At 37.9% G+C, this 216,845-nt stretch overlaps 1 protein-coding gene across 1 annotated transcript; it reads right to left on the reverse strand.

Moving 5' to 3' along the window:
* Positions 1-9,178: 9,178 nt before the first annotated feature.
* Positions 9,179-199,689, reverse strand: LOC104038321 (regulating synaptic membrane exocytosis protein 1). The gene is made up of 28 exons (XM_075707731.1): positions 199,349-199,689; positions 196,234-197,105; positions 164,235-164,302; positions 163,387-163,497; positions 161,134-161,233; positions 156,577-156,700; positions 149,861-149,907; positions 148,596-148,708; positions 147,413-147,543; positions 146,920-147,091; positions 146,632-146,788; positions 145,332-145,403; positions 138,432-138,585; positions 136,271-136,396; positions 132,113-132,175; positions 128,614-128,691; positions 128,134-128,247; positions 127,581-127,670; positions 113,254-113,325; positions 105,716-105,828; positions 90,243-90,355; positions 79,421-79,587; positions 51,706-51,938; positions 17,439-17,580; positions 13,879-13,991; positions 10,991-11,092; positions 9,759-9,898; positions 9,179-9,397 (listed from the first exon to the last, which is right to left on the reverse strand). Exons 1-28 carry the CDS (start codon positions 199,687-199,689, stop codon positions 9,179-9,181), a joined length of 4,347 nt encoding a protein of 1,448 aa, XP_075563846.1.
* Positions 199,690-216,845: the final 17,156 nt, after the last annotated feature.

Genomic DNA, 216,845 nt, shown 5'->3' on the forward strand with positions numbered 1-216,845 from the left:
CTGCTTTGAGAGCTCTTACGTGAAACCAGTAGACGAGCACAGCCAGTGATCACACAGCCGGTTTCACTGCATCCGCAGGTATACCTCCAACGCTTGGAAAAAAACACTACAGCTTTTTTTTTTTTTTTTAATCTCATATAAAAGTGCCTAATAAAGCAGAAGGCTGTTTTGCCACATTACAGCGGAGATCTTCCCGCCACCCCCGCCTCCCAGGCGGGCAGCAGCAGCAGCAGCGCTGCCCGCGGCGAGCTCCGCTCCCGGGCCCCGCCGCCGGCCGCAGCTGACGGGCCGGGCACCCCGCGGGGCGGCCGGATAAGCTGTGCGAAGGGCCAGGCAGGCGGGCCTAAAACTTAGACCTATCCCGGGAGCCGGGACGAGCTCGGGAGCTGGGCGAAGCCGAACCCGGCCGGGCGGGAAAGCGGGCGGGAAACCGCTGAGGGGCGAGGGGCCGCCCCCGCCAACGGCCGCAGGGCTGCCGCCGCCCGCGGTGCTGAGGCGCCCTCCGGCGGCGGCAGGGGGAGCGGCGGGGCGGGGCGCCGGCCGGCCCGCAGGCACCGGCGGCCCCGGCTGGCACCGGCGGCCCCAGGTGGCACCGGCGGCCCCGTGAGGTATCGGCGGCCCCGGCGGCGGCGGCCCCGTGAGGCCCCGGCGGCCCCGTGAGGCCCCGGCGGCCCCGGCTGGCACCGGCGGCCCCGTGAGGCACCGGCAGCCCCGGCGGTGGCGGCCTCCCGCCCTTCCACGGGGTGCTGGCTCACCCGAGTAACGTGTTCGAAAGCTTTGTTTCCTTATCGGCTGTTTGGAAGCAGCGGGGCGCTTTCCATTAAATAAATGTCCCTAAATAGGTTTATTTCTCTAAATAAATAACATTATTTGCAAGAGCTGACTGACTAGTGATCGCCCGCAGCAGCAGGTCTTCCATCTCGCTGCCCCTCGGCCACCCCCGGCACCGTCACGCTGGGCCAGGTGCTGTCCAGTGCCACCTCCAGCTCCCACAGCCCACAGCCGTGCGGTGTGGCTGCTCTTCTGAAGCAGGCAGCTTTCCAGAAAATGCCAGCTTTTGGTCTTATTCAATAGGGCATCATTACAAAAATAAAAAAAAATGAGGCTCATCTACAGGCCAGGCAACGTCCTCTTGTCACGGATGCGGCGCCTCGGCTGGCTGTGCCGCTGCTGTCTGCCACCTCCGCCGTCGCTGCACGGATCGCTGCCTCCTTACAGAGAAAATGAAGGCTCTGTGCTTCGCAACTGGAGCTGCTGGCTGGCCTCCTGCTTGCTTTGGGGTTTGTTGTCACCGAAAGAGCCTCCTTGCACTGTATCAGTCACCATTTGTCACAAAAGCACTTTGGGTTCAGTCTCATTGAAATCAGTGGTGAAATTCCCACATTCTTCAGTGCGGATGAAGCAAATCCAGAGCCCCTCAAAATGCATGGTGTCCATGAGATATGCAAGTACAGGGGGAGGGGGGAGAATAGTGGTCTTAAACCAGCCATGCACAAATTGAAAAGCAGCCTCAGAGAGGTGAGGTAGTCAACAACCCTCCTCTGCTTTCCTCCATTCACTCACTGAAGAAATGTAAATGTTATCAAATCCAACAGGTATTCTCCGGAGACAACAGATACAGCTCTGAGCTGGTATCAGGCAAAAAAGTGATGAGAGCGCAAGGCTAAGATTAGTGCTGGGGGAGATCATACCCACCTAAAGAACAGAGGCAGAAGAAGGTTAAGGCCTGAAGGGTGGCTCACTGCCATGGCAATGTATCTCCTCTTCCTTCACATTTTGGATTTGTTTTAGGGAACATTTGAATAGCATAACAGAAATCTAACAAAGAAGCCTGCATGTATAGCAGAGCTGAAGGATTGTATAGATAGCACAGCAGCAACTTCTGGTGTGGCTGTAATTTAATTCTGTTTCAAGCTCTCCAACAAAAGAAAATGTGATGGGTTTCTTCCTTCTGTCTTTTACTGCACATGAGGAATGAAAAAGGCCTGAGTGTTGGGGTTTTTTTTGTATTTTAACATGAACAGTTTAGGAATAGCTGGTCTTTTCCATCAATGAGCTTGGGAATCAAGTGAGCTGCGGGCAGCACCAGAGCAGAGCTACTGAGAGCTGAGTCCAGGCAACCAAACTACACTAAACTTTACTTCACAGTTTGCAGAAGCAATGATCAGGGAAAGGGTGAGAGGAGGGAATCAGCATTTCCTACATTTTCTAGGAGAGCAGATACAGTACTTCAGCTGTCTCCCAAATCTTAGGGCCTTTTTCCTACCAGGTAAAAAGAAGCAAAAGAGGTCAATAAGCCACTCTTAAGCTGTCTCTAAGAAGCTTGTTGATATTCCCTATTACAGCCTTTATGTGCCTTTTGAGACTAGGCACAGAGCAACTCAAAGATTATTTGTGCCATCAACTTACTTTTCCTCTCCTGGTTAACTCCTAGAGAGTCACCCATCAGAAAGGAAAACAGTGCATCATACCTTTTTGACAAGCCCTGCTGCCACCAGACAGTCTGTTTCCAATACTGAAGTAATGAAGTTGGGCCAAATCCTTCAGCCCTTCAGGAAGAAATCCACTGCCATCTGTGAGGCTTTGTCCACTCTTCTTTTTGGAACTTTTGGTCAAAAAGACAGGAGCTAAGCAGTTATGCCTCATTTTTTTTTCCCTGGGTCTCCTTCTTTTGTCCCCCCAGGGGAACAGAGGTGCCATTTCCTTCCCTCCCTTCCTCCCGCTCTGTGCTCCCCAAGCCTGCCTTGCCCTCCCTTGGGACCTCTGTTTCCGACTCACTGGTTTACCCATTACAGAGCACCAGATTTCTTTACCATCCTAGCTAATGCTTTATGAGGGCTGATGCAAGAGCTGATGCTCTTCCACAACATAGTTTTTTGAGCTTAAAATTGAATATACGCTTTAATTCCCCTTGAAGTTGAGCTCACACTCAATGCACGTGTTGGACCATCTCTGAAGAGAAAAGCGTGGCCAAGCTGTACATACAAACTGCTCCGTTAGAAAAAGCTGACTGGTGCTAAGAAGCTCTGTAGCATTGGCTGGTAACAGGCATCCAGCCCTTCCAACCTGAGGGGAATGGGAGTGACATCTGGGGACTCATTCCAAATCCAGACTCTTGCTCTGTATCTGGACAAGGGACAGCTGCACTCTCAGTCCTTCACAATCATAAGACAGTCTTCCACATGGTTTTGAAGCGCTGCCTCGTTATTGTAGTTGTCATTATTTTCTTTTGGGTTGTCTGTTCACTCCTGAGCATACAAGAGTTGCTCACATAGCCTCAGACTCTGTCACTGAAAGAAATACAGCCCTTTCTAAAACTGGAGGGTGAAGTTCTTGGGCTCTCTCTTGGTTCCTTTTGCTGCAGCTTTAACAAACAGCAGCTCAAGGATAATGCTGCTCCTGGCTTCTGAACAGACTTTGCATAGTAGCTAAATGTTTAGAAAACATTTCCCTCCTGGCCATCCCTCACCTTCTGCATTACTGAAAATAATAATTGGTCTTTTTTATTCCTATGTGCTAGTGTGATACTGCCATGTTTGCATTGTGTGTGGACACCGTTTCTGCAGTATGCAAATACAGTTATCAAAACTGATTTCTGAGTACACACTGTAACATTTAATTGAAGTTCCGTTTTACAATATTTGCTGGATTTGCAAATCTTAGTTTTTTGGGTTAAACTGCATGACAAGATTTCTTAAACTAGCTGAGACATAAATACTATCTAGAACTATCTTAGCAAATCTTGTATAAGCTTGTTCTAAATAGGATAGTTCTGTCTTCTATAATTAGTGCCGTGGCATATACATGGGCAACTTTCTTCTGTGGAGACCTGCTGTCAGACCAGAAAACAGTGACTATAGACAAAGTGGTGGTACTGGAAATGCAGAGGTGATAGTGCTGCTGTACTTCCTGAAGAGCAGGAGACTGGGACAGGAGACATCTTTTGTATGAAAGACTCTGTACCGGAGTGGTATAAACTGAAGAAAACAGCAGTTTCTGTTTCTGCTTACGTGTGTGGCTCAGGGATTTTTATTTGGCTGTAGCTGAAATGTAGTGACAAGGTTTAGTACAGAAGATATTGCTTCCTGATACTTGTCAGTGTAAAAAAGACTTTGGGAGCCAGGACAAGAAGATGGGATGTTATGATGGCAGCTCAGTCTCTGAGGACCTCACAACTGCTTTTTCCACATTTATGCTCTGCTCTTTCCATATCTATGTGATGTCTCTGAAATAGGGCATTGCACCCACCCCCGTTTTATTCATCACAAAATCAAGGCACAGAGACTGATACCTAGGTTCTCAAAGTCACCCAGAAGCCTATGTCCTACAGATATAAATGAGAAGAAAATGTGAAAAAAGACCCTAAATCTTCACCTAAATGAATTGTTGCAGACATAATGAAAATCCACGCACATAGTGATATCACACAGCCTTTCACAACGGATCCAGTGCTTTACCAAGTGGGCCACTACTTGTTTGGAACTCCATTTTTTTGCAGGGCTCTGAAACTGTAGACACGTTAAAGAACGGCAATCCGAATGAATAATTCAGAGTTGTCCAAGGAGCATGATAATAACAAACTGCTGCTTATCACTTTCTGCAGGTGATTTTTTTCAGAGGCCACCTGTGGGATTCTGTGAAACCCTTAGGTCACTTGCTTCTAGCAGCCAGCAGCTGAACCCTCCAAAAGGCTCAGCTCTCGAGGATGCCTTTCTTGTACTAGCTGAGACATAAATACAGCTGTATAGTATTTGCCTTACCTGAATTGCTGCATTGATACGCTGTCATCTACAGACCGTCAACTTTTCACCCTTTCCCTCAGTTATTACCAGCATTGAGTGTTTGACACTGACTCGACAGGGCAGAATGTCTAAGATTTTATGTCCTGATGCACAACTATGGCTTCAAATCATACCAACAACTAGAAATTACCTAACCAAGGCGCATTTCATTAGACATCAGGCTGTGCATTCAAGAACTGAATCATCATCAGCAGCAGCAGCAGCTGGACTCTAGCAGGAGTGAAGGTAGCTTCCACTCCCATCTCAGGTAGGACGAATTTGGATCACAAAACTCAGAAGAACATTTGATCTATGTGACATGCCTGCCACACAACCTCTTTCATAACCATGGTATTTAACTACCAGCATACATGGTCATCCATACAGACACTAAGAAAATACATACATTTTCTTTTTCTCCTGGAGAGAAGGATGGGTTGGGAGTGAGGTATTAATCGAGACTTGTTACTCTTGATAGATGTTAGCAGAGTTCTTAATCATTCAAGATGGCCAGAATACTCATTACCTGAGTTGAGAAACCACATCCTTCAACAACAATCTGCTTTCTTGCAGATTGCTTTCTTCTACATTTGCAGAATTATAGTAGGGTAACATGGGGTGAGCATTTGGGGCTTGAAAGAGCGAGCCACATTGCTGTCTGCCATGACTTTCTTCAATTATGGCAAAAGAAGAGTATGATGCCCATAATCCTTTTTCCTAGAGTTAAATGGGCTGTGGACAGTAAAGTAGTGACTACGTGGGTGCAGCGAGCAGCCATGGATAGAACAGCTGACTTCATAGAGGACAAGTCACAGGCTATAAGTAAAATCTTGGAGTATGCAGAACAGCCACTGAAGATCCACTCTGAACTTTTCTTGTACATATAGCATATCATATCTGGGCTGAACTCAACTTTTGGGACTGTCATTTGTTACTGAAAACAGACAATGAAAGAGCATGTATCATTTCTCTGGGAATTACGAAGGAATGAGATCATGAAGCTCTGGTTTGTCCTACCCACTCACAGGAGTTCTGATGTCTCTCTAACACAAAGGCCAAGGCCAAAAGCTTTTCCTCCACCCACAAAGAGGAACAGTAAATTTGCATTTAAATGCAAAATTTTAGAACATTTACTCATCACGAGGAAAATAACTGTCTGATTATATGACAGGGATTACGAGTTTAGTATCTTTGCTCTTCTTCCCCTGTGTATGACATATGAGGCAGTACTGCATTCTCAAGGGAAAACCAGGAGGGAACTACAGCTGATTTATCCATGTATTTTAATCCCAACACTCAGCAATGAGTTTTTAAAGGGCAACAGTCTCTGGGAAAGGAGACCAACACACAACTCTCCTAGCAGTCTACTGCTTCGTTCCTGAAGTCTTTGCATATGTGATCCCTGTTCACCAGAAACACCATAAATGAAATAGTTCTGCATGTTCTTTTGCTGCCGTATTTTCTGTGCTCTAAAGGGGGGATCAGAAATGCTAAACTTTATTTTTTGCTCAGGATCAGAAAGGAAAAGATATCCTAGTATTGGACACAATATTCAAAGACATCAGGTTTATGAAATTGAGGGCTTTTTGCAACAGCATGACAAATTCTATATTTAAACAGATCACTCCCACCACACAGAAGCAGAAATGTAACATGCCTTTTGTTCAGAGATTTACCATGTTTAATTATTCATTTTTTTCAGTAGCTTAACCATGTATTCAGATAAATAAAGTAATAAACAAAAGTGTTCAAAGTGAGGCAATATTGTCTTTATGTTATTTTTAAATTGTGATCAGGTATCTGTGGGACATGGAAAACTAAAAATCAAACAAAGTACATAATCTTTGCTTCCCTAATAAAATTTAGTGCCAAATTCTGCTCTCAGGTAAATTTCTATAAAGCATTGTCCATAACGGCATTACAACACAAGGACATATTTCTGGGTGTAAAAAGCTCAAAAGATCAGGAGTTCTCATGTCTTAAAGGCTCAGCACACACCAAACGAAGAGCTGGTGTCTGGCTCTAACACATACCGCCCTGCTGACCTAGTGATGCTGCAGACACAGCATCACTCAACTCCAACAAGCTGATTTGACTTCACCAGATTGTAATTTGCCTAAATTTGGGGTTTTTTTTTACTTCAATTTGCCTGCTTCAACGAATGAGAGCACAATTTGGCTCCTTTCTCAGTGAAAAGGAAGCCAACCAAACACGACTTTCACCAGGCCTCAGCTTTTGGCCCCAGATTTCAACATACACTATTACAGCAATCAAAAGAACCATAGAAATTACTTATCATTTTACTGTTCCTTAACACATTTCACACAGTCCTGCAGCAAGCAGAATCACAGATGAACCTCAGAACATACAGAGAGCACAACTACTACACTGGACATGAAAAGGAAATTTTATTAAACATGTTTACATAACATGAGTTGGAAGTTCATTTAAAAGCACAGGGGAGTGTTAAGACAAGTGGTCAAAATAGAAAGATACTATCGAATTATAACTAGTTGGTTTTTGGCCACTAAGACAGAACAGGATCTAGTAGTAGTGCACCAATGCTTGAGTTCTTCCTGCTCAGCAGGTCGAGCAGTAACCAATCTGCGCCCTATGGAAAGATGGGCAGAATAATTCCCACGTGTTGAGTAATAATAAATAGTTCACTTGGTGCAGGCAGTATGTCTATGAATTAAAACCTAGTGTGTACACAGTTTCTACATGTGTTACAGCCCCACAGTAGGAATCTACACCAAAATAGTTATTAGAAGGAATTTGGTCCGTACTACATCACGTTTTCCATAGGGTAAAAAATAAAGTCCATCTATAGACATTTAGCACCAGACTCACAGATCTAGCCTGGCTAAAACCTGCAAAATGTCTATAAGAAAAATGGATGGCTTAGATTTCTTGGTTACTTCAGTATAGTAATTACGAGCAAACTGTACAAGTACATGCAACATACAAGCTGGCCTATGTGGAACTAACATACATTATTAAATAACCTTTTTCATCTCTTTTTACAAAACGTGCATGCAGCTTTGAACAGTTCCAAGTCATGCTGCTCTATTTGTGTGATCACAAAATTGAATGGCCTGTAAAAGGAGGGGAAACATATCAATGCACCTGCAGGAATCTGCAGTTGTTTGCACATTTACAGAATATCACAAGGGATTTCAAGGCCAAGAAGAACTCAAGTGAATAAAAAGCAAATTGAAATTTGACTTTTTTTTTTTCTCCAAAAAGTAAGATATCTTGCGTTAAAAAATCAAGCCTTGTGCTTGCATCAATCTCAAAGAAATGTAAACTAAAATTTGATAAAAACAGTAGTAAGTGCAGAATATTTCAACTGGAATTTCCAGTGAAACACTGAACAACTCATACCATGCTCTATCCAGGGCAGACAGGTGCGTCTGAAGCGACACACATCAGAGAAGCCTGGGTACAGCGGAAAGTGTCATATGCTCAATCCATTCCTGGTCAACATTTTGGGAAGTCAAATATACATTTATACACAGAAACGTAAATATTTCCTCTCCATTTCTAGGAGGAAAACTGCATTACCAGTAACATATTCAATGTCAAAATTAAGACTAAAGCTGCTTTGTACCAGTCCCCAGCAGTAGTTGCAGAATTCTTCAACTGCAAAATTCTTCCATGCAAAACATCATAAACATAAAAGTTATTATATATAATGCAAACATATCTGCTTTTTACAAAGGAAAAGTGGCACTGTGATGATTATTTATTTTTAAGGATATAACTTAGATTTGTCATTTGTTCTGGGTTCCCATGTGAGAGACTTGGAAGTACCAGAACCGAGAAACGATTTGAACTGGCTGGAATTGTAACTGTGGCTGTTGAACATTTCAACGATGCTTACAGAGATATGCTTCAGCCCTTTTTTCATTTGGTTTAGAAAAAGAAAGGAAGGGTCTCTGTTAGCGTTGTGAGGACTTCTACAAAACTAGCAGAATCACATGGCAAAAAACTAGTGGAAGTGACATGTACAGAAAAACTGCTGAAACACCAGGAAGGTAACACTGCTTGAGGGCTCTGTCAAAATGTGAAAAATACAACATTGTTAACAGAGTGAGAGCTTCCAGTTTGGCTCATCTTTGACTTAGTTTGAATCTAAAGGTGTGTGTCTCTCTCTCTCTCTCTTTTTTAAAAAAATCATTATAAGCATCGGTGATAGCCGCTAATAGATTGGCTCTATGTGATATACCTTTGTTCTGTCAGTTTAAGCCATCTCTTGACAAACAGACATATTTTTGGATAACTACTACAAGCAAAAACAGAAGTGATTGTCTCTCTCCAACAGTGTTTTTTGATCATGTGAATATCTGGTTCCAATTGTTATCCTGGGTGACGTTTTTATTAGACAGCACCTGCTACTACGATCTAATGCAGGGAGGCCCAGTCGAACTTTCCAGAGATGACTGGGAAGCCCTGCGTGTCAGGGGAGTCAAGGTTGGATCCACTAGTGATGAAGGTGGAAATAATTTATACCAGCCTATTACCACACTGGACAGATCCAGTTCCTCCAGAAGGATCTGGGCAACTCCCATGAAGCATTTGTGGTCCATTCGTCCGTAGTCTCCCCAAACTATTACCTGGAAGAACATAAAATACAGGTTCAGCATCGTTCCCAGACCCAGGCTTGTATGTTCAGTCCTGCTGTATTTCGTTATGTGTAGTGTAAGGAAAATGTTATTCTTAAGGGTGAATGATTGCTCCCTCTTGTGGGAAAACCTAACGGCAGGACAGGAATGAGAGTCAACAAAACAGCAATGTTTAATACAGTCAGACATTTCGCAGGTCTGAAACCACAAGCCACAAGGACGTCTTTGCTGGTATTTATAAAATTAAAGGCTTTGTGAGTTGGAATGGGTTTACGCATATTGCTTAAACTTCGGTAAACATGCAAGTGCTTCTGCAAATGATAGCCTAAAATGGGATTAAGAAGCAACTGACCTGAAGGACTTTACCCTGTGGACTTTCATCAAAAACCAGTGTCTGTTGGTACAAAGGATCCAGGGTCTTTCGTGCAATTCTTGTCTTCTTCTTAGCTATACATGCTCCATTTTCCAATAAATACACTTTGACATATGGAGCTGCAAACAGAACATCGTGAATTTTATGTTTGGACTTAAAAACTTCTACATTGCACATCTGAGCTGGAGGACAAATGCCTTAAAAGGAAGCTGAGTGGAAAGAAAATCACACACACTATCTTCACTGCATAATCTGAATACGATTGTATTTATAAAATAAATGACACAGCCCATAAGAAATCAATTTGATTTTTATAAACCTTGAATTTAATGATCTAAGATGTTACTAACAACAATTCCATTTCATGTCTCTCATTTTAAAAACACTTCCCTTTGCCAGAAATTAACTGTCACTGACAGCTACTCTGGAGTCTCTATGTATGTTTAGGGGTCAGAGATATTTCAAAACAAAAGACTTTGATGTTTCATTGAAAGGAATATTTAAAACTAAGTCACTCAGATAACGCAGACATTAATTGCTCTTTTGTCTTCAGCTCCTAAGGAGGTTGTAAAGTACCATTTTGGCAAAATGTTATCTAAAACAACTGTTCCAGTTGTTATGGTAAGCAGTGGTTGTGGTGGAGATTATACATCTCTTCTAATAAAGATTTCTATAAATAACCAGGACTTCCAAAAATGTCCTTATAAAATGATACAGTTTTAAATCTCATTCATTATACAAATTATTGACACTGGCACTAGCATAACCTGCTGTCCTGAAGCACTGTTGCATACAGAAGACCATGGCATGTGGGTCTGTTAAGCTGTTTGTTCAAAGCACTTTCATCTGTTCTCCAACTCATTTTGATGTGGAACAAACACAAAGGACTTCATCTACATCAACAAAGCCCCTCTGAGATATATGACTTGCCTAAGATACACAGAAATACTTCTGCAAATGTTCCTTCTAGAACGGATGTTGAGTTGCTGAAAATCATTCCTTGAAAGGTGGCATGCAACTGGCAGATGCAAGGTGGTAAGAAGTGGACATTGGTATCAAAGATATATACACACACACATTCCTTGTTGAAAAGTAAACCGGTCAAATGCAAATATAGTGACAGCTAACGAGGAGCTCAAAAAATCTCCAACTCCCAGTTCACCAGTGTATTTCATATTCTTGTTTTCTGTTCATTTTTTTTTTTTCCTTACCTGGGGTAGATTTGGAGCCAGGTTTTTGTGTGAGGCCACGGGCTCTAATGACTTCTACTTCTAACTGGCCCTTTTTATCCACCATTCCAATCTGGATGTCACCTGAGAGAGAGAGAAGAAAGAAGCCCACATTTTAGAGAAGCAGTACGGCCCAGGAGATATGGTATAAGAGTGAGAAACAGAAAGACTAGTTTGCCACTAGTCTGCTGCATTGGTGTGCTTGTCACCTCTCCTCCTGATCCCTTTAGATTCTCCATCCTTAAACCAGGACTAAAAGATACATACTTAGGGAGCACGGTGCCCTCTCTTGGTGTACAGTTTATACTAGAGCTCAGTATTTCTGATCCATGGAGGCAGGTAAATTTACAGCAACACTATGGTATAACCACCACACCTTTAATTTTCCACTGGTGAATTATCCAGAGAATTCCTACCTAGGACTGTTGCCCCAGTGTGACGGTCACTGACAGGCACTGCCCTGACAGTGGTCCCACACTCAGAGAGCCTAAAACCCAAACTCATGTTCAGAAATCCCCTCAGCTGGAAGTTTCTGCCTCCAAGCTGAGATGCAAGAGCTGGCAGTGCAAAGGCTCCTTGCCTGATGTAGCAGGAAGCAGAACTGCTGGTAGAGGCTAACATCGACACCTTCTTCTGTAACTACATCTGCCTGACTGGAGCCTCAGTGTAAGGCAGAGACACCAACCAGACGAGGCACACAGTCATAGCACAGCTTCAGAGAATGATGCCCTGCCTCCCAGGAGCTCAAAAGAGGTCTTTTTTTCAGCAAAAGTCTCCAACAAGTACAGGGGTGACAATTTTCCTGTTTTTATCAATATTCCACACCTATTTTAGTGTGAATAAAATGATGCAGCACATTAAAATAAGCAGCTGCTTTCGCTACTAAATAGTCAAACTTGTCTCTCTGCCTGAGTTCTGACAAATGAAATTTCCTGCAGAAAAAGGAAACTGCTTAGTCCAAGACCAAGCACTGTTCTCATCTAGATCAATAAAATGCAAGGGAAGTCAACTATGGGCTAATGCTGAAAGCATTACATCTCTTTGGGTTTATATATCATGGAATCAGCTGGGTAGAAATCTAACAAGCCACTTAGAATAAAAAATGCACAGTATGACATGGGCAGCTATATGACACCTGTGCAAATAAATGAACTATACATACTTCCATGAAAATTGCAAGTATGTGTATATTTGACATGTAAACTCTGATTGTCTAAAAAAACACACTCACAAATAGATAGTCCTGAACTATAGAATTTGGGGTCTGGATTTAGAAAGACAGCATTTTGAAATTAACTGGGCATGCCATTTTCACATGCTTGTCTAACAGTATATTAAAGCTGTGTTTATACCTTGGTACTTGAGGTATGATAGAGCAGCAGGGAAGATTTTTTTATCAATCAAACTTTGCTTGAATAAACAGAGCTCTGTGTTGCACTAAAAATAGTTCACAGGAAAATTCCAAAAAGCCTTTTTAAGAGCACATATCCAAAATAAAACATGCGACAGGGAACCACAGGGGGGAGCGGTAATACAAATATTTTCAAATCGTCAGTAGTGAAAGGATACCACATAGAATGTCTTCTGAAAATTGTGAAAAAGCATGACCAAGTGCTTTTTGGGGGGCCAAAACTTGAGCCTTTAATAAATAAAGCAGTTCTAAGAAGTGAAAAATAAACGTATTACTCAAGTAATCTGCAGAAAAATATTTAGCCAGAAAACAAGATTAAACTAAAGAGACGGAAGAAATCTAGACCCTTATATTCATACCGATAGAGCCACTTAGATTTTTACTGGGCAAATCATCTCACAAATATCTTCTCTTTCAAAATAATGAAATTCATAAATATGAATTTAACAAGTTTGGCCCTTATTAATGCATTAGTAGCAGTCATTTGGACTTAGACAGCAACCCTTGCCTTAGGGGGTACTCAAAGCATTCTCAGGAAAGTTTCTGTCTCCTTCTGCTCATGAGTTGGGAGGGGAACACTCTCTCATGCAATTTTTCTTTCTGTTTCTCTCTCCTTTTTCAGAAGCGGCTCAGTAGCCCTTTCTGAAGGCGATTCTCCCAAGACAACTGTACTGAAGCATTGGCCATTTATACTTTCCAGCAAGAGAAGTATGGTTAAAGTACTGGACCAAGGACTCCTCACTTAGCATCCTAAAGCATGTCTAAGAATTGCTTATATACAAGAAAAAATAAAAAAAAAAAAAATCAAACCTTTCCAAAGATACTTACACAGCACTGCACTGTTGCACACCTTATACACTCATACCCTATTCATAACCAAGATACAGCTAATGCTACTATAGGGAAATACAGACTGGTCTGGAACACAGAGATCACAGATAGCCCCAGGCAGCTGCTGTAGAGAAGGATTTTGTCTCTTTCATGACAAACACTGGCTTTATCAGCAACTGATTACTGAGCATTGCAAATGTGGGCAGAAGTTTCACATTCTGGGGTTAGATGAACTAAGCTTGGACAAGTGCAGTGTTTGGCCAGAAACTGTCTGTCACATCCAATATAATCTGTGGCAAATAAATATAAACTCTGAATGGCTGAGATTTTGCAGTGATCTACAATCGGAGAAGCCACAATAATTTTAACTGGGAATTAAAGTGCAACCCCTATCTTCAAATTGCAAATGAGATTAGCAGATACCTCACATACAGAGCAAATACTCTTTCTCATGCCATTTTGGATGCTAGCATGCTAGGAATACCAGTGACTGCATACAGGACCTTCATGTTTACAGTGAAGGAAGCCACTTTGTAAAAGTCTTTTTGGTGCTGTAGCCTGGCAGTGTGTGCATTAGTTAATTGGCTTAGTATTATTCATTTAACAGAGGAGAACAAATTATTCTTACCCATGGCAGGGGTTGCTAGCGTTTGTCGGCCTACTAATTGTGCAGGTCCAAGTCCATCGAGGAAATCACTAAACTGACTGTCAGCGCCCAGCCGTACTCCAGGAAATATTAAGCTGAAGCAAAATAAAAGCTGGTTAAGCATAAGAACAGGATTAATTTCTATTGTCCTACAGTATTTACCTCAAAAGTACTACTGATACAAGGCAAGCAGCTCAGAATGTGCAACCACAAATTGTTCTGCAGCATCAGGAACAAGCTGTCTCCCACAGACCCCAAAGAAGTGTAGTGAAATTCTGCACATGGACCCCAAGTAGTCCATAAACCAGTTCTTGCTAAGGAGTTCTCCAGGGGCAGTGAAGAGCCTGACAGGTGAATAAACTATGAGTGACCTTGTAGGAGAAAACATAAAAAGCCTCATGAAATTTCATAGCCTATCATTCTTGAATGCTTGATTTACCTTGTAATACTGTTTTATATCTATACATATACCCAAACCTCATCCGCGTCAGTTAGAACAAAGAGGGAAAACAGATGTATAGACTAAATTAACCTGATTGCTGCAGCTGTTTAATGAAGCAGTAAACTGGCAGGTAGTACTGGTGTTGATTAGAGCTAAACCTAATGCCACTCTCTAGCCAAAATATTCCAGTAGCCACATCTGGATCTATGTTGGTACCCACCCCTCTTTCAGGATACAAACTGAACTGTAATGCATCAGCATAGAATATACGGAAACATTCAAGGTGAGGTTGGACAGGGGTCTCAGCAGCCTGATCTAGTTGAAGATGTCCCTGCTCATTGCAGGGGGGTTGGACTAGATGACCTTTAAAGGTCCCTTCCAACCCAAACTATTCTATGATTCTATGATATGTGCTTTTCCAAGCTGCTTTCTTGTATTCCAGAATCACCACTTTCTTTTTAATAGATATACATGCTCCAAACAACAACAAAAGAAGCAAACAAAAAAAGAAGAAAGAGAAAGAATGATCCATGGTGGGGAGACTCAGCTTTGACTTCCTCATCACAATCATGAGGAATGGAAGAACCAACTCTAGATAGCATTTTACCCAGCAAGCCATCCAGCACTCTGTATCTGCTCCTCCCTCAAAGGAAATTCCCTATTAGACTGGAGGAAACAATAACAAAACTTCCTAATAAAAAATCTAGTGTGAAAAGCTTTGATTTCCACAGATCAGGCTTATGTGCTCCAGTCATTCAATTCACACTGAAAACTCTTTGCAAACCCCAGTTAGTTGTATAGAAAAAGCTCATTCCTCTCTTCAAGACTAACTGCTCTTATTATGACTGCATAAACGTATAGACAGCCTGTAAGTAAAGCTGGCCAGAAAATATCAGCACAGTGCTTTTCATTAAAAAACTCTGATTTACCAAAAGATAAGCTTTTCACAGAACTTTAGTTTTAAGAAATGTTTTTTTTAAAGGAGGTTTCTTTAGATGGAGGAGGAAAAGAACTTCAGGGTCTCCAGTTCAACCATCAGCCCACCAGTTACAGCATTCAACTAACCTCGAGATGAAGCTTGAAGCCCACCCTTCCTGACAAGGCACACGATCTGCTTATCCCCCCAGTGGCACTATCCATTCACTCTTGTCCCTGCTATGAAAAGTTTCTTGCTCGTTTCTTCGGCCTTTTTCCCGAAAACATGTTACATTTTGCTATGGAATGACTAACAACATTGAAAATGTTCAGAAGCAGAACTGGTGCTGGAGCAGCAAGAGGTGGGGAGCAGGCACGGGAGCTAAGGAGGCAGAAACGACATAAGATGCAAATAGTGTGACTACCAGCTTATGATAGCTCACTTTACCTTGAAGATGGACCTAGTTCTAAAGGATAATTTTCAAACTAAGTCCCACTATGCACAGTCAGCCTGCAGTATGTCCCAATAAGAAGCAAGCACTCAGTTTACCTCCCAGGCTTGCTCTCTTCACTTGCCTTACTCAGAGGCTGATTCTCAAGTCAACAATTTAAGGTTCTACCTTGCAGTTTCAGTCCTCCAGATGCCTGCTGTGACCTCCAGATCCGGACCCTGACTACCCCAGGCTTGCCAAATCTGTTTACACACTCTGAGGGTGGAGCAGAGGATTAGGCAGTTCCCCTGAAAATGTCCTCACTATCAGTACTGGGCTCTCACCTCTCCCATACTGCTAACAAGGGAAGCAAGCTCCCCCAGCTCCTTGTTAGCAGGGTCCAATTTATTGGGCCCTTTGTCACCATGGTGAGTGACTGGTGCCTTACAGACTGACACTCCAGCCTAGAGAGAGGAAGGAGGTTGGCAGGATGGAGTGTGGAAAGGGTAAAGGTAATGCTTTATCCTAGAATCATACCAGGAAAAATACTGGGATATTTTACTCTTGTCCCTCATTCTTCATCTGATGCTCAACTACTTTGTTTTTGAGTTATTCATGATGGAACCTGTTTTTATTACATGGCTTTTGCAATTCTTAGCATTATCACAGAATCATAGAACGGTTTGAGTTGGATGGGACCATCATTTAGTTCCAATGCCCCTGCCATGGGCAGGGACACCTTCCACTAGATCAGGTTGCTCACAGCCCTGTCCAACTTGACCCTGAACACTTCCAATGATGGGGCATCCACAACTTCTCTGGGCAACCTGTTCCAGTGTCTCACCACACCCACTGTAAAAAAAAATGAGGGTGGTGAGATCATCTGATGATGATCAGATTTACACAGCTCCTTGCCACCGCCATGGCTGCCCCTGGCTCTTCGTGCCTTACACAATGTGCAGTAGCAATTGTGGTAACATAGTAAGCACATAAAAAGATGAAGCCAAAGAAGTCCCAATCTCTCGTTTTTTCCAGGTCTATAGTGTGGATTTGCCTATCCCCTGTTTCCCCTTTTGTGGGGAAGCATCTTCTAAGAATTCCCTAGTGACCACTGTGCCTTGGCATATGCAGTGGAGTCCCACTGAGAGCTGTGAAGAGGCTGGAGTATTCACGCACACCTTTGTGTCAGATCTGCCTTTGTTCTCCTTTCCTACATACTGAGGCATTCAGCAGTGAATGAAAACAGCTGCCCCATTCCTCACAGTTGTCTCCCTGATTTCAGCTGATGGGGCAGCTAGACTCTGGGTTTACAACTCTCAATAAGAGACTTGGACCAACTCCAAACTAAACTTTCTTTGTATATAGTATTACTGAAAAGAGTTTCACATCACAGGGATTTATATATGACATCTGAAGTTTAACTCTGAGTTAATCCAAACATAACTGAAAGAAAAAGTACCCCTATGTTTGGTTTCGAATAATGCGGTCTGAATTTAGTTGTCTTTTGATGAACAAAATGCCTCACTGGATGACAGGGGAAATGTGAATCCCTAAGAAGTCCTCTCTCGATTTCAATTTTCAAGAATTTTTTGTTATGTGCTTAAAATAGTTCAGTTCTGCAAACATTTCAAAAGGAGAATCTGTACACAGAGCTATGCCCTTCAGCTAGAGCTGGGACCTCTGCTCACATCCCAGGTTTTCTTACAAACACAAGAAACTTCTCCTACATTAGTGATGTTTTTAATGCCACTTACTTGCCCTCGGAGCTATAACTATTTATGCTGCCATCAGTGGATTCCCGACTTGGCTGTCGAACCATACGACTTCTCATCTCTGCTGCCATTCCTGTCTCTGTGCTTCTCTGTATCGTGCTCTTTAGCTTCTTGTTGCCAGCCTCTGAAAGCAGAGAAAAAGAAGCAATAGTTAGAATAATGACTTCGAGGAAAGCCTTTCCTTGCAGTTTGCCCCCAAGTGATCTGACTTGACAATTACTATTTAATAATACAGAAGGACTATTCTGATCGAAGAAGGAATCTATTTTCTTCAGTTGCAAACTGGTGAAGTCTTCTCTTTAAAAGGGCTGAAGCCTAGGGAAAACTTTTAGAAACCAGGTGTCATATTAATAACCTTTATACAGTCAGAATGTAGACAGAATGACTGTGATAGTGTCTGCTAACCATACACTCGGTAAGGTGTCTCTAGCCACCTTGTTAGTTTGGGTGACTACAAAAGAAGTTACAACACTCACAGGAAAAAAAAGGGAAAAAAACCCTTCATGCATTCAACAGAAAAATGTTAAGTACTAAAATACTTAGTATCAAAAATATAGTAATGTGTTTTGACCCAGCAAAATCTTACTTTTCACCACAGAAATTCTTCAAAGTAGACAATGAGCTTTACATAACTTCTCATCTCAGCACTTCCTGAGCAGAATTAACTCTTTGGAGAATCCATGTGGAAGATGGACTTCACAGAGTCTAGGTTTGCAACTGAACACTAGAGAGTAATGTAAATCTTGTGAAATTGTTTAAAGACTTCATCCATTTGGAAAAGCTTCCATCACACATTCTTTAAATTGCAATTTAGTTCCACCTGGAAGGCTTTGTGTTACCGTTGAGCCAAGGAGAGGTTCCAGTCCTTTATGAGTAGTTATGGGCTCAAAGTGCAATGGCTGATCTACAATGAATTCTGCTGTCACATAGCAGAAATTATGCTTCTAAATTATGATACTCGTTCTCAAAGACCTTTAACCAAAATACTTCCACTGAAGTCTCTACATGATGCAATAGTGTGTGTTGTCTTCAGACTCAGTGTCCTGTTTGTTTTTAGTTCAGCCTGTCATTCAATGGGTAACATTACTTTCAGGAAGTAATACATTTGATAAAGTGTCACGTAAGTGCATGCAAAAGCATCCTCCTGCATCTTCCCGTTCATTTCCATGCTCCTTCATTTGCTCTCTGCAAAGTCTCTGCTTCCTTTCAACAGTCTACTCAGGGGAGCATCTGAAAAAAATGTTTCTTCCACCTCCACCTGCTGTGGAGACTGAACTGCTCTGAAAATTTTTTCACCTTCTTGTTTTATGTGGACATGGTTGATGTTTAAGCTAACAAATCTTGACCTCTCTTCACATAAAAGCTATGGATTTGGTATCCCCTGCACGGCCTGCCCATTGCTCAAGGTGATTAAACATGCTGGTGAGAATAGCTGGCCCTTGCTCTTTCAGTCTGCAGAGCTGATGGAGGGCAGGGAGAAATCACACAGGAGAGAGCAGCTCCCCCTCTCCCAGGATTATCACAGTAACCACTTTGGAGCTAGCAGACAGACAGAAAACATGGCCGAAGTGAAAAAGAAATAATTCATATATTGGGCTAAGAAGAGACAGCACCACAGCAAAAGGGGCAGTGGTTTTCCTTTTAAGCCTTCTCAACCAGGGGTTGTTTATCTATGGCCACACAGAAGCAGAGAAACAAATGCCTCCGCATGGAAGAAATCAGCTACTTCCACAGATCCTTTACTCTCTTCTGAGGCCAACAGCTCTGAGGTTTTACTGTGGGTCACTGCAACTCATCCAAATTCCTGGTCCTTGGTCAGCTGAAAACACATTATTCAGTGCTGCTAAATGTGAGGTAGACTAGGCTAGACAAGGTACGCCAGGCAGACCAGGATCCACTCTTAATGCAGGTGGCTGTGGAAGGTATTTGCTGGAACTTCAGTGGCTCTGTATGTAGAAAATCAAATGCTACATTTTGGACCTGAGCTTTATCTTTAAAAATACCAATGCTGAAAGGTAAGCTGAGCATCAAAAATGAATCAAAAGGCAGCTCAGGAAGTATAACCCACATGCAGAGCCCTATGCCAAAGCAGGATTCTCGCATTTTCAGTAGCTAAGTATTTTCCACCCATGTTGTTTTGTGCTTCTCTCTCTTACTGGGATCCGTCTGAAAGTGCCTCTGTTTCCATCTGCTCCTACAAAGCGGGTAAGATTATGTGGTTTACCCCCTGCCTTCTTTGCTGGAGCCAGCCAGATCATGCAGCATGCCCGGAAGGATACAATAATATGGTAGAGCCTAAAATGTGGGCAGCTGAATAGGGTTGCCTGTGAGGATTCATGGCTCAGGAAACGGGAGTGATGAGACACTAAAGGTAGCTGCAAGATCATCATGACCTTGGCACAAACTGGCAAAGAGGTGGTGCTCTGGACCACCTGGACAACATGGTGGGTGCTGAAACTTAGGGAATAGAACCGGGCTGTTGGGAAAGCATAATGAAGAACATATTCATAGAAATAATGACTGAAAAAAATATCCATTGACTAAATTACAGAAGTGAATATTTTAGCTTTGAGCCACCGTAGAGATTGAAAATAGCAAGTGTTTTTTTTCTGAAAGAGTGATTTTATATTATCATGGATAACATTCATGTTGCTGCTTGAACATACTTCTTTCCTCCACAGATTTTAAATGCACAGACCATGAAGTAAGAATCCTCCTGCATGGCTACAAGCAAGTCCACAACTTTGTCTCTCACTGTGCTGCAAATACCAGATTGTCTTCTTCCGAACACTTTTCAAGTCACTGCGCTCTGTCTTACTGTGCTGGATTCCACTTCTTTTTTTTCTCGTCAACATTTTTTTCAGGTTGAAGATTAAAAAAAATTCTTTTACTTTCTCTTGTAACTGCTACTAATATCCACAATGTTTCCTGGGAAAACCAGAGTCCTGCTGCATATTTCATTTTACCTCGGTCTTAATATTCTGCAGTACAATCAGAAATATAACATAAAAGTAACCCAAGGCAGAATGGTAAAATACATCAAGAGTTTTATGGCATAAAGGGAATTGCTTTTGCCCATGACTAAGAACCAAAAGACGTGTTGTACAGGTTTTGGAAGTTTTAACCTTGGTCAGTTATGCGTATCGCATTTTTTTCATCAACTTACAGCACAAAAAGTATTGAGAACATTTTATCTTGTTGGTGTACTCCTGTAAACTTCTCAGCAAAACCCCATTCTGCAAGGGAGGGATATGGTTAGCATAGAGCTGAGTTGGGAACTGCTGTTATTTCTAGAGGCGCCCCAGTAATGTGAAGTCACTCTGGGGTACAACTTCCAGTCCTGCCTTGAAGGCATAATGAAATACAGGATCCGAACAACTACCAGTGTTTCTCCTGCTCTTGATAATGGGGTTTTTTTAAGCTTTCTTTTTCATCTTGTATTACTTTTAATCTAGCAGTTCTGCATATATCTTTGGAACCCTGTCTTTATACAAACAGTACAAGTTCATAAAATATCTAAGTTAAATATCTATGCTATGATATATTGAGAAGATTTTCTACTCTTATCTGGATATCCATTGGAGAATGCTTGGTCCTGCTCTTGATTTTTATTAGTTTGATATGTACAATTAAATTTTATAATACATCACAGTTATTTGCCTGCACTGTGTAAATTACACTATATTAATCGTGCAGCCTTAAGATAAACTGGCTCTATACTGAATACCATTTAGGGGCAAAATTTACTCCAAAATGGTCTGTACGCTTCTGTCTGCTGTGTCAATTGTGTAAAGCTTTCTGCGTGCAGAAATGCAGATTGATGTGCATAAATTGCATCTAAACAGACAGTTTAACAGGTACAAGCTAGAGAAAAGCTATGCCAGAGCAATTGTGATGAACATTTTTGCAGATCTAATAACTGATGCAAAAGGATCATAAAGCAGCCATCTGCAGCTACAAAAGATACACAGCTTGTAAGCATTTTGCAATTCATCAACAACCTTGTTGTAGCACCCCTGCTACAACACACTGAAGAGTGTGTGCAATGTACTACTTCAGTCTACCTATTATAAATACAGCCTATAGTGATTCCTTTTTAGTCTGACAAGAAACTGGTCCCTGATTTTGGTTTTCTCAAACAAAAGTAAATTAATGGAGATCCTGATCTAAGCAATGATGAAGAGCAAAAGGAAGCTTGTTAATGTATGTACTGTCTTATATTTGCACAAAATATCAATGCAATTGATGTGTCCCCAATTTCTGTACTTCCTAATCACCTTCAAGTATAGCAGCCAGGAGCAAAACATTATTGACAAGACAATTACATTAGTGAGAAAGGGTCAGTGATAGTATCTATAGAATTAAGACGGCCTACCAGAGATACCTCAAGGCTAGCTTTACATTTCTAAAGGCATCCAATTCAGAGAGGAAAATGCCAGGACATACTGCCCAAAATGACTTGTATGCATCACTGCCCTTAGCATGGCACATGGCATCACCATTGGCCTGGCTTTTCCTCTCGGCTCCACGTGGTGCCTGGATGCAATTACTACATTTTATTCTTATTCAAACAACAGGAGAGGCTGCACCATGGCCTGCTGGTGTAAAGCTTTTACCCAGTGATGCCAAGGTGTGTACTACGTGCCACAGAACAAGGCTAGGGGACATACAAGAACATGCAAGGACACAAGCTTGGCGACTTAGTCAATAGGACACTGTTAAGAGATCTCTGTAGGGCAGAAGAAGACAACCCTGACATGGTCTTCTATGTACCGGCTATAGGGAGAGGTGCCTTGAGTGAGTATTGCCCAGAATCATACCTGAGGGCAACTAGTTGGTTAGCACCAAAAAAAGAAGCAAATTTACACACATACAGCATGTGGGTATGCGGCATGGAAAATTCGTGACTGATTCAAAAGAAGGCTCCAGAGCGTACACCACTGCTCAATCCACTAATGAAAGGGATAGTAAGACGGGTACTAAAATACTCAGTGTCACTGCATGACTCAAGGGCAAATTGTTCACGGTATCAAGCATGCTCATGCATTGATAGAAAGCCTAAAAGGACTACAGCTCCAAATCAGCTCTGACTGAAACCTGGCAGGACTGGGACCATATTGTTGGTTTGCACACTGACTGTGCGAGACACCAACAAGATTATGCCAGCTGGAATAGTAAGTGTCATCCTCAATTCAAAGGACTATAAAAAGAAAAGCCAAGGGGCACATTTCCTTCTGGTCCTTTCTGATGTGTTACTGATTTTACAACCTCAAATTTGGCTGCTTGGAGACCTGCTGAGTTACAAGTTCTGCAGCATCCCACTCACTCTGCAGGTAGCGCTTTTAAACAACAACAAAATATATTTACACATGAATTATCAAAGTGCCCCTTGGATTACAGTCCTAAAACAGAGAAAGAAAAGAAGAAATAATTCAAACAGTATTTGTTCTTTGACATGTGTACATCTCTCAGATGAACTCAGCAGTAGATTGATGTCTAAGATTGAAAGTGCACAGTGACTATGGACAGAGGATAAATAGTAAAAAATATGACATTTAAATACAATTTTTTCCTAAACTTTATATCCTGCAACGCTCCACTGTATTTTCCTTTTTGTGTATTCTGCTATATTCTCCTGAATATATAATGCTGTTTATAAAAAGACATCTGAAATATTGCAGTAATAGTCTTTTAAACATTTCCTCCAACTATCACACAATATATTCAAAGAAAGGAGAATGATGTTTATATTCTGTGGTGTTAGATCCCAAAGTTTAAAATCCAAATATAAAACTTCAAGTACTTTTTCCCATTTCTATTTATTAAAACAAATCCACAAACAACATTTGTACTATTATAAATAACAAAACCTTCTAGAAAGAATATTCACCTTTTCAGGTGGGATAACCTATCAAGATGAATTTTTTTTTCAGAAGTGCGGAAAAACTGGTATCTCATAACTATATTTATAAATTCACACATTTAGCTGGTAAAACAATTTCATTCCCAATAAATATTTTCAGATAATACAAAACAGATAGTGCAATCGGTCCATTAATACACATGGTACTTTTTATCTTACATATTCAGAGACAAAGGAACAAAAAGCACCAATCCTAACAAAACGAGACTTCACTGAAATGCTGTTAGCGGCTATATTAATGCTTTGATGGCATTTCAGCCAGTGTACTGCAGAACTTTGACTTGTTTTCATTGAAAAGCAAACTTGCAAACTCAGACTCCTAACAGTTTGTACTTAAGGAAAATAACTTTACTTATCCAACAGCTCCTATTGACTTCTGCGAAGCTGAAGTAGTACTTTGAGAACAAATGACAAGAACTGCTTAAGGTCCATGTTCAAAACAAAAGTAAACAAGAACCTGAAAATCAGGCCGTTATTTACTGCCTGACAATGGCCTCAAAACTGCTTTTACAAATCTTGCCTCCTTAAGAAAAGATGATCTTAGGTATATTTACTGAGAAACAGTAAAAACAAGCATGTGGTTTTGTACAATTATCCTGATACACATGATTTTCCCATGTCAGGGAAGAAAACCTGTGTCTAACCAGAACACATGTATCTTAAGGAAAAGCAAGGGTATCTGGTCAGAAGAAGTTCAGTTATGGCTTCTTAAATGACTAGGTCTTTTTGTCCAAAGATTTTTAAATTAATAGTTTTGTCCACATACTTGCAATGAAGTGTAATGAGCCACTGTCTGTCAGCCAAAATGAGGCAATCAGTGATGATATATGGTAACGAGTTTTTACTGCTGGGATTGCACTAAGCACTCTTTATAAACATATGAAGTAACAGCATCTTAATTACCTTGTTCACATATATGTGAAGAGCTATATAAAAACAGAATATGTAAATGAAGATGATAATAGGTATACATGCCTAGTTTTTCAACTCTAAAAGCCTATTTCAGTGAAATTCAGTTAGTAACACAACAAAGTCACATTTCCAACAAATTATTTACTATATAAACAGCTTATAAAATTTCAAGCACTCATTTTCTCGTATACTCTTGGCTTTGTTAGACTGGAGGACAGAGGGAGGTGGAATGAAATAAGAAGCTCAGAAGAGCTGTTTGCACTTCAACAGTAACATTTTTACAGCAAAACACAGTGTTATATTACAACATTGTTTATTACCAGCCAACCCTTAGAAGAGAACTGACATATGGTATAGAGATAACATTTGTCCACTGAAAGAGTGCTGGGACACAGCTGCCAGTTAATACAGGAGTGGAAAACAAAATTGTAGTGCAGAAGAAAGTAGAAGAGATTCTTCAGATAAACTAAACCAACATTTTATTTCTTTAAGAATTTAAACATATTGAAGTAACTGCATGAAGTCTTTTTTGGTTATAGGCAGCCATTACAATTTTAGTAAATTTGAGACTGTTTTTTAAATAAGAGTCTTCACAATTACAAATACTTCAGTATTTATTATTAAAACATAAAAAGACAGTATGATTGCTAAAAGACAATGTTTTACAAGATGATATCACCAATAACACAATTTATAAGACATCACTAAAAAACCCCTTATTATTGCTATGTGTCTTCAAAAAATTTCCTGAGAACTATGTAATGTACATAACGGCAACCCAGTCTAATTCTTTTAATAATTTCCATAAAAACTGTAAAATGAAACACTGTCAAAACCACCGGTGCCAAAGCATCTTCTAGGAAAAAGACGTTATGTGCCTTTTGTACAGCTGAAAAGTTTCTGAATGATAACTCAGCCCTAATTTAATGGCACAGCATACTAATCAGGAGACATTACAGCTTCAGAAAGACTCCTCTCCCTTTTCTCACAACAACTAACATCCTGTTAATTGATCTGAATATTCTGTACCTCTTCTGTAGTTTGATTTGTTTGGACTCCAACTTTCAAGCCCTTCAAGTTTCATTTTTGAATATTCAAATTGTTTATGGTATCAATACCAGCACCTCCAGGTGGGTATTACATTTCCCTTTAAAAATGTTACTAACCTGCCTTTAGAGATCATTTCTAGTGTATCAGATCAAGGGAGCATCACACTGACACAGGATTTTCCTTAGCGACTGTAGCATTGCAAAGTTATAACCCCAGACTAACACACACTGCTAAATCAGACTAATACTTAGGCTCATCACAGTAACACACAGAAAATACAGACTTACCTCTGGTTTAAGCAAAATTAAACATCGGCTATGATATAATCCTTAGCAAGCAGCCAGCACCTAAAGCAGCTTCACCTTTGTTTAAATCTCTCGTGCTGTTTCTGGGTAGAATAAATCTCTGGGGTCCTGGCGTTGCCTCTCCCTCGTTCTCCTATAACCTCCTGGCACTGCAGCACTGTGAGGAATGATCAAGTTGCTTCACTCACAAGTTCCTTCTGCAACTGTGATTACGTTATAGGGCCTTGCAGTGAAAAAGTACTGAACTACCTGCCAGCTAGCACTTCATAATATATTGCTGAAAGGTTAAAAAATTCAGTCAGCAGTGCATTTTCTAGTGATGTGCAAGTAGAGAAGAGCACAAAATATGCTTGGCAACCTTGTTTGATGCATTTTTTTAATGCTGCTGTTCAGAACTGGATGAGGAGAGTCAGATAAACCCAGAAACACATTTCTCTATCCTGGTGATTTTGACTCATTTGGCATGAATTTTGGTACAAAACCACCTGAAAGATTGCAAAGCTGAGAAAGCATCAAATTAGCATTAAATACTACATTACAGTTATGCTACAGAAAAGTCTTAATGATGTTACTGTCTTAGAGGGACTTGAGTACGCCAGCGTTCAAGTTTCACTGCCTCCTAAGTGCCCATGTGCATTCTGAGAACACAACCTTATTACTGAATTACTCCTTCCATCTTTAAACTTCATTTTGAGGAAACAGAATTTGCTGTATGGTTGTTTCCATGTCAAATTGTTCAGGTTTTCTGATACTCTATTCCAAAAATATAATACGCTTTTCTCTTGCAATTGGTTAAGAATCAATTAATTTAACACACCTTTATCAACTTGGCTTTCAAGCATTGTAGGGACTGATGTGCTTTCTCTCACTCTCTTTTACAAAGAAAGGAGGTATCCAACCTAATGCATATAGTGAATTTGGGTATCAGGTTGATTAAACATAGAAAGAAAATGACAGCATTTGCCAAGCAAAAAGAAGAAAACTATTTAAAAAAGAATTACAATGGGAAAAGAATGAAAAACATGAATGCAATAAATTTCTCTCCAGTGGATCTTCAAGTTATGGTGAAGTTTTGATTACTTAAAGTATCGTAAAATGATTAATGCGAAAAATGCCACAAATGATACTGTACATTTCAGCCAATAAACATAGAACCGGACTTATGATTGCAAATAATATATAGGTGACTAACAAATTCAAAACCTTCCACAGCAGGGATGCAGTATATCTCACGTCACACCTATGCAGAAATGTCCACCTATTTTCATTGCATCGGCACAGATTTCCTATACAACACAATGGTTAAAGTAATTTGCATCTTCTTGCTCTGCAGCACACATTTAGGAATGATGTTCAGAACACCACAGAGAGGATGCCTTACCACCTTTTTGAAAAATATGTAGCTGTATGGTATGCAATTCTCTCATGATGTATGTTAAAAAAATTAAAAAAGCAAAATACAATTAAATAGAAAGATTTATCTTCCAAAGATCAGTACCATGCCATGGCAGGAATGAAATGCTGATGTTGGTAGCTGCTAATGCGTGCACGTCACCCTCCCGAGGCGCATGTGCCTGGCAAAGGCTCCGACACCAGGCTGCCATGTTGAGCAGTTTTACACAAAGCGCTGCACTTATGTCAAGTGTACAGAACTTCCCTCCCACTCGGGCTCTTGCTCAGGGAAACCCCACAGGGGTTTAAAGTTTAAATAAAAAACCCATGGAAGGAAGGTTTTCATGCCATAGGCTCCCGGAAAGCCCCCACTTTGGTCACAGCCTTTCCTCCTTTATGCTCCTTTTCCCAGACTCAGGAAAAAATCATTCCTTATATTTCTTATTTGTATGACCAAAACACCTTTCCAAGGTTCTGACTGTTTGACCTGCCCTTCTGGATCTGTAACAGAAAGGCTGTCCAAAAGCTTGGCTTGTTCCTCCACCACTGCAGGAAGAGTGAATTCGAGCTCATCTGCATCCTGAAATACGAGCCTTGGACTCTCTATAGAATAAATTTTTCTGGGCAGCCTCCAAAGCACCACACCCTAAAACAAACTTTCATTTAAACTTTCTACATTCCTAAACACAAACTTGCATGTTGTTTTTGCAGCCTTGTTTGCACTGCTGTACCTTGTATCACCATCAGAGATCCCACTGAAGTTTCAGCTACAGTAAAATGCAGCTGTGCTCTCCTTGAGCCAAAGCACCTATGTTAAGGTTTACTCTGCTTTTAAATTTCTTTTGATTTACTTTTGAATGCAGTTTTAAATGTGACTATATAAAGTCCCAAGCCAGATGTGTTGCGATGACATAAGGACCCACCCCCCAGATACCAGCTGCCAGAAGAGAGGCTAACAACTCAGGAGAGGCTCCTTTTTTTGGTCAGTTCAAATCCGCTTAATGATGGTCCTGGTGCAAAATTTATCTTTTTAATCAGCTTTTTATCCATAGTAGTAGTTAAGACAGGTAAGTAGTGAGTGAGACAGTCACTGAATGTTTCTTTTTTAAAATAGCCATTTGTTACATTGCATTCAATCTGGTTTACATTAGTTACAGCAGTCAGTATGTAAAAATGCCTACGGACTTGGACAGTGGATCTGTGCTAGATAAACACTGCATAACTGTAAGATATAATTGTTCCCTTTCTGTTTATATTATTGAAAGTGGACAACTGTACACAAAGATTCAGTTTAGAGACAGATTGTTCAGCCAAACTGCCCCAATGTATGCTCTGGCATAACTCTGCTACGAAATCGTAAGATTTGCATCCAATATTGCTGGTTTATGTCCATTATCAAACATGCACTGAGGAAAACTCTACTGACAAGACGTAATGGTTCGACTGTGCTGCAGGCAGACACCAGCACAAACATTTGCCACAGCATCAGTATTGCTTTGGTTACTGTGCAAGGTAGGGAGAGATGTGAGAGACCAGGATTTTCTGTAACGCCTTGCCTTTTGCTATTAAAAATGAATCCAGGTTATGTTTACGGGTCTGTACGGCTGCTCATTTCTCTTTCTCCTCAGCTCTCCTGTCTGGGTTGCAAACCTTGCTTAGAAAGGCTTTGCCTTTCTGAAAGGCAAAGGAGATGAGACAACGGTCAACAGACACCAGGCAGAAGGCGTACCAATGCAGGAAGAGTTGTTCTGTGTTTTCCCTGGTAAATTATGCTAACTTTTCATTACAAAGCAAGATTTCTTTATTGCGACTGTTGACTTGAGTGATAATAGATTTTTCATATAATTAATCTGCTACAAACATGATAAAAAGTTACCAAAAATATAAGCACAAGGGAGAATTAGCCATATATTATAAATAAATATTTGAGACCACCTGAATTACAGCCAATATATTTAAGCAGATGGCAAGTGTTTACCAAATTTTAAAGCCCTTTCAAACACAAGGCATGATAAGATGGAAAAAGAAAATGAAATGGTGCTAATACTGCCTATCTCTATAGAAAAAAAACAACTCCCTCCAAACTTCTAGTTATTTCTGAAGTGAAAACGCTTCCAAACTGCTACACCAACTAAAACACAGCATTACTTGAACTACAATTTTTAATGCAACTGTGCAGGTATATTAGTAAGTTCAGTGATCGAATGCACTTTTCTTGAAATACAATATCTGCAAATGTTTCTCCAGGTATGCTAATAACAGACATTACAGTACAATATGAAGCTAATTCCAATATTTCCAAACTATTTAACAGGCCATTTTCCTGTTTCTATATTATTCGAAAGCAGAGGCTAAGATTTAGCATTAAATTTTCTTGCTGTGTTGATACAGAGGGCACTGACAAACCTGTCACGGATGAAGAGATGACGATCATTTTAAAATAAACTGAAAACCAAAAATTGCATATGAACCTCATCACCGAAGAAAGTGAGAAAGGGTAGCAGAAAATCAGCTCCGTATGAAGGGAAACTTTCAAATCTACATCATAAAAACAAACATGAAAACCTACAATAATCAATCAGCCAGTCTGAACCACAGATTTTAAAATCCAAATTTACTTTCAGATAGCATAAAGAAAGATGGCTCCCCAGAGTACATGGCACAAAATTAAAATGTAATAAGCAAACCTTATCTTCATGTTCCTAGGATTACTATTGGTTAAATAGAAACTTGCCTTTTACAGTAATTTTTGTCTGTATCTTAGCATAGAATAACTCAAGCCAAGCAGTACTACATTTTTCCAGGGTTTTCAATACATATTAGCTCATGGATGAAGATCATAAAATACAAAAGTAAAACAAACTTGCCTTTCATAGCAGGATTACACCATGGTGCTTGAATCTTGCAGAGCTAATGGTTTGAAGGTCAGGCTCTTTGGAACAGATGCACTAATCTCTTATTATCTGTATATTACACAAATTATTTCAGATAGTATTTTTTCTTGCAACTGACAGATAAAGCTCTATTTGCTGCTCAGGATTACTATGATCATTAACGAGAGTGCTGCTTTTAGGGTGTGTTCACACTGTGAGAGGTTAGCTGTTATTGAGTACCAGCTGCTATAGAAATAGCAATGGACAGTTAAATAGTAGTCAAAAATAAGACAGGTAAATTTCATGCAGGTAAGACATAATCAAAATAAGGATTAAACACAATATATGCACAGAAAAAAAGATTGCCTTATAGAATATCAATCAAAATCACGTAAGGTAAAACTTAAGATCGAAACACAATCTTGCTCTGTTATTATGAAATACTCTTTAAGGAAACATGCAATTTTGTTATTACAGCCTCTATAATAGATTTTAAAACTCCATCAGTACAACAGTATCTAACATGATGGAATATTGGAGATAAAACAAGAAACAATGGAAGATGCCTAAAACCTGGCTCATTTATATAAAAATTATATTACTACCATCCTGAATAAGTAAAGATTGGATGGACATAACAAAACTAGCTAATTGACAGGTAACTTCTAATAAAATCATAAGGAAAGATGACATCAGGAGCATGCAAATATCACAAAAGAAAAAGTCTGAGAAGCTCCTTGGTAAGTTAAATGATATAGCTACTGCCAGAATAAGAACCAATATAGAAGTGACTTGCAGTAAGCTTAAGTAACGTACACAGTTAGTATAACTATTTCACAGCCTTTAAATAATAATGATTATATGTTATTAAATATATCATCTTTAGACTATGAAAAATATCAAAACTAGCATGTCAGGTATTAGAAAGAGGAAATTTTTTAAAAGGAGAATGCAGTCACAGGATTTACCCTATCCATTAGCAATGCGGCACTGAAGATATGTAATGAACACAATCTCCAGTTTCTTTTGAAGTGAGTTTTGATGTGCATTTCAGTGGCAACAGGAGCCAATGTCACCGAAAGATGACTCAAAGCTAAAAATTATTTTACTTTATGATTCTTTCATACAATGTGCCTGATTGCATACAGTTTCCAAAAGAATATATATTCACAATATCTCATTTTTTCCTCAGCATTAAATACATGTATTTAATTTTGAACAAAAAGAATGTATTCTACAGGAAAATTGAAGGCATTTCTCTCAAGTCAAGAACTTCCAATATATAGGCAGGAAATTTCTTAGAATAATTTATGTTTTCTTCCACAGAAATTTCTAAGTAAAAGCAATATTTCTAACCCTTGATTGGACACCATTGTCCAGTGGTGGTCTTTCCGTGAAGACTGCATTATGTGTATGCCAAGTTGGGAAAGAGGAAGATGCACAATGAAGAACAATGCCTTTTCAAAGGCCTTAACTTTTCTATACATCTTTCTGTCATCTTCAGAGGAACTTTGGGCTACACAGGCTTATTGACTATATCAAACTAAACACAAAAGCATGGGTAATTTAAAACAAATCTGAAGTGCATGGTCCTATTGAAGATTTCCTTTTCCTCTATATCTGGAAGAAGTGGGTTTTTATGTCTTACATCCTTATTCACATTTATGTCTTACATACTTATTCACAAAAGCATGCAGGATTTTCACCATGGTCCAAGTTCATCATGTGTAGATCTCCATGGGACTATTCCCTGTGAAACATACATAGGACTGGACCTCACCGTTATCTGGATACTTAATACATCATATTTAAATAAAACTTCCAATATGTTCGTAATGTGACAATACGGTATTTCAACAGTGAGGAAAATAATGCACTTTTGAAACCAAAATCACCTTTCATATAAAATCCTGTTCCAGCACAATGGTGCCTGAAAATCTGAAATAATTAGAATTACCTAGCTACTCAGATATTATTTATATAAAATAATATGTTTTTAATACAACTCACAATTCATGAGTTTATAATATGTTCTGTTCCATTTATCCCAACACCACAATAATAAATAAAGTGCCAACCCAGAATCAGGGTGAAATTCTGGTCTGCTTTCCTTCAGAATTACAAAGGAAAAGGAGAATATCTGGTGCACACTTAAGTGATCTCTTATCGTGCCATCTTCCTAGTCAGCAAGGCAGGTAACCCCAGTATTTTCACGTATGTTGTAAAAATAAACTATGACAGTAACAAGCTATTATTTTGATAGAAAAAACTAGCAATCTGAATAAAAAGATCTTGTTACAGAGTTCAGCACTGTGCCATCAGGTAAGATAACAAATGTCACCATGCTATGTTCCGAAGTACAAAACATGAGCTGAAAGAATAGTCAACAGGATGTGAGTATAAACATACACATTTTCAAGGCTATCCAGTGATGGATGAATCTATTTGTAATTATTTTAATTCAGTTACTGAGCTGTTCACATATCTTATGCATTTCTTCACAGTTCAACCGAGTTCACCAGATTAAAAGATTTTAGGGATCTTCTTACAGTGAAGTCCTGACTCAGCTTGTGGTCAACGTACCTTTTATAATAGTATCACTAAAATAGGTCAAGTAATCAGGCACCACTACTTGCTTATTTAGCTAATTTTACACTGCAGAGAACAATCTATTGTATTAACCTTTAAAGCAAGTCCTTCCTGGTAGAGCATTTAATTGAAATCCTCCAAATAGAAACATTCTTACTAGGAGGACCCAAGAAATGAAGATGCTAAAAGAAGCCAAGGATGATTGTATGCATGACCCACATTATATCGCAGCAGCACAGAGGTGAGTCCTACTATAACATGTTGTAGGGGTCAATCATATTGCTTTCAGCCATAGATTCCCATTTCAAGAAAGCTAACACTGTCCTAGTTCGCATTGCAAACATTATTAAACATGTTCAATATGCAAGTGATATTTAGACACACTTTAATGTATGCACATTTAAGGTCCCATGGAATCCTTGCTTAAAACAGTACCCCTAACTAAAGATTACACACATGTACTCACACACATACATGCACACTCTGTGGGCATTCTGGGTTGTTTCTTTTCCAGCACCATTTCAATGAGATGACTATATCTCTTACAATGTGCTCCTAGGTACTTTAAACAGTCACAAACATTTTTTAATCTGGTAATTATAGTCATAAGTTTTTAGGAAGTCTTGGCTTTTCTGCCAACTGTGAGATTTTCAGTAGGTCACTTCCAGTCCTGGCATTCGCTCCTCAATAAAATGGGACAATGGCACTTACCGTTCCTTCGTAAAATGCTTTAAGGTCTATGACTGCCAACAACGCAAAGAACAAAGAACCATTTCTACTATTAAAGAGGTCTGACATGAACTATAAAAGTCAGAACATAAATTAAGAGCACATAAAATAAATTGCACTACAAAGAGAAGTTCAACAGTACATGTTTACATAGTAGCCATAGCAGTTCTTGTTCCAGTTGGGATTGCAAAATGGTTGCTATACTCCTACTGCAACTCTGAACAGGAGAGAAAACTTTGGACAACAAACAGAAAAAAACAATCTGCAAAAGGTCATCCATTTATTCTACAGAACAGTCTTATCAGGTTACCAAACTCTTAAGCCTTGAAATCAATGGGATTTTTCAGCACAAAGCTCTCAAGAGCGATTGATTTCTTAAAAATAAGCATATCCCACCAACAGAAAGAACTTTTTATGCATAAAGAGAAACTACGTGTGTATACTAGTGTGCTTGTGGGATGAAGGAAGGTCTTTAAGTGAAAAAGGAATGCTGTGATGTAAAGCATCAAGGTTTACTTCCCAGTTTTGCAACTTCATTTCATTCACAGTTCCTTTACAAAACACTGATGATCCTACTTCCCTATGGCACATGGCTTCTGTCGTAAGTACTGCCAATACTGTAGTGATGAGTACCATATGAACACAGATAAAAGGATGAGAAGAAAAGTCAGGAGATGTCACATCTGTCACCCTAAACTGACACCATTCAGCCCTCCTTTTGGGACCAATCAGTGGTCCAACTGGACATTTGATTTGCCTCGCTGTTTGTCTTCCTCACTTTTAAATCAACTAAAGTTCATGTTGTCCAAATATTTTTGTTCTTTCAGCAACAGACTATTTGCAATTACATGTGAAAAGTAATATTAATACAATAGTAAAAAAGCATAGTATGAATAAAAGCATTAACATGTAAAAGTTATCCCCCCACCACCCCCCAGTAAAACTAAGGTAGCATATTTACTGTTTATTATAGCAGCACCAAACACGTGGTAGCACTAGATGAATAACTGCACATTGCAGTTTGCTGTGCTCCCCAATTGCCCTTTGAAGACTAAAAGCTTTATCATATTCCCAGCTTGTAGAAACTGGCAGTGTCACATAACAGAAAGAAGTCATATTTTTGTTAATGGTACACTAAATAAAAAGAGTATTATTAGTGAAAGTACTTACATTTTCATCATAAACATCAAGGACAATGCTGTTATTACATATTCTGCTTGATTGATAACAATGTATGAAAGGCTTGGATTATGACAATTTTGCTGAGAGTGCAACTAATTAGAGTTACAATAAAACTACAATTCACTGTGTCATTTCCATCTACATGGTTATTCAATTTTTGGTTTGACTGGAAAGATTTATACCAATTACATAGTGTTAGTATTGATTATGACATTTGCTTATCAGAAAAGGTAAGATATTTAAGGAGATCATCAGACATAAAACTGCCTTCCCTTATTTCTTCTGTTTCGATCACATTTAAAACGATTGACCAGTGGACTTCTTAAAGGCTTTTCATGGCAGTACTTTTCTTCTGAGGCTCACAATCTCACTATCCTTTATATAAACATATTAATGGCTCCCTTCATGCAAACAATTAATACAAAAATATAAACCAGACACATACATATATGTAACTTTTCATTAGCATTTACACAGAGACTTAGAAAACTCTGACTTTACATCTGCAACTTGATCCTGCTGCTCTTATGGATGGTGAGCAATCAGCAGAGCAAATGAGAGAAACCACTTACGAGGTAGAGAATTGCTCCATCCCAGTAAGATCGTTATCTGATCTCCTACAAAAATAGCATCAGAAAACTTAAGACAGTCGTACCAATGAAAAAACACGCCCTATTTAAAAAGTGGTCATTTCACTGTAAGTGTGCCAAAGGCACTCTTGAATTTGTAATTTGAACTTTGCTGTCATGCACCAAGATGAGGATCAAACCTGGTTGCTGTGACAGTTTGCTTACTGCATGCCAAGGTGCAAGAACAAGAAAGTGTCTATTTTGTGTAGCTCAGCAGCTGGGTCATTTCTTAAGTAAGACCTCTTCTATCCAGGCAACTCTGCCGTGTGCCTCTCCTCTGTGCAAGAGGGGCAACAGGAAACTTTGCAGGATTCAGCTACAGGAGATTAAGGATTGGGGCAGCTGCAGCCTGCTACTGCCGGCCTTTGAGGGGGAACCAAGGAAAGGGCTGGGAGCAGAAAGAAAGGGGGATGTGCACAGGCTAAGTAGGACTCAGCTCACAACTTTACGTGTCTGTAGATGCTGTACTGGAGCTAGTCATGCCAGACTCCCTTTAGAGCATGTAAACAGACATTTTAGGGTGCAGTTCATTTTTACTATCTCAGATATTTATTTAAGGCTGGATAAGCCATGCACAGAAGTGTACATTTCTCTCTGCTGGCTAGAAAGCAAGCCTGAAGTGATGAACTGACAGCTACTTTGAGGACACCTACACTTGCTCAGACTAATCCCATTCTTTGTGATTACGGCTCCTGGTCTGCTGCTTTGAAGAACGGTGCCTCTCTAGTTGTCATTGGCAGGGTTCCTGCTCTCTACCACAATCCCTCTCCTGCTCCTGAAGTACAGCTCATACCATACAGCTGTATTGAAAAACCATGATGTGAGAGACATGGACACATGGGATACATGAGATAAGAAGGATGAGTGGGAATTAGGGGCTGGAAGATTTGTGCTCAAGTCTTTCTAGATGCAGCCTCAGATGTTTTTTTTTTTTTTTTTTGATCCAGAGCAAGTAAAGCAATGAAAGCAGCTGCCACATGCAACAGAATGGCGCCATGTAAATGAAACAATCCATGACGTCAAATATTCAGTCACCAGCATTTGCAGAGGAAGATTTGCTTCTGGACCACAATGACTAGGACTGAAGAGGACATTTTTGCCCTCTTCAGAGCATCCTCCTGCCCAAGTCAGTAAACTTTAAGTGGTATTGCAGTAGCCTGTTACAATCTGGAGGTGGCTACTGGGAAAAGTCACTCTTCTGAATATTTGGGGAACATGGGCAGATGTTTAAAAACACATGCTCCAAAATAAATGCAAGACAATTTAATGGACCTGGGATTTTGGCCATCGGCAAACTTTGGACCAGAAACTACTATGAGGCAGACTGGGAGAGCCTGAACCTTGGCTAAAAGGGGAACTTTGGGATCCCATCAAGTTTCTTGCCATTGTTCCCACGTTGGCCATAAACATGTCTATCCCCTTGAAACAGAGTATACGGTAAAGGGCTGTACCCAGGCATGGAGCATAAAAATGCTGCCTGAACAAAAATAAATAAAACTGTATTTGCAACTATGTAAGTGCTGTTAAAGTAAAACTGTGAACTACTACTCAAACGCATCACAGTTTCTATGTCACCTTCTCAGTCACTTTTTCTCCTGGATTCCCCAGTCAATGACAATGGGTCATCTGTTAAGAGCTGAGTCCTGACCTGGCTCTATAATCCCTGCATAAATATATCAAAGTTGCCTGTTCCAACAAATGCTAGAGAGGATAGCTCTCTTCTTGCTGTGATATGAGCCTGTTGCCAGAGCTGTAATTTTTTTTCACATCAGAGGAGAAATAAGTGCAATACAAATGCAACTCGGTTCTGCCACACCCAGGTCCTTGAGTGCTTATGCCTCAAAAGGACCATTACTGAGACTTCAGAGAAAGAGTTTGGTTACTAGATTAATCAGATCCTCTGTGTGACCTTTCTTAAGTGACCACTTCACAGTGCTGTGGAGTACCTCTACCTAGGCAGAACAATCTGGTTCTTAACATGGTATGCCGCTAAGGTAAAGACAAGTGACTCCCTCCAAATGTTTTCCTGGTAAATTATCCCTTTCCTACCCATAAATACTAAACTTCAACAGAGTACTTTTAGTATAGAAAAAACAAGCCAACCCTACTGTGTATATATACCCTGGAGTTTGTTTTCAATGCCCCTTGAACATCTTAGTCACTTTGGAGTCCAGACTGAAGAAAGTAGATGAGACTTGTCAAAGAAATCCCCCCACCCTGCCCTGCCCATGAACTCTAGACAAGAGCTGCCCAGGCGGGAGAAAAGATGGTTAGCAGGATAATTTGCAAAGGGAGAAGTGATGGGTAAAACTGATTTACTTTTATACATAAATCCTAGGTCACATCTATACCTGATTCAGAGTTTCAGTCTGGCCACACTCTGCGAGAGAACACTTTGCACCATCAAATCTAATCAAACGGCAGAGCTATAAATAAAGTCATCAACAGCCTTGTGAAAGCAAAACTAATCAAAACAGCAGCCCTGAGATTCCTCCCTGGAAGAGCTTTTCAGATATTTTAACCTGCTTTATAAACAGGAAATCTATTTGCATGGACCTGTGTTAAGATAACTTGTCAATCTGACAAGTTCTGTTCTGAGACCAGAGAAATCATTACAAATAAATGGATTCCCAAGACACTGATTTTTATCCCAAAGACACAAAAGCCACCACTAAAAAAAACAATTTTCAAAACTGTTTCACACTGATACTTTACAAGCACCATTTAAAATCAAAGTTCCCAGTTAACCCAAGCTTCAAAACTAGAAGCTGGCTGTCTCTTTTGGGCAGCCACCCTATCTTATCTAGCCATGAAACTTCTGTGCTTCACAGATCACAGAAGCAAAGTAAAGCAGAAAGACAACTGCTTCCTCTAGGCTTAGCATTAACCCCTTGGATGATTATTGTCTGACCGCACTCAGGAGCTGTAATTCATGAGGAAACTGGAGAGGAGGCAGCAAGAGTGCTCAAAGGAGAGTAAAGCAGGTTTCTCCTCTGTACCGACAGTGTGAAGAGGCAGTATCTCACATTGCCTTCTCATACAGAGTCCTCTGCCTTGCTTGCTTTCTTCTGTAATATCAAATCTTGCATTTTTCAGAATCTAGCAGGAATGGGTGGGCAATTCTGACTGGTCAAACTTCCATCACATAGGGAATTTCTGCTGGGATTGCCAGACATTTACAGCTTCCCAGAAGAAAAACATCCCATGTCTAAGATTTCTTGTAAAGCAATGCTTTTGAAGGTATCATGCACCAGAAACTGAATTTTAGCAATATGAAAAATTACTATATGGGTAAATGAAATAAACTGTATATGAGTGTCTGTCTTTGAGCATCAAGGACTTTTATAAATACTAAGTAATTTCAAAGCAATTCTCAGGTAACTTATGAGGATAAACACACAACAGATCATCAAAGAATACTGTAGTTTACTCTTTTGGTTCTTTGAATGTCTTAAGTCTATGACACTGCAGTTAAATATTTGTAGACCTCAGTCTGAAAATCTAAACAGATTGTCAAATTTTAGTAAATTCAAGCACGTTCAGGGATGAACCTTCCAACAGAGACCAGAGGATATATAGAGGCAGCACGTACTGTTTACTGAGGCATAAGTAAGTAACTATACTGAGGTCTGTACAACAGGAAAAGGTAATTCAACTGGAGTATTGCACAGTATTTTCATGCCTTACTTAGAGTAAGTTATACCAAATAACTGATATGCATAGCACCTAACACTGCAATAGAAATCAATACAGATTTAAACAAAGTTAACATTTTATACTATTGGTCCCTTTTGAAAGTTATATGACCATCATATTCTAAAAATTGCACACTTATCAAACTGAAGAAAAGCTGACACAACATTCAAAACACTGATGAAACTGTAAACATGTGCCAGAGTTGATAAAAATATTTGCACTTTGACAACAAGCCAATGACTTAGAGATACGAACATCTCTAACTTCCTGGGCTGTTTTCTTTCTTTGTCTTTTCTTGGCAATTTGAAGAAAATTTTGCAGATGAAACAAACCAGCTGGTCAACTAGAGTGGCTAAAAATCACTGAAGGTTTAATTTAAGCACTTGAAATAGCAGTACATGTACAAAGGAAAAGAAAAAGATAGTGTAAAAATAAAAAAAAAAAAGCATATTTAAATATAAACCTCTGCTAAATTTTCACTAGCCTTGAATGATTTCCTTAAAAAGAAATCACACCTGGTATGTTACAACGAAAGTCATTCATATGCATAAAGAGCAGTCATTTCCAGGGGATAAATCCCACTGCTCATAAGCAGCGTTTACACATCAAATGCAAGTGGATGCCACTGGAGAGCCGAGCTTTGTTCTGAAGAAGGACAAATTCATTGGGTGCCTCAATTCCTTTTTTCCCTTCTCTTTGTGTATCAGATTGGTTGGCAGGAAGCAAGTTTGGACTAGCAAGTAATATGATGTGCTCATTTTCATCTCTTTAACTTTGTTCTATTTTAAGACTTGCCAAAGAAGTTATTACTTATGTTCATTTAATTTACATGCCATCTAAAGTATGGAGAGGACTCTGGGCAATAAATGCTATACAATCAGAGATCAAATTCCTCTGTCACGCAGTTTATATTCTACTGCTGCTCCTTCTCTTCTTGGAAACAAAGTCAACATTGGACTGGCCAATAGCCCTGGCTAGTAGATATGCTGCCAGACTGATGCCTGTGGGAACAAGGCCAGTGACCGTCCCCATTTATCATCTGTCCTCTCCTGTCTTGCAATGCTGCTGTTATCTGGGTCTCCCCCAGCTGAACCCAACATTCCTTCATGATCTGTAAAAAGTATTGGAGGAGGGAGTTGCTTTTAGGACTGTACCCTAGGTGTGCTCAGAGAGAAGATATGCTGTGCAGGGTGGCTGTTGCCCAGACTCTTGTCTACTCATATGCAGAGCTCCTACATGGGTAAACAATGTACCAACATGGCTCTGCAAAGCTGGGTGAAATTTTTCAGCTGAATATTTTTTCCAGAAAAAAAAAAAAGGAAAAAAAAGAGGTTCAGTAACACTGAAATATTTTGTGAACCACTACCTGCTCTATTTGATGCTGTCAGCATTTTGTTTTAAAATGTCATTCATATTTATTCATATTTAAGGAAATACTCAAGCTGAATTGTGTCCTTTCAAGATGGACATTATAAGCTGTTAGATTTGAAATTGTTTTTCATACAACTTACTGACTTGCCAAAAAAATCTGAAAATTATTTTTTAAAAAATCCTATGAACATTTTTTTCATAATTCTACTGAGTTCTGCATATTTCATTGCTTATCATATGCAATTCAGAGTATCTAAGGGCCATTATCTATATTGCAGACTCTATTAGTTGCATTATAGATACGTATACAGACTTCTAATAAAAACACTAACCTCATCAGCTGCAATAAAAGCACCAAGCTTTATCATTATTGTTATTATTATCATCATCATCAACCTTGAAAATCCCTTACAAACATCCGTTAGGTTAGGTTTACTGCTTTTCATTTGGATTCTGTTGCTAACAGTTCTATTGCTAGCCAAAAAAAATTACTGAAAAATCCCTCAAAGCTCATCTTCACATTCACATGTAAAAGCGCTAAATAAGATTAAAATAGCATCTCTGAATCAAATGCTTCTTTGCATTCAGCTAAATGCACTTTTTTAAACTCAGCCCACCAATATCTTATCATCAAATGTATGACTACCACACATTTTTATTTAAATGTTTTTTTAAAAAAACTTTAAGATTTTTAAAAGTCAGTTTTATTTTCTAAAAGATCCAGAATTAAATAATTTCTTGCCCCTAATGGGAGTTAGAGATATGATACTCATATTTGAAATACTGTGCTGGAATCAAAGAAGAATCTCTGCCCATATTTAGATGCAAAGACCCACTTTGTCCTTGATTGTAGCTACATTGAAGCTACAAGCAAGCAAGCAAAATATTAAAGGTGACCTGTAAAAGAAAAGAGTGCAAAGAAGATTTCAGTTATGTGTTTGCAGGGAAGAATTAAGAATAGTTTTAAAACATTTTTTAAATTATTAAAAATTCTTCAGTTACATGAGAAAAATAATACAATAAATGGTTTGTAAGAAATACTATAATGCACTGGCCAGATTTTGAAATATTTTGATCTGCTTCTCTGGAACTCTGTGTTACGTTTCTGAAAAGTATCAGGGAAAAGGCCAGAGTGTGAGAATCTGCAAAAATTCAACAAAAAATGGTGACATTAACAGAGTCCGGAGCAGCCATTTGAGTAGGTGATTGCACATAACAAGTCATTTCTGCCCCAAACTTCATCTAGACGCTTGGAATAACCCTGTGAAGGAAATACTGGAGATCCAGCTATTTCTATTCTTCCCAGTTTTAAACGAGATAGCCTGTGTTCCTAAATCAATACTTAAAAATTGAATGACTTGTTTCATGCTGAACAGGCTATCTCACGAAAATCAAAGTCTATGTTAGTTAAGAAAATGACTGCTTTGGAAAGGAAAAAAAAATAATTTCAGGTCTATCAAAATTAAGCTGGGTCATCTGACTCTAAATAAAGGGGGCTTTATTCTTCTGTGAGACAGGAATTCATTCCTGTGCCACAGAATGAGAGTATTTTTCCGCTGGATGAGTGCAGGTGCTCTAAACCTTTCTACAAAATCTCACAAGTTCCAGAAAGCCACAAACTGTGGACCTGATCAGGCAAGAATTATATGAAGAGTAATAAAATTCAAGTTTACGGCTGATGTTCTCTTACAGATAGGCATTTATGTAGAAATATTTAATGTGAAGATAGCAGATTTTTTTTCCCTCTTGATAGCACTTTGGCATTGCTCTATTTCCTTCTTCTGTCATAATTTTCATATTATTTCAGCTCAGTATTTATACTTGCACAAAGTAAAACTTGTGAATGCAGTGCGAATCAGATGAAAAAGCAAATAAAAATCCTCTTTAAACAAAGCTCAGCTAAATACAGTCAGAATACAGTAGGTCTTTCTATAAAAGATTTCATAAAAAAATACAATAGAAACATAACAGTGAAGCTACACTTATTAAATACATTCGACATGTTTTGAAATTACAGTTCCATAAGACATGTATTTCACAACTTAGCTAAAATCAAGATTATACTTTTGGAAAGGAATAAATTCTCCTAAACTCCATGCTACTTATATATTTGAAATAGCCCAAAGTACAGATATTACTGCAGTAATATCTCTGTTAAAAAAAATCTAGGGAGAAAGTGCAAATAGACAGAAAAGCAAATGAATACTTTTGAGTACAAGTCAACCAACTACATAACAGGAGACAGTCAAAATTTATATTTCAGGAAAAAGGAAAAGAGCCACAGGTAGCACTAACTCAACACTAACTCAACAGAGCAACGGGACTTTGTTTGAAAATACTAGCCCTTATTAGGAAATCTTTTGGAAGATGAGTAACTGGAACTGAATTATGTTTCTATTAAGGGTAGTGAATTCCTCAGCTAGACAGCAACAGTAAATAAAAGAGAACACGCTTACATTCACTCAATAGTTTCAAAGAATTAAGTATCATTACTAGAACAAAGAGTTCATCTTACAAAAATAATCAGGTCTTTTTATTTTTTTAATATTCTTCTTAGTCCATTTCTTTGCTTCCCCCCCTCCTACTGCAGAAACATGTGGGTGCATGTGGGATTGGTATGAAGCTTTTGCTGGGTTCAGGGTGGTGCTCTTTGCTGCCAGGGTGTCCAGTTTAGAGCCCAGATCCTGTCACCATCCCTAAGGCACCATTCCCATCCCTGCTGCTGCACTACAGTCTTTTTTTAGATGGGCTGAAAAGAGAAATCCATCTTAATGTCAGTCTCCCTCCATTCTTCTTTTTGTGCAACAGAGCCCTTGTCCTCGTAGATCACCACAAGTATGCAAAGCAAGCTCTAATGGCCTGCTCTGGGAAAAATAACAACGTGGATAGGAAAGACTCTCATGGAAATAATACTGAACAGCCAAACAAGGCTAATGTGTGAGCTGCGGGGCGGACCACCAGACTTCTGCTAGGCTGCAGAAAGTTACTTTTCAAGTACACACAGTCTAACATAAAGGAGAAGATTTGCAAAGTGTGCAGACTTAAGGTAACAAAATGGAGGTATCTGTAGGTAAGGAAGCTCATGTGTAAATGCTAAGCATTCTTGCAGAGATAAATGCCTAACTGAAACAAATACTTGGAAACGCTCCTCTACAACACAGTGAACAACAGGTGAATTATAGCATACTAAACTAAACCTGTGAGTAACTGTATAGCTGTAAGACTCATGGCAATGCTGACTTCCAAGATACTTTTCTGAATCTACCATTAGAAAATTTGAGATCTCGCAGCATTTCATCTGGATGAACAGGAGATGGCAATACAAAAGAACAACATCAGAAAAGAAATCCTATGAAAACAGCAATGGGATATTATGGTAGATAAGCAACAAAAAAAGGGCTGTTTCATCCCTAGCATGCTAAATGCTGTAACATACCTCTTTCTCTCTGTTCTGACTGTTAGAAACTTTATTGTAATTTTGAGACAAATACAAAATTTGTTCATAACTAATTTATACCCATTTGGTTTTATACCACAGTTTCTGATGGTGTTGCCCTTTAGCTTCAAAAACTCTTCTGCCTTTTTGAGGTTTACTCTCATTGCATTCTTACAGAACAATCATATCCCTGTTCAGCCTTCATTTTTATAGGCTGAAGAAATCAGGCAATAAATCATCATTCAAGGTCTTGACTCCCACAAACACCCAGCATTCATTTTCTTGAACGCTGAGTGACCAGTATTCCAGATGAGCTGTCAGCTGTGCCTCATTCAATGATGTCAACATTTTCTTAGCTCTCCAAGGAAACACCTTGCCTGATGCACCCAGGATAGCATTTGCCTTTTCCCTGGCCAGATCTTATACATAGCTTACATTCGTCCTGTGATTTTTATTGTACTCATGTCTTCCTCCTCCTCCTCCTCTTTTTTCTAGATGACACCTCCCAGATTGCATCTGGAAGTCTTCATTAGCCATTCTGAAAAGAATGATCTTGCAAACTGCGGTATCACATTTTGTCCGAGTTCTATTACTCTGGTCCTCAAGTTCATCAGTCCCTCCTCTGTATCACCTGGAAGTGACATACTTTCCAAATCTGTATCATCAGCATATTCTAGCAGCATACATACTACATGTCATTAATATATTAATGAGGTCTGCCTGTGGTTTTTGTCTTAGAAACTCAAGCAGTAAGCACTCTCTGGTTCTTGTTTTAATAAAACCAGCTGACGCCTCCCTCATAACCAGTTTCTTCCTGATATCCAGTATGCCTTACTGATCTCCACGCTTTCCATCCAGTCTAATGATAATAAATGATTTATTGAAGTCTAGATAAAATAACTCTTTTGAACTTTTGTCTAGCACAGCTTTCTTATAAAATAAATGTAATTTTTTAAATAAGCACAATTTCTTTTACTACAGTAATAATAAAAAAAAAACCTCAGAGGTTATGAGGTAAAAGAAACATGCTCAGAAATGCATCCTTGTCATTGTTTATAACTAAGACTCAATCAATCAAAATGAAATGTGAAAAAAATCCCAAAGCCTGACCACTGCAAGAAAAGGTTGTCACGACCCTTGTAAAAAAGTAACAAAATTATGGAAAGAAGCAATGGCTTTCTCAAGAAAGACAACAAACAACTCCTTATCCCAAAGGTCTCCACCATCCACCATATTTTATTTCTGATTTATTATCTGTCTTATCTGTCTGTACTAGCTAGACCTGTACAAAATACCTTCTTGTATCATGAAATTACTACAAGGATGGACAGAAAATTATCCCTGCTGGCATTACCAAAGACTGTGAAAATGAAAAACTGAGATTTTTTTTTCTAGAAGTCTCTACTCTGACATGATGTAGCTCTGAGCCTGGAAGGTTGCTTTACTCTGCTTAATTCCCATGTTTCCCAGGCAGTGTTATTTTTACCGCAGCATAGTGGTGCTTGCTAACAGTCACTGAGTACCTCCAGCAAACAGTCATATTCTCCATCATTAGAGAACATTTTGTGTAATGGATGGGGTTGTCTTTTCTAAACATTTACCTAAACTTCGATCATCCAACAAAACCATGAGAGAAGGCCTTCTTAAGATCAGTCTTAGGAGGTGAAATGTGGGGCAGTCAACCAGATGAAGAACAAGTGTTCTTAAAGCTAGAGTGAGCACACACTAAAGGAGCACAGCTATGTGTGGAGTACAAGATTATCAGGACTTCACTGCTCAATGACAATTTCCTCACTTACATGATGGTATCTTTTCTGAAATCCAGAATTTGGAATTTAATTCAAAAGAACATACAGAAAGCCACTTATTTAATGGGAACATTACAGGAAATTACAGAATAAATACTACAGCAGGGAAATCCATGTGAGGACATGTGCAATTTTTACATAAGGAAGTATGTTATAAGATTCTCATGTGGTTTCACTCAGGTTCCCAGTTACTTCCTGAGTGAAGCACTTAAAGATTTCTTCCAAGTGTCCAGTTCACAGATGCACACAAGTGAACAGAGTCTTTTTTCACTCTGTTTTTACCTTGTGACAATACTTGATTTCAGCTCCACTTCATGGTACGTAACCTCTCTCTGAAATGTTAATGCCTATAGCTTCATTTCAGGTTGTTGACGTTAAACTTCACAATCAGGAGATGGACAGCAAATAACTTTGGTTCTTATGCAGAAATATCTCATTGTGGTTCATGCCATAAACACGGCAAGGTATTTCCATTTAGAAAGATGACCCGGTATCAATGTAATGTGAGACTGGACAAGCTCCCCATTCTTCCATGCTCCTTAGCTCTCCTTCTTTGCATCTCTTCCACTCTCATCTGTTTTTAACCAGTAATGGGAACAATACAATATCCCAGGCAAAGTCTCACCTTTATCTTATATGAGACCACTAATGCTTCTCAAGCAATGTCAATGGAAAACTAGTCAGAATACTGATGTTAATGGTGTTGAGCACCTTGGAAAATGGAAGTAGTCTCTAAAGAACTCATATTCAGAAAAACCAGACCTCATGTCTCAAAAGGCTCGTCAGTTGCATCTCTGGTAGTTTTGTTCACATTTATGTCAAAGCTGGTATTTTCAGCCTTTCTGTCTGTACTGGTTATCACGTTTTCGATATCTTAATTAGGTAAACACTTCCAAATTATTTTGTAATCCCTTTATAAACTCTTACTCTCAATGCTTTTGAGAGAAAAGTTGGCGTCCATTAGAAGTGGCTAAAGAGTGAAAATCCTGTACGTCCTTCAACAAAACAAGCAAAACCACAGCCAGCCGTCCTGCCCATTTGCCTTCAAGAGAAAAATCTGTCTTGCTGACCCAGCAGACAATTGCATCAGGCTGAATACATCACAGAGGTGTGACACTACCAAATCTCTGATAGCAAGATGGGGAAGATCGAGTGTCAGAATGGTTGCAAAGCACTGTTAGCACTTAAAAAGAACAGGAAAAGTGTGCTCCTACTAGCAGATGACCTTTCTGAACCCTTATCTGCTGACCAGGGGTTAGAAAGCAAAAGGGAAGAATCCTTTTGCCTTCTTAAGGCACAACTCTGCATGTACCAGGAGAACTGAGAGGGATCCAGGGATGGGAATACTTCTGTTTACCTGAGATTGAGCTTCTCCTTTTCTCCAGAAGTCATCTCACTGGTAATAACCCTATCATTGCCTCCATCCGCTTTGAAATGCGTTATTATGTGTCTGTCTACAGTATAAATTCTGTAACAAAACTCCTTCCTCCTATAGCAGCAGTTTTTCTCTCTTTCAAAACAAACCCAGAACCCCAAATCAAAATGCAGTATGATCTATACTGCCCTCAGTCACTCATTGGTCGGGAAACTATAATACAGGAATATCTGTAGGGGAACAGAGTGTTGTATCACAAAATCAAGACAATAGATGATGATTTCCTATCATAATCTATTTTCCTATCATTTTCCCGTGATGTGAAATTTAGTTGCTGTGATTATTTAGAAAATCTGCAGTTATATATTTATTTCATATATAAGTGTATGTATTTATTTACAAAAATTAGTCTGGCAAAGAAAGCTAGAGAAATTGGATTATAACTAAAATTATACAGAATATGCCTGGAGCTATTTTCATTCTTCTGTGGTCTTTCTGGGGGTTTGCTTCTTTTTTTTTTTTTCCTTTTCTTTTCTTCTTTTTAACTGTGATAGCATAAGCAAAGCTGAGTTTTCATTAGGAATACTGCCAGAAGATTACAAGCTTTTTTTGATGAACTATAAAATCTATCCAATTTGTGGGCACAATGAACAAACCATAGTAAGTAAGGATTTTGTTATTTCAATGACCAGTTACTAAAAGTATTATGAAATCTTAAACATAATCAAAAGGAAGGTGCAGCAGAAATATATACTTTTCCTTGCAGATTTACATAAAAATAGAGCACGATTCTTTCACTGTCAATCTTATAAGGCATATATTCAGAATAAATATTTTCCAACAGCACTGAACAAGGATGCACCAAATAATGTGATTACTGGTCCTTCTAAATCTAAAATGCAAGTGGATCTGCCCAATATATGCAAAGAGGTCCATGTGTGTATATATAGACATACATGCATGCACAGGCTCACACACACACTCTCCTTTTTCAATTGAAAAGAAAATCAAGTCTTAGAAATAATCATAGAATCATAGAATCGTTTAGGTTGGAAAAGACCTTTAAGATCATCCAGTCCAAACATTAACCTACACTACCAAGTCCACACTAAACCAATCAAGGGTAGACTAGACTAAACCATGTCCTGAAGTGCCACATCTACCCGTTTTTTGAACGCCTCCAGGGATGGTGACTCCACCACTTCTCTGGGCAGTCTCTTCCAATGCTTGACTACCCTTTTCGTGAAGAAATTTTTCCTAATATCCAACCTAAAACTCCCCTGGCGCAGCTTGAGCCCATTTCCTCTCATCCTATCGCTAACTACTTGGGAGAAGAGACCAACACCCACCTCACTACAACCTCCTTTCAGGTAGTTGTAAAGAGCAATAAGGTCTCCCTTCAGCCTCCACTTCTCCAGGCTAAACAACCCCAGTTCCCTCAGCCGCTCCTCATAAGACCTGTGCTCCAGACCCTTCACCAGCTTTGTTGCCCTTCTCTGGACACGCTCCAGCAACTCAATGTCTTTCTTGTAGTGAGGGGCCCAAAACTGGACACAGTATTCCAGGTGCAGCCTCACCAGCGCCGAGTACAGGGGAACAATCACCTCCCTGCTCCTGCTGGCCACACTATTCCTGAGACAAGCCAGGATGCTGTTGGCCTTCTTGGCCACCTGCGCACACTGCTGGCTCATGTTCAGCCGGCTGTCAGCCAACACCCCCAGGTCCTTTTCAGCCAGGCAGCTTTCCAGCCACTCTTCCCCAAGCCTGTAGCGTTGCATGGGGTTATTGTGACCCAAGTGCAGGACCCGACACTTGGCCTTGTTGAACCTCATACAGTTGGCCTCAGCCCATCGGTCCAGCCTGTCCAGGTGCCTCTGCAGGGCCATCCTACCCTCCAGCAGCTCGACACTCCCACCCAGTTTGGTGTTGTCTGCAAACTTACTGAGGGTGCACTCAATCCCCTCATCCAGATCATCAATAAAGATATTAAACAAGGCTGGCCCCAAAAGGGAGCCCTGGGGAACACCGCTCGTGACCGGCTGCCAACTGGACTTAACTCCATTTACCACAACTCTCTGGGCTTGGCTACCCAGCCAGTTTTTTACCCAGCAAAGACTACACCCATCCAAGCCATGAGCTGCCAGCTTCCCAAGGAGAATGTTATGGGAGACGGAGTCAAAAGCTTTGCTGAAGTCCATAGCTACTTAGTAGCTGTTTCATATGCACCACTGCTATTTTTGTATAAGATGAAACCTGTGCAGTATGCTAAAAGCAAGAATTATCTACAAAAAGTCAAATTCAGCCCTTATTGACCATTTCTTCAAATGAAAAAAAGCAAGATGGAAGTTAATTTTATTGGTTTTGAAGACATTACTAAACTAGAATTTCAGATCTACATATTCCACAAAAATATAGAAACTCTGATTTTCAAGAAATATCTGACCTTTTGTTTTATTTCTGATCTTCTATTTTGAGTTTTCAGAAACAAATAACTGTATATGGCACACATACCTGACCTACAATCATGCAAGTCATAGGAAAAAAAAATTTAACCTGACCAATTCAGGAAAAACTATGGAGTCTACACATACATTTCTGTTTTTTTTTTTTTTATACTTTCTTTAAAATACATGCTGTTTGTCAACAGCACACCTTCAGTTACTGAAGATCTGTAGCATAAGTTCATACCTGGCAGCACTTTTTGGAGGCCCATACACTTCCACACCAGTTTTAAAAGTTCAGAATTTGGGTATTAGAATGAATTTTCACATAATCAATTTTAGGACCTAGTTTATATCATATTGTCAAAACAGATTTTTTTTTTTTTTAAATTCTCAATAGTGGACACATTTTTAAGTTACTTAGGCACAATATATTAAAATCAATTACCTTTTTAGATTTCTCCTCCCCTCTTGTATACTACACTACAGAAAGAAAGGAAAGTGGGCCCCTGATTTAGGGCATGAGTATTTAGTCTCCAACAACGGATTTTCTTTGGAAAATCTATCAAGTCTCATGTATATATTGTTCTAAAAAATGCATTAACTCACCTCACTGATTTCTGACATAATTTAACTAAGAAAATAGTGACTGACAAAACATGTCACATTTTATTTGCTCTGCTTATACCACAGAGAGTAGTGTTTGCCTGAGCCATAGTAAGGCAAAGTAAATATCATTCTCAACTCTGTTTTACAATCATGAATAATACATAACTGTACTTTCATATTTGACTTGCTGTTTGAGTTTCATTATAACTTTAGGTGCTCCATTCCTTGCAAAATTCCTATTGTTTTGAAATTTACACCAAGCAAAATTTGGAGAGCTATAGTATCTTTCTATGAAGAATGGGAACAGCTGAGCTTTAAATAGATAATGCTGAGAAGTTTTTGGAGGTCACAGTTTAGATTTAAAGTTATTTACTAACGTCACTGAGAAGAGTGAGTTAGGGCTCATGCAAGGCGAATCATGCTGTGTTTGGTAGCCCCCTGTGCTTTCCTCTTAGGCATATAGCCCTGGTTCCTGGTCAGAGCTGGACTACTGAGTAAAGATGGAGCAAAGACTTGCTCTGTCACAGCAGTTCCTACTTCCATGAGATTCAGGAGCTAGAAAGGAATGCCAGATCAAACCACAAAACCATTCTGTAAAATACTTAAAATATTTTGTTCTTTATAGTAAGTGGAGTAAAACAACAGCCTAAAATCCTTTCTATAATACAATACCACTTTTTATTACTTTAAGAGCACATCATTGATTCTGATGCATCTGAAATAACATCTTACTGTATACAACTATCTATATTCTAGTCTAACATTCAGGCAGAGTGCATTTTTGAGCAACATAATATTAATTACAATTTTGGGCTTCAAATACACTTACTACATCTATCATTTGGTCCAACTGCATGATTATATGCTTCCTGGCTTAGAAGTCATAAATGAGTAGGGTAGGAAAGTATTACAATGTTTTTGTTAAATCTGACCAAGCTTTACATTTTGAAAGAATCACTTCTACTGCTCATCTGGCAATAAAAGAAAACCAAGGGAAAAGGGTGAGATATTTGATGATATAAATAAACAATATTTTACTTACCTTAGTTTAGTTCACCCTGATTATGTGAGAGGAGCACTGCAATACGCGTGCATTCTATGCTAGGCTGAAGCTTTTCCTCTTTCTTTTCATTCTTTTAGTAAGAAAGAACCCTTAGGGTCAGGTCCTGCTCCCACTGAAGACAAGAGCAAAAGTCTTCACTGGCGTTCAATAGGAGCAGGACATGGATTTAAAACATTTTTTTTTTTTCCTTTTGTATCTTTCTGTGTGAGCTTTTGTTCCTTCAGGCTATGCAGATATGAAGCTTTTAAGATTTCTGAAGTCGCAATAAAGAGTTCCTAATGAAGCATCATGCTGCCGTCTAATTTATCTGAAATCACTGACCCCAGTTTGCCAGTGTTGCTTTTAAAGAAAAAATATTGGATTTACTCTTGACTAAGAAATCAAAAGTAGTTTTTAAAAACTTTTTTTTTGCCACTACAGGTACAACCTTTTATCCGAGTTACCAAACTGCCATTCATTTGCTCAGATTTCAATTCCTCCATTCGTACTCAACTCTTCTGCTAAAAGAAATTTCCTATACATAAAAAGGTGCTCTTAGCCAAACATTATCCACTGTTGATACCCACATATGTCTCTGCATTTCCTTGCCTACCTGTAAACAAGGTTTCTAAGAGATAAAAACATTTTTCATTGATCAGGACAGAAAGTTGTTAGGGTACATATTCTAAAAGGCATTTGTATATTGTTTCTTGCAGATGCCTAACGATCAAAGAACATTAATATCTCAGAAATTTATTCACAGCTGGAAAATCTTCTCTCCTGAGTGGTCTATATCCATATACATGTAACACAGATGCCACGGATGAAATAATGGTAAACCACGTTTGGTGATAGTCCTCTTTCTGAAGAGCGTGCATCTCACTCACCTGTTTGGCTAAGTTGAGATGTGCTTCTGCTCCTTCGAGACACTATGGCAACCACTTTGGCACTAAGGCTGGAACGCCTTTTCTTCCCACCTGTTCCAACCGTGCCGACAGCCGTGTCCGACTGACTCCCGTCATTGTGCTCCAGCTTATACATCTCTCCACTCACACTTGTGCTCTTAGTGATTCTCCCTGAAGTCCCCATCCGTCTGCCTTGCATTTTAGGAGTAAATGTACTACAGTTACAAAGTAAAAACAAACATGTTAATTTGTCTGTGTAACAGCATTTCCAAAAGCCTTTTTTTTTTTTTTTTTTTAAATGAGTAAATTAATTTTAAGTCTGGATACATTTTCATTTATTTGGTTCACAATAAAAGGTTAATTTGATGCTCCTCAGAGTATGTATTTCCAGTATTATAATTGGTTCTTCACTTCTTCGAGGGAAATAAATAAAATGAACACTTTCCCATGTTTTTCAGAGTGACAGAGATATGCAGCATTTAAAAGTCATGTGGAGCCTTCCTGTCTATATCCTCAGAATACAGAAAGCAATACACCAGCAATTTTACGACAAAAGAAAATGAATATGGGCCAAGAGAATATACGTAGGTTAATACACGTATCTTACCGGCACTGTTCACCAAAGCCTTAAGATCTAATAGGTATGAAGATATCATCTTCTATATTTTCATACTTCACAGAAAGAGGTAATATAATATGTAGTATTTTTTAGGTTTTTGCTCTCTCACTTCTTTAAAGGTAAATGCCATAATCACAGTATGAAGGCAAAATAATTTTGAGGCAAAAAAACCTAATAACCCACTAGAACTTTCATTGATTGACAGAAAGGTGAATCGCTCTGTCAGTTCTGTTTGATTTTCTTTAGCTATCACATTGCATTTGAATGTTTCTATACAAATCTGTTTTCTGCTCCTGCACACAGAGGCTGGATAAAGTATTCAGAAACACGCTCTAGAAAACAATCTCAAATACACACAGGACATATTAATACACAGTCCTAACACTATGATGCCCTAGCTCTAATGACAATACGAAGTCAGCTATCACTCTGCAGAGACCCAGAAATTTAAGCTGCAGCCTGACTCACTTCAGATGTAGTTGTTAAATCAGCCTAGTACATGGGAAATTCCTTGATCTTGTAGTTGCTGATTAGTAGACCTACTGGCAACACGCTAATTTTAGCAATTTTATTTTCAGTAATTCTGTATTTTGAAGTCAAATTTGTAATTTATTTGTTGAGTGACAGTCCTGCTGTCCTTCCCAGCAGGTTCCCTTCCCAGCAGATGTGATGGCCTGCTCCTGCCTTCCCAAAAATAAGAAAGAGAGAGGTTAGAGGCGCAGGCTTTTTACGACATGGCAAGTTTCAGACAGATAGGAAATCTTGCCAGGGAGAAATGAAGGGGTCTATAGGAGAAGAACTGATATCCTGTGACTTCTACAGATCTGGGCCCTGCTAAAGCTTAAATCAGTCCTGGCCAAAGACAGAGCCAGGAAAGTATAAAATAATGTATACCTAGATTATGTTTCACTGACAGTTACCCAGATTTACGAATGTGTGATCACAGGTAAGAGCTGATAAAAATAGACACTATTTTTTGAAGAAGATGCTGGAAAAGTGAAGTCCTTGAATAGACAACACTTAATAGAAAGGCCATTATCAATCTCTGTATAGGCATTTAACTATGCACAGCACTTATGATCTGCTCCTGTTAAGTTCAGATAAAAAACCAGCTACCACTTTCACACAGAACAAGGTGCTATGATGCACTGAAGTACTCAAGAACACATTTTAGTGGACCACCTCAGGCACACTGAGCTTAAAATAGGTTGTCTCTTGTTCTCTCCTATCCCACTGCAACTTTAGTGACTGGCTTTTGGGTTTGTATGGCAAAAATAGAAGGACATACGTATTTTCATGTTTCCATGTAAAATTCCTTTGTAATTTATTGTAGATCTCCCCCAGCACACACTCCCTCACATGTATGTGAGCACACACACACACACACACATATATATTCAATCATTCTAGGAAGAATTTTAACTGCACTTTAAAAAAACTTCACAAAGACCATCTTCCATAAATATGCAAGTATCAAGGAAAAGGTTTTGTGTAAGACAACCTAGATCCGTTCACTTAAAAATAATATCAAACTGAGAAAAAAATGCTCTAAAATATTTCCCATTTTCAAAATAGAGACCGATTTTCTAGAGGGAGATAAATATTAATTTCTTGGCTTTAATGTAAATCATGTCCTTAATATAGTACAGGTGTTTACTTCATAGGCTACATATATTGCTGCTTTTCAAAGCTGCAATGATCCTTAAATAATGGTATTTTTATTGTTGTTCACAGAATGCAATAACCTCATCTTTACAAAATTTCTAACCTAGCAGCTACTTTTGTTTCAAGTAACACAGATTTCTTTCTTTACTTCTCCACAAACACTGTAGCATGAAAAAATATGAATTGGGATTGCCACATAGGAGTCATTATTCTTCAAATAGCAAATTAATTTTAAAAAGCAGTGATGAACATCACAAAATTCATGCTGAATATTTTTCTACAACTTGAGAAGATTTAGTGAAGTTTATTTTTCTTAGTTTTGGGGCTGGATATTGGTCCATAGCTCTAGCACAGAATTCTGGCTATGGCCAGAGAATCTTAGGAAATGTTTTCTCTTTAAGAAGAAGTGATATTACTAACTTGCACACTTATCAAAAAAACCTTAAAACTAGAGATCAAATGTACAGTGTGAGAATACTGTCTGAATATGCAATCAACCTCCATTGTCAGCTCAGAGTGCTGTCACACAATCCCCATATTCAAACAGAAACTTCGATCCCTAATTCAGTATGTCAGGGCTTGCCAACATCATTCCTACATCAGCCAGGTTCTGATGCTGAGTCCCTTTTCCTCCCCTGCAGAGGAAACAAGGCCCCACACGCATGCCCACAGGGTGCTAGAAGGCAACACCATTGACTGGTTTGCTTCTCTGGAGGAGGAGACACTTTGCCAATTCAAGGGGAGGGCAGACCGAAAGTACAGCCCGATACTTGGAGGGGGCAGAATCACATAGGCCTCATTTGCAGGGGTCCTGCTTTCTCCTTTGATTAGACATGGATAATTCCTTTCCACATGGATAATTCCTTTCAACCAGCACTTGGAGTTGGATTTCAGTGACTGTTTCTGTGGTGCTGATGATGCCCTCTACTCAAAGCTTTCTGTAGTCATTTTGTTCCCATTTTGAGCCACGGAGTTGTCATTCTGGAGCTCTTGAGTTTATGCATCAATACTTTAGTAAGAGAGAGGGAAGAAACTGAAAACACTTCTTTTGAGAGCATCTGCTGACATTCGGACTATATTGACACGTACTTTGCTGACATACTAATCTATAAACCTATCATTTACAGCAATAAAGTTTAATGAAGTATAAAAACTGTCATGCAATTAAAGAAATAATTGTTTATCATACTATTGACTTTGCTCTACCAAATTTCAAGTGTTTATGAATATAAGAAATATTAACCTTATGATATTTTTATGCCAGTCTTCACTTTTTTGTACAATTGAGCTGAAATGCTCTAACCTCACATTATTTGATAAGAGTTTAGGAGACAACGATGTCCATCAACTGAGAAATAAGAATTGACAGTATCATAACTTTAGGAAAATCCCATTTTTGATGTATTTATTCCCTAATTCAAGGACTAGGAATACTTTCTGAATAATAAACAAACTGCTTTTTCAAAGACCCACATAAATTTCAATTTTCATTCCTTGTGGCAGGTAGAGGGACCTAGAAGATTCACCTTAATAAAAAAAAAAGATTGAGATATTTGGAACTCAGATTAATCTTGTACTTCTTTCTACCAAGTATCAAGTCTTACTTTCCCAGGAGACATGTTCTAGTGTACTTCTAGTATAAAATAGCTATGAGTTTGCTAGAAACAGGTTTAATGGGGTAGGACCAAGGATCAAATCCTACAGCTGTCCAATACTTCCCCTTGTCATAAACAAACAAACAGATTAAGATTCCTTTGTGTTCATCTAATCCCTGAGCTAGTTTATTATTTGACATTAGTTGGAACAGTATCAAAAGAATGGACATTCAAAATTCAGTCTTCCTATACCATGTAATTGAGTACCCTTAGAACACAATATTTTTCCATTCCATTGCTAGCTATCACTTGGAGAAATAGCTCCTAGCTCACACTGTTACTTTCATCAATATGCTTAGAGTTTAATTTAAGAAGCACAAAGAAGCAAAAGACATGCATGAATATACATATATCCTTTTGCACTTAACCCTTCTGATAATAACATACGTAAAATTTTATTTTCCTTTACTGGACTTGCTGGGATTATTGACACATTCATTTAAATGCAGACCCAAGTTTTTGCAGGCCTGTGGCTAAAACTGGTAAATTATTAAGTTACATTGTTGATTCAAACCTAGTTTATAACACAATAAATAAATACAGTTTTCAGTAGCAGGATAACTATGAGTAACGCATTTATCAGTACACTTCATTTATTTCTAAATGAAATAATTCACTACATTTTTATTTGAAATTATTTTACCATCTTTAGCAATTTTTTCAATGACTAGTTCAGCAAAAATCTTATGCTATTTCTAATTATTGTCATAACAACATCATCAATGTGTATATTAAGAATAGTTACAGACAATCTATCTGTGCCTCTGTTTCACTTCACAGATATTTAGCATGGAAAAAGAGTCACTTGATTTTTAATTTTTTTTTTTTTTTTTAAAATTGAAGTAAACCACTAAAGCCAAAACCCCTTTGACCCCAGCAGGAGCAGAGCTCCCCCCCACCCCCTGCCCAGGCTCCCCAGACCTGTCCTTCAGCACCAGGGTCACCCACTACCCCCAGGCTCCCACATCAGCTGGGAAGCCACCGCTCACTTTACCAAGGGAAAACTCCTTGCATTTTCCTGCTGAAACTTATGCAGTTGAGATGGATCCTATCGAAAGAGAGATCTGTACTACACAAGGCAAAATCAAGATTGTATTTACATGTCAGCCATCAGAGTTGTGAAAGAAAGTGTTTTGCAAGCTGCCACTACCTGGAAGTTGTATCTGTGGGAATGAAGAATGAACTACTAAGATAAAAAAACTTATTCAAAGAGTAGTCTGAGTTACAAGCTGCCATAAAAATTAACCCTGAGGTAAATTCTATAAAGTGAACACACTAGAAAGGCATTGTGGATTATAGTTACTTATATTAAACTATAGCTTACACAACTATATAGAACAGAAACAAAGCCAATTACATGTATTAAATCATTATACATCTTTCTACATACAGATATCTAATACATATATTCAAGATGCATAAAATTATACTGGACAAATTGTGTGGATTGAGAAAATTAGTATGTATATATACATTCAGTATTTCTCAGTAACTACATAAAATACCTGCCAATAGTACATATCACCTGAAAAAGAAAGATAGTGAGACACAGGAAGCTAGAATAAACTTTGCCCATAAACTCACCTATAAAATATCTGGAAGTATATCCTTTTAGGGAAAAAATCTTAAGTGATTAGCCATTGCTAAAATTACAGAATTTCCTTCATTCTCTTAGACTTACTGACGATTTATAAAAACATACTTTAGGTGTTTATTTTCATGATCACTCATTTTTCCAATAATGCAAGCCATGAGTAAATAAATAACCCCCTGTATTCCTTGCTGTATAGATGATATCTTAATATAAGTTCTTTCCACACAGTTGCAGTAACTTGAATCTTTTGACAGAATACCTGGCCTTCATCAGCACGACTTAGTAAGCTTCCTCTCTCATCTGCTGAATGCAGAATCACGTACTAATTCATAGCCCCTACGGCACCCTTTTGCAATAAGGTAGCTCATGAATACTAATAACCTCCTAAACATGTAATAGTTGTGGACCAAAGGGAAGACGAGCACTCCTTTATAATGAGGAACATTACATTTCTAAAAATAAACTAAGTCTTGTTATTAGTATTATATGATATATAATTAATAAATCCAAACTCTAAATTGCCTAGCCACAAATTGCTGTGCCAGTCTTAGAATATATAGCTATATTTACATATGACATACAGCACTTGCTGCAAGATTAATTACTGTACAATTTATGGTATTTCATAAATTAATTGAAATAGGGTGCTTTACAGACCAAAGGACAAACACATATCCCATATTAAAATTCCCTCTAGCAAGTCAAGAGACTTTTTTAGACCATAAAGAAGTTAGTTGATTCAATGAAATAATAATTTTGTACAGTCTGTACCAACTGGAATTACATACTGATCTCATATGCACATCAATCATACATTAAATCCATGAACTGGCTATTAGAACCAGAAAAAAACTTGCTCCTCCTGTGAAGTCACCATATTAGAGTCCTATTGGTGTGTTAAGATAGTTGAAATTCAGTAACTCTTGTAAATTATAACTGTCCTTGACAATATTCTTATGTTGTAAAAAAGTGCTACTCAGTGATGCAAATACTGCCTCTGGCATGACAAAGTCCCAGCCCCATTTGTGTTCAATGCGTAAACCCTCACTGACGTAAGGGTTGGGGAAGATTTCATTACAGAAGTCTCCTCTGGGAGCTTAACTGGTTAACATCCCACTTTGGAAGATCAGGAAATTTCCATGTCGGAATATGGTATCAGAATCTGCTTTGTGAAAACGCCTTTCTCAGTAATACACTGACCAGTGAATGCTGCAAGTTTCACAGCTCTGACAGACCTCTCTTTTTTAAACTTGTAAAACTAGCATTTCTCCATGAAATGAAAGAATAGTAATTCAGAATCTGAGTCTGAATATTACAAAAGATGAGCAGATTTTAGCTATTTTCCAAGAACATTTCAGCAAGTTAATTTATATTCTCTGAAACAAGCAGAGCAATTGTCTCTGTATGCAGGAGCCTGGGCGTCTGCCTGTGCGTACCCGTGGCACTACCAGCCTGGAGCCAACTAATCACATGAATCATAAAATGAAACCAACACGAAAGCAGTTAAGTTACTGCAGGGATGCTGCTCAGGGTTAAGTATTGCTATTAATGCTGATGTGGACAGGCTAATGGGAATCAAACGGCAGACAGCTCAGCTGACCCAAACTTGACTGCAAATAGCCATGTATATATTAAGTTCTAGTGCACCAAACATAGCGAGCATGTAAATGTTAAATTTGTATCAAGAAAATAGGTACTGGGGGTGGGGTGTATGTATGACAAATACAAAAATGGGGAGTTTTTATGCTCACCACTGAATGGAGGAAACTTTCTTCAGGAGCAAGAAAGCTGAATTCATCAGTTTTTCTTTCTTTGTATAACATTCAGCAATAACATATTTTTCCCCCTGTTACAACATGCTGTATTGCTTTTTCCCCTCCAAAGCATGAGGTACCGAAGTACCTGTGATCTGACTGCTCTTTGTGTAAAAAGGCTACATAGCTGACATGAACTACATTGCTCGCTGCTCCTTTACAAAAGTAAATAATAGCAACAGGCAATAGCCACAAAATAGAGAGTGAAGGAGGAAAATCTGAAAGGCTAAATGGAAGAGTGGAAGGACAGAACTAAGAAAGAAAATACAGAAAACATTTTTAAAAAGATAAAATGAGATGAAGACAATGCAAGTGAGAGCTACTCTGAGGTCTGAGCCATGGCTAAAACTATTCTCCTATATTTCTTCATTCTAAAAATAACACGTACAGCCTGTTAAAAATGTTAGTGTAATGTTCTTATACTAAAAGCTTATGAATGATATTTCATCTTAATCAACTGCAATAATTAAGTGAAAAACCAATTAAAATTATTTTTCAGTCTTTTTCAAATCATTAAGAAAGGCTGCTGGTAACGTGACAGTTTCTTTGAAAAAAAGAAGCATAATTAGAGAATTAAAAATGCACAAGCAATGCTCCATAGTGTATTTTTCATGTACAGATGTTCTGAAGGGATTAAAGACTCCATCTCCCTCCCTCTCCGACAGACATATAAAGCAGTTTGTTATGACAGATTTGAAAAATCATTATCTTCAGATAATGAATAATTAGAACATTAATTACACTGCCTTCACATTGGTTTTGTACATAAATGACCTCAGCACCAGAAGTTTCCATCTGTAATATGCTGTTTGGGGGTAAAAAGGATACATTATATTTTTTAAGCAGCTTAACTGTTTTCATATATCTTGCCCCCGTGATAATAATTTGGAGGCTATTGCCCTCTACTTCCCCCCAAAAAAGCAAAAGTTGTGACTCAGGTTACATCACTGTGCTTGCCCTTGCCCCAAGAGAGATCACCTAAGAAGCAATAGTAATTAATCTGCCATACATGTTCAAAATGTTTCTCTCTCTAACGAAACGGCAAAGTACACTAGTTCATGAAAAAGTTTTGGTGTTCAGTTTTGAGCTGCAGTGTCTTGGATAATCAGAAACAAAGCAGGATTGCCAATTGACTTCCGAGTATTGAGGTGGATGTTTACACTGTGGCGATTTTAGATGGAAAATGCCAGTTGGTTATAATGTTACTGGCTTGCCTGTTAGTTAAACATTAAAAATTTACGTAGGAATTTTCCATGTCTGGTTTCTGCCCAAGGTTGAATTTCTTCTTTTATTTATTCTAACTTCCAGCTGAAATACCATGATAGATTGTCCGGTCCTTTTGGAGGAATTAAAAAGAAAAAACATCCATATTGTACGGTCACAAAATAAACAAATAAATAAATTCACTTTGCTTTGAGAAGTACTTATGGCTGGTGCCTGACTGAAAGATGCCAATGAGGTGATTCTTCTCTTCAGCACAAACTGTTTTCTGCTCCTTTGAGTACCTGTAAGTTTGGTAAAACAACGTCTTTAAGTCATAACCCTCATGTTAAGAGACTTGAAGAGATCAACAGTTAAAATACCAGGAGACTCTCTACTACAAAGCGGTGTTGTACTCACTCACAGCTCCTGCTTTGTACATTTCCTGAATATTACTATTTCACCTCAAGGCTAGAGGCAGAAAGTGAGTATTTCCCAGGAATTGCTTCTCTTGCTACTCTGGATCTGGGAAAGTTAGCTGGACTGTCCAGGATGCAAGGGAGGCTGCATCTCCTCTGTTGGCCATCAGGCATGACCCAAGACAAAGTCATCTGACTGGAGTGCAAAAGAGAAGTGAGATGGACAATAATCCTTGGACGGAAAGAGACTGGTTCATGGTGATACTGAATTAGGAAGAGAGTAAGAAAACTTAGGGAATAAATTCTTTTCATCACTCTTTCTTGAGCGATATATTCTGGATATATTCTTGAGCGACATATTCTTTCAAATATATTCAGAACTGAAGAGTGAACAGCCATAAACTTAACAAATCAGAACGGTTAAGTTTCTCCTTTCTGTTCTCAGTTGAAGTACTGTAGACTGAGGGTTTTTGGTGATTTTACATTTCTTCTGACAGCTCGGTTTTTGGTGATTTTACATTTCTTCTGACAGCTCTTCAAGCCAATTTGCTGGTCATCCTTCCATTTCTGGTCACTATCAATTTCAGTGAGTGAAATTCAATTAATTGCTTAGCCAGCCAAACTTTGTTAAAATTGTACTTTTCTGACTTTCTACATCTGAGTAAATTTTATTAACAAACTTAAGCATACCTTCACTATTCTGGCTGAACTATTATACTTCACTGTGCATCAATTTCTCTTCCAGCTGCTCGTAAGTTATGTTATTTGGAGGCACGGAGACTAACCATAAAATCATAGCCTAATGCAGAAGATCACTCTCAAACCAAATTACTATATACTCTCTTCCAGCACTTGTTCAAAAGAAAACAATCCATATGGTTACTATTCTGTTACTATTCGTATAGCCTCTTGATACGAAGAGATGAAGTAACACAGGGACCAAAAGTTTCCTGTAAACAAACTAGCTCTGGAGCACAAAGCCACAGAGCTGCACTCAGTGGTGCTGCACCCAACCTCACCAGCCCCGAAAGGCAGGACTCCTGCTCTGGGCATAGCAAGTTGCTGACGTGAGAAAATATGCTGGGATAAAGCTGTTGTATATGAATAGCTGTGTATGCACTAGGTGATTCTATCCGTTGAAAAAGGGAATTAAACTGCAAAATATAGACAAATGATTTCAGATATTATGTCAGGGATTACCCAGAAGCAGGGATATGTCCAGCATAGGCAGCATGATGGTGCTCCAGTACCAGAGTTGGTGGAAAAATCCCTTCCTTTTCTTCCCACTCTCTATTTCTATGTCAGTGTCTTATGCTGTGTTATGCTTTGGGTAACCTGTCCTCAGCTATATTCTTTTAGCTTTCTTAAATTCTGACCAGCTCCCAATGTGATAGTTTCTTGCCAACAGAAGGTCATTTAGATCAGGAAGAATTTTACAGAATTTTACCTAAATATAACCCTATCAAAAACATGTATCTTTTTAACTTAACAGCATTATACTAACAGCCAGAAACAAGAAGAGATGACATTATTGCATATGCATCTATCTGCGCATACGTACAAACACATACAGAGTATGTCAACCATGCCTCTATATAAAAACTGAGAAAGAAGTAGACATACTCCCTACTTCAGAGACGGCTGGGAATGCAGATAAGACAATGAAGTCTTAAAGCTGCCCAATGCTGAAAAGGTTCCTTTAGAGGTTTTATCCCTATGGCTTTGCCCGAAAGTCTTGATCTCGCTTTTTGCTGCATAAATACTCTTTCTTTGCAAGAATGAACGCTATTATCATCCTGAAGTTTTAAAAAGATGCTTCTTCATTTCTCAGATCTGATGTCAGCCAGAATGCAATTGCCCATATCTGTGAAGCTCTTAGTCTTTGCTAACCCTGCTAAGGAATTTGCGTTAGCGACGAGTTGCATTTCGCACTATATAAAAATTGTATTATTGTTCAAGATAATTTGGCTTGGACTGTTTGGTCTTAGATCCATATTTCCCAATTTTAAACTGTTGTATTTTAAGCAAAGTAGCAGTCATACCACTACTACTCAACACAGTTACACTGAAGACTGACAAGTTTTCCATCAACTTGAACTTCTGGTGCGTGTGAAAAATTGAAGAGCAGTGTAATTGTTTAAAAGATCTCTCTGTATGGACAAGTATCAGTTACCCATCTAGGGGGAAGATGAATAAAGGTACCAGTTTGTTAAGCACACAAAATAGTCAAACACCCAGCCTGCAGATAAAAAGATGAACTAGTGTGCTTTTTAAACACAGATGTTACCATTATGCTAATGTTCTCCAGATTATAATGTTCTAACTAATCATAAAAAATTTACTAATGCTTGTAAAAATGTATCACTATCTTGAGTACAGACTCATTAAAGAGCTTCAAGTGCTATTTATCACACTCTCTGCTGAAAGTCAAATTACTTTTTGGCTTATAAACTTCCAATTCAGATAAAAGACAAAAATTAGTGGACTGCATTTTTTAACTCAGATATGAAATCTCTGAGCTTTTATTATCTCTGAGCTCTGTATTCCTTATGCAATCCTTACAGCTTCTATCACTTGTTCCCCTACTGGCTCATGGTGGTGAATTTCAACCAGAACTGATCCATTGGGATACAGTTCAAGATACCAAGGTTTTACAAGTTTTATAAGTCTGGTAAGTAGGTAGATAAGAGCTACATTAAATAAGGTGTGCTGCTGAAGAAATGCTGCTATATGATCTCAGTACTTATCTATTCTCTTTGGCCTGCCAGATGGACACTCTGGGCAGGGGAAGATCATGGAGATAAAGTGGAAGAGGGAGGTGACTGCAGTGTGGGTTGCTACGTTGTGACCCTCCACTAACTGAGTTTTCTGAAATGTCTTGTATGCATGGTGTTTTCACTGCAATAAATATTAAAGTTGAATTGAGTTTGATTAATTTATCAACCCTCCATGTTTTACTTATTACTTATATATCTTTTGTGAGCATAGCACTAATGGAAACATGTACCAGGGACACACACACATACTTAGGGATGTATCACACAGTGCAAATGAACATACTAAATGTGGAAAGCCTACATCAAAAAAATGATTGAATCTAGTACCCACTGTTGATGGTTTTGATTTCACCTCATTTTATTCTTGCAGTAGGAGTTTGATTAGCAACTGTGGAGTGGGTAGGTTTCATTGATGATTTTAAAGTATCCTATGCTTTGAAAAACACTGCTTCTTATAATGCTACTCCATATGCCGTTGTCTGCATTATTAATAGTGAGAGGCTCTTTGGATTGAACAAATGCTAACACCAGTCACATAGTAAAACGTTAATTTAAACATCCTATTTTTAAATAAAGACTTTGCAATGGAAAATTCCAGGATGAAAAAGAATCTTCTGAAAACATAGCAGTCTTACGACTATGAATCCAATGAAGGCTTTTATTGTTTATTTTTAATAGTAAGACCCATGGAAAGTCTTCAGTCTGTCACCAGCACTGGCTACATTATGGATGCTCCCATTCTAGCTATGGGAGGGAAGATGTTCTCCATTGCAATATCAACTAATTAATCTCACTCAGTATTGAAACACAGAACTATAAACCACTGAAGCAACTGCACAATAAATGTTGCTTATTACATTATATAAGAAAATTAGTGCCTACTTAGTGACCTTAAGTGTCTTGTTTACAGCAGAAACCTTGACTACAAAGAAACAGTCATACACAGCCAAATTACCAGCAATATAATTAGTGTCATAAATATAGAAGTTGTTTTCTGGTATTTATAACAGTCTTTTTTTATACCAAACTGGAATTCCATTACTGCTTTAGTCATGCTGTACAAAAGCTAAAGCGGTATAATATCTTAGTTCTAATACTGACTTTAATAGCTTGTATTTATAAATTACAAATAAATAATTGTTTGGGAAATCAAAGCAGATTGTCACTATTGCCATGTGCTCAATTAGCTTGTTAAACACAAGTGCTGAAAGAGTCTAATTCCTGAAGCTAATGGGATGGAAAAGTGCTTGACAATTCCATGCAAGTGCTCAACACAACGCAGAAGTCCAGCCAGCCAGAATAAAACATACAAACAAGTGTTAACAACCTGATTCAGCACAAGTACTGCCACGGGCTCGAATCTCTCTTTCCAGCAAAGCATGTGTGGTGGAGCACAGGCTATGTACTTCACTGAACCTGTGTACAAATCGCTAATCACAGTCCTTCATTGGCTGTGGGGAGTGCTCATTCCTCATTGAAACCATTTGGTTCTTCTTGCACGCGTAGTCTGTATCTCACTATCCTTCCCTTTACTGTTGATGGTCACTCACTCATGCCTGTTACTACTGTGCAACAGAAAAAGCTATCAATCATCTCCCCATTTATTCTCCCCTCCCCACACACAGCTAAGCTTGCTGGTATGAAGATATGCTTCAAATGCTCAGTTCCCTGCAAATTCCCCCCAAATATCCATCTTAGTACAAACAAGAGTACAAATGAAGAGAGACATTCAAAGCCACTGTGCTCTGCTGGCTATCCCTTGATGATGTTCACCATCAATACACAGAGTGACTATTTAAACATTTTGAGACCCCAGTTCACTAGGGAATCCCAGCAATTTGTGCTCTGTAATAGTACCTCAAACCAAAAACCCCTTTCTTACCATGAAGAGGAAACTCGCCTCAACACTAGATCAAACTGGACTGTTAACTCATAGTGTTTATGTTTTGATGACTCTCTGAGCTGGATGTCTGATCTGCCTCTGCAAAACTCTCTCCTTCCTTACTCTAAATTCTATGGACCTGTGAAGTTAAACCAGAAAGAGTGTGCAAGAAAAAATTTCTGTGTTTTTCTGCTCTATTAGAATCTCTGGGTAACACACACAATATGACCCTGGATCTCTGTGGAAGTTAGCTGGGTAAAAGAGAAGAATCAAATTACAGTGAAGTCTCCCTTATATTACTTGCATTATTTTATTTTTTGGGCATGAAAAAAAATGGTGTACAGACTGGCCCAATGTTTCCAGGGAAGAATGAAAATTAGCAATAGAATTTTCTTTAAGGTGAAGCAGTTAAAGGTAATTCTCTTTTCCACTTATAAGCAAACAAAATCCCCTCACCAGTCTAAGCTGAAATAATGGGCCACAGGAGGTTCTAGAAAGAGAAAATCATTCAATAAATTTAATCCTGGGGAACACTGTGCATTGTCCCCACTAGCAGGAGACACGTTTGAAGAAGGGCCAGGAAAAGAAACACGTAAATTTTTATCAATATTTTATGAAGTGAGAAATTACATAGGTTAAAAATCTTTGGCCTTTGGAAGCCACCTAGTACTAGAGGACTATAATGTAACAGACAATAGTATAATAAAATCCAGTTAGAAAAGAGATATTTAGTTCCTAGGAAGTTGAGAGACTTCATATGCTTGCAAATGTTACACAGTGTTTCAGTTACAGCTTACTGAACTATAACTCAAAACCTAAAAGTTAATCTTGTAGGTTAACATGTGAGGCTTGCAATTTGATTCTGAACTATAATAGCTATTAAAATTAGTATGAATTAATTATTCAAATTAGAAGGAAGAACCACTTATTTCTGATAATCTTTCTGTTATTTGTACATTTAAGCACAAAAGTAATATTATTGCATTATAAATATATGAATTACTTTAATCAGTGTAGCTCAGTTCTAGTATCTCATATTTCTTTCTTAGAAAGGAGGGATTCCTGTTTATATTTAAGATAATGGATTTCATACTTATGTGAAGTACAGCCTAGTCACCCTAAAAAAATTTGTACCTGAAAATTACAGGATCTACAAGTTGTCACAAGGAAGAAATACTCACGTCAAGAAACACTGTTCAATCAAGCTTAATTTTCAGAGACATAATTTAAAAAATAAATTGGGAACTCTCCCATCCTTTTGAACCATAAAAATCATGAAAATGAAAAGAAAGCTTCAGAAAAGAGGACAACTTCAGTATTATCTCCCCAAAGCTGTTGCCAGTTCATATTATGAACAGAAATGAGTATTGTTTCAATGAGCGCCTTTGCACTGAGGCTTTGACAGTTGATTAAAAAAATCATATTGAAGTATGGATTCTGATGATCCACAGCCCAGCTGATAAATTACAACTGCAGCCATCTATAAATTTGCAAGTACTTAACTATACATGCTTTGAAGCAGATATAATATGGAAGATGAATAGCAAATGGGAACTTAGTCTGAGATTCTTTAGAAATGTGACAACCTATAATAATCTGGAGTTAAAATTTCAAAAAGGAAGGGCTGATCTGATTCGTATGTGAATATATAAGCATCAGAATTCATAATTTCTGGTTCTGCTACAGATATGTAATTGGCTGTGCAGTGCTTTAGGCCTGAGAAATGTGGAACAGACCTTCCACAGTCATGTTTTGAAATGCTGCACGTGGCAGAATTTAACCACAAAAACAAGAAACACCTTTTTGAAAATGACGATTTAGGACCAGATTTTCAAAGTGATGCAGACTGATATTGCCACACAGCTGTTTGTGGGGCTGTGGAGATTTGTAGTCGCTGGGATCTAGCCCTTCATATATTGCTAACATCTACTTCTACTGAGAAAGAGACCCAGACAAGCACACTGCTAGAACAGTGATCATTAACACCTGATGGCATACAGGTAGGCATGCGGGAGGTATACAAGAAAGAAGATTTTTTTTTAATCTGTTTGGCAGTGCTGCAGCATATATAGTATACAGGATGAATCTACTATGTCTTCTAGTGTGACACCCTGAAGGCCCTCAAAATCCTAGAATGAAGAACCACCATGCTTCCAAGTGCATGACAATATGTCCTTTGCCAAACAAGGATCTGGGTCGATATCATCTTGCACAATCAGAGTAATATTTCTTTTATGCAGAATACCAGTAGTGAGAGCTATAAAAATCAGGAACATCAAGTTTGGCCTAGTATACCCAGACAGATCCCTCTCATGCTAAGCTACAGTACTGCATACTTCACTGCAAATTTATATAGCTCAATCCTTTCTTTATATAACATGAACTTGCCCTTACACAGGTTTGTATAAGGAAAATGGGATCAAACATACACAAGGTACAAAAAAGTCTGTAATATTCAACACATTTTCAGGATCTTCTCCTAGGTTTAGATCGAGTGTGGCACAGTGAATATCCCACTCAAAGCCAGTTTGAAACTACCTGTGAATTTGTTCCCATTTTCCAGATGACTTGCTTTTATTGATGAATAAACTGCAGTGTTCTGCTGTTGCCTCCACTAGCTCTGTCCACAATATCTATAATAATAATTAAAAGATTTTACATTTTTTTCTATGTGAGGAATCTTAACTACATCCTGTACACTGTAGCACAAATTCAATACACAGATTTTAATTACTTTTGTAATTAACATGAAATGAGTGGGTTATTTCAACACAAACCTCAGCCTCATCAACTGAAATGCATAAAAAGCCTTGGTATATTATCTTTTCCTTGTCTGTCATGACATGAAGTTAAACTTCGCTCAGCTGGCTCTGTGGTACAGTACTGATGCATTTCAAGTGAATTAGTGAGCTGACAAGGACGGATGCAGCCTTAGTCTAAACAGAGCGGGGGGTTACGCTACGTAAACAGAGTCGTTACGACTGAACAACTCTATTGCATGGGTCACATCACATACACATGTATGATGGTAACAGGCAGCACTATTGGGAAGGCTGAGAAGAGGTTAGAAGACCCTTCAGACTCTCTGTACTCCATTCTCCCTCATCACCATAAATTGTGTTAAACTAGCTCCAATGTACTATGTGGGAAGAGGGAAAATCAATGGGAGAAAATCTATTTCCAATCCAGAGAGTTGCTCTCTGGCTGCATCTCCTTGAGAGATCTTCTGCAGATCAATGGTGTTGTTTGTCCTCAATGAGATGGCAAGCCTCCAGCTACTTCATCTGGCTCCGCACTAAAGACATTGAGCGTTTTATGTAAGAGAGCAGCATAATAAGCGGCATGAAATGAAACTCTGAAAAGAAAGAGGGATCTATGTGTACAAATATTACTGAAGAAGAGGGAGCTACAAGCACAGAAAAGCAGTCAGTCAGCATTCACCATTTCCCAATAAACTCCAAGCAGAATGTCTGTGGGCAAGTCTAGAAGCGGGGAAAGGAGAGGCCTTATTTGAGTCACTGGAAGCCTTTGCCTGGCTTAGAGTTTGCCAGCTCATCTCCTAAGAGCTTGAAGAAGCTGACTCCACAGTAACTAACAGATCCACTAACTGTGGATCCAAAAAGTACAACATAAGGTCAGTGACCCTATCCTGTGCCAGGGAGCCTCCTACATTTATGTAAAGCCAGCACAGTCCCCCTCCAGAAGTGTGAGTTTCCAGAACTGTTACAGTAACTAGAAAAGTCTCCAAATGCTTTGAAAAGAAAATACTTAAATGGCCTCATCTCTAGTTAGCTCCTTGCATGAAAGTACTGTCAGCAGAAGGAACATTAGGTTATTTTCTGTGAGACTGACATAGACATAGCAGTGGATACTTCTAATCCCTGCTGACAAACTGGAAGAATTGTTGGAGTTGAGCAAAACCCGTGGATCCAAAAAGTTAACGTTGCACAATATGCTAGCTGTGTCACCTTCAGTTTCACAGTGACATTCAGACTTTTAGTGCAAATCTTCAGTCATGGTCAAACCCAACTTTAATAAATTCATTCTTTTTAAAAGAAAGAAACGAACAGCAGATTCATTAAATAGCAGACAGTTCCTTTTCAGTAAAAAAAAATTAGGATATTTGGAAATTACAGTTGTATCTGAAAGCTAATTTGGATTCACCCCATCTTCCCTCTCAGCAAGTATTGCTAATCAAAACTGGGAGGGGACAGAAAAAAAAAAAACCCTAAGTTTCTCAGATTTTGTGCTGGTTGAAGTGACAAGGACAGCCTGCAAAGGAAAGGTCAGGAGCAGGGGGCTGAAAAGAACACTGTGCCATGGTCCACACTGGTATCAGCTAGCTCTTCATGCATGCTCAATATCCAAGGAGAAAGGACTCTGAAGGAGATGCAAGGAACTGAGGAAATGATCCAGCTGTAGCTATGCCTCCAAAGGCACAGCTTCTGACATGGTTGCAGTTTTTGACCATTTTGGCCAAGTGCTACACAACCAGCACAACCAAGTACTACGGTTATTAAAAAAAGCAAATGGACTCTCCTATGTCTTGGTTAGGGCAGAATTAATGACACTGTGCAAGAGACCTCATCTGCACTACTAGTCACAAGAATTCAAGGTTTCATTCAAACTGGAAACCGTCAGAGAAGGGCTGCTAGGATGACCAACAAAATAGAAAGGATGTAATATGTAACTGAGTAAAACAGCAGCTAGCTAAACCATTGAGCTACAACGGCTTCCTATGATACCCCAGGGAGCAAACAGAAGTGAGGGAAAACCTATCTAAATACGATGCCAATATTGGCACAGGGACAAATGTGAATAAAGTGTTTAAACTCCCTGTGAATAAATTTACCCTGTAACTCAAAGAAATTTTCAGAGCATTAAAAAAATTAGATTTAGAAAACCTTCTGAAATAAGTGGGTGAGAGCAAAAGCAAACAATTAAGTTGAAGATGGATCCTGAAAATACCTTAATGTGATTCAGTTCTTTGTGATAGCAGAGGCTACATTCAGTGACTAGAGAGGTCCCTTCCAGTCCCATGTTCTTATATACAGAACAGAACATATGTAGGGAAAATTGGCTTACAGACAGCACCTACTACAAAATAGGACTGAATTATGACCAAATGCTTCCATACATGTCACCTAATAAAGCTGAGGTTTAATGAAACAACATTCCGGAAGATCTGCTTATATCCAGTCTGTTTAGGTATCCGTTAAAGATAAGCCTGAGGATTGGTCACCACAAGCTCATTTATCAGCTCAAAGTGGTTGATTACTATCTTACCAGGTTGTCACAACGAGCCAGAAGTAAGTTGTATGTTTTAGTCCTACTCACATGATTCAAAGTAGCATGGTCAATTTTAGAGCTTGATATAAAAAGGATGATTTTAGCACAGGGAGAAGCCTCCTAGTAACATTTAGATGTTGCCTCAACATGTAGGAAAAACCAATATTCCTTCTCTAAGTGTGATAATGATTTGATAGCAGCAGAGTGGAGGGCAGGAGATAACCTAATCTGACAAAGGGTCATTTGCATTTCTGAAGTACATGCATATTAAAGTGTGTGCATGCACACTTAGAGAAGTAAAACAAAAATCATGGGGCTGAGGAGCAGCCTCCTAAATTGGTTAAGAATCAATACTGTTGTGCATGCGTGTGTGGAATAAGATCTGAACCTGAAAGAAACTGTAAGGAAACCCTGAGGAAAGGATGGATGATAAAATCTATGTGCTATCATTACAGAGGATTGCCTCTGATGACTGCAACTTTAGTTGTAAAGTATGCAGATGAGTGAGGTAAAGGGTCAGCATCTACAACAGGTGATGTGAAAATGGGAGAAAGAATTCAGGAGTTAAATACAGATGAAAAAATGTTTCATTCCTGTCACCTATGTTGTTTCACACTTCTTAACTGTCATCTGCTTTGCATTCTATAACTAAGTATTTTACTTTCATTTAGCTTCATCCCCAATCTGACTTGAATTACAAGTCATTTCCAGATACAGCATACTCACCTACCCAATACATTATTCACAAAATCACAGAATAGTTGAGGGTGGAGGACACCTTTGGAGAGTGTTTAGTCCAACCCTCCTGCTCACTGCAGGGTCGATGAGAGCAGGTTGCTCATGGCCATATCCAGTTGGGTTTTGGATATCCCCAAGTATTAAGACTGCACAACATCTCTGAGCCACCTGTCCCAGTGTTCAATAAATTGTGCAGGAAAAAGGTTTTTCTTATGGTTAAGCAGGATTTCCCTTATTTCAGTTTGTGCCCATTGCCTCTCATCCTTTCACTGAGAAGAGTCTGGCTCTGCCTTCTTTACTCTCTCATCACACACTTATGCACATTGATAAGATCCCCCTGAGCCTTCTCTTCTCCAGGCTGAACAGTCCCAGCTCTCTCGGCCTCTCCTTGTACGACAGATGGTCCAATCCCTTCATCAGTTTCAGGGGCCTTTGCTGGACTTGCTCCAGTAGCTCCAAGTCTCTTGTACTGGGGAGCTCAGAACTGGACTCAGCACTCCAGGTATTGACACTAGAGTTGAGTAGAGGGGAAGGATCACGTTCCTCAGCCTGCTGGCAACACTCTTCCTAATGCAGCCCACGACAGTGTTGGCCACCTTTGCTGCAAGGAGGCATTGCTGGCTCAGGTTCAACTTAGTGTCCACAAGGATCCTAGGCTCTTTCCTGCAAAGCTGCTTTCCAGCTGTAAAGCTGCTTTTCAGTTGGGAGCCCCCAGTGTAATGGTACATGGGGTTATTCCTCCCCAGATGCAGGATTTTGTATTTCCCTTGTGGAACTTCATGAGGTTCCTGTTGGCCCGTTTCTCCATCCTGTTGAGATCCCTCTGAATCGTGTCACTGCCACCTAGCCTGTCAGTTTTCTGTTGTCTGCAAACCTACTGAGGGTGCACTCTGTTCCATCATCCCAGTCACTAATGAAGATGTTAAACAGTACTACCACAATATTGACCTGAGGCATATAATACTAATGACTTGTCTCCAGCTGGACTTTGTGTCACAGATCGCAACCCTCTGAGCCTGGTGTTCAGTGAGTTTTCAATCTGCCTCACCGTTCACTTACCTAGGCTGTACTTCCTCAGTTTGTCTATGAGGATGTTTTGGAAGAGAGTGCTGAAAGCCTTACTAAAGACAAGATAGAGAACGTCTGCTGTTCTCATTCACCAAACCAGTCAACTAATGAAAGAAAGCTATGAGGCTGGTCAGGCATGATTTCCCCTTTGCAAATTAATGCTGACTATTCACAATCACCCTCTTGTTCTGTATGTTTGTAAATGGTTTCCAGGATTATTCGTTCCATCACCTTCCCAGGGGTTGAGCTGAGGCTAACAGGCCTATAGTTCCCCAGATCCCCCTTGCCCTTCTTGAAGATAGTAGTGACAATTTCTTTCTTCCAGTCTTCAAGAACATCTCCTGGTTGCCGTGACATTCCAAAGATTATTGAGTGATCTTGCAATGACATTGGTCAGCACCAGCTCACTTAGTACTCATGGCTGCATCTTGTCAGGTACCAATGACTTGTACGTGTCCAGTTTGTTTAAATGTTCCCTGATCTTATCATCCTCTGCTGAGTCCTTGCTCCAGACTTTTCCTCTGGTCATCAATGCACTCCAGAAACTTCCTGGATTGCTTGTGCCTGCTCATCCAGGAGATATCAGAAAGGTTCAAGCTCCCCATGCAAACGAGACCTTGTGATTCTTCTTCCAGTTGTTGGAAGGTTTCATATACTTCTTCTTCCTGATCAGGAAGTCCATAGCAGACACCCACAATAACATGACATTGGTTGGCCCTCTAATCCTGACCCATAGACTCTCAGCTGGTTCATCATGCATCTCTAGGGAGAGCTCCCTACTCTCTCACATAAAGGGCAACACCCCTTCCTTGCCGTGCTTCCATGGATCAGAGCGCTCCAGTCATGTGAGCTATCCCACCATCTCTCTGTGATTCTGATGAGACCATAGCCCTGCAGCTGCACAACATACCTCTAATTCCTCGTTTGTTCCCCACACATTAGTGCACAGGCCATTAGAGAGGCACCCAGCTGTGCTGATCTCCCAGAAAATGTATAAGAGCTTCCCCCAAATGCTCTCCTCTCAAGCACCTCCTTACTCGTGTGTATACATTCGGGGTGGGCTTCTTCCTGCCCTGTTTTGTTGATTATGAGGTCATGCCTGTCTACATCACCCTGCACCCTTTGCTTGCCAACTCATCAACCACTTCCTCACTTGATCATGTGTTATCATTTTGCTTCCCCATAGTTTCTGAGTCAAAGCTCAAGTGTACTAGCACTAAAGTTCTAACGTACTGAAAGAATAAAAGCTACATGCAAATTGTACCTGCTGTTCTGGAAATTGGGAATGAACAGGTTTGTCAGAGAGAACCAGAGAAGTTCTTTTCCTTCCATAATGTACTGAAAACATACCTGAATCCCAAGAAGCAAATATAAGTTTGGGACAAAAGCCATTCAGTGGCATGGTATAATATGTGAGAGAAACTGGGACTGGTTTAAGTCCACTGTTACAACGTATTTTATTATCCTCTTTCTTTGATAGGCCTATTTAATATATTCTAATTAAACTTAAGCATTCAATTAAGCAATGCATGTAAACCAGATGAAAATATGGCACATACATAATTATATTATTGTATAACACACATTTATTAAGATACTAAATAAAATTCTTACTAAAGATGTGATGATACTAAATATAGTTCTTACTAAAGATGTGATTTTCAAATTTAAAATGAGGAACAACTGTGATACTCCTAATGCAGGGACAATTTGTTTGAAATCCAGATACACAGAGAGAAATTCACCTTAAAAGTAGTTATCTAGTCTTTCATATACTTGGCAGATTCTGTTCAATCAGATTTAAGTGAAACTTCTTATGGCAGGCAACTTGCTAAATCCTCCAGAACAGATACCTCCAGCTCACCTCCACCATGCATGACAGTTCCCTCCTTGACTTCACGAAGAAGAACAGGTATCTTTGGTATATTTGCATAAACAGGCCTCTGATGAAAAATGATGCAGTGACAGCATGGGGCATAATTTTTAATGAAGTGAGCAAATGTCCTTTTTTTGTCTGATCAAGCCCATATGGTGCTGATTAATCACCATGTATTTAACATAGATTCTTATTTATCAATCATTTGCATTAAACCATGAAGAATTTCCTTCTGCTTCATTTAGGATGTGAGAAATATTCCTGAGTCATATGCAGTAACATCTGCAGCATACATGGGCACGACGTACTGCTTGACTGTATTATGAATGCATAAAGACCATGACTGATGAAAGCAAACCTCCATAAAGGACAACTGGTAATCTGACTTCAGTCATGAAATACACACAAACTCCAAAAGCTATGGCAAACCAGAATCACAAGTCTGATTCTGATTCAAGTCAAAAGTCCCAGAACACTTGGTTCCCAAAATTCAGGGAACATTTTGTTCCCAGAAAAAAAAATTCCTGATATTTGCCTGCATTTCCACTAGAGAGCATGGCAGTCAACCAGACCTCCCAGGATAGTAACATGAAAGATGTTTGGAATAATTTCCGATGCAGACTAGTTTATTCACGCACAGCCATTTGTTACAACATCCACCTGAAAATGCTAAACAAATTAGAAATGAAGAAGCTATTTCATATACTTATATTTAGAACTTGCATCAATCATAATTCCCTTTTGCAGCCTGTTGGAAGTGTTAATCAACAAAATCTCCAGACTGAAGATTAACTAATGGTATTTTCCATGCATGCTATGTCACAGCTTTCTGACAGGTTATTCAATTAGAAATATACTGTAGGAATGAAATTAGTCTTCTGCCTTAAAAGGTTTAGACACAGTCTTGTCATTGATTAAAGGAAAGGGAAGATTTGCTTTCATTCTCCCTATGTTACTAGCTTCTTCAGCATGCTCAAGTTTCCTATTCCTACAAAACTTTAAATCTGGAAGTTGTAACCCAAAGAACAGCTAGAGTGTTATCTAGCTATTCAAACAAGATGCATGGTATTTCTGTGTTCTGCATCAACTGATTTGATCCTTGCTATTCAGATAGTGTTTTATTCTATGAAAGCTGTACATTATGAAAAGCACAATGTAATTTGAATATAATGTAACTGAAGGAGTTACTCATTAAAATTAAAAATTGCTGAAAAAACCACAAATTGTTATACATTTATAGCTAATACCCATACACTTTAGAGCCACAAGATAAAGAGATGTGCTTCCAGGTTTGAAAATCTTTACTACTTGAATAAAGAAATAACTATTTATAAAAATTGGATAATATAGAATGCATTGTCCAAAATGATAGAGTCTCAAACCTTCAAAATTCAGAGAGAAGGGAGAGAGATTGATTTATTCTGCCTGGATTGATGGGGAAAAGGCATTAGCTAGCTTTTTAAGGATCTTTCCCCTCTTAGGATTTGGGAGGAAAGGTCAGGAAGCTGTTAGTGCTGGCAGAACTGGTGGTGAAGTTAGTGGACATAAACTACACTCACTATGACCCCAAACCTCTGTCCTTCGGACCTTTAAAAGTAATGATATTTTGTACAAAATCACAACAAAAGTTTGCTTTCTTAACGATAGCCCTAAAGAGGAGAGTATCTTGTATTTTCAGATGTGTAGGAGCTTAATTTATATCCCTTTTCACAGATGCATTAATATGAGGGATGATGGGGTTATATTGACTAACAACATCAACTAAAACTACTGCTGTCTTAAGCTGGCACACTTCACATTCAGGAATTTGACACCACAACTCTTAACATGAATAACTAACCTCTGTTTTTTAGCTCATGGAGGAGCACAGTTCACTTCAGGTTACAAATCTGAACACTGGAGTACTCTCCAGTCACATTTCTCCATTTAATTTAACTAACTCAGCTTGGTGGTCAATAGCCCTAGGATTCATTTTCCTCTACTCAATGGAGAAAGAGACAGAGACACCCTTTCCAAAGGTGATGCAGACCAGGAATCTTGCTTGTGTATTCTGAATCTGTGTATTTTTCTTCTGGATACAAAAGGCACCTAAGGATACTAGTTGAATGACTTAGTTTAGTGAGATGGCTAAAACTGGGCCACCTCCTCTGAGTTTCTATATGCCTACTAGATTCTTCATAGCTCTCATCTCCAGAAGGTATCTGAAGAACAAACGTAGATGCATAAAAAAGGCAGTTCAACAAACCTTCTCTCTTTAAACTTAACATTAAGCTTACACACCTGCCATGGCCACTGGGCAGACACACTTCCAAATTAAGATGATGGTGGATATGTGGTTTCAGTAAGACAGAAGACAGGAAGTTAAAAAATGGTCTTTTTCTTGCCCCTCCTGCTCAACCATCCCATCCCATCCCATCCCATCCCATCCCATCCCACCCCACCCCACCCTGCTTGATATATCTTAACATCAGGTTTCTTAGAGGCAAAAATAAAATTTGAACTTCAAATCACTAATCAAACTTGAACTTCAATTTTCTAATTCCTTAACTTCCTGAACTTAAAGAAACTGAATAATTAAGAGAAAGAATCCATTTCACTTAATTTTAGATATCTAAAATTAAAATAACCAATCTAAACAAGTCATCTAGGGTTCCTTCAAGAATTAATGCTAGAAAAGGACAATTCACCTGTCCTTGACATCTATATGAAGATGAGGTGAATGATCCAAGATAATAGGTGTTTTCTTCTTTTTAATGATGACTTAGGGAAGTTACACAAATAATTTAACAAAAAACTAATTTTTATGTAAATTCCACTGCAGATACATAGTTTTTAAGGCTAAAGTTAAACAGCACAAATCTCACTGAAAAAAATTGTTCATAATAACAATCAACACTTTCCCCAAATTAACTCTTCATTTCCATGTTATAAGTAAGCTGCCCACAGAATTGACTAAAGAGTATGTGACAGAGGCTACCAGTACAGACACAGGAGGGTAGCTACCTGACTTTGGCTCAGATCATCAGCAAAATGGCTTCTTTTCTTTTCTTCAACACCCGACTTCCTTTCATTCTGACTTGTCTTGATATCCAATTCACATGATACAACATTTTTTCAGGTCTAAAGACCTTGACCTTTTTATAGCGATGATAGGCAATCATCCAAAATAAGTGTGGACAACTCAAATGGAAAATTTTGAATAGTGGGTGTTAATCTGCTAGATACCATGTTTTCCAACATCAAAATTATTTTAAATTTCACTCCACTGCACTTAATGGTTGAAATAGGCTAATTGCAAAGACAGTATATTAGACATCTCCCACTTATCTTAACAGGTCTTTCAGGGAAGCAAAACCACTGCCAGCTTAGAAGCAAAACTATTTATCAATCTATTAATTTCTTCCTCATATTTCCACTGAATGAGCTGCACTGTATATTATTACTGTATACTTCGTTCACTATGGAAATACTACCCGAAGAAAGAGAAAATTAAAGCAAGCAAGTATAAAGTGTGTAAACTCTGAGGTATGGATTCTGTGGACAGTGTCAGACAGGGAAGGCATCTGAATTCTACTTACATCTCACTTTAGGGGTCTAGAGTAAAGCTGAACTGGAGCTCCCATTGCAGACAGTTGTTTTTGTACACTACGTCGGCTAATCCTGTACCCAAGGTGCTCCGCTACTCATTAGAATGGAAGAGGTTGAACTAGACAAAGGTTTCCCCCTTTCCAGCCTTACATGAGGTTAGTGGTTCTCCTGGTTCTGCTATTTGTGATCAGACATTCTGAACCCAAGGAACATTTCTGATAAAATCTGTTTCAACACAGAGATATTTATGGGAAAAAAAAAATCCTATTTTGTTCAACCTGCCAAAGATACTGTGACAGGGCCTAGTTGAGGACATTCAATGTCTAGAAAATACAGGCATTTTGGTATGACTGAAGCCCTCTGTAAGAGACAAGTACTGAAAAAGTAGGGCATAATGAAATGCATCATTTAAACACATGAATTAAAATAACTTTAAACACTTGAATAACTTTAAATAATTCACAGTTCCACCACAGTGTTCTGTTGGATTGTGGATTACTGGAGCTGTCAGGTTATAATTTCACCTATCTGAAACATGACTTTGAATACCCTTGTGAACTTTCCTTAACAAAAAAATGAGGTGGAGCTAGCTCATACATAGAGGCCAGTTCCTGAGTTTCCCTAACACCCCTTTCCATTGCATGAACAGATCAAAAAGCCTGCAGCTGAACTTCTTGGGTAGAGAGTCTGTCTAGAAATGTTCTGAAGTACTAAATGATGCCATCCAGACTTTTATCAGACTGATTTCCTCCCTAGGGATAATTTTTTTAATAATTCCTAATTCTTCTCGTGTCTTATAACACTTAAAGTCAAGTTTTTGAGAGATCAGACATTGGTAGATGTAATCGTAGACTACCATGCCAATCCTACAGCCATTATAGCTGGTGGGAGTTTTGTCATCAAGTTAAATGAAGACAGTAACCAATCTGTGTATCTAAAAAAGCACTAAACCAAGAATAGATTACTATCAAGGATGAAAGAGATATTTGATTATTGATAATGCAAATTAAATTACTTTTGAACCAGAGATATCAAAAATTACTACACAAATACTTGTTTCACAGCTAGTACTTTATCATATGCATGAAAACAGCAAAATAAAGGCAGGTAGGTAGGGAAATAAATACATAGATTGAAAGAAAAAAAACCAGAGCTTTTATGAAAGAAAAGTCTTTAGATGAAAAATCTAGTAATATTTCTGCTGTAATACCTTATTGACATATAGCTTACACTGATTCGTAGCCAGCAATGAGATCATAGTGTGTGCTCAAGATCCACTTGCTAAAAATACATTAATCTGTCACCTCCTCATGGGAATTTTGCTTTCTGTTTTAGGTGCACAACTGCAAAAATATGTCATCTTAGGCTAGCAATGGAAGACAGTTTATATGTGCATAGACATTTTTCATAATTTCTTATGTTGTGGTTATGTAATTTCAATAATTTCTGGTTGTACTTTGGCACTAAATGAAAGAGGGGGTGTGATACAGTCGAAGCTGCACTGAGAACTCACCTGATTCTGCCTCGAGGGCGTTCAGATTGCTCTGACATAAAACTTGTGCTGCTGAGGCGTGAGGCACTGCTGGTTCGGGAAATGGCTGACACATCACTGACATCACTATCTGATGATTTGGCAGAGACGTTATCACAACTTCTGTACTGATCTGTTTGTATATTATACTAGAGATCAAGAAAAGAAAGGGTGAGGAGTCTTATCAAAACATAACACATATATTGAGACAACAAGTGACCTAAGTATGACAATTCTCTCTAACTGCTTTTAGATCTAAAAAAATTGTATGAAATTTAGAGAAACACCTATATTAAATAATGTCTTTCTATCTAGTGAAGAAATCAAACATGGTATTTAGGGACTAAATAAAACACTAGAAATAAATTACAGCATTGGAATTGAAATAGGCTGCTGGTTCTTTACTACACTGGAACTATAATGAACTATTTATGCAGTTGACAGACATCTTCTTGAGCACATGCATACAGTCTATTTGGCTACAGACCTTTTTTCAATTTTTCAAATATTAAAAAATACGCTATGAAATATTTGGACAGAGTTATTTTGGAACAGAACTGCATATGAGTCTGAATGAAATGTAATGCTACATGAAGCTGACACCGAGGACTAATTTCAATACCTAAGTTCTATCAGAAAAGGAAAAAAGTACATTTTCTATTGCAAAATATCTCTTTGTACCATGATACTAGAGGACTAGTCAGGCAGAAGGCTAACTCAGCAAAAATAGTATTTGTTTTCAGGCAGATCAGTGCCCTAATCTAGCTGCTTTTACATGTGCACATGCGTGAGAACTAGCAGAAGACCCAGCAGGAGGAATATGTGGACAGGGTAGAAATTATCACCCTTTTGCTAACAGCAGAAGCTTTGATTAGTTAAAACCAACTGCAACACCACACCACCATTATACAATGCTCGTATTACATCATCAGTCAGACATATATAAAGGGAAATGGGGTTGTTTAGTCTTGGAGAAAAGGAGGCTCAGGGGAGACCTTATCACCCTCTACAACTACCTGAAAGCAGGTTGTAGCGAGGTGGGTGTTGGTCTCTTCTGCCAAGTAACAAGTCATAGGATGAGAAGAAACAGCCTCAAGTTGCACCAGGGGAGGTTTAGATTGGATATTAGGAAAACCCTCTTCACTGAAAGGGTTGTCAAGCATTGGAAGAGGCTGCCCAGGGAAGTGGTTGAGTCACCATCTCTGAAGGTATTTAAAAGATGGGTAGATGTGGCGCTTAGGGTTTAGCGGTGGACTTGGCAGTGCTAGGTTAATGGTTGGACGCTATCTTAAAGGTCTTCTACAACCTAAATGATTCTATGATTCTATGAAAAGGAAGCTTCAGTCCTAGCAATCTCATACTTACCTAAATCTTCAGTCACACAGATATGAGGATCACATCATTATGAGGTTCACAAAACTAAAACCCGCTATCATTAGAAAGCAAGGTACCCTTGGCTGGAAAGTGACTAAACCAGTGGTATACTTCCCAGGGCATATTATGGGAAAACTATTAACACATGGTAACACTAAGCGGTTTTTGACAAGACACTCTAGGGAGTTTATTTTCCACATCTGTGCTCTGTACAATTCAAGTCATAAAAGCTTATTTATGAATTATACACAAAGCTGTGACAGTCTGTGAATACCCCCAGCTCAACTAAGGCACTGGGTTGCAGGCTGAGTCAGTTGGCAGATGTCATGACTTAACAAAAAGCCTGGCAAACAGAAGCTCATATTTGTACAGATGAATGTATCAGGCCTCCTGTCCTCAGGTCAGGTTTATCTTCTGTTGCTCCAGTGCCTTTCAGTAACTATGTTTGAGGTCTACACAGCACACCTGGAAACCTCTTGGTGAAACATCTAAGATAAGATGAGTAAGTTAATGGGAGTAGAGAAAGGGAGGGAATAAAGAGGATACTAAGCACTGGTTGTAAATATAGAAATCTGTAGGAGAAATGGAGGTTATACAAACTTAGTGTCTCAGCATGTGTTTCAGGGTTACTCACAGCTCTTGGACGGCATATGCCAAGATAAAAAACACAAACCAATTTATGAACACAATCTTGGGGGTTTGACCTGAGGAGCGTGCATTGAGGAAACTCTTTGCAATACCCTGTGAGGTGCTTGCACTGGCTGACTGAATAACAACATCTGCGGGAGAGAAAGCTCTGGTTTACTGAAGGCAAATTTTCAGCTTCAAATACTAAATGAAACTCTGCAGATGATTTCAGAATGGCTTGGAGCATGATGACTTTGAGCTCAAATAACAAGTCTAACAGGCATTGACATGGAAACAGATGTGGCGGAACTCTGAATTCATGAAGTGGGTAACACAGAGGACTCAAGAACTCCAATATTTAAAAATATTTTCAACTACAGCAAGGATTTATTTGGAGATTCTCTTTCCAAGTGACTTTGTGTGACTGATCTGAATATAAATGACCAATGGAATTAGGGTGAGACTATGCTGATATGTTTATTCAGACCACCTTTTGGAAATGGCTTGTACAGTCTGTTAAATAATTTTGCTGCTTGCCCTCTTTGAGACTGCAAAATAAACCAGTCTGAAGAAGGCCAACAGCATCCTGGCTTGTATCAGGAATAGTGTGGCCAGCAGGAGCAGGGAAGTGATTGTCCCCCTGTACTCGGCACTGGTGAGGCCGCACCTGGAATACTGTGTCCAGTTTTGGGCCCCTTAGTACAAGAAGAACGTTGAGGTGCTGGAGCATGTTCAGAGAAGGGCAACAAAGCTGGCGAAGGGTCTAGAATACAAGTCTCATGAGAAGCAGCTGAGGGAACTGGGATTGTTTAGTCTGGAGAAGAGGAGACTGAGGGGAGACCTTATCACTCTCTACAACTACCTGAAAGGAGGTTGTAGTGAGGTGGGTGTTGGTCTCTTCTCCCAGGTAGTTAGCGATAGGACAAGAGGAAATGGGCTCAAGCTGCGCCAGGGGAGGTTTAGGTTGGATATTAGGAAAAATTCCTTCATGGAAAGAGTGGTCAAGCATTGGAAGAGGCTGCCCAGAGAGGTGGTGGAGTCACCATTCCTGGAAGTGTTCAAAAAATGGGTAGACGTGGCACTTTGGGACATGGTTTAGTAGGCATGGTGGTGTTGGGTTGATGGTTGGACTGATGATCTTAGAGATCCTTTCCAACCTTAATGATTCCTAGTTTTTACTTTCATTAAAAAATAATCCAGCCCCCAAGCCATGAAACATGAAATTGCTACTCTCCCCTTAATTGGTTTAGTGGTGGACTTGGTAGTGTTAGGTTAATGGTTGGACTGGATGGTCTTAAAGGTCTTTTCCAACCTAAACGATTCTATCATTCTATGACTTCAGTGAAATAGGGATTTCACCCTTCCTATATATTTAAACTACATCTAGAAATTATTTGTCTGCAGGTGAGATTTTACAAATACTTTGTTTAAAATATAACTATTCAGTCTCTCTCAAATACATGGGTTTTTATGCATGGTAACAGAGTGTTTCAGAAATATCTCCATGTTTTAATTGTATTTGCTGAAGACAATCTGAATTCCCCTCTCTGTCATGATGGTGTCTATTTACTTTTCTTCCTCACCAAAAAGTCCACGTTCACTTTGTGGCCCTTGGTTTGAGAGTGCATACAGTGAATCTGGAATGGTAGAAGAAGATCCATGTGGTCCCTGAGCAAGCATGATGTGCTGCTGGAGAAGGCTGACTCCATCTGAGCTCTACCATCAAGGAAACCATCAAGGCCAGATGCAGGGACTTCCTTCCACCTGCTGGAAGCCTTTTTCTTCTTAAGGATTGAGGGAGGTATAGGCTGCTGGCCTTTGTCCCAAGTCACACCTGAATCTGGCCATTTGTTTAGCACTCAATTAATTATTCAACCACAGAATAACAAAGTTGAACACAGTGGACTACATATGCCATGTGGGGCAGCGGAAGACCCTCTGTTTCACTTGCACTGAATTCGTTCTACCTTTCATGGGCTACCGACATGGGTTGGGAAAGATGGGTAGGAGAGAGAGAGAAAGCATCAAGAATGGTTGTCCAGCTTACTGGTTAGGATACTGGGAGATAAGTCAGAAGTCCCAGCCTGTATATCAGTGACTGTTTAGGGAGTCAGCTTCATGAAATGACTGTCTGGTAACAATATGAAACCATTTATTGCCACAGGGTCTTCAGCCCAGGTATCATCCCCCATGAGTGGAGGCTATGTAGATATCCTCACTCTGTCTTTCTCCCTGTAGTCCAGCAGTCTGTACAAAATGGAATTGCTTTGTAAATATCAGACTGGCTTAACAGCCAGTCTTTCATATGTTGGTAAACAGAGAATTTTATGGTGAGATGGGAGATAAAAAAAAACCTGAATCCATGTCTTCCATGTGCCTTGGTATTCTAATCACAGAGCTACGGCATAAAACATGGAGCTTCCCTTACTAAATGAGACTTTCATGCCATGGTTGAGCTTTTACTACCCCTTTATACTGTATGCCAGGGCTGTGATTCCCAAGAAACTGAAAACCCTTCCCTTCACAGAAATAGAGATTAGTACAAAAAGTGGTGATGCTGAAAGTTAATGCTGAGTGCTGCAGTATTTACATTTTACTACTTCTTCTAGATTTAGCTCTTCCTTCCTATTGCTGCTGCTTCTACCGAATTCATTGCCCTGTACAGGAGGCATAAAACTTTTCCTGCTTACTCCCTACCTACCCCTTTTGAGTAAAATCTGATAATCAGTCACTTGGCTAACAGATGAACAAAATGAAAGCAATTTTTAAGTTAACATTTTTTCCCTCAAATACAGACAGAAGTAAATAGTACTCTTCCACACATCAGTCATCATGAAAAGAAGAACATTTTACTGTAGCAATACACCTGGACATGCAGAAGAAAAATGTCCTGGGCTAAGATCCACTTATTTGGTATCTGCATTAAAGTAATGTCTGCAGATTTCCAGTTAGGCTCAAAAGTAATATGATACAGTCCTGCTCATCTAGAAAACTACTGTTCCTCATAACTCTGCATGTATTTGTAATAAATTTCCCTGTCATGTTAGATTTAAATATTATATAAAAATAGTTTTGAAGCTTCAAAATAAAGTGAATTTTCAGTGCAATCACTTCTCTTTCAACTCTATGTCTTACAGAGTCAAAGCTTATGTAACATTTCTATTCCAAGGTGCACTATTTATCACATTAGGAGAATTGGTGAAGTTTGCAGCAACTCTGATCCGCAATTACTAAAGAGCAGGCCTGGTTTTTCAAACATTAATAGCAGGTAGCTTCAAATGCCCAAACTATCTGCACTGTCTGCTTCTGCATTACAAAGACAGAAGTTTTTTCAATATAACTATCTGAAATATAAACAGCTGAAATGCAGTTCTTCCATTCACTTTACCACCTGTGGAGCTGATGCTTCTTCTATGCCAGCAAAAGGAGAAAATAGGGGTATGATGAACTGCAGATGTGTTAACGTCAATGGAAAGAGCATAGATGTAAACCAAAAGAGCGTACTTCATTAATACTTTTACAGTTCCTCAATGACTACGAATGTTAGCAATTTTACTGATTATAAGGCACATTTTAGAAGTAAATTAATAGTCCATTATAATTGTATTATCTTCCATATTAATAAGTATTTATATTTCTAGATTTATCTCCCAAAAGCATGGAGAATACAATAGTTCAGAGCTTTGAAAATTGAAGGCGTGTTCCCTCCTTTGACTACCAAAAAAGCCTCAGGTGACTAACTGATGAAAATATGTGCCTCACTAAGTGCTTAAAATGAGGAAATTAAATGAGAAAATTAAATGGGGATTAAAATGAGGGAATTAAAATGAGGAAAGAGAAATCCAGGCAGAAACATTAAGGCCTAGATTCATCCAGGGGATTATGCAAGTCTTGAGATCACAGCTATCTTTTGTGGCACCTTACTCTAACACAGAATTTTGTCAGGAAACGCTGAATCATGCACAAAGCACCTCAAGTTTTATGACTGCTCACACATTGCTCCTCCAAATACTTCTGGGGTTCATGGCCCGGCAGTCAGCACCTTTGCGCGTCCAGGCCCCACCACTGGCTCCTACCAACATCTGGGTCTGTGTCTTAGGAGCAGCTCATGTGATGGTCCAGAGTCCAGTAAGCAGCAGAAATTCTAAGTAACTCTTCTCATAACTGTACCCAGCTCAACTACTGTGAACGTCACTCAACTTCCTAACAGGGAACAGTAAAAATGACCAAGTCAAGCCATGCAAAAACTGCAGTGAAGCCCATGAGTTGAATGAATGGACCTCATTGAATTTTGTGAAACCCTACCAGTACTGGTAGTGACCCTACAGGTACTGAGTGACTGTTGTATCAATATGATATACAGTATTTTTTTTCTTGAAGGAGGATGAAAGGGGATCAAAAGATACTCATCGCATTAATGTCCAAGAGCATTTTCTACACATAGCCCTAAATGCCTTGCCCAGCATCACATAAAACTTAACATAATCAGTCCCCTATCATCCCGAGTGCCCTATCCAGCCCTTCCTGGTAGATATTAATTATCAAGTTAAAATCACAGAGTGCCACTGAACTAATGCCATGATTACACTTTTATGCTAAATGTTTTCCCATCACATACAGTGTTAACTGAGTCGGTAGTACATCTAAATATAGAGTGATGTCCTTTTAAGTACGTACTACAGTGCTCTGATCAGTAACTCTCTTGAATAAACAGGCCTTCCAAAAAAATGTGTTGCACATTCTCTGGAAAGCCGGAGCAGCTGCAGCATGGGTTTTGTGTTCTGTGTGTGGTATCTGGAAAAAAAAAACTTACTGTATTTTGAATTAAGAGCCTAATTAAGATATACTATCATTTATATCTATACAAATCCAGAATTATGCTACCAAACTGTTTTGATTCTCTCAAACTGAAACAGCACAAATATGCGCATACTAGCCACTACAGCCTTACCAATATACAAGAAAAAAGGCAGACAGGTGTTTAAGGCTCTTCTTTAAACCCTTTTGCCAAATCCACAGTGGGGTAGTTGGTTTTTTTTAAATTAGACATTGAAATGTTTAGATGTTTAGAATTTCAATGTTTAGAATTTCACTGTTTCACATAAATTATGAATTTCTGTTGGAACTGAAGGAAATAAGGACGTGAGCTCTGTGAGGGTCTCAAAACAACTAGAGTGGAACAGCCATCAGGACCTATAAAAATGTTGTAGAGCAGACAGTTACCTATTCAAAATCCATTAATGGATGTTTAAAACACAGATGTTCAAAAATGTTTACACAATAACTTGCATGCTGCATGCTTGAAAAACTAGTGCTTGCTTACTGAGACTAGAAGATTCAGAAACCGAGTGGGACGAATTACAAAAATGGAAGAAATGCACCAGAAATGGATTGGAAATTGCAAAGGCCATGTCATGATACCTCTGAAAAAAGGCTTGTTTCAACATAAAACATATTTAAATTTAAGGACTTAATTTTGCATACATATAATTAACTATTGCAAAGGAGATCCAGTCCATACTGAAGGAGAATTTTTGAAAGGTTTAGAGAATTTTATGTGTAATAAAAAAAGCATATTTGCAAATGTTAAAATAGTGGAAGAATCAAATCCATGTGAGCTGATTGCTCTGAAAAGCAGAACGGAGTATTTTCTCAATGTGTAGCACAGTATAATTGCTCTAATAAATATAAATACTTATTATAAATACTTATTTTCTAAAGCAGTTGGCAAACACTGCTATCTGGGAAAAAAAGAAGCATTTCTGTTAAAGAGGGACAAACTCTGCTTGCACCTGCCATTCCTTTAATAGCTCCTTAATATTTCTTTCTCACTATTCCAAAATGTCTATTAGACCACTGAACATTTTTTCTTTTTTATTTAAAGTAAGTCTTGCTCCTGCAGCTTTCAAAGACTTTTCACAGATTTTGGCAGCAGAAATTAGGTATAGTCTGAAGTCCTTATAAGTCTCAGTCATCAGCTCTACTGCACCACCTGACACGACTTACTACATTTTCATTAGACCTGTCTAAATCTTCATCTGTCTTGTTTACTTTCTTGACTGTTTCAGCATCTTCTGAGAGTAAAGAAAGACAGTAGCACAAACTTTGCTTTAGTAACATTTTTAAAGTGATGACTATAACCATAGTGATATGAAGCAGCTACATCACTGAATGTAGTACAGAGTGTTAGAATGTGCTAATATAATTTGCTCTCAGCACTTAAAAATTTATTACAGGTTGGATGATCCTATCTAGGACTACACCATTATCATGTAGAAAATACATGAGAAGTTAAAGATTTTTTGATTTAAAATCCAGTACAAGTCATTCATTCTCCTTACTACTTTTTTAGCATGGAACTACGGTTTTAGCATGGAAAGGAGCCAACATCTTTCAGAACACCAGGTACCCCAGAAATATTTTTCTTGTAACAATGGACAGAGAATTTGCTTCCTTAAAGTTGTGGTCATACCTTTTTTAAAAATTCTGAATAAATAATACTTCAACAGAGTTCTTTCCATCTAGTACTTATCATGCTGTGACTTCAATTTTTATTTCATTTCCACATATATTTAAAAACTAAAGATGATACTAGAAAACTCTAGGTACTGGAGGATAAGGGAAATTGGTAACATTATAGATTGATGTTTTCCAAAAACTATTTCACCATACATGGGATTTGCATTAGCACAATAAGAAAAATATATTGAGGAGCAAAAATAATGCTTATGATAAATATTAGAGAGAGTTGGGATAAAAAATATGTTTCATAAAGAATACAAACATTTGAAACAGTCTGTAAGCACAGCTAATCCAAATCAGAAAGCTGGCCTCTGACTATGAACAAAGGTATATGTTTGGTCATGCTGGCCAGATTGCACATTACCTTTCTCTCCTGCAAACTTCATCAAGTCCATTTTTGCTATTTTTTTTTAACACGTTAGCTGGTTGGGAAGTACCACAGAGACACAGTGCATCTCACCCTCTTGTCCTGCGTTGATGTCTTGTGAAGGTAACAGCAAATCCAATGCCAAATGAGCTGTTCTAATTACTATACAAATTCTGGCTTCTGACAGATGATCTCACTGGAAATTTCCATCCTAATTGTTGTTGGCTTTTTTTAATAGCACTGATATCCCACAATTTGGCAGCTGAGAACCTAAAGCCCTGTTTGTCTTATTCCTCTTCCCTTTGAGAACTATTTCATTTAAGTTCTACATTCACAGTGGGGTGGTCTCAAAAAAGAAACATCCTTATTAAAGTTGTCTCCATATTTAACTGTAACAAGATCTTAAATCTTTCAGATCTGTTAGATACAACAAGTTGGATGTCCAATTGCCTATTTACCTATTCCTAAGTAAATTTCTGAGTTTGTTTCTGCTGAGTACCTCACTTATCTGTTATGCTAACCTGTACCTCCAGGAGCATGCATCAATTCTGCGAAACACAGGGAAGTGACCCTGGAGGGGCAGGGGCAGAAAGTCCAGTGCCTGTGCTAAGGCCAGGAGCGTTTTGGTGTCTGCAGCTGTTCAGAGCTTGACAGTGTTTGTTGTTTCTGCATGGCACTGGTTCACAAATGGAAAGTTTGTCTCTTTTAAAATGTAGAAATAAAAATGCAAGCGTTTAGTTCTTACTGATGTGAAGAAAGTCTTTGAAATGTGGCTCTCGAAGCACGCAAGTCTAAATTAATAAAAGCTGTGATTTTCTTCCAACTACAGTTATTCTGAGACTTTATTTATAACTCACAAGAGTTGCTATGTGTGTCTTCGAGTTTCTTACAGCGGACTTTTACATTCGTACTGCCATCCTGTGGTCACTCGTTGAAAGCACATAACTCTCAATGCCACCGAAAGAAGAGAATTGCAGGAATGCTTCCCACACAACTGGGTTACCACTGTTTTTATCCCTACCCTTTAATTTGCCTACGCCAACACAGTGCTGTATCTCTAAAAGGAAACACAGAATCTAACTAAATTTTCCCCTCCTGACTTCTGCAAATTCCCCCCCACTCTGTTAGGTGCCACAAAGCGAAATGTCTTTAGCAGAAAGTTCAGCTCCAGTCCCTCACAGCTTGATTTGTAAGCGGTACTGGAGATGAGTGAGACATTTTCAGCAGTTTGATCAGAAGCCTATACAGTTTTAAACTTACAAGGTTGTAGGATATCATCTCAGCATTATCAAGGGAAAAAAAAAGGTCCTTCTATCTAACTTCATTAATGTAATTTCACGTACACTTAATTATCAGAGGATATCTTTAAACTTCTATTAGAAAAGGAGATCAAAGTAATCAGTATGTATTTCAAGAAAGGAAATACTTCATCTGTGACATTATCAGGATGCAAAAAAATGATACAAATATAAGAACAGCTGCATGGGATTGGATCTAATTCTGCCTAGCTCCCTACACGTCAGACAACAGCAAGGACCTAGAGAAGACCAAGAGTAGAGCCAACATATGATGATACTTCCATGGCCCACTTTTCCAGCCTCCAGGGATTTGCAGACCAGGGACTTCCTAAGCTAGAGGCTACATGGCTTTGTTTAACAGCTGTTGAAGGATCTTTCTTCCCTGAATTAGCTTTGAAGTGTTCTGCTTTTTGCACATTCATTTTAGGCAACATCAAAGACTAAGTCTAATGCACATCAGATGGGGGCAAAACTGATGTTAAAAAGCTATTACTTGAAGACATTTCTGTCAGGCTTTATTACACAGTGCTCTTGAGGGTTATATAATATTTTAAATAAACAGGTTTATGCCTTCAATTTTCAAGCCAAAATACCATTTCAATACTACTGACTTTACCTTGGTATATTGCTCACGCTCATGTTCTTGGCTAGAACCAGACCCTGATGTCTGATTATAACGGTGCACTTTCATTTTCATCTGTCTCGTTCGCTCCTCCACTACTAAGCTTGCTGCAAAAACACACAATGAAAATCAATTAAAAATAGTGAAAACCTTTTGGAAAAACAAATGGTTTAGCAACAATTTTAACTTTCATCTCAACGAAACAAAGAAATGTACAAACATGTAGAACAAGCAGGGTGTAAACACAGAACAAAGGAACACTAATGTCAAGAAATCAACCACTTCCATTGCAAGAGTCTTTACCTGAAAATGGGCAGACATCCCAATTTCCTATACATAATCAAGCTGGTGCAACAGATATGAAAAGAGTGAAAGAATTTAGGTGATAGTCTGAATTATAAACCTGTTAAGTATTCTGGATGCAGGGGACATAAATCCATGATCATCTAATCATGTATTTGCTTAAATGTAGAAAATATTACAGTCGCATTCTAAGAATTAATGCATTAAACAGGTATTAAAATTTATTTTTAAAGTAATTAACTCCTATTTCTATCTTAAAACATAACTGCTTACAATAGCTAAAGATTATTTGAGAGGAATAATTTCTGCATTCAACCAGTCATAGTAAAAAATACAGTAATTTTCTAGCAATCTTTTTTTTTACAAAAAGTCCTTTAAAATCACTACTTTGCTTTCTAATGTTCATTTCTATTTCAAAGAAATTATTTGTTCTTGTGTTTTCAATTTTCCCATGACAATGTTTCTTTAAAAAAAGAAATCTAATCTTAAACCTTCAAGAAGCTGTGGTGCTATAAAGAGCATCTTCTTCAATTTGAACAAATTATGGCAATTAATATTGGCTGTGCTTGCCACAGGAAGATGACCTTGCACTAATGGAAAGAGTGGTGTGAAAGCCCCTGGGCTAAGGCTTCCTTAAAATAATTTAACCTTTGTGGTAGTGGATAATATTCAGAGGGAACTATATATTCTGTCATTCTTAAACTTGGTAGCACTATAAATGCAAAGGAATACCAATAAAACCAATACCTTGAAAACTGAAAATTTTTAACAGTTCTAGAACTAGACCCAAATATTCATCATTCACTATTCTAAATCACAGGAGTACTCACTATGTTCATTGTCTTTTAATAGGTTATAACATCCCAGAACAACTTCTTTTAGTTGGAATTTTTTGTGTGGTCACAAATTCAAGACTGGCATTTTATTTGCGAAAACCTCCGTAAAATCTTCTGCTTTTGAGTCAACCATGGATTTATATGACTCTCTCCAAAATGATTTGGTTTAGAAGTCAAGATTTTTGTAAACAGGCCCTCCCCAGACCAGTGACAGGAGAGAGATACCTATTTAAAAGCTGCATGAAATCAATTACAAAACACAGAGAATTTTAAATTAGGGGAAAATAAGTACTCTATCATGTTGTTTACAGATCTGTACTGTGAATTAAGAGGCACCAATATTATCATATTTGGGTTTTATGCTGCTAGTTAACTGAGGGATTCTTTACACATCTACTTTTTGTCTGTGCTTTGCGAGCACAAAGATACAAAAAGAAAGCAGTACATTCAGGGTTGGATATTTTAAACTTGTGCTATTGCACAAATCACGACTGTGCATGCACGTACCATCCGTAACGTGTTCGTGGAAATCATGGAATGTCTGTGTGCTGGCTGAGCATGAAAAAATATACAAAGACTTCACTGTGAAAAATATGGTTTTTTCACGCCCTCCTTCCACATTTCTTATTTAAAATAGGAAAATTAAATACAGCAAATGACATTAAAGTTCTGCTATAGCTACAAATTTAAGGCAAGAAATAAAGTTATCATGTTAATCTTCAATCTCCCACACGCAGAGGGTCCAATCTAGGAAATTCTGCACATGCAGAATGTCACACTGGGCCCAGCGATTATTCCAGATGACTTATGATGTCGGTAAATGTGTACCTTAATTGCAATGAGTCCAGTTCCACCATCAGATATGCAGGCACAGCTCCAATTACTTCAATGGAAGTTGTATGGAGGTATCTGAAGGCAAAATTGAGCACTTTAGGTGAAATTTTTAAAGTTGGCCTCTTATTTTATGGACAGATATGAAAGGATTAAGATATATCAATTAGTGACTGAAGTCAAAAACTCAGATATCTTAATCCTATCATACATGCATGAAATAGACTGAGGATATAAAATTAGAGGGAAAATTGAGACCCCTTTAAAAATTTAGCCCTATATGTGTATGGTGCACAGATTACATTAGTCTAAAAAATAACCCTTTCATTGTGTGACTTTCAGGTGCTTCACCCTGTCAACTGTACGTTATACTAAATAATTTATATGAAAGAATGTTACTCTGTATTCCTTACGATACCTGAGAAAGAAGATTCTATTATGTAATGAGATGCTATTTCAGTGACTATACGCGTGAACTACTGCAGTCAAGGTTGAGTAAGTGTTCAACCCCAACTCAGCAATGTTGGATTTTTGTTACGTTTAAATCCTTAACCCTAACCCCATGCTTATGTTCTGGTTTGCATCATTAGATATCATTATATAAAATAACATGAGAGCAATTAATGAGGACTGTGAAGTAAATCTAAATTCTCTAATGGAGAAATTTAGTTTTGTGCATGGAGTAAAATGTATTTAGCTCACCAATTAGCTGCCAATGTATTTCTAAGGAAGCAACTGTGTGAAATATGTCTGCTCTAGAAAATACAACCGTGTTCCTTTCAGGTTTGTTTACCATGCACATCTCAACATGTGTTGTATCAAGCTCAATTCTGTGATGGAAAATTTGTCTGCCTGATAAGTAGCCTGGTATACTCTTTACATGTTAATCACAAGAAGCAGAAAAAATCTAACACAGGAGCAAAAGCACATTGGCAGAAGCTGTAACAACCATAGGTAACACCACCATACGACCACATTACTTTCTTGGAACACAGCTGGTTACCACAGGTAACAAAAACTTGACATAAACAATACTTCAAGAACCTAACCTGTCTCTCTGAAAAATATGGTTCTACTTTCTTTTAGGACATCAGTATTTCAGAGTGCTTTTCCTGGAGCTCTTGAGAGGTAGGACTACACAGTAATTTACACATTGAAGCACTGTAATCCCAAGACCTCTGAATTCTACAGAGGCCCTAGAATTCAAAATATGGAGATTTACCACAAGCGTCTGAAATTAGTGGTAGAACTACCATCAATATCAGTTGTGCAAACATGTTACTTTCTTTGGTGTCACAAATCACACTTGAAAGAGCGATCACTCTCATCTCTTCAAGAGCTGCTGTTTCAGATGTGAGACCAATCAGTACAAGAACTAATTGAAAGAAGAGAACACATTAAGCAGACTGCTCAGATAAGAAGTGCAATTTTAGAGCTAAAGCTTTTACTACAACGGGTTTTCTTATGTAAACTATGTGAAGGTTGTACAACAATGATGTACATAAACAATCAAGCCATGCAGGAGAGAAAAGACAGACATACAAATGGAATCAAAATGTTATACTTCAACTCCATTAATGTATTTATTATCTGGTCTGACTCCTGTAATCCCAAGTGTACTGGGTCTGGCTGGGATGGAGGTAATTTTCTTCACAGCAGCCTTGTGAACTAAACCAGTGGTGATAACACACCAACGTTTTAGCAATTGCTGAGCAGTGCCTGTGCAGCGTCAAGGCCTTCTCTGTTTCTCGTGCTGCCCGCCCACCAGCAAGAAGGCTGGAGACTGGGAGAGGAAACAGGCAGGGCAGCTGACGCAAAATGACCAAAGCGATGTTCTGTACCATATAGCGTCATCCTCAGCAATAAAATTGGGGGTAGTCTTTCCAAGTTAGCTGTTGCTCAGAGACTGGTTCAGCTTTGGTCTGCTGGTGGGAAGTGGTGAATGATTGGTTTTGTATCACTTGGTGGGGGGTTGTTGGTTGGTTGGGGTTTTTTCATTTTTTCTCTTCACTTATTAAACTGTTTTCATCTCGGCCCACGAGATTTACTCACTTTTGCTCTTCCAGTTCTCTCCCCCATCTCACTGTGGAGGGTGGAGTGAGTGAGTGGATGGGGGGTGCTTAATTGCTGGCTTGGGTCAACCCGCCATACCAAGCTACCATGAATTAACTGCCCAGTGTGGTCTTCTGTCAAACAAACAAAAGTTCCCTTAGCTATTACTCAGTTTATTACTCAACTAACGGCTAAGTCCCATCTGGCTTCCACTGTGAATAACATTCAAATGAAGAAGACAGTCTACAAAGACTAAGACCATCTCCTATCCCATAGGCTAGCATGTCCATCAGCTCCTCCTGGGTCTCTTCCTTACATGTCATTCAAGAGACATCCTTGTGAAGACTGTGCACCCTGTACTGTAATTCATAACAGATCTTACAGGATTCTAAATATGCTATACGCTGGAAGTACAACTAAACATCTGGATTTCCAATCTTTGCAGAGGTGATCATGTTATTAGTAAAACAATTTAACATATGCACATAATGGAATAGTTGGGTTTTTACTGATAAACTAATTAAAAAACTCGCTTGTATTTCTTGTGATAAAATAAGTTTTGATTCATTTAAAGGCAGTTCTTGGTAAATGTTTCCATCATAAGGAATGTGATTTTCTTACTTTATTGACAACCTATAAAATACATGCTCTCCTTTGATTGTCTAAAATATGCAAATCCATAATATATTACTTAAAGGGTGTAGGGAATAAACTAAAGAAAATAGCTACAGCTCTCATTTTCAGCCAGCAACCTACCCTTAGAGAAAATGATGAGAGGCCAGCAGTTGTTTTTTCTTAAAGGAGATGGCCATTTCTTAATTAACTGAGAGATTATCTCTTTACTAAGAATCTATATACTCCTTTTAATATGTCAGCACTATGGTAAGATTTATAGAGTTATATCTGATGGCATTAACTAGTTGACAGTCCTCATCTTTATTTCTATCCTCAGAGAACTAGTATGGGCACATTTCAACTATCTGCTTGTTTAACTGATAGACAGATTAGACCTGGCTAGAATCCGGAATGTGAATGTAGCAATGCACGAAATCTGACCTTAAAATAAATTCAGTCTGCATTGGTGTCAGCAGCAACAGACCAATCCTATGAAAATCAGTAAGAGCTACAAAAGCTGCACTAACAGTAGCAACCAGTGCAAAAGAAAATGAAGTAATTTTGAGGTTTTATGTCCCCTATTTAAGGATTGAAAGAGGGACTAAACTATGTATTATTTGCAAAATTTCTTAAATGGCATGATGCTATAAACACCTATCTATTAAGCCTGTAGCATAATGTATGAAACATGTGGGCTCATTTAAGTAAGGATTGTACCACATGCAGCAATACTGAACTAGCAAGGAACAGCGAAAACGCTGTAGCTGCTTTTCTAGCTCTAGTTTTCACTTCCTGAGAGTACCTGTAGATATCCACCCCTTTCACATTACAACAATCATCAAAAAGACTCTACATTCTGTAGACTTTAGAAAGCTTTGAATCTTGACAATAAATAACATCTAGAAAGAATACACTCATACATTTGGAAAAAAGGATTAAAATTGTTTTATCACTGAAACTACTTCCTGTATAGCAATGTGACCATCTTGGATTCTTGACCATCACCAAATTCCAAGAAAAACCACCTTCTACCCAAAATTGAACTGCTGTACATGCTACATATATATCTCCAGAAAAATGTCACTCCATCTGAAGTGGAGACTTGTTGCTATCTAGCAAATAATAAAGCAAGAAAGGAGAAGGGAAATTTTGGCAAGGTACATGAAAATAAGCCTTTATGCTTACAAAAAGAACAACAAATGCTTAAATGCAATAGAGAGATAGGGAGTTTTAGGACATTAAAAAACCCCATGGAAACTGGAAGATCCTCAGTTTATCTAAGGAGGACTATCATTCAAAGCATACTCTTGGTAAAAAGGATTTAGGGAGAAGTCATGAGAATTATCCATAGTCCAGGACATGATCTTGCAGAAACAGATTTAAGAAATGATTAAAAAGAAGACAAATATGCCTTGATTGTGGGAAGACTTCTAACAGTAGAAGGCTCTTCAAGTTAGCGGATACAGGTATAATAATGCCCAGTATCTATGAAGAAGTTAGAAAAAGTCAGATAAATATGTAGGTACTAAGATGTATGTTTAAAAGTCAGGTGGTTAAATACAGGAACAATTTGCCATCACTTGCAGTCATTAGGTGAAAATACCTTTCTAAAAGGATATTCTTGCTCAAACCCAAGTATGGGCTTAATGCCAAGAACAACTGGTGCCGTTACCTGGTCTGTGGTCAAAACTGATAACTATATTGGTCTTTTCTAGACTACAGAAAACCTAGGGATGCCTTAGCACTGGCTATACCATTTTCTGTGATGTCTGCAACAAACACAGAATTTGCTCTTTAGGCAGTTCATATTTCTGTTCAAGATGGTCAAGACAGAAACGCGGTGTAGGCAAACAGCAAAATTTGGAAATCCTCCAAGGCTTGCCTGCACTATTAATTGCCCCAGTAAGCTACAGAACAAGAAGAAATCAGCATAAACATTTCAGATGGCTGTAACCTTTACCAGCGGATATCACACACCCTTTATGATGCAAACTTTAAGGGAAACAGTCTAAAAGGCTAAAATGACAGAAAGATTTGCTTACACAAGGAAGCTACTGAGAAATAAGTTGACATGAAAATTTATCTCGTAAAAACTATTTTACAGTAACAGTGTTTCTGGGGCACAAACAGCAGATTCTGGCAGGGCAACAAGGGACTGCACTTATCCCAGAAGCCAACAGAGATCTAACCTATTCTTTACTCTCAGTCTTCATACTAAGAAGAAAAGTTGAACAATGACAAACAGCTGCAATGCAATGCAGTGTAGAGAGAGGTATGTACACTTAGCCCTTCTATGATGCAAAGGCCAGGAGCTTCATCTGTCTGTGCTGCTTAGATGCTCTCTGGATAGGAATCAGGGTTAAAAAAAACAGTATGTGGTTTGAGGAAGTGAGAGGTGGAAGCTGGAGAAGAAACTACGCAGAACCAATGTCCAGGACAAAGGCAGGGGAATAAAGCAGAGATGAGGTTTGGATGGGAGAATCCCCCAGTGCAGCGGGCAAGGGAAATGAGAGGGCAGGGGAGCATTCACTGGAGAGCTGGCTGCGCCACACAGGGGAGAGAACTCACACTGGTGTTGGACCAGGATGAAGCATTTCAGAAATAACACAGTCTCCAGGTTATTTCTGTTCAGCCTTCAGGATGAGTTTTGCACTATGCGCACCCAAAGTATCCCTGTGGTAGGTTTCCACAGCAAACTCTACTGTGAAATTTAAAACACACAAAAAATTTTGAAATCATGAGCAGATGAATGTTTTGAAATTCAAGGTCAGTAACACTGACAAATCAATTTGTTGCTAATATAAAGAACTTGTTACCACTTGTCTGCATATACAACTTCAAAAAGTACTTATCGGCTACATGCACCCAGTGAGGGAGATGGGCTCCGAAGCCTGCTCTGCAGCCCTGGTCCCTGTTCCTGACTGGAACATGCTGTGGCTCCTTTAAGTTTGTGTGCATGGGTTTCCTTTCCATAGGAGCAGATACCGCTCTGGGCCTCCTCCCAAATCAGAACTGAGGCACGACCAAAGCACACACTCAGACTGCCAAGCTGGGAAATGAGCTTGGATCCCCCACTACACACAGAAGCATGGTGGCCACCTTGAGTTTAATAACTCACTCCAGAAGGAAGATAAGCCACTATAAAAATCTGAACCAGCTGATGCAACACTCAGTTCTTCCCCAAACAGAAGCTTCTATTTAAAAGAAAACAACAAGAAAACAAACATACACTTCTTAAAATTTGAAAAAAATAAACCATTGGTTTTGGCAGCAATCTGAGTCAGCATTTTAATAACCTGCTGAAGACCTTATCACAACCCTTCCCATTGATTAAGTGGAACAGATGCTTGATTTCTTTGTTGTAGATTTATCTGGTCAGTGTTGTTAATATCTGTAGTATATGCTTTCCTTCATACCTATGTCTCGTTACAGAATATCCTGTAAACCCCCCCCTCATCCTCATCTCCCATTCACCTACTGTCTATTCTTTTTATCTCTTATTCTGCACTGGGGAAAGTCAGAACTGCCAGTGGCCTACTAGTGTAAGTCAGCTCAACTTAAGTTATTCATGGTCCCCCAGAACTGCCAGCACTCCACTTCCCCTTCCTCTTCTTTTGCCCAACTATTTTTTCTGCCTCTGGGCTTCATCTGGATTCAGCTCCCTTGAGCCAGAGGAATCTGTGTGTGTAGAGATCCCACCACCTTCTACACACTCCCAAATCTTGGGCCAGATCCATCCAAGTCTTGTGGAAACAAGATCTTTTACAAACCTGTTACAGACATGGTCTAGTTTGTCTGCATAAAGTCAATTGTTTTAAACACAGAAATATCCACTGCAGTCCAAATCACTGGGCAAGGTTTGTGAACTTGAAAGAGGCATAAAGAACAAACTGGCATGATTGATTTGTATTGTTCTGAGAGAAATATAAATACTGAAGAAAGCAAAAATGACAGAAATAATTTGTAAAACCAACCATTCTTAGCACTTTCTTAAGGCATTTCATAGTACATTTTTAACACTGCAAAATAACCTGTAATTGCTAATACCTAAGTTAAATACTATTTCTTTTTCACTTTTTTTTTTTTAACATTATCATGAAAACATACTCCTGAATATTGGCGTGGGTGTTGGTGTTCATAGCTAGTGGAACAGCTGCTGTATTTTTACCTAAGCAAGTATGAATGCATCAGTGGGATTCACCCTTTCAGAAAGTAAAGAAGTTGTAGGAGATATTCTGATTCAAGTTCAACTCACAATTTGGCTCTGACCCACCAAAGACTGTATTCAGATCAGAACTTCCCAACATCTGCAGGACTCAGGACTGAAGGTCAGAAAATGTTAATCTGTGCTATTAATGTTTATGCAGCATTGTATTTTGCTGACAACATTAAAAGGCATTATTTTTTTAATTTCTTCTCTCCAAGCTTCATTCTGATTTTGAGATAACTCCTACTTTCATCAAAAAGAAAAAAAAAAAAAGACTTCTCTGCAATGTTGCCTCAATAGGGACATGACAGACTACACCTTTCACTTTGTGGGACAGCCTTAGATGCCTGTTGTTTGAGCTCACTGATTCACTGGTATCAGGACAGACATGGAGAATTCATTAGAGGTCAAATTCATAGGAGGTGAGCGCTGTACGTCTGCCCCCAGAAACCTGCCCTACAACATGACCAACTTTCTGAGTGCCAAGGGCTTGTCATGCAAATAAACCACAGCTCATTCTTCAGAATCCGTCTGCATACGAAGGATAGTTTCTGGCCATCATCACCTTCAACTATTCCTAAGCCTAGACCTATGAAACATCCTTCACAGATGCCAAGAGCCATGGCTGTATCATTAGAAGCAGATGTTGGGCAGAACTCAAGAAGAGCTTAGGTAAAATGTTAGTCTTTGAGTGAACTTTAACTCAATCAAGCAGCTTCTGAGCCATGTAAAATACCGTGACTACTCCTGTTAAATCCACTATATTGAATTTCAATAGGAAAATTAGAAATCACAAGAGAAACCATTTTCAGATTCCAAAGAGGGGCATCAGATGGCATACAGATATTTGAGAAACAACCTCCTCGCCTGTTAAACACTGTTAACTAAATACTATATACTAACACGGAACATACTGAGGGAAAAGCCAGTATTAACAGTTGCCAGACATTTGTAAAAAATTACATAAATATTTACCTTTTGTGGAAGAGTTAAAAGTCTCTTGTTCTTCAATGAATTAAATGCACGGAATGATGGAAACAGAAAAAGAAATCAGCAAATTTAAAGTTAGATAAAGAAATGTGTTACATGTGACAATGGCATGTACAGTAGGCAGTACTCCAGCATATGTAAAAGTAATGTAGAAAATTAAAATGATAAACCATGAAAAATAATAAAGCCTATGATTTTTTCTTTAAAATTAACAGGAACAATGAAGTTACTGAGATCCAGATTGTGGACTCTTTAAGTATTCCGCTAGAGCAGTATTGTCATATCCAAATTTATAAATGACATAAAAATCTTAAAATTGCTTTAGGTATCACTCTCACTCCTGAACCACACAGCCCTGGTTTAGATTCTGAAGCTTTCCTCCAATAATGAGCGTTAAAAATTTATTTTCTATTAACTGAAATCTGTAATACTCAATAACCACTGGACTGTTGAAAATCAGTCTTTAAGGAAAACATAAAAGATTATGAGGCTTAACATCATTTGCAAGAGTTGGCAATGCTGAGAAACAATACTCTCCAGCGTGAGTAAAGATTCCACAAGCTGCCTCAAAATATGCAGTGCCACCTAATAATTTCAAAATAAAACCGGAAATATGAAGACAAACAATGCTAAAAGACTAAAATCTAAAATTGAAATGACTTATTCTTTTTCTTTTGCCACTCAATTTTTATACTGATGGATCTGAAAAAAGGCTTTAACTGAAAGGGTTTGATCTTTTACCGTTACTCAAGCCATACTCTCACTGCAATAACATTTCAATGACCAAGTACATATACACAGAACGCTTTTCACTAGCTATTTGGTTTGTTTAGGATCTTAAGCTGGTTAAATATAAAAAGATATTTGCAACTCAAATGTATTATTTGACAACATACTGATTTTCTGTACGAAATTCTGATTCTTATTTGTTAAAAGGAAACAGTGGACGTCAAAACACTTCATTCCTTTGTAATGTAACTACCATTAAACTCTTGTACATATATTATACACGGGAACTTTATACAAGTAATCCTCATTCAGTACCGGTAGAGTCTTCAATGTAGCTTTCCCTCATGAAACAGCAGCAAACATGCACTCATGCACTTCACCCTGCATACAAGCTGTATACAAAGCTTATGCACCTTTTTCTAACATGAGCTAAGATACAGCAATACTTAATGCTGGTCGCACTTTTGCTTTTCTAACAGTCACTGTATAAGGCCTATTGCCATAAACAGATGCCACAGGAAACACATACAACCACACTAGTTCAGTTATCTTTATAGATGCTCTTTACATATAAAAAGGCTGCTGATTATCATAAACCTGACTCTCATGATAAGACTTCTGAAACATGAAACCACATTGGCGAGGCTATGAAAAAGAAATCATGCTGTGAAGAGCCAAACAGAAGCAGATACAGGGAGAAAGACCTGTTTTGCGTGAATTAGCTCTTAAAGATTGTTTCTATACTACAATCATTGCACATTTATCTTGCTGGTTCATAAATTTCAATAGTACATAATATGTTTTTTCTTCTTCACTTGCTAGATTTCCTAATATTATCCCTAAAATTATTTACTGCAGCTAAAAAGGAGTGTAGAAAAATGCTACAGATTTTCAGGCTGTATTCATGTCCATGATCCCGTTACACATTTCCTTAACCGTTATACAAAAGCGTAGAGACCCACCCTCAAATCCTATTCAAGCAAGAATTCCTGTGACGTTTGATAGTTGCAATAACAGAGGACAGACTGAATAAAGATCGCAGAAATATGCTTTATACAAAAGTATCATTTAAAAACCATACAACTACATAACAAAGTTGTTATAGAAGCAGATGAGAAACAAAGTCAATGCAGAATCCCCACCCTTCTTAACAATTTGCACAGTTCCACTCAACATGATGCAAATAAAAACCCCACTGATTCAAGTCTCTTACAGCTCAGCACAGGATGACATATTGAGAATACTGTATTGTCCTTACCATGGCTTAGAATTTCACTGCTTTAGTCACTGAGCCAAAACGTCTTCATATTATTAGGTCCTTTTATAAAATTATCAGTTAAAGAAATAAAAAATGCTTCTGAAGTAGCATAAGTTAGGGTAATGACTACTAAATTGTGACTTTTTGAAAACACACACAGACACACCTATACCAGACTAACTTTCAATATTCAAGCATCTCAAGACCTTTAGTTGCAGTAACATCCCAGTGTGTCTTGCACTCTAGGAAGTACTGCTGACAGGGTTGCAAAGCAAAGAAATACAGCCATGTCTTCCTTCAGTATCACTGGGATTAAAATAAAAATCACATTGCCTAAAAATTACAGAAGCCTACAATCTTAACTGTAACCACTATAAAAAGTCTGCATGTACTGGAGTTGCTAAAAACATTAGAACTGTTCCAAGTGAAAATAACTACTTCTGTCCCCCACTCCAAAATTAGGCAAAGCTGCCATCCCCTTTAGAACATAATCACCAAGAAGCCTTTTTTCTTTTCGCTAGTGTGCATAATTATGCTGTTTTGAGGTTTTAGTCCTTAAATTGGACTTTTTCCTCTACATTTAAGATTTCTTTCTCTGTTCCTGGTCAGTAGTACCAACACCATTTCTGTCATGGAATAGGGACTACTAATTTGGTCTTTGCTGTAAAAATTACTTCCATGAGTTTTTTTTTTTTAAATAAAGTGTGTCTACTAATAAGGACCTCTTAAAACTACCTTAATTTCCCACAAGGTGACTTTTTATGATTCTCAAATTGCCGACGAGAACAGTAACTAAGACAACATCATCTGGTAGAGACAAGGAAACAACCACTTTTTTAGTTCTAAACTTGATGATGACAAAATGGAATATCCAAGATGCAATGTCCATCCTAGAAGAAGCCTTATTAACATGGATATGATCATTTACAATTGAGAGCTAAAGATTAAAGATTGAGAGTAAAAATCTCATCTAAGTTTAAGAGTTAAAATATCATTCTCTTTCTTGAGATGAAAACCACTACCAGTCTCTTGCTCCTTCATTAACTCTCATGTGTTCCATAATGACAGCTTTAAAGAGCAATAAAATTCCTTTACTGGATTCTTCTATGCCTCCTGAATATGTAAACAGCAAATAAAAAAATGACTCTTGATACACAGACATTCAATCTTTTTACAGCAATTACTGTGATTTGTAAACCAGACATAGATTCATAGATGTATATATTTAGATGTGTATTCAACCCTCCTGTCACAACAGAATTTGTATAAAGTGTAAAGTACTTTACCATCAAAATGATACCTTATGGCATATCATACAGGATTTCCTTGAAACACAGGATGTCAGTACTGACCACCAAGAAGTAGCTTTATTTATAAATGAAGAAAATGCAAAGAATTTTGAAATGCTCCCTGTTCCATTTATATATTCCACTAGATTTTGGCATCATCTATATCCATGGTGATTGTGAATTTAAATCATTAAGGACACAATTCAGTTCCAAATACAGTTAATGGAAATCTTTTACAGACCTCAATATGCTTTGGATTCAATCCTACATTAGGGTCAGATCACTTCTAGTCACTCCATTTGACCCTGATCATCATTTGAAAAGAATTAAAGAGGTGAAACTGATATTAGAAATTGATACTGTAAATCAGAGCAAATACTATGGTCTTATAGCCTCACTGATTTTAATTTCTTGCAGTAATATAAAGTTTATACATACTATCATATTTATTTCAGAAGACAGTGACAAAAGCATTTAAAAATATTTTATAAAATCTATTCAATTTAGTACTTCTCTACGAATATATTCTCAGCTTGAACAAAGTGTTAAACATGGGTAAAATCAAAAAACCTCCCCTTCAAAAGGACAAGCCAGTTACTTAGACAAAACCAAAGTACTATGTAGAGAAGGAAATCTCTTTAGCATCTGTTTCCATGTGCTCTAGTACAGCCATATTGACATAGGCGGTATGATATATAACAACAAAGTAAACGATATGTCGCATCCTACTTGCACATTTTATACATAAGACGCAAGCATATCAACCACAAGTGTAAATAAGAGTTCAGTGAAACAGCATTACTTCACAGATGTTCACGGTACCAACAACTTTCTAAACCTAGAGTAGCTTTAGCCTTTTGCTCAACTTACTTTTTTTTTTCCTCTTCTGTATAGATCCCACCTCTACTCATTTTCATGGTAAGTTCTACATTCATTTCCAATGTCTTAACAAAACATGAACTAGTATTTTATTCTCAACACACCAGTTATCAACAACAGCCGAAAGATGATAGACGAATATCCAAAGGAAAGCCAACTTAAAATTAAATTAAAAGCTGATTCATCATTATATATATTGCACCATTCTGAAATTGCAGAAGAAACATGAAAGAAATTTGAAACTCATTACATTTCCCTAAAAAGCTCCCAACTTACTAATATGCAGAAATAGAAGCTGTAAATGTACTTTGTAACTAGTTATAATCCAGACACTTCTAGATTCACTACAAAACAAAACGAGAGGACTTGAATGTAAAGTTTAAAATGAATAAAGCTCACTTGTATTAGTATATTAATCATTCAGAAAAAACACATGTATAAAACAGGAATACATCTTTGTATGTGTTAACTGAAGGTGTAATATGCCATCACAGCTCAAAGCCATAAAATTAATGTAAGCTGATTGCATGTTAATGTAAGCCATCATCATACAAAAAAACCCCTATGGTAATCTATCATGATAAGAAGGTCATGGCCAGCAACATTATCTATCAAAGAAAGTGGTCTGCCAATAGGTCTATAAAGCACTACCATATTTCATCATTGGAAGCACTTCTTTAATTTCCACGTAGAAGAAAACCTTGTGGCACATGGTAATCTCAGTTGTTGCTTGTAGTCAATGAGAAAACAGGATTTTAAACACAGAATAGAACCTGAATGTACAAATATTATCCATTGTGCCATTTCATTTTACCATAATAGCTCATACTCTGTGTGCGGTACGTTGCTAGAAAAGGAAACAGCAATAGTCATACTTATTTGATATTAGTATGTAAAAAACATCTTCCATAACCACTAGGTCCACATTGTCTTTTTCAGAAAAGAACAGCCCTCTTTGCCTGATCAGTTTATTCTTAAGAAAGAAAGAGCTGATGACCTGTGCATTCACATTTCCCATTGCGATTATTTTCATTCTTTAATCACTGAACTATGAACTCCAGAAGAAAAACAGATTTGTGATATTTATTACTAATCTATGTCAACAATGCACAACAATTAATATAAACCACAAAATAAGAAATGAGTAAGACTGTCAGAATGTTGTCAAAATCTTTGCCCCTGATTTCTTTAGCTGAATACAAACTACATATGTGTTGGAAACTACCATGACTCTAATAGAAATTTTAAAGTAGACAAACGTAAAAGGGTACTAGAAAATTAAGGCAATTAAACCACGTGTAGTAATCCACCGGTCAAACTCTACTGGATTTCCCAGACTACAAACATGTTTTCATTCTCTTCCATTGCTTTATTGGTAGAATTATAGCATTGAACATATTGTTATGAAAGTAGACTTTAAGTAAAAAAAAGGTAAGAAATCAAAGAGTTTGAGCTATCATAAGCTCATTATTTGATACCTTGCTCTATACTGCCACTTCTTACTGGAACTTGCGGTAGTTGTCTTCCCCTGCGACTGCTGAAGGATGTGTCTGCAGGAGGAGACTGTGTGGGACTTCCTTGTTGATGTATTCTGCAAATGAAATGAAGATGAAAGTAAAATAACCCAAATGAAGAGAATTTTTATATTCTGAACTTTAAACACATATTAATTTGCATATGCTGAAGATGGGTTTGGAGAAGTTTGCATTTGGTATGTGCCATATGCACATTCTCAGGTCTGGATACCTAGTAAACTTACAAGGCCTCACATTTAATTTCTCTAACAACTCAGATAAGGAGAAGTATTTTCCTTTGTTTTGTTGTTCCTTTTTTTGTTTTCAACAAAGTACTAGTCAAAAACCACTGAATGAAAAGCAGTTTTCTAAGAACCATTTATGATTAGCACTCACAATTTATGTATGTTCTCCTCCACTGTTACAAGGGCAATACAAAATGCCACCTCTATATTTTATTAACTTTTGTATTCCCTTTGTGCTGATGCAATAATTTCACAAGACCGCAGAGAACTGGACAGCAAGTATCTATTCCTATGGAATAACATGTTGTTTTCCCCTAAACTGAAAGAAGGAAAAAGACCTTTAACCTTGTTATTGAGGGGGCGCGTGTGTATGTGTGTGCGCGCAAAGAAGGTACAAGATTTTTAATATTCTTACCTAAGTAAATATCCAAAACCCCTTTGGCGGAATTCTAGTTAGCACTATTTCAGAGCACCTTGGCTACTTGATTTCTTATACATAGATACAGCTTCTGACCGTAACATATCAAACACCTTTGGAATGCTGGTAAGATTGCATTTAAAATAAGTAGGGCCACCGCTAATAACTAGAAAAAAAGTTTAAGAAAGTAAAACAAAGATGAGAAGAAGCAGACTTCTGAGAGGGAGAGCTTACTGTTAAATGCCCTTGCCAGTTACAGCAGCATCACCCTCACTATAGCGGATAAGCACTGTTTATCTACCACACTAAGGTTCCAAGTAGATAATTTGCAATTTTAAGTACCACGAGCAAGTTCAAAACACTGTTGGCTTTCACACTACGTAGATCAAATGACTTTCTCTTAGCCTGTAAGATCAGTTAACTGCGTGAACAGCACATGATTTCCTGCACACTGTTTAAGCAAAATATTTCGATAATTTTCATATGGATACAGAACAAACACAACAATGGAAGGACGAAACACAGCCAATTTTTTACTCTTACATTGCATAACTATTTAAGTTCAACAGCAAGAAGTTCCATCTGGATGATGAAGATAGGCAGCGTAAAGGATATGTGAGAAGTGTAAATACCATGAAGAGAGGATAATCTATAGTGCCAGAATGAGTGAACGCGCCATGTACGCTCAGGGAAGTACACCACCACACTGACACCTGGGAGGCAGAACACGAAAGCTGTGCTGTACACGTAATAGCAACCTTGTCAGAAGTGGAGAAGGTGGCGCCGACCCTCCGGGCGCTAGGTGATGTACAGAGCATATGGGTCTGATACTAGAGTGCTCACTCGACCTTGAGCGAGTGTGATGTTTTCCCCTAATGACTGGCTGTTCAGTCGTTCGTGGGGTTGGAAGTCCCCTTCTAGAAAGAGATGGTAGCAGACCCCTAAAACATTAGGGCCAAAAAGAAACTTTTCAGTTGTTAGTTCCAGGCACACCTTCCCATGCCCCCCTCCACCAAAGAACACTGCAAATCCTGGTTGCAGGACCAGGGTTGACATTTCAGATCGAAGTTATTAATTCTGAATGCAAATCCATTTTCAAAATGACGAACTGCAGAACACTCGCCACTGCAGATACACATGACTCTAATGGTGGAACTGTTGAACTGCACTGCCTACAGCAGACAGTTAGCCAAAAACTCTAGCTGCCTCTTAAACACAGCAAACGCAAGCTAACAACACGTATGGCATAAGTACTAGCACAGAGTAGGCTATGAATACCTAGTTTTACCACAAAGCATTTCTGTTTCTAAAACGTACCTTTTATCTTTATTAAAAATATTAACTCGCTTTCAATTAGTGTCCTAAAAAAGGACAATATGTAAGCACATATATGTAATTCCCTTGGTTTCCTTAGGAGTTTGAAATAAGCAATCTATTTAACTTTCTGCTGTAAGCCCTAAAACAGAAATACGGTTCTGAAGGAACTCTAATGAAAATAAGTAAAATATGCAGTAAAATGATTAATTGTGTTAGTATAATAAAGCATAACTATTTGTAGTTTAATAATTGCATACACTGCAGGTATAAGATAACCTGAAACATTTCAAGTTTGGAGAGTGACAAAATATTCTAACTGTGCCTTTTTACTCTTCCTTGGTTTCCTAACAGTGCAGCATTTTGCTAATGGTACTACTGTATCTGCTGTTATTTCAGAAATTTCAATTGCCTGTGACATCATTTCATTGTGGGTTTTTTGGTTTGGGTTTTTTTTTTTATTTTTTTAATTTCTGCACACTTATGAAGTCTCCCTTCACACACTCAGCGCAACTTTTCTACAAGATACAGTCAAAGTAACCAAGGGACTGTCTTGTTCATATGACTACCATACACTGAAAGGTCATCCTAAAAAAAAGGATATATGAGGTAACATGCAGATGCCTACCAAGGATAACAAACAAGTTTGGTTTCGAAGCCATTTCATCAGTAATGGTTTATGTGGAAGTCCAGTCACAATGCAACAAAACCAGGATTCTGTTGCCCTTGCTATATTCTCTCTCTTATCCCTAATGCTTCTTTAGCTTAACTCCTAGCTTGCCCTGGTGATAACCGTAACATCCTTGCAGAGACCGATTCCTCTGATTCTAACAGATGCTTATGATAACAAAGATGAGCTGAGTTCTGAAAATGCCTGTTTCTCCATGCTGACTGTAAAAGTAATCCATACCAACTACTGCATGCAATCAGCTTTTAAGTATCTGGGTTATCAGATGTTTAAACATCATAATGTCCGTAAGGTAAATATGGATCCCACTCTGTGCCAGAAACTGCTTCCTTGCTTTTACTATGAATGAATGAATGCTCCAGTCTAACAAAGTCATCATGCTCTCAGTTCTGATTTTTCTCATTTTAGAGGCTAAATATCCTGGAATTTATCTGAGAGCCCAGTGAAGCACTAGGAGAATCTGTCCTGCCATTACAGAACAAACACTCTACCTGAGACTCAGAAACTTACCTCCTGCTTTTTCAGTAATACTCTTTTTACAGACCTGTGCCCTTCCACTAGAGAAAGAGGATTTGCTTCGCTAAAATGAAGATAAATTTGGCTTAAGACTTGCATTAGCTGGGGTATTACATTGAGATGATTATGCTACTTGGGGTGCAAATGAAGAATAGAGCCAAGAGGGAACTGGAGAAAAACTAGAATGGAGTTAAGGACTTGTTGGCCTAGAGGAAAGATCGGTTGCTGAAAGGAAGCAGTCTGCAAATGGCTGATTAGAAGAATGAGACAAAGAGGAATGAGCACGGGAGACAAAAGCTAGTGTATGACTGAGGAAACAAGACAGAAGTGCGGTAAGCATGGAGAGGAGAGGAATCTGGGAGAGAAATGATACCTGGTAAGCAATGAGACTGCAACAAGCACGTACATGTGCATATCATCTCCTGGTTCCTCATAGAGGAAGGTAGCACTGCAAGCAGCAAATGTATTAATTCAATTGCTGATGGTTTACAGGGGAATCCTACAGGTTCTAGCTCTGCCTGCACACAAGAAAACTCAAATTCCTTTCTCTTCAGACTGATGCCTCAGTGGCACGTACTAAGTAAAACATACTGCCACTTATGGAACTATGAAGAGAAACTAAGAATAAGCGAGCATTGCCAATCCAGAGCACCTGTGGCACAGGGTCCTATGTGAAATATAGCAAGTACAGTTAAAGACTGTATGTTTCATAACATATATGACAGGTAACCTCAAATCTGGAATTTCTGGGGTGAGCAGTTAGGGCTGAAAGAAAACATTTTAGGATTGGGGTGAACCAATTTTTACCACAGTTTTGCTCATTCATATAAGCACTGAAAATGTTTGATTTTCATGTAATCAGTTTTACTCCTTCAGAAGAGTTTACCGAATCCCATTTTGAAGGCTTATCTGATCAAATTATTAAGAGAACTGTTAGGCTCTTTAAACTATCCTGAAAAGGTTTGCTTTTTCCCTTTTATGAACATTTCCTAAGCTATCACAGCACACAGAGAACTTAATCTTACATAGCACATTGAAAGGCTTTATAGAGAAGCTGATAGCATGCTGATATCTTATTTCAGTAATCTGCTTAGCTAATAGTAGACAAGATCTGCAAATTGTAAAATAAAGACCAAATGAATAAAGAAATGGATATTTGAGGAAGAAGTAGTCTTGAGTTATACTTGCCATTTGACAAGAAAGTTAATCACCTGTCCTATTATCAAACTTTCTGGCACTAGTGCATCATTATATCTATGATGAAATACTAAACTACAGCACTCAGACTTATTTAGACATTTGTGTCTCACATCTAATAGCAGTGAATCATTTTATGGGAACAGAAACCTACACCATGTGCCACGGAGACACAAAAAGCAGCAGCACAATTCATGTTTCTCTATGCTCTTGTTGCACTGTGTTCATTTTCTTTATAGTAGCTACTATGGGGCTATGTTTTGGATTTGTGCTGAAAACAGGGCTGATAATACAGAGATGTTTTTGTTATTGCTGAGCAGTGCTTACACACAGTCAAGGCTTTTTCTGCTTCTCACCCCACCCCACCAGCGAGCAGGCTGGGGGTGCACAAGAAGCTGGGAGAGGACACAGCCGGGACAGCTGACCTCAACTGACCAAAGGGATATTTCACACCAGATGATGTCATGCTCAGCATATAAAGCTGGGGGAAGAAGAAGGAAGAGGCGGAGGACATTCTGAGTGATGCCGTGTGTCTTCCCAAGTAAGTGTTACGCGTGATGGAGCCCTGCTTTCTTGGAGATGGCTGAACACCTGCCTGCCCATGGGAAGAAGGGAATGAATTCCTTGTTTTGCTTTGCTTGTGTACGTGGCTTTTGCTTTACCTATTAAACTGTCTTTATTTCAACCCATGAGTTTTCTCACTTTCACTCTTCTGATTCTCTCCCCCTTCCCACTGGGGGGGAGTAAGCGAGCAGCTGCGTGGTGCTTAGTTGCCGCCCAGGGTTAAACCATGACACAAATTTATCTCAGCACAGCAATGACTGAAGTATCAACTTCCAATCCATTAAATCCTGTATAAATTCTCTGTATATACACTATAGCAATATTTCACAGTGGTCTCCAGACTCACGCTTTCTTATATGAATGAATAAATCCCCAACTGTAAAACAAAAGAAGCTTTGAAATATCCAGGGGAAAAAAAAAAAAAATCTCAAAATTTCAGACCTGGGCTGGTCATTTCAAGCAGTGAAACACATTGCCCAAGCCTCAGAAAGGCCTCTTCTTCATAAATGTTCACATGATTATTCTTAGAGATGGAGCCCATGTGCTTGCTACTGGTGTATTCAGCATAACACCTCATGATCGCAGTCCCTGCCAATCAGTTTCTGTATCACCTGCAATATCTGAAATTCTAAGTATTTCAAGATTATGATTTACACCTTCCACATATTGAGATTAGTGTAAAACACTAATTAGTGTAAACAGATTTTGTTGAGGTATATGGTTTTGATCTATGCAGCGATCTTAACGTCTGTAGAAGAATGCCCCCAGTTCACACACTGAAATAGCAGGTTTGAGATGTGAACGCATATACAGACACACTGATTTGTCCAACTGCAAGTGTTGTGGGATTTGTACTCTGCCAGTGTCTCTCACTCTCTTTGCTCTGCCTTTTTGCCATCAGAATCTCTTATATTTTCCTTACCCTTTCTGTTGCCATACTTTCTAGTTATGTTTGTGTTCCCATTTTTTCCCCTCCTATTTACTTCCCATACTCTTTCCCACCTTATCTTCCTTCTTAGTTTTGTTGCAAGTTTTCTAACCATATAGGCTGAATAGTTACCAAGAACTGTCCCCTCAGTCCCAGTGGTTCCTCTTACTCCCATGTAGTTAGCGATAGGATGAGAGGAAATGGGCTCAAGCTGAGCCAGGGGAGGTTTAGGTTGGATATTAGGAAAAATTTCTTCACAGAAAGGGTGGTCAAGCATTGGAACAGGCTGCCCAGAGAGGTGGTGGAGTCACCATCCCTGGAAGTGTTCAAAAAACGAGTAGATGTGGCACTTTGGGACATGGTTTAGTCTAGTCTACCCTTGATTGGTTTAGTATGGACTTGGTAGTGTAGGTTAATGGTTGGATTGGATGATCTTAAAGGTCTTTTCCAACCTAAACGATTCTATGATTCTATGAAGTTAGAAAAAAACAGGGGAAAAAATGGCTTTAGCGATCTCAGTGGAAAAACTGTCCCTGGTTTAAACACAGCAAGGATTTCAACCATCATTTAGGTAACTTCTCTGGTCTAAATGAAAAAGCAAGTGGGCTGTTGTGACAACAGAATCATCAAAACCAAGAAAAATGTAACTATTCCTTTTGGATGAGGAACGATAATCTGGGACTTGAAGCAGTAAAATAAAATAAAAGCTCTGAAGTTTTGCTATGTAATGTGCATTTTCATTGAAAATAAAAATGTGTCTGTGCTGTTCATGGAAGTTTTTCAACCCTCATAATGTAAACAGATGTACATTGCTCCTTTGCTAATCAAGATAACATAAATCTGTTTCTGACAAAGGCAGGATCTCACCCCTCATCACTGCTCTTATTTCAGCTAATACACAGGGTTTAAAACTTAATTAGATGTACTTATGATTTAGTATATATCTTTTTTTTTCAGTTTTTCTTAAGAATTTGAATACATAACCCTATATGACTGTAGCATCAAAGCTAAAAGTTACAGTGATGATAAAAGTACAGCAAAATTCAATGAATACAAAGGTTAAAGTCCCAGTGCTTATATTAACTTTATGTAATGATAGATTATGAAATTTTCTATGCATATTTAAATGCGTAACAACATTTTTACATTATAAAGGGAAATTAATTTGATCAGAGACATCTTGAATTATTAATCTGTTAATATATTTTTCTCATCCTCAAAGTTATTGTAAAATAGATGAGATTTTTTTAAAAGAAGATCAGTGGTAAAGCACAGAAAAGGTTTAGTCCCATACTAATAAAATACGCTATGCATTTCCAAACTTCATCTTACAGAGATCAAGACAGTGGCAATGCGTCTCAGATTTTGGCTCATAAAATGCACGGACTGCTAGTCTTTACCACTGAGTTTATCTGCAATGATGGAGAATGCCAGAAAAATTCTGTATGTATGCAACACAGGAAGCAGTGCTAATAATATAGATACAAAGTAAATAATACCATAAATTACAACAACATAGCTGTTGGTACTGTCACAGATTTTCTACTTTAAACATCGTATTAAGAGGTATATTCCAAACACTGGAATCAGATGGATTATAAGAGATGTTTACTCATTGATCAGCAATCCTACCTTTCTGTTTCAGTTGCGGAGCCTTTCCTAGTTTGTTTTTGGCTGCTATATCTTTCCACTTTTCTGGACTGCCTGTGAAATGACATGTCAGAAAAGAAATAAACAAAGAAGAAAAAGAATACAAAAATATGAAGATTATATATTTATTAATGTATTGTAAAGCTAGTAACCGAAATGGTTGACAGATGAAAAAGTGACAACTATCTTCATGAACAGGGTGGTGATTCAAGATTAAAGACACATGGCCCTCATTAGGTTTGATTGAGGCTGATGGTGTGAGAGTTATGAGGTACCAAAACAGGGGAGATAACATTAATCCTGACTGAACGGTACAGCTAGATCCCACTTCACAGTCTCTATGTGATTAGAAACAATGCCTCCTCAGGGGCCTTTTAGTCCTCTCTTGACAGCATGAAAAACAAATGCAGAATAGACAGCAGGAAAAAAAAAATTGCAGAAAGGACCAGAAAATACTATTCAAATGTAACCTTTAAAAATTGCTTTTAAATCTAAATTTCAAAAGCAAAGCAAATACTGCATCATATCAGATTTAAATAATGCTGTATTAATAAAAACTTGGCTTCTCAAAAATCTCATTGTATTAAAACTTGTTAAAGGTTTTGAGAAACAGTTTGAAACAATTCTATTTTTTCTAGTCAATATAAGTTAGAAGTTTATTTCATTCCTTCAATCCTTTCCCACATAAATCTTTTCTAGAACTCATCTGACATTTGGATAGTGAGGCACTAGTTACCTCTGACAATCTAAGCATTTACTCTGATAGTAAATAAAAAAAATGAACAGTAATATGAGTCAAATGTAAGAAGGAAGGTAAAGCATGTTTCACCATTTTGACCCAGGACTATAAATATACTATGAAAATCTGCAAGTCTTGTGCGTTCCAAAATTTCCATTACTATTCATAATAATGTGAGCAGTTACAAATTAGGTTTACAAATTTAAATATCTGATAATTATCAATATATTTTAGATTTTTAGAATAAAATGTATACATAGTATTTCAGGAATGGTCAAAACCAGGGAGTGATGATTATTCATTGACAGACCAGAAATGTTGACAAACCCTAACTTGCATCTTACACCAGTGCAAGAAACATGTATAGAAACTTGCAATAATATAACCAATGTCATATATTAAGCCTTAAAAGAATTACTGTGGGCAAAACAAGTAGATAAAAATACTATTTAAAAAAATATATTTTCCCTTTAAACCTTTGTGGTTATAATGAGTAATGCAGTGCCTGAACTGGAAGATACCTAAACAGCTGTAACACAAAATTATACCTAAAGAATATAATCACAGTGGATTTTCATGATTTGTACCCAATATTTGATGAGCATTATATTGTGACACAGTATGCTCCACAACAAAGAAAATACGGCAGCAAAATACAAAATGCTTTTTGCATGAGCAGAGCTCATTATCTGATGCTTTCTGGGTTTTAAAAGAGTATCTTTTCTTACCACAGAATAATATCTCAGATTAAAAATCAAAATCCCCTTTGACCTCAAACGATTTTATCCAGATTTAATTTTTGTGTATTCTCATTACTGCTAATTTTTTTTTTTTTTTTTTTTTACCAGGACAAATACAAGGTGGATACACAGGGAAACACATATTAAATCCTGCAGCTTTACTTAAAACCTCAGGTTAGCAAAGTAAAGTTATAGTTAGATGCATTAAACACAGCAACATTATCACTCAAATGATGTCACTCTCTTCATTTTCTGTTTGGTTGGTTATGGGGCTTATTTTCCTCTTACTCCTTATGTCAGTTGCTTAGACCGTGGCATTACGTGCAATGGAGAAAAACAGCACATAGTGACTACGCTTTGTAGGACGGAAAAGCTGAGAGTAGGACATGCTTTCCTGTGAAAAGTGACAAAGTAATATAGAGCACTAGTGAGCTGAATACACTTATTTCTCTGCTCCCTGTGCCGTCCTTGCGAGCAGCACACATTAGAAGTATGTTTAAAATCACAATTTCCTTTCTGTTTCCTTCGTCTTGCTAAGATGATGCTATATGCAATTCCATATAGCTCAACAGCCTACTACAGCCCTCGCAGTCCTGGCTCAGCTTGAGCACACTGTGGGCATTGGCAGGTACACATTTACAGGTAGGCATCCTTTCATGCTCATATACAATATACGAAGAATGCACTGGGGATAAGAACACTCATGTCATACTCAAATTTACCTCTTAAATATACTTTATAGGGGATTAAATATTATCTATGACCAGCACATGCATATATATACTTATACATAAAAAGAGAAAAAAACTAAATATGTGAAAGTATTAATGCAGAGCATATGAAGAATATACTATAACCAATACCTCATTTACTTGGAACTATGATTTAGGTAAATAAGGATACCTCTGTGCTGCTCCAGGTTTAGCACTTAGGTGGTCTACACTGTCCTGTTTTGGAATGCAAGACTCCAGCGTCCTTGTTCTTCACAAAATTTGTAAACATGGATGTGAATTTGGACAGAATGAGCAGAAAGAGAGAGATGGTCACATGCAGTGAAGGTGGAAACATGCAGTCAAATATATGAACCAAAAGCATTAAGGCACTATCTGCTGAGAAAGGCTATATATCTTATTTCCCCATCTGTTGATTTAATCCATACACTTTAAGGAAACATTAAAATTTTTAGACATAATATCAACAATCTAAGATGCAATAAAGCAAAGAATGAAATCCACAACAATATTTTTAAAAACCTTTATACGCTACATGCTGAACAGCAGCACTGTGGCTTAATGGTTGCCATTATCCTTCTTGAGAATTAATCTATGGTATTGTTCATTAGATTAATGTATAAACCTATAGAGAACATCTTCCCTTAGGAATTTGAAAAATGCGTACTTTGTCATTATATTGTGAAATTCTCCTGAAAATGCAAGTAAATTTCATATATTTTGATGAAAACTTAATATTCTGTTGCCAGCCTGTCTGCTACAGTAATAATTAACAATTCAATAGCAAAGTAGAATAACTCGTTCAGCTTTTTTTTTTTTCTAAATTCAAATAAAGATCAGAATATTTCTTCATTTCTACATTATTTTAATTTCTGCTGAAGCTGTTTAAGAACCTCAGAATTTGTTCACAGCTTTCAATTTGGCATAAATATTATTAGCTTGTTGTTTTCTTTTTTTATGGAATATATGGAAATTTATTTTTTCTTGATAAGGTGTATCAATGTAAGACTTTTTTTCAAATATCAAATTTGGCTTTTAATGAGAAAACTCAGCAAAATTTGCAGACCACTAATAATCTAGGGTATGTAATAAATTTACATCTATACCTCCATTATGGTGAGGAAATGCTAAAATTCCTTTTCAAGCTCTTTAAGAGCTTCTGTCAGAACAAATCACTGATCAATAAGGTCTTGTTACATAGACAAGTACTATATATTATTTTATATACAGACAAGCTATTCTGTTCATGTTCCAATGACTCATGTGCCTCAAAATAATTATCACTGTTGAGTGTAAACAAAGTCTACACACAAATATAATAATATGCCTGTCAAAATCAAAAATTACTATTCTTAAAGTGACAAAATAACACTTTTATAAAATTCAGTGTCTAGCATTTAAAATGATTTATTACCGGCTTGTACAAGAGACCCCAGTGGTTTGCAGTGAGTTTTATTCATTTATGTAGCCTTAAAGCCATCAAGAATGTCATGTTCAATACTTCCTGATTTTTCCTGAAGATTTCTGAAAGGCTGGATCTGTGTGCTATGTGAGCTGGAAGGTCACAACTACTCTGAAGGCTTGGTGGCTCCTCACACTCATTCCTAGCACTTCAATTCATGTCTGGCAAAACTGCCTCCCTGATCAAGTCACGTATTATTGCTGGAAAGACAGGAAAGGATCATCCAGGCCAAATCGGTCTGCCACTGGCAGTGCACGGCACACATCAGGTTCTCTTTGTGAAAGTACAAGAAGGGTAACTGCTCTACAACTGGCTTCAGGATGACTCTTGGACAAGCGTTCTTACAGATGCATGCATGACCGCTAAAAGCTACTTCTCTTAACTGAAAGTATATGAGAATTAATTTTTTAAAAGGCTTATTTTATTCAGTCTTGGTTATATGCTGAAATTATATGCAGACTTCTCAAAAAGAACAGTCCGAATAAAATTCCCACCTACCATTAAATGCTCATCTTTCATTCTCCTTGGTTTTATCATCACTTACAACTTCAATTTCACAGTTGTCCAGTTACCAGAAAGTCTTTCACTTCAGACAGACTTTCTAATTCTCATTTCTAATATAAAACCCAAAAAACCTCCAAGCAATGATGCTATCAAATTCAAACAAAAATCTATTATTTAAAATGTCTTAAAGAAATACATACGAAACTAACACTGGTTGATACTAACCAAACACTTGTTAATTCTTAACACTGAAACAACATATAACCCATGTCTTCATCTTGCCAAGGTACATCAAGGAGTCACTTTTTCTGATATGGCAAGTGAAGAATTCCAGGATAACAAAAATCTTGCCAAGACCTTTACTAAAAATTATGTTAAGAATCATTATCAATAAATACAATGTTGCAAAAATGGAATTTAAATGATAAAAATTAGAAATAATGCATATGTCATATGTTTAAGAAATGTATTCAGAAATAGATCTTCTTGACTGCACCCTATTGCAATTTGGGCCAATTTGTGAGATAAATCTCGAATGTACTCAAATGGAGAGTTAGATGACATCTGTCAAACTCAATATGTGAAAATACAATCTGAAAGTGGTGATAGGCAGTTAGTTACCCCTGCTGATCCATCAGACACTCATTCCCCGACACCCACTACATCAGTTGTCAAATTGATACAGGCACATCTTAAAGTAACATAAATTGTAGAACTGAGTGGTGTTGGCCAACTGCAAAGCTATGGGAAATAATCAGAATGAATGTAAACTTAAAGAGTAGAAAACAAAGGTAAAGCACCTGTGATTACCTCACTGATAGTCTCTCTACAGACAAGGTGGACTATTATTTTATATTGGGCATGCAATGAAAAGAGCCCAACGTTCTCTGAACTTCTCTTAATCTGGGAGAAAGATCCTGGAACTGGGAGGCTGCAACCAGTCATCAGGATTGGGGTTAGCCTAAACGCCTTCTAGGTTCATCACTGACTGCATCACTGGGATTTGGTGACCAGATTCCCTACAAGACTTCAAAGCACTGATTTCATTAAGAAAATTAGACTGCTGTTTCTCCAACTCAAAATCTTCCCATATCAGATTCTATATCCTACAGATGCTTGACTGTAATGTTTGCTAACAGGTATCAGATGATTCAGTCTGTCTCCGCAAAACTTCGGCTGACATCAAAAGGCTTACAATCCTGCATCCTTAGATGGCAGTATTTAGATGAAAATCTCAATTCACTGATATGTGCTATGATTATAATTTAATTCTAAACACTTTGTTGACAACAAGATTTTATCAAGTCTGATCCACTAAAGTCAAAGACATTTTTTCCATCGACTTGAAAAATGGGAAGTGAAATTACTTAAAAATGCCTAAAACACACAAAGCAGATTTGTAAACTATTAATAGCTGTCCCATCAAAGGGATGCGTTGGTAAAATTTCTAGAAATGCAGTATCTGTAAGGAAGGACAATTTTGAAATAATTTAATTTAATTTATAATGCTGCTTTACTCAAATAAATAAAAGAAATGCTATCCAAACACAATTACACTCTTCCCACCTTGTATTAGTGGAATAAATCTAGTATCAAGCAAACATGACAAATTACAGTACAAATATAAGTACTGTGAATAGACTTCAGCAGAAGATAAGCACTAGCACTACAGTAACTGAGTTTTATCCATACAGCAGTCTTACAGTTTTAAGTAGAACTTATAAGAGTTTACACATGTATGGATTATTTACATGAACCATCTGTATCCTGTCATTTACTGTAACACAAAAAATCTGAAGGGAAAATTTAGAATTTGCATCTCAATAAAAATCATAATGTCTGCTTAACCCCCCTGCCCCAATCTATCTGGAAAAAAGTACCAAAAAATTACTACTGCCAAAGCAATAGAACACCAAACCTGATTTGAGTAGAAAGTTCATGACAAGAAAAAAACAAAGGTGATTCTTTTAATCATAGGTGGTATTCAGCATAAAACTTTATTTAAAGCACTGGTGTTTTTAACCAAAACCTACCTTGTTAGGAAAACCTGCTCCATGGAGACCATCCTGATTTAAGACAGAATTTATGAACAGTGCCAATTTTTACATACATCAACTAGCAAGCAAGCGTTACCAAGACCTCCAACATACCAGCTTGTGGATTTTTTTTTCCCCCTTAGTTTGTTAAAAAACGGGAAGAGACCCAACAAAAATAAAAATAAACACCTAGACAAGAACAGGCTCTACAACAAATATTTATCATGTTATAAAGCACCACAGTGAAAACACCACCAACATTTAAAGAAGCAGGTAAAAACAGACTAAAGAACATTAACACAGATGATGTTCTGTTGTATTAGACATCTTGTTTCATGGCTTGTGACCATTCAGGCAAACAGAAAACTTGAAAAGACATTAATTTCTAGGTGCTTTATAACAGTTCAACAAAATGCAGAGATGATATCTAAGCTGCTGTTTTATTTTGGGCTTCTAGAGGTTGTAAGCCTCTCTCTACACATATGCATACTTTTAAATTTCAGTATACTCCTCTGAGAGTGCAAGATGCAGTAAGCCACTTTTCAACTGGGAGGAGTTGACTGGTACCTGTCATCCTCCGGAGATGCATGCTGGATATGAATCCTGGGACTAGTAGGTCGTCTCCTCTCTAGGGAGGGGGACCATCTACCCCTGTTTGCCCATTCAATAAAACAGGAAAAAAATAGGATATTTAGTTTGTGATAGAATTAAATATATGGGGTTTGGGACTGGAAGAATACCCCAAAAAGTAATGAAATTGTGTCATTTAATTATTTTTTCTAGCAGTTTCTTAATTCCCAAGTATACTGTTCTTATGGCTGCTTACTGCAGAAACATTACAGCTGAAACAAACAGAATGTATGCCCAAAGATGCAGAATTTAGACTGATAAATCTTTTACATAGTGCACCATTAAGTTTTCAAATATTCTCAAATGCTAGACTATCTGAAAGCCTGTTATTTGCATAGAGAGTCATAATTCCAAACTAGAAGAGCTTTCCAAAAACCATATGACAGTCATTTTCTGTCGACTACTGGCTGGTATTTTGTTAAGCCCATCTCCCCTAGCTCTTTGCACTGACAAATGCATTCTCAGTAAAAATGTAGGACTATGAATTATAAGGCATAAAGTGACCCTTTTCTGGAACACAATGAGAGAGTAAAGGTAAATTAATTAGCTACAACTAAGCTACACACATTTGTGTACAAGTACTGGGGTAATTTTTTTCATTTAAAAATTGTGTGCAGCCAGCTTCCTCTTCTGTTCATCTCTCTGTATCCCTGCAGTACATGCCAGTAGATTATATTATATAATTAAATTTAACAAAAAGAACCTGAATTGCAAATGAAAACTGGTGTCTTACATGATTTTTTCCTTGAAAAAGCTCATTTAATTTAGAATAATATATACTATACTATAGACTGGTGTTGATTATTTTGTTGGGATGTTATGTGGTTATAATAGTACAAGTGTATGCATAACAATTTACAAAATCAAAATATACTGATTAATTTACAAACAGCAAAATGTTTACATAAACTCTGCATGACTACCTAATATTTCACTTTTTGAGGCATCCTTCCAGCCCATGTAATAAGGAAAAGGGTTTGATTTATGGAACATGCAAATAAAAAAGGTTTCAAGGAGATTAGCATCACTTGAACAGTTAGGTATATCTTTTAGAAGTTTAAAGAGGAAATAGGTTGTTAGTAGTTAGTTTCTTTTTCTCTCCAAAGCAAGAGTTAAAGAAAATGTTAATGCATCAGTGCACTCAGTCAAAGCCCTTAATATGCTGATATCCGCTATTAAACAGCATTTGATAGAATTAAGTAGGTCATGCAGTATGAACTTCGAGAACATGCTCTCTTTTGCTGAATTTTGAATGACCATGAGCCACAGTATAACACAGACAAACATGCAATAACCTATTCCTTTACATGGTTGAAAAGAACTGGAAACACAATACGTTGCATACCTAATGCAAACAGTTATTTTACTGTACATTATTTTAAATGTAAATGGTTATATTCAATGTAACTGTTAAAGGCATGCAATATAAACACCCAATACTTCAGACTTACTACAAAAACCTTAGAAAAATCAACATGAAATCAGGACAGGTCTTAACGGGATCAAGTGACAGCTCCAACTTCTCTGTTATCTATTTATGAGTAGGTAACAAGTAACTATTCAGGTTTGTATCTTGTTTAGGTGGTAGTGACCAGCTGACAGCAAACATCCTGAAGATCCTTGAAATGTTTTGATTGCTACTGCAGCAAAGCACCTCAGAAAAATCTAACACAACTGCTGGGCTACATTTTGCAGATATGCTGACCCTGTTGTACATGAACTAATCCTCGGGCTGTGCTCCTCAGTTTTAGTTGCTCAAGGTCTCCACTGACTAACATCTCAGGACCAAAGCAGTACCATACAAGCAGTACCAACCCGTACAACTGCTCTTGGGCTAACTGCTAATACACACAACAATTGCTCGCAGCACAAGAAACCTAGATGGTGAATAAAAGCCACACTAAGTATTATTAACGTGCTTTCCTGACGTGAGGCTGGGGGTTGCACACAGATTTCTCCATTGTAAAGAAACGGTACCCAACTTACAAGGAAAAAAAATAATCAGAAATTTTGAGTCACAGTGAAGGGGACAACCAAAAAAATCATACTAAAGGAACTAGTGACAGCAAAAAACATTTTCAATGGCATTAGAGGGTACTTATGACTATATTATAAACTAACATATGTCTTACAGATCATCACAGAAACTTCAACAAGATAACAATTTTGAACAGCTAGGAATAAATAGGAGGGGGGAAAAAAGCGGGAAAAGAAAAAGGCAGGCATTGTGCAACTGTATAGACATATTAGTAAGGGCTAGATCTTTTTGAGTATCCTAATGTATACTGTGCCAAAGAGAAATATATAGAATCATAGAATCATTTAGGTTGGAAAAGACCTTGAAGATCATCAAGTCCACCACTAAACCATGTCCCCAAATGCCACATCTACATGTCTTTTAAATACCTCCAGGGATGGGGACTCCACCACCTTTCTGGGCAGCCTCTTCCAACGCTTGACAACCCTTTCGGTGAACAAGTTTTTCCTAATATTCATTCTAAACCTCCCCTGGTGCAGCTTGAGGCCATCTCCTCTCGTCCTATTGCTTGTTACTTGGGAGAAGAGACCAACCCTCCTTTCAGGTAGCTGAAGAGAGCCATAAGGTCTCCCCTCAGCCTCCTCTTCTCCAGGCTAAACAACCCCAGTTCCCTCAGCCGCTCCTCATAAGACTTGCTCTCCAGACCCTTCACCAGCTTCATTGCCCTTCTCTGGACATGCTCCAGCACCTCAATGTCTTTCTTGTATTGAGGGGCCCAAAACTGGACACATGATTCCAGGTGCGGCCTCACCAGTGATGAGTACAGGGGGACAATCACCTCCCTGCCCCTGCTGGCCACACTATTCCTGATACAAGCCAGGATGCTGTTGGCCTTCTTGGCCACCTGGGCACACTGCTGGCTCATGTTCAGCCGGCTGTCAACCAACACCCCCAGGTCCTTTTCGGCCAGGCAGCTTTCCAGCCACTCTTCCCCAAGTCTGTAGCATTGCATGGGGTTGTTGTGACCCAAGTGCAGGACCTGGCACTTGGCCTTGTTGAACCTCATAGAATTGGCCTCGGCCCATCGGTCCAGCCTGTCCAGGTCCCTCTGTAGAACCTGTCTACCCTTGAGCAGATCAACGCTCCTGCCCAACTTGGTGTCATATGAAAACTTACTGAGGGTGTACTTGATCCCCTTGTCCAGATCATTGATAAAGATATTAAACAGAGCTGGACCCAGTACTGAGCCCTGGGGAACGCCACTTGTGACTGGCTGCCAAATGGATTTAACTCCATTCACCAGAACTCTTTTGGCCTGGCCATCCAGCCAATTTTTCACCCAGCAAAGAGTACACTTGTCCAAGCCATGAGCAGTCAGTTTCTCCAGCAGAATGCTGTGGGAAACGGTGTCAAAGGTTTTGCTAAAGTCCACATAGACAAAGTCCACAGCCTTTCCCTCATCCACTAACTGGGTCACCTTGTCATAGAAGGAGATCAGGTTGGTCAAGCAGGACCTGTCTTTCATAAACCCATGCTGACTGGACCTGATCACCTGGTTGTCCTGTACTTGCCATGTGGTGGCACTCAAGATGATCTGCTCGATAACCTTCCCTGGCACCAAGGCCTGTAGTTTCCCAGATCCTCCTGGCCCTTCTTGTAGATGGGCATCACATTTGCTAACCTCCAGTCAACTCGGACCTCCCTGATTAGGCAGGACTGCTGATGAATGATGGAAAGGGGCTTGGTGAGCACTTCAACCAGCTCCCCTCAGTACCCTTGGGTGGATCCCATCCAGCCCCATAGACTTGTGTGTGTCTAAGTGGTGTAGCAGATCGCTAGCCATTTCCCCTTGGATTATGGGGGCTTCATTCTGCTCCCCGTCTCTGTCTTCCAGCTCAGGGGGCTGGGTAGCTGGAGAACAACTGGTCTTATCATTAAAGACTGAGGCAAAGAACGCGTTAAATACGTCAGCCTTTTCCTCATCCTTTGTCACTACATTTCTACCCCCCAACATCCAATAAAGGATGGAGATTCTCCTTAGCTCTCCTTTTGTTGTTAATGTATTTATAGAAACATTTTTATTGTCTTTTACAGCAGTAGCCAGATTAAGTTCTAGTTGATCTTTGGCCCTTCTAATTTTCTCCCTGCATAACCTCACAACATCTCCTGAGTTGCCTGCCCCTTCTTCCAAAGGGTCATAAACTCTCCTTTTTTCCTGAGTTCCAGCCAAAGCTCTCTGTTCAGCCAGGCCAGTCTTCCTCCCCACCAGCAAGTCTTTCGGCATATGGGTACATCCTGCTCCTGCATCTTTAATATTTCCTTCTTGAAGAATGCCCAGCTTTCCTGGACTCCTTTGCCCTTCAGGACTGCCTCCTAAGGGACTCTGTCAACCAGGCTCCTAAACAGGCCAAAGTCTGCCCTCCAGAAGCACAAGGTAACAATTCTGCTGACCCCCCTCCTTACTTGAATGATTATGTTCTGTACCAAACCACTTCATTTACCAAAAAGTTTTGGCAGGGCTCTGTCAGGGCAAGGTCAGTTTGCCAGTCAAGTTATACAGACTTTCCTTGCTCAAATGATGTAGGTTACAGCAGGAGAAAAGGAATGGGGTTTTTTTTGGTTCTGTTTTTGTTTTACTGCAACTAACAAGACATATACGCCAAAATCATATACACTGCTGAAAGTATGTGGGTCAACACAATGACTTTTACTGGCAAAGCAGCATCTTAAAAACAGTAATTATTCCAAACATCCAAATGACAAGATGTTATACAGAGATTAAGGATCAAAACCATTTCCAATAAATCATTAACACAGAGAAACAGGGCTCTACTGTCTATCAGTTACACACGGCGAATACCATTTTGTTAAAAAAGGTCAAGTGGACCATTTTAACTCTTGATCCCAAATGCAATCTAATTTATACCCTCCGAGACAAAAGGTTGGAGAGAATGAGTAGAAAGAATTTTCCATAGGTAAGTATACTTATAGTTTTGTTGAGGAAAATATGTAATGCCACATTTAGAAGTCTAACTTTACACTTTGAGGACTAAAAGGCTAAATTTGTAAATAAAATATACAATTCCATTGGGGGGTGGGGGGAAGGAAACACCTTGAAAACAACTAACAATACCTTCAACATAGGTCCCTCAAATTTAACAATCATAAAGTGGTGCTGTACAGACTGGACAAAACCATACAGTGTTTCTCCACTACAAGCAGGACCAACTACGCCTGACAGATATATGTTTAATCTCTTCTTAGGCAGTCTCCAGTAATGAAGTCTAGACAACCTTTTCCATATCGTCTGTTACAGTGTTTCATCACACTAGCCTTCAAAAAAGCTTTCCTACTATTTAAGATGAACCTATCTTACTTCATTTTAAGTCACTTATTCTCATCTTGTCCACACATACACAAAATGCTTTCTACATACCTTTAACTTAATTCTGTGTTCTTCAAACTAAAGACTCCTCTGTCATTACACACAACTGATCATTAACCTCACACTGAAGTGTAAGCAGATACATTCAACAGTGGAGAATGAAATCGAAAACTAGCTTCCCCCAAAACAAAAGATTAATTTGGTGTTTCTTATACATTAAATATAACAACTTCCTCCAAAAATTGGGCTGTATTGGAAAAACATCTCTGAAGAAAAAAAATGCATGCTGGTAATCCTTTGACAGAGCCACACAGATCTTCTAATTTGCAACAAAACCATCATGGAAATTTTGAACAATAATTTAATGAAAAAGAGCTTTTCTACACCCCCATGAAGGACCCCAAATCAAAAGCACCTATTTAGTCACTATTTAGGACTTCTAAAAGTAAAGACATCCAAGTTTCATAGTGATGGACAATTTTTCTGGGTCAGGCCCATGGAAGAACTGGCAAAACCTCTGTTTATCAGAGGCCATTAACACAGACTAAACACTTCTCTTTATGAGGAGGCTCATGAAAAATGCTGCAGATTCTGTTCAGTGCCCATTGGACAGAGGTTGCTGAAGAAGGTTTATGAAGACATAATAGATCTAGTTAACATCAGTGACAGGTTTAGTTTTGAGTATAATATTCTAACCAGGTAGTTTACAGTTGCCAGCTTCCATTTCATTGAATATTTAACTTGTTGGGTGGCATCTTGAAATAGATGAATACAGATGTATATATCTACACACTTAGTTATTAATATGATGCTACAATAATTTTTTGAACATCTAGAATGGTATCCTGTATTTCATTCTGAGTGGCATTATTTCTGTCATACTTTTTTTGGATAACCATATACATTTTATCTATGGTATCTTGAGCTTGACCTGAAAAAGGTATGAACTATTGCAGATCTATCTGAGATATCTCAGCGGAACATTAGTCACTCCTCTGCAACAAGGGCACAACTTGAGAAGCAAGGTCCAGTCAAGGAACAATGGGAAGTGAGGAGAAGGGAAAGGGAAATTCCACAAAAAAAAAAAAACCCAAGAGAAACATTATCTCAAGAGAAAAGTACGTTGATATTGCCTTTCTTCACAGGTCCTCTCCCATGATAATGAAAGTGATGCAACTGTTTTAATAACCACATTGTGGGTTGACTGACAAAGTAACTTTGCATTAACTGCCACACTAGTATGTATTGCACAGATGAAATTATAATTCCACTATATTCCCACTCAATGGGAGCCTATTATTGCCTTTAGTGAAGCTAAAATCTAGTCTAAAACGGTATAATTCTTAGCCAAAAACACAGGTGGTGATGAAAAATTCCCTTGTGGAACAATCCCATCTGTCAAAAACACCAATAGTATTTGGTTCACCTAAGGTTTTTAACCAAGCTATTGTAATATTAAAAATTCAGAAAGCATCCATAAAATGCCTGCACAATGTATGTGACACAACAATATTTCATTTAAATTGCAAACATGTCTTCTTAAGACTTATGTGAGCCTTAATATAATGTCACAGAATGGAAAAAAGCTTAATGCAGTGATTTGCCTTGTAATTGCAAAAGCAGATGCAGCAGATTAGATTAAGGAAGCAATGAAGTTTGGCTGTTTTGTAGAAAATATGTCACGATACAAACTACAGTTCTGGTTTGAAATTTGAGTTTTGTCATATAATTTATAAATTATGTCACCGCCTTATTAGCAGTCCACAGAACAGGCAAGAAACAAACGTAATACTTTTTAGCAAATGATGATGAAGATTAACAACCAAGTTGCCAAAATACTTAACACTGCAATGCTATTATCAGCATACTGAGGACTTTTGTAAACAATGACATCAGCTTGAACTAAAACAAGGAAAGAAGCCAGAAGCGGTTATAAACTCCAACACACAATTTACGACATACATGAATATAGGAGCAAAAATGTCTACAAATACCAAAGCAGACATGAATGTACAAGAATGTAGAGTACTCGTATGAAGAAAAACAAAACTGATAAAGATCACCAGCACAGATGACAAGAAATTCATAAGTTTTTATTTTATACCTTTCTCGTTCTGGTGAATGCAAACTAGTATCTGGTCTCAAGCAGTTGGTACTAGCACTCCTAGCCCTGTCAAGGGAGGGCTGTAGTTCACTAGTGCCAGTGCATTGCATCCAATGGTAGAAGAGAAAGAAAAAGAAAACAAAGAAAGGAATACAATGTTAGATATTAACTCATAAAATAATGCTCTCTTTACAGAAAATGTAGAATCACAATGATTTAATTAAGGAAAACGTAAAAGAGCTGACTGGATGACAGTGCAAAGATTTGTTTAGAAAATAAAAGCAAACAAAAGACTGCTAGAAATTTTTAGCTAGGATTGTTGAAATGTTTAAAACTGAATGAGACAGAAAAACATCCGCTTGTAAGAAAGTGGAATGAGAAATACCAAACAATAAATTTAAATCCTTATTAACAGCAGTAAATCTTAGGCCAACATAAAAGGATGTGATACACTACATATTATGTGAAATCACTTTACAGTGAAGCTCTTTTATTTTGCAGATCCATATGAGATACCAAACAGGAGGGGGGAATTAAATCTTCAGTTTCTTACCTAACCAGTAGATCATCTCCAAATTTCGGTATTTGTGAATTAAGGCAATCACGAAGGAGTGAAATATCCTGTCTAATCACTGATTTGGTCTTAGCACATGCAGGAAGAGTTGAGCTTTGTAAATAAAATTTATTTAAACAAAATGAAAATAAAATGAAAATAAAATGAAAATAAATGTGATGTAATCAAAATCATATATATAAACAAAAGAATGTAACAAAGAAAAACATGCAACATGTAATTTTAACAGTGAAGAAAACTACCTAATACAAAGTGGGGTTTTGTTGTGGTTTTTTTTTTTTTTTTCCCAATGTAGGGGTTAATTTAGACAGTTATATGAAGTTATTTTAGGATTATATCCCTTAACTCTCAGTTATAAATACTGTATGAAACTTTTTGTTTTATTTATTTAACAAGGCAAGACTATTACTTTTTTAAAAAGGAACTAACTACTTAAAGTGGACTCTAAACACTTCTTACCTGTATAGGTTCCAATGAGTACCATTTTCTAGTAAATGCATCTTGGGTGGTAATGTTTTATAGTGCCTAACAGAATTTCTTGAATGTGGTAGAACAGAAAAGAAAACAGAACATAAAAACATGCCAGAAATAAAAAGACAGGTAAAGGTAAGGCACGACAGACTAGAACGTAAAATAAGTGCATAATATTCTACTACATTTAACAGCTGTTTTTCTCAACTCAACTACTGCAACAGGTATCTGGGGGACAAATTTTTGTATTTACGCTTTTGTTAATACAGTCCATGAGCACATGACAATACTAGTACAGCTCATTTTTTTCTCCATGTAATGAAAGTAACCTGAATTCCATTTTTAGATATTTTAAATTTAGATATTTAAAATATACAAGCTGTTGTAAAGGATGTTATTAAACTTGCTGTTTATTTCTCTCAGTAATGCCTTATTCAGACCTACAGAGACTTTAACCTCTTCAGAGGCTAAACATGAAAAGCTTGCTAAAACAGTGATATATAGCATCACAAATTAAATTATAGATGTATTAGTATCTGGTATTTTTGAATGTGGCAGTCTTTTTGAAGTGGTGTATCAGCTTCAAAATCTAACAGTAATGAAATGCTATTAATACTAAGCTAATTAAAAAAACTAGGAGACCTACTACATCAGCCAGCCCAGCAGCACAGCTGTTCTGAGATGCTGTATGACAACTGTCTCATATCATCAGTACGGGAGATTTTAGAACCGGAAATGTTTGCTTTATTATCCAGCTCTACCCAAGGAACAAGGGAGAAATTTCAAGGCAGACAGAGGCTGCTGAATGGGAATCATTGCCATTTAATGGTTAAGGGTTACTAATCAAGTTCTAACAATTTTCCACATGCCCTACCAGGACAGAGCTGTGGTGCTATTAGCAGAAGGACCAGCACCCTTGAGGATTTTACAGTTTCAAGAACAGTCTGTCCCAATAGGACATTTTGATTCCTGTTAAAGCTTGGACCTAGGCACAGCAGACCAACATTACAAGCCTGGCTCTGTCACAGACAGAAGAAACAACTCTCTGCCTGGAAACCCTAGTGTTTGTAAAACCCTGAAAAAAACAGAGGAGCTTTGACCCTTATACAGGTTTAGCGGTCATCACTGCTGACATCTCTACCAGAGGTCACTGTGACATTGCAAAGCTGGAATAAAGGTATGGTTGTCCATCAGGTCAACCCTGGCATACTAGCAGGTATTACCAATCAAAGTGTGTGTGACCTAAGACACGGACGGTGACCACCCAAGGTCTATGGCATAGGTACACATGTCCTTTCACCATTTCTGCTATTAGTTAATAACAGCATACAGACGGACAGGACGGACAGCTAGGACTAGTATTATTCTAAACTGGTGTATAAAACTAACCATATATCTTAACTTCATAGCTTGGACTATCTCACATTAATATTTCTTTCATTTAACATGAAACCCTTAACACTTCTCCATTTTAAGCTGAAGCTGTCTCAACAATTAATTAAAACATTATGCATCAAGGTGTCTAGAAAACAAGGATAATATTTCTAACATGAATAAATGTCAGGCCACTACAAATGAGAAAGGACAAAAGATGGCAACCAATGCGCAGTCCAAATTTTTGTTCAACTGGTTTTTGAGACTATTCAGTCAAGGACGGATTATTGGCAATTTTCTGGGTATTATTCAAACTTGGATTAGGCTGTATAAGCCTCAGAGTTAAATTTAAAAAAAATGAACTTATTCTCTTCTATTGCCCTTATATTCACCTTCAATACATTATTAAAAGTACCATTCTGCTTTATAGAATACCATTACTGTTACTTTAAAGGGGTGAATTTGTTACTTTTCTTGATCATAAAAAAATAATAGCAATAATTAGAATAAGGAAAAAGGCAAGAAAGGGCTGTATCTCTGAATTCAGTGTAGCTCTTACTTAACTCTATTGCTGCCCATGCACAATTTTTAGCCAGTTAACTGGCCAGACTGATTAGTAGATTTGTAAAACTACTGGAAATCTATAGTAGCTGGGCAAAGTGCATCAAAAGTGGATAATACAATCTTTACTTCGTGAACTAAGTGAGAATTTCAGCACTGTCATTGAAGAATTCTAATGAAAATTATAATCTTTAAGAGGAAAAGGAAAAAGCATAGAGCTGGGGACAAGGAGCAGGGTGAAGCTATATAAGATGCAGCAGAAAGAGAAAGGCCATGGGAAGGAGGCAGTAAAAATTGCTACTATATGACAATAAACTGACATAAAATAACAGGGAGTGAAATAAATTATTAACCTTTAAATCCTAAAATGTTTAGGAAAAAGCTTTTTTAGCCAAAGTGTGAGAATGAAACTCTTTCTAATGATTATGAAAAGTTAAATTTTAATTTAACAGCTTCACTGATGCACAGATTTTTTTTGAAAGTTTTTGTATTTATTTATTTACCTTTATACTATTGTGGCTTGTAACAGAACCCTATCACAGCATCTTTGATGTGGTTTCAAATTCGATGAAGAGAATTAAAGAAACCCAAAGCATATTAAAAAAACCTGCTCTGTAGGGGAAAATCCTACACCAAGCAAATAAATAAGTACATTAGACAACATGGTTTTAAAAGTTTGATGGTTTTAAACATACAGCACTGACATAAAACTTTTAGCAACACCCAGATTCTGAAAGAAAAAATGGTTAACTACTTCAACTTCAATCTACATTTTTACTGACTCTAACTGGAAGATTTTCTATACAATCTGACATGTATTTTTAACAAGGTTAACAGACGTGGTGAAAAAAAGGCGGGGGCAGAGTTGGATTTGTTAGATAAAGATATCTTGGTCCTGTTTAGTTTCACAACATTGGGAAGTGCTGAGACAGGGACCTCCAAGCTTTGGAACGAGAGATTAATGAAGACTGAAGATGAGCCCAAACTACAAAGTTTATGCCTCGATCTAATTTATAGCACAATTTGTAGATGAAAAAACAAGTCATACGAGACCCCTCCTATCTAGGGTTCCCAATGAGCCCTCATTAATCACTGTTCTTTCCTCTGCAAGTGACCAAAATCAGCATGCAGCATGAGATTAGGTGTCACAAGTAAAGACTGTTGGCTTGTGCATGGTTATAATATAAACATAAAAACGCAAATAAAAGAAAACATAAAAAGAACTAAAAAGGAATGTTTGAAATTATAACTACACTGTCATGCATTAGGAGATCAGGGCTTCTGCAACTAGACAGAAAATCCACCACAAAACACAACTGCAAAACCAGAATTTCTTCAACTGCTTTAATCCTTACTACTGAAGTTCACAAACATATATACACATTTCGATCTGAATTAAAATGAACAAAAAAGGACAACTGACACCTGGATCACAACATACTAGGAAGTTCTTTACTTACTGGGACCAAATACCGCTACGGAAAAAAGTCGGGCACACAAAGTATAGACAACTAACCAGATGTGTTCATGATTACCGAATTCCTGTATTTACCTGATGGTATGTAGGCACTCTGCACTTCTTCCTCGTTTTGCTCTGGGCAGCATAAGAAGCTCACTGCACAGACAGGATGGGTGGTGAGTGAAACAGATATAATTATGAAGCATTAGATGACATGGGTTATGCCAATGATAAGCAAATGAAAACATAAAAAGAAACAAGAAGCTTCTACTCAGATAGATAGTCTGATAATGTTCAAACCCAGACTGCACTTCTCAAAGAATATGAGCCAAAAAATGCCTGTGATAACCACATTTTCAAAAATTCCTTTTAGCGTGGCACCTAATTTTGTGGGATTTCTCCTTTTAAAATTCAGAAGTACTGTTTCAGAGCCCTTCATGACAAAAGGAATCCATAAACGAGCTACATTTCTCTAATCACCTCCTTTCTCATGAAGAAATACTTTAGAAAAAAAAGAATGATGTTTGTTTTGTTTTTTTTTTCCTTCCTAAGACACAAAAACATACGTGAAAAAGCAGGGAGGATTTGCTACTACTTTACTGCAAATTGGTTTATGGGAAGAGTAACCTGCAACCCTTTCAGGAAAAACAAAAATGTATGTTCACTGGAAATATTACGTTTGGACATATATAAATTCTGATTCATAGCTCTTGACAGTATTTTGTAATGCAATCCTAAAGAAACAAAAAAATTGCTAATCAGCCATTAGAATTTTGTTTCTTATTGTTTCCAATTGAGAAAATAGGCCATCTATTCTATTTTTCATTTAATGTAACCAAACACGTGCTACAGCCAGCAAGATGGTAAAATTAATACATATTTATGCCTATGGTAAATATGACTATGATATGAAATATCCCTTGAATTAATCTTGTAGTTTAATGCACTTCAACACAGCCAGAAAAGCCAAGCCCCAAACCTCCTAATTATCTTAAATATGAAATAAAAGCTAAACTTCATGGAAACATGCTACTTTAAAATAAGCAGGGAATCATATGAAGTACTATGGTGACAAAGAGAGAAAAGATTACAAAATAGATAAAGCAGCAGTTGTTCAATGTATTTTGTGCTTCATGCCGTTATAAAATGACCCATTTAATTGATGCAGTATAGGTAATATTTATCTAAAACTCTAAACTGGGCAGCTTGAAATAATGGCTTGTGAGTCACATGTGAGATTTAACTTTGCATCTGGAACCACTAGCCTGATTTTGATGCAACAAAATGTATTAAAGGTGAACTGAATTGTTTTTTTTTTTTTTAAGCAAAATTTCCATTCATAAGCTCAGAGGACTTACAGAATTTATATGCAGGTTTCCAAATTACAAATAAATATGCATTTTAGGAAAAAAGTTACCATTTTCTTAAGAGTTGTGAAGTAGATGCAAAGATCACATTAAAACATAGGGTACTTCATTAATATTTACTCTAATATTTATTATTTTGCTAAGCCAAAGAATATTTATTGTAATTGGTCCATGGCAAACAATAATATAAAATTCATCCAGAAAAGGGATATAAAATAGCAAATCCACCATGAAATCTTCAAGTTAAAAAAAACCAAAGCAAAATAATCCATCACAGTAGATTACCAATAATATAAGAAGATACTCACAGTTCTATTATAAATTAAGACTGGTTTGGAAACATTTAAAATAAAGATTATTATTCTAAACCAAGTGTTTTCTAATGTGAGTATTTTGGTACTCACATTAACAGATTTTATTTAGGAATTAAAGAAACACTAAAAAAAAGAAAAAGGTGTCATGTCCTTGTAAATTGGATGATGATCCTAAATTCAGAGCAAAGTATACTGCTTAGCTAGATTTCCGAATAAAAAGCATTTCCTAACAGATTTTTATATATATACACACACATACACATGTGTATGTTTGTATATAAATATTTATAAAAAAGGTAAGGTGGACAAATCAGTTCCACGGGAAATTTATCACACCAGATGCTTTAGTAAGAGACTATAATAACTCTTTTTACAAAGATCTACTCAGAATATTCAATATTAATTTGGGACCAATAACAGATCATTGAGAAAATGATCAAAAATAATCAGTAACTGCAATTTCTGCTATGTAACTTTCAAACCAAGTTTATGTTAGGTGTCTACATGAATGTACTTCTCTAGATGAAGGGTTCAGTAAACGAACAATGCGTAATACTTGTACTGCTTTTGATACTAATACATAACACTAAATAAAGATTTTCTTTAAACCCTTGGATGGTATAGAGAATCTTCCTCAACAAAAGCTGGTTTTGATCTTTCCTATGCTGCTGCTCTTATGTACTGAAAGACAGTGAAACCTGCAAGAGTTAAACAATCTCCACAACTGAATAAATCTGGGGGAAAGATGAAAAGCAAAGCAGGAAAAAGGAGAGCACTGCAGAGAAGATTATTATTCAAGGAGAATAAGTACATGGACTCATCTTTAAATCCTGCAAATAAGCCACATACATCCTTCATGTCTAATCTTTACACTTCTGAAAAGCATTTTCTGAACATTGAAAAAAAACGAAGAACGTGTCTTACTCCTCTGAACAAATCCAGCAGCCACTGCTGCTGTGGCTCTGGTCTGATGGCTCATCTCCAAGCAAGCCTCAATGCAAGCCCTGCTCTCCAAGCATAATCCATGCATATATCATCATTTATATCATGGCTTGAGGATTTACTGGAAGAAAATTTTCTAGACAGTTAACTGCCTACATTTATTTCTACTGACAAAAGCTACTTTTTAATGTCTCTTCCTCTTCAGATATGCTGAATAAGAAATCTATTCAATAAATAAATCTATTCAATAAATATTTTCAGGAATCTTTTGTATATAGCGCTACTTATAATAAATAATAACATGAAACATTTGCAACAAGTGGAAATTACTTGAATTAGCTTAACTATAAATCTGACCACTACATTTAAAAAGCATTTCAATTCACCTCTGAAACGAAATTCAGTACAACAATCCAACTTAGACAATTTTGTACATACTTCTTGCCTATCAGGTGGAATTTTAAAATGTCCCATAACGCATTAATTCCCATACGTATGTTATCACATTAAAAAAGCAAAACAGGCAAGATCATATACAAAACTGAACTAGTTTAACTGAAAAAGCCATGTTATTCAATTTCGGTGTTGCTTCAAAACTGGACAGAGTTCCAGAGATTCTTACGGTTTATTCCTTACACATTTTCACTTCACTATGAAACGTATGTTTTGTATTGGATTTACTGGATCATTTGGAAAAGTTTCGTCATCCTTACTCATAAAAAATAGTAACGTACTGAAAAAAAAAAATCCAAAGACATCACTAGGACAATTGATTGTGTATGAACAGTAAAAGTTTGCCATTATAGCTTAGCTATATGATTTTTTTTCGAAGTAAACAAACAACCCGCAAACATTGATAATCTATGTGACTGTCATCATTATGTTTCCCAAATACTGAACTGAAACACCTTTTTAAAGTCTTTTCAGCTATAAACTGAACAGATATTCCCATTTTCTTCCACTTTATTAGAAGATATTCCTAGACAGCTGAAAACAATGCCTACTAGGAAAGACCAAGCATTCTCTGAGGAGTATAGCCACTGCATGTACTCCAGGGAGAGATGTGTAGGTCATGCATCTAAGATTGGAGATTTTTGCTAATTACAAGCATCGCAACTATCCTTGCTGTGCTTGGGTACTGTACCAAGTTCACCAGAATGTTACAGAAGATGCTGTGAGACTGCATATATAGATGTCCAAAATCTATAAGCACAGGAATGAAAATCATAGCATATGCAACTCCCAACTAGTAGGAAGGCATGCCTGGTTTTTTGCTGGCTACCAAAGCAGAAAAATTTCGAGTTACAAGAATAGCTAGAGCATACATGTAGATTTATGGTTTTCTAGCAAAAATCTCTGGGCTTCATTCATGAAACAAACAGCAGAATATTCTAGGACAAACATCCAAGAACCATTAGTCTAGATACCTGCTATTACTGTCAACCCAAAGCACGCTTTTACTGAAAAAGAGGCATAGATAATTTAACCACGACACTAGATTTGTCAATTAGGATGATTTCTCTCCCTTCCACATTACTATCAGTCGTGTTTCTACTGCATACTTGAAAATTATGCAAAGCAACAAAGACATTTCTAAACTTGTTTCCAAGTTCAGGCTGACGATGTACCTTTCTTGATCAGACAAATACTGACTATCCATGTCTCTGGATCTGTAATCAACTGGAGTTCTGGAGGCATCATGGTGTCTAGTTGGAGAACGTGATCTTCTCATTTGATGAATTTCATCTAAACTCCTGAAAGGCAGAAATATGTATGATAATCTTGTTTTCTCAAAAATAACACAGCTTAATGGATTACAGTACAAGCTGGCTGAAGGAAGTCTTTAATCATTAAATTGTTAATATATAACTTGTAAAAAAATATCAGTTCCTAAGATGAAAAAAACCCACCTCTAAGTATAGAAAGCAGACATTTCTACCATATTTAGAAGTACACGCCTGGTTTTGTGTACAGTGATGGATTCAGTAATGGCATTTTCAAGGCCTGTACTTAAAGAATAACTGAGATAACACAAGAACTGATAATACCTCACATGAAATTAAGTTTTATGCATTTGTAGATTCATAGCCAGATTTCTAAAAGGCTGATTTTGAGCTGTCAACTTTTTGCAGGTATCTCCAAGTATTCTTTAAAAAATTCTGGGATAGGATATGGGAACTTGCAGCACATTTTATCCATCTCAGACTAAGTGTTATACAAAAGGGGTATGATTTTGTATAAATGCAGGTAGGCTCTGACCTCCATGACACTAATTTAAAGCTATCTTCACATGGAAAAGAACAAGAAAAGAAACTATTACTTGAAGGGCAGACTCTTTCTTTAGTTTAATAACTGCCATTGGAACAAGAAGCATTAGTTTGTCAAAGCATAAAATGAAAGGATGGGTGGAATTGCCTATGAAATATTTCATTTGTGCGTCGTGCTTGTAGATAGAAAGATACAACAAGAGCACATACTAATTGTTTGCAAAAGCAGAATAAGGAGCTCTCACTCTCTCTGCTATAAAAAAAATGAGTCAGTGCCGCAGTCTGTTTTATGTACAGCCATACTCTTCTATCTGTTAAGGATGCATTACTGAGAAATGCAACAGCAAGTGGTTTTGTGGGTAGTGAAATAGCTTCATCTGTAAGAACTGATGTAAAAGAGGGGGATATATGCAGAGACTTAAGAAGCACACAAAATTTCAACACACAAGAACAGTATATATGGCATGGAGGATGGAGAAGCAGAAGCAAGATGATCAGGATTCTCAACTGGGAGGAGAAGATGGTTTTCCAGAATATAGCATCACTTTGAAACATCACAGGTTTCTAGTATTAAATGACCAGTGATGGAACTCCAAAAAAACAGACACAGAAATGATGGATAAAGGACAGTACTGTAGCACAGAATTTTGTACACAAAATTCAGCTAAGAAGGGTAGATTTTCAGTAAACTACCACAGCTAGTGGGCAACGATATTGCTAGTGCAACACTTCAGGTTCTTGCACTAATTCAAGAACCAAGCTTCCTAGAAACTGGAGGAAAGGAAAACTGGTAAAAACTGGCTGATTTTTAGGGTTCCATAAGAGGCTGCAAGAAAAGCTTATTGCCCTGCACAATATAACAAGCAAACTCAAGTGAGTCAAGTTTTGTGCTTAAACAGTCTGTACGGCACTATTCAAAAAAAGCATAAAGCATGAAACTGAAAAGCTCAAAAAGGATTCTCCTGTTAATAGACTCTCTACTAAAAGCAGTAAATGCAGAAAATAGAGGTTTATAAATCATTGTTTGATTCTGTACAGTATTTTTTACTTCTTCCATTAAAAATGTCACATTATAAATACAATTGGTAATTTCAGCTTGCTGTTAATTCAAAATTAGCTTGATTAATAGTTATTATACAATTTGTCCATGCCACTATTTATTATCCTACAAATATACTTAAGTGGCTTCATACAAGTTTCAGCCACTGTATGAAAAACATTTTTTTTTCATACTGAAAAAAATGACTGAAAAACCATTTGCAAAGCTACCTATTCGTTACGGTACACTGATGATGAATCACAGAGAAAGTATCAGTAAGAGGAAAGTCTTACAAAGTTATGATTCATCTCATGAGTGCTCCCGAATGATTAATAAAAGCATAGATCAAGTTCAAATACTACGCTATCAGATTAAGATACAAAAAAAGTTTTAAAATTGTGAAAACTTGCTCAACAAAAGACAAGTTTTTAGTGACAGATTATACAAACTTGAAACCACCTTTCACTAACTTGTGGTGCCTACCTCTGTAATGGCACATTTGGTAAACGTGAACGGGTCCTGCCCTGATCGTCGCCACGGTGAGGAGATACAGATCGTGAACGATGATGCGTTGTTCTTTGCTGTTCTGGCACAGTTAGCGTTGTAGATTTACTTTCTCTAGTACTAGATCTATAACCTACTGGCAAGAGGGCAACGAAAGGAAATTAGAGAATAAAAGGCTGGGTTTGGAAAGAATTCAGATGGTTAGTCCTTCCAGGAACACACGTCTTAGCACTTACACAACTTTCACGTTGTCATTCAGCTGTTACACATCCCAATGTATCATGCAGCCAGGATAAATTACAAGCTCTACCTTTAAATGTCTACCTGTACAGAGACAGAGAACCTGAGCTGATTTTCATACTGGAAGATGTGGAGGAGAGGACTGAAATAGTTTTCTGACTTGGGGAAGAGTACCCAGAGTAACTTGTCCTTCAAAATTGTCATACAGTAGCAAATATTTGAAAGGAATCCAAGCAATTTAGGTTTACCTCATCTAACAAATTGAGAAGGCATGTTTGTGTACAGCAGCACAGACTCATCCAGGACTTCTCATAGAAAAAGCATCCTTCTGACTCTTGTTTCAGTTAAATACAAAGATATTCTCTACTGAACTTGGCCAAAGCCACCTACTTTCAAAAATTACGAGCATTTAGAGTATATTGTACAGAATATTGGGTGTAGAATTGGGAATATTTGGTGGAATACTCTGCAGAACATTTTTTCCAGATACTATGAATGAGCTGCAAAGTTTCTCATAGTTCATTTTTACAGAGGATTTAAAAAAAAAATCAGCCAAATGTCAGTACATTTTAAAGCACTGATATTCCTGTGCCTTTTTCCATGCTCTGTTTGCCTTTATACACACTTTGAATTCCATGCTAAAACAGACAATGAAACTCAACAAGATGAACAGGTTTCAAAAGGTACCTGTAATCTTTCCAAAAGAGCCTAAGGAGATTTGCTCAGACTTCAGTTGCTCACTTCTAGATGTTTAAATGAGATTACACGAATCCCTTGACAGAAAATCCCTTAATGACAGAAAGGGTCATCCCTTGAGTCATCCCTTAATGACTTCACAAATTATTGTTTAGATTCCAAAATAATCACTTTGCTGCTTCTCTGAATTAGTCTAGCATTAAGTTCCTGTAATGTGTTATCTTATTCAGCTAAAAAACCAGCCTGTATCAGAAATCTTCTTTCCATGCAAGTAAAGACTATGATTTAGTCACTCAATCATCAGTTGGATAAATTAAATAAGTTGCACTTTTTAAGGATCTTGTTACAGAGTTTCAAGTTTGGTTTTTTTCATATTTTGCATAATTTGTGTAATTCTTGTAGTTCTTCTCTGATCTACCAAATTGTTACAGTCCTCTTAAAAGTGTGGCCCATATACAGAGTCTGTATTAGGCTTGGCATGTATTCAATGACAATAACCTGTGTAGCTGCAAGTCTGAACGCTGATCACAAACATCAAGAAAGCATTCACCCTTTTTCTCCCAAATTGTACATTGGTCTACCAACCTATTCTGATGGACGTCTAACTTATCTGAATGCATTATCTCATTATCAGACCAGAAGAAAAACACTTTGTTAAAAAACTGATAAGTAATACTAAAATAGGAACATCTTACACCACAGAACAGATTATTTTAGTAACACAAAACTGAGAACAGGGACTTACTAGATTATACATTTTATCATCCAAGGAACTCCATGACTTTTTTCCCTGATTACACAGGTTATAATATCACAGCCTACAGAACTGTGTCCACACTTTTTATATAGTACTGAGCAGACTAGCCAAAGTATAGCAGCTGGTGTGAGAACATGGGAAATAACTTTTTTCTTCTATTTGTTAAAGCAGAGAGGTGAGATGAGGTTAATAAATCAGGGAAACAGGAAGCAGTATAAGTATTGATGGATCTTAAGAGAGTAGGATTGGGCCTACAGAAAAGCACTTGTAGTAAGAAAATGTGTAGCTCAGAAACAAACATCAGTGACCATAATGGTGTGTGCACGTCTGCACTGTTCCCAAACACTGAGTTAGACATGTCAAATAAAAATAATTAATATAGTTTCATATTTAAAATGTGTCATTACTGAAGTTTGGGGAGGCTGAGGGCTATCATTTGAAAACCAGAGAATGACACAGAGAAAAAAAACTTTTGGGAGAGCTTGCTAGCAGCTACGTGAAACAGCAAATGCTTGCCACTTAATGAGCGTTTTTAATAGCAAAGCTGTACTGAGTATTGACTGCAAAATAGACCCATAAAAGTTGATGGCATGCATGAAAGTATCTACTGAGGTTTATCAACCTCTTAACAAAGGAGGACTCCAACGTTTGGCAGGTTTTGATGCACTGCAATGCTGGAGTACCGTATCTGTTGTAAAAAGTGTTTCAGAGTTGTGTAATAAAATTAGAAAGAAATATGAGGATCTCCCTGATCTCAGGACAAGGTCTGGGTGCAAACTTTGAGACAAAGAAGAGAATCCCTCAGAATTCAGTGGAGATTCCCTCTTCTCATGTACTAAGGTTGCTGCAAAAAATGTCTGGTTTTTTGTCAGAGGAAGAAAAAAGACTACACATGACAAAAGCTGGATGTATTCCCTTTCCCAGGATGATTAAATCTAAGGTGTATGTGCTAAAAGATATTCCAAAGAAGCTTGTTTTAGATAAAATCCTGTCATCTCTATCAGAAGGAACACTAGTTTACATTTATTCAATACTAAAATCAAAGAAATCCAAAACTTCATTCCAAGCTTTAGGCAGCTGTACTGAAATATATCTAAGATAAATATAAAAAATGTAAATGTAAATTTCAGTTTAAAATAGATTTCTAGATTATCTCTAGTCTGCCTAAAAAAAATACACCTAGGATTATCCTGTACACTTAAAAACCTGGTATAAAAAGATGATTTTATCCTATATATTCTTCATGCCCAAGCTATCCAGGGAACAATATCTGAAAACTTTGTGCATTGTGTGTACACAAAGCTTACAGAACAGACAGAGCAATAGCAACTCATATTTATCGTAAGTATTAGCTCGAGTATTGTCAAATTGGTCAAACTGCATCCATACTTCCATAGTGACCATGACAGTGACAGCAACAGCAACATTTCCTCATATTCTCAAATACAAAGGCTCTGTGCTCTCCAGAGTGAGCAGAGAAACTTTTTGCATGGACCAGCATGATAGCAGCAATCAAGCTTATGGTAGTTTATGCAGAAGTAGTTTCTCAGTTGCTCATGGGAAACTGTCAGGTGTGACATGAAATGGAAACTGGATGGATGATGAAAATGGTTCTAGCAAATGTTTGATTCCAGAACTTTTTTTTTTTTTTTTAAATTTAAAAGACAACACAGACAATGACAAGGTATTGTGTTGATGTCACCCGGCTGCTACAGGAGGAAGGTAAGTACAGTGCAACCATTTATACAGATTACGTATGATAGAGAAATAAATTGTTCTGAAGAATTACTCATAGCACAAGCAATACAGCTCATTAAAAATTCCCTTTGGGATATCAGCTTTTTTTTCTTTTTAATTAAGGAAGTTACTGAAGTTTTGGTTAAAAAGATAGGCTTCAAAACATGTTCATTTTTTATTAAATCCTCTACTGATCCTTTACTGACCCTTCCTATATACTTAGCATTGGTGAGGCCACATCTGGAGTACGGGGCTCCCCAGTACAAGACACACATGGAATTCCTGGTGTGAGTCCAACTCAGGATCACAAAGATAATTAAAAGACTGGAGCATCTCTCATGTGAGGAGGGGCTGTTTAAAATAATATTTTCTTCTTGTAAATACATGTGGGCATACCACAAAATATCTGTCAAAAATCAGTTCTGTTAAAGCTGAGCTTCAAATTAAAGTTACTTTCAGCTGTTGATATAAATTCCTTTTATGAACAGTTCTATGAGCTGATTTTAAAAAAATATATATATCACTGTAAGATACTACTAATAAATGAGGACAGTACAATTATATGAAAGATAAGACAAATTTGTGGTATGACAAGAGAAAAATACATTTCTTAAAATATTCTTGAAGTTATCAAAGTGCCATTATTTTGATGTATCAGTCTTTACTTCCATCAACAAGCAATGATTCTTTGCAGCTGCTGAAACCTCTAGGAAAATAGTTCTCTGCATCTGCCTTAGTAACTGGTAAAACATTTGAAATTATAGTCTTAAGGATTTCCAATGTTAGTTAAATTAGCCAAAATATTTTCATCATTCCTTTTTTAGCTTATGGTGGTGATCAAGTGAACTTTCGTGCTTCTACATTTTGCAGTTATGTATCTGTTTTTTAGAAAATGAGCAATAATCTTTGTGAAAATCTTGAGATATTAAGCAGGCAAAATAACTTCCTTCTCTTCTGAATATTTCAAGAAAAAGAATAAATTAACAAGTGTAAGAATATACCTTTAATAAAGACAGAGCTAATTTATCATATATAAGCACCACAGTAGGTGACATTGGCAAGTGAGTGGTAAAGGAAAAGGGCCTTTAAAGGGAAACATTTTCTTTTGCCTCACATGTAAACTCAACTTTTATATTCTTACTTCTGTTGACAGGGAGTATCTTAATCATAGACTAACCTAATTGAAATCAATAGAGGCTATGCTAAAATGGTCTGAGTGCACCTGAGCTGCATCATCATCCTACATTATGGGGAAATATGGATGTTTGTCATTCCCTTCCACACACATCCTTTGCAGGAGAATGTGTGGGAAATCTGGACCAGACAAGAGCTGCAGTGCACCCTGGTGAGGTCCATGGTATTGTGGGGCAGGAGGAGGGAAGGAGTAAAGACACTGCAGCACAACAAGGAACTTGCATGCCACTTAGTTTTGAGAGAGGAGACTGTTAGATGGAGAAGATACTGTACTATTCATTCAGTGCAAATTAAGGTATCAGCCCAAAGTCTTATGTAGATGTATCAATGAAGATGTATCAATAGTTGTATCAAAGTCTTATGAAGATGTATCAATATGATAAGTAAGGAGGGTTGAATAGGAGGGTAGAAATGCATATCTGAACTTGGTGTCCAGGCACATTTGTAAATCTGTGCTTAAGATTCTCAAGCAATTCAGTAGATGGTGGGACTGGCAAGCTTTCCCAGCTCCCACTGCAAAACACATTTTCATATGCTGTCTAGGCTGTCACACATTCATGGCTGATGACTGAACACATTGGAGAAGTTCATGGAGGACTGTCTCCTGTGGGACAGACCCCACGCTGGAGCAAGGGAAGAGTGTGAGGAGCCCCCCCTGAGGAGGAAGGAGCGGCAGAGACGATGTGTGATGAGCTGACCACAACCCCCATTCCCTGTCCCCTGCGTTGCTCGGGGGGAGGACGTAGAGAACTTGGGAGTGAAGTTGAGCCCAGGAAGAAGGGAGGGGTTGGGGAAGGTGTTTTAAGACTTATTTTTTATTTCTCTTTATCCTACTCTTATTTGATTGGTAATTAATTAATTTTTCCCCATGTCGAGCCTGTTTTGCCTGGGACGGTAAGTGGTGAGTGATCTCCCTGTCCTAATCTTGACCCATGAGCCTTTCATTATATTTTCTCTCCCTTGTCCACTTGAGGAGGGGAGTGATAGAGTGGCTTTGGTGGGCACCTGGAGTCCAGCCAGGGTCAGCCCACCACAGGTTTATGTCAAATGGCAAATGGAAGCCTTGAAGAACTGGCAGCTGAAAAAAAGCCCCAATTCTTAATACAGTACACTGAAGCCTTAAACATAAGTAAGTCTACACAGATATGCCAGTATCTACATTGCCAACTAAAAAAAAACAGGAAAAAATATTTAGAACCTATGATTTATTTCAATTTTAAATGTTCACTCTGTCAGCTGATGTAAAAATATCAAGATTAATCACTTCATTAAAGCAAATATCATTACTAGACATACCTGAACAAATTTCTCTCTTAGTAACTCAGGTGGTAAGTGTATTACAGTAAGGAAAGAACCCAATCAGCATCAAAGGAAGGAGAATTTGGCTCAGTAAACATCAAAATGATACTGCGTTAATAAAATATGCAATTTATTTGTATGGTTATATAATGAATAAATAAACTGTCAGCTTATTTTAAACATGGATCAGGAAGATAGAGAGCTTTCCAAATTTCACCATGATATTCATCTGGAAGATCCACAGAAAAATTAATTTAGTGCTGGCAATGACATAGCGACTCTTCAGTTAGTTTGGGACAATTGGGAAACATATTCACCTAACTTGTGGTAACAGTCAAATAGAAGTAGAAAAATGTGGTATCCAAAATGATCCTCAAGATTTTCAGTATGTAAGGAATGCTGAACTAAAAGTCAAAACACGATAGTCTACACGTATATATTTAGGTAATGACAGCTCATGAAGGCTTATGAAAACTATAAAAGAGATAGCCATGCTACATGCATCTTAATCTACAGCCATGCATTCTCAATAAAGTCCATGGGAGACTGCATTATATCTAAGTTTCAAGCAAAAAGCAAAATAAAAAAGAATGCTTGCAATAAACACTGAAATCTTAAATACTATCTTAAAATGATTTAAATTTAATTTAGTTTATATTTTAAATAATGCTTGGAACATTATGCAGTAAATAATTAAACAATTTGAACCATCCAGTGGTTCACATATGAAGAATGATATGTAAAAGAAATATCAATGAATGAATAGTAGAATCTTTTAATTCACCATGATTTAGGACAGGTACCATGGAATAATCAGGAAAGCTTTTTTTTCACAATGCACTCTCCGAAACCAGTATCCTCAACATTCTGAAATGTTATAAAGAAAAAAAACCAAACAAGCAAAAAAGAAGAAGAAGAAGAAGAAGAAAGCAGGACCATGCTGTTCACCCACGCACCTGGAGGAACAACTCCAATACCATCATCAACATCATAATCTGAGATGTCACTATCACTGATTGGCCGAGATCCTGCACAACAGTAAGGTAAACAAATACCTGAACATCTGGTCGTGTTATAAAATGTAAAAATATGTTCATTTAACGTACTACTGAAATTAAAAAGATGATTTTAATTCTAAACAATAGAGGAGAACTAAACTGCAGTGACTGACAGTGACGTTTCACAAGACAGCTGAGCCAATTTAACATCTTACAGCTGTGCAGCCTCCTTTCCCCTTCTCCTTCCCTCACGTCCTCAGTAATCCTCTGCTAGGATAGTTTACCTCACTAAACCAGCAAAAAGTTAACTCAAAGAAAAAAAATACTTTTGTGCTATTTCAGTGAGTAAGCTGAATCAGCTTGCTGAACAGGAAAGGAGAGGTGGCAGCATATGGTGAGACAGGGGAAGAGGAAACAGCACTGCCAGCTTTTAGAAAAGTTCAAATACCTCATGAAAACTAACCTTTAATTTGCTCGCTCTATACATATCCTCATGCAGCATTTACAGCAGTATCACAGTTTTATAATTCATTCCTGGATGTGCACCAATTTCCTATGCATTAGCTGAAATGAATGACTTCCATGTTTAAGAAAAAAAACCAGAAAAATAGCTTGGAAACTTATTTTAAAATAATCTCCTATGACCTTCTTATTTCTAAATAAATTAATTTAAATGAGCAGAGAAGCTACAATATTCAAATATTTCAATACATTCATTATTTTAAAATGCTTCATACAAACCTGCAATCAGACTTCTCAAAACAACTGTACCTCCCAAACACATGCATACAATTTCTCTTTGCTGCAAAAGTACACTACTCATCTAATTGTATAATGAGCATATTGGAGGTTGAGACTAACTTTATGATGAAAAGTGTTTTTAAGCCTCATAAGTCTTTAAGGACTTTCTTTTTTTGAATAAAAAGCTTTTAGTTATTAAAAAAGTATCCAATAATGATGAACTTCATCTTTTTATTTAAAAGGAAATTTATGCAAACAAATGTTTGAAGAATTTTCTTTTGCTAGTGAAAACCAAACCGATTCCAACAGGTTTCACATACTTAAAAATTATACATCAGACGTGAAAGGCTGCCATGTCATAATGTCATAATTTGCATCTCTTTTCTGCCACACATTTTCATGATGTTTAGACTATGAAATAGTATTTTTATCTTGTATATGAAAGTTAAATACCATTACAGCATATCCAGAGTTTCTAATTTAAAATTAAAAGGAGATGAATGGAATTTCGACCTACTTTGTAATTTTTTGCTAGTGCTTTCTCCACCATGAACATGTCTTCTTGGCATGAAAGGTGATGGCTGAGGCAGAGGTAGTGAAGATTCATCATGTGTCTGTAGCTTATACCAATGTGGTTCATCATCTAAAAGCGCTGTCTCCAGCTCTATAAGAATCTAGTAGAAAAATTACCAGGTTTTAATTTTACTTTCAAGGCACACACACACAAATGCATATATAAAATATATATACATGTGTATTCAAAAACAAACAATGAATTCAGGAGAAATGTGACTGTATGTATCACCTCTCCAAGAAATTCACTCTCTTCTTCTTGTACTCTTGGCTGATCCCATACGGTTATTTCAAGCATTCGTTCTCTAAAATCTCTACGATGTACATGTGAGTAGAGAAAAGTTTGGTTCCATTTTGGTTCTAGACTTTTCTTTACTGTTTTGGTCCTCCTTTTACTCTTATCACTGAAACATAAATATTTGTTGTAAATTGTTTGTAGACATAATTCACAAAATGCCATCTACTCATCACCACTCACTGTTTTCATTCTTTCTGATCTGATAAGGCCTAAAAGAGAAAAGTATTTGCTGTACAGTGGATCACATTCATCCAAAACTCCACAAATTTGATACTGACTCGCATGATTCAAGTGCATTTTTTTGTTATAATTAATCTAACTATAACAAATTATTAAAAGGAATTCTTTACTTCATAAGCATTCATTTAAAAGTTGATTCAATACATGGTAAATTACAACATAATTTTCTAAACTGAAAAACTACTACCTTCTGTCCGGAAGAAAATACATTTTTACATAGGGATTCCTGGGGCGTCCATCTACTCTTGGTGGCAAATCTGTTGCTTGCAAAACATTTACTATTAACTGATGTCCCACTTTGTCGTACCACAGTTTAACCTACAAGAATCAAGTTACCAGAAACATTACTGAAAATGGAGAAAAACCAGAATTTTCAGATTGCATCACATTAACCACAACGTAAAGGCAACCATTATTTTTTCCAAGTGACAATGAGATACATTTTATTTCAAATCCCTTAATATTTAATTAAGTTAGACGGAAAAGATGATGGTATATACCAATGACTTTTGTATTTACCACAGCTGAATAAAATGGTAGTGCCTAATTATTCCTTACATTGTTTATTGTACTCGCTGCGTCACATCATCTTGTATCTGTGAGTGCATTTAAACCAGCATATGTCTTAGCCCTGCACCTTAAAAGCTACATTCAGATAGGAAGCCCTGACTGTGGCTAAACTCGAGGCATAGTTGAAATCTATCCACTCTGATTTGTCACCTTGCAAATGTTCTTACGAAAAGCATAATATACAGCTAAACCACTTCTTAAGGGAATCACAACATCATGAAATTTTTGAGCCTGCTGTATACTTAGAAATTAATGTGAGCAATATAAAAAAAATATAAGAATGTACAAAACAACGTCTAAGTACTCACAGTATATTTAATAAGCACAGCTTCTATTAGTATTACAGACAGTTTCAGGACGAATGTGTGTATCTAAATCAAAATGCATTACTGAACAGTGTAACTCTTAACAAATAAGCAGCCCTTTAAATGCTCCCATAAAGAAGACAAAGTGGTACTATGCTTGCTACCTGTGGATTACTGGGCATGTACAGAAGAGTGACCATTTTCAGTGCAGATGGTACAGGATGACAAGGTACAAGGCACTTTTATGGGCTCCTCTCAATGTAAATTCCTGCGCTCTTTGGTGTATTAAGACAACAATTCTTTACCTCTGCTGTGATCACAGTGATGGTTTGTGAGTGTGTACAGGGGGTCTTAAAAAACATTTGAAAGGTGTTAGTCTTTACCAACAGCAGACATTTCTCTTGACCTCCTAAGAGACCTTGGGAACGTGGAGGGCTGAGGGACCAGCACTTCACAGATACTCATTAACAACTCAGGAAAAAAAAATATGCTCACAGAAAGCTGCCCTGGTAGGACTTGCGGTGCATCCCGTAGGGCTCCAGGGCTGGTCGGAGATATAACAGAAATAGAAGGCCTTTCCATCTTCTGAGATTCAAAAGAACTTGAACCTAAAAATACATGAGAAACACATGAACTTTCCATCCAAAATTTTGAAGTGAATTTGGATAACTTATGAATTGCCTTTTCTTTGAATTCTATAAAGCTTGTATTTATGCACAGTATAACTGGATTAATATACAGCAAGATTTTAAACTGATATAGACAGCATGGTGGAAAACTGTCTGGATACCCTTACCCCAGATTAAACCTGCCATTTTTTGGTTTATTTGAAATAACATATAAAAAAATGCTCCTCATACAGCAGTGACAAACCATACCAAGTTTTTTATATAAAATATTGTCCTCTGACAGAATTACACATCTCCCAACCCAAACTATTCTATGATTCTACGATTTCAAATCTTTGATGAATAAACCCACATCTGTTGTATGGATTATACTCCTAGTACCCTCTGAAATTTTAACTCCCAAGGAATTGGCACACAGGAACGTACGCAGGACATGCGTCTGGCATGGAGGATGCTCTGGCACCTGCTGGACATCAGGAGTTCACCAGCAAAGCAGAGCCCTCACTAATGAGATGAGCTCGTGACAGCTCTAACAGCACTCCACAGGACCCTGTCCCAGGGAAGGTTTCTGGTTGCATCTCAGACCAGGCTCAGATGAGAAAGGACTGGGAGCCATGGCCCTCACACGCTCTAGCTGACACCGTTCAAATGGGATAGTTAAAAAGAAAACCATTCTTCTGAAGCATGATACACAAAAAGTTCACTTAACCAACATTTTCTTGTTAAGAAAAAGAGAAACAAGAACTCTGGACTTACGCTGGATGGTGCAGGAGGTGAAATCCTGACACCATTTGTACCTTTGGCACTCTCTTATACCTGTTTTCTCTCTTACGTTAGGGCAAATAAATGACTGGTTTTTGGCCACAGCATGTATACCAGTATGATACTAACAACACAAGATAGAGAAGAAAACAATAGAATACTGCTAACATTTGAAATCCGTATAGTTTTTAATCAAATCTATATTGTTTCAAACTTAACACACAAGACCAAAACCCATTGAATTTTGTTGTACAAGGACATTGGAGCCAATGCAGTCTCCCAGTGCTCATCTTTTAGAAAATTCATAGCCGAAACAATTGTGCTGGGTACAAGACCATGCTTAGTGAAAGGAACGAGGCATGTACTCACTAGACTCTAACGGGGGGTGAGAAGTCTCGGGAATCCGTGGAATATCACTAAAACGTGAATATACACATAGTAATTAGAAACAACAGAGATAACCTTCTGCTGTAACAAAGAAGTTTCCCGGACACTTTTTTAGAAATATGGATCTGTTTCTGTTCTAATGGGTTACAAGGAAAGAAAGGGGAAATATTTAAAGACATATTTTTCACTAGCATTCATGAAAATCTTACTAATGCAAACTACTTCTTTCAAGTTAAGGAACTAGCAGACGTAACAATATGAGCACTACAATGTTAATATTGTGGATGGATTACACGATATTTTTACAACCAGCACAATAAAGTTAGAGAGCTTTTAGGAAGAGAAAGGTGGCAAAAGGTAGTATAGCTATGGATGTTCAACTATTTTTTGGATGAAAAAACTCCAAAAAATAAGACACAGATTAACTCACTAGTAATTTTTATACAAACGTCTCAAGGAGTTCACGGAATGAAACTGACGAAAATGTCTTATAATAATAAAAAGAAAAAGCAAATAACATTAGCAATGTTAACCAAACAAAAGAATAACGCATTTCTTCAAAGGCTAAAAAAAAAAAACAAAACAAAACAAAACAAACCATATTACAATTGGCTATGGACATTTTTCGACATACACATATCCAGCATGTATACAGGTATAAGTAAAATCAAACTGGTTAAGTCCACACACATCTATCAAAATTTTCCCATCAACAAATTTACTCTTTCATCAAAATCTGGATGATGCTAGCTCCTGACTCTCTTCTGTTCTCAGCAATGGTGGAAAATACATTGCAAGAGCAAGAAAAGACTGTTGTACAAAAATTAGCAAAGCAGCAGAGCAGGAAAATGAAAACAAGCTCTTCAATGAATTACTTGAAAATATTTTCTTCTACACAAAATAACCCAATATTGGAACTACAGTAACTTTTCTGAAGAACATTTAGAAGATTTTAAGTGTAAAGCTGGGCATTTTAAAGGTATTCAGGCATTTCTCTGTTCCGTGAAATGCTACTTTACTGACTTGGAAGTCAATAAAACTAAGACTCCTGGGTGTATAAAAGTCACTTATGAAAAAAGACACTTAAGTCAGAAAAGGAATGTAAAAGTGCCCAATCAATTAGACTTAAACTTGCTTTTCATATCCTGCAATTTAAATTTCTTCTGCAAGTGTTTTAAAAAAGCCTACTTCAACTCCCAGTTAATGTTTCACATCAGCTTACATCTCATATCAATCCACAAGAATGTGCTTCTCTTTGCTTTGACTTTGTAACTCAAGAGTAATGTGGCTTCCTCAAACTCATGGAAATAGAACTGCATTACTTATTCTTGACATGGCATAGTACTACTTCACAAAACTATAAACAGATTAATGATGTGTTGCATAGCAGGGCTGCTGTGCAGACTTCTTCCTCTTAACACTTTCTCCCTTCAATTTCCAGGGCAATTCTCATCAGTCTGAAATATTTACTTCAGCATATTCAAACTGATTTTTCTGTTCAATACAACATTAAGTTTGCGATGTTTACTTGCGCTAGATTATGAACACTCTTGTCTGCAGTATAGCATTGTTTGTAATAATAATCCATTTAGGATATCCAAACGAGGGCTCACGTGTTTCAAGATGGAAAGTGCAACCTACTTTGTCAAGTTTCACAGTTCCTGGGTAGGTGACAAAATGGTCAAGTTGATCGTATTTTCCTCACTTAGAGCTGGTGATACAAAAGTCCTCACCAGGTAAAGGTAAATGGCAAAAATAATCAGATCTTTCTTAAGACTTTACTTGTCAGACAGGAAAGAACTGAAAGTATAGTTTTTTAACGTAGTCTTCTGAGCCCCTTGTAATTCTTATGAAAAACTGACAGGAACAGTGGAAGCTAGAACACAAATTTCAACACCCAACAAAATGCAAAGTTTGCAATAGAAATGTTATTTGGCAGCTTTCCCACCCACCCTGTTCATCCCCACCATATTAGAGCTCGTTCACCCTCAGGATAGCTCTAAAATTTTATAGTACAATGGACAGCTAAGATTATTGTTAGGAAATCTTCTCTTCCCTAATATATTTATCTTGTTTAAGTACACCTCCACACAGAACTGCAAGACACAAAAAGCAAAGAAACCAATAAATTAAGTATGCAATACAGTACTGATCATCAAACTCATGGCAAAGTATCCTAACGAGCTCTGTAACTGTTCTGCTTTCTGCTATTGATTTCAAAATGGACATGAAATAATTCAAAGTTATGCTTCTGTCCATATTTAAACTTCCTACAAATTCAACAATCCATTTTACATAATAATTTCTTAAATATTGCATGCCCACAAGAAAATAACTGGTGTTATATACATAGTGACTTTATCAAATGTGTAAGTGGTATTTTTTTTTAAACATTGGCATTTTAATTGAAGAATGAAAATTCTAAAAAGAAACTATAATCTAAATCTTGTTAGGTAAAAAAATGAGCCTTATCTAGCTGCTCTTACGGATTGCAGAAAATATTCTAACACTATGATTTACAAAATAAGCTCTTCAGAAGGAATAGTAGAAACCTCATGACTTACAATATTCAAAATTAGACTAGTCAAAGCAAATGGTAAAAACAAAGTAAGAAGTAGCACAACCACTTATTGAAAATAAGAACAAAGTTGTGCTCTGCTTTCAGAGCAATGTGAACATCAGAAATTAATGTCACATTCCAGTAAAGAGCTGCTGACATTGAGCTTTGTCTTTCTATCTCTATCCTGAAAAGCAAAGGTTTTGTGTGATCTTATGGGATGTTACATATGACTATCTCACATCTGATCCTTCTACACCTCAGTGAATAAATAAATTAAACCAAACTGTAATTTAGGTTGAGACTACTCTGTGCAGATATATGGTTTGTGAGGATTACTATTTTGTAAAACACAGGAACAGCTATAATTTCTCTGAGGGCTATAGTCAAGAGCTTGATCACTGAAGACAAACCAAATTCACATGTGGTTGTAACCCACTCTTCGTTAGGTTGCTCTAGGGACAGAAGCATCATCCTCTACATCATACCAAGTTCTCAGAGTTTCTGAGTACCTTTCCCTGGTGCTCATCCTCCTATTTCCAAAACCATTCCTTCCTATCAGAACCTGTAGATCAATCTGCAGTTTGCACTAATTACATTACTTGAGCGACTCTCTGGAATTCAGTACTGCCTGGTTTATGATGGAGGTTCAACCTCCTCGCGAGGACCTAGAGCACAGTAGCAGTCCCTGTGCAGAGGGAGCTGAATCGCACCAAAGAAGCAACAACTTTGGCAATATTATCTGTGGAAATCCCAGCAGAGATAGCTAGCATCTGACCAAGAAAACAGAGACAAATGAAAAAAACATTTGCTTTACCTGCACTATCCCATAGAGCTCACGGAAGTGCACAAGAGACGGCGAGTTAGTTACCATATGCCAGGTTTCTTCTCCAAAAAGCATACTGCCAGAGGATTTTCTATGCTGTCCTATGTTAACTGCCTCTCACATTGTATGCATATTCATAGGTAATTCTTCCCCTCATATTTAGATAGCCAACCCATTAATTCTACTTTTTATAGGTTTCTTATCCACCTTGTGCTGCAATCATTAGCATCAATTAGTTTCTACGGAGTTTTTAAGGTACTATTGTGGTTATACCATTTATTGTTGTTATGCCTTCTTCTGCTAATAGTGTTACATGTTTCACATTTTTCTCTAATAAACATCCTACAATTATCCATTACTCAAAATTACATTTGCTGGTAGACACAGAAATCCAAATTTACAAGACTGAGCAAATTGTTTAGACATCAATTTTGTAACTGGCAGTCATCTAATTGTGGGCTTACAGTCCTCCCATTATTCACTTAAGCTAAACTGTGTCATATTTGGGCTTTTTAGACCTAATATACTAGGACTTTTTAAATAGAGACCATTAAAACTTCTGGTACATTATTTGCATTATTAATACTGAGAGATGAAAACACTTAAATTATGCAGACAAAGTATCATTTTTCAGGTCTTTCGGGAACCTATTTCCTCACAGGAATTTTAAGTGTAATGGATTATCACTTAATGCTGTATCAAGCAGCTTCGATTTTGCTGAGTCAGTACCTAAAGGAGACACAAAACTTTGATACACTAGATTTGTTGGATTAAATTCCCTGTCATGAATTCGAAATAATCTCATAGTTTGGATAGAAAGACAAGGAGAAGCTGGGGCGGGGGAAAGTAATCCGTTAATGCAAGCAACCCATTTTCCATTATGTAACACAATTTACATAGTTTATAATTATTTAAAAAAAAAAAAGGAAAAAGAAAATCCTGTGCAGTATGTTCTTTTCTGTTAGCTAATACCAGGATTTCCTTCATTGTACAATGGCTGATATTTTTTGTTCTTTTAAGTCGACAGACAGGTAAATCCCAGTCTGATACAAAACAACAGGACTTTGACTCATTACTGCTGGAGAAAGGAAACATCTTTCAATTTTGAAGTTATATGCTCTAGTTGCTTTGGGATATTTATTTGCTCTTCTCAAAAAAAAAAAAAAAAACCAAAAAAACAATCAAGACACAACTCCTCAAGAATAGTGGTGTTATCATATATAAAGCCACCATGCCAAGGCTCCATTTATCTCAAAATAAAAGCACAATCTGATGTGCTGTATTTTTTCCTATGTCTGGAAAAAATATGTATGGGTCATCCAAAGCAAAACTTTACCTTTTATTGGTACTATTTCTGGGTGCACTTTTTTAGTGTTAAATTTACTGCTCAGATGCAGAAACATTCTTTGATTTTGAATGCACTTCACATTCTATGCCTCAGTTCAACAGCTGTGCTACTTTCTCTCGATTTTCCTTCAAGAATATGTCACTGGAATGTGGTCACCTTGTACTGCATTTTTTGAAGCTATTAGATTTTTCAAATTCATAAATGAAAATAATCCAATTAGTTTAATAATGAAGTTATCTTAAAAGCTTAAGAATACATGAATTTTGCAAATATGCTAATAGCAATAAATATATCTAAAGCTCATTATTTAAAATACTAATCTAGCACTTTCCTTTTACATCAGTTGTACAAATCAATTTTCAGGTTTTCTTCAATTGAGACATGGAGTTCAAGTCAGGTCCAGTATCAATATACTTTTCTTCTGCCAATTTAAACATAAAAGCTAGACTTCCAAAAATCTCCTTATGGCATTTTATTTTTAATTACAAAGACGTAGGACTGAATTTGCAATTTTCAGTCAGGAATGTCTCCTAATTTATCCAACTAAAGAATGTAAAATAAGGTTTCTATTCCCCTACAGTCTCCATCTGGATGGTAATTTTAGCTTTTAACAACCACTATTACTGCATCAAGCTTTCGTTTTCCATTAGAAGGCCAAAGTCATAACTGGAATTAGCAACGAATGTTAATTTTATTTAAGTACTTTTAATAGTGACTGCCATTAAAAAGGCAGAACTCATTTGTAAAGTATAGGTACACTTGCACAGTACAGACAAAACCAAACATCAAACCTGACGTGAAATAAATGTAAGTGAACATTTTAGTCAGAAAGAAAATGAATAGTTTTTTGTTTCTAAAACTGAAAATTTATAATATTTCAGGCAGATAAAAATTATAATTAGGATGAATCTAGCAAATTCAAAATGAAATAGTCATGCATTCATAAGGAGGAAACAGTTTACCAGCCACTTCCAGGATAGTGGTATTTAGAGACTTATAGCGAGTGCACATGAACTCTGGGAAGGTGACTCATTACAGAGAGATTTAAATCCTTTTAATTTTTTTTTTTTAAACTAGCCAAGAATCACTTTTTATTGTTAATCATGTGACTCTGTTCCACAATATAAATGTGAATTTACAATATATGATTAATATTCAATCCTGTAAGACTTAGCTCAAAATGGTCTCAACTGAGTCATATTTGGGGAAGGAGTGTAGAATATCACTAAAACAATTGTGACAAATGCAGAGCCAACCCCACTAATCTTATTGATTCGAACAGATTTTATGATCTTTCTAAGGCTTATTTGGGAAATCAAGAATATAAGAATTGTTACCACAAAACCCCAACCTGGATTTACAATAAATAAAAATGAAGATTATAAACATAACACATTAATGCTAATTTTTGACAAAACAAATTACCTTCATAAATATGAAGGTATTTTTGTTTCCACTTTTGATTTTTATGACAGTGTCATTTAAGGCTAAATACAGTCTTTTCAATTAAGAGTTTTGGTTTTCCTTTTTTTAGGTCTTTAAAGAACGCCTGTTTAAAATCTTACTAGCATTGACTTCTTAAAATCCTGCAATGGTCAATGTTTGCTGATGCTTCATTCTACTCATGAATACTTGTATAAGTTATTCTGATTTAATGGAGCTAAAAGGCTGAAAACCAGATTTTTCTCATGCACAGGTCCACTTGATCCACCAATTTTCCTTTGCCACTTGGCAAAAACTTTGTTAGTACTTTGACCATACAGAAAACAACACTTACATATATCACTGCAAAGATCCAAGATTGTAAATGACAGTGAAGTAAATGGAATATACAGAATGTCAATAATAGAAAGTGAATCATATTCCATTATTAAGAGATAAAAAGTAATGAACTCACAAATAGTCCCTTTAAAAGTCCCATTAGTAGAAGTAATAACTGTGCTTAAGAAGCAAGTCTTTAGCCTTACCCAATAGGCCTTGAAACAATAATTTCAACTTGAGGTTCTGATTTTGATTCTAAAATAATGTTGTAAACTTCTTCATTTGTAGCTCCAGGCAAGGGTTTACCATTCCATTCTAGAACTTCATCCCCTTGAATTTAAAGAGAAGTTTATCTCATTTCCATATTCTTTTAGAAAGAAGTGCAAAACATTTATAAAATCGATATAACCGAGTAACATTGCCTGAAATCAATTAAAAAGCTGTGATGAGACCCAAAAAAGGTTTTTGAGACACTATCAAGGCTCCTTTCTCAGAACACAGCTACAATTTGTACACACCAAACATATTAAAGAAACCACTTGTGCAAACATATTAAGTATTTCCAAAATAATACAGCACCTGTTATTGTGCTATGAAATGAAAGAATCCTTTTAAAAGACCCTTTATTAACTAGTGGCAATAAAGTTTGAAAATAGGTTAATCGTCAAAAATGAAAAATATAAATACCTATTGTTAGGCCTTTAAAAATCATGACATTTGATTTCAATTTATAAACTGTGCATTTCAATTTCTCTACAAAAAGGGCAGTCTTCACTGTCTGTGTCAAACAAACCAAAAATAAAAGCAAGGAGTGAGTCACTTATCTCCTGAGGATGTTAGGGGGGACAGAAAGGAAAACATGATGTGAAAGTTATCTAAATAACTTTATTTTTTCAGTTTGCCATTTCTGGAATTTAAGTAGTATGTACATTGCATTGTACTTTGGCATTATTATAAAAAGGTGAAAATCTTGAAGTATAGTTTCTAAAGAAAGTTCAGTATATACAACTAAACTGCAGGAACCACAGGGTAAGTTTACACTCATACCCCACCATATGCAGCAGTCAAAACCTCACAACCGCTATCTGATGGCACAAATAACTTTCTTTACTGACAATAATTTTATCCTTCATTATTGACAATGATTTCTCGTTCATCAGACTCAGTCAGGAACTACCCCTCAGCTGCTGGCTTTGCTCCTTTCTGAGGAGATCTAAGCCAAGTGATCAAACTTGTGCTTGTTAATTAGCCAAGGAAAACTATACGAACTGAGGTCCTATCTAACAAAACACATGGCTTCAATTTCTCTTTATATTCAGCAATTGTCAGTCCTTTTTCCCAAACAGCCTACATTTTGGTATTTTAAGGACCCCACAGAGTACTCCACTGGCTTTCAAAGCATTTTGGCATTCTTTAAAACATAAGCCCTTGCTAATGACAGACTTAATAAATGCTTGCTGACATAAGTTTAACTTTCTACCATGTTGTTTAGCTGAAAAAGTTTAAAATATTTTGTATATTTATTATGTAATCTTATGTCGGGGGTAGAACAGGAATTAGATATTGCCTAGGAACTTCATTTAATATTTATACAGCTCGGTGAAAACACACTCCTCCTGTAATTCTGACTGTATTTTAAAGCTAACAATTGTTATAAACTAACATGTTGTTTTTCCCTAAAATAAAATCTGCTTTATTTAGAGATAATTGGCTTAACTTAAAAAAGCACCCTAGGCATTCAATGGAACAAGATGTGTCCAGCTTTGCAATAGTTGTAACTTAATAGCAAAAAGTGACAGGGACATACGCTAAATTTGTAAAACTGAAAATCAGGACCTAAACCTAATTTACACAGCAATCAGTCTATCACATTTTGAAGATGACAAAATAGGTGGAACATGCTTGAGAATCCTGAAGAGGAACATGCAAGATGTCTTATCGCTATTTTAGAGGACTTAAGCAGCTTTTTGAGAGTCAATGGGAGATCAAACAATTAAAGAAAAAGAATTGCCAGGATGACTAAACGTAAGATCATCATAGTCAGAATGCTAAATTAACAGAAGTGGCTCCAATTATTCTTACTGAAAACTAGATGCAAATGGAGATTTGAGTGAAATGGAACTTCTGCTAGTTCTAAGCAGATCACCACCACCCATCTTTCGCTCAGCTTGTGCAGTTCTTGATCTTTTTGACCAGCGAAGCCCCTTTACATCGTCTCTTCATCTAAGATGCTGTCTATAAGGCTTACATTCCGATTTCTGCTCTCAGTAACAGGCATGAAAACAGGAAAACACCATCCAGATACTCAAAACTTGGACATATGCAAAACCCAGCTGGACACGGTCCTGTGGAACCTGCTCTAGCTGACCCTGCTTAAGCAGTGGGGTTGGACTAGAGATCTCAAGAGGTCCCTACCCACCTCAACCATTCTATGATCCTGTGATACACTGTTACAAATTGAGGTGAGATGAAGTCCCTGGTCTTAAGTCCCACTGTAGTAGCCCAGAGATGCAAGTCAGTCAGTCAAGGAACTGTTAGACACCTTATGCTGTAGATGTTTAGGATAACCAAGGTATCTGCACAAAGATGGCTGGCAGAACCTACAGGACACCTGCACCCTTACGGAGCCACTTCTGCTGGTGAGGCATATATCCCAGGATATCTAGGATGCCTCTAGAAAGGAGTATTAATGCATCTTGCATTCTACCCCCACTTACTGATGCATGTTCCAGACTTACGCTGTAATTCTCTGAATTTTTTATATTGATTTCTAAAATAGTAATTTGGATTGGGAGATACGTCTGGGGGTCAGCTATGGGCCAACAACAAAGGACAGACCAGGTTGCTCAGGGATTTGACCAGATGAGATTTGGGTATCTCAAAGGAAGGATATGCAACATCTCCTCTGGGCAACCTGTTCCAAGCGTTAACCATCCTCTCTAGATACAAGAAAAAAGATTTTCACAAACAGGGTCTCCCTCATTCCAGCTTGTGCACGTTGCTTCTTGTGTGATCAGTGTGCACCCCTGAGAACAGTCCAGTTCTGGGTTCTCTACAGCCTCCCATTAGCCAGGTAAAAACAAGAATTAGATCCTCCCACAGTGTTTTCTCTGCCATTCCAAACAAACCCAGTTCTCTCAGCTTCTTGCACATCACATCATCTAGACCCCAATCAACTTTCTGTCCCTCTGTCCAACCCGGCCCAGTTTGTCAGTATCTCTTTTGTACCAGAGGAACCCAACCTGGACAGAGTACTCCAGATACAGCCTCATAAGCACTGAACAGAGAGCAACAACCACCTCCCTCAACCTGCTGGCAACAACCCTGCTAACACAGTCCCGTACGTGACTGGCGTTCGCTGCAAGGGCGCTTTGCTGACTCACGTTCAACTTACTGTCCTCCAGCATCTCCAGACGCTTTTCTGCCAGGCTGCTTTCTAGCTGATTGGCTCCTAGTGCTTACAGTTGCACTGGGTTATTCTGTTCTTGGTGCAAGACTTCACATTCGCCTTTGTTAAATTTTATGAGTTTGTACAATTACTCAAAGATTTATCAACTAGCCAAATTTTGGAGGTTTTTCATAAAGACAAAAATGCATGTTCTCCTAACAGCAAGGACTCATCCATGCCTTTTTTTGTGTTTTAGTCCCATGCCATAGGATGAATAGACTTTAATTCATTGAAAACATGCGCAAAACAACGTATGTTTTTTGTGAAACTATTTTGGCTCTAAAAATATTTTCAGAAATTAAAAATAGTTCTGACTTAAAAAACAACCTCGACCATATATTAGAAATGTAATATGTCAGCCCAAATAGTTCACAATTAGGAGAGAGAAATTTAATTTCATTAATTATAATCTGCAGTTAAAATCTCTAAACTACTATAATAATTGGTGCTATCAACCCCATGTGTATTGACATGGTTAAAAAAAAAAAAACAAAACAAAACAAAAGCCAAAACGAAGTAGGATAGTTTTAGAGACTCATCATCTTTTCTATTTCTTTATTACTGTTTGCTTCATGCAATTATCCTAAATTCATACAAGTTGTCATCGGAGCTTCTGGATTTCTAAGAAGGCATTGCATAGACTTTGGTTTGCTAAGACAACACTTAGAAAGTAGTTGCTTAGAGCCATGGTAAAAATATAAACCACTAAGAAGTAATTTTGAAAACCAACTGTTGTACATAGTTCTCGTTTCATTTAGAAGCTTGAAAGGTGCCAACAGCACAGCCACTTATTTGTAAGTGTAGAATATACATCTTATATAAATGAAATATTTTAAGATCACTTTCTTGGGTTGTTTTCCATTTTTATTTGTAACAATTCACATTGAAAGAAGCACTAATGAAGTCCATTGTGTACAGAGTGCATCATCCTCCAGGTGACACTATAGTGCAAGTAAAGTAACTAGTAAGTTTTGTTTGCCACAATGAAACAGTTTTAAAAAATGTTTGCATTGCTTCTATAGAGCGTAACAAGCAGCTCCTGAGCTAGCAAGCAAAAATTTTCCACTGACACCCAGTCCTGACACCAGCACTGATCAGGAGTGTCTTGTATTTTGCTCATCCGGCCAAGCAGTTGGAGATAATAGTAAATTAGAAACATAGGCAACTGTGGCATTTCATAATAACTTTACAATATTGTCCTGTATTTAAAAAATATTAGTCTAGCACATGAACAATGTTAATATAAATTAACAGCTGCATTACAAAAAGCACTAATTAAAAGACAATATATTTTGTATGCAACTGTTTGATTTACCTGCTCTGAGATGCCCCACCACATCAGCCAAGCTACCTTTCTTCACTTTGGTAATGAAGGCACCAAGTCGTCCTAATTCTGTCATTTTCCCTCCAACAACCTGGTTAACCACAAATTTGTGAGTTTCCAAGCCACAGACCAGACATCATATCAAGCATAAATACATAGACAGATCAGTTTTCACATTATTTTTAAAATTAAACTTAAAATATGCATAAGCAAATCTATTATCAATTTGGCTTTACAGAGGCTGCAAGACAAAGTTAAAGATACAAAAAGGCCAGATCTACTTGAAAAGAAGTAAAGCTGACACAAAATGAATAAAATTGATATTCCTTTAATGTGTTTGACTAATCAGTCGTATGCAGTTTGCTAAGTATCTGTATTTGTTGCAGAAATCATGTTTCTTAATAAATAACCAAGACAAGTACTTTTTACAAATAGATGTCTGCCATGTTCTTAAGTTTAAATTGCAAGTGCACATCAAACCAAACGTATGAAAACCACAAAATGCAACTGGTACAACAATTAAAAACTTAGTAAATACACTACCATGAAACGTGGGCAAACAGTTCACAAGAACATTGTTATTGTTAAAACCCAGGCCCTCTCATCCAAGCACATGACCAAACAAAACAGCAACTTCTGGCTTTTGTTAAACAGAAGAGAGCTATTTTTGAAGACGACTGCATGATACAGAGTTTAGGAAAATCGCCAAAAATGGGTGCCCTCAAGAGATTAGATTTTTAATAAAATACAAAACAAGAAAATGTAGTCTTGCTGACTCCTCTAGCTTTCTCTCTGCAGTCTTTTTTTTTTTTTTTTTTTTTTTTTTGTCAGGAATATCCTGGGAGGAGTTTTATAATAAAACAAAACAGTGGAACACTGGTTCATTAGGTATTATTTCCCCATGTTGCAATCACAATAACTAGTAGGAACTTTAATACAGATATATATCCAAGAAGACCCAGAAGACTAACTGCCAACAAGGTTGTCACAAGATAATGCATTAAATTTATCAGTGGGGACCTTAGTTTGTATCATACAAAAATGAAACTTGAAAAATTGAAGCAAAGCTCTCCAACCTACATTTCCTACTAGGAAACAACCTTTTTTCTCATGTATTAAAAAAAAATTGCTTGCTGACGGCAAAAAACAGCCTTGTGCTACAGACTACTACACATTTAGTAGACTGAAGCTGTTCTCATCTTCTGTATTCCCACGCCACACTGTCTCACTTCAAGGTGGATAAATGGCTCTTACCCAGGACATGCCATTACCAAGTTCACAAGGCTCTTTCCTGATGTAATTCCCACCAGGACGAGCAGAACTGACACCCCACATCTCCGTCACATGCAAGGGACTGAACTATCAGACAACTCTATGCAAGGAGTGGTTCAGTGTCAGTGCCCTTTGAAATAGACTCAGACCTAAGCGGGTGGGAATGTTTCGTATTTTGCATTGATTCTGTTTTTCTCAGTGGGGAGAGGAACACACCCAAATCAAATTCTCTCAGTCATGTTTCAAGCTCCATATAGCTAAAAATATACAGGGAGAGAGAAATCCTTGAACTGGCACGCTGTACTCCCCACCAGCTTCAGAAGTAGAGCTCTCTCTCTCTCTAAGTGTTCCAGCAATTTAGGGACACGAACCTAAAAGTCCGCTACAGATGACCAGTTTAGGGGTTTAAATCAACGGGACAGTGTTGCTAATGTCTTAATTTTGGGGCACCGGATTAACTGGAATTACATTGAATATAATCTCTATTATGCTTTAGAAGGTTTTTTTTTTTTCAAATTTTTGTGTAAATGTTTAGTTTCACTGCACAGAATTTGTGTTTCCAAATGGCTGTGTGGATTTTAAACACTTGACCTTGTAAATATTTGCATCCAGATGACATTTATGTATGTGGATTATGAGATGAATTACTTGACTGAAATGCAAACAGTAGAGGTAGAAAAGGCAGGACTCCATTAGTGCACTGCAATGTGCAGTATGTGTCTTGCAGACAGAAAGCTGAATAAACATACACTTTTTAATCAAAACGGTTCGGCTCCTTTGCCATGGATGAGTGGAAGACTGCATAGAAGGATAATTTATCTTTACAACTTTCAAAACTTACTAAAAATAAGGAATATATTTTTGTCAAACGACCATATATTTGGAGAGTCCTCTGATTTAATGTTTTAGACCTCTAGGTCTAAGGTCAGTGGAATTTTCTTTCATTTACCACATAAACCATGTAATACTTACTTTTAGCCCCAATAATGCACCTGATTCTTTCGGCATGGTTGTTCTCTTGTTAAGAATAACACGCCCAATTAAGCGATCTCCTTCTTTAGAAGGCTGCCACGTTACTGGATGCTGTTAAAAAAGACAGCAGTAGAATTAAAGAAGCGCAACCATCTTCCTGTATTTAGACGCACATTTATGAAGCAATAAAATTTCTGGATCATTATGTCACGGTAGACACAAACATCCTTCAGATGTGTTACATATTGCACCCAAGCTTTCTATTATTATATCTATTGGACTCTGGCTTCATTAAATACTTATGCCCACTGTAAAAAAATCTCAGCACTAAGTCTGCAGGTAGAATTATAATACAATTCAAAGTTGAACACAATTAAACATTTAAAACATACATTAAGTAATAAAATTAAACATTTACTTTTAAATTCCATGACCCTGAAAAGTGCATTCATAAATTCTGTTCTTCTGAATAACATACATATTATACAGCTCTACCATATGGGTTCGCTATATAACAAAAATCCAAATGATCCTTCCCCACTCCAAGTCAATAGAAGTCACTGATCTCTCCCAGAGCAGCATCACACTCACAGCTGCTTTTGTGGTGTGTAGTGAAATCTAGTATCACGTCTATAAAAGAATTAAATTCAAGTTAAAATTCAGGCAATTTGACCAGTATACATTTTGATGAAAATTTCCTTCTGATTTCAATTTCCATGATCTACTAAACCAAATTTTCATATAATTTGTAAAGAACAATTTTTTACAACAAAATATCTCTGCTGAACTGAAATAATCAGCAAACATTTTAGCTCACACTTATGAACCCCTTTTTCCCTATTTCTTACCGAACTAATAGGGGATGTCTCCCTGCTGTGCCACGTGGCAGGATCCAGCCAGTAATAATCCAAGTCACCTGGAAGAATATGAATAGAAAGAAATGTGTAATCTCTCAAACAGAGAAAGATGTACGAGTGATTACTTTTGCATGCATGAATTTTAATGTGCAATAGTTTGTTGAAGGAAACACAAAACCTGTATTATGATTCAAATTAACTTATATCAATTTGAAAACAATATAGCCTAATAATATAAAACCATAGACACATAATAATGCATTTATTTGGACCTCTGCTTTTTCATGAATTGCATCTCAGAATCGGTTGCGCACACCAGCTGATTTTGACTTTGCCCAGTCGTCTTCCAAGAATGGATCCCAATGCATCACATTCACAGCCCTCCTCCTCCCCCCATCTCCATAACAAACACACAGGACTACAGCTAATGATGACATGAGAGAGAATGCTCCACAAAATAGGCACTTAGCTATAGATAAGGACAGAACAGTCAACCACACTCAAGAATCTGCCAAGCAGTTGATCATACTGTGACAACAGGTGCCGTACAGACAGAGAGGCACAGGAGCTGGTAAAGGGTAATAGAGCACCAGGCAAAACAGCCACACAAATAGAGCAAACAGTGCCAACAGCAGATATGAGGTTGCAATCTTTCATTTCGCTCGGGACCAACTTATATGCTACGTACATCAAGAATAAACCCATGAATTGCAGCGATCTGGAAGCCATGAGCCCATCAGGCCAAGGAGGGGAACCATGGGTTGGGACTGGGAGGAAAGGCAGCAGAGTGTAACACCACAGAGAGTATATATGGAAAAAAGAGAAGCTATGGAAAGCTAAGGAAACCAGTTTGACTTAATATATTACACCTGTAGAAGGCTGAGTTGGTAGCAAAAAAACTACCAACTTCAATGGCAGTTGTCTGTGATAGAGGACTGATGTAACTGTAAACTTCCTTTCCGAGAAGGAAAAGGATGAGGCAGGAATTGCAAAAGGAAGAGTATCAGGCAGTGCAATTCAGAGCGCAATTTTCTTTATGAAGAGGAAGGGTGCAGGTGATATTGGGAAGGACATAGGAGAATGATGCAGGCTAGAATAGACCCAACAGAAGGATAAATGTCTGAAGTATTTCTGTGCTAGAGCTAGTTTTAAACAGAATACACCTGTGAGCTCTGAACCTTGGTGTTATTTCATCCCTTTGGGCATTGCCACAGTGTATTAACAAAAATGCAATAGTGTCATTAGAAATGAGAACAACTCTTTCTAATGCTCTCTTGCAATAACAGTAGTATATAAAAGCTTGATCTGAAAAAAACAAGAGGTATTTTTGAATTTTATCTGACAAAAAGTAGATGATTCTGCCATTTAGCTTATAATGCCTTTAAACATGTGAACAAACGAACCCCCCACCAAACACAAATCTAAACTATCACTTCAGAGGTTAGTTTTAGACTCTGAAGGAAATATAGTCATCTCTCACTGAGGTTTATATCCATACCTGCACTTCAGGCATTTTTCAGCCTCACTTAGGCAAAGAACCTTGGTCATTTGGAATACGTCAGTGGAAGAGTTCAATAATACTGCTTTTTGAATTTACAAGTGGGTTTTTTTCAATTCTTTAAATTATTATGTCCCAGAGTTAGTTTTCATTATGGCACAACTCTTCACACTCTTTCCTAATAACATTCCTACAAACTCTTTACCGATCATTTAAAAGGCGGTAAAAAACCTGCTTTATCATTAAAGTCAGATACTTATTGCCAATAGCCTCTGCACTCTTGATATGCTCTCTGCCTTCAGAAAACATATTTTATTTATTATGTGCACTTTAGGCAATACATCTTGACTATCTTATTTCAGAAAACACATCACTAATACTGCTGTTAGATGACTACGCTTACTAGCACACAGGCATCCAATAGAAGCCCAAACAAAGCGTGCTTCTAACAAGAAAAAGAATATACATTTACATGAAGAGTTTATTATTTTTCACTCTTTTTCTACAAATGTTTAGAGGCTGATTATGAAACACAAGTTGTACCACTCTTTATAACCCATAAAATCTTTAGTAGCTTACCATCTACATGATCATATGCAAAAGCCTATTTTTAAGCAGGTTATTATTATCATATGCATAGCCACGCAAGGCAGTTTGTGGTTGCATTAGCTACTGCAGTTCTGCAGTTTTGGAGAGCTTAACTTCACATTAAAGATCTTGCAGTTTTATTTTTAGCATCATTCCTTGCACCTTTACAGACTTCAAAATTGCAATAAGAGCAACAAATTCATGAACCAGACTGCCACCCCAAGTGCTGGTAGTAAGCAGGGTCCTGTGGCACAGGCACTCCAACTTTCAGTAACGGACTCAACAGTAACACCAAAAAGCAACTCTCCTGTGTGAGCTGGCCCACCGCAGGCAAAACACAACACACTTTGCCTCCATGTTTCACAGCTATTTGCTCAGCAACGGAGAAACGTTCAGGCAGGAATAAATGTCAGCTCCAGCATGCAGTGGCATGTGTCCAAGCGCCCAAAGACATTTCTGCTCTTGTCCCCATTGCTCCCTGTTCTCCTTTCTTCCTTCCCCAGCTTCAGCTTCTGGGTCCAAGTTTCCTTGCTGCTCTTCCTCCTGGTTATTGCATACCTGTGACCACCTAATTCATGCATCTAGCATCCTTCCCCACCAAGTTCCTGCTGTAGCAAGATCCTCTCGTATGTCTTCTGCCTTGGCTCCTACCTGCTAATCTTCCCTCCTCACCAACTACCTACCCTTTGCTGCCTTTCTTCCCTGTCTATTTTGTTGCCATTGTCTATCTTCTGTCTCCTTCTGCTCCCGGCTTTGGTGTCCTCTTTATTGTCGATTTTAAATCCTCCCTCCCCTCACGCCCCTTGATACTAAGCTACATCCTCACAACCCTCTCTTCCCCACACATAAACCTGTAGCTTTCTGTCCCTTTCAACCCTCTTGTCTGTTCTGCGCTTCAGTAAATCCCAAGCCACCAGCTACATCTGCCGTGGCCAGCCACGGCCACGGTCCTTTTGCCCTCTGCTATCAGAAGCTGAGAGCAGGAATTGCACTGCAAATACGACCATACTGAGCTAGAGCATAGATGATATGCCAGGAATGCATAAAGGTAGCTTTCCTATAGGAATTCTTGACTGAAAGTGATGGGTCTACAACTTGGTGAATATTATGAATTGGGGAGAAAAAAGAAAAAAATCCACATTCTTGAAAAATTACTGAATTTTTAAATTCCCATTCAAATTCAGTATGAAATAGACCACTGGCATGCAAACTTTTGGTTGAATCTACAACTGTAAACAGGTTTTACAATGGAAAGTGCCAGTTAATCCACATTCATACACACTCATATAATAGAACATGCAAAATAAAACATAAAGGAACAAAATCCCCAAATGAGCTTAAAAATAATTTATGCCAGCAACACTGACACTAGGGTCTTGACATCTACAGTTAAGCACTCTGTTACAGCTATACTTTTAAAAATAATTTCTTCTTGATCATCTTAGGTCATTGCTGCTTCTTTACTTAATACCTATTTATGACATTGTTGTACTGCCATACCCCAGAACTGACTATTTGTTTAATTACACAAAATAATTTCACTGAACTAGTATTATAGAGATCCAGGAATAGGTAAATAACATGCAAGGTTATTACAGTCTAAGAGCATAGTTTCAGAATTTCAGGCTTTCTCAAAAAGCCCCACCAAAGCTGAAAACAAAAAAACCTATACACAAAGTACTCTCTCCTCTAGTAAAAGTCACTAAAAATAGCTAGTAAAATAAAACAAATTTAAGACATTATGGAGAGGAAAAAACTTTTCTAACGAGTAAACAATTGATTTACAGGCTTAAGCTGCTTTTAAACACTTTTTAAACAATGCTTTAAATCTAAAAACATGAAAAACTTAAAAATAATAAGCCCTTATGAAAATACACATATACTGTGCCATTATTTTCGTATATTACTGATATATTTCTAAAACATAAAAAATGTATTTCAACTGAAAGCATATTATTAAAAATGCATTTACAGTTACAATGCATGATCTACTTAAGACCAATGAAGTGCAACAAGTATATATTTATAAAACCTTTTTTCCTGAGGGAATAATTCAAAAGTTGAATCCTGCCAGCAATTAAATATTTTTCCTATTAACATGCTGCTGCTCGATTACTTTACTCTTGGACACGGGTATAATCATAAATCTACTTTACAAGACACAAATGTGTTGAGGTTTTTTTCCATGAGAAGTCTTTTGCAGTCTGCGATCAAATTTCAAGACAGGGAGTAAAACTCTAATAAATTGACGATGTTTTTTTATCCGTAACACGCGTGCCTTCAAAATAAAGGGAAAGCAAAATTCACACCACCAAAAAAACATTTTCTCTAAGATATTTCCTCTTCAGCAGCCCTACTCATACCAAAAGCTAATGCTGGGATACTGTGATTTTGAGTGAAATGCTGCAAAGCTGAGAAGTGCTGGAAATGACAGCCTTGTCTCTCTTGCAAAGCCAAAACTAGCACAAAATATGAGAAAGTCCGTTATCATGTACGACCAGTCATGCTGATTTCCAAAGAGTCTTGAATACCGGAGATAAAATACCCCAAGATGTTTCCCCAAATCCATCCAGACTGTATTCAGAGACTACTGACATTCAGCAAAGAACGCGCTTCTGGTGTTTCACTCAAATCCAGATGCACTGATTTGTAGCAGTTACTTAAGACAAGAAGCAGACAGTCTAATGATAAGAGTCAGTCAGCCCATGTTAGGCACTTAATTGAGCTTAACATGTATCTGCTAATTAATAAAACAGTTCTATCATGTAACTAGGAAACTGAGACAATTATTTTCAGAGGCTGCATCTGAAATTAAGGCGCAAACTGGCTTCCTATATAGTCAGACTAGGTCTCCCTAATAAAGACATACAACAGCCATTTATGTATTTATCTTTGTTAATTTTTAAGGTCAAATATAGCCTGCATTAAACAGACAATAAAGCTTATTAAAGACCTGGAACATCTTCTGTTAGGTCTTCCACAGTTCCCATGGAACTGGATCAGTATCTCATGGAAATGATCAATTGTTTCCCAAGGTAAAAATCAATAGAAGCTACACATCAACCTACAGGAAGTTACAACAAATGTAAAGAAACTCCACGTATCAACTTGATTGCCTTCCTCTTCCGTAGCCTGAGTTTTCATGAGTTAGAAGACCACGCTACATGCTGTTGGTAAATGTCTTCAGCACACTGTTATTAAAAACATCTGGCTGCTGTTACAGATGTGATAGGTCACATTGTTAAGCAAGAAAGTACTTCTATGCCCAAGAAAAAAAAAAAAAAGATGCTGACCATTTTATCACGTCAGATAAACAATGTATGTTTAAATCATTATAGTCAAGCTGCTAAGTAACCACATAAAGAGAAAACACACGAGTACCCTGGCTTGACAGACAGCCTTCGCATCTAAGTGGCAAGCAGAGAATTCAAAAGCTACCTATTGCCTATTTACACAGAAAGCTTTGCAAAAATGCTCATTATGTCCTTGCTCTCAAATCAACCCACTTCAGATGCCTACAGTTAAGAACCTAAATCCTTGCAGAATGAGGTCTGTGTTTTACCACTTACGCAGTTCAAGGACAGGCTGGCTCATGCGGTATGTGGGAAGAGTGCACCACGTGACTGTGAAGTTTACGTTTTATTTTGTACAGAAAATATATAATTGCATTGGATTTGAGTTCCCCGCTGGCACATGTCCTAAACACTGAAATGCTAACATACTGTAAGACTCCAAAGTTCAACTAAAGACTAGTACTCCATACAAGTGACAATTTACATATATATAATACTCATATTTGGAGTACAGACCTGGCACACATGCCTGCGACCCCTATAGCTCCAAAGCTACAGCTAGCCTCTCAGATGGTTCCCTCAATTCAATATTTATTTAGGCATTTTAACATAATGATGAGATACAAAATTGCTTTTCTGTATCTTAATTAAATTTCTGAGTAACAGAAAATCATTGAAAAAGGGTCTATGGAGCTTTACCAAGCACTAGGCTTTCAGACCTACACAACTGACAACCCAGGCTTATCTAGCACACACTGAAAATAAATGTTTATTCCCTACTTTTGTGTTTAGAAGATAAGGACTTTTCATACTTCTCACACAAAATTAACACTTCAGCATTTTCTTTTGAAACAAACCCCTTAGTTTAAAAATCTTTTTTAAACTGGTAGTTACATTGTGAGCATGGCGCAGGTTGCAATGCTAATTAGTATTTAAACCAGAAATCCAGAAATAATTATGCAAGAAATTAGTGAGCTCATGAAATACTATTTTGATTGTTAAGGAGGCTAATATTAAACTAAATCTATTGAAAAGAAAATCCATTTGACTTCTCCCTTAGTTACTATTGCAAAGTTGTTTCTTTACAAGAGTTTGCAAATTCACAATTATTTTTAACTTTGCAAAGGAATGATTTTTCAGTGGCTGATTACTAAAAATTCTTTCAACATATTCTTTTTATCTGGGTGCAAGGTGAATTTTCTGTGGACTGTTTAAAATATAACATGAGCTTCTTATCCAGATATTTATTTAGCAAAGACTTTTTTTTTTTTAATTTTATTTTTATGGATTGTGATTTTTTTTAAAATGAGGAGTACAGTTTACACATATACTCTTTTTATAAGAAAATATTGCACTTGTGTTCATTGATGGCTCAGGAATGTTTCTCAAAAGGTATACTTGCAAAAGACCTCCACTTTCCAACACAAAAACAACTGGGCCCATTTGTACGTTCACAAGGTGGACTTCCTACCTGAATTATCTCAGTGTTGTTAGAAGGCTTTATAAATTACTGAAAGCAAAGACTACTAATCTTGCCAATGGAAGCTTGAAGCCAAAAATCACAACCCATCCAGTCAGGTAACAAACTGAGGATTTGTGAATGTTTCTAAAACTTTTTATAAGGACACAAGGAAAGTAACAAGGAAGCTTTTCTAAGTTTCCTGCATCTCTAGGGAGTCTGCTCATGAGACTCCCTGAGCCAACATTATTTAGTTCCTTCACTCAGTCACTGAGAGTGTTGAAGAGTTCATCAACCCTTGCCAGCTAGATGCTTATTTATCTCAGAGACCATCTAAAATGTTATTTTGAGGATGCGTAAGTCTTATTGTAACCATGTGAGTCCAAGAATATATATATGATCTGCAAAGCTCACAAAGGGATGGCCCTCAGAAGCATGTTCTGTAAGGTCTTTAGAAAGTGTGTTTCGAGTGCTAAAGAACCTGGAGAGACTTAGAGATGTAAAATACTAAGATGCATGAACTTCCATTAATTTGAAAAGTTCCTTTCAAAGCTTTATTAAAGTACTTTGTTGAGGATACCAGAAAAAGTGGTTAGCACTACCAAGAACTTCAAATCAGCAGGCAAACATTTTTATTGATTTTTGATACTGTGGTACTAAAGGTTTAAGAAAAATTTTGTTGTCTCAGAGCTAGCTCCAAGTGCTGTTTTTGCTGACTTTGATTATTCTCTTGAGTGAAGCTAATTCTGTAAATGGATGGATGGAGATCTCCTTTTCAAAATTTAGAGCTTCTTTGAATAAATTTATTATCGTTATTTAATTCCAATTCAATATTGACACTAACTGGTTTTAACATTTTTTTTTTTTTTTAGTTCCTGTTTTCATATAATTAATACTATTTTAGCTGTGGCATGATCTCTTGATAATATTTTTGCTCAGCATATGATGAAATTTGCAAAATGTATAGCAAGTTATCTCTCAAAGTCACATGGGCTTGTAATTTTGGAGACATGGATACATAGCTATCCTGTACACTAAAAGCCTGACCAGCTCTTAATAACTTTACTGCTGTTCTGAAGGAATTCCCAGCACTTCAAGCATGCCGTGCTGTTCTCCAGCCTAACACAATTTTTCTTTCCTGTCATTTTTTTTCTGGTTTGGTTTGATTGCCTTTTACGGAGACACGGGAAAAGGTATTTTAAAAAGCCCACGTGGACAAAACAGCTTTCAGCTGTTGTGTGTGTTGTTTCTTGTTTTTGTTCTTTTCCTGTGGACATTTAAACCAATTGAGTAGGTGTTAATTGCAAAAGAAGGTAATATTTTCATTTTGGTCTCTTGGTATTTTTCCCCTCACAATTCTAAGAAGGATCCAGTTGAATATTTTTGATCTTAGTGTTTGTTAAAGAGTGATTTATAAGCAAATTATAATTCAAAATCAAAGCTCAAAATAAATTCTCAAACCCCAGGGTGTTTCTGCAGTGCCAGTAGACAGGAATTTTAACAAGGATAAGCATACCAGAAAAAAATGTAAGGTGTGAAACAGCAGCCCATGCCTTAGAAGTCCCACGGATACAATGCCCTGGTAGCACCCACTGCAAATAAGGTGACCAAAATGGGCTATGCCCAGACAGGCTTATTTGAACATACATTTTCTCCTACTGTGGGGAAAGAAGAAAGGCATTTCTGCTCAGATACGGAAGGTAATACACGGTATTTATAAACATGCTGATAGAAGCAAGAGCAACTGGGAGCAAGGTTTCCGGTTATCCACAGGACCACAGGAATGGGAAGGGAGAAAGACAGTGAGCCTTTCTGGTGATTGTCTAACATATAGACACAGAGTCAATCATGCAGACCTGTACAAGTCACTTGAGAAATAACAAGAAGATCATATTTCATAATCAAAATTATGATTTCATTTTCATGAAAACTGGGGGAGCAAATTAATTGCAAATATTTACAATGAAAAGGAAAGTCAGGGAGGGGGTGGGGTGGAAAAGCTCTTGCTTGTCCTGAGCTTCAGGACTGTAGAAGGAAATACAGCAGATGAAATTCTCTGGATCGTGATTAAAGAGAAAAAGCACTTCAGCAGTACCATGATGAAGACCTGCTCCAGAGCACCAAATTAAGAAGATGAGCCTGGTGAGTTTGGGGGTTTTTTTGTAAGCATTCATCTGAATCCTCCATTATGCCGCATTTGAAGATAATGAGAGGTTTTAAAGCCTTTCATTTCTCCAGTCAGAGCAGAATACAGCAGGAAGAATCTTTGGAGCGCACAGTGAGAGATAACTGACACTGGGAAAGCAACCAGCAAAGGACCTTTGGAGCTTTGCTTCCCACCAGTAGGGAGGAAATAGTTAAGAATGTGAAAGTGAATGGACTTTGTGACCTTTAAAAAGGGAAGGAAGCTGAGCAGAAGAAAAACCCAAAACCTTTATTAAAAAAAACCAACCAACCAACCAAACAAACCAACCCAAAAATAACCAACCCAAAACCAAAACCGAAACACCCCAACCTTAGAGAAAAGAAGGAAGCAGTCATGACAGCAAAAGGAGTCCAGCAATCATGGAAGCATTTGAAGAAATAATACCAACATCAGAAGCACAACCAGCCCAACACAGAGGAAGGAGAAATGCAAAGACTGACCAGCTAAGTCATAAATGTTTCATTTTCTAGAAGGCAGCAGACAATCAATGGGAAGTTGCCTATGAGTGAGTAACTTACAGTGATAAGAATACCAGGAAGCATACAAGACAAAATTGGAAACACACAAAATTTAATGCAAACAGCAAAGTATGCAAAAACAATTGAGCTCATCCTGCAAATATATAGTCCCTAGTACTTAGTATCTAGTACCAAGTACTTGGCATCCTAGAATACTATGGAAAGAGTCTGCTACCATTTGGCTCTATCAGCAAATGATACCAAGGCACCTAGGTTGGTTTTTTTTTTAAATAAGTCCTCCTAAAAATAAACTCAAGTAAAACTCATAGCAAGAAGGTAACCAATGACTGTAGCATAAAAATTAGATGTTATGCCAGAGCAGAAAGAAGTCATACTGTCTAGACTGTATATTATACACTAGGCTAACTCACTTCATCCTGGAGTACTTAGAGACCTGTCTGAAGTTACCTCATTGCCAGGAACAATTATTTCCTGAGCATTAGTGGAGTATGGATGAAGTTCCACAAAATTGGGAAAGGGCAAACACACCACATATTTTTAAAGGAGAGGGGAGGGGAACAGGGGCTAGAAATTATAGACCAGTCAGCTTAGTTTCAATTCCTGAAAAAATGCTATAGCAAAACAAATCACCTTCAAGATAGCAAGAAAAGAAGAGATGAGACCTACAAATCAAAGGGTCAATAATAAACTATTCCAATTCATTGCCTACCACTGCAGTATGATAGGCAACAAACAGCAGATGTCAAACAGCTTCAGCTGAGCAGGAGTTTTGTTTATGAGCATGCCATGTTAGACTCACACCAGAAAAAGTGTCTAAATAAAACTAGTATAAGGTGAAAAGTTATTTAGAAAAGCATATTCTAAACAGCTAAAATTGGTAACAAAAAAACCCCAAAGGATTCACTAAGCAGGTTCTGCCATGTTTGTCTGGGATATGGTAATAGTCAACACTCACATTACCGTTCTAGATAATAAAACGGAAACATACTAGATTTGTAGGTGTCTTGACCCCAAGGAGAAAGGAATGGCCAGTTATAGGAGACCAGGACTGGACTTCGAAGCTATCCTGACAAACTGGAAAAATGAACTGGGAAAAAAGAGAACCCAGTTCAGAGTAGACAAGGAAATGGCTCCACACACAGACCAGGATAAACAAATGTAGAAACAGGGAAAGGAAGTCAACCAGTTGAGGACTAGCTGTGCAGAAGATGATGAGGTAGATATACTCTATCACAGTGGTAATAGAAGAAGATAGAAGATACAAGCCTAGCTGCTGTCTGAAAACCATTACCCTTGCACTTGTGGAGTTAGCAGGGTTGGCCAGAGGCCAGGCTCAGGTGCCTTGCCTACTACTTGCCACCAAATACCAAATACCTCCACAGGTCAAACTGGTGGAGAACTCAAGGTTTTGTTGTTGTTGTTTTTTGATTTTGCTTTACTCTGCATCATGGTTTGTCTTCTGGGCACCTTTGCACCTAACCAACACCCTGACATGACAGTGACCTTGATGACGGCTCAGTCTCTCAGGTTCTCTCCTTGCAGCACACAGTTAAATTTTCAGAGCAGAATATTTAACTGAAGTGTAGTTATGGGAGAGAGATGAGTTAAATTTAATGACCAGAGAGATATATATAGTCTGGTTTAATAGTCCTTTATAACTCTACAGTCTATTCCACAAAAAAGTCAAATGCTCTCAAGAGAGACCAAAACTGGACCAGACAACATGGGGCTAGTGTGTTTTTAAAGTATCTTTTAGTTCTCCCAACTCCACGCTATTCCAAAGGCTGGAGATGTGCTGCTGTATGCCCTTGCCCACAGCACAGCCTTGAACCTCTGCAAAGCAGGATGTCAACAGCTCTGTACTTCTCAATCCCAGCCCTACTTCACCTTCTTCATCTACTTACGCCAAGATGTGCAAGAGGTCTCTAGAAGGCAGTTTACAGCTGTCTACCAGTGACTACCCTGAAGAAGCACTTAGAAGGGGCTTACCTTCTTTATGCAGCCATAAACAACTCATTAAGTGTGAGAGAGAGTGCAAGGCTTTGATCTTAACCAAAGGTTTTCTCCAACCTTAACCTTTAAATCCACGCAGAGCTAAGGCTGACCGTTGTCTGCTCCCAACCTTAGCAGCATCACATTTTCCTGATATTCCTGCTGCTTTTTCAGTTCCATCTCTGTTCTGATTGCTGCTCAACCCCATCTTCTCCAACGCATCTCTCCAGAATCTGCCCTCAGTATACTCTTATTCTCCTCTAAATTCTGCTAAAAAAAAATGCATTTCACACATGGATTTCTTAATATATGCTAACTAACACAACTGTAATATTTGAGAGGATAAAACCTCTTTTATGACTTATTCTATCATACAATCTTTAGGATTAATTCTTCTAGTGAAGAAACTACTTTTCAAAAATGACTTTCACAGACAGTGTTATCAACTACTTAGATACGAGATTTTCAAGATCTTTATTATTCTCAACACACTGCATAATCCCCAAGGAGCTTGCAATTGTCAATCCTTCCTCTCACTTTCCCCTGTGATCCTTTAGTGATTTAGCTGAGGACCTTATTCCAAATACAGACTTTTTTTCCCTCCTAAGGAGAGGGCTGATGTCCTTCCCAGATTCAGAAAATGCAATGCATCAGTATGATGATGCAGAGATAACATACAAAATAACCACAACTGTGCATTTATTATAACCCATATATTACTATTATAACCATAACTGTATATTATGCTAAACAAACATATTCTTGTTCTATGTACATGGGTTTGATGATTTTTTTTCCAAAAATAATATGCAAAAATAAAGGTAACAGAATCATATTCCATTCTGAACTTGTTAAAGCTACTAACAATAGCACAATTCAGGGGATCGAGGACACATCAACTGTCTTCTGCCGAAGAGAAATAATACACAGGAATGACCATTTGTTTCCTGAAGTAAATTTCTAAATTCTTTATCCATGACATCTCCAAAATGCAAAATAATCATAATGCAATCGGAATATTATTATTACTTTTCAGAAGCACGTTTACATTTTGTTGTGTGCTTTCAAAATAGATTTTTGTTTAAAAACTCATGCCACGTAGCATCACTAATGTCAAATTATATTTGACACATGAGCTTTCAAAGTATAAACATAACTGAAACACAGACTTACAAGCAAAATGGTTCCTTATTTCCTGCTTAAGCTGAATATTTGCTACAATTAATACTTTACATTCAGAGGACACAACGCCTCCACTCAAACTGTACCGTTAAAGAAATCTGTTTATAAAAAGATATATTTTTTAAAAATATAAAGTATAAAAATATATCTAAAACCTCAGCACTGTATAGCCACTTGTTTACCTGTCCCTGAATGCAACGTATGGAGCAGAAACTGAAGAAACCCAGCAAACATAGCAGCATCAGCAAGAGAATGGTTAAAAAAGCACAACTGGCATCTAGTAGATTGCTGAATTCCAGCCTGCAACTGTAGCAAAACCGTAATGCAAGCAAAAATCCACTTCAGTGTGAAGGAGACGATATAAAAGAAGTCCCTAAGGTCCTTGCGTCCTGATTCTAAGCCAAATTATTCTGCAGCGTCAAACATTCAACACCGGTGACACCAAACAGGGCTACAAGAGCTCTTGTCATCAAAACAAATCTCTGCAGTGTAGTGCAAGCATCGATTACTGCATTAGTTCATACACGCTTGCTGCAATGACAAGGAGTTTCAGTCTCTAGAAGGACTTCATGATTTTAGGAATCCAGAATTAATAATCCTCAAGAAACAAGATGGGAAAGAAAAAGCTCCTTCCTCTCCGGATAGAACAGGAAAGAAGTTTCTTAGTGCTTTAAAGACAACAGTAGACACAAGCTCAGGTACCTAAGTAATCAATACCACTGCTGCAGTTATTATTTATATTCAGCAGTGGTGCGCTGAACAAGTTTTAATGAACTGCATAAATGAAGCAAGCGTGTAAAGCAAATGTGGCTGGTTTAAGTTATGTAAAACTTCCCAAGCTGTAGATTTACTTCTAGCACACTGAAAACACAACAGCCCTTGAAAAAATTTACCATTTTTTTACAAATTAATGGGGTTATTTAATACTTTTCTTACATAATACATGTGTGCATGGAAATGTAATTTTATATAAGAAAAATATATTCTAAATGAAAAACTGGAAATAACATTTTGTATTCCAAATCACGTATTCAAGATAAAAGAGAAAAGCAGAACCTGTATAGCAGCATATTTGGGAAAGCCAGATGATTAGAGAATTACAGCTAATAAAATTTGCTAAAGAATTTAAGCTAATTTAAATCACATCCAAACCGTATGACAATAAAACTATTTCTCTGGCAGAGAGAGTCTTCCTCTGTAAAAATATGTTTCTCTGCAGCATATCTAGATACTGCAGGACTTCAGAAATACAAAAAACTGCCTGTTTAGAAACCAAAATGTGAGAAAACAAAGCACGATGAACTAACCTATTTAAATTTCAATTCAAAGAGAGGCTTTTAAGGGATAAAATAGAAATAATTAAGCTAATGAGAGCTTACAATTCTTTCAGTAATATATAGACCTATTAGTCATAATGAAAATAGACTTTTAATCAAGTTGTTTCCCTGTAATTTTGGATCACATGATCAAAACCAAGGTACTGTACGCAGCCTTTCACACACACTATCTCACCTGTCAGTCAACAGCAAAAGCCACGGCTGACATCCCAGGTCACTGCTGATTTTCAGTGTCCCCAGTAGCACGGTATTAGCAGAAAGACAACACAACTATCTACATCTGCACTTTTCACTGATGTATCCTTGTTAGGAGGTGGTTCTTTAGAGGAGGACAATGTGCAGTCTTCATATACTCCAAGAGACAGTGATCATCTGGACATCTACTGACCAGGGAACATACACCCAGCTTTCTCCTAAAGCTGGAGAACACTTCTTGTAAAAGGGACAAAAGCCAGACTACGCCAAGTGCATGGTGCTTCCACAGCCCATCCACTCTACCCATGGTCCTTCTCACCTTCTCCTTGAAGGACCTCCTCCTGTTCTGCCAGGGCTGGCATCAAGGGCTTTGCTTCATTTTCAGAACATAGCTTGCCTGGATCCTGAATGCTCTTCTCCCCTTGCAGCACATACTAAACAAGGCAGTGGATTTTGCCACAGCCCAACTCAACATATGAAAAATATTTCCTCCCTACAACCTCAGAACTTTTAAATGAGACTGCACTGTATGGGGCTTGTTTTCTGACTTTTTTAAAATGCTCCTGTCATTCCCGTAGCACGCATGTGTTTGTGAAAAAACTAATAAACTGTTCTCCCAAATGTATTTAGAAAGGTTTTTTGTGCCCCATGGTGTTGTTGAAGGTCTCACTGTCTCCCATTCCCCTACGTGCCAGATATGTGCAACCTCTCTCTGCTTCTCCATCCCCACATCGGGCAGTCCTCAACACCAATTTTACTTACTGCTCTCTCCCTACCCATGAGATCTGCCCAAGCCCTGTCTAAGCAGCCCTGTCTAACAGCTTCAGCTTTACATGGTACAGGTGTGATGAAAAGTAGGGGAAGAGAGGAGCAACAGAAGAGCGTTCTGAGGTCAGAAAGGGCCTTTTGCAGAAAGGACAGTGCCAGCAACCCAGTGTGCACTGCACACCCTGAAGGGTTGTTTTCATTCCTCCCAGCCCAAATCAGAGCCTTTCTGGCTCCCCGAAAGACCCATCTGAGTTTGAGGATCAAACACTCATTTATTTACTTTTATATCCATGAATAGTAGCGAGGCTACTGGAAACTAACTGGAAATCTGGTTACCATTCCATTCTCCTAGTAAAAATACATGATTAAGTTATAGCACACTTTCAACCTTTACTTTGGATAACTCTGCCCATGTAATCTCCGGAGGTTTTTACCCTTGCAAATTATTTTACTGCCACTATCATCTGAGGTGCACTACACTGTGCATCTGATACTTAGATTTTGAGTGTCATAGTTTGGCTCCTTCATAAACTTCCTGCTAATAATTGTTCTAGATCTTAATCACTGTATGATACTCTTGCACTTATAAAACTTTCTAAGAGCATTAGAAAAGAATGAGATTGAATAATCTCACACACATATCCAACCCTACCAGTTGTCAAGTTTTAAGAGGTCAAATTCCAAATATTAAATGTACTATTCAGTTTTATGCCTGGGTAAAAATGCAGCTTTCCTCTAAAACAGAAGTTTTACAACACTTTTTTTGAAAGAAGAAAGCCAGAGAATGGTCCCAAGCTTAATTCAGTAGCACAGAAAGAGCAATTCAAGGAAAAAAAACTATGCTTTAAGTTGGAATTTAATTTAGGAAATGAGAGAAACAACAGAAAAGGTCCCTGTTATGGTCTCCAGACCTCAAAACCAAGTTACAACAGAGAAGAGATTCTAATGCAACTGCAGGAGTACTAGATACAATATTAGGCATTGTATGTGACATTTTGTACTGTAGCCCTGTCTGATCCACTTTGAAAGGTCCCAGCTATTGTGGGAGATTCACAGTGACCAGACAAGGCAAACGCCACACCTCTCTTCAAGGAGGGCAAGAAAAAGACCTGGGAAACTACAGACTGGGAAGGCTAACCTGAGTCCCTGGGAAGGTTATGGAGCAAATCCTTCTGGAAGGCAGTTGTGAGCACATGAAGGCCAAGAAGGTGACTGGGAACCATCAGCATAGCTTTACCAAAGGCAAATCGTGCCTGACCAATACGATTTCTGGATCTACAGACAAGGGGAGAGCTGCAGATGTTGTTTAACATAGCTGTAGCACAAAGATTTATGGGGACGAATCAAGGCTTTCCTTTACTCAGCTAGCAGCACTCCAGACCACAAAATGCTCTCCTGGGATTATAGAAAACTTGGATGTAGCCTTTGGCTATGCACCCAGAATTAAACTCAGTAGAGAAAACATGCTTGCTTCTGATAGGCTTAAGTGCAGAGTTTGGCTGACACTGGGCTAATTAAAACACTTCTCTTCTCTGTGCACTCATGCAACATAAGCGCATCTTCTCTTTGATAAAGTATTGCCCAGTGAAGAGGACTGAGTATTTTTCAGATTCTTTGGCAAAATACTTACAACTTTGCAAAGACAACTGTTGACCATTTATCATTTACAAGAGAAAGACTTCTATATATATACAAATACATATATCCACCCATATGGAAGTGGTTTTCTTTTCAACAGATTGACATAGCTTGGCCTGTCATTTCTCAGAAGTACTGAGAAAAATCAGAGGCTAAGAACTGAGATGACTGTAGTGAAAAAGACACATAGGTATATATATTCTTGGCCAGCTGGCAAAAACCAAAAGCACCAAAGCAGAAATGATGTAGTCACATCAACAGAGGGACATGCTGGAGCTAATAAGTTTGGCCTTTTATTTAGGTTGGGCTAAATCAACGTCATGCTGTTGTTACTTCACAGCTTTTAGTTCAAACCTTGATCCAAGCCAATCAGTTTGAAGTGGAAGTGAAGTAACTTGGCACCTGAATGAAAAAAATAATGTAAATGCACACATCAGGAGCAGGCTATGGTGTGCCCCGCCACTGGCATCCCAGACAAGTGGCTTTACCATGTTGTTCCTAAAGGTCCTTTAGGGGAGTTTTACAGAACATCATCCACCATTTTGCAGCAGCCTGGAAGGCTGCTGGAAGACAGAAGAGCACCACTGCATGACCAAGTGATAGGAACCCCTTCAAGCACACAGGTATGCAAGAGCCAATAAGGAAACACCCCACTATCTATTGCTTCTGTATCAATCATTTCCAAGTTCCATTGACAATTGTTTAGTACTGTGCTGCCACCAATATTCTGTTTCCCCATCCTCTACCCCTGATTGACTTGATTGTTCTTGACTCATCTGAGGAAGATGATAATGACAGTGAAATGGGAAAGAGACAAGAGGGATGCTCACACTAGAAAACCTACGCTGGGCCTTCTGTCCTATGGATGTAGTGGCTGAGATCTTTGCTATCCAACCTTCATGATCTAGTAATTTTGCAATGTGTTTACCTTAGTTACTTCATCTATTAAAAGAGCCAGCATCTCCTCAGGTTGATCATTTTGATAATTGGCCTTAACTGAGGAGGATCTACTGACATCAGGACAGAGAACATGAGTGCTGCACTGTCAGATTTACAGATGACTTCTGGACTTCTGACATCACAGGATGATGAATTGACCTCTGTATGAAAAGAGATTTTGTGGAGTATTTTCCTTTGTGACAAGGGCAGTACTTAATAAATTAACTGACAATATCTATAAAAGATCTGCTGGATAGCCCTTTTTAGAGCCAAAGGTTGTCTTAACCAAACCCTAGTTCAATTTGCTCAGCCATTCAATTGCTAGCCAAAGCCAGATGCTTTCAGTGAAATGGTAACTGATATACAGACATTGACTTTTCAATTTACTGACCAATAGTATCAAAATATTCTTTTTGTTCCCAACTTTATCTATTATTCCCAGTTGTTGTGTTCATGTCTCCAGAGAGACAGATTTCTCCCAACCCTCATGCCCTACAGCATGGTGGGTGTGGAAGACCCCTATTCAAAGTCTCTTCCCTGTCTGATGCAGGGGAAGCTGGGATGAAATGGTGGTATGACAGCTCTACCTTTGATAGCCATGCTCAGCTACAGGCTTGAACTCAACAGAACTAAACTGCTCAAATCAGTTCAATGTTATTACCTGTAGGAAGAGACCACAGCCATCTAAGCTGCACCTGAGTTTTCCTGCCAAAAGAGAAGCCAAGCAAACAGTACCATCTGCAAACCTGGGCCACAGCAAAAATAGGAGATTCAACCTACAGTGACAGTGTCATTACAGCTTCTTATTTAAGTCAGCCATATCACCTTACCAAAATTCCTTAAAACAATGCTTTTTTTTCCTTCTAAAACTACCCACCCCGGCCCCATTTACAAAATGAAAGACAACACATGTCCTGAACTGATTCATGCACAGGCTGTGGTTGAAAGGTTACACAGCCAAGGGTGATAGACATCTACATGCCACTAGTTTATTCTTCCTTAGTTCAGGACACCTTTGACAACTTAAGTCACATTCCCTCTTTTTCTTTTCCTTATCGCCTAAGTCTGCGTAGACGTGGTTTAATTTCCAGTTCTTCCTACAAGTCAGATTCCTCCCAGATCCTTTAATTCTAAAAATTTCAGATTTAAACCTAGAAATCAGAGCAGCAGTACCATAAGTACTGACCACTTCAAAAGGTCAACCTCTGTTAAATAGCATTTTCTATTACTTTAAAAATGTTATATACCATCCAAACAAAAAAAACCCCAAAAACTGCACATCTAAAAAAAAGGTTTAACGGTGACTATGTTCTTTGTTTAAGCATTGTCAGAAAATTCATTTCTAATCCTTATAATAATTTTCTAGGTCAAAGTAAGATTAGGTCCACCATAGCACAGCTAACTGATGTCTGATAACACGCCTTAAAGTTAATATCATTATTTGTTGTTGTAGCTTTTTTTCTTTGAAGGAAAAGGATGCTTATAGATTAGAATTTTAAAGGAAACATTTGAAAAGAAGTCAATTGTAAATGGCACATTTGTTTGTTAAAAAAAAAAAAAAATCTGCTCACTGGCAAAAATTAACATCTTCCTAAGTGTCTCATTTCAGTGACTTGTAGGAATAGCCATTCCCTAAGACTCCCTTGGCAGTGAGATTTAATACTGGGTAACAGGAACAGATTAATTAACTTTTCGTAAAACTGATTTCAGAGCAACTTGTCTGTGGAAAAGAGCCTGCAGCAGCACAACTGCATTTATTCCTAACCGTTCAGTTCAATTCCATTCCCAGGGGACTGGTTTGCCCTCCCACAGAGAGTCTCTGCTTAAAGACCATGACGACTCCACTGCTGGTAAATCCATAACACCTGCCCCATGGGAGATAACTGAACCTACCCAGGTATGCTGACAAGGTTCAGTGTGTTTCATAAAAATTGGCAGAAACAGCAAACACCAGAGAGTTCTGAGAATTCACATCTATTTCAATTTGTACTCGTGAGTTGCTTTTGTGATGTCCACTTACATCTGTAAGTGCAAGTCACTTTTATACTATATTTTAAGGAAAATCTGAGCCTGTACAGAATACCAAATTACCTGGCATCCCATGTGTTTTGATGCAAACTTACACCAATTTGCCATGGTAGAGCTCCAGAGCGTGACAGGGAAGAACCAGCATTATACCTCTGAGTGACCCAGGACATTGGGGAGTTGGAAAAAATTGGCTGTTCATTAGCCCTCAGCTCAGTATTCACTGTGTGAGCAGAGGTTTTTGCTTATCTCACAATTCAAGTGAGAACTCTATGAATAAACTGCACACGGGTTAAAGCGAGTCAGCTGGGGAGCGCAGCTTTGCACAGCATGAGCTCCCTGCTCTGCAAAGTTATCTGTCACTCCTACCCAAAACTCACAGGATCCCAGTGCCAGGATTTGCAATTCCCACCTGAGATGTGGGAGCAGGGCTGAGGCACTCCAAGGACTGTATCCAGCTGCTTCAGAATGGCATTTCTTCTCTTGTGACACCTGCATCTTTAATGCAGAACAGTCTGACAGTCTGACTTTCAAATACTTTACAGAGGCAAAGAATAAAACAAAAATCTGCAGAATTTTATATTCACGCATAGCTCTATTCACTACCTCTAACACCACTCTGGGGTGGTGCCCTACAAGTACACATCATGACACCTGAAGTATTTAAATGTAACAGATGTACTGGAATGAACACATGCCTTCTAATAGTGTACATGCATTCTAATTCACATAAACATCTACGTACATATTCACAAGCATGTACGTCCCCCCAAAAAATCTCGTCTTACTAATGTTACGAAAGTACATTAAAACAAAGAATATGAAAGCATTCACATACATTATTGTATCTTTCTGCTCCTGAACCTACCTTACTGCAGCATTCCTGAAGCAGATAATACAGTGTGCTCTCCTTAAACAGGTGTTTCTTATGCATTAGGTCACAGAAAAAAATGAGGTTGGAAGGAAATGTGCTTTGGGTAAGTAGGAAGAAAATACGCGACTTCACCAGCAAGACTTCTTAAGCACAAACATACAGAGTCATCTGTAAATGTGTATTTCTAAGCTTCCAAAAATTCTTGAAAATCTGGCTCATGATCCTCAAAAAAGAGTACCTTTTTCTTGCTATCTTTATTTTTTTCTGAGGATAGGACTCAACTCATGTAATGAGTAACTGCTTCCATAGAGCTATACTCATCAGTGTAATTTCCATATCCAGAATATATTCCATACACCGTCTCCGACACTGAACCTAGAGGACAATGTAAATTTGCCCACGGAAAAATGCACATGGAGATAAGATCTGAAAAAGGTTTTTAAATTACCAGTTTGAGTAGGAAGGTATGCCTGCATTTCCAGACTCTCTCTTCGCTAAGAGAGAAATCGTCTTGCATAAACAGAGTGTGATAGATAATAATTAGATTTGACTGCTCCATCTAGCGGCTCATTAAACATAATTTTAATGGTTAAGAACATGTAGCCTAATGGGTTAAAAAGAGCCATGCACTTGCTTCTTCTCTGAGCAACACAGCAAAATAAATTCATAGCACCAAGCTCTTTTAATAGCATAACATAAAAATAATCTCCAAAAATGAAATAAAATTTCATGAAAGTTTAATATAGTTAGGTCCATAAAAGTAGGTAAATATTTTTACATTTTTAATTATTAGCTTATTTATTCTATTTAGTCAATAAACTTTAATAAAAATGGCAAAGTTTTAGAAATTGTTCATTTGAATTTACAGTTGAAGTTACATTCATATTTGAGTTTACATTTCCAGTGAAAAGATATCTTACATTTTTTAGTAAAAGAACCAAATTAATAAAAAGCCAACCATTAAAACATATACACTGACTCTTACCTATAAGAAGTAAATTTCAAAGCTCAGGTCTGATTCAGAAAGCCAATTCTACTCTGTGAAGGGAAACTCCTGAACAAATCTAGAGCACCACTGATTTTTAGAGGGAAAAGAAGTGTGTGTGCTCCAGTCTGCTCAAGGTTATGCCATGGCAATTCTAAAAACTACAGAGAACTTAGACCATTTAGAAAACTGGTGTAATAACATGACCAAGTTGCTTTAAATAGAACATTTTTCCAACAATCATTTTGAGAATAGCAAATTAGAGTGGAAGCTCATATTGCAGAAGAAAGAATTACCAAATGGAGGACTAGGTTTCGAAAACTGGGACTTTAAATTCTAGAAATTAATGTATACAATTAAATCATAAAATACATGTAAGTTAAAATCAGACAAATATGTGATGTGTTTCATTTCTCTTTGCTACATCTCTAAAAACATTTTGTCTTAAGTTACACATATGACTGAGAGGTAACCAAGGAACATAACCATTTTATTTATTACTCCACCTCATAGCTCCCACAACTAACACCAAGGATATGTTAAGTTAGGACCCTATGTGCAATCAAAACCTCTACGTAAAGGAAGATAAACATACGCTTAAATTCTTTACAGACCTGCATTTAGAATTGCAAAATAATCCCACACTAGCTGTGACCTAAGTGAAGCGTGCAGTACACATTAAGTTAAACACCTTTTCAGTCTAATGTTCTAATACCAGCCCACCTTCCCTTCAAAGGCCGTATTTGGATTTAGGAAGTTTAGATAAGCCACGTTGCCCCTGCACTTTTCTCAACTTGATCAATGGACCAAGTTAGACTTGGTCCAATTTGCATATAAGGTACAGCAAAGCCACAGCTCACAAAGTAAAGACTGCTGATATTTGCTTTTCTAAAATAGAAAAGGTTGTGTTTACAGACAGGAAGCAACTGTGAAAAGAAAATATTCTAAATAAAATGTATTATTAGAAGTTGCCTCATGGCTGAGAAGAAAGTGTAATAAAATATTTAATACTGAGGGTCTAAAAAATTTTGCTGTAGGTATGCATTTACTGCGTAGCACCACAGCATTTCTGAGAATGAATTCAAGGGAATGAACTGAGGGACTCATGCACGAGAGAAAGAGATTTTTAGAAAGCTAAACATGTACAACAGTCCTCTACTTGGACCAGAAGAGCAACATGATCAGTTATCAGCACCATTATATTAAGGTCTTAAAAACTGGGGGGAAAGGGGGAGGAAGGGAGGAGGCAGTAACTAATGAAAAAAATGAAAAATGAATAGAGCAGCAAGGTCCCATGCACACAACCGTCAAGCTGTCATATCCTTTAGTGGTGGCTCCATCAGTCAAAAAAAACCCAAAAAACACCAAAAAACACCCATTAAAAAAACCCCAAGCTGAAAAAAATCCAACCCAAAGGCTGAAAAAGACTGTACAGTCTGGAAATCTGGCCTTTTTATATGAAAGAAATAGCTCTATAATGTCTTTATGAGCAGTAGCAGTATACATACATGAATCACTTTGTTACCTGATAGGAAAAGCAAGCAGGCAAACAAAAGGGTAATTTAGCTGATTAACAGCAAATTAATAGGTAGTGAGAACAGGAATCTAGGCTCGATTGAATCCCTCATGGTAGGCAACCCACAGTCAGCCACAAGAGAATGCAAGCATGCTGGAGGACGCCTGACAGTAATCTGGAATTCTGCTGGATGCTGATAAATGGAAGAAAAAGGTACCTAATAATAATATGTCCTTGCATTAAATATGCATACTATTTTATTATCATCAAGGCAAGTTGGAGTCTTAGTCATGGACTGAAATCTTACCAAGATGGGCACTGTACAAACACAAAAAGAAACCCCAGGCTCCACTGAACTTGCAATTTAAATGCAAGACAAGAAAACAGGCCAACAAACAAACAAGAAACAGTGACTACATTTATACCAGTGTATTAGACACTGCCAAATGGATTGTCTTTCTTTTCTATCATTAGAGTAACCCCTGGAACAGTTGCACCCTGGGTCAGTTAGCACTCTCCCATTTATTTCTAGGCAGGAGACACACCAAGAATAAATCCCAATAGACAGCTTCCATGCAGCCTTTCTCTTGAGGAGTGCAAAAGCTTTATCATATGGAAATGTGCTGTGTTTCATTACTTGGCCAAAGATGTCAAAGAATGGATCTTTAATTTCCTAGTACAGTAAATATAGCCAATGAGACCATATGAGGTGTGCACATTTGAAAATATAACTCTTGTGCTTGGTATCACGGGTGAAACGGAGACAAGAGTCACCTTCAGTGATTCCAAAGTGTACATGGGGAGTCCCTGATTGTGAAGTTCATATAATGTACAGATGGAGAAAGAAGGAAGGAAGAAAGCGTTAGAGAAATGCAGTAACACGTGAGCAAAGATGGAAGAAGTTTTCAGGGAGACATTCAGAATGTATAGGAACAGGATGAAACCATGCATATGTAGTCAAAGGGAACACAGATATTTCATAATTATTAACCTTCTTTCTGACACAATCAAGTTTTTCCTAGAGGCCATTTATCAGCTCACTGATTCTAGAAAGCCCAAACAGGTCAGTCTGTCTACTCAAAGTTGTGCTGAAAGAAACTGGAATTGTTCCTGTGTGTTACAGTAATTAAGTGCATTATTATAAGCAAAATAAGACATCAAAGGTATCAGAGTAATATTAACACAAAATACTAACCAATAATACTCAGTACTATATGGTATAACCCCTATGTTTGGACTTAATATGATTTAGAATGATCAGAATGAATAATACACTGAATCCCTGTAACTAAGAAAAGGAAACAGAATTAACTTTTTCAGAAAATAACAGAATCAGATGCTTGTTTGTTCCTATTTACCTCTATAATGAACTAAAATTAACTCTGAAATTAATAACAGTGTATGTATTATTCTATAATAAGCCAATAAATAATTTACCTTTTTCTTTCATGGGCTTTCATTTTTCACCCAAAGGGAGGCAGCCTCCCCATACAGGTGGAAAAAAGCAAAAGGTTTGATTTTTAGTCCCAAGACCTAAACTCAGCCTTCAATATGCTGCACAGACCATCCACAGTTATGCAGCTTTACCAAACACATTTTGGTTCATCCTTCACAGTTCACCTTTTCCTCTAAGCTCTCAGATCAAATAATAATAACAGTAAATCCTGAGTAGCAGTTCACATAACTTTTATGGTACACAAAAAATATATGCATATACAAAATACTCAATAGTAGGACAAGGTAGGGGAAAGGATCATCCTCTGGCTATAACACCATGCCATGTTTCAAGCTAGCTGAGTTTTAACTCCAGTTCACTGCATAGCTGCATTTTGAAAAGTGCTCAGCAGCTGAAATTAGGGTAAGTTTTTAAAAAGCTTTTGGCTCCCTCTTAGACCCTTAAAAAGTGCTCCATGACCCACCGCTCCCACTGCTCTTCTCGCACCTGCTACCTCCAGTGGTTTCTGTATGGAAAAAACCTGACTGTTGAATATTCTTGAGAATTGGTCTGTCATGGAGAAACCTAGACAAGTCCTGGGTTTCTCTACAGGTCCAAACACTCTCACAGCTCCTGAAATTAAAGCTACCCTGCTTGTCAGGTGTTAAGTCTCTTTGAACATATGATCCTAATTCCCTCATGCTTTAGTATCCCCCTTTGTGTAATGACAATACTCATCTTACTACTCAAAAAATTGCTATTAGGACAATTTTGTTGCTATTTTATGAATTAGATGTGCAGGAGAAAGGTAAGCAACAAAGAACAAACAATAAAATAATGAACATGTGAAAAATCAGGCAACACAGAAGACAGAGCACATTAATAGTAAGACAACGTAATGCCTTGCCAACTGCCAGAGATGTAAGAAAGAACTCAAGATTTAACAGTTTGTGACATCCTTTTCTTCCATGTCTCTTGATAAGTCAAAATCATTTACTTTTTCCTTTTCAAAACCCAGATTTTTATTACATAAATTTGTACTGGAAATGGTTATTAAATATCATTACTTAAAGGGTGACAATAAAGGATAAGCTACAGTCAGGAGTACTGTGGATTTAGCCCCAGATTTCCCCACTTTGGCCCAGAGCCTGCCACAGTAGCAAGAGTATTATTTCTAACATAGAGCAATTTCAGTGCAGGCTATGAAGAAATTGATTTTTATTTCCAGGAATCCTCTATTTCAATTGAGTTAAGAAATTATGATAACAATTATCCTTAACTCTGCTTATCTGTCCTCAGAGTTGACACGGTTTCTGGCACCGAGCTTCAACCTCCCTAGCAGTAACTTAACCCTCCAGGGGAAGAGAGAAGTACTTACTCAATCCCTTTCTCTCTCCAGCTGCTTCTTTCCCATTTAAAGCCCAGTCCTTCCTCCCTGCCTTTTTTTTCCCCCCGCTTTTTTTTTTTTCCTCCTTTCTTTCTTTTCTAGACCATTCAACGCCAATCCATCCCACCTTTCCTTACATATCATGTTTTATAGACCTCGGACAAACTCTTTGCTCTTCTGCGAACATCCTCCAGCACGTTCACAACCTTCTTAAGGTAAACTAGAGAAAGGGCTTTATCAGGATTTTAAAGGAGAATTCAGCCACATATCCTCCATGACTTCCTCATTTATCCGGTTATGTATCTCAGTGGAGTGTTGGATTTCTTGGCAACAGTATGACTTTTTTCCCACCCATGCTTATTTCATTTGCATATGCATGTATGCACTTTATATAATTCCATGTGCACAAAACAGATTTCTTACTGTCCAACACTAATTTAACAAGCACTTATTTACAACTCTATAAGCACTGTAAACAATTTCAGCTACTCAAAAGCATTGAATATTGACAGCATTGAATAAAGTTAGCACTGACCGAAATTCTGCAACTAGAGTCATTTTAGATTACATTTTCATTAAAAACTGAATCAGATGTAGATCTAAGTTATTGCACAAGGACTAGAAGATAAATTGGAACTGATTTCTAAGAACTAACAATCTTCCTAGCACTGGTCTTTTATTTTACACTAAGTCAAAGCTTAGTCACATTTCTAAACAAATCCAGCTCTTTTTAAAACTCCATGACCATCTCTCCATGCGAACAGATGTTAAAATATGCTAGCAGATGTTACAGTAAAACTTGATTTGCCTACACGCCAGATTTAAAATACCTCAGTGAAAAAGCTTAGCTAAAAACATTTAAAACCAGCCTCCTCTTCTCTATAGCCTGATGTTTTCTTTCGGTCCATTTATACACCCTGCCGCACGCGTGTGGTTTCTCTCAGCCCACAAGCCAGCTAGCTTCCTTGCCAACAACGCTACAGCACTTGGAAGAAATCACTGGGGCAGTGATTATATTTATGCTCTCCTTCCCCTGGGAGCACCCCCAAGCACGAGCGCCCAAAGCGGCACTCGAAACACCAGAGGAGGACGGAGGAAGGGGTCAGACCCTCTCCTCCTGGAGCTGAGCCGGCACCGATACATTCATCTGCAAACCACAGCATCCATTTCTCCTTCTGACCTCCAGGTCCTTCTCCTCCTGGTCGCAACCCCCCTGCCTCACACCTGCGCATACACCAAGATCCCAGCAAGATCCCTGCCCCTAACACTTTCTAACCAGAAGGGTAATGTCATAAGAATGAAACGAAATTGGGTCGCTCTGTTCCTCCTGGTACTGTAAGAAAGGCATTATGTGTCCAGTTTTGGGCCCCTCACTACAAGAAGGACATTGAGGTGCTGGAGCGTGTCCAGAGAAGGGCAACAAGGCTGGTGAAGGGTCTGGAGCACAGGCCTTATGAGGAGCAGCTGATGGAACTGGGGTTGTTTAGTCTGGAGAAGAGGAGGCTGAGGGGAGATCTTATCGCTCTCTACAACTACCTGACAGGAGGTTGTAGTGAGGTGGCTGTTGGTCTCTTCTCCCACGTAGTTAGCGATAGGACGAGAGGAAATGGGCTCAAGCTGTGCCAGGGGAGGTTTAGGCTGGATATTAGGAGAAATTTCTTCATGGAAAGGGTAGTCAAGCATTGGAAGAGGCTGCCCAGAGAGGTGGTGGAGCCACCATCCCTGGAAGTGTTCAAAAAATGGGTAGATGTGGCACTTCGGGACACGGTTTAGTCTAGTCTACCCTTGATTGGTTTAGTGTGGACGTGGTAGTGTAGGTTAATGGTTGGACTGGATGATCTTAAAGGTCTTTTCCAACCTAAACGATTCTTCTAATGAAACAATCACATCTTCACTGAAAGTAACCGGAACATAATCTCGGGAGGATTTTTTCAAACAATACTCCAACTCTATCATGCTCTCTTCACTCCCAATTAAATCCATTAGCAAGTACACAAAGTGAGTTTTACATAGCTTTTTACCATTTTGCTGACAATATGCAAGTATCAGACATATTTTCAAGCCTGAAAGGTGTGAAAAAAATACACATTTAGGCAAAAACAAACAATGAGTATGCAAAATGTAAAACCATTAGCACATCTATTTACATAAAAGTACATGAGCAGCTTTCAGTACCTCCTCACATTGTTCCAATTTCCAACACTATTTTATCTTCCAGTTTCAAAGACTGCATGACAGAAGTCTAGAATATCTCTTGTTATCTATCACAGGATAAAAGAAGTTACGTACAACCTCGTCTGGACACAAATCTACTCGTTCTACACAAATTTTTGGTTTTAAAAATTAAAGAAAATGCCTTTTCTCAAACTCACTCCAAATCTAATTTGCATTCTTCATTGGTTGGCAGTAGGCAGAAGCTGTTCTCAGTTTTAAAATGAGGTCTGGAGTTCATTTATAATAGTCTGGTTTATGTTATTCTAGCAAGCCTTTCAAGTGAGTATGAATGCAATCTACGCCTTCTAAGAGGACTCCTTTTGCCTTACCATGACAGTGTTGTCACTGGAAACTCAGTCCACCTAATGGTCAACTATTACGAATTTCAGAATAAGGAGTCCTACAGCCTGTATTAATAATAGGATGAAAACGATTATCAGCAATCAGTAATAGTGTCCTGTAAAGGGTGCAGATTTTTTTTAAGAAAGAAATTTGAGATGACCTTTTTGGACACCAGTAAACAGTTCTTTCTCTAGATTTACTCCAACACGGGAACAACTCGACATAAATCTTTGGGTCCTCTGCTGAAGAGGCAAAATCCCAGTGGATTGCAAAAGACATTTATTTTTGGGGAAGAAAGTATCTCCAGTACTTGTGAGTTATTTTTTTAATAATTTTGAAGAAATACATTAAGTAGCAGGAGATGTACTAGCTAAATTAGCTTGCTTTGTATTTAAGAATATCACTTTTAGAAGTCTTTTGTGCTCAGAAGACAGGGTAATGCAATCCTAAACAGTGTTTCTAGGAAATGCAAATGTTAAAAAGTAAGTTTTCCACAGTATCGACTTTATATGTCATTTTTGGCTATTGATTTTCAATACAGTCTTACCAACTCTACCTATACCTTACATTTCTATGGGGCATCATTTTCTTTTAAACATCTCTGTAAGCTGCTCTCCATGGAAAATTTCTATTTTAGTTGTTCAATATGGAACTGAAAATAGTACATCTTTATTACTCAGTTGCTGATTGCTTTATATTGGCACTCACCAAATGTGAACATTAATTTTAAGATCCTGGCTTTTCTTGGTAAGGCTGTTCAAAGTTAAAAATTTTATCTGCAATAATTCTATCTTTCTAGCTCTATTTCTATTACTTTGGCACCAGATTTCTGACTGAGCTGATATTTAGATAAGAGAGGACGGATTCCAGACCCACCTGGGCTTATAACTAAAGCACTACAACTAGGGACCTGTCCAGTATCTCTCCCAAATTACAAGCAAAGCACTGAAGGAATGGTGGGTGAAATTCTGTTTGTAACAATGCTGTTAAATTGCTAAGAATGGGATTCTGACCTCAGTTACAATAGGGGCATTTTTAAATTATTTGTATCAATTTTTTAACACTACACCCTTTTACTGTGGCATTTTATTCTTTTAAAATATTGAAGGATTTCTGAAAAATTTTCTTAGGTAATAAAATTTCCTGCCTTTCCATCAATTCTTATGAAATACTGGAGATTTTTTCATGTACTGGTGAAAATTTATTTCTAAAAATAATTAGATACTTTACTACCAAAAATGCTTGTGCTTTCTCATTTGTATTCACATTTCCTAGCTCTTTTTCTGTACTATACCCCCTCTTTTTCTGTACTATACCCACAGATACAATGTCTTTCCACTTCTTTTCCCATGAGGATTGTAAAAGTCATATCAAGATCAGGCAGAAAATGCATTAACAGCTACACCTCACAGCTATTAAATTAATAAATATATTTCTGTAATTAATGTATTGTATATGCCCCCCCCATATATATACATCTATACACATATATATGTGCGTATATATATTCTGATTAATAACATGGTGCTAGCTTATTGACAAGTAGAGATAAGGTTTCAAGGAATGCTCAACAATGTTAACCAAGTGTTGAGTTGGCAGTGGTTAGACAGGTCCCTAACATACTCCTATTTATAATTTTTATTCAAATACAGTGAGGTAGCACTGTGATACAATACAGACCAAGGCCTCCATTGTCTAAAGGGGGAGCCTAAATATCTGTCTCGGAGGTAACCAAGAACTTGATTCAGTTATTGAGAACACAAGCATTTAGCGACATTTGAAATCCTCTGGGATTCATAACACTGAAGGAAAAAAGTCCAACCTTAATGGTTTAACAATACAGTGGGAAATTGGTCAAAAGCTGAGATCAGTCTCCTGAACCTGAAAGCAACCATTGAAAGGTTTTACTTACAAAGGACCCCTGTAGAGCAAACTATATCAACATATTGGTATCAGTATGAATGACTTTCAGCCTGGACTTGACTTTCATGTCAACGACCTTCCAGTTCATAATGATAAAGCAACCCCAAACTGATGCACATAAATGAAAGGATATAACAAAATGGAAAGGAGATGCTGTATTACAGACCGCTGCTACCAACAGAGGAAGTCAGCAAAAATTACACAAATCCAAATGTCAGCATAAAACATTGCCACAAAATAAAGGAAAGAGACATGTTTTCTTAGAAAGACTGAATAGCTGAAACTGGAAGGGACCTCTGTAGGTCTGTAGTTCAAACCCCCTTGCTCAAAAGCAGGGTTAGCTAGAGCAGATTGCTCAGGGCCTTCTCCATTTGGGTTTTTAGTATCTCCAAGGACGGAAACTGTATGACGTCTCTGTGCGCTATGTTCCAGTGTTTGACAACACCCACAGTCGAAACAGTGCGGGTTTTTTATGTCTAAGTGGAATCTGCATTAAGATTGCAGGGGCATGATCATCATCCCTCCTTAAAAATGAGCAGAAAAGCAAGCTTCCATATTTTGCATGGAAAAGTTCGTGCTTAGAAAGTTAAAACAAGCAGTTATTCAGATGGGATAGGAGAGAAATGTTGTCCATTTTTATATGAATACCCGGAGCTTTAGGGGATGTCAGGAGACCACAACATCAGATACAGACAGACAGACAGGTTAGCATATATTAATCAAAGACATGTCAGGAAACAGCATCAGGAACTAAAAGGCAATGCAGACTGTTGGCATTTTGAGTATGAACACCAGCAGAAAACTTTTAAATTACAAACACAGATAATTAAACTAAAGAGCTAAAAGCTACTTCCAAAGACGCAAAAAGCCTTCAGCTCGCTGTAGTGTCACTTAAAGACAAATTAGGGTTATAAGACAGTTGGTAGGTTCTACCACAGTCTTTTCTGATGCTTATTTTATCTGTTCACCATTCATGAATTTGATTAACTTCTTCAGCCAGAAGAAAGGCTTTGTTTAAAAGCACACAGTGTACTACACTTATTTCTTCCTGCTGAGTGTTACCATCAACAGATGAAGGCAAACTGAAAGAACAGATTTGAAACATACTTGTAAGTTTGGGAGCAAATTCATCTAGACAACAAGTTAGGCAATTCTTATTTCTTTCCTATGTAACACTTGCCTTGCCCCATATCCTGTCCTTGTTAACAATGAAGTCTGGCAGATCCTTGATATTTTATTAAATGTAGCAAAATTTTGCATATCTTAAGACTGAGGTGTCAGTAAGATTATGATGCTTTATAATGGTCTTCTCAAGACTGTTACAAAACTCACTTTCCATTTCAATTCATTCACAGAAAATTATTCTGCATACAGACAAAAGGATGAAGCAATGACCAAAGGAGTACAGATACCATCAAGAGAATAACCTAGAAACCCTAAATTCTATCAGTTCTAGGTGAAAGAGGGAAGAGAATGAGAAAGAAACTCATCAGCTGATGCTACCTGTAACCACCTCACCTAAGAATGCAAAAGGAAACATTGCAAACCAAATGTAAACAGGTATAAGACACTTCTCAGTTGGGGGAAAAAAAAAGAAAGGTAAAGGGAAAAACAAAGGTGTATGTTTAAAAAAGAGGCAAAAGAGAGAGAAAAATACAGATTATTTTTTTTCCCCAAACCATGGCCATGTGGATAATATACATAAAGGTCCTTACCTTTTTCACTGACACTTTCACTTTCTATCTCCACATCTTCACAGCTAGTATATTCTGGTGTTGATGCCCCTTCTTCCTCTGAGCTACTAACTGACATCTGCCTTTTCTTTCCGCCTCTTTTTGCTCTATGAGGCTTTGGAGGGGATGGCCGCACTGATTCCGACTGGTCAGAGCTAAGGGAATCATTCCTTAGCATGGTCTCCATTTTCTCCCGCTTTGCTTTTCGCATGAGAATAGCAGAGCTAGGATCAAGGCGGCTCTGTTTTTTAAAGGAATCGTGGTTCTTGTATTCTACGTGTTCTATAGGAACTGGACTATGCCTGGGAGTTGGTGGGCTATGATTAGTTAATTGTTTAGAAACAGAAATTCTTACATCACCTGTTCTGTCTATAGAGTACGACCTCTGAGTTTCCACAAGAGATTTTCTGTCCTGAGTTCCCTGTAACTGTGAGCGTTTTCCTAATTTATTCTCAGGTACCTCCGCTTCCTCCATTTCTGTATGTGGCAAAGCTACATCACTGTGTCTTCTCTCGTGCCGTGCTTTAGAAACTTTTGCATGCATGCGCATCTGCTGTTCCTCAGGATGTGGTTTTACAGGATATCTTGCCAGATTAGGGTCACTCCTGTAACGGGTATGATACTCATCTTCCTTCCTTTGTTTTTCATCATCAGGCACTTTGCCTTCCTCAAGTTTCTCTGGCAAGTCTGGGTAGTCCTGTGACTTGCCTTTCTCCAGCCTTCTACCTTCATGCCGTTCTTTACGCTCCCTGTCATCTGCTGGTCCTTCTTTTTGAAGTGAGGATTTTGGCACGCGCTTACGCTCACTCTTTAAACCTTTGCCATTCTGGTCTGAAAGCAACATTGTTTTCTTCCTACAATGAAAAGGAGTACAATAATTTGAAGAATTGAATGCCAAATAAAAATACTTGTGTACACTGTTATGGCAAACAGGATAAGCTATGGCAAAACATACAGAAAGGTCCTGGATCCATTAATATTAATTAAATCTACTAATCCTTCCAGCAGTACTTTTATTTTCCAATAGCAAACAACTTCCAGAATCCACAAAAACGTAAATTACGGATGGTCCAATTAATTGAGTAAAATCACAAAGAATATTAACATGGATAAATGCAGATAAAAATAATTTACCCATGGAATCAGGAAGACTCAGTCATTTTTGTAGTAACTGCAGCACTATGACAGAGTATTGGAGTATGTTCTCCATTTTTCTGGCAGCAGTCATGAGGGTTACAGACTAACCACATACACACAATTCACTTCAAGCACCCTGACAGAATAAATATAAATACCACCAAATGGAATATCTCCCACTATGATATTACAGGCAGAAGTAATATGGATTTAAAAAAATGCAAAAGAATATATCCAGAAACAGTACTATTTGACCTAGTTTGCTTTATCTTATTAAAACTCTGAACGGAAGTGCCCATTTCATAAGCATATAAAGAAAAGTAAACTGACTCCTCGAGATAAATTAATGGCATTCCCTTCTTTGGTAATTAAAGAGGATGAAAAACATGATTTATTTCTCTATAAAGCCAAAGTACAAAACAGTGAATAATGAAGCTGCATGAAAAATATGCTTTCTCCTCTTTCATCTTCTGCTTTGGGAGAATAAGCAAGCCGAAAAATCATAAAATCCCCTTCTACTGGATATTTTTATTTCTCTCATTGTTCCAGTATTTGAGATGAACCTGCACCAGGACAAACTCACTAGGACTTTGTTTTGTGGCACTGAATCTTCCTTTCCACAACTGATACATCATCAGATTACGTATCACAGATTTTCACAGATGCATCCAACAGGACAGGCAAAGTTGGATATGATCCAAGTTAAGCTTCTGCCTCCTTTTTCTCCATCTCCTGCTCCTCCTGAGTTTTTGGCAATAAATAGGACCTGAGCTTACCATAGATGCTCTCCATTCAGAATGCTTGGATTTCATTTGAAAGTCTCAAAGACAAGTAGAGAACATTACTATTGTAAAATTAATATAACCATCTCACTTTTGGACAGCAAAGCAGAAATAGAAAGCATTTTGCTGCCCTAAAAGTGCTCTTCAGCTGAGTGACAACTGCTCTGGGGGCCTTCCCAGTGCTGGGGGAAAAAAGTCAATGGAATTAGAGGAGGGCACCATGTGTTTGTTTACATCATACATATACATTACCCTAACCTGAGTTTTGGTACAGTTAAACCCAGACAAACCTCACCCACACACTAAGTTGCTAGCCACTGTTCATATCCATTTTCAGCTTCAATAGCTATGGGGGAAAAAAAAAAAAAAAAACATCAACTGTTCCGGCCAAGGGAGAATCTTCTATGGCAGACTCTCGTTTTGCTGCCACAGGCTCCCTCCTCGACTGCTCTGCCATCTGCCAGGCAGCAGCCAAAAGAACAACTGCTTCATCACATTAGCCTCTCTTGATTTGCTACTCTTCAACACGTTCATCACCATGAATGCAGCTCAGGAATTTACTCATTTACTCGCTTAATATACAATAGTTTGTTTCCGCTTGGCTTTATTCTTGCTTACAACTTGCTCTGAATTCAAGATGGTACTACTGCTGTTCTTCATGAATGTTTACTTTGCAGGTGTAAATGAGCTCTTTTAATAGTTCCTGGTTTATTGTTAAAAATAATACAACCATTGATAAAAAGATAACACATAAGGATATTTGACAGAACTCCACAGGGTGCGTTTTTTGTTTGTTTGGGGGGGTGTTATTTTTTAAAATCCTAGTACATTATTTCATCAAGTTAAAAATTTGCTCTTTGTTTAATAACTTGAAAATACCTGCCAAATTTAAAATTTAAAAGTAACCTACAATGTTATATTAAAACTGTATACCAAAATGCATTGAAGTACATGGAAATATCGCTAAAATACAATTTTTTTTTTCCCCCCCTCACTTCTGTTGCACAGACCAAATCAGACAATGTATTTGCTAGTGAACATTTATCCTTCCCTGGTCAGTAAATCGACTTATTCTTTGTTTTTACACAGTTCTAGACACACACAAGACTACAGCATTGTGTAGTATTACTGAACTAGCATTTATAATTGTGAGGCTCTATCAAGCCAGAAAGCATTACCTCTCTCTTGGAGGTTCACTTCTAGACCTTGATGAAACTTGCTTTTGGTCCAGGCCCATAGCTGGCTGCGATACTTCTGCTCCTTTCCTCCGCTCAGACTGCACACTGGAAGAAGAGATTTCCTGCGATGAGGCAGTTGCTGTACTTAAGGGAGTCTGTGACCTCGATCGCTCTTGAAGTCTTGCTTTCTTTTCTCTCGGTGCATCCGAGCTTCCACCCGTCGCCGTATCACTCAGTGCTCCGTCCTGGCTGGGTGAGGGCTGTGGTCCACTTCCAAAAAACCACGCTCCAGATTTCGTTAGGATTTCTTGTTGCTTTCGACATAAATTGCATACCCACATAACCTAGTTGAAGACAACAAGAAGAGTCAGTGCAGTCAGAAGAGTCAGACCCTGAAATGCATGCTCACTATCACAGAGCAGGTACGATCTCTCGCTCTGCTCTAAACCGGTGAGGTTGGTGCTCATGACAGGACCCAGAACATGCTTCTCCAAGCACTGACTGCACTGGCTAGAGCCAAGCATCCTACAGGCACATGCTATGCGAGCTTCTCCAAAATGTGCTGTCAATACACGTCAGTCCTACCTGCGGCTATCCCCCCTCAGCCCAGCCCTAGCTCTCTTCTGAATAAACACCGACAACGCGACCAACGCTTCTTGCTGGTGTTGATGCAGTTGGTGGTGTGGGTTGGGTTGCTCTTGTTGGTGTGGATCGCTGGCAGGACAAGCTTTCCGGACTGTAAGCGGGACTCGTACCTCGGGTGGCAGAGCCCTGCCCAGGTAACTCCCAACCTCTGCCGCCACAGAAAACTGACACGGTATTCCCCTTGAATGAATTTTTCTCACGCAACATAACTCAACATTATCCTGCAAGTAAGTTCAGCATTTACGGTGCATGGTTTTAGCTACATCCACCACAACTACTTACCAGAGATGTAAGGTAAGACTTAAACGAACCTACTAATACAGAACTAAATGCACCAATGAAAAGAATGCAAAAGTACCATATTTTATACTCCTTGGAAATGATCATTTACCATCTCTTTGAGTTATGGCTGTAAATAATAAATAAATAAATTAAACGTGTCCCTGGCAACCACAATTAAGCTGTGTACATAAATGGTGCTTCTTAGGATTTTTTTTTTTTTTTTTTTTAAAATTCCAGATACACGGATAAACAGGAGCACACACAGTGAAGCAAGACTCTATGTTTAAAGTCCATATACAGTACAAGACAGTCTTATGCATAGGAGTAAACCGCCAGAGAAAAATAAAAGGTTAATCAGGACTCTAACATGTGTGAGTATTTAAGAAAAAATTGAGACAAAGACAAAAGGAGTTTTGAGGCAGAAGAACAAAAAAGGCAAAATGCAAGAAGAATATACAAGGGGTAAGAATTTTGTCAGAAACAGAGATGAGAGGAAACAAAGCTGAAAACTAATAAGGAAAATGGTAAAGAAAATATTTTAGTGTGGAAATAAGTAAATGTGGAAATAAGTAAAAGAATGGGTAAAATTATAAAGAGGGTAAGAAGGATGACAAAAATTGGAATGAAAAATATGCTTAAATTATTTTGCGTAAACATAGGAATGATGCAACAGTCACAAAACTGTACAACACTTAAAATTAAAAAGAACAGAAAAACCAGTCACTTCAGGGAAGACAGACAAAGCTCTGGTACTGAGCTCTCTTACTCTCTGGCCTGGGGAGAAAGTGCATGGCCTACGTGGCAGGATTTTTACACAGGCAAATTTGAGGCATTTTACTTATTTAGGCATTTAGAAAGTTTTAGGCATTTTACTTACTTAACATAATCAAGATTTATTTAAAACACCCTAAAACAGACTATCTGGTTAGGGCTGAAGACTGCATCAGAACTTCCAATACCACTTCTGCACTGTTTGACCAAACCACACTGAGAAGACATCCAACTCTTTTTCCTGTATCTGGATTGTGCCTGTATCAAAAGATTACTGTTACATTTCTCCTATTTATGAAGGATAATAAAATACCTATTAAAATTTTAATTAATTAAAAAAAAAACCTTGATCAAAGCTACAGTTATTCTAACAGTGGCACAAACATGTATTATGACAAAACCAGATAACCCGCAGTAGGATAATAGGAACGGCAACTTCGACAAAATAAATGCTAGTCCTTTAACAAAAAAATCCCTTGATTCCAAAATGTCTTAATTCCTTCATCTTGTATATCTCATAAAACAGAGATTCAGTTTATCAGACTATCTGTTTTAATAGAATAGATTTTTAGTGTATCTGGTATTATTATTACAGGTATTTAAAAAAACAGCAAGACTAAAAGGAAAAAAAACCCACATTTTTAAATGTCTTTATAGACTCTGACACAATTGTTAGCTCATTAGACAGCAAGAGTGTGCATGCACGTGTCTGCATATAAAATCTATATCAATGCTATAAACCAGTCATTAATGAAAAATATGTCATCATTTGTATTTTATCAGTTTACAGGGAAAGTTGAAAAAAGTGTTAATAAAAAAATAAATCAGCTAGTGTTTGTTTAAAGGAAGGGTAAGGAATACTAAAGTAAAATTTAAATATTCTAATTAAATCACATGTGCGTATGTATGCAAGGACATTTAAATGTGTAAAGATGGTAACAAACTTAATTTACAATTTAATGTATTTGATAAATTAAAATATGTATTAAGTATGTCATAAACTTCAAGAAATCACCATTAATTTACATAATCGCCTTTGATATTGTAATTCATTTTATGCAAAATATTATGAGATCCAAACAAATAGGAATCACTAATGCACAAACAGACACAGAAAAATACAGAATACAGAAAGAAGAAATACTAGACATGTAAATACAAAACCATTTTCTTACAGCTATCTTGAAGCACTGCAGTTTGGACACAATACATACCAGTCACCACAGATTACACACAGAGGAAATCTGCATTATACTCACACAGAAGCTACACTACTATCCCTGTTTAGGAATCTCTTCAGGACTTAATAAATGCTATGTTTGCCTTGAGATATATTCGGTCCAAAAGGAAAAATAATAAAAGCTTTTCTTTAGGAGGGGAAAAAAAAAAACCCACAAATCTTGAGGGGACAGAACAGTTTCAGTGACAAAACTGTATATTGAAAAACATTTTTAGAGAAGTATGTGGAGCAAGCAATTTAGCAGCATGCAGGAATTATATCCTGATTGAATATACTGGGATGTGGTCCAAACTAATCTAAACTAAAGCAGGTCTGTGTAATAACTTATCTTAGCAATCCACAGATGTTAGGCAACCAAACAAATGCTCTGATGAAGGATTACAGTTCTCTAATGTGGCTTCTGGACCTCCACGCAATGCATCAGTTAAATGAAGAGTGTTAGACAATTTTGCTCTGGCCTGTCACTTCAAAAATAGTTTCTGTTTACTCTTTTCTGGGTGGTGAGTTCTGATGCAGTGCTACCGTAAGTCATTCAAGACATCCAGAGTCTGGTTTTTGTTGTTGGTTTTGTTTCGGGTTTATTGCATCCTTGCATAGGTCAATGTATATCCGCACATAAAGAGAACCAGTAAAAGGGGTGCTCCTCATTCAAAGGGTTCATATGCATGGCTCCAGAAAAATGTGCATTTTCACAGCATAGCAAAGGGTTGTGGGCTTTACTGCTACGTTAACAAAAACAAAGTGGCACATACAGGACTCAGCGGATGTGGGTCAACCCACACAGATTCACGTGGAAACTTTACAGGCTGCGTGAAAACATGCTAGAAGGATCCCATGCTTGCCTTCATGTGGAATATGGGGTATTTCATTCACAGAAAAAATATTCCTCAAACTTACTCTTACAGGTACTGTTGAATGTGATCCACAATGAGTAGGAACAGTATTCCTGTACTAACACAACATGAAATTCCAACTTGAAAGAGCCCATAGTAAATAATATATACAACTATACACACACAGAAAAAGAGCATTTTCAGTTACAAAAGTAAGAACACTTATTCATAATTACATATTTCAAAACTGCATTTTAGAACGCAGAAAAAAGGCTTTTTCCAAATTCAAATTTGGAGACTTCCAAACATGCACTGGGAGGCTAAAATCACATTAGAGGGGACAGAAAACTTATACCAAATGTGTGTGACACATGCCAGGCAAAACTCAGACTGAGGTCAGAGCAAGTTCCCCGAATCCTTCACCCAAGCCCAAATTCTGAGGAGGCTCCGTAAGGCGCACACTCCTTCACTCTTCACGAGCTTAGAAATGGCAAACCCACAGTTACACTGACTCCCATGCATGCTGCTTCACCTCTGTACAGCAAATTCGGTAATAAGTGTGCTAATACAGCAGGCCGCAAGCTATTCCTTACTGAATCTTCATGCTATCTTAATTATTTCCCTTCTGAAGGAAATGCACAACATCTATACAGTTTATTGCTTTTGTTAACGTTCCTTTAGCCACCTTCTTCTACGCACTTCTAGAAGACAACTAGTTATTTCAGAGAGATGTAATGAGGCAGGCCCTCTTCTCTGCCTGAGGCACCATTAACTTCAGCAGAGCTCTGCCACCATCCTACAAGGCATCTCTTGAAATTCAGAGGGAATAAATGTTACCAATTTGCTCCTACAAAACTATTCATTCGTAGAATTAAGTTAGACTATGTATCACTTAATGTTTCTGGGATAACATAAAACATGCAGCAAACCATGAAATTAGTATATAGCATTGCATTTATCTCTTGCTATATCAAAATGAATTCTGTAATAATACCCTAGCTTAAGTGTGACGATGGCTTCACTCCATTAAAATATAAATAAATGAAGCTGAAAATCTACTTGATTCCTTACATTAGTCCAAAATCCAAATAAGTAAACAACTGTACCTTTCAAATGAAAATGTGCTTGTGAATCCAAGCTTTCATTAAACACATATTTCAAAATTGTACAGACAGCTGAGTTCATCCAGTGACTCCTGGTCATCAAAAGGGAAGGTCTTCTCCCCACCTCCCTCCTCTCTTGCTCTTCTTTCTCTGGGTTTGTCCTCTCCCTTGTTCTCAGCTTCACCGTAATGCATGCTCCCTCGTATCCCCTCCCTTGACTGCCAGGTCTTCTCAAGAGCCACTTGCATTTAAAAACATAGTTGAAATTTATCTGTATTTTTTAATTGGCTTCATTTTTTGTCACATCTGTTTTTCTCATGGAGAGGTATGGTAAGTAGTGAAATCATGTGGCCAGGAACAGAGGCAAATGGGGGGAAGAGGATGTTTTCTCTATGGGACTGGCCGTCTCCTGTTAAACTACATCTTGAAATGACACCCATATTAGTACATTAAACTTGCACAAAAACGTTTTTGAGCACTGATGCCGAATGACATGAAATAACCTGCACCTCTGCTAGGATCTCCGCTTTACTTCAAAATCAGGTGGCTGCATACTAACTGTCTCCTGGAGCTAAGCCTCAGAGCACCCCAACTCCCAAACCACCAGGAAAGTTGACGAGAAAGTGCTGGTGGGCAGAAGACCAAGAGCATGCCAAGCAGCCTTCTGCTGGTTTACTAGTTAGATACTCCAATGCCTAGGACCAGTCCCAGATTAGGTTTAACTTGTTAGTAAAGAAGTAGCCTAGGATTCTAGGTTCTGCTTTTGATGAAGCATCTCCTCTAGATTGAAGGGTTCAGAAGGACAGTACAATTCTCTACCACTCTCCTCTGCAAGCAAGGAGGAGGCTGGTTTGCCCACACTGATGCTCATCAGACATACGGGGCTCAGCCATTTCAGGACTGTGATAAAAAGCCATTTTAGCACTCCCTGTTCTTCCATTCCTGTGCAGAGCAGACTTTCTTCATAACTTCGGTTTTCGGCTTGATATTTTTATCCCAGTTTGGCAAGAAAATGAGGTTTATGCTGACAGCTGATTGGTTTCTTCTCCCTTTTCTCCCCACACCCTCCAATAAGGTTTTAACCCACTGGACAAATGCAATAAAATTTTGCACAGGTGTGGAAGTTTTCAAGGGATTATATGCTTAAAGTTTCATGAAACAGGCAGTTCTGTAAAAGCCCTATAATAGTGCTACCTTTTATTGGCATCACAGAATCTACACTGCTATTCAACCGCAAGATGTTCATATGGAACAAGGCCCCACTGCTCACAGAACTACACATCACCTTACAGTCTGTGGTGCCATTTACATGTCTGCAGAAAAGGTGCGCTGGAGCAATGATTCAAGGAGTTTTTCAATTCAAGGGTATTTTATGCCAGTTTTGTTGACACGGCTGCTAGCAACAGCATTACTAGTCATTTTAAGATAAAAATAAAACCAAAAGCAACTGACTTTCTTCACATGCCCTGCTGCCAAAATCTCTCCGCTACAGCTGCCAATCTTTCAGAAAGCTCCCGATAACTTCCACAAAAATTAAACATTCTCTAGAATAATCCTGCAGCAAACTGAGTGTTGGAAGTGATACATCCAGGCAACTATAAAGCAATCATATGACATAGTATCTCTAAAACAGCACACAGCCAGGTTCCAGCCACTATCGCAATGTACTTCTCTGAGAATGCCTTTGGAGTTCAAGGAAGAAACCAAAATCGCTAGCAGAGAAGTCTGGTTTTGTCTAAAAATTCACACCACCACATTTACATACAGTAATTTGAAGTATTCTCCCCCTGCAAGTTTTTCTTCCTAAATCTAATACACAAATAAGTTAATTAATACACACCACTAAAAACACACTACAAAAATTGTACTGTCACAGTTACAGTTGTGACCTCCAAAAGCAGGACTACAGCTTGGACAAATTGTGAAACCTTCCACCTGAACGTCCTTGCAGCTCTGGTTTTAGGTCTACTTCTAACTAAAATGATCAAAATTTACAAACTTACAATTTGGAGAGCGGCAGAAGAGACTATCGTACCAGGAGAAAGAAGGGGTTAAAAATCAAAGAGACTATCCTGGCTGGAAGTCTTAATCATTTGGGCTGATTTGTCTGGGCCTGAGATTTTCTTTTTTTTTGGAAAAAAGCAAAGCCTCAAGAAAAGTGTATGGAGCATCAGACAGTACAGGCTTTATTTATCCACAGGTCATCATGATGAAGCTTAGACCACTTTTTTTGAAACTCAGCAATCCCAAACATCCCAACAGTTTGATTCCACCACAGGCCCTCCATTTAAGCTTACCCCATTTAAATTCATTTTCCATATCACTACGCTCACTCTTTCCTCACTCATCTTGTCCGCACTACCCAGTTTCACCCTCAGTATTTTTACTTCCTTGGCAGCGGGAGAATTCTAAGCCCCAGAAATAACCACAGCTTCAGAAAGCTCTGCTTTGGTCTCACTCATTCTTCAGAGACCAGTTTCTTTCTCAACTTTATTTCTCTTGCCTGACCATTTCTTAATATATTTCTGATAATGCAGTAGCCATGAATTGCTAGTCACATTTTCTGTAACATCAATCTCTATTTTTCACAGACCATTAAGCTACATTAGAAATCACTATCTCATAGATCCTTTTTTTATACTCTTCTCACCTTCTTAAAAACAACATAAAGTTTTGTCTAACTATTGGAACATTTGGCTGTCTTGATGAGCCACAGAAGCATCAACTGTACTCCTCTTAACCACTTCATGGTTTCCATAGCTACAGATATACATGGAACATAGAATTAATTTTAAAAGATGATAGAAGTCTAACAAAATAAGGTAAATGGCATGAAACAGCTTACAGTCAGGACTGACATAAAATTTTATTTGTCATTCAAAAAACATAGAGAACTCACCAGAAGCTTTCCACTCCATTTATCCACTTCTATATTTACAAACTGTAGTAAAAATACACAAATGCTCAAAACAAGACTGTCTTTAATAGTGCATGAGTGTGTACATCATATCTGTGGGAGCTTGCGCTACAACACCATTATTTATGTTTCTATACTATTGTTTTATATAAATATTCTTTTATACAAACTGTGTCAAAAAAATGTAGTAGAGAGGCAAGAGAGATTTTTTTTTTTATAGAATGGAAAATAATTTATGACAAAAGAAATTGGAAACGTGTAGCTGCAGAGAAGATGTAAAGAAGGTTAGTCAGAACAAAACAGTTAAACTGCAGAGTCAAATTCTTGAAGTAAAAAAAAAGGTCACGGAAGGAGAAGTGAGCGGGTCAACTGATGGAGGTCATAGGGGACTTGATGGGCACAAACTAAATTCTGATATTGTATTCTCAAACACAAAAAAATTAAAAATAGTGTTATGGACTCTCCATTCTTGGAGACATTCAAAACACAATAGGACGTGGCCCTGGCAACCTGATCTTCTTGGGCCTGCTCTGAGCACGGATTTGGACTGGAGGATCTCCAGAGACCACTTCAAACCTCAGCCATTCTGTATGGAATAAAGCACTGAGAAATTTGAGTAACTTGGCCCTATTGTTCTTCAACTACATTAAGTATCACTATGCTTGCAATACTTTACTGCTAGAAGGTCTGCCTCTTTTTTGTCTCACTATCTACACAGGTTTCTGCCCTAAAGCAAGCCGTACATAAAAGCTGAAAAGTTCTGAGTTGGAGAGGCACTGTACTCACCCAAGGGACTACAGAAAGCCCATAGCATATTGACCTATTTTCTTCCAGGAGCATACAACAGCCTATAAACATAGCTACTTCCCTCAGCTATCTGAGAGCTTAGGATTACCTCCACCAAATGCTGGTGGAGTGACTGAGTGCTTGAAAGCTTCCAATATCAGTGAGAACCAAGTTGTCTTGTATTTATTGTACATATATATATATATATGCATCTCCAGAGATTTCAGAGATTAAGTCTCTCTATCCTGTGTTGAAGTAAGGTGTTAACAGCTTATTGTGTTCCCTCTAGATTCCAAAGAGATTGTCTACCTAAAACCTGTATTAGGGGTTCCCAACCTGTGAAATACATGTCACTGTTGAGTTACTCAGGAGAACATACTGGCCTTGACAGCCACTAGGAGCATGGGGTCACGAGGAGATCTGTTCTGGGTGCTTCTGTCTGCATGGACAACTCAGGGAAAAGAACAACGGGTGCAGGAGATAAGCAAAGCTTACAGAGACTGCTTGGACCCACAGGAAGAGACAGTGGAGCTAGGACTAACAGAGCGCTATGCAGACACGATGCAGAAATCCAGGGGCTGTGAGGAAGAGGAGGATCATTACTGGCTGTGTAAATAGGGATAGAAGGCAACAGAGGGTAGCTGGCAGTTCAGGAGTATTCCCAGTGGGAATGAGCTGAATGTACAGCAGAGTGAGAATCCTGTTAGGACAAAGATTTTTATGGATGACATAACTACCTGCTCAGGGAACGTAAGGGAGCGTGTGCAGCACAGTCGGATCTGTCAGTTCAAACAAATGCCCCGAAGCACTCTGATTGAGAGGAGAGAAAGCATATTTTTGACACCTTGCAGGATAATCCCATTGCAGTGATCTCTGCTGTGCAGCTTGACAGAGGCCTCCTCTGACCACTTTGACTGATCACCTTTCCGCTTGCAGGGAATCGCACTGGATGACTCTCAGTTCTGCTTACCCAGAATTTCCCTCTGTTCCCCACCAGCTCCTCTGCTGGGAAGTTCTGGCTGCTGAGTTTTGCTTAGAGCTCCCACACCCCCAAGTCCACACAAAGCCTAGAATAAGGCTGTCAGAGCCTTACAACCAGACTGTGAGATTAAGCATCTAATTTCCAAGGGATTCGGTGAGGGAGAGCATGGCAGCAAAGGTACGCTTCCTCCTGCACCTGGGCAGCCCCGCACACAGCCTGGGCTCACCACCGCTGCCAGGGACAGCCAGTGCCCTTGCCACTGCCCTTCTGAGCCTGACAGCAAGGATGTGAAATGGTCTCTGACTGATTTGTTACAGATACTTTTTTATATCACATGCACAAGTACTAAACACAATCCAGATAAACCTGGAAATGTAAGCTTAAATAAATGAAATCATGACAAACCTCTACCAGTTTGATCCTTCATGTTTTAACTTTTCTTAAGTGAGCAAGAGCAAACATTCTCAGTGAAGGAGTAAAATTCATATTATATGATTGCATATTATTCTCATATTATTAATATTTAGTTCTCAGAATTTAAAAAAAAAAAAATCACCATGGTCGAAATATAGCTAGACAGAACTTTTCACGCTTGGGGCATGTTAAGGATCATATGGTATCTACTTATAAATGAATATTTTGCAACAGTTAGTACTGCCCAGTAAAGGTTTTGACAGAGCACCAAGTAGGATTATACCCTATACATGTTATACACATTCATGATTCACAGTCTGTCCCAGACTCACCCTTAAGTTTGTAGCTTTCTTCACACAATTAAAAATACTTAAGCTTGATTTTTTGTTATGCATGTAAATGCATGGAATGCTTATATTACAGAAGGCATATTCTTCCCACTTTGATATCATCACTGCAACTTCTTAAATGTTTATAACAGCCGTTTTTAAAACAAACAGACTTTCTTTGTGCAACATTCTGCCTTACAGAGATCAGCAAACTGACCTCTTCTGAAAAAGCTACCAGACTACCCTGAGAAGCCACAACATGGCATACAAGTTGGCTCAAAATCTTATTTGCAGTTACTCCCTTACTGAAAGGATGACAAAGTTTTTTGGCTTTTCGGTTTTTTTGCATTTCATCTTTGTTGATCCTACCTTCTGAGATGTCCATGGTCCTTTCTCTTAATTCTCCCACCTCTCGCTCCAGGTGCAGAGTCTGAGGCTAAGTTGGTTAAGTCTGTGCTATCTGTGCTATCAAGCTCGAGCACAAAGGAATCTCAGTAAATCTGGGATGGAAGATTTGAGGAAGGGGAAGAGAGAATATCAGTGTTCTACAACAGATTTGAGTGGATATCTAAGATTTAAAAAAAAAACAAAACAAAACTGGGGAAAACAATGTATTTTTGGTAAGGAAAAGTGTAGATTTTTAGGAGAGTAAAGACTACAGGGTGACTGAGAAAGGGAAAAACAACTGTGAGTTTTAATATGGAAGATTTAAGAGATAAGGAAAAGGAAAATGGGGCAGGAAGATGCAGTAGGAGTTTCGTGCCAGTGTAAGAATATTACAAATTTTTAACTGACCTAAACAGCGCACTGTTGACAGCCAATTCACAGACCATCCCCGGTACCAATTTCAGAAGTTTGCTGTCCTGAATTTACAATACTACTGGCAGACCACACAGGGAAAGAGGAGAGTTTCAATAAGGTAAGAAGATGTAAAGCAGTGCAGAACATTACAGTTGGGAAATTCAAACAGTAATGGCATTTCATTATCCGATGAAGCTACTGTTACAAAAACGGGTTAAAAAATTGAGATCAGAACTTTGCTAGATGATGAGACAATCATTCTGATCTTCTGCACTTACCTGTATATTCACAGATATCTAATGAGGCTTTGTATTTCCTAAACAAATAAAAGGCATACAGTGCAGTGATGACTTAAGGGTATGGGGGAAGAGGCAATAGTTCAGGATATCCTGCCTTTTATTATCAGAAATAGAAGGATGCGTACTCCATGGTGATACAAATATAGGGACCATGAGCCCTCAGTCCACGTTTATACATTGGTGAAGACTTTTCATGCTCACATGTAGACTCTGGTCAACAGAAGCAAGCGATGTATTTTGCCAGGTAATTGATTTGTATGTCACAGGTTTCTGTGTGTATCAGGAGCTAGAAGGAATTTAATGGCCTCTAGACCCCTCTCAAATGCTAGCTCCCCAGTTGCTTGCACCTTATATAGATGAAAGAGAACCATGTCAGCAACTACGGAGAGAACTTCCTTATTTCCTGCTTGGTAGAAGGTAGCCTTCCATAGCAACAGCTTCCAGAGTTGCCTAAACTTGGCTCACCTTTCCTGCATACAGATGTTAGCTGTATTTAATGTTCAGTATTCAGCCATATTTGAAGTAGCTGAACACTAAACACAACCACAGGGTTTGCAGGAAGCAGGGGTATTGCTGGTCACATGGTACATCTGGAAAAAATAACTTTCAGATACATCAGCCTTTTACTGGGTCCAAAAAAGCTGGACCATCTTTTGAACTGAAAAGACACTTTTGACCAGCCCATCTGATAATCTTTCTGTGCACAGTACTGTTTTTATTTGATCCCTGCATGTTCTTGTGAATCCATCTTTGAACTTTTTTTTTTAATTCAGATTACATAATACAGCCACCAGAATCATCCCAGCCAAAGAAATCAACTTTGGTTATTTAAATCCAAAACAGACAGACAAATCAGACGCGATTCCACCTTCATCCATAGCCACGGGGTTTTATGAAAGGTTTTCTAGATTTTATTTCAGTAATATCTGTTGCTTCTAGAATGTGAGTTTAATCATTCGTTTGTATTCCTCTCTAGTTTATAATTAATTTTAACTCTATACTGAAATACTTTAATTGAATCAGTAGACTACATATTAATAAGGTTAGCACTGTTCTACTCTGGTTGTCTCTGTGAGTTTTAGATGACTATACTAAAACCAGCGGTTTATCCCAGCTTAAATATGACTGGTTTACTGGAGGTCTGACTCTTCTAGCCCTGTTGTCTTTAATAGCTTTCTCTTAACCACTTCAGCTCTTTATTGTCTCTCGGCAAAACAACACCGGGTAAGAGGGAAGACTTGTGGGATGAGGTAGCCAAGAAGAAAGAACGTCCAAGAGGACATGGACAAACAGGTAGAAAGGTTCAAAGTAAGGTGAAGAGAAAAATTAGAGAGGCAATGACAAGTGGAGGAGAAAATTTCAGAGAGAGGCAATAGGGAGAAAGTAGGACAAATATCAGGAATTAAGAGGAAACAAGTGTGCTGGAAAAGCAATAAAATTAGGTTGTCTTGTTGTTACATATATCAAAGATTGCATTTGGAACAGAGATGATGCATGGACAAATAAAACTTACTTCAGAGGAAATTCTACTTCCTTTTTTTTTTTTCTTTGAGTTTGGGATTTTTTCTTCGAGTTTGGGTTTTGTTCTTCAGAAAAGAAAGAAGGCATTTGGGGATTCAGGGTTATCTTTCTCTTTTAAGAAAAATGCTTTTTGGCAAGCTTTACATCTCTTCAGGCAAAATCAGCATAAGACATTAACAAGCCTGCACACACACACGTGCACTACAACAAACCACCTAACAAATGAGCTTACTAGGACTCTTAGTACACAGCAGAAAACTGGCAGATTGAATGTGAGACACTAAAGCTCTAAATGGACAAAGCATGAATCTTTTATTTGCAAATCCTTCACTTTTTTTTTTGTCCTGTGTATTTTAAGGAAACAAGAACTGTTCTGAAGTTTAATGTTCAACCACTAGAAGAAACTTTTTTTTTTTTCCCTGAGCACTAGTGATAAGAGTATTGCGAGCCTTACAAGCATTTGCTGCTTGCGGAATATGACAGAATTGAAAGGTTTAAGATCTGCACTGAATGTCATGCTCTGTGTTAAGTCAGACTATAGTACCAAGGTTTTTTGTATAATTTTAATGGCTTTCAAATTAAATCAAAGCAGAAGTGCCTCTTCAGTTTCTAAATCTACATATGTTTACTTATCCTCCATAAGACATATTACTATATATAGGGATTTAACCATTTTGTTTGAAAGAGTTGCTCATACTATGCCATGTCACTTGGTGTGCAAGCACAAGGAACTTTCCTTTTTGAAACATTTACAGTATTTGCTATTCTTAGTCACCCCAAAGGGTTTACAAGACAGAAGCCTAGAAGTTGCTGTATACTACATTAATCTTGAACACTGCTCTCTTTCTTTGCTGTTTGAAGCACAGGAATCATAAGTTCTTCACACTTGTTTAATACAATACTGTGTGACATTTGAATTGGAAAAGGAAATTATTGGGCAGCTAAAGTTAGCCATCCAGAAACCTATCAGACATAAAGAAGGAAAAAAGATTAAGAGAGTACATAACCTTTAATCCATTCAGTAAGATAAACTGCTAAGAAATAGTAATTACAGTTAAAATATATGCTGGGCAGGTTACACACTTAAAATGACAGAAAAATAAAACCAAGAACAGAAGCAAGGAGGAAAAGGTGATTTTTCAGCCCATAAACATTGTAGTAGCTACATTTACAGCCTAGATATGGCAAAAAAAGAGTTCCTAGTTGCCTATGAACAGCTCTAAAATAAAACACTAAAATGCAGATTGCTATCAAACAAATTGAAGGCCTTAAGCAAGTGAAAGGGTAGACAGAACAATATGTGAGACGTGTTCTGAGAAAACAGCCAACTTACAAGCAATATAAGGTGTTGTACATCAGGAAGATCTTCTTGTCATAATTGAGCACTTCCAAAAGAGTGGCTTTTAAAAGCAAATGTTAAATCTGCTGTTAAAGTTCTTGTCTTTGTGAAACAAACTGCATAGCAGTTTTACAACTGGAAGCCCATCTACGGTCTTTGAGTCTTAACAGTCTCTCCCCATAGTCTTCAATGAGAGAAAAAAAAAATCTGGATGCATTTCAGATGCAGCTTGGATGGATTTAACAGACTTCTTAATCAAACTTAACTCAGTCATGAACTTCCATGTCAAGGGACTTATGAAACAAGTTAATTTTTATGTAATTACAGTTGCTGAAGTATTCATTTCTATTTATCATTGGGCCTCACTAACACAGCCCCAGATCTGTCAAGCTCTCAGCTCTCTTCCCAATGGATAACTTGGGAATTTAGGCAGGGAGTCTGGAGAGAACTGTACCTACCAGTCTGCAACAGATGTTGAGAATCCACAAAGCTGTTCCTACAGTAATTTTTGATGGTGTGTATCTCTGGCATTACAGAAAGAGCACAGTTTCTGAAAAACACATAATATATTAGCTAAGCCTTAGGCTTGCTCCTTAGTTTTGACTTGGGAGAAACAGCCTGCATGGCTTACAGCACCTCTCTTTTGTATCCCAAATCTGCCAGTCAGCTTCTTTTTATGAAAACAAGCAGTTTCTCCTAAATCAACCAGCCGATCTTGGGTTTTCCCCAGTCACTGTAGCCTCAAGAAGGCTAAGATATTCTAGCCTAGATTACACTAGTTAAGTAAACTCTTCCTTTAGCTGACTACTGATCTGTATGAAGCTGAATACTCACAGTCAGTTGAACTATGCTGTTCTCATTACCTGAAGATTGTGTATAGCAAGTTTTCAAGAAGAGTTTATCAATGTCTAATTGCATGGCCATAGAGTTAAAAAAAGATTTTGGTTTTCATAGGTCTGTGAATTATATTCAAGAAATGGAAAAAGAATTCTCTAACACTAATAATTTATATCCTAAATAAAATATTGAAAATTGAACCGTGGTTTAGTACAGTTTTCCATAACATGCAAATTTTTCTTGTCAATGTTTGTCTTTAATGTGGGAAAAAACCTAAATTGAACTCTCTGTAGTGGAATATAGTCACAACTTTCCACAGATCACAGACTGCATAAGACCATAGATACCTGCTTTGAAGAAGGTCAATTTAGTAGGAGACAAAAGGCTCATAAAAATATTTGCTGCTGTATGAATTGTCAGGTTGCCTGTAGGGGAGAGACGGTGTAGGATTGCATAGAAGATTCAGTTCAAGCGTGTAGAGTTTCATTTGAGAGAAGCCTAAACACAGGTTTCTAAATGTTGCTGACACATTGCTGATGTCTGATTTCCTCTGTAACTAACAAAAATCTGTAGTAGGATCCAATTACCTCAACACTGGCATTCAATTCTATCTGCAACACCCTAACATTTCCAAAATACGAGCGTGGAGCTGTCAGGTATGACATGGGAATTACCTGAGAGCCACCCTCATCTGCGGTAGCTGCTGGAAGCTACAGTAAAGTCTGCAGCACCTTATATGACACTAGGTGCCTGTTTTTGGCAAGCAGGGCCCCTGGTCAGTACAGCTGAGAAAGATCCAGAGCAGATTCAGTCTAGTTCAGAGCACGCTAAATCACTCTGAGGCAAACTGATCTCCTCCAGTAAGTATAATGAAAGCATAAACACAGTTGACGTATAATGTAGGGGTTTCCATCTGGAACTGATTCCTATTCATTCTGACAGGTAAATGTAGTGACTTAATCTCTTTTGGACACCTCACCAGCCTCCTCTTCAATAGAAGTGACCAAGAGGACAGCTCCTCTAACGTGAACAGTAGGCTCTACTAAACACTCACTTGCTGGTTGATCAGAAAAAACATATGCTTAGGTGTAAACAGCAAACTGTAACCTGTAACACAGGATATTCACAGATATGCAAGAGTAAGGTTATACCTATGCTGAAAGCATAGGGGCAAAACCTGGAATAATACAGCAACTAGATGAAATCTTCCTCTATTTAATTCCCTGCTCCACCTTGTTGCTTTTCCTGCTGCATTGCACTTACATGGGCAAGAAGTTGTCTCTGTGGGTAGGTTAAAGAGACCACAAAGACAGTCAGATCAGTCCCTGAAATAGGCTAGGAAAGCAGGTTTCTCTACAGCTAAAAGGACTGATCCAAATGATCCTAAAGGGTAATGCTGTCAGGCTGGCAAAGGTCTTGAGAGCAGTTTGCTGGATGGACCTTCAACTGCCCTCTCTCCATTGTGGAAGCTATTCGTCCAGAGAAAAAAACGTTACAGAAGAGAAAAATTAACTTTGCCAATGCATGCATAGGTAAGTAATAGAATACTTGAGTTTTGATCACTTACCACACATTGCAGAGATGCAAGTTACACTACCATTAATAACATCCCAGCAATGTACAAAAAACTCCTCCAGTCATGACAACACAGCCATCATGTACATGCTCATCTATTTATAGAGTCCTAGCCACATCTGCTCATCTCTACAATTAATCCGTATTTCTCAGTAACAATCAACTTTTCACAATGTAATATCACCAATCATTTTCACAAAATCACCAATACAAAGGTTTTGCTATGGGAGTCTGCTTTTTATGGGCATGTTAATTACGTATCTAATAAATTATTGAGAAAATAACATTTAATCCCAAAGTTGTCTGTAAATCTGTTGAATATAAAGTAGTTGATGGATGTTTTAGTTGTGTGCTGGTTTTGGCTGCAATAGAGTTAATTTTCCTCATAGAAGCCAGTATGGGACTATGTTTTGGATTTGTGCTGGAAACAGTGTGGCTAATGCAGGGATATTTTTGTTATTGCTGAGCAGTGCTTACATGCAGTCAAGGCCTTTTCTGCTTCTCACCCCACCCCACCACCGAGCAGGCTGGGGGTGCACAAGAAGCTGGGAGGGGACACAGCCGGGACAGCTGACCCCAGCTGACCAAAGGGATGTTCCATACCATATGACATCATGCTCAGCATTTAAAATGGGGGAAGAAGAAGGAAGGGGGGGGGACGTTCGGAGTGATGGCATTTGTCTTCCCAAGTCAGTGTTATGCATGACGGAGCCCTGCTTTCCTGGAGATGGCTGAACACCTGCCTGCCCATGGGAAGTAGGGAATGAATTCCTTGTTTTGCTTTGCTTGTGTGCGCAGCTTTTGCTTTACCTATTAAACTGTC

This window comes from Pelecanus crispus, chromosome 3 (genome assembly GCF_030463565.1).
Source record: "Pelecanus crispus isolate bPelCri1 chromosome 3, bPelCri1.pri, whole genome shotgun sequence".
In the NCBI taxonomy this organism is placed as follows: Eukaryota; Metazoa; Chordata; class Aves; order Pelecaniformes; family Pelecanidae; genus Pelecanus; species Pelecanus crispus.

What these genes read in the sequence shown, in the direction of transcription:
- LOC104038321 (XM_075707731.1), bottom strand. Translation starts at nt 199,689, where the DNA reads ATGTGGGTATGCAATTTATGTCGAAAGCAACAAGAAATCCTAACGAAA. An exon ending in ATCTCAACTTAGCCAAACAG is followed by an intron (nt 17,581 to 51,705) that starts GTGAGTGAGATG and finishes CTCTGCTTTCAG; the next exon opens with AGGCTGGCAACAAGAAGCTA. An exon ending in CACAGGGTAAAGTCCTTCAG is followed by an intron (nt 9,398 to 9,758) that starts GTCAGTTGCTTC and finishes ATGTTCTTCCAG; the next exon opens with GTAATAGTTTGGGGAGACTA.